Source organism: Phyllobates terribilis, unplaced genomic scaffold, assembly GCF_046119375.1.
Source record: "Phyllobates terribilis strain yellow unplaced genomic scaffold, ASM4611937v1 Scaffold_1__5_contigs__length_1240528914, whole genome shotgun sequence".
Lineage (NCBI taxonomy): Eukaryota > Metazoa > Chordata > Amphibia > Anura > Dendrobatidae > Phyllobates > Phyllobates terribilis.
In genome coordinates, this window is record NW_027362761.1 from 113,144,374 (window position 1) to 113,432,731 (window position 288,358).

General features: G+C 44.1%; 1 protein-coding gene across 2 annotated transcripts; it reads left to right on the forward strand.

Annotated features, from left to right (window-relative positions):
• Window positions 1–87,635: 87,635 nt before the first annotated feature.
• On the forward strand, window positions 87,636–216,717 carry SLC44A1 (solute carrier family 44 member 1). 2 transcript variants are annotated; one of them, XM_073666604.1, is made up of 17 exons: window positions 87,636–88,081; window positions 102,748–102,837; window positions 125,819–125,961; window positions 127,673–127,809; window positions 135,661–135,754; window positions 141,236–141,292; window positions 149,617–149,786; window positions 174,990–175,079; window positions 182,032–182,171; window positions 185,558–185,744; window positions 189,860–190,025; window positions 192,416–192,572; window positions 195,070–195,153; window positions 197,579–197,716; window positions 204,727–204,963; window positions 206,095–206,169; window positions 215,254–216,717. In XM_073666604.1, the coding sequence occupies exons 1-17, from the start codon at window positions 88,058–88,060 to the stop codon at window positions 215,275–215,277; spliced, it is 2,013 nt and encodes a 670-aa protein (XP_073522705.1). In that variant the 5' UTR covers window positions 87,636–88,057; the 3' UTR covers window positions 215,278–216,717. The 2 variants fall into 2 exon arrangements, with proteins under 2 accessions (XP_073522705.1, XP_073522712.1); XM_073666611.1 differs by lacking the exon at window positions 141,236–141,292.
• Window positions 216,718–288,358: the final 71,641 nt, after the last annotated feature.

Sequence of the window (288,358 nt, forward strand, 5' to 3'; positions counted from 1 at the left end):
TGATGAGCGAGCCTGCTCGCTAGTACTCGGTACTCGCCTGAGTATCACTGTGCTCGACATTCGGCGAGTATTTTTGGGGTTGCTCGGCGGGAGCTCTGGTCCCCGCCCTGCATGTTTGGCGCTCTTTAGGATTACCTGCCACACACTGTAATATAGTAGTCATGCTAGTTGTGGCATTACAGTAATTGGCTGGCCGCATAGTGTCATCGGGTCTATTTAAAGCCTGGTCCCCCTATGCTCGTCACAGTCTAACCCGGAAACTGGCAGAGTAGGGAGAGCTGCTGCTGAGTCAGGGAAAGATTTGCTTGTTTATTAGTTAGTGTAGGTATTCCACAACATATCTATATATCCATTTGAACTGACAGTCCTTCTGAGGACTAATCCAGCTGCAAATATTCAGTGGTGATAGCAGGAGTTGGACAGGCAGGGTTTGTGGCAGTGTATACAGCACAAAAGGGTCCATTGCACATTCTGTCTGATCCTGCTGTTACAGATATTTGTAGACATAGCCCCAGATATCAGGGGCAGGGCTATTTTTTTATCTTAATCCTGATTATTTGCTTAAAAAGCAATCCAGAGTACACAATTTTTCTGTCCCATTTGCTTGTTAGCACTTCAGAATACAGACAGATCTTTTCCATATTGCAGCGATAAAAATCCCGAAATTTGTAGTAAATGTGGAAAATATTGGCCTCGATTTACAGTTTGTAGCAGTGTGTCAGTGAAGTTATTCACATGTGGTCACTGTGAAGAATAGCAAACTACAAGCCCGCCATTTAAAACCGTGGTTGTCCGTCAGACATATCAGATATAACTGTGGTCCAAATTCAGCCAATTGTGTCCTCCATTTACAGTTTGTAGCAGTGTGTCAGTGAAGCTATTCACACGTGGTCGCTGTGAAGAATAGTAAACTACAAGCGGTTCAAATCCAGCCATTTGTAGTGAACGTGGAAAATATTATCCTCCATTTAAAATGGGCAAGGTGCGTGGCAAGGGACGGGGAAGTGGACGTGATAGTGATGGTGCATGCAGAGGCCGAGGCTGTGGGCAAGCTGAAATTGTGCCACAACTAACACCCACATCTTGTTGCCCGACCTTCCTGTCCCAATTACTAGGGGACCGCAGCACACCATTATTGAACCCAGAGCAGTATCAAAAGATTATTGATTGGATAGCAGATAAAGTCACTTTGCCACTACCACCACCACCCTGTCTTCCACACGGTCAAGTCTCAGTAGCCCTGAGTCTGGACTGCATATTCCTCACCCTGATCCTCCTTCCTCCCACCATGCCGAGTGCCCGGAGACAACAGATTCCACACTTGGACACTCCGAAGAGCTGTTCACTTTTCCATTTATAGATTCGGGCCTCTCACCCGGCCAGCTTCAAGCAAGGCAAGAGGAGAACGCGTGCAGCGATGCCCAAATATTTGAGCAGCCACGTTCACACGAAGGCGACGGTGGGAAACTGCAATTACTGTTGCAAGCGGTGGATGATGATGATGAGACACAATTGCCAGAAAGTCAGGAGGAGGACCAGGGTGCGGAAGTGGAAGACAAGGTGGTGGATGATGAAGTCACTGACCCAACCTGGCAAGGGGACATGCAAAGCGAGGACAGCAGCACATAGGGGGAGAAAAGCGTAGCACCACAGCAGGCAGGAACAAGCAGTGTGGTGGCCACAGACACAAGACGGGTAACTGCTCCCCGGAACGCTAACACGATGGAAGTTGCCAGTACAACTGTTAGGTCTTCCCGAGTCTGGTTGTTTTTTAAAGACACTGCAGATAACCACAAAAGGGCTATTTGCACCACCTGCCAGGCCAGCATCAGCAGGGGTAGCAAAACTAGCAGCCTGATCACCACCAGCATGATCAGGCACATGAAAGCAAAGCACCCGACTAAATGGGCCGAACGTCAGGGTCCAGAAACAGTGTCTGCGGGTGACACCACTGCTTGTTCCGATGTTGTGCATGCACGCCAATCCCCAGTCCATGGCGCATGCGAAGATGTCTACCGCCATGCACCTGTTGTTGAACACTCTCAACTAGCACCATCAGCAACCACTTCCTGTCCCAGCGCAGCATTGAGTTGTCCCTACCCCGGTCCTTGGGACGCAAGCTCAAATACGCAGACAACGCTCCACAGGCCACACTACTAAACTCACACATTTCGCGAATGCTTGAGCTAGAAATGTTACCTTTTAGGCTCTTGGAGACGGAAGCTTTCCGCAACCTGATGGTGGCGGCCGTCCCTCGGTACTCTGTCCCCAGCCACCACTATTTCTCCCGGTGTGCCTTCCCTGCATTACACAAGCATGTGTCCCAGAACATTAACTGAGCCCTCAACAACGCAGTTACAGGTAAGGTCTATCTAACTTCGGACATGTGGACAGGTGCTTGTGGTCAGGGAAGGTACATCTCGCTGACAGCACACTGGGTTAATATAGTGGAAGCCGGGACCCAGTCGGACCTTGGGATGAAACACATCCTCCCAATGCTGACAATTGCGGGCCCTGGGTCAATCAGGGTTGCCCCCACATTCTACAGCTCATGCACCTTCTCCTCCTCTTCAGCCTCCATCTCCAAAATGACCACATCAGTCACAAGCTGGAAGCACTGCCTCGGCCAAGCGGCAACAGGCTGTGCAGAAGCTAATATGCTTAGGTGACAAACCGCACAATGCTGAAGAGTTGTGGACAGCTCTGAAAGAGCAGGCAGGTCTGTTGCTGACATCGCTGAACCTACAGCCAGGCACAGTCATGTGTGACAATGGTCGGAACCTGGTGGCGACTCTGAAGCGAGGCGAGATCACACACATACCACGCCTGGCCCATGTGCTTAACCTTGTGGTTCAGCGGTTTCTCAAAACCTACCAAGATCTTCCGGATCTACTTGTCAAAGTACGCCGCGTGTGTGCCCATTTTAGAAAGTCAGCTACAGCTTCCGCCACCCTTGCCGTGCTTCAGCAGCGTTAGCAGTTTCCAGCTCACCGACTGGTGTGTGATGTCCCCACACTTTGGAACTCAATATTGCAGATGTTGGGAAGGATTTGTGAGCAGCAGAGGGCAGTTGTTGACTACCAGCATCAACATGGCCGTCTGTATTCAGGTCAGCCTCCACACATGAGACCTCAGGAGTGGGCATGGATGCCAGACATCTGTGCCATCCTCCAAAAGTTTGAGGACTCCACCAAGATGGTGAGCGGCGATGATGCCATAATTAGCATCACCATCCCGCTTCTCTGTCTTCTGAAACACTCGCTGCTCACAATTAAAGAGGAGGCATTGCAAGCGGAGCACGATGAGATGGAGAAAGGAACCATACAGGGTGATTCCATACAGCCTAGCCTCATCTCATCCCAATGTGGATTGAGTGACAATGAGGAAGAGGAGGAGGAGGAGGAAGAACAGGAGCTAGTTTCCAGAGCTATAGACGATATGACGGTATTACACGCACAACTGTCATAACGTCTATTCAGTGTGGATGGCCTGAGGAGAGGGAGGAGAAGGAGGAGAAGGATGAGAAGGAGAGAAGGGTCAGTGGTCCTCTTGGTGAGGACATGGAAGTCTTGCCTGTTAGCAGTCTGACACACATGGCTGAGTTTATGTTACGCTGCCTTTCCCGTGACCCTCGCATTCTCCAAATTTTGGGTGACAGTCATTACTGGTTGGTGACAATTCTAGACCCACGCTACAAGGAGAACGTTCTATCTCTTATTCCCGCGGCGGACAGGTATGCTAAAATGGGGCAGTACCAGAAGGTCCTTGTTGCCGGATTATTAAAAAAATTCCCATTTGAAAACGCTGGTGACAGAGGTCACAGTTCGTTGGACAACCAAGGAGTAGACGAGAGACACAAATCCAATCCAGCAGAGGAAGGGGAACACTGTCAAAGTTCTGGGACAGTTTTCTCAGACCCTCTCATCGCACAGGTCCTGATGCGCGGGGTACTCTTTGCTTCATCCACAGGTATGTCATCTGACCCCATCTGAAAACCCACCCTGCATATCTGACTGCCTTTTCCATATTGTATCTATCTGTCTCCTGGTATGTCATCTGACCCTATCTGCAAATTTTATCACCTCAATCCTTTGATCCCAATACACACTTGTCCCTATCTGTCTATTTCCTGAATGCATTTAGCCTCTGTCTCCTAATTACTCCCATGCTTCTGTGACCAGTCTCCCTGCGGCTCCTCCCCTCCTACACACCTGACCCACCCATGTGCTGTTAAGAGCTTCATAGATTAAGAGACCCAGGTCAGGCAGAGATCGTTGTCTGGCTCTGAAGAGTCGCTCTTAAGGGTCTAACAGAAATATACCAGAAATGGGCCAGAAGTGACCAGAAGGTACGAGTAACTATTTACTAATTGAACTTAGTTTCTCTTTCTTACTCACACTTAAACCTTCATTATGCTTACATATACCCTTACTGTCTTTGCACCACTAATCCTTACTCTCCTTCGCTATCCCCAAACCCCAGCACCCTCTAACCAAATAATCATCTCTCCTTCCCTCTTACCTCCCCACCTGACCTCATCCTCAGATGTATCCTACCAAAACATAAAACAAGCCAGACACTGTCCTCCTCCCCCCTGATCTCCCTCTCTCTGCTTCTCCTCACTGCTGGCGACATATCTCCTAATCCTGGACCCGCACAGCTTACACCTCCCATCAATTCCCCCTCCTATTGCTTCCAACCAACTGCAAACTACTGCAATCTCTCCTACGTAAAACCCATGCCCCGGACGCCCATCCCCCTGCTCCCTCTCTCTGGAGCACTCTGAACACCCACTCTGCATGAAACAAGCTCCATTTTGTCCACAACCTCTTCACCTCTCACAATCTCTTCTTCCTGGATATCACAGAGACATGGTTGACACCCTCTGACACTGCCTTCCCTGCTGTGCTGTGTTATGGTGGCCTCCACTTCACCCAAACTCCTCGCCCTGGTAACAGGCATAGTGGAGGACTGGGTCTTCTCCTTTCTGCCAACTGCACCTTTAACCCTATCCCACCTCTACCCTCCCTTATTCTCCCTTCTTTTGAAGTCCACTCTGTCCGCATCTACTCTCCCTCCAACCTCCAAGTGGCTGTCATATACCAACCTCCAGGCCCAGTCACTGCCTTTATTGACCAATTCTCCACCTAGCTTCTTTACTTTCTCTCTGCTGACATTCCCACAATCATCATGGGCGATTTCAACATCCCCACTGACACTCGCCAGTCAGCAGCATCAACTCCTGTCACTTACTTCATCCTTTGGACTTACTCAGTTGTCCTCCTCAGCCACCCACACAGACGGACAGACCTCATCTTCACCCGACTCTGCTCCCTATCTAACCTCACAACCTTCCCCCTACCCCTATCTGACTCACATCCTCATCCCTGTCCTCATCTGTCACCCATGTCCAGCAACTAGCACACCCACGCAGAAACCTTGCACATCTAGACACTCACACACTCTCTGACTCTATTCTATCACTAACATCCATATCTTCACTCCACAACACAGGCAGCGCCACTGCTTTCTAAAATGCCACTCTCGCATCAGCTATTGACTTGGTCGCCCCTCTTGTGCATGGCAGAGCGCGATGAGTCAATAGGCAACCCTGGCATAACAACCTCACTAAACAGCTTCGACAAGCGTTCAGGGTTGCGGAGCGGAGTTGGAAGAAAACACATTCGCAAGATGACTTCACTGCATTCAAACAAGTAACACTCGCATTCAAATCAGCCCTCACCTCTGTTAAACAGGCCTACTTCACAACCCTCATATCTTCCTTGTTTTACAACCCTGAACAGTTATTCCAACAATTTTAGCTCTCTCCTCCGCCCTCCACTGTCCCCTCCGACCTCCGTCATCTCTGCTCAGGAGTTTGCCACACACTTCAAAAACAAGATTGACCAAACAAGGCAAGTCCTTACTGTCCAACCACCACAACCCATTTGTTTTCCAGACTATTGCCCTTCCCCCATTACATCCCTTCCCAACATCACGGAAGGAGCCCTTACTCATCTCCTCTCCAAATCACACCTCACCACTTGTGCACTCGACCCCATCCCATCCCACCTCCTCTCCAACCTCACATTCACCCTCATCCCATCCCTAACCCATCTATTCAACCTATCACTAACTTCTGGTACCTTTCCCGCTGCCTTCAAACATGCCACAATCACGCCCATCCTCAAAAAGCCATCCCTCGACCCAACCGTCTTTGCTAGCTACCACCCCATATCGCTGCTCCCATTTGCCTTCAAACTCATTGAGCAACACGTTCACGCTGAACTTTCCTCTCACTTCTCATCTAACTCTCTCTTTGACAACTGACAATCTGGCTTCTGCCCCCACTATTCCACCGAATCTGCCCTTACCAAAATTACTAATGTTAGCCAAAGCTAACAGACAATTCACCTGTCCTCTGCCTTCTACACAGTTGACCACTGCCTCATACTATAGATCCTCTCTTCCTTTGGCATCAAAAACCTTGCTCTTTCTTGGATCTCCTCATACCTTTCTAACAGCACATTTAGCGTCTCCCACTCCCACACTACCTCCTCATCCCGCCCCCTCTCTGTTGGAGTCCCTTAAGACTCTGTCCTAGGACCCCTTCTCTTCTCAATCTATACCCTTGGCCTGGGACAGCTCATAAAATCCCATGGTTTCCAGTGCCATCTGTAAGCTGATGACACCCAGATCTACCTCTCTGGCCCAGATTTCACCTCTCTGCTGTCCATAATCCCAGCATGTCTAGCAGCCATATCCTCCTTCTTCTCCTCCCGCTTCCTCAAGCTCAATGTGGAAAAAACTGAACTCATCATCTTTCCCCCATCTCGCATATCTTCCCTACCTGATCTTTCTATCACAATAAATGACATTACACTTTCCCTGTACCGGCAATTCGCTGCCTTGGAGTAACCCTTGACTCTGCCCTGTCCTTCAAACCCCCACATCCAAGCTCTCGCCACCTCCTGTTGCCTCCAGCTCAAAAATATTTCCAGAATCCATGCTTTCCTCAACCCTCAATCTACTAAACTGCTTGTGCATGCCCTAATCATCTCCCGCCTCGACTACTGCAACATCCTCCTCTGTGGCCTACCTGCTAACACTCTCGCACCCCTCCAGTCCATCCTTAACTCTGCTGCGCGACTAGTTCATCTCTTGCCTTGCTACTCCTCTGCTACCCCCCTTTGCAAATCCACTCACTGGCTCCCAATTGCCCAGCGTATCCAGCTCAAACTACTAACACTGACCTACAAAGCATCCATAACCTTTCTTCTCTGTACATCTCTGAACCAATCTCCCGATACATTCCCTTACGTAATCTCCGGTCCTCCCAAGACCTCCTTCTCTCCTCCACACTTATTCTTTCCTCACCCAATTGCCTCCCAAGATTTCTCCCGAATATCCCCCATGCTATAGAATTCTGTGCCTCAACACGTCTGATTAGCCTCCACATTTAGATCCTTCAGACGGAACTTGAAAACCCATCTCTTCAAACAAGCTTACAGCCTGCCATGACCTTGCTTGCTGCCACCTCAACAACACCGGAGAGACTGCAACCCCCCCAACCGTCTCCTTCCCCATTCCTGTAGAATGTAAGCCCGCATGGGCAGGGTCCTCTTTCCTCTGTACCAGTCTATCATTGTTAGTTTGTTTACTGTAAGTGATATCTGTATTTGGTATGTAACCCCTCCTTATGTACAGCACCATGGAATCAATGGTGCTATATAAATCAATAATAAAAGTAATAATTGGGGTTTTTCCCAAATTTTGTCAGCCGTTGTACTCACTGCATACCCTATAACTGTATAGCAGAACTGCTCCTTTCTAATGTGTCTATAAATTGGTATTGGGGTATTTCCCAAATTTAGGCAGCCCCTTCAGTCACTGCATGGGCATTACCACTATAGGAGACCTACTCCTTTATAATGGGAATTTTTTTTTAACTGAGGCCTTCTTCTATGTCTCTTCAAAGGGTTATTGAGGTGCGTCCAAATTTTTGGCAGACCTTGCAGTCACTGCATATGCAATAACAGTATAGGAGACCCACTCATTAATAATGGGAGCAACAAAGCATAGCCGGCTGATGGCTCTCTAACAATAGTGAGGGCCGACTGCTGGCCCTTTAAGAATAGTAAGGGTCGCCTGATGACCCTATAAAAATAGGCTTTGTGACTTTCAGAGTCCCTCCTTCATAAATGAAATAGGATGTGTCTGATCATGTGTCACACAACATGGCCAGATAAGGTAGTAAAATGTTAAAATGACATTTACTGGTGAATGTATATTTCACCGTTGAAAGCAATGCAAACGTGCAAAAATGCATAAAAAACGCTATGTGTGAACATAGCCCAAGGTGTGGAGGAGCATTTTTGTTTTTGGTTATTTATTTCGCCTTATATACAAGTCATTACCCTGGAAAGGATGTTCCTTAACATTTTTTTCAGGAAAATCCATTTTGGTTTCGTTTTTGTATGTTTTATTGTGAGTTTGTAAAAGTGGCATAATACTCTGACAACACTGTTGTCACAAGTGTGTCAGAGGTGACAGACAGCCACCCTGCAGTGGGTTGCAGGAGATCTCTACGTTTGGCATTGCAGACAGCTTCTTAGGTAAGAAGCTGTCTTTAGGACTGAGCGGCTACCTCTCTCTTGCTAATTAGCTCTCTGGCCTGGGTGTATATATACCTGGTGTGTCTGAGAGGGAGTCACCGGCTATATTCATTTCTACTTGTGAAGCTTAGCAGGAGCAGTATTTCGTCCCCTGGTAAATGGCGTCCATGCGCTATCTGTTCTAAAAAATTGTGTTCGGCTGAGAGAAATTATGGCTTTCGAGGAATGGTGACATTGGTTGGAGGGGGCTGTCCGTCCTATTACTGTTATTATTGACCATAAGAACCTGTCATATCTCCAGTTAGCCAAACGTCTCAACCCTAGGCAAGCCAGATGGTCCCTGTTTTCTACTAGGTTAAATTTTGTTGTCACTTTTCGTCCAGGGGTCAAAAATGTCAAGGCTGATGCTTTGTCCCGGAGCTTCCCTGGTGGTTGTGACCATGGGAACCCTGCCCCGATATTGCAGAAGGGGGCAGTCATTTCGGCTCTTTATCCTGAACTGGAGGGTGAGGTGTTGGAGGCTCAGGGGGGCGCCCCGGCCTCCTGCCCTTCAGGAAAGTTATTTCTACCATCTGATCTGCACCGCAAAGTAATCAATGAACATCATAACTCTGTGCTTGCTGGGCATCCAGGTGGTAATGCAACCACGGACCTCCTCTCTCATCGTTTTTGGTAGCCAGGGTTGCATCAGGATGTAATTGAGCACGTAGCTGCTTGTAGTACTTGCGCGCATTCTAAGGTTTCGCATACCCGTCAGTCTGGTACTCTTCTTCTGCTACCTATCCCTAGTAGGCCATAGACACACTTGTCCATGGATTTTATTACTGATCTACTGGTTTCTGCAGGCAAAACGGTGGTTTTAGTGGTAGTAGATAGGTTTAGTAAAATGGTTCACTTCGTCGCATTACCTGCACTTCCCAACGCCAAGACACTTGCTCAAGTGTTCATAAATGAGATTGTGAAGCTTCACGGGGTTCCCTCCGATGTGGTGTCTGCCCAGGGGACCCAGTTTGTTTCCAAGTTCTGGAAGGCATTCTGTTCTCAACTGGGAGTGCAGCTGTCCTTTTCCTCTGCTTTCTACCCTCAGTCGAATGGTCAGACCGAGCGTGCCAATCAGAACTTGGAGAAATACCTCAGGTGTTTCGCCTCCGAAAATCAGGAAGATTGGGCATCCTACTTACCGCTGGCAGAATTTGCCATCAATAATCATCGTCAAGAATCTACTGGCAGGTCACCGTTCTTAGGTGCATATGGTTATCATCCACAGTTTGGTACCTTCAGTGGGGGAGGAGCTTCAGGAGTTCCTGAGGAGGAACGGTTTGCTTCGTTGCTCTCCTTGGTATGGCAGGGTGTACTGTGTAATTTAAAGACCATGGGAGACAGGTATAAACGTATGGCTGACAGAAAACGCTTGCCAGGTCCGGAAATGAGTGTGAATGATTTTGTGTGATTGTCTACCAGGAATATAAGATTGAAAGTTCCTTCTTGGAAGCTGGGACCTAGGTTTATTGGTCCCTATAAAATAACCGCAGTTATTAACCCAGCAACGTTTTGTCTTGAACTTCCTCAGGCCCTTAAGTTCCACAATGTGTTCCACAGGTCCGTACTCAAAAGGTATGTGGAATCTCTTGAGTCCTCACCTCTACCACCGCCCCCAGTAATGGTTGATGGTAATCTGGAGTTCCAGATTTCGAGGATTGTAGATTCTCATCTCCAACGTCGTTCTCTACAATACTTGGTGCATTGGAAATGCTATGGTCCAGAGGAGAGGATGTGAGTTTCAGCGTCAGAGGTGAATGCTTCTAGATTGGTTCGCTCATTCCACACCTCTTTTCCTGAGAAACCCGGTCCTGAGTGTTCGTAGGCCACTCGTAGGGGGGGAAGTTCCGTCATAGGTGTGTCAGAGGTGACAGACCGTCGCCTTGCAGTGGGTTGCAGGAGACCTCTACGTTTGGCATTGCAGACAGCTTCTTAGATAAGAGGCTGTCTTTAGGACCGAGCGGCTACCTCTGTCTTGCTAATTAGCTCTGTGGCCTGGGTGTATATATACCTGGTGTGTCTGAGAGGGAGTCGCCGGCTATATTCATTTCTGTAATGCACACGCCCGGGCTGAGCGGCGTGTGCGTGTGATTGTAGTGATTCCACTGGACCGTGCCGGAGAGTGAATGCCTGGAGGGGCGTAACTAGGTATTCACCCGATCCGACCAGAGTCGCACGACGGCATACGACGCCAGTGCACCAAGGAGGAACCGAGCAGAGGGACCAGGTGCTACTCCAGGACAGACCCCGGACACGGCTGTTGACCCACACAGGGGAATACAGGAACAGACTGGTAGGCTGGCACACAGACTGGTGGGTATAGGCAGGCACAACTGGTATGCAGGCAGGCGGGTATGCAGGCAGGGGGGTACAGGCAAGCACAGCTAGAGTGCAGACAGGGAGGCACTAGCAGGTAGGAACACAGGCGGGATAGGACCCAGTACACACTGGGACTCAGGAACAATACAGGCAGAGGGGTACAGGCAAGCACAGCTAGAGTGCAGACAGGGAGGCACTAGCAGGTAGGGACACTGGCGGGATAGGACCCAGTACACACTGGGACTCAGGAACAGAACCACAGATGTGGCGGACAAACACAGCAGAGTGAGGCCGCCCAGAGAGGTGAGCGAGAACAGGGCAGGACAAAGCCGCCAGGAGCGGTGAGCAAAGGGTCAGAGCTGAGCGAGACTGCCGGAGCAGTGAGCAAGAGTAAAGCAGGACGAGACCGCCTGGAGCGGTGAGCAAGAGTGGAGCAAGACTGCCGGAGCAGTGAGCAAAAGGATAAGAGCGGAGCGAGACTGCCGGAGCAGTAAGCAAAAGGGTCAGAGCGGAGCAAGGCTGCCGGAGCAGCGAGCAAAAGAGTCAGAGCAGGCTAGAACCGCCGGAGCGGTAAGCAAAGGAGTCAGAGCAGGCTAGAACCGCCAGAGCGGTGAGCAAAGGAGTCAGAGCAGGCTAGAACCGCCGGAGCGGTAAGCAAAGGAGTCAGAGCAGGCAAGGCTGAGCAGGGGGGACAGGGCTCAGTTCACACGGAACAGACAGGAAGGGAAAGGCAGAGCCAGATACCCACAGGGCACCTGCAGAGAAGTAGCGAGTGGACCAGAAACTCACAAACGGGAGTACAGAGACATCAAGCAGGAGTTAGGTACGAGTTCAGACTCTGCAGAAAAAGGAAGGGAACGGACATAGAGGCAAAACAGGTAAAGGATAGGAAAGAGTTCAGACTGGAACTGAGTGTACGGAGGAGACCGACACTGCAGCAGAATACAGGAGCGGGTCTGGGAATACAGCCCCCAGAGAGGCAGGATGAACAGGCAAGGAGCGTGTTCAGACAGGACAGACAAGATACAGGAGCGGGTCTAGGTAAACGGCCCCTAGAAGGCGGGAGGAACAGGCTAGGAGCGTGTTCAGACAGGCCTGGAAATACAGCCTCCAGGATAGGCAGACAAGAGAACACAGACAGGACTCAGTTCAGACACGGGAACTGATACCGCAAGGCAGGAGACATAGACAGGACTCAGTTCAGACACGGGAACTGAAACCACAAGGCAGGAGACATAGACAGGACTCAGTTCAGACACGGGAACTGAAACCGCAAGGCAGGAGACATAGAACGGGACCTGGCACCTTCAGAGTGCAAGCACACACTGAAAGAAACACTATGCTCAGGCAGGGATAGATGGGAGCAGCTGAGCTATATACCAGGTGACAGACAGCAATAGGCTGAGGACGCACAAGGGGTGTGACCCACAGCAGGTACAAAAAGCAGGAAGTGATCGGGCGCCGCCCTTAAGCAGCAGAAACAGACACAAACAGACAGCAAGGAGGGAAGCCAGAGAGACATTCTGGACAGGAGATCAAGTGCGCGTTCTTGCACAGTAGGAGATGGACCACTATGCAAGGACGCCGCCAGGTATGTTACAGTACCCCCCCCCTTACGCCCCCTCTTCATCAGGCCTGCCAGAATCTTCCGCAGGGAATTCGAGGGCCAATTCTTCACTTCGAATAGATCACTTCCACTGTCCACAGGAAAAACTGATCTCATCTGGTTAGCTAGGATGCTACCTCCTATCCAGCCATCCTCAGCAACAGACGAAACGGGTGGAGTACCAGGAACAGCACACAAGGAAGTCTCTCTCCACATATTTTCAGGTGGCATCCCAGAGGGTACAGGAGACAACTGGAAGTCCTCCACCGGGTTGAAGGGGAGCAGAGACTTGGGGGTAATCTCTGCTTCGAGGTACATCTTGTCAAACTCACAGGAAGAAATAGACGGGTTATCAGGTACAGGATGAGGAAAAGTCACTGTCTCTTTGTTATCAGGTGGTACCCCGGAGGATTCAGGAAACAACTGGAGGTCCTCCGCCGGGTCAGAAGAGTGCAGAGGCTCGGAGAAAACATCTGCTTCAGAGTACACTAGGTCGGACTCACTGGACGAAGCAGGCGAGGTATCGGGTACCGAGTATAGGAAAGTCTCTGTCCATTCACCACCAGGTGGCACCCCGAAGGGTTCTGGAGACAACTGGCGGTCCTCCGCCTGGTCAGAGGGGTGTAGAGACTCACGGGTAACCTCTGCTTCAGAGTACACTAGGTCGGACTCACTGGACGAAGCAAGCGAGGTATCAGATCCAGGATATAGGAAAGTCTCTGTCCATTCACCACCAGGTGGCACCCCGAAGGGTTCTGGAGACAACTGGAGGTCCTCCGCCTGGTCAGAGGGGTGTAGAGACTCGGGAGTAACCTCTGCTTCGGAGTACACTAGGTTGGACTCACTGGACGAAGCGAGCGAGGTATCAGGTACAGAGTATAGGAGAGTCTCTGTCCTTTCGCTACCAGGTAGCACCCCGAAGGGTTCAGGAGACAACTGGAGGTCCTCCGCCTGGTCGGAGGGGTGTAGAGACTCGGGGGTAACTACCACTTTGGGGTACCCATTGTCAGGCTCACAGGACGAAGCGGACAAAGTATCGAGTACCGGGTGTAGAGAAGTCTCTCTCCATTTGTCATCGAGTGGTATCCCGGAGGATTCAGGAGGCAACAGGGGGTCCTCCACCAGGTAGTAGAGGTGCACAGACTCTGAGATAACCACAGCTTTGGAGCATCCTTGGACATGCACACCAGTTAAAGTGGGTGAAGCATCTGATGCCGGGTGCAGGAAGTTCTCCTGTGTGGAGTCTGGATGGGCAGAAGTCTCTTCGGGCAGGAGAACTGGTGCACTACCCACGCACATTACCCGTTGGGGCTTCTCCGGGATACAGGGAGATGAAGCTTCAGTAGGGACTTCAAGGTTGGGGTCAGGAGGTCTCAGGGAGGACAGACCCTGGCGTGACGGCTTGCCTCTACGTCTAGCACGTCTGGACTGCCTCTTGAGGTTGGGAGAAGTATTCCGGAAAGCGTAGTCACCCTGTGAGGATTCTGGGTGGGCAGTAGTCTCATTAGGCTGGAGGACTATTGCGCTACCCACACACATTACCCGTCGGGGCTGCTCCGGGATATTGGGAAGTGAAGCTTCAGCAGGGGCTTCAGGGTTAGGGTCCTCGAAGACCATACGAAAGGCCACCAGGAAGGCCTGCAGGTCAAGGACGACAGGATCCCATGCTTCCCATAGGGGGGTGACCCATTTCAAGGCATCACCCGCTAGGTAGTCAATCATAAAGGCCACTTTAGCCCAATCGGAAGGAAAATAGAGAGGGTAGGCCTTAAAGTGTAGCATGCATTGCTCCACAAATGCACGACACTGTCTTGGATCCCCATAGTAACGTAGCGGATCCGCAGGAACGAGAGCTGATAGATCCATCTGGACGGTGCGTAATTCGTCTGGAACTCAGCTAAGGAAAAAAAAATTTTTATTTATTTATTTTAATGCATGTATTCGCTGGAAAACTTCTCAGAGAGCGAAGGCCGTGGGGCTCAACGGGAACCATGGCCTGAGCATGCTGTAATGCACACGCCCGGGCTGAGCGGCGTGTGCGTGTGATTGTAGTGATTCCACTGGACCGTGCCGGAGAGTGAATGCCTGGAGGGGCGTAACTAGGTATTCACCCGATCCGACCAGAGTCGCACGACGGCATACGACGCCAGTGCACCAAGGAGGAACCGAGCAGAGGGACCAGGTGCTACTCCAGGACAGACCCCGGACACGGCTGTTGACCCACACAGGGGAATACAGGAACAGACTGGTAGGCTGGCACACAGACTGGTGGGTATAGGCAGGCACGACTGGTATGCAGGCAGGCGGGTATGCAGGCAGGGGGGTACAGGCAAGCACAGCTAGAGTGCAGACAGGGAGGCACTAGCAGGTAGGAACACAGGCAGGATAGGACCCAGTACACACTGGGACTCAGGAACAGAACCACAGATGTGGCGGACAAACACAGCAGAGTGAGGCCGCCCAGAGAGGTGAGCGAGAACAGGGCAGGACAAAGCCGCCAGGAGCGGTGAGCAAAGGGTCAGAGCTGAGCGAGACTGCCGGAGCAGTGAGCAAGAGTAAAGCAGGACGAGACCGCTTGGAGCGGTGAGCAAGAGTGGAGCAAGACTGCCGGAGCAGTGAGCAAAAGGATAAGAGCGGAGCGAGACTGCCGGAGCAGTAAGCAAAAGGGTCAGAGCGGAGCAAGGCTGCCGGAGCAGCGAGCAAAAGAGTCAGAGCAGGCTAGAACCGCCGGAGCGGTAAGCAAAGGAGTCAGAGCAGGCTAGAACCGCCAGAGCGGTGAGCAAAGGAGACAGAGCAGGCTAGAACCGCCGGAGCGGTGAGCAAAGGAGTCAGAGCAGGCAAGGCTGAGCAGGGGGGACAGGGCTCAGTTCACACGGAACAGACAGGAAGGGAAAGGCAGAGCCAGATACCCACAGGGCACCTGCAGAGAAGTAGCGAGTGGACCAGAAACTCACAAACGGGAGTACAGAGACATCAAGCAGGAGTTAGGTACGAGTTCAGACTCTGCAGAAAAAGGAAGGGAACGGACATAGAGGCAAAACAGGTAAAGGATAGGAAAGAGTTCAGACTGGAACTGAGTGTACGGAGGAGACCGACACTGCAGCAGAATACAGGAGCGGGTCTGGGAATACAGCCCCCAGAGAGGCAGGATGAACAGGCAAGGAGCGTGTTCAGACAGGACAGACAAGATACAGGAGCGGGTCTAGGTAAACGGCCCCTAGAAGGCGGGAGGAACAGGCTAGGAGCGTGTTCAGACAGGCCTGGAAATACAGCCTCCAGGATAGGCAGACAAGAGAACACAGACAGGACTCAGTTCAGACACGGGAACTGATACCGCAAGGCAGGAGACATAGACAGGACTCAGTTCAGACACGGGAACTGAAACCGCAAGGCAGGAGACATAGACAGGACTCAGTTCAGACACGGGAACTGAAACCACAAGGCAGGAGACATAGAACGGGACCTGGCACCTTCAGAGTGCAAGCACACACTGAAAGAAACACTATGCTCAGGCAGGGATAGATGGGAGCAGCTGAGCTATATACCAGGTGACAGACAGCAATAGGCTGAGGACGCACAAGGGGTGTGACCCACAGCAGGTACAAAAAGCAGGAAGTGATCGGGCGCCGCCCTTAAGCAGCAGAAACAGACACAAACAGACAGCAAGGAGGGAAGCCAGAGAGACATTCTGGACAGGAGATCAAGTGCGTGTTCTTGCACAGTAGGAGATGGACCACTATGCAAGGACGCCGCCAGGTATGTTACAATTTCTACTTGTGAAGCTTAGCAGGAGTAGTACTTTGTCCTCTCTGAAGCTTGAGGCCGTGTGCTTATTTGGAGTTCATCTAAAGCTAAGCCATTTCCCCCTGTTTTGTCTACCCTTGTTGTCTATAGAGTTTAGTGGAGGTTGACTAGTGCTCATCTCCTCCCATCCCTAGCCATAGCCATACGCCAGGGAGAGTAGGGCGAGGCATCCGTGCGGCGATTTCTGAAGAGGCAATATAGGGACGGTAGTTGAGACAGGGTGACACCAGATCAGACTAGGTCTCTACTTCCCCCTTTCCCTAGTGTCTGGGCTCCCTTTCACTTTTCCCTCTGTGTTGCACTAAGTCTTTCCCACACCTGGCGTGATAATTGTTCACAGCAGTGACCTGGGGGTCAGAGATGCTTCCAGGGGTCTTCCCCATGCTGTTTACATGTAATTTGAGCACTGTTCCCATCAATTCTGGCAATTTTTAGGCACCCTGCAGATCTCCGGGGGGGGGGGGGATAGCCGCAGGAAAAATGTTCGAGTTTCCCATAGACTTACATTCGGCTCGTTGCTCGGATCAAGCACTCGAGCATTCAAATTTGCTTGACTCGAGTACCCGAGCATTTTAGTGCTCGCTCATCACTAGTTAAGATCTATGGGCCGGACTTAGATCTTCCTGAGAATCTGCCTCCAGATCTCATGTTAAATGAATGGGTGCATAACCAGTGTGAGACATGTAAATCAGGAGAACAGATTGTCAATTATTACATGTCCCACACTGGTAATGCCCCATTTCAAGCAAATGGGTCCTTTAGCTGGCCTACATCTGTCATAGCAAACCATCAGTTCTCCACAATTGTCACGGGGGATGAGGGGGGCGATGGGTGCCTGAATAAATGCCTGGGTCGGATCGTGTCACTTAAATACTACTGTCAGAGATTGACAGCGGCATTTAAGAGGTTAACAGCAGCAATTGGTGTTGTTGAAGGCAGACGCCAACTATGTAATATGGCCGACACCTGTTCTCTATGCCCGTACCAAACACACAGACATACTCCATTAAGTAATAAAATGTCAAGGAGCATTAATGGGTTTATGGAGTTTACCAAGCCAAAAGGGGTTGCAGCACCATTGGTCTTCAGCTTTGCTGGCAGCCGAATGTAAACATTGAATGAAGCCGAACAGCACAGCTCTGTTCATTGTGTAGTGTCCTTTCTAGGTAAGGTAGCTCAGCTCCTCTTCACTTCAGTAGGAGCTGACTGGCAGTATCTATGAATGACCAATACACAGTGAACAACAGAGATGTGCTATTCAGGTCCATTCAATGTTTACTAACCTAAAAACAGCTGATTTGAGGGTTTTCTGGGTGTTAGACCCCTTGATATTGATGACCTCTGTAAAGGATAGGTTTATAATAGGAATAGGTGAACCCGAACGCTAAAGTTCGGGGTCCATATCGAACACAGACTTCAAACCAGAAGTATTGGCATGGCTGTGATTGAGCGGCGCAGCACGTTACCCGGCCTGTATAAAGGCCAGATCACGGGTTGCGCCATAATTATCAACATTGTCAGAAAGGAAAAAAGAGTGGCGTACACTACAGTCTACTGCATACAGCTCCTATTCTGTTGTTTACAGCCTGATTATTAGTGCCCATACAGCCTGGTGAATAGTGCAGGTACAGTCTTTGTAGAGTGCACGTACAGTCTTTGTAGAGTGCCTGTACAGCCTGGCTGTCTGCTTTACCTTGGCTGGTTATCAAAAAGAGGGGTCCCCATATCGTTTTTTTTTTTTTTTTTTACTTTACTTAAATAAATAATAAAAAAATGGCGTGGGGTCCCCCTCATTTTTGATAACCAGCCAAGGGTAAGCAGACAGCTGTGAGCTGGTCTTAATATACTGGGAAGGAGCCAATATCAATGGACCTTCATAGCCTATTAATATCAGTCCCCAACTTTCTGTTTTGCCTTGGCTGGTTAATAATGTTGGAGAGGTGTGAGTCAGACACCCCCATTAGTAACCCAGTACTTAAAATAAACACACACAAAAAAAATATTTGAATAAAAACTCCCCCACACTAGTCCTCGTTCACCCATTTATTAATGAAATGATCACTTAAAGTAATCCACGTCCATCTTCTTCTTTGTCTCCGGCACCTGTGGATTATAGTAAAGCTACCGCTATGTACGGGTGCTAGCTGGTGAATGCTCTCATTAGCGTCGCCTGCTCTCGCTGCTATCAGTCCCCCCCCCTGCGCTTTAGTTCAGTCTATTGCCACGCAGAGACCAGCTCTCTGCACAGCAATACCAATGCCAGCCGCCGGCCTATCATCTGCGCATGTCAGTGACGTCATACGCCGCTGCGCTGGGACGCAGATGTCAGCTGCTGGCCTCTGATAGGCCGGCGGCTGGCACTGGTATTGCTGTGCAGAGAGCCGGTCTCTGCACGGCAATACACTGAACTAAAGCGCAGCTGTCGGCAGCTCCTGGACCGGGCCGTGATCGGGGTCTATGGTGCCTGCGGGCCGCATGAAGCAGCCTGAATGGCCGCATGCGACCCGCGTGTTTGAGACCCCTGATCTACAGGATATCAATCCATCAGGGTCTGTTTAGGATGAACACTGCTCCCCCAGACCTTTGAGATGCACACTTCTTTTTAAAATGACTGGTAGACAATGCTGAGCTCCAACACGAAGTATAATCTTCACTACACAGACTGATGTTTGATTAATGATTAAAGTAGAATATGTTCTCCTGATGAACCTACCTAGGGGAAATGCGTCGAGATTTACACAATGCCGAAAAACATCATCTTGATTTTACCCTGTTGGATGAATTGAAATCTATAGGAATTTATACATACTTCGAACCCGACGGACCCGAATATCCACAGGTCCGCCTACCCCATAACCAATCTTATGAATGCATGCAGTTTTATTCTAGGAATTGAATGTCATATGAAGTTGTTTTTAGAACATATTTCAGTGTATCTTGCTAACAGAATGATGGTAACACGTTGTTAGCCTGCTGGTTTAATGTTCCAGTTGCCAACAGTGCCAAGCCATGTGATGCTGAATAAAATCTGCATTTATATAGTAATCATTTAAGTCATCTGGCTAATGCAGAATGTGTGATAAACATGTCATGCTCCACAATTTATAGTGCTTGCATCAAATGGGGTATTTCTAAAGTAGATTTCAATGGAACAGCTGAAGAGTCAGATGATGGGAGAAAGTATTAGAATATGTTAATGAATGCTGTAAGAATTGAGCACAAGAAGCATAAAAAAGAGGATTGTGAAAAGCTATCTAAAAAGTGGAACATTGTTTTATAACAAAATCCATTCTTATGTTCTTTCTAAGACTCTGTTCACATGTCCGTTTATTGTATCGTTTAGAAAAAAAGGAGCAATTAAACGGATTAACATCCTGTACATTCCTGTTGTTTATTCTTATAATAGAAGAAAAAGTTATTTGGCAGGACTTTTTATGGGTAACTCAGCAGGTCAAAGTTAAAGGGGTTTTCTGGGACTTTTTCTAATCTGTTATGGGGCTAAGCACTTATTGGTAGGTAGTTTCTAACTAACTGCTTGTTCTCTCATACATTAGGCCAATCTCTCCCGGCTCAGAGGGGTCACCAATCAGTCATGTGAGTTCCTTCTCTTCTGCTCTGTCAATGGGGCGTCACTGTCAATGTCATGTTGATTGACAGATGACTCCCCGATGCAGGGTCGGACTGGGGTGTCTGGGGCCCACAGGGAGAACTGACTCTAGGGGCCCACCTACAGCCATATGCAAATATCTGTTATCCGCTATCCCTGTTATAGTGGAGCATTGACTGGCGGCTCCTGCACATCTACTGTGCGACACTAACTGGGATGTAACTGGGATGTACAATTACGGTAGTTTGCATTAAAGGGCTTCTTTGGTTAAAACAAGTTATCACCGATCCATGGGCTCTACAGGATAGGTGATAACTTATTGATCGTTTGGGTCCGAACATTGGAAAACGCACCTATCGGAAGAATGGGGAAGTTTTATCCCTGACAGGACACTTATTCCCATTTTAAAATGCAGCGACAGCTGGGACGTCTGACCGCAGCTCCATTCATTCTCTTGGGGGCTTCCAAAAAAGAGCAGCGCTCACAGCCACTGAGGGAATGAATGGATCAGTGGTCGCATCTCACATGCCGCTCCAGTCTAATGGGGAGAAAAGCTCCACATTCTGCCAATTGTGTCCCAGCAGTCAGACCCCCACCAATCAATATTATCACTGATCCTGTGCAGAGGTGATTACTTGTTTTCACCGGAGAACCCCTGTAAGTGCATCTCTGCTGCTCTGGTCCAAGTATTTAATCTCTAAAGCCACGGCCCCACTATCAGTATTTGGTCAGTATCCGGTCAGTTTTTTTTTTCAGGAGGGGGAGCCAAAACCAGGTGAGGAACAATCAGAGAAAAGATAGAATAGAAACAAGTCACCAATTCTGCATTTATCATCCACTACTTGTTTTGGCAGCGACTCCTGAGAAAAAATACTAACCAAATACTAATGGTGGGGCTGTGGCCTAATGGAAAAAAATCTTTTCCTAGTTAATATCAGCAAGAACAAAATGACCGCCATACACAACACAGTTCACTATATCAACACCAATAATACCACATACAAAAGGGACAAATATCGCCACACCATGACTAGATCACATATTACCACCACATAGTGACCGAATAATACCACATGCTTCCACAGAATTTAAAAAAAAATTAAACTCATGAAATAGGCCTGGAAAGAAATTATGGTACCCCTGAAAATAATGTGACAAAAGGGACATGTTAAATCAAGTTGTGTCCACTAATTAGCATCACAGGTGTCTACAATCTTGTAATCAGTCAGTGGGCCTGTATATAGGGCTACAGATACTCACTGTGAGGTTTCGTGACATGGTGTGTACCACACTCAACATGGAACAGAGGTAGCAAAGGAAAGAGTTGTCTCAAGAGATTAGAAAGAAAATTATAGAAAAGCATGTTAAAGGTAAAGGTTATAAGACCATCTCCAAGCAGCTTTATGTTCCTTTGACTACAGTGTCACATTATTCAGAAACTTAAGATCCATGGGACTGTAGCCAACCTCCCTGGACGTGGCCGCAAGAGGAAAATTGATGACAAATCAAAGAGACGGATAATATGAATGGTAACAGAAGAGTCCAGGAAAATTTCTAAAGAGATTAAAGGTGAACTTCAAGCTCAAGGAACATCAGTGTCAGATCGTACTATCCATCATTGTTTGATCCAAAGTGGACTTCATGGGAGACGACCAAGGAGAACACCATTGTTGAAAAAAAAAATAATAAAAAAGCCAGACTGGAATTTGCCAAACTACATGTTGACAAGCCACAAAGCTTCTGGGAGAATGCACTATGGACAGATGAGACAAAAATGGAAGTTTTTGGCAAGGCACATCAGCTCTATGTTCACAGACGGAAAAATTAAGCGTATCAAGAAAAGAACACTGTCCCTACTGTGAAACATGGGGGAGGCTGTTATGTTCTGGGGCTGCTCTGCTGCATCTGGCACAAGGTGTCTTGAATCTGTGCAGGGTACAATCCTATTGAGCATCTTTGGAAAGAGCTGAAACATGACGTCTGGAAAAGGCAACCTTCAAACACGAGACAACTGGAGCAGTTTGCTCATGAGGAGTGGGCCAAAATACCTGTTGAGAGGTGCAGAAGTCTCATTGACAGTTACAGGAATCGTTTGATTGCAGTGATTGCCTCAAAAGATTGTTCAACAAAATATTAAGTTAAGAAGAACCATCATTTCTGTCCAGGCCGATTTCATGAGGTTAATTTTTTTTAAATTCTGTGGAAGCAGAAAAGCAATGTCTGACTTTCATTTGTTCATTTTCAAAAATTTGTAATTTTTCAGATTCAAGTTATTTGTGTGACCATTGTGGGTTTTTCTTTCATGAAACAAGGGGTACCAACAATTTTGACCACGTGTGTAGTGTAAGTATACATGTAATACACTGACTCACCAGTGACGTCTCTAGGTGAAGTCCTTCATCTTTGCTTTTCTTCTTCATCAGCTACAGATGGCCATCACTTCTTCCAGCCAGGAATCGTCTCTGCAGAAAATAACACACAGTTACCAATAACTGATCTCTTCTAGAGAATGTTCCCACTCCCCCCCCCCGACTTCTACACTATACCAGTTGAAGAAAAAAAGCAACATAGTGCCATCCAGCACAGTAACAGGACTCCTCTTTTGTCCCACATGTATCGAGCCTGCCCTCCCCCCCATATATCCATCCTAGCCCCCCATGTGGCCAGCCTGCCCCCCCCCACATATCCATCCTTGCCTCCATGTTTCCAGCCTGCACCCCCCATATATCCATCCTGGACTCCATGTATCCATCCTGACACCCCCCTGCATATATCCCTTCTGGCCCCCATTTGTCCAGTGTGACCCCTCCATATATTTATCCTAGCACACGTGTATCGAGCCTGCCCCCTCCCATATACCCATCCTAGCCCCCCATGTGGCCAGCCTGCCCCCCCCCACATATCCATCCTTGCCTCCTTGTTTCCAGCCTGCCCCCCCATATATCCATCCTGGACTCCATGTGTCCAGCCTCCCCCCCATATATCCATCCTACCCTTCCCCCCTGCATATATCCATCCTGACACCCCCCCTTATATCCATACTGCCCCCCCATATATCCATCCTGGACTCCATGTGTCCAGCCTGCCCCACCCATATATCCATCCTGGCCTCCATGTGTCCAGCCTGCTCCCCCTACATATCCATCCTGGCCTCCATGTGTCCAGCCTGCCCCCCCATATATTCATCCTGGCCTCCATGTGTCCAGCCTGCTCCCCCTACATATCCATCCTGGCCTCCATGTGTCCATCCTGCCCCCCCATATATTCATCCTGGCCTCCATGTGTCCAGCCTGCCCCCCCATATATCCATCCTGGCCTCCATGTGTCCAGCCTGCTCCCCCTACATATCCATCCTGGCCTCCATGTGTCCAGCCTGCCCCCTCCCATATATCCATCCTGGCCTCCGTGAGTCCAGCCTGCCCCCCCATATATCCATCCTGACCTCCATATGTCCAGCCTGCCCCCCATATATCCATCCTGTCCTCCATATGTCCATCCTGCCCCCCATCTATCCATCCTGGCCTCCATGAGTCCAGTCTGCCCCCCATATATCCATCCTCGCCTCCATGAGTCCAGCCTGCCCCCCCATATATCCATCCTGGCCTCCATGTGTCCAGCCTGCCCCCCATATATCCGTCCTGGCCTCCATGTGTCCAACATGCCCCCCCATATATCCATCCTGGCCTCCATGTGTCCAGCTTGCCCCCCCACATATCCATCCTGGCCTCCATGTGTCCAGCCTGCCCCCCATATACCCATCCTGCCCACCCCCCTTTGTCTGGGTCCAGCCAGGGTCCCCCTTGTGTGTCCAGCCAGGGCCCCCCCTTGTGTGTCCAGCCAGGGCTCCCCCTTGTGTGTCCAGCCAGGGCCTCCCCTTGTGTGTCCATCCAAGGCCCCCCCTTGTGTGTCCAGCCAGGGTTCCCCCTTGCGTGTCCAGCCAGGGCCCCCCTTGTGTATCCAGCCAGGGCTCCCGCCTCGTGTATCCAGCCAGGGCTCCCCCCTCATGTGTCCAGCTTGGCCCCCCCTCATGTGTCCAGCTTGGCCCCCCCTCGTGTGTCCAGCCAGGGTTCCCCCTCGTATGTCCAGCCGGGGTTCCCCCTCGTGAGTCCAGCTGGGCCCCCCCTTGTGTGTCCAGCCAGGGTTCCCACCTTGTGTGTCCAGACAAGACCCCCCTTTTGTGTCCTGCTGGGCCCCTTGTGTGTCCAGCCAGGGTTCCCCCCCTGTGTGTCCAGCCAGGACCCCCCCTTTTGTGTCCAGTCGGCTAACCCCTTGTGTGTCCAGCCAGGGGCCCAGACCATTACACACACACACACACCTCTTACCTTCCTGCGCTCCCGTGTGGTGTCCTCCTTCTCCTGAGTTGCGCGCCTCCTTCACAGCAGGCGCATGACGATGACGTCATACGCTGGCCAGCGAAGGGAGACGCGCAGCTTCAGCTGCTTCACTGGGACGTGCGCCGCAGTGGTTCAGGCAATGAACGCCGCGTGCGCGCGTCCCTGCATACACTGTGCCTGCGCTTTTAAAGGGCCCATGCCCCTTAAAACCGCATGATTTTTTTTTTGCTCTCTTTTCCCCCTCTCCTCTGCAGCAGGGGGCGGGGTACACCGGGAAAATTCCCGGTATCCCGCCAGCCCAGACCGACCCTGCCCCGATGCCTAACTCAGCGTAGGTGCCCTGAGTTAGTGGGATTTATGTTACATGAGCAGTGCAGTGAAATAAGTCTGCTTGTGAAACTGATACAAAGTGGACGTCACTGTCACTTGCAGACTTCATTCCTCTGCTCATGTACCAGCTCATGCAATGCAAATAACACTAACTCAGGCAGCGGTGAGCCGACTGTCAATCAACATGACATCAGTGGTGACGCACCGCCGACAGAGGAGAACATAAGACAAGGAACTGTTTTGTCAACGTGACATCCAGGAAGTGAGAGAATCGCTACCCGGAGTGGTTACATGACAGCTCTGAGCCGGTAAAGATTGGTACGTGGCAGAACAAGTAGGTACAGTCATGGCCGAAAGTGTTGGCACCTGGGCTGTGGAGTCGGTAAGCCAAATCACCGACACTGACTACTTAATTTCCCTGACTTACGACTCCGAAGCACTGCCTCACTACTGAGCATGTACATAAAGTGCAGCACAGATTCATCTCAGCTAAAAGCCGAGATCCTTAGATCAGGAACAGAACAGACATTTATAGGATATTTCATAACTTTCCCAAATTCTTATGAAAACATTTACAGCACATACTGCATTGAACTACTGTACCCAATTTATTATATATTTTAGGAGTCGGAGTTGGTCCATTTTATACCGACTCCAATTCCGACTACACCAAAATAGACACCGACTCCACAGTCCTGGTTGGTACCCTTGAAATTTTTCCAGAAAATTAAGTATTTCTTCCAGAAAATTATTGCAATTACCCATGTTTTGTTATACACATGTTTATTTCCTTTGTGTGTATTGGAACAACACAAAAAAAAACTGAAAAAAAAGCAAATTGGACATAATTTCACACAAAACCCCAAAAATGGGCAGTACAAAATTGTTGGCACCCTCCACTTAATATTTGGTTGCACACCCTTTGGAATAAATAACTGCAATCAATCGCATCCTATACCATCGTCTTACACCTCTCAACGGGAATTTTGGACCACTCTTCCTTTGCAGACTGCTCCAGGTCTCTTATATTTGAAGGGTGCCTTCTCCCAACAGCAATTTTAAGATCTCTCCACAGGTGTTGAATGGGATTTAGATCCATACTCATTGCTGGCCACTTCAAAACTCTCCAACGCTTTGTTTCCATCCATTTCTGGGAGCTTCTTGAAGTATGTTTGGGATCATTGTCCTGCTGCCAAGCGTGACACAGTGGGCTTTCACAACAGCCCCAGAGAGAATGAATGGAGTGGCATCCAACCTGTTTCTCTATTTTGTAATGATGAGGATAAAAGTGCCCCATTGGGGTAAAAATTCCCCATTCCCAGCAGGACCCTTACCAATTAGTAATTTTTCACCAGACAACCCTCTTAACAATTTGTGTATATAATGTCTGAATGAAAACTGTTATTAGTTGCCTCTTCATGAATCTCACTTTAGGGAGGATTTATCGAACCTGAGAACACTGCAACTGCACACATAAACGGCGTATTGTTTTATACGAGGCATATCTGGATTTGGTATCTAATGGAGAAAAGTCTGGCACATTAAAAATTCATAACTTGCAGAGGTTGCACTACAGTTATAATAGACCTTTCAGAAAATCTCAGTAGCAGTCCATGCAAAAATTGCTTTGGTCAGATTGAAATAGGAACGTGAACACACAATGGAAAAAGCAATTTGAATGAATAATGTTTACTCGATGAACACAGATTTATATTGTATATTTGCTTTAGTGTTCCTTGCATAGTAATAACAACACAAAGTGACCTGCAGACCCTTATAGCAGATATCAAGTGTCTCTTGTCCCTGGTGTCTTTATTAACCTGTGTTTTATGGAAAATGATGGTCTTCTAAGACATGTTACCAGAGTTGTTTAGAATACTAAATACACTGTGTGCACAATTATTAAGCAATTTGTATTTTTCATAATTCATTTTATTATAGAATAACTACAGTGCAGTCAGTCAATCCAAAAGGTTAATACACTTGAATATTTAAGAAAATAGTGAGGTTTTATCTTTCTTAGGAGAATGTCTATGTGAGCAGAATTATTGGACAACTATTAAAGTACAGAATTATTGTGCAATTAAATGAAATGCGTACATTTTCCTATCTCAATAGTTTCTTTGCATTTGTTAAAGCGAGAATAACAAAACAACTCAAAATGGACAAAAAGACATTTCTAACTTTTAATTTGGTATATTTGCTTTTGTGTTCCTTTAATAATAATTACAACACAAAGTGACCTGCGGCCCTTATAGCAGATAAAAAGTGTGCAGCATTATTATGCTATTAAATGAAAATAGTAAATTTTCCCATATATATATCCAGTACAGACCAAAAGCTTGGACACACCTTCTCATTTAAAGATTTTTTTGTATTTTCATGACTGTGAAAATTGTACATTCACACTGAAGACATCAAAACGATGAATTAACACATGTGGAATTATATACTTACCAAAAAAGTGTGAAACAACTGAAAATATGTCTTATATTCTAGGTTCTTCAAAGTAGCCACCTTTTGCTTTGATGACTGCTTTGCACACTCTTGGCATTCTCTTGATGAGCTTCAAGAGGTAGTCACCGGAAATGGTCTTCCAACAATCTTGAAGGAGTTCCCAGAGATGCTTAGCACTTGTTGGCACTTTTGCCTTCACTCTGCGGTCCAGCTCACCCCCAACCATCTTGATTGGGTTCAGGTCTGGTGACTGTGGAGGCTAGGTCATCTGGCGTAGCACCCCATCACTCTCTTTCTTGGTCAAATAGCCCTTACACAGCCTGGAGGTGTGTTTGGGGTCATTGTCCTGTTGAAAAATAAATGATGGTCCAACTAAACGCAAACCGGATGGAATAGCATGCTGCTGCAAGATGCTGTGATAGCCATGCTGGTTCAGTATGACTTCAATTTTGAATAAATCCCCAACAGTGTCACCAGCAAAGCACTCCCACACCATCACACCTCCTCCTCCATGCTTCACAGTGGGAACCAGGCATGTAGAGTCCATCCGTTCACCTTTTCTGCGTCGCACAAAAACACGGTGGTTGGAACCAAAGATCTCAAATTTGGACTCATCAGACCAAAGCACAGATTTCCACTGGTCTAATGTCCATTCTTTGTGTTCTTTAGCCCAAACAAGTCTCTTCTGCTTGTTGCCTGTCCTCAGGAGTGGTTTCCTAGCAGCTATTTTACTATGAAGGCCTGCTGCACAAAGTCTCCTCTTAACAGTTGTTGTAGAGATGTGTCTGCTGCTAGAACTCTGTGTGGCATTGACCTTGTCTCTAATCTGAGCTGCTGTTAACCTGCGATTTCTGAGGCTGGTGACTCGGATAAACTTATCTTCAGAAGCAGAGGTGACTCTTGGTCTTCCTTTCCTCTGGCTGTCCTCATGTGAGCCAGTTTCTTTGTAGCGCTTGATGGTTTTTGCAACTGCACTTGGGGACACTTTCAAACTTTTCCCAATTTTTCAGACTGACTGACCTTCATTTCTTAAAGTAATGATGGCCACTCGTTTTTCTTTACTTAGCTGCTTTTTTCTTGCCATAATGCAAATTCTAAAAGTCTATTCAGTAGGACTATCAGCTGTGTATCCACCAGACTTCTACACAAAACAACTGATGGTCCCAACCCCATTTATAAGGCAAGAAATCCCACTTATTAAACCTGACAGGGCACACCTGTGAAGTGAAAACCATTTCCGGTGACTACCTCTTGAAGCTCATCAAGAGAATGCCAAGAGTGTGCAAAGCAGTCATCAAAGCAAAAGGTGGCTACTTTGAAGAACCTAGAATATAAGACATATTTTCAGTTGTTTAACACTTTTTTGTTAAGTACATAATTCCACATGTGTTAATTCATAGTTTTGATGCCTACAGTGTGAATGTACAATTTTCATAGTCATGAAAATACAGAAAAATCTTTAAATGATAAAGTGTGTCCAAACTTTTGGTCTGTACTGTATATACACAGTACAGACCAAAAGTTTGGACACACCTTATACACTGCTCAAAAAAATAAAGGGAACACTTAAACAACAGAATATAACTCCAAGTAAATCAAACTTCTGTGAAATTGTTAGAACCTTGCTGTTAGGTTTTTTTTTCCCTTTGCTGGTCACATGACCTTGTTGGCCTATTTAATCCTGCTCCGCCCTTCTGGCTTTGCTGGACTTCATTGTATATCTACTTTCTAGCTAGCCTGTGCTCTGTATCTAACTCTGTTAGTTTGCTTGGTCTACGGACCTCTATGTTCTATCTATTTTGTTTGTTCGTCTGTCTGCTACTATTTCTGTTAGGAGGTGTCCCATATTCCTCCCAGTCCTTAGTACTTGTAGGGATTCCCTCCCCACATCTATAGGTCTTCGTACAGACTAGATTAGGACTTTAGCAGGTCTGATCGCAGGATCAGGTTCCCTGTTACATCGTAGGGATGCAGCTGAGTCTTATAGTAGGGACAGATCTCCTCTCTTTCCTTAGCTTTGGTAGCAGAACATAACAGTAAGTCCAGCCAGCAAATTCTCTAAGGAAAGATTTTTCTGTTCCATCATGGTGTCGGTTCAGGATTTGGCTCATCGCCTGCAGGGACTCTCTCTGGAGGTGGCCGAGCTCCGTCAGCACGTGAGTAACTGTCCTGGAGCACATTTCTTGGAGCCTAAGGTATGTTTGCCGGATTTATTTTTTGGTGAACACCGAGAATTTTTTTCATTTAAAAATGCTTGCTTATTGTATTTTCGTTTGAGACCTAAGTCCTCTGGGGATGAATCCCAGCGCGTAGGGTTCATAATGTCACTTTTGCGCAAAGAGCCTCAGGAGTGGGCCTTTTCTTTGCAACCTAGTGATTCATGCTTCAGATCAGTGGATAGTTTTTTTTCTGCTTTGGGACTATTATATGATGATCCTGACCGTGTCGCATCAGCTGAGACTGAGTTGAGACGTCTAAAACAAGGATCGGGTAATGTGGAAAAATATTGTACACATTTTCGTCGTTGGTCCACTCAAACAGGGTGGAACGATTCTGCTCTGAAAAGTCTATTTCTTGCTGGGCTCAGTGAAAGGGTTAAAGACCTGCTAATTGCTTATCCTACACCTGAGGATTTGCAACAGGCTATGCAATTAGCTATACGGGTGGATAGAAGACTGCGTGCTAGGGTTAATGAGAGCAAATCCTCTGCTATGTCAGTTTCTGGTTATGATAATGTGTGTACTAACAGTGGTGAACCGATGGAGATTGGATCGGTGGCACCTCGCTCTCAAGAAAAAGACCGTCGTTTTTCAGAAGGCTTGTGCTTCTATTGCGGAAAATCTGGTCATTTGATTAAAGGCTGTGAGCTTCGGATGAAGAAAGAAAAAAAAAATGGTCAGTCACGCCCGTATTGCCTGTTTAAATTCCAAGGGTATATTTTTAGCTGCTTCCACGATTGCTCAGGAAAAATTAATGGAATTTCGGGTGTTTGTTGATTGCGGGTCTACACTGAATGTAATTGATGGGGGATTCGTGGAAAAACTCAATTTAAAACCTGAACCTTTATCATCCCCCATTGCTGTGGTTTCTGTGGATGGCTCCCCTTTGAAGAATATTACTCTCAAGGTCAGTGAATTTCCTCTCACTATTAATGGTGTTCACCATGAGAAATTGGATTTGGTAGTGTTGAATAACTTGCCTTCTCCAGTAATATTGGGATTGCCCTGGTTAAAATTTCACAATCCTGTACTGGATTGGTCTACCAGTGAAATTAAATCCTGGAGCCATAAATGTTATGACAAGTGTTGTAATGGGCGTATTGCAGCTTTGGATAGGGGAGAATTGCCTGTTCCTATTCAGGATTTTTGGAGAGTTTTTTCTGAGAAGGAATCGCAGGTTTTGCCTCCCCATAGAGACTATGATTGTTCTATTGAATTTGTCCCTGGAGCGACTCTTCCTAAAAGTCGTTTATTTAACCTTACTATTCCTGAGAGGAAGGCTTTGGAGGAATACATACAGACAAGTTTGGCCGCCGGTCACATTAGGCCCTCTAAGTCTCCTGTGGCGGTTGGATTTTTTTTTGTAAAAAAAAAGGACGGCGGTTTACGTCCTTGTCTGGATTTTCGTGAGATTAACAAAATTACGGTACGCAATCCTTACCCACTGCCATTGATTCCTGATCTGTTTAACCAGTTATTGGGGGCCAAGTGGTTCTCTAAAATTGACCTTAAGGGGGCATACAATCTGTTGCGCATGAAGGAGGGTGATGAATGGAAGACTGCTTTTAACACTCCTGTGGGTCATTTTGAGAATCTGGTTATGCCTTTTGGTCTTACTAATGCTCCTGCATTTTTTCAGAATCTGATTAATGACATCCTTAGACCTTTGATCGGTAAAAATGTGGTTGTGTATTTGGATGACATTTTGATTTATTCGCCAGATCTGGAGTCTCATTGGCGGAGCGTGCGTGAGGTATTACAGTTATTAATGGACAATTCGCTTTTTGCTAAGCTGGAGAAATGTGAGTTCGCTGTACAGAGAATTAGTTTTTTGGGCTACATTATCTCCAGCAAAGGTTTTGAGATGGATCCGGTTAAGGTTCAGGCTGTGCAGGAATGGCCTAGGCCTATTGGTTTGAAATCGATACAGAGGTTTTTGGGTTTCGCCAATTACTACAGAAAATTCATAAAAATTTTTTCTAGTATTGTCAAACCTCTGACTGATCTCACCAGGAAAGGTGCTGATGCGGTTCAGTGGTCTTCTGAGGCCATTGAAGCTTTTGTGTATCTCAAGGAGAGGTTCACCTCTGCTCCCATCCTTATGCAGCCTGATGTTACTAGGCCGTTTTTGGTTGAGGTTGATGCTTCCTCTGTGGGGGTTGGCGCAGTATTGTCTCAGGATAACGGGGATGGATTACATCCCTGTGCCTTTTTTTTCAAAAAAATTTTCGGAGACTGAACTGAATTACGATATTGGTAATCGGGAATTATTGGCTATTAAACTCGCATTTGAACACTGGCGCCACTTCTTGGAAGGTGCGGAATTTCCCGTTCAGGTTCTTACGGATCATAAAAATCTGATATATCTTGATGCTGCCAAGCGCCTGAATGCCCGTCAGGCTAGGTGGGCACTGTTTTTCTCGCGGTTTAATTTCTCCGTTACTTACATCCCTGGTACTAAGAATGTTAAGGCGGATGCCTTGTCTCGCAGTTTTTCTCCCATAGTCGGTGCTGAGAAAGAGGAAAACATTCTACAAGAAGGTGTTGTGATAGCTGCTTTAGACTCCGTTTTGGAAGATGAGATTCTTAAAGCTCAGGAGAATGCCCCATCTAATACTCCTCATGGGAGGTTGTTTGTGCCTGGGACCTTTAGGAGAGATTTGTTTGTTGAGTGTCACGAATCTCGATTGGCAGGTCATCCCGGAATCTCTGAGACCAAGAGACTGGTGGGTCGCAGTTTTTGGTGGCCTGGATGGCAGAAGGAAGTCATTAAGTGGGTGCGCCAATGTACTATATGTGCTAGATCTAAGTCCTCACATACTCCTGCTGCGGGGTTGCTTTGTCCTTTGGAGGTCCCCAGTGCTCCTTGGACACATTTGGCTATGGACTTTATAACTGACCTTCCCCCCACTGAGGGTTTTACTGTCATCTGGGTGGTCGTGGACCGTTTTAGCAAGATGTGTCACTTGGTTCCCTTCGTCAAACTGCCCTGCGCTAAAACTCTCGCTAAGGCCTTTGTCAAGGAAATTGTCAGACTTCATGGCGTTCCTACTGACATTGTTTCTGATAGGGGTCCTCAGTTCGTGGCTCGTTTTTGGCGTGCCTTTTGTGACAGGTTGGGAATTCATTTGTCGTTTTCGTCCGGATATCATCCTGAGTCTAATGGCCAGACAGAAAGGAAAAACCAGGATGTTGAGCAGTTCTTGCGTTGTTTTGTGGCAGACAATCAAGAGGGGTGGTCTGAGTTTCTGCCACTTGCCGAATTTGCTCTGAACAATCATACATCTTCTTCTGCTGGTTGTTCGCCTTTTTTTTGTTGTTCTGGGAGACATCCGTCGTTTGGGTCGTTCTCCAAGTTGGGATCTGCCGTGCCTGAGGAGGAGAATTTTTCCGGTGATTTGGAAAGAGTTTGGACGGATGTGCGTGGTAATCTTCAGGAGGCCAACAGAAAATCTAAAGACTACTTTGATAGGAAACGACAGGAGGTTTTGTTCGCTGTTGGTGACATGGTTTGGTTGTCCTCTAGGAATCTGCGGTTGAGGATTCCTTCTAAGAAATTGGGTCCCAAGTTTGTAGGGCCCTTTAAGGTGCTTCAGGTTGTCAACCAATCTGCTGTTAGGTTGGAGGTTCCTACCTCCTGGAGAATTAATCCGGTCTTTCATGTCTCTCTGTTAAAAAAAGCTGTTGTGTCGGATGGTGACGCCTCTGCCTCTGTTCCTCCGGTGGTGGAGGACGGGGAATATGAAATTTCTCGCATCCTTGACTCTAGACGGTATAGAGGTAGTTTGCAGTATCTTGTGGCCTGGAAAGGTTTCGGACCCGAGGATAACTCTTGGGTGAGGTCAGATGATGTTTCCGCGTCCAGACTTATCAGAGCGTTTCACAGGAGATTTCCTGATAAGCCTGGTCCTAGGGGATCCGGAGGATCCTCTTAGAAGGGGGGGTACTGTTAGAACCTTGCTGTTAGGTTTTTTTTCCCTTTGCTGGTCACATGACCTTGTTGGCCTATTTAATCCTGCTCCGCCCTTCTGGCTTTGCTGGACTTCATTGTATATCTACTTTCTAGCTAGCCTGTGCTCTGTATCTAACTCTGTTAGTTTGCTTGGTCTACGGACCTCTATGTTCTATCTATTTTGTTTGTTCGTCTGTCTGCTACTATTTCTGTTAGGAGGTGTCCCATATTCCTCCCAGTCCTTAGTACTTGTAGGGATTCCCTCCCCACATCTATAGGTCTTCGTACAGACTAGATTAGGACTTTAGCAGGTCTGATCGCAGGATCAGGTTCCCTGTTACATCGTAGGGATGCAGCTGAGTCTTATAGTAGGGACAGATCTCCTCTCTTTCCTTAGCTTTGGTAGCAGAACATAACAGAAATCAAACTGTCCACTTAGGAAGCAACACTGATTGACAATCAATTTCACATGCTGTTGTGCAAATGGAATAGACAATAGATGGAAATTATTGGCAATTATCAAGACACCCTCAATAACGGAGTGGTTCTGCAGGTGGGGACCACAGACCACATCTCGGTACCAATGCTTTCTGCCTGATGTTTTGGTCACTTTTGAATGTTGGTTGTGCTTTCACACTCGTGGTAGCAGGAGACGGACTCTACAACCCACAGAAGTTGCTCAGGTAGTGCAGCTCATCCAGGATGGCACATCAATGCGAGCTGTGGCAAGAAGGTTTGCTGTGTCTGTCAGCATAGTGTCCAGAGGCTGGAGGCGCTACCAGGAGACCGGCCAGTACACCAGGAGACGTGGAGGGGACCGTAGGAGGGCAAAAACCCAGCAGCAGGACCGCATTTGCCACAGAACACCAGGATTGGCAAAGTCGCCACTGTTGCCCTGTGCTCTTCACAGATGAAAGCAGGTTCACACTGAGCACATGTGACAGACATCACAGAGTCTGGAAATGCCGTGGAGAGCGATCTGCTGCCTGCATCATCCTTCAGCATGACCGGTTTGGCAGTGGGTTAGTAATGGTGTGGGGTGGCATTTCTTTGGAGGGCCGCACAGCCCTCCATGTGCTCGCCAGAGGTAGCCTGACTGCCATTAGGTACCGAGATGAGATCCTCAGACCCCTTGTGAGACCATATGCTGGTGCGGTTGGCCTTGGGTTCCTCCTAATGCAGGACAATGCCAGACCTCATGTGGCTGGAGTGTGTCAGCAGTTCCGGCAAGATGAAGGCATTGAAGCTATGGACTGGCCCACCCGTTCCCCAGACCTGAATCCGATTGAGCACATCTGGGACATCATGTCTCGCTCCATCCACCGTCACTTTGCACCACAGACTGTCCAGGAGTTGGCGGATGCTTTAGTCCAAGTCTGGGAGGAGATCCCACAGGAGACCATCCGCAACCGCATCAGGAGCATGCCCAGGCGTTGTAGGGAGGTCATACAGGCACGTGGAGGCCACACACAATACTAAGCCTCATTTTGACTTGTTTTAAGGACATTACATCAAAGTTGGATCAGTCTGTAGTGTGTTTTTCCACTTTAATTTTGGGGGTGACTCCAAATCTAGGCCTCCATTGGTTAATAAATTTGTTTTCCATTGATGATTTTTGTGTGATTTTGTTGTCAGCACATTCAACTTTGTATAGAACAAAGTATTCAATGAGAATATTTCATTCACTCAGATCTAGGATGTGTTATTTGAGTGTTCCCTTTATTTTTTTGAGCAGTGTGTATATATATATATATATATATATATATATATATATATATATATATATATATATACATATACAGTGCATTGTGAAAGTATTTGGCCCCCTTGAACTTTTCTACCTTTTGCCATATTTCTGACTTCAAACATAAAGATATAAAATTCTATTTTTTGGGGGGAAGAATCAACAACAAGTGGGACACAATCGTGAAGTGGAACGAAATTTATTGGATATTTTAAACTTTTTTCACAAATTAAAAACTGAAAAGTGGGGCGTGCAATATTATTCGGCCCCTTTACTTTCAGTGCAGCAAACTCACTCCAGAAGTTCAGTGAGGATCTCTGAATGATCCAATGTTGTCCTAAATGACTGGTAATGATAAATAGAATCCACCTGTGTGTAATCAAGTCTCCGTATAAATGCACCTGCTCTGTGATACTCTAAGGGTTCTGTTTCAAGTGCAGAGCGCATCATGAAGACCTAGGAACACACCAGGCTGGTCCGAGATACTGTTGTGGCGAAGTTTACAGCCGGATTTGGATACAAAAAGATTTCCCAAGTTTTAAACATCTCAAGGAGCACTGTGCAAGCGATCATATTGAAATGGAAGGAGAGCATCATGAAGACCAAGGAACACACCAAGCAGGTCCGAGATACTGTTGTGGCAAAGTTTACAGACGGATTTGGATACAAAAAGATTTCCCAAGTTTTACATCTCAAGGAGCACTGTGCAAGCGATCATATTGAAATGGAAGGAGTATCAGACCACTGCAAATCTACCAAGACCCGGCCGTCCCTCTAAACTTTCATCTCGAACAAGGAGAAGACTGATCAGAGATGCAGCCAAAAGGCGAATGATCACTCTTGATGAACTGCAGAGATCTACAGCTGAGGTGGGAGAGTCTGTCCATAGGACAACAATCAGTCGTACACTGCACAAATCTGGCCTTTGTGGAAGAGTGGCAAGAAAAAAGCCATTTCTCAAAGATATCCATAAAAAGTCTCGTTTGAAGTTTGCCACTAGCCACCTGGGAGATACACCAAACATATAAGGTGCTCTGGAATAAGGTGCTCTGGTCAGATGAAACCAAAATCGAACTTTTTGTCCACAATGCAAAATGATATGTTTGGCGTAAAAGCAACACAGCTCATAACCCTCAAAACACCATCCCCACTGTCAAACATGGTGGTGGCAGCATCATTGTTTGGGCCTGCTTTTCTTCAGCAAGGACAGGGAAGATGGTTAAAATTGATGGGAAGATGGATGGAGCCAAATACAGGACCATTCTAGAAGAAAACCTGTTGGAGTCTGCAAAAGACCTGAGACTGGGACGGAGATTTATCTTTCAACAAGACAATGATCCCAAACATAAAGCAAAATCTACAATGGAATGGTTCAAAAATAAACGTATCCAGGTGTTAGAATGGCCAAGTCAAAGTCCAAACCTGAATCCAATCGAGAATCTGTGGAAAGAGCTGAAAACTGCTGTTCACAAACACCCTCCATCCAACCTCAATGAGCTCGAGCTATTTTGCAAGGAAGAATGGACAAGAATTTCAGCCTCTCGATGTGCAAAACTGATAGAGACATACCCCAAGCGACTTGCAGCTGTAATCGCAGCAAAACGTGGCGCTACAAAGTATTAACTCAAGGGGGCCGAATAATATTTCACGCCCCACTTTTCAGTTTTTAATTTGTTAAAAAAGTTTAAAACATCCAATAAATTTCGTTCCACTTCACGATTGTGTCCCACTTGTTGTTGATTCTTCCCAAAAAAATTAGAATTTTATATCTTTATGTTTGAAGCCAGAAATGTGGCAAAAGGTAGAAAAGTTCAAGGGGGCCAAATACTTTCACAATGCACTGTATATACAGTACAGACCAAAAGTTTGGACACACCTTCTCATTTAAAGATTTTTCTTTATTTTCATGACTATGAAAATTGTACATTCACACTGAAGGCATCAAAACTATGAATTAACACATGTTGAATTATATACTTAACAAAAAAGTGTAAAACAACTGAAAATATGTCTTATATTCTAGGTTCTTCAAAGTAGCCACCTTTTGCTTTGATGACTGCTTTGCACACTCTTGGCATTCTCTTGATGAGCTTCAAGAGGTAGTCACCGGAAATGGTTTTCACTTCACAAGTGTGCCCTGTCAGGTTTAATAAGTGGGATTTCTTGCCTTATAAATGGGGTTGGGACCATCAGTTGTGTTGTGCAGAAGTCAGGTGGATACACAGCTGATAGTCCTACTGAATAGACTGTTAGAATTTGTATTATGGCAAGAAAAAAGCAGCTAAGTAAAGAAAAACGAGTGGCCATCATTACTTTAAGAAATGAAGGTCAGTCAGTCCAAAAAATTGGGAAAACTTTGAAAGTGTCCCCAAGTGCAGTTGCAAAAACCATCAAGCGCTACAAAGAAACTGGCGCACATGAGGACTGCCCCAGGAAAGGAAGACCAAGAGTCACCTCTGCTTCTGAGGATAAGTTTATCCGAGTCACCAGTCTCAGAAATCGCAGGTTAACAGCAGCTCAGATTAGAGACCAGGTCAATACCATACAGAGTTCTAGCAGCAGACACATCTCTACAACAACTGTTAAGAGGAGACTTTGTGCAGCAGGCCTTCATGGTAAAATAGCTGCTAGGAAACCACTGCTAAGGACAGACAACAAGCAGAAGAGACTTGTTTGGGCTAAAGAACACAAGGAATGGACATTAGACCAGTGGAAATCTGTGCTTTGGTCTGATGAGTCCAAATTTGAGATCTTTGGTTCCAACCACAGTGTCTTTGTGCGATGCAGAAAAGGTGAACGGATGGACTCTACATGCCTGGTTCCCACCGTGAAGCATAGAGGAGGAGGTGTGATGGTGTGGGGGTGCTTTGCTGGTGACACTGTTGGGGATTTATTCAAAATTGAAGGCATACTGAACCAGCATGGCTACCACAGCGGCATGCTATTCCATCCGGTTTGCGTTTAGTTGGACCATCATTTATTTTTCAACAGGACAATGACCCCAAACACACCTCCAGGCTGTGTAAGGGCTATTTGACCAAGAAGGAGAGTGATGGGGTGCTACGCCAGATGATCTGGCCTCCACAGTCACCAGACCTGAACCCAATCGAGATGGTTTGAGGTGAAATGGACCGGAGAGTGAAGGCAAAAGGGCCAACAAGTGCTAAGCATCTCTGGGAACTCCTTCAAGATTGTTGGAAGACCATTTCCGGTGACTACCTCTTGAAGCTCATCAAGAGAATGCCAAGAGTGTGCAAAGCAGTCATCAAAGCAAAAGGTGGCTACTTTGAAGAACCTAAATATAAGACATATTTTCAGTTGTTTCACACTTTTTTGTTAAGTATATAATTCCACATGTGTTAATTCATAGTTTTGATGCCTTCAGTGTGAATGTACAATTTTCATAGTCATGAAAATACTGAAAAATCTTTAAATGAGAAGGTGTGTCCAAACTTTTGGTCTGTACTATATATATATATATATATATATATATATATATATATATATATATATATATATATATATATATATATATATATATATATATATATATATATATATATATATATACACACACACACTTCTTAAGCCTTCCACCCATGGAGTCTGTCAGTTTCTTAATCTGTTGACTTTTTTGACAGCACCAACCACAGCCTTCTAGACACTGTTCTGAAAAGTGTACTGTTTTTCTTCACTGTATATATCCCACTTTACGAAGGGTCCGCAATTTTCAATAAGATTTAGGCTAGGTGAGGAGCACTTAACTGGCTCGGCAAATAATGGAGTACTTCTATGTATGCGATGAAGCACTGTCCTGCATAAAAATCATGTTTTTCTTGAAAGTTGCAGACTTTTTCCTGTACCACTGCTTGACGAAAGTGTCTTCTAAAAACTGCCAGTAGGTTTGGGAGTTGATTTTGAGTCCATCTTCAACCTGAAAAGGTCCAACTTGCTCATCTTTAATAAGAGCAGCCCATAGCAGTACCCCCACTTCCACGTTACTGGCATCTGACTCAAAGTGGAGGTCTGTGCCCATTACTGGTGATGATATGGTAATCATTGCTGTCCCCATTGTGTTCTCCGGTTTCCTCGCACACTCCAAAGACATACTGATAGGGAATTTAGATTGAGAGCCCCTTTGGACACAGCGATGATAATATATGTAAAGTACTGCAGAATATGATTGCGCTATATAACCAATGCATAATAAATAAATAAAAGAGATTGAAACCTACAGTATGTTGCCATAGCTGTCTTTGTTTCATTGTTATGATGAAAGTAATAATAACTTATTCTTGCCACAAGTTGGAAGTGAAAAATAATTTAGTTCAGACCTGGATCAATATGGACACTGGACATGAGTAGAAGTTAAAGGGAACAACCTGTCACCAGAGAAAAAACGCTATGAACCTGCAGATATGGGGTTAATCTGCAAGTTAATAGCGTTATTAACCTGCTTGGCACCTGCACTTAGCCGAATGCTGTGGGGAGAAAATTAACTTTATTCTCCCCGGCAGCGTTCCTGTTTTAATGACAGGGGTGGTGCTGGCACGGGTTCAGTCAACACTCTGAGTATAGAGAGTGGCCGCTGTAACCACGCACCGGCCCTGACTGACACTTGCTCTGCATTGGGGCCAGCTGTTAGTCAGGGAGAGGTTATAGCCGGTCTATATACTAAAACTGACTGACTGGTTAATAGTTTTTTTTCTGGTGACAGGTTCCCTTTAACCCCTTCATGACCTTAGACGTATCAATACGTACAGATCGGTAAGTACATACCAACCGTGGACTAATGGATACGTCCAGGCAATTTTGTGCGCACAGGGGCCGCGCGCGCGATTGCTGCTGGGTATCAGCTGATTCAGGCAGTTGACAACCGGCACTCAGTACCAGGATTGGTGCCGCACCGCCCCCGGCATTTTAACCCCCTAAATGCTGCAATCGATATGGGTTGCAGAATTTAGCAGGCATGCAGATGGAGGAAGCCCCCTCTGCACTCTGATCGGCACCCCCATGACTTCATCGCGGGGGCCTGATTGTTGCCAAGATGACCCGATGTCGTCATGATGACATCCGGGTCACCAGAGTTAGCAAACTTGTTACCCCATACTCAGAGCATGGTGTAGTAAGTTTGTGTCTCAGTGCAGCGCTGACAGTTTGTAAAGCATGCTCCTGCTTTCCTATGCTTTATACGCGATCAGACTGCAAAAAGTGAAAGTCCCATAGTGGCACAAAGTAAAAAAGTTTAAAAAAAAAGTGAAAAATCACAAAATAATAAAAAAATAAAAATATATTGTACCCATAAATAAATATTTTTCTGAAAAAAAATGAAAAAAGTACACAATATTTGGTATCGCCACATCCGGAGAACAAAAAGTGGAATAAAATGCAATCAAAAAGACGAATGTAAATAAAAATGGTATCTCTGAAAACGTCGTGTCCCGCAAAACACAAGCTGCCATACAGCTCCATCAGGAGAAAAAGAAAAAAGTTATAGCAGAATAAAGCGATGCAAAAATAATAAAGTTTTCTATAAAATAGTTTATATTGTGTATAAGTGCCAAAACATAAAAAAAAATTAAATAAATGTGGTATCTCAGTAATCATACTGACCCGAAGAATAAAGCTGCCTTATCAATTTTACCACATGCAGAACGACATTAAAAAAAAGAAAAAAACAATTCCTGAATTGTTGTTTTTTGTTCATTCTGCCTCCCAAAAATCAGAATAGAAAGCGATCAAAAAATTTCATGTGTCTGAAAATGGTACCAATAAAAACATCAACTCATCCCGCAAAAAACAAGCCCCCAAAGGAAGCATAGGGGGCATCCACATTACTGGCAGTACAAAGGCTCTGGAAAAGCGCTATGGCTCCTTGTCCCCAAAAGAAATCCATCTAATTATGTGCTCCCAAATCCAAATGCCCCCTCCTTTCTGAGCCCCAGTGTGCCTAAACCACATTTAGCATCCACATGTTTGGCATTACTGAAGCGATGAGCGCCCGTCTACTTTACGGGTGTGTGTTTTCAGAAACATGAGCTGGGCACTACCACTGGTACTGGTAACTATCACATACTGGTCACTACAACGCACCGGTCACTACAAAGTAATAGGGAATAACACATACTGGGGACTATAATGTTCTGGGGACTACAACGTACTGGGCACTACAATATACTGGGCACTACAACATACTGGGCACTACAACATACTGGGCACTTCAATGTGCTAGGGACTACAATGGCAGTTTGCCATTTTCACTCAGCAACATCCACTGCTACTTGTTTCTGGAAAACATCCATGGAGTCAAAATCATCAGTACACCTGTAGATATATTCCCAAAGGGGTACAATTTACAAAATGGGGTCACTTGAGGGGGGTATTCTGCTCTACTAGCACTTAGGGGTTCTGTATATGGAGTCCGCAAACTATTCTAGGAAAATCTGAGCTCCAGGAAGCAAAGGGCGCTCTGTCCCTCCCGAATCTCGCCGTATGGCTAAGCAATACTGTACAGCCACATATGGGGTATGTCTACATTCAGCAGAAATTGTGGGACAAATTTTGGTGCCATTTTTACCCATTTCCTGGTGTGAAAATGTAAAATCTTGGGCTAAAACAAAATTTTGGTGGTAAAAATGCAATTATTTTTTCTTTACTGCCCAATGGTATAAAATGCTGTGACACACCTGTGCTGTCAATATGATCACTGCATCCCTAGATAAATTCATTGAGAGGTACAGTTTGTAAAATTTAATCATTTATCGGGGGTTCTGCTGTTCTGGCATCTCAGAGGCTCTGCCAATGTGACATGGCACCCTCAAACCTGTCCAGCAAAATCTGAACTCCAATATGGTGCTCCTTCTCTTATGAGGTTTGCACTGTGCCTCAATAGTAGTTTTCTACCACATATGGGGTATCGGTGCACTCAGGAGAAATTGCACAACAAATTTTGGGGTCCATTTTCTCCTGCTATGTTTGTAAAAATGAAAAAAATTGAGGCTAAAACAAAATTTGTGTGGGAAAACGAATTTTTTGCATTTTCACAGATCAACGTTGTAAAATTCTGTGAAGCACCCGTGGGTTTGTGGTGCTCACCACACATCTAGATAACTTACTTGAGGTGTCTGGTTTCCAAAATGTGGGCACTTGTGGGGGGTTTCCACTGTTTAGGCACATCACAGGCTCTCCAAATGCGACATGACACCTGCAGACTTTGATGCAATCCAAAACGTCACTTTCTTTTCTGAGCCCCGCCGTGCGCCCAAACAGTAGTTTTCCCCAACATATGTGGTATCTGCATACTCAGGAGAAATTGCACAACAAATTTTGGGGTTCATTTTCTCCTTTTACCCTTGTGAAAATAAAAAAATTTGGAGTAAAAAACATTTTTGTGTAAAAAATGTTTTTTTTTTTTAATTTTCACGCGTCTACATTTTAAACTTCTGTGAAGCACATGGGTGTTCAAGGGGCTCACCACATATCTAGATAAGTTCCCTGTCGAGTCTAGTTTCCAAAATGGTGTCATTTGTGGGGGGTTTCCACTGTTTAGGCACATCAGGGGCTCTCCAAATGCGACATGGAGTCTGCTAATCATTCAAGCAAATTTTGCATCAAAAAAGTCAAATGGTGCTCCTTCCTTTCAAACCCTGCTGTGGGCGCAAATGCTGTGGGCCCAAACAGTAGTTTTCCTCCATATATTGGGTATCGGCGTACCCAATTTTGTAGTGCATTTTTTCCTGTTACCCTTGTGAAAATGCAAAATTTGAGCCTTAAAGGCTATGTAATGTCTGCTGACATCAAGCCCACTGGTTAGTAATGGAGAGGCATCTATAAGAAGCCTCCATTACTAATCCAGTAAGTAAAAAGAGAAGAAAACACACCAAAAATAACTTTAGGTAAAAAAAACCTCCCCAACAACTTCCCTATTTCCTTTCCTTAATAACCCACATGGTCCACCGTAATCCATATCCAGACGATCTCTGTGAACTGAGGTAACCTTAATGACATCACCTCAGTTCACAGCGGTTGGTTCTCATGAGGGCAGTGCGAATGCTGGACTAATGAACGGCCGCTGTGAACTGAGGTGACGTCAATAAGGTTATCTCAGTTCACAGCAGCCGTTTCTCACAAGGAGAGCGCAAGTGCCGGACTAATGAGCGGTCGCTCATTAGTCCAGCATTTGCGCTGCCCTTGTGAGAACTGGCTGTTGTGAATTGAGATAACCTTACCGATGTCATCTCAGTTCACAGCGGCCGCCATGCACAGGTGCCGGCTGATGAATACTCTCATCAGCATCTACTACTCTCGCTGCTATCAGTGAGAGCAGGAGTCACTGATGACAGCAGTAGTCATCAGCAGGCGCCTAACCAACCGACGGTCGCGTGGGAACCCGCAACGGTCCATGATACCCAGCGACTGTGACCGGCGGTGACTTTAGTAAGGTCACCGCTGGCCAGAGCCACTGTTTCCCACGATGTCACACAGAGGACAGTGTGGGAACCGCCAGCTGTTCGGGCCCCCTATTCACTTGAGTGGCGTTCGGGATCAAGCTTGGGTACTGTTCTGGTACCCAAATCGAACTTTTTTATAAAGTTCGGCTGACCTCAACGGACCCAAACTTCAATGGGTCCACCCATCCCTAATCATTATCCATTTATAGAAGACATCCTCCTTCAACTTCAGCTTTTTTACAGATGGTGTTATGTTTGCATGTTTTAATTTGTTGAAATTTTATTGAATCCACTCTTCCCTCTACTTGTGAAATGTTCCCCGTGCCATTGGCTGCAACACAACCCCAAAGCATGATTAATCCATTCCCTGCTTAATGGTTGGCGAGATGTTCTTTTCCGGAAATTCTGTGCCCTTTTTTCTCCACACATATCTGATCATTGTGGACAAAGAGTTCTATTCTAACCTCATCGTTCCAAAGGACTTGTTTCCAAAATGCATCAGGCTTGTTTAGATGTTCTGTTGCATACTTCTGATGCTGAATTTTATGGTGAGTACGCAGCAGAGGTTTTCTTCTGATGACTCTTCCATAAAGGCTATATTTGTGCATGTGTCTCTGAACAGTAGAACAATGTACCATAACTCCAGAGTCTGCTAAATCTTTCTGAAGGTCTTTTTCAATCAAGCAGTGGTTCTGATTAGCCTCTCTAGCAATCTTATGATCAGCTCTCACTGAAATTTTGCTTGGTCTTCCAGATCTTATCTTGACCTCCACTGTTCCTGTTAACTGCGATTTCTTAATTACATTTCAAATTGAGGAAAAGGCAACTTGAAAACGCTTTGCTATCTTCTTATAGCCTTTTCCTGCTTTGTGGGCACCATTTTCATTTTCAGAGTGCTAGGCAGCTGCTTAGAAGAACCCATGGCTGATGTTTTTTGACACAAGGTTAGAGGAGATTGGGTTTTTATAAAGCTGCGAAATTTACATCACCTGGCCTTTCCTAATGATGATAGTGAACAAGCCATAACCCTAACAGGCTAATTAAGGTTTGAAACCTTGGTCAAAGGTATCTGAGCACACAAATCTCCAAGGATGCCCAACTTTTGCATCTGCCCATTTTCCTTTTTGTAATTTTTAAAATGAATAAAAAAAAGCCAATTTTTTTTTTGCCTAAAATACAAAGGAAATGTGTCATCTTTAACTTAAGGCCTTTTAGTGATAATTTCATCTTCAACTTGCTTTACTGTTCACAACAACAGTAATTTTGACCAGGGATGTCCAAACTTTTATATGCCACTGTATATATTTTTCATGTATAGTCACCCCCATGATGTCTTTAAAGGGAATCTGTCAGTAAGATCAACCCTCATAAGCCGTCTATATGGGCATATAGGTCATAGAAAGTTGAATAAAATGATACTTTGATATCTACAATCCAATGTCTTATTCCAGAGAAATCAATATTTTCTTATATGTAAATGAGCAGTTAAGATCTATGGTTGGAAATAGATCTCCCTGAGAATGTGCCTCCAGAGCTTATGTTTAACACCTTAAGGGTACTTATTCCTCAGCGCCGTTAAAAATGCGTCGCTGAGGAATAAGGCTGTATCAGCCCCCCCGAGTTGGAAATTCCTCGGGATCTCAGCTACCGGTTTTCTCAGAGAACATCACAGAAAAAAACAGCCTTACCAACATCAGGTCAGATTACCAAAGCACAAGTAGGATGCGGCAGACCACATCAGTATTTCGCACCTGTGCTGCCCCCACCTTTATCATGGGGTCTGCCACATCCTGCTTGTGCTGTGGTTATCTAACCTGGTGTTGGTAAGGCTGTTTTTTTTCTGTGATGTTTTTTGAATTCTTGTCCTTTCTGTGAGCGTTTTTTAATTTTAGAATAGGAACCCACAAGTCATGAGGACCCTTGACGTGGGTTGCGAGCTTGCATATTTTGGCCAAAATATCAATCAATACCTCATGTAATGTATTTATCTTATCCATTATTTTTCATCTTTTTATTGCACATTTTCCATTTTTTGCAGGATGCGGCCAAGCCCTTTATTGTTGGTTGGGTGAATTGGGGAGTCTGTCCTATGGGGTGCACATATATAGTGCCGGGCAGCCCGCTCGATTTAAAATTACAAGCTGCAGTTGTGTGCATTTATAATACTACACAGCCACTCACATATCTGCCAACTCATGGAGGGGGCGGCTTTCGCATCAGTATTTCACACATGTGCTGACCCCGCCTTTATCATGGGGGTCTGCGGCATCCTGCTTGTACTTTGGTAATCTGGTGGTTCTAAAAAGTGGATGGTGAAGACCATGTAGCTGCCTTACATATCAAGTAGATTGGGATGTCTGCCTTCTCAGCCCAGGAGGAAGCTATGGCCCATGCTGAATGGGCCCTCACGCCCTCTGGGGAACTTTCACCTTTCGCGTAGTAGGCCAGACTTATGGCATCCTTGATCCATCGAGACAAGGTGCTCTTTGTAACTGCAGACCCCTTCCTGTAGCCCTGAAAGGACACGAACAGAGCCCTACTCTGCCTCCAGGACTGGGTTCTGTCTATGTAATGTAGGACTGACCTCCTAACGTCTAAAGTGTGAAACTTGTGTTCTTCAGGAGTAGAAGGGTAGGAAAAAAAGGAAGGAAGAAAGATTTCCTGACTTCTATGAAACCTGGTAGCAACTTTAGGAAGGTAGGATGGATCAGGTTTCAGGACTATCCAATCTGGAAAGACCGACAGAAAAGGAGGATCAATAGACAAAGCCTGAATATCACTAACTCTACTGGCTGAAGTTAGCGCCACTAGCAGAGCTGTTTTTAAAGATAGACATTTTACAGAGGCTGACTAAAGACTCATATGGTGGGCCTCAAGGACAAGATTTAAGTCCCAGGGAGGCAAACAAGCTATGTGGACAGGGGTGCTACGCTCACATGCTGCGATGAAACGAGAGACCCATCTATCACCCGCAATATTATAGTTGTATAATGCCCCTAGAGCTGATGTGTGAACCTTCAGGGTGCTAACTGAAAGACCCAGCTCTCGACCCTTCTGAAGAAACTCCAGGATTGCTAGTATTGGCACCTCATTGGAGAAAGGGGCAGTATGAAATTCTAGGAATTTCCTCCACACTCTACTGTATAATCTGGTTGTGGAGTCTTTCCTACTTTGGAGTAGGGTGTTGATCAGGATGTTTGAAAACACTCTTAATTTTAATAACTGCCTCTCAAGTTCCATGCCGTCAAGTGGAGACCCCTCACCCGAGGATGATGGAATGGACCCTGAGATAGCAGGCCCGGACCTGATGGTAGGATCTAGGGGTCTGACACCGACATGGTTCTGAGCCATGGAAACCACTGTCTTCTGGGCCAAAAGGGAACGATGAGGATTACCCTCGCTCCTTCCTCCCTGATAACTACTGGAAGCAGGTTCATCGGTGGAAACGCATAAGTGAGATGAAAGTCCCAAGGAGTCTGGAGAGAGTCGACCATGTCCGGATGATCTGCCATGTTCAGAGAGGCAAACCTCTTGACCTGTCTTTTTGCCCTGGTGGCAAACAGGTCTATCTCGGGAAGACAGAGGACCCACTTTCCTTGGTGGAGAGTATGGCGACTTAGGAAGTCCGCTCTGGTATTGTCCACGCCTCTGATGTGAAGGGCTGAGAGAGAAGATGGGATTTTGCCAACCCGAGGATCTCAACCGTAGCAGACATCAGAGTCCTTGATCGAGTTCCACCTTGTCGACTGACGTATGCGACGGACGTGGCGTTGTCGGACAGAATTCTGACGTGAGACCCCCGCAGTTGTGGGAGAAAGTGATGCAATGTCTGTTTGATGGCTTTTAGTTCTCTCAAGTTTGAGGAGTCCTCTGCTTCTTCTAATGACCATCGACCTTGGGCACCCCATCCTACAGGGCTAGCATCTGTCACTACTACTCTAGAGGGCTTAACTACCCACGGAACCCCCCTGGAAAGATTATTCAGATCCAACCACCAGGACAGGGATCTGACCACTTCTAAGGATAGAGTCAGGCGGCCATTAAGCCAGCCCTGTAACAGTTCTTCTGCACAGAAGACTTCCTGTTGTAAACACCTAGTATGAAATTGGGCCCACTGAACCCCTGGGATACAAGATGTTAGGGGACCCTAGCAGGGACATAGCGTCTCTTAACCCTAGAACGCATATCTGGGGCCTCGCAGGCCCGCCCTGTTAATTGTTTTCTATTTTCTGCAAGATTACTTTAGTTAGAATTTTGAAACTCTAGGTATTCCTCAGGTATATAGTTGTTTGTCATTTTTGTTTGAGTTATTCCATGTTATTTGCACACGGGCCTAAAAGGCCCCAGGTATGTGACAAAGATTTTTATGGTCATGCGTTCTAGGGTTAAGGATATGTGAGGTTGTTCTATAGCTCCCCTAACTTTATTCATGATGAGCAATTTTTCTCTTCTAGTAGAAGTCACTGCTGACTTACGGAATTTAGATGTAGACGCAGAAATTACTGAATAGACCGTGGGACCAGTCTGGATTTTTCCAAGTTGATTATCCAGCCCAGAGCCAGCAAGGATGAAATTGTGTTAGCCAGGCGATCTCTTCATTGTGCGACAGAGCGTCCTACCACCAGAATGTCATCTAGGTATGGGACAATGAGTGTGTCCTGATGACGTAAATAGGCCATCACCTCTGATATTATCTTGGTGAAGACGCGGGGAGCCATGGAGAGGCCAAATGGCATTGCTGCAAATTGAAAATGGCAGAGATGTCCGTCCATGATGACCGCCACTCTGAAATACTGTTGGTATTCTGTATGTATGGCCAGATGGTAATAAGCATCCTTTAGGTCTAGGACAGCCATGAAGCATCTAGGAAATGAAAGCCTAATTTTAGATCTTATAGACTCCATTTTGAAGGTATGGAAATGTAGAAAGGAGTTTAGTCTCTTCAAATTTATGATAGTTCTATAGGAACCATCTGGCTTAGAGACCAGGAACAAAGGGGAGTAGAACCCCCTTCCTTCCTGGTCCGCTGGAACTTCTATCAGGACATTTTTGGATAACAGGCTCTGGCTCTCTAAATCGAGAGCTGTTGTCTGGGAGAGGGTGGATAAGTTACTATAAAGGAGTCCTGAGGGATCTGACGAAATTCCAGCTTTAATCCTGATGAAAATAGACTAAGAGTCCAAGCATTAGAGGTAATTTTCCCCCCTGTAGGATGGAACAGATGGGTTAGGGAACCCCTTCTTTCTTTCTGCCCGTTTGGTTACAATCTCATCCAGTACCTTGCCAAACAGGTACTCATCTTGAAATGGCAGTGCACACAATTTGGATTTTGATTGTGCGTCCCCCTTTCAACCCTTTAGCCAAAGGGCAGAACGAGCAGAGTTTGTAAGGCCTGCTGATCTGGCCGCCAGCCGCAGGGAATCCGCCGAGGCATCTGCTAAGTAAGCAGAACCACCTCGTATCAACGGGATAGAGGACAACAACTTCTCCCTGGAAACCCCGTTCTTGATCTGGTCTTTCAGCTGATCTACCCAGACCAACATAGATCTTGCTGTACATGTGGCAGATATGGCTGGTTTAAAGGCTCCCATGCAGGTTTCCCATGAGCATTTGAGCAGCATCTCTGCTTTACGATCTAATGAATCCAACAGTAGCCCAGAGTCTTCCACGGGCTACCTTTGGAACTCTGGACCAGGTCACCAAATCCTCATCAGCGAAGGGGTATTTCCTTTTGGAGGATGAAGGAAGGGAACCCTGTCTCTCCTGTCTGTTCCATTCCCTTCGGACCAGATCCTTAATAGCTGTAATAACTGGAAAGGACCGTCTCCTTTTCTCAGAGAGTCCTGCAAACATAATATCCTGTGTTGACCTTGACTCTATTGTTTCTACTATTCCCATCGTATTCCTTACCGATTTGACTAGGTTATCTATGCTCTCTATGGGAAGGCAGGATCTCCCCTCCTCATCAGATGTTGATGATGATGACGACTTCGAGGGACTAGGAGATCTAGCCTGCTCGCTATATGAAGAGGAGGTAGAAGGGGGAAATGTTTTTCGATTTTGACTTACGCTTCCCAGGGTGAACTACATCCCTGAGGGAATGGAGTTCCTCCCTAATCATGGTACGTATGTCTGTGGATTTAACTGACGACTCCTCCTGCAGTGTCTGGACTATACAATGCCGGCACAGCCGCTTAGAATAAATGTCAGGAAGGGGCTGCGAGCACAAAGCACATTCCCTGTCTTTGAGATTTTTGGTTCTTTTAGCCTAAAAAGGGGGTATACAAAAAGAAGGGGAATCAGCTTAATAGGTAGAGACTCATAACACTCACCCAGTGAAGCTTGTTAATGTGGTACTGGTTCGGGAGGTGGAAGAACAGCATGATATGAAGGCGTACCAGATTTCTTATTCCGCTCACTGCTATCATAAATATTTTTTTTCCATTCCTTGCAGTTAGAGATTTGGTTTGGGTTAGGGTTGTGTTAGGGTATGTGCGCATGATCAGGAGCCGCTGCGGGTTGGACGCTGCGTGCTTATGCAGCGTCAAACCTGCAGCGGCCAGCTGTTACAGCATAGTCGATGGGATTTGTAGAAATCCCATGTCCACTATATGTCTCCATGCACCTGCGGCTCACCCGCGGAAACTGACATGCGGTGCATCTTTCCAGACCGCAGCATGTCAATTTTTCTTGCTGGTCCGCATGCGGGCTTTCCCCATAGACCTAACCTCTATGAGGAAATTATGCAGGTAAAAAAAAAAAAAAAATGGCGCCACTGATTTGCATATTGAGCAAAAGCCGTCGGTGGCTATCCCGCAGTGTCAGGGCCACAGGCGGCTCTGGACAGTGTGCACATACCCTTAGGGTTAGGGTTGTGTTAGGGTTAGGATTGTGTTAGGATAAGAGTTAGGGTTGTATTAGGGTTACACTTAGGATTAGGGTTATGTTAGGGTTGTATTAGGGTTGGGATTTTTTTCAAAAGTAAAAGAAAAAAAAATTATGACAATATGGTGACTAGTGTTGAGTGCAAGTGCTCGCTACTTGAGTTTGCATTGGGTACTCGGGTATGCACCAAGTATCGCAGGTGCTCGAGCGACATGCTCGAGTCCTTGCCCCGCATGTTTCGTGACTGTTATACAGCCAAAAAAACCACGTGGGGATTGCCTGCCATACACGAGCAATAACTGCATGTTTTTTTGGGTATCTAACAACCGTGAAACATGTTGGACGGGGACTCGAGAATGTCACTCGAGCACCCGCGACACTTGTTGCATACCCGAGTACCGAATGCAAACTCAAGTAGTGACCACTTGCGCTCAAGACTAATGACAACTTATTCAATATGATGACCTAATGTTATCATATTCTGTGTCGTTCGTCTGGGTTCAAAATGTTCACTATACCCCCTTGATAAAATTCTTGAGGGGTGTAGTTTCCAAAATGGGGTCACTTGTGGGGAGTTTCCACTGTTTAGGCACATCAGGGGCTTTCCAAACGCAACATGGCGTCCGCTCTCTATTCCAGACAATTTTACGTTCAAAAATTCACACAGTGCTCCTTTCCTTCTGAACTCTGCCACGCGTCCAAACAGTGGTTTTCCCCACATATGAGGTATTGGCTTACTCAGGAGAAATTGCATAACAAATGGTATGGTGAAATTTCTCCTGTTACCCTTACGAAAAGCAACATTGGGGGCTGAAAAACATTTTTGTGGAAAAATGTGAAAATTTTATTTTTACGACTCAAAGTTATAAACTTCTGTGAAGCACCTGGGGGTTCAAGGTGCTCACCACACATCTAGATAAGTTCCCTGAGGTGTCTAGTTTCCAAAATGGTGTCACTTGTGGGGGGTTTCCACTGTTTAGGCACATCAGGGGCTCCCCAAACGCGACATGGCGTCCGCTAATTATTCAAGATAATTTTACATTCAAAGAGTCAAATGGCACTCCTTCCCTTCCGAGCCCTGCCGTGCGCCCACACAGTGGTTTACCCCAACATATGGGGTATCGGTATACTCAGGAGAAATTGCACAACAAATTTTGTGGCCCATTTTTTCTAGTTACCCTTGTGAAAATAAAAACTTTTCCTTCCACGTTGCTTCAGTTCCTGTGAAGCACGTTAAGGGTTAATAAACTTCTTGAATGTGGTTTTGAGGACCTTGAGGGGGTGCAGTTTTTAAAATGGTGTCACTTTTGGGGATTTTCTGTCATATCGACCCCTCAAAGTCACTTCAAATGTAGTGTGGTCCCTAAAAAAATGGTTTTGTAAATTTTGTTGGAAAAATTAGAAATCGCTGGTCAAATTTTAACCCTTATAACTTCCTAACACAAAAAAATGTTGTTTCATAAATTGTGCTGATGTAAAATAGACATGTGGGAAATGTTATTTATTAACTATTTTGTGTGACGTATATCTCTGATTTAAGGGCATGAAAATTCAAAGTTTTAAAATTGCTAAATGTTCTAAATTTTTGCCAAATTTCTTTTTTTTTACAAGTATACACAAGTCTTATCGAAGAAATGTTACCACTATCATGAAGTACAATATGTCACGAAAAAACATTCTCAGAATCAGTGGGATCCGTTGAAGCGTTCCAGAGTTATTACCTCATAAAGGACAAATTGGCTGTCACTAAGGGGTTAATGAAAGGGGGCATTACCAGTGTGAAACATGTAACTAACACAGAACAGTAGAACTGAACTTTGACACAAAAAGCATAGAAACCTATGTTGAACGCCGAAAACCAATAAAAAAAAATATAACTCCAGATTTGCGTTTTCTTCACCCACCTCAATTTACAAAAAAAAAAATGCAATGAAACGTGATCTATATGTTGTATGTACTCTAAAATAGTTTCAATAAAAATAACAGCTTGGAAGCCAAAAAACAAGCCTTTCAATAGGAAAACACACATACAGTGGTGGCCAAAAGTATTGGCACCCCTGCAATTCTGTCAGATAATACTCAGTTTCTTCCTGAAAATGATTGCAATCACAAATTCTTTGGTATTATTATCTTCATTTAATTTGCTTGCAAGGAAAAAACACAAAAGAGAATGAAGCAAAAATCAAATCATTGATCATTTCACACAAAACTCCAAAAATGGGCCAGACAAAAGTATTGGCACCCTCAGCCTAATACTTGGTTGCACAACCTTTAGCCAAAATAACTGTGAACAACCGCTTCCGGTAACCATCAATGAGTTTCTTACAATTCTCTGCTGGAACTGTAGACCATTCTTCTTTGGCAAACTGCTCCAGGTCCCTGATATTTGAAGGGTGCCTTCTCCAAACTGCCATTTTGAGAGATCTCCACAGGTGTTCTATGGGGTTCAGGTCTGGACTCATTGCTGGCCACCTTAGAAGTCTCCAGTGCTTTCTCTCAAACCATTTTATAGTGCTTTTGGAAGTGTGTTTTGGGTCATTGTCCTGCTGGAAGACCCATGACCTCTGAGGGAGACCCAGCTTTCTCACACTGGGCCCTACATTATGCTGCAAAATTTGTTGGTAGTCTTCAGACTTCATAATGCCATGCACAGCAGTCCAGTGCCAGAGGCAGCAAAGCAACCCCAAAACATCAGGGAACCTCCGCCATGTTTGACTGTAGGGACCGTGTTCTTTTCTCTGAATGCCTCTTTTTTTTTCCTGTACACTCTATGTTGATGTTTTTTGCCAAAAAGCTCTATTTTTGTCTCATCTGACCAGAGAACATTCTTCCAAAACGTTTTAGGCTTTCTCAGGTAAGTTTTGGCAAACTCCAGCCTGGCTTTTTTATGTCTCGGGGTAAGAAGTGGGGTCTTCCTGGGTATCCTACCATACAGTCCCTTTTCATTCAGACGCCGACGGATAGTACGGGTTGACACTGTTGTACCCTCGGACTGCAGGGCAGCTTGAACTTGTTTGGATGTTAGTCGAGGTTCTTTATCCACCATCCGCACAATCTTGCGTTGAAATCTCTAGTCAATTTTTCTTTTCCGTCCACATCTAGGGAGGTTAGCCACAGTGCCATGGGCTTTAAACTTCTTGATGACACTGCGCACGGAAGACACAGGAACATTCAGGTCTTTGGAGATGGACTTGTAGCCTTGAGATTGCTCATGCTTCCTCACAATTTGGTTTCTCAAGTCCTCAGACAGTTCTTTGGCCTTCTTTCTTTTCTCCATGCTCAATGTGGTACACACAAGGACACAGGTTGAATCAACTTTAATCCATGTTAACTTGCTGCAAGTGTGATTTAGTTATTGCCAACACCTGTTGCCACAGGTAAGTTACCGGTGCTGTTAATTACACGAATTAGAGAAGCATCACATGATTTTTCAAACAGTGCCAATACTTTTGTCCACCCCCTTTTTTAGGTTTGGTGTGGAATTGTATCCAATTTGGCTTTAGGACAATTCTTTTTGTGTTTTTTCATTGAAGACAAATTAAATGAAGATAATAATACCAAAGAATTTGTGATTGCAATAATTTTCAGGAAGAAACTGAGTATTATCTGACAGAATTGCAGGGGTGCCAATACTTTTGGCCACCACTGTATAGTGCACATGATGATGTGTTATTTCCTAAGCAAAATGTCAATTGTTAAAGGGAATGTCAATAGGATCAGCTCTCCTAAGCCATGGACATGTAGCTCATTGGAACCTGAATAAAACGATACCTTGATATCTGCAATCTGATGTTTTATTCCAGAAAATTATATGTTTTTCTTTTAAGTAAATGAGTTATTACAGTCTATGGTGAGAAGACTGATCTGCATGAGAATCCACCTCCAGAGATTATTATGAATAAAAGGGGGATTTTCCAGTGTGAGACAAGTAACTACAGTAGAACTTAACTTTTACTTCTTGCAAACACATTTTTTGTACCTCTCTGAGCTCTGCTGTATTGCAGCAATATACACTGCTCACAAAAATAAAGGGAACACTCAAATAACACATCCTAGATCTGAATGAATGAAATATTCTCATTGAATACTTTGTTCTGTACAAAGTTGAATGTGCTGACAACAAAATCACACAAAAATCATCAATGGAAATCAAATCTATTAACCAATGGAGGCCTGGATTTGGAGTCACCCCCAAAATTAAAGTGGAAAAACACACTACAGGCTGATCCAACTTTGATATAATGTCCTTAAAAAAAGTCAAAATGAGGCTCAGTATTGTGTGTGGCCTCCACGTGCCTGTATGACCTCCCTACAACGCCTGGGCATGCTGCTGATGAGGTTGCGGATGGTCTCCTGTGGGATCTCCTCCCAGACCTGGACTAAAGAATCCGCCAACTCCTGGACAGTCTGTGGTGCAACGTGACGTTGGTGGATGGAGTGAGACATGATGTCCCAGATGTGCTCAATCGGATTCAGGTCTGGGGAGCGGGCGGGCCAGTCCATAGCTTCAATGCCCTCAACTTGCAGGAACTGCTGACACACTCCAGCCACATGAGGTCTGGCATTGTCCTGCATTAGAAGGAACCCAGGGCCAACCGCACCAGCATATGGTCTCACAAGGGGTCTGAGGATCTCATCTCTGTACCTAATGGCAGTCAGGCTACCTCTGGCGAACACATGGAGGGCTGTGCGGCCTTCCAATAAAATGCCACCCCACACCATTACTGACCCACTGCCAAACTGGTCATGCTGAAGGATGTTGCAGACAGCAGATCGCTCTCTGCGGCGTCTCCAGACTCTGTCATGTCTGTCACATGTGCTCAGTGTGAACTTGTTTTCATCTGTGAAGAGCACAGGGCGCCAGTGGCGACTTTGCCAATCCTGGTGTTCTGTGGCAAATGCCAAGCATCCTGCATGGTGTTGGGCTGTGAGCACAACCCCCATCTGTGGACTTCGGGCCCTCATACCACCCTCATGGAGTCGGTCTCTAACCATTTGTGCAGACATGCACATTTGTGGCCTGCTGGAGGTCATTTTGCAGGGCTCTGGCAGTGCTCCTCCTTGCATAAAGGCGGAGGTAGCGGTCCTGCTGCTGGGTTGTTGCCCTCTTACGGCCCCCTCCACGTCTCCTGGTGTACTAGCCTGTCTCCTGGTAGTGCCTCCAGCCTCTGGACACTATGCTGACAGACACAGCAAACCTTCTTGCCACAGCTCGCATTGATGTGCCATCCTGGATGAGCTGCACTACCTGAGCAACTTCTGTGGGTTGTAGAGTCCGTCTCATGCAACCACGAGTGTGAAAGCACAACCAACATTCAAAAGTGACCAAAACATCAGCCAGAAAGCATTGGTACTGAGATGTGGTCTGTGGTCCCCACCTGCAGAACCACTCCTTTATTGAGGGTGTCTTGATAATTGTCAATAATTTCCATCTATTGTCTATTCCATTTGCACAATTTGCACAACAGCATGTGAAATTGATTGTCAATCAGTGTTGCTTTCTAAGTGGACAGTTTGATGTCACAAAAGTTTGATTTACTTGGAGTTATATTCTGTTGTTTAAGTGTTCCCTTTATTATTTTGAGCAGTGTACTAACAATGGCTATCTGTGTGCTGGAAGCTGAAGCTGAAGCTGAGAGGAACCTGCAGATGTGTCAGGTATAATCACACAAAGCTCTGCAGTGAGATCAGGAGAGCAGAGAGCTGCCATTACCTATAACACTGGTAACTTCCCCTTTCATGTAAAATAACCTCTAAAAACAGATCAGTGTCCATCCCATAGTCCTGAACAACTCATTTACATATAAGGAAAAGGTGGATTTCTCTGGAATAAGATATCAGACTGCATATATCAAAGTATCATTTTATTCAGCTTCCTATGAGCTCAGTGACCATGTACAGGGTGGGCCATTTACATGGATACACCTAAATTAAATGGGAATGGTTGGTAATAACTTCCTGTTTGTGGCACATTAGTATATGGGAGGGGGAAAACTTTTCCAGATGGGTGGTGACCATGTCGGCCATTTTGAAGTCGGCCATTTTGGATCCAACTTTATTTTTTTCAATGGGAAGAGGGTCATGAGACACATCAAACTTATTGAGAATTTCATAACAAAAACAATGGTGTGCTTGGTTTTAATGTAACTTTATTCTTTCATGAGTTTTTTACAAGTTTATGACCACTTATAAAATGTGTTCAAAGTGCTGCCCATTGTGTTGGATTGTCAATGTAACCATCTTCTCCCACTCTTGACACACTGATAGCAACACCGAGGAAGAAATGCTTGCACAGGCTTCCAGTATCCATTGTTTCAGATGCTGCACATCTCGTATCTTCACAGCATAGACAATTGCCTTCAGATGACCACAAAGATAAAAGTCTAAGGGGGTCAGATCTGGAGAGCTTGGTGGCCATTCAACTGGCCCATGACGACCAATCCACTTTCCAGGAAACTGTTCATGTAGGAATGCTCGGACCTGACACCCATAATGTTGTGGTGCACCATCTTGTTGGAAAAACTCAGGGAACGTGCCATCTTCAGTGCATAAAGAGGGCAACACATCATCATGTAGCAATTTCAGATATCCAGTGGCATTGGGGTTTCGATTGATGAAGAATGGCCCCACTATCTTTGTACCCCATATACCACACCATACCATCAAGATGTGCAGCACCTGAAACAACGGATACTGAAAGCCTGTGCTAGCATTTCTTCTGCGGTGTTGCTATCAGTGTGTCAAGAGTGGGATAAGAGGGTTGCGTTGACAATCCAACACAATGGGCAGCACTTTGAACACATTTTATAAGTGGTCATAAACTTGTAAAAAACTTATGAAAGAATAAAGTTACATTACATTACATTTTCCCCCTCCCATATACTAATGGGCCACAAACAGGAAGTTGATCTCACCAACCATTCCCATTTAATTTAGGTGTATCCATATAAATGGCCCACCCTGTAGACGGCTTACAAGGGTTTATCCTACTGACAAATTCCCTTTAAAAGTTATCTGTCAGTAGAATCAACCCTCCTAAGCCATCTATAATGGCATGTAGATCATAGAAAGCTGAATAAAATGATACCTTGATATCTGTGATCTGATGGCTTATTCCAGAGAAATCCACGTTCTTATATGTAAATGAGCTGTTCCAGGCTATGGGCTGAACACTAATCTGCATGAGCAGTTACCAGTGTGAGACAAGTAACTAACACAGAACAATAGAACTTATTTTTGTCTACTTACAAACACATTTTTGCAGCTCTCTAAGCTCTGCTGTATTGCAACAATATTACAACTGTGAAGCCCAGCTGTGCTTGGTATCACAAATCCTAGAAGGGTGTATTGAAGGATTCCTCCACAAGAGGCCCCCATAACCATTCACACATCTCCACCTTCCACCTCAGACCACCAGAGGGAGCCCGTTAGGGAGATATAAAAGGGAAGGTGGAGCCAGGCAGCAGTGAGTTGAGTCTATTCTGGTATAGCAGTGAGTCCAGTACTGCCTGAGAGGAGTTACCTCAGAGGACAAAAGCCTGTTCTAGCTCCAGCAATTGCTATCCTGCAGTGGAGCTTATCCAGATCAAGACTCCGTGTAGCTCAGAGGAGTGAGCTTTAGGTGTGCCGGCGTCATAAGATCGGTGAAGTGCGGCAAGCTGCCGTTAGTGTGAGTAGCCTATTGAGGGTCCGAGTAGGCCGAAGGCGAAAGAGTAGTGAGAGTTAGTTCATAGGGGGCAGAGGAGCTTAACTAGCTCACCCCGAAGAAGTAGCTACCGGACACCGGGTCCGAAGCTTGCCGGGATCTCCACGACCCAGTAAGATAAACCGGAATCCCTGGAGAACTACAAGTCCCAGGATCACTAAAGTGCTGATACGTACCAGAGCCAGGAGACACATAGGCCCCGTAGGTCGGGAGCGTGCACTCCAGGAGAAGGCCCTACCACAAGGTCAGCCAGCGCAGGACAGAGACAAAGTTAGGCCTAGCTCCAGGCAGGTCAGAGACTTATTACGCAGCAGCAAGAACCAGGAGGCCCAAAACCTGCTCATTGGGGAGGATCCGGACATACACCCTTCACCCTACAGTGCTCCGGGGAGTGCCTGAATTTCCATCAGTAAAAGGTACTGAAGTGACTATTGTGTCCGTCCCTGTTCTTGCTCCTACTCGGCTGAGTCTCCTTGTCCTCCATCCCCGTTCTTATACTGCCCTGAGGCCCAGCTCCACCTGTGGGGAGCTATACCATCAAGCTGCCTTATCAACAGCCTCAGTGGACTGCACAGCGCTGGTGATCCGCACCAGAAGCCACAGGTGGCATCACAAACTTTTTAATAAAACTTAACATCTATCAACGCCTTTTTAAAGAGAGACCCCAGAGTACGGGCCCGGGAGCCGACCACCGCGACCTCCTTAAGGCTAAAGGCCCGGGTAACCGAGTCATCCCCATCCCCTGGGCTTGTCATCTCTTCCTGGCGTCACGAACAGGATTGCGTGCCCGCTACAACGACGCCGTGTTTTGCCCGTTGCCAGCGGGTACTGTGCGCCTTTATTCTGAACTGTGTACGTAAAGTTGTGGTGAAGATAGCCGCCATTGTTGGGCCGTTGAGCAAGAAGAAGGGCGTAACCGCGAGAAAATAAGGGGCGTACCTGCAAAAGAGTGCGAAGTCCCGGACACGCCCCACGCCTCGACGTCAAATCAGGAAGCGCCAGGTCCTGTACGGAGCGTCGCTGAACACTCTGACGTAGGACGCAAGCGACGCAAGGTCCTGAAGATAACCATCACCTGCGGAGCTGCAGCCTACCGGAAGTAAAACCAGAAGGTAGGCCACGGTTAACTAGGGGGGCGCTAAGATGTCTGTCGAACAGCAGAACGACGACCTACCGGTCAACGTCCCTGAAGTTCAGCCCGCACCCGATAATGGGCAGGCCGAAGCCGCCGCTCCACCAGCAGCGCCTGTAACACCTGTGATTCCTATGACTTTACCGTACATTCCTGGAGCAAAGTGGCTCCCCCAGTACAACGGCAAACCAGATACCCTGTCTGGATTCAAACGGAAGATATGTGGTATCTTAGACATGTACTCTATGACCGGAAAGCAAAGGGCTGCCGTTGTATTAGGACAACTGACCGGTGCTGCGGAACGGGAAGTAGAAACATGGTCAGCCGCAGACCAGGAGTCAGTGTTCGCAATATTCCAAAAACTACAGACTGTATTTGAGGACCTTACTGAGGCGGACCTCCGGATGGGGTTTTACAGCTGCTCCCAACAACCAGAGGACAATGTTCGGGACTACGCCTGGCGTCTCCAAAGGGCCCTGCGGGCTCTGAACCAGGTTAGTCCAACCAGCGTTGAGAATGAGAACAAAATGCTGAAGGAACAGTTTGTCCGGGGACTGAAGTCTCCAGAGGAGAGCAGGACTGTGCGTTGGTGGTCCCTGGATCATCCGGATGCCACCTTTGACAAGCTTAAGGACATGGCTATAAAAGGACTGCAGCCCCTGGAAACAAATGCCAACCAACGTTAACAGGGTGGGGCTACTCCAGTGCCTGCTACACCCACCTTATCCCCAGTGGCTGCTGAAGTTAAAGTCCCAGCAACGTCCTCTAAAGAACTGGACAGTCTGCGCTCTGAGGTGCGTCAGTTGAGCAAAACTCTGACCACCGTGCTGAGTGCTCTGCAGCTGCGGACGGAGCCCGAGGAAGGAGGGAAGATCCTGCTAGCTGATAGCCCTGAGGATGTCCCCTGAATGCGCAGGAGGAGGAGGCCAACACCACCCTCGCCAAGGACCAGTGACCAGCGTCGCCCACCGAGGGAACCAACCTGCTACCGATGCCGTAAGACCGGACACCTCGCCCAGAAGTGTCCTTTAAACGAGAAAACCCTGGGTCCGAGGGCCGACACCCAGGAGTAGACTCACCAGGCCCATCAGACTGGTACAACAGGTTCGCCGGAGGAAGACCTTTCCTGTCCATTGTGTTGGACGGGATCCCAATGCATGCCCTGCTGGACACAGGATCTCAGGTAACCATCATGCCTGAAGTCCTCTGCAAGAGGTTCTGGTCCATGGACGATCTACGTCCGCCAGCTCCAAATTTGTCTGTATATGCTTCAAATGGACTCCCCCTTAACCTACTCGGGGTTAAGCATGTGACTGTAAAGGTGGGGAGAGTGGAGCTGAAGGACCAGGGACTAATTGTAGTGGAGACTAACCCTGATGACAGCAACCCATATATGGTACTAGGCACTAACATTGTTGGTAACGGTTTGGGAGAGGTTGTGTTCTTGCTCCAACAGATCGCCGACACTGCCAAACCAGGACAGAGAAGGGCACTGTAAAGGGAGATCCGAGTCCTGATGTATCAACAGCAAGTAAAGTTAACAGACGGTGAAATCGGTAACATGAGGGTAACAGACCCTATACCCATTGTCATTCCCCCAATGAGTGAAATTCTCATCTGGTGTAGAGCTGCCATAGGTCTTAGAGGACAGAGCTACCAGGCGGTAGTAGAACCCCTTTGCTCTGAGCACAGACCTACGCTTTTAACCGCCAGGGGGGTGGTAGATGTACGTAATGGGAGGGTGCCTGTCCGTCTTCTTAACTTAGGGGAAGATGAGGTCAAACTGCCACGTTATGCCACTGTTGCTAAATTACATGCTGTCAACAACAACTGCATTCATGAGGCGGAGTCCTTAACCTCACCAGATGAAGTAGAGGATAATGACCCTGCAACCCAGGTGGAGGATTGGTGTCAACAGCTCCATGTTGGGACAGACACCACTCCTGCCCATCAAAAACAGGGTGTACACCGGGTGGTTCAAGAATACTCGCAGGTGTTCAGTAAACATCCACTTGACTTCGGGAGGATTAAGGGGGGTTCAACATCATATCCCCACAGGCAACCATTCCCCAATTAAAGAACGTTATAGGCCTATACCCCCAGCTCACTACCAGAAGGCAAAAGAAATGCTGCATGACATGAGGAAGGCGGGAGTGATAAGGGATAGTTGTAGTCCCTGGGCGGCTCCCCTAGTGCTGGTTAGGAAAAAGGACGGGAGCATGAGAATGTGTGTAGATTACCGCCAAGTAAATCGCATTACACATAAAGATGCATACCCTTTGCCACGCATAGAGGAGTCCCTAGCTGCCTTAAAGTCTGCAAATTACTTTTCTACCCTTGACCTCACTAGTGGGTACAGGCAAGTCGCTGTGGCTGAGGAGGATCGGGAGAAGACGGCCTTCACCACCCCGATGGGACTCTGTGAGTTCAACAGCATGCCGTTTGGACTCTGCAATGCCCCCGGAACGTTCCAGAGATTGATGGAGTGCTGCCTGGGACACCGCAACTTCGAGACTGTGTTACTTTACCTGGATGACGTAATTGTGTACTCCAGAACGTACGAGAACCACTTGAAACACCTGGCAGAGATATTTGAGTCACTGTCCCGGTACGGGATGAAGTTGAAGCCCTCAAAGTGCCATCTGCTCAAGAAGAAGGTACAGTACCTGGGACACATTGTCAGTCCGGAAGGCGTAGCACCAGACCCGGAGAAAGTCACAGCCATCCAGAAGTGGCCGGAGAGAAGAACCTCAAGGAGGTGCGTCAGTTCTTGGGACTAGTAGGATACTACCGGAGGTTCGTAAAGGACTACACAAAGAAAGCAGCTCCTCTGCAAGACCCCCTGGTAGGGCAGTCCCCCAAAGGCAAAAACCCTCCATTCCACTGGGGTAAGGAGCAAGCAGAGTCTGACTACAGCCAACCGTTCCTGCTGTATACGGATGCCAGCAACGAAGGCCTGGGCGCTGTCTTAAGTCAGAAGCAGAATGGGCAAGAGAAAGTCATCGCATACGCAAGCAGGAAGCTCCGTCCGACTGAGAGGAACCCAGAGAACTATAGCAGCTTCAAGTTGGAGTTCCTGGCCTTAGTCTGGGCCATCACCGAAAGATTCAAGCACTATCTGGCTTCCAGCAAATTCACTGCCTTTACTGATAACAACCCCTTGACCCATCTTGAAACAGCTAAGTTGGGGGCTCTGGAACAGCCATGGATGGCTCGGCTGTCAAACTACCAACTTACAATTAAATACTGGGCGGGCCGCAAGAACGCCAACGCCGATGCCCTGTCTAGGATGCCTCACCAGTCAGACACAGAAGAAGAAGTGGATGACCTGGAAGAGATAGAGCTATCTGCCTTTCACCGGAGTGGGATGATCCACGAACAACGAGCCTCCAGGAAGCAGCGTGGAAAGACGTTAAACCCCCTGCCTCACCACAGCTGGAAAGAGACCCAGGACAGCGACCCGGTTGTCAGCCACATCAAACAGCTGATAACCCAAGAAGGTGCCTCCCTGGAGAAAGATGCGTCTCTGCAAGCAAGGCAGCTGTGGAACGAGAGAAGCCGGCTGTTTATTTACCGTGAGAAGCTGTGCCGGAGGTACGTCAATCCAAGAACCCATGAGATGGTATGGCAGATAGTAGTCCCGAAGACAGACATCCAGATGGTATTAGAAGCTTACCACGATCAGGCGGGGCACTTTGGCTGGAAAAAGCTAGAGACCCTGCTGAAGTGTCGATTCTACTGGGTAGGAATGCGCAGCTCCATTGAAAGGTGGTGCCGGGACTGTGGACCCTGCGGCCTAAGAAGGAAAGACTTCAGCAGCCAGAAGGCACCCCTGCAAGCCATCAAGATGACTCGGCCCCTGGAGATCGTGGCCCTGGACCATGTCAAGCTCTCCCCCAGCAGGTCAGGGTACTCCTATGCTCTCACCATGGTGGATCACTACTCACGTTTCCTGGTGGTCGCCCCCGTCAAAGACCTGACGGCAGAGACAGCAGCAAAAAAGTTCCAAGCGTACTTCTGCAGACCCCATGGATACCCTGAGCAGGTGCTGATGGACCAAGGCCCGGCCTTTGAGGCTGAATTGTTCAAAGAGTTCTGCCATCTGTAGGGGTGGAAAAAGATAAGAACTACACCTTAAAACGGTCTCTGCGAAAAGATGAACAACATAATCATCGACCTGCTAAAGACCATACCACTTGAGGAGAGAAACCAGTGGCCAGACCTACTACCAGACCTAGTGGATCTGTATAATCATATACCAGTCAGTTCCACCAACTGCACTCCAGCATATCTCATGCGGGCAAGGCCAGGAAAGCTGCCCATGGATTTGGAGCTCGGTGTTGTTGAACCTGAAGCTGATATGACCACTGAGGACTGGGACACCACCAGACAAGAGCAGTACAGAAGGGTACAAGCTTGTGTCAAGGACAGTTTTACTCGGGTGAGAGAAAAGCAGGAAATGCACTACAACAAAAACGCACCAGCAGAACCTTGCACACCTGGTGAAACAGTATTGAAAAGGAAAAGACGCAACCATAAACTTGATGACCAGTGGGAAAAAGACCCTTACACTGTGTTACCGTCAAGATTTGACAACAAAAAGACTTGTATAATCAGTCGAGATGGAGGAAAAACATCTGCTACAGTGTCCAGGGACCACTTAAAGTTGTGTCCAGAATTACTGAAACCCCAAGAAAAAGTGCCTCTCACAATCCAGGAAGAACCTAAAGAAACAGTGATCCACACTGACCTAGGAGACTTCCCAGAGGATTGGCCTCAGATAGGAGGTGCAGTAATTATTCCAGTACTCCAATTCTATGAACAGTCAGAAAACCCTCCACAGCAAGTTGAACCTGTAAGTGCTGCAGAAGAGCCAGCTCAAGAAGCATCCCCGGATGAAGGATCCCCGGCAGGAGCGGAGCAAGAGGGCCCAGCCAATGGTAGACTTGCCAGTCCAAGAGAGAGGTTAAGGCAGTTTTACAACATGGTTACACGTAGAACTGGTAGAGTAACTGAGGATACAGACACTAACACTCCACCAACCACAGCACTACGCAGATCAGTACGCAGCACGAGAGGTAAACCCCCTGCTAGGTACACTCAGTAAATAGTCAACGTTTCTGAAAGATATATATATAGTTACCCCTGGGGTATTGTATATTAAATTGTAATGTACTGCATAACTGTTTATTTTCATGCATACGTTTATTAATTTGTGTTTTTTTTCCTATTAATTCTTTATTTGCACAAAGAACTGCGTGGCTGAGGACTGTGTGCAGCCCAAAAACTCTTGTTGTATATAATTGCGCTCCCTAGAGTGCCCTTTAGGTGACCTCAGAAGTAAAACCTGTCTGGAGTGGCACGTGTGGAGGTCCGATTTGGGATCTTCATGCCCTGCAGCCACCCCAGGGCCTACGTAGAGGGTTTAGGACAGGTCCCTCAAAACCACGAAAGTACTCTACCTTGTGAGATGGACATCCTTTTTGGGAACCTCACCACCAGAGACTTGGATACTGAGGACACTCTGCTTTGTTATTATTATGCAACGTTTAAGATTGGCGCCTCCCATAAAGGGAAGATTTCTTTAGTATTGCTTATATTTCCTATTGTTACTGTTTTATAAAATGTACTTCAGCCCGGGAGTGTATTGAAGGATTCCTCCACAAGAGGCCCCCATAACCATTCACACATCTCCACCTTCCACCTCAGACCACCAGAGGGAGCCCGTTAGGGAGATATAAAAGGGAAGGTGGAGCCAGGCAGCAGTGAGTTGAGTCTATTCTGGTATAGCAGTGAGTCCAGTACTTCCTGAGAGGAGTTACCTCAGAGGACAAAAGCCTGTTCTAGCTCCTGCAATTGCTATCCTGCAGTGGAGCTTATCCAGATCAAGACTCCGTGTAGCTCAGAGGAGTGAGCTTTAGGTGTGCAGGCACCATAAGATCGGTGAAGCGCGGCAAGCTGCCGTTAGTGTGAGTAGCCTATTGAGGGTCCGAGTAGGCCGAAGGCGAAAGAGTAGTGAGAGTTAGTTCATAGGGGGCAGAGGAGCTTAACTAGCTCACCCCGAAGAAGTAGCTACCGGACACCGGGTCCGAAGCTTGCCGGGATCTCCACGACCCAGTAAGATAAACCGGAATCCCTGGAGAACTACAAGTCCCAGGATCGCTAAAGTGCTGATACGTACCAGAGCCAGGAGACACATAGGCCCCGTAGGTCGGGAGCGTGCACTCCAGGAGAAGGCCCTACCACAAGGTCAGCCAGCGCAGGACAGAGACAAAGTTAGGCCTAGCTCCAGGCAGGCCAGAGACTTATTACGCAGCAGCAAGAACCAGGAGGCCCAAAACCTGCTCATTGGGGAGGATTCGGACATACACCCTTCACCCTACAGTGCTCCGGGGAGTGCCTGAATTTCCATCAGTAAAAGGTACTGAAGTGACTATTGTGTCCGTCCCTGTTCTTGCTCCTACTCGGCTGAGTCTCCTTGTCCTGCATCCCCGTTCTTATACTGCCCTGAGGCCCAGCTCCACCTGTGGGGAGCTATACCATCAAGCTGCCTTATCAACAGCCTCAGTGGACTGCGCGGCGCTGGTGATCCTCACCAGAAGCCACAGGTGGCATCACGAACTTTTTAATAAAACTTAACATATATCAACGCCTTTTTAAAGAGAGACCCCAGAGTACAGGCCCGGGAGCCGACCACCGCGACCTCCTTAAGGCTAAAGGCCCGGGTAACCAAGTCATCCCCATCCCCTGGGCTTGTCATCACCCTGTCTGCCTGTGAGCTGGAAGCTGAGAGGAACTTGCAGATGTGTCAGGTATAAGCACACACAGCTCTGCAGTGAGATCAGGAGAGCAGAGAGCGGCCATTACACATCACACTGGTAATGTCCCTTCTATTTAAAATAAGCAGGTGGAGGCAGATTCTCATGCAGATCAGTGTCCGGCCCATAGTCCAGAACAGCTCATTTACATATAAGAAAAACATGGATTTCTCTGGAATAAGACATCGGATTTCAAAGTATGATTTTATTCAGCTTTCTATGACCTGTGTGCTCATATAGATAGCTTAGCAAGGATGATCCAATTGACAGGTTCCCTTTAAGGCATTTCTGCCTGAAAAAAATCCAAATGTGACCACTGAAGCAATTAGAAGTGGAAAAAGATAGCCCAATAAAAGAAAAGTCAAAAACAGAAAAAAGGCACCTAACATTACTTGAGCATTCCAAGTTAGATTTTTCTGGTAGAAATATCCATCATAAAAAAAAAGTTGTATAAACATACAGGAAATTTTCACACAGTAGTATTTAGCATCAGTATTGTAAGCCTGATGTACTGATTTTGCAGGGACTCAAGACTAACATTCTGTTAGCAGTGCTAGAATACAGGAGGGGCCAATGTCAAAAGGACCTCTGACATCTGGTTTCCAGTACATATACCCTTATCTTACAGTAACACTTAAACCCTGAGGGCTTATGCAGAAGTCCGTGGATCTTGGTCTGATCACGGTCCGATCACATGACAGCCAGACTGGCCTCGGGTCTCCTGAAATGAGTGGGCGTAACACCATGCAAATCCATGCTCCGGTCAGGAGAACAGTATGTGCATTGCAGTCCGTAATCGGACCGAGATCCACGGACGTCTGCATGAGCCCGAAGGGAAAAGTGATCCACTGCATCAGGGCCCTCTCAAAATATTGGACTCTGTTTTCATTACATTTGGCATACACAATTTTTGCTAATGGTTGTCCAGTTGTCAAAAAAAAGGCCTGACCATTAACAAGAAATAAAGGATTATAGTTGTATTGAAACACAGTGGAGTACCTAGATATTAAAATTGCATTAATAAAGCTGGAGTAAGTTTTTAACTTACACACTTTCTTGATGTTTACCTAATTAGATCAAAGGGAGTTCTGTGCATGAAAGGGAAGAGATGTCAGTGTAGGAGTGGGTGATCTTGTCTCCTGCTTTCTCATATAAGATAATGTACATCAAGTCATAAAATGTGCACCAGCTTCATTCCTGCTTTTCCTGTGACTCAAACAGTGATTATCAACAAGATACATTATTTTTATTTCGTTTTCTACCTTAACAATGTAAAAGATAAGAAATGCATCCATGCCATTATTCTAGCGGCCTGTTTTTTTACACTCTGATTTTTAACTGCTTTTAACAAATTGTTTTATAGTGCCAAATTATATTCTGCATCAGAAGCAGAGCCATTTTACTGTTTGTTTTATTTGTAAAGTATTGAAAGGGGTTGTTCTCTATAAAAAGATCAGCAAGATAAGACCTGTCAACAGGCCGCCCAAAGCACAAGTATGTTCCTCATCATAGAGACAGACAGACAGACAGAGAGAGCCAGATATACAGCCATAGCGACAGATATACAGCCAGAGCCAGAGAGCCAGATATACAGCCAGAGCCAGAGAGCCAGATATACAGCCAGAGCCAGAGCGCCAGATATACAGCCAGAGACAGAGAGCCAGATATACAGCCAGAGACAGAGAGCCAGATATACAGCCAGAGACAGAGAGCCAGATATACAGCCAGATATACAGCCAGAGACAGATATACAGCCAGAGACAGAGAGCCAGATATACAGCCAGAGACAGAGAGCCAGATATACAGCCAGAGACAGAGAGCCAGATATACAGCCAGAGACAGAGAGCCAGATATACAGCCAGAGACAGAGAGCCAGATATACAGCCAGAGACAGAGAGCCAGATATACAGCCAGAGACAGAGAGCCAGATATACAGCCAGAGACAGAGAGCCAGATATACAGCCAGAGCCAGAGAGCCAGATATACAGCCAGAGCCAGAGAGCCAGATATACAGCCAGAGACAGAGAGCCAGATATACAGCCAGAGACAGAGAGCCAGATATACAGCCAGAGACAGAGAGACAGCCAGAGCGCCAGATATACAGCCAGAGACAGAGAGCCAGATATACAGCCAGAGACAGAGAGCCAGATATACAGCCAGAGACAGAGAGCCAGATATACAGCCAGAGACAGAGAGCCAGAGACAGAGAGCCAGATATACAGCCAGAGACAGAGAGCCAGATATACAGCCAGAGACAGAGAGCCAGATATACAGCCAGAGACAGAGAGCCAGATATACAGCCAGAGACAGAGAGCCAGATATACAGCCAGAGACAGAGAGCCAGATATACAGCCAGAGACAGAGAGCCAGAGACAGAGAGCCAGATATACAGCCAGAGACAGAGAGCCAGATATACAGCCAGAGACAGAGAGCCAGATATACAGCCAGAGACAGAGAGCCAGATATACAGCCAGAGACAGAGAGCCAGATATACAGCCAGAGACAGAGAGCCAGATATACAGCCAGAGACAGAGAGCCAGATATACAGCCAGAGACAGAGAGCCAGATATACAGCCAGAGCCAGATATACAGCCAGAGACAGAGAGCCAGATATACAGCCAGAGACAGAGAGCCAGATATACAGCCAGAGACAGAGAGCCAGATATACAGCCAGAGACAGAGAGCCAGATATACAGCCAGAGACAGAGAGCCAGATATACAGCCAGAGACAGAGAGCCAGATATACAGCCAGAGCCAGAGAGCCAGATATACAGCCAGAGACAGAGAGCCAGATATACAGCCAGAGACAGAGAGACAGCCAGAGCGCCAGATATACAGCCAGAGACAGAGAGCCAGATATACAGCCAGAGACAGAGAGCCAGATATACAGCCAGAGACAGAGAGCCAGATATACAGCCAGAGACAGAGAGCCAGAGACAGAGAGCCAGATATACAGCCAGAGACAGAGAGCCAGATATACAGCCAGAGACAGAGAGCCAGATATACAGCCAGAGACAGAGAGACAGATATACAGCCAGAGACAGAGAGACAGATATACAGCCAGAGACAGAGAGAGCCAGATATACAGCCAGAGACAGAGAGAGCCAGATATACAGCCAGAGACAGAGAGAGCCAGATATACAGCCAGAGACAGAGAGCCAGATATACAGCCAGAGACAGAGAGCCAGAGCCAGATATACAGTCAGAGACAGAGAGAGACAGATATACAGCCAGAGCCAGAGAGCCAGATATACAGCCAGAGACAGAGAGACAGATATACAGCCAGAGACAGAGAGACAGATATACAGCCAGAGACAGAGAGACAGATATACAGCCAGAGACAGAGAGCCAGATATACAGCCAGAGACAGAGAGCCAGATATACAGCCAGAGACAGAGAGCCAGATATACAGCCAGAGACAGAGAGAGCCAGATATACAGCCAGAGACAGAGAGACAGCCAGAGACAAAGAGCCGGATATACAGCCAGAGACAGAGAGCCAGATATACAGCCAGAGACAGAGAGCCAGATATACAGCCAGAGACAGAGAGCCAGATATACAGCCAGAGACAGAGAGCCAGATATACAGCCAGAGACAGAGAGCCAGATATACAGCCAGAGACAGAGAGCCAGATATACAGCCAGAGACAGAGAGCCAGATATACAGCCAGAGACAGAGAGCCAGATATACAGCCAGAGACAGAGAGCCAGATATACAGCCAGAGACAGAGAGCCAGATATACAGCCAGAGACAGAGAGACAGCCAGAGCGCCAGATATACAGCCAGAGACAGAGAGCCAGATATACAGCCAGAGACAGAGAGCCAGATATACAGCCAGAGACAGAGAGCCAGATATACAGCCAGAGACAGAGAGCCAGATATACAGCCAGAGACAGAGAGCCAGATATACAGCCAGAGACAGAGAGCCAGATATACAGCCAGAGACAGAGAGAGCCAGATATACAGCCAGAGACAGAGAGCCAGATATACAGCCAGAGACAGAGAGAGCCAGATATACAGCCAGAGCCAGATATACAGCCAGACACAGAGAGCCAGATATACAGCCAGAGAGCCAGATATACAGCCAGAGCCAGAGAGACAGATATACAGCCAAAGACAGAGAGAGCCAGATATACAGCCAGAGCCAGAGAGCCAGATATACAGCCAGAGAGCCAGATATACAGCCAGAGAGCCAGATATACAGCCAGAGCCAGAGAGCCAGATATACAGCCAGAGACAGAGAGCCAGATATACAGCCAGAGACAGAGAGACAGCCAGAGACAGAGAGACAGCCAGAGACAGAGAGCCGGATATACAGCCAGAGACAGAGAGCCAGATATACAGCCAGAGACAGAGAGCCAGATATACAGCCAGAGCCAGAGAGCCAGAGCCAGAGAGCCAGATATACAGCCAGAGACAGAGAGCCAGATATACAGCCAGAGACAGAGAGCCAGATATACAGCCAGAGACAGAGAGCCAGAGACAGAGATCCGGATATACAGCCAGGGCCAGAGAGCCAGATATACAGCCAGGGCCAGAGAGCCAGATATACAGCCAGGGCCAGAGAGCCAGATATACAGCCAGGGCCAGAGAGCCAGATATACAGCCAGGGCCAGAGAGCCAGATATACAGCCAGGGCCAGAGAGCCAGATATACAGCCAGAGACAGAGAGCCAGATATACAGCCAGAGACAGAGAGCCAGATATACAGCCAGAGACAGAGAGACAGATATACAGCCAGAGCCAGAGAGCCAGATATACAGCCAGGGCCAGAGAGCCAGATATACAGCCAGGGCCAGAGAGCCAGATATACAGCCAGGGCCAGAGAGCCAGATATACAGCCAGGGCCAGAGAGCCAGATATACAGCCAGAGACAGAGAGCGGGTTATACAGCCAGAGCCAGAGAGCCAGAGAGACAGCCAGAGACAGAGAGCGGGATATACAGCCAGAGCCAAAGAGCCAGATATACAACCAGAGCTATAGAGACAGCCAGAGCCAGAGAGACAGTCAGAGCCAGAGAGACAGTCAGAGCCAGAGAGACAGCCAGAGCCAGAGAGACAGCCAGAGACAGAGAGCGGGATATACAGCCAGGGCCAGATATACAGTCAGAGCCAGAGAGACAGCCAGAGACAGAGAGCGGGATATACAGCCAGAGCCAGAGAGCCAGATATACAGCCAGAGCCAGAGAGACAGCCAGAGCCAGAGAGACAGATATACAGCCAGAGAGAGAAAGATATACAACCAGAGAGACAGCCAGAGACAGAGAGCCGGATATACAGCCAGAGCCAGATATACAGTCAGAGCCAGAGAGACAGCCAGAGACAGATATACAGCCAAAGCCAGAGAGCCAGATATACAGCCAGAGCCAGATATACAGCCAGAGACAGAGAGCTGGATATACAGCCAGAGACAGAGAGACAGAGAGCCAGATATACAGCCAGAGAGAGAAAGATATACAGCCAGAGACAGAGAGCCGGATATACAGCCAGAGCCAGATATACAGCCAAAGCCAGAGAGCCAGATATACAGCCAGAGCCAGAGAGCCAGATATACAGACAGAGTCAGAGAGACAGCCAGAGACAAAGAGCCGGATATACAGCCAGAGCCAGAGGGACAGCCAGAGACAAAGAGCCAGATATACAGCCAGAGCCAGCCAGAGACAGAGAGACAGCCAAAGGCAGAGAGACAGCCAGAGCTATAGAGACAGCCAGAGACACCCAGATATACAGCCAGAGCCAGCGAGACAGCCAGAGACAGAGAGCCATATATACAGCCAGAGGAAGATATACAGCCAGAGAGACAGCCAGAGCCAGAGTGCCAGATATACAGCCAGAGCTATAGAGACAGTCAGAGCCAGAGAGACAGCCAGAGACAGTGAGCCAAATATACAGCCAGAGCCAGAGAGACAGATATACAGCCAGAGCCAGAGACAGTGAGCCAGATATACAGCCAGAGACAGAGACAGTGAGCCAGATATACAGAGACAGAAAGCCAGCCGGATATATAGCCAGAGCGACAGCCAGAGATAGAGATCCGGATATACAGCCAGAGCCAGAGAGACAGCCAGAGACAAAGAGCCAGATATACAGCCAGAGCCAGAGAGACAGCCAGAGACAAAGAGCCAGATATACAGCCAGAGACAGAGAGCCGGATATACAGCCAGAGAGAGAAAGATATACAGCCAGAGAGAGAAAGATATACAGCCAGAGAGAGAAAGATATACAGCCAGAGAGACAGCCAGAGACAGAGAGCAGGATATACAGCCAGAGACAGATATACAGCCAAAGCCAGAGAGACAGATATACAGCCAGAGCCAGATATACAGCCAGAGCCAGAGAGACAGCCAGAGACAGAGAGCTGGATATACAGCCAAAGCCAGATATACAGTCAGAGCCAGAGACAGTGAGCCAGATATACAGACAGAGACAGAGACAGTGAGCCAGATATACAGCCAGAGACAGAGAGACAGATATACAGCCAGAGAGCCAGCCAGAGCGACAGCCAGAGATAGAGATCCGGATATACAGCCAGAGCCAGAGAGAGAGCCAGAGACAAAGAGCCAGATATACAGCCAGAGCCAGAGAGACAGCCAGAGACAAAGAGCCAGATATACAGCCAGAGCCAGAGAGACAGCCAGAGACAAAGAGCCAGATATACAGCCAAAGGCAGAGAGACAGCCAGAGCTATAGAGACAGCCAGAGAGACACCCAGATATACAGCCCGAGCCAGAGAGACAGCCAGAGACAAAGAGCCGGATATACAGCTAGAGCCAGAGAGCCAGATATACAGCCAGAGCCAGATATACAGCCAGAGCTATAGAGACAGCCAGAGAGACACCCAGATATACAGCCAGAGCCAGAGAGACAACCAGAGACAAAGAGCCGGATATACAGCCAGAGCCAGAGAGCCAGATATACAGCCCGAGACAGATATACAGCCAGAGCCAGAGAGCCAGATATACAGCCAGAGCCAGAGAGCCAGATATACAGCCAGAGCGCCAGATATACAGCCAGAGACAGAGAGCCAGATATACAGCCAGAGACAGAGAGCCAGATATACAGCCAGAGACAGAGAGCCAGATATACAGCCAGAGACAGAGAGCCAGATATACAGCCAGAGCCAGATATACAGCCAGAGACAGAGAGCCAGATATACAGCCAGAGACAGAGAGCCAGATATACAGCCAGAGACAGAGAGACAGCCAGAGACAGAGAGACAGATATACAGCCAGAGACAGAGAGACAGATATACAGCCAGAGCCAGAGAGACAGATATACAGCCAGAGCCAGAGAGACAGCTAGAGACAAAGAGCCGGATATACAGCTAGAGCCAGAGAGCCAGATATACAGCCAGAGCCAGATATACAGCCAGAGCTATAGAGACAGCCAGAGAGACACCCAGATATACAGCCAGAGCCAGAGAGACAGCCAGAGACAAAGAGCCGGATATACAGCCAGAGCCAGATATACAGCCAGAGACAGAGAGACAGATATACAGCCAGAGACAGAGAGACAGATATACAGCCAGAGACAGAGAGCCAGATATACAGCCAGAGACAGAGAGCCAGATATACAGCCAGAGACAGAGAGCCAGATATACAGCCAGAGACAGAGAGACAGATATACAGCCAGAGCCAAAGAGCCGGATATACAGCCAGAGACAGATATACAGCCAGAGACAGAGAGCCAGATATACAGCCAGAGACAGAGAGCCAGATATACAGCCAGAGACAGAGAGCCAGATATACAGCCAGAGACAGAGAGACAGATATACAGCCAGAGACACAGCCAGAGCCAGAGAGCCAGATATACAGCCAGAGACAAAGAGCCGGATATACAGCCAGAGCCAGATATACAGCCAGAGCTATAGAGACAGTCAGAACCAGATATACAGCCAGAGCCACAGAGACAGCCAAAGACAGGGAGCCGGATGTACAGCCAGAGACAGAGATAGCCAGAGCCAGAGAGACAGCCAGAGCCAGAGAGACACACAGATATACAGCCAGAGCCAGAGAGACAGCTAGAGACAGTGATCCAGATATACAGCCAGATACAGATATACAGCCAAAGGCAGGGAGACAGCCAGAGCTATAGAGACAGTCATGGCCAGATATACAGCCAGAGTCAGAGAGACATATATAGAGTGAGAGAGAAAGATACACAGTTAGAGCCAGATATACAGCCAGAGACAGCCAGGCTGTATATCTGACTCTCTTGCTCTGGCTGTACATCTGACTCTTTCTCTGGCTATATATCTGGTTCTCTGGCTGTATATATGGCTCTCTCTGTCTGTCTCTATGATGAGGAACATACTTGTGCTTGGGGTGGGCCTGTGGGCAGGTCTTTCCTTGCTGATTTGGCCTAGAGCACCCGGATAAGACCCTGCCTATAGTCCACCCTGAAGCATGAGAATCTCATTAAGTCAAAACTGCAAACACAGATTAGACAAGAACCACAAAACGGATTTCTTCACCTCAGGTATCATATTAATCAGTGCAGCAGCCCTAACATGACAATGCCTGTAGTGTACTTAGCTTTAAGGCTACTTTCACAGTGAGTTTGTGACTTTTGTGCTGTATTTGTCAGTGGCTTCTGTCTGAAGCCTCCAAAAAGGAGAAATCAGGTGGAATCCATCGGAGTCATTGCGTATAATAAGGCAAGCAAAGCACAAAGTCTGCAAATTGGGATTCCATTTGACAGTTTTTACAATGGTGTCCATCTTTTATGCTACATACAATGGCGCAGATTAGGCCATTGTGTCCAAAGAAAGTCCAATGGAATCCAAAGTTGTAAATTTTGGACCCCACTTGCCTCATTATACTCAATGGCGCTATTGGGGTTGTCTGAATCCCGTTTCTCTGGGCTTCAGATTAAAGCGCCCAATGAATACAGCAAAAGCTGCGCAAAAGTTATGTGAAAGTAGCATAAGCAATATATGTCTGTCTGTACCCAATGTTATGTAGAAATGGCATTACAATGGGAGGAAAATCACACTGGTTTACAATAACATAAGACAGTGTACAGAACATGCCAGTTTGTTATCTAAAAGGAGACTGGGACACTTGATGATAAGGCTATGTTCACACATGTTGGGTTTTGCAGCATATTTTTATGCAAGTTTTCAGCTGCGTTTTGCAGTACCAGCAAAGTCTATGAGAGACCAGACTTCTATGTTCACACATCTTGTGTTTTTTTCCTGCATATTTTGGGCCTTGGTTGTGTTCTTGGAAAACAGAGCATGTCACTTCTTTCAGCGTTTTTTCACCTTTAGGAAGTAATGGGTGGTGAAAAAACCCTGAAAAACGCAGGTACATTTTTTAGTGTTTTTGATGGCAAAATAGAATGGGATTCTTTTTTTTCAACAAAACTTTATGTACAATAGAGACAGAAGGACAGTGGAAAAAACGCTGAAAAAAGCATCAAAAATGCATCAACATGTGGGAACATAGCCTAAGGGCCTATTTACCCTAAACATCTGCCAATTAGCGGTTGTCTAAGGGTATATGCAGACGTATCTCCCAGCCTGCGGCCCAGACGCTGCAAATATGCAAATGAGCTCCACTTTTTTTTGTTTTTAAAACCTACGGACTTTCCTCATAGAGATTAGGGCTATGGGGAAAGCCTGCATGCGGACTCGCAGGAGAAATTGACATGCTGCGGTCTGGAAAGACACGCCACATGTCAGTTTCCGCAGGTGCCCAGAGACGCATAGTGGGCATGGGATTTGTACAAATCCCATCCACTATGCTGTAACAGCTGGCCGGTGCGGGTTTGACGTTGCATAAGTCCACAGCATCAAACCCGCAGCGGCTCCGGATCGTCTGCACACACCCTAATAGCCGGTTTACACAGGCAGACCATGGTAAACGATGCACACTGAACGGTCTATATTAGATATTTCAGTCTGCATAGGCTGCCATTGTTTTCAGCAGTGCGAGTCCTGTTTACACAGGACCATGCACCGCCAAGAAGGATGATCTTTTGCGCTGCACCAAAGATTATTTCACCTGATGAACGCTCATTGATCTGGTGATCGGCAGCCTGTTCAAACAGAAAGATTATTGTACAATGAGCATTCTTAATAATATGCTCATTCACGATGATCTTTCAGTTTAAAGGCGGCTTGCTCTTTTTGATATCTCAAAGCAAGACCTTTTTAATGGCTTTGAAGTGACCTAGATCATTTACTCACTGTTCCTAAGCCAAACACGCCCTACACACATAAAAGCATATTGTGTGGCACATTAAGAACAGTACAAGTGCCCCCCAGAGTCATGTCGTGTGCACTGTGGAGTACACAAAATCACAGTATGAAACACTTAGCCTTGCATAATGATGAAAATGTGGTTTTCTAACAATTCTGAGTAATAATGGGCCCCTTTAAGCTTCTTCCTAAACCAAGATCATATAAAAAGATACATTGTTGAAGAATATGCTATAATACACACATCTTTCATTTTGATAATACACATGGTCTCCAAGCAAGCATTCACAGTGCAGTTCAATGAAACCACTTGAAACAATTCTTAGGTTTTTATAGCTGATTTTGACAATTTCAACTACACTACTGCCACTGCCGCTAGAACTATCCAGAATAAAAATTTTAAGTACGAAATAAAAAAAGATTACTAACCCTTGGAAATTTTACTCTGTATTAAAGTGGGGCAAACTCTGTGCACTGGATACAAGAATGCAGTAAAGACAGAATAGGGTCATCTTGCTAGGTTACGACACCAATTATGCACCTGCATTACAGCTCTGTACAAACTTTGAATTTTGGCACACATAGAAATCTATGGGCTCCACTGTACAAGTGAACTTTAGCTTTTTATTTTGTGGCTGTAGTTTTGACTTGTGAAAGTGGCAGCTAATCAATGGCCAGTGACAGGTTACACAAGTCCCAAATCATCACTGCAGCCAGAAGCTAAGACCAACAGGGGATGGGGAATGGCAGAACAGGAGCAACAAGAGATTCCTGAATACAACTATAAAACTGTTCATTTCCCAGACATCCACGTCAAAGGGGTTGCCCTTCTTAAATGCGTGTATAAAAGTATAATCACCTACTGCACCAGTCCTGTTCCAGGGATATCGGTGCGGAGTCTCCCGATGCTCGTATGACAATATGTCAGGCGATCACTGCAGCCTATCAGCAACTGGTGATTGGCTGCAGCAGTCACATAGTATAACAATGTCACAAGATCACCAGGGGGAGGAGGGAACACCAGGGCCTAAATCAATGGAACAGCACCAGTGCGGGAGGTGAGTATACTTTTTTTTTCTTATTTAACTCATAGTAGTGGACTTCCCCCTTAAAACACTGGCACAATGATCATAACAGAAACAGAACCAAGTTCAATAAACAAATACAACAATTTATTCATAACAGAAATATGATACCAGAAATTAGCTTGTAACACAGAAACATCATCGGAACCAAGCTAATTATTTAAATCTACAGTATATATCAGTACAGACCAAAAGTTTGGACACACCTTCTCATTTAAAGATTTTTCTGTATTTTCATAACTATGAAAATTGTACATTCACAGTGAAGGCATCAAAACTATGAATTAACACATGTGGAATTATATACTTAACAAAAAAGTGTGAAACAACTGAAAATATGTCTTATATTCTAGGTTCTTCAAAGTAGCCACCTTTTCCTTTGATGACTGCTTTGCACACTCTTGGCATTCTATTGATGAGCTTCAAGAGGTAGTCACCAGAAATGGTCTTCCAACAATCTTGAAGGAGTTCCCAGAGATGGTTAGCACTTGTTGGCCCTTTTGCCTTCACTCTGCGGTCCTGCTCACCCCAAACCATCTCGATTAGGTTCAGGTCTGGTGACTGTGGAGGCCAGGTCATCTGGCATAGCACCCCATCACTCTCCTTCTTGGTCAAATAGCCCTTACATAGCCTGGAGGTGTGTTTGGGGTCATTGTCCTGTTGAAAAATAAATGATGGTCCAACTAAATGCAAACCGGATGGACTAGCATGCCGCTGCAAGATGCTGTGGTAGCCATGCTGGTTCAGTATGCCTTCAATTTTGAATAAATCCGCAACAGTGTCACCAGCAAAGCACCCCCACACCATCACACCTCCTCCTCCATGCTTCACGGTGGGAACCAGGCATGTAGAGTCCATCCATTCACCTTTTCTGCGTTGCACAAAGACACGGTGGTTAGAACCAAAGATCTCAAATTTGGACTCATCAGACCAAAGCACAGATTTACACTGGTCTAATGTCCATTCCTTGTGTTCTTTAGCCCAAACAAGTCTCTTCTGCTTGTTGCCTGTCCTTAGCAGTGGTTTCCTAGCAGCTATTTTACCATGAAGGCCTGCTGCACAAAGTCTCCTCTTAACAGTTGTTGAAGAGATGTGCCTGCTGCTAGAACTCTGTGTGGCATTGACCTGGTCTCTAATCTGGGCTGAGTTAACCTGCGATTTCTGAGGCTGGTGACTCGGATAAACTTATCCTCAGAAGCAGAGGTGACTCTTGGTCTTCCTTTCCTGGGGCGGTCCTCATGTGAGCCAGTTTCTTTGTAGCGCTTGATGGTTTTTGCAATTGCACTTGGGGACACTTTCAAAGTTTTCCCAATTTTTCGCACTGACTGACCTTCATTTCTTAAAGTAATGATGGCCACTCGTTTTTCTTTACTTAGAATTTGTATTATGGCAAGAAAAAAGCAGCTAACAGTTTATTCAGTAGGACTATCAGCTGTGTATCCACCAGACTTCTGCACAACACAACTGATGGTCCCAACTCCATTTATAAGGCAAGAAATCCCACTTATTAAACCTGACAGGGCACACCTGTGAAGTGAAAACCATTTCCGGTGACTACCTCTTGAAGCTCATCAAGAGAATGCCAAGAGTGTGCAAAGCAGTCATCAAAGCAAAAGGTGGCTCCTTTGAAGAACCTAGAATATAAGACATATTTTCAGTTGTTTCACACTTTTTTGTTAAGTATATAATTCCACATGTGTTAATTCATAGTTTTGATGCCTTCAGTGTGAATGTACAATTTTCATAGTCATGAAAATACAGAAAAATCTTTAAAGGTGTGTCCAAACTTTTGGTCTGTACTGTACATATATATATATATATATATGTAACAGATCTAGGCTATATATTATATACAGTGCAGACCAAAAGTTTGGACACACCTTCTCATTTAAAGATTTTTCTGTATTTTCATGACTATGAAAATTGTACATTCACTTTTGCTTTGATGACAGCTTTGCACACTCTTGGCATTCTCTTGATGAGCTTCAAGAGGTAGTCACCAGAAATGGTCTTCCAACAATCTTGAAGGAGTTCCCAGAGATGCTTAGCACTTGTTGGCCCTTTTGCCTTCACTCTGCGGTCCAGCTCACCCCAAACCATCTCGATTGGGTTCAGGTCTGGTGACTGTGGAGGCCAGGTCATCTGGCGTAGCACCCCATCACTCTCCTTCTTAGTCAAATAGCCCTTACACAACCTGGAGGTGCGTTTGGGGTCATTGTCCATAGCCGTTTGCATGGATTTATATAGTGTGATCAAGTTGACAAGCACTTTCCAAGTGATGCTAAAATCGCTTGGAAAGCGCTTGTCAACCCGCATGTGGAAATGCATGTGAAGAACACTTCACATCCGCTTGTCCCTGGCAGGAAAACGCATGTACAATCCGCATGTACAATCCGCATGCATTTTTTCTGCCAGGGAGATGCAGAAAAGCTCAGGAAAAAATCCTGAGCATTTCAGCATCGTGGGCACATAGCCTAATTCATCTCTGAAGCAGAGACACAGGGACTGATTCCAGGAAGAGGGAGCGAGTCATTGTCTCTCTGCTTCTGTTCTGTTTGTCAAACCGTGTACAGGCATAAAGTTATGGTTGACTTTCAGTTTTGCGCAAACAAACTATTGGACAATGGTAGGCACAATGCATGCTGGGAAGTTAGGTAAAGGAAATTAACATACTTTTAGTGCTAGCAAAATGAGTATGTAGAGGAACTGCACAATCAAGAAGAGGAGATTGCAAGTTACAGATTACAGTGTGTACAGAAAGTATTCAGACCCCTTTAAATTTTTCACTCTTTGTTTCATTGCAGCAATTTGGTAAAATCTAAAAAGTTCATTTTTTTTTCTCATTAAAGTACACTCTGCACCCCATCTTCACTGAAAAAAAACTGAAATGTAGAAATTTTTGCAAATTTATTAAAAGAGAAAAACTGAAATATCACATGGTCGTAAGTATTCAGACCCTTTGCTCAGACATTCATATTTAAGTCACATGCTGTCCATTTCCTTGTGATCCTCCTTGAGATGGTTCTACTTCTTCATTGGAGTCCAGCTGTGTTTAGTTAAACTTGATCTGGAAAGGTACACACCTGTCTATATAAAAACTCACAGCTCACAGTGCATGTCAGACCAACTTAGAATCATGAGCTCAAATGAACTGCCCAAGGAGCTCAGAGACAGAATTGTGGCAAGGCACAGATCTGGCCAAGGTTACAAAAGAATTTCTGCATTACTCAAGGTTCCTAAGAGCACAGTGGCCTCCATAATCCTTAAATGGAAGAAGTTTGGGGCCACTAGAAGTATTCCTAGACCTGGCCGTCCAGCCAAACTGAGCAATCATGGGAGAAGGGCCTTGGTGAGAGAGGTAAAAAAGAACCCCAAGAACATTGTGGCTGAGCTCCAGAGATGCAGTAGGGAGATGGGATAAAGTTCCACAAAGTCAACTATCACTGCAGCCCTCCACCAGTTGGGCCTTTATGGCAGAGTGACCCGAAGGAGGCCTCTCCTCAGTGCAAGACATATGAAAGCCCGCATAGTTTGCTCAAAAACACATGAAGGACTCCCAGACTATGAGAAATAAGATTCTCTGGTCTGATGAGATGAAGATAGAACTTTTTGGTGATAATTCTAAGCGGTATTTGTGGAGAAAACCAGGCACTGCTCATCACCTCCCCAATACAATCCCAACAGTGAAACATGGTGGTGGCAGCATCATGCTATGGGGGTGTTTTTCAGCTGCAGGGACAGGACGACTGGTTGCAATTGAAGGCAACATGAATGCGGCCAAGTACAGAGATATCCTGGATGAAAACCTCTTCCAGAGTGCTCTGGACCTCAGACTTGGCCGAAGGTTCACCTTCCAACAAGACAATGACCCTAAGCACACAGCTAAAATAAAAAGGAGTGGCTTCAGAACAACTCTGTGACCATTCTTGACTGGCCCAGCCAGAGCCCTGACCTAAACCCAATTGAGCATCTCTGGAGAGACCTGAAAATGGCTGTCCACCAACGTTCACCATCCAACCTGACGGAACTGGAGAGGTTCTGCAAGGAAGAATGGCAGAGGGTCCCCAAATCCTGGTGTGAAAAACTTCATTCCCAAGAAGACTCATGGCTGTACTAGCTCAAAAGGGGGCTTCTACTCAATATTGAGCAAAGGGTCTGAATACTTATGACCATGTGATATTTCAGTTTTTCTTTTTTAATAAATTTGCAAAAATTTCTACATTTCTGTTTTTTTTTCAGTCAAGATGGGATGCAGAGTGTACTTTAATGAGAAAAAAAATGAACTTTTTAGACTTTACCAAATGGCTGCAATGAAACAAAGAGTGAAAAATTTAAAGGGGTCTGAATACTTTCTGTACCCACTGTAAAAGAATTATGACAGTTCCTGGATATATTGGTCTAGCAAGTGATTCAAAAGCAGTTTTAACTCATTGGGATGACCAAGCTTTTAAGTGAAATAACAGATACACCTAAGGGTATGAATGAACACCCAAATGTGAATGAAGAGTAGCCAGGGTACGGGACAGTTTACAGGGCATGCCCCCACCACTGGATGTGTCACGTGACATGTCACATGATTCCCTTGAGAGATCGTGTGAAAGGTCATGGGATTAACACACAGGCGCTCTTTGGCACATCTGCAGATGCAAATTGGCAGAGACAACGCTGCGCAATTTTTTTCCCTTATGTACAGCACTACTGTATACATAAAAGAGGATGCTATGCAATGAGAAATGGTGCTATATATAACAAGAGGTTATATAATTTAGAACGGCAATATACATATCAAAAGGGAATGCTGTGTAATAAGGAACAGCGCTATAACAGGGGATGCTATATAAGGTACAGATTACTCAGTGCACATCATTTAAAGGGGTATTTAATGTCATAATCTAAGTGCACAGTGACAATGCGCTCTCTCATCTGCTCTGATCAGATGTGAAGAGCAGACAAGAGTGCACTGTCATTGCACAGAGTATACTGAGGAGCTAAAGGGTAGGAATATTCAGAATTTTCGACTTTCAGGCTCTCCATCCACTACTGCTTCCGACGTGAGACTACCATCATTTTATATACAATCATCTTGGCTATCTCATACATAAAATTTAACTTGCAACTATTTAGCATATGATTAGTTATGCAGATTCTTGTCATGTCACTGCATTGCTACTATTTTGCTCTTGGTGGTGGAAACATCTTTTTCTTCCTGTATACTATAAACAACCTGCTCTCACATTCTCGAATAGCACAGTGTGTTATTAGTGTGACGCTGAGTCACTACTCATGGACAAGCTGTGAGACAGGGTAGTCAGAAGGTCTGAGCTCAGATACCAGGAGGGCTTGTGGGCGGTACAGAGGGGCAACAGAAAAGCGTGATCAGGTAACTGTCCGGGTCAAATTCGGGGAGGATACGTGAAGACAAGAGAGTAAGATACAAGGAGAGTCAGAGCCCAAGTCAGGGGTCAGGTACCTGAAGTCAGAGAGTGTCAAGAGCAGGAGGGATAATTCACACGAATGGTCACAATGGTCAGAGGCTCTATATTGGGGCTCTTCACTAGAGGCTCTATATCGGGGCTCCTCACTAGAGACTCTATATCGGGGCTCCTTACTATAGGCTCTATATCGGGTCACCTCACTAGAGGTTCTATATCGGGGCTCCTCACTATAGGCTCGAGGCACCCCACTACAGGCTCTATATCGGGGCACCTCACTACAGGCTCTATATCAGGGCTTCTCACTATGGGCTCTATATCGGGGCTCCTCACTAGAGGCTCTATATCGGGCCTCCTCACTATAGGCTCGAGGCACCCCACTACAGGCTCTATATCGGGGCACCTCACTACAGGCTCTATATAGGTGTTCCTCACTACAGGCTCTATATCGGGGCTTCTCACTATAGGCTCTATATCTGGGCACCTCACTATAGGCTCTATATTGGGGCTCCTCACTACAGGCTCTATATCGGGGCACCTCACTACAGCCTCTATATCGGGCCTCCTCACTACATGCTCTATATCGGGGCAAATCACTACATGCTCAATATCGGGGCGCCTCACTACAGGCTCTATATCGGGGGCACCTCACTATAGGCTCTATATTGGGGGCACCTCACTATAGGCTCTATATTGGGGGCACCTCACTATAGGCTCTATATCGGGAGCACCTCACTATAGGCTCTATATCGGGGGCACCTCACTATAGGCTTTATATCGGGGCACCTCACTAGAGGCTCTATAATCGGGGCACCTCACTATAGGCTCGAGGCACCCCACTACAGGCTCTATATCGGGGCACCTCACTACATGCTCTATATCAGGGCTCCTCACTACAGCCCAGGCTTTATATCGGGGCACCTCACTATAGGCTCTATATCGGGGGCACCTCACTATAGGCTCTATATCGGGGCACCTCACTATAGGCTCTATATCGGGGCACCTCACTACAGGCTCTATATCGGGGCGCCTCACTATAGGCTCTATATCGGGGCGCCTCACTACAGGCTCTATATGGGGGCTCCTCACTACAGGCTCTATATGGGGCTCCTCACTACAGGCTCTATATGGGGGCACCTCACTACAGGCTCTATATGGGGGCACCTCACTACAGGCTCTATATGGGGGCACCTCACTACAGGCTCTATATCGGGGCACCTCACTACAGGCTCTATATGGGGGCACCTCACTACAGGCTCTATATCGGGGCACCTCACTACAGGCTCTATATGGGGGCACCTCACTACAGGCTCTATATCAGGGCTCCTCACTACAGGCTCTATATCGGGGCGCCTCACTACAGGCTCTATATGGTAGCTCCTCACTACAGGCTCTATATGGGGCTCCTCACTATAGGCTCTATATCGGGGCACCTCACTACAGGCTCTATATGGGGGCACCTCACTACAGGCTCTATATGGGGCACCTCACTTTACGCTCTATATCGGGGCGCGTTACTACAGGCTCTATATGGGGGCACCTCACTACAGGCTCTATATCGGGGCGCCTCACTACAGGCTCTATATGGGGCCCCTCACTATAGGCTCTATATGGGGGCACCTCACTACAGGCTCTATATCGGGGCACCTCACTACAGGCTCTATATGGGGGCACCTCACTACAGGCTCTATATGGGGGCACCTCACTACAGGCTCTATATCGGGGCACCACACTACAGGCTCTATATGGGGCACCTCACTTTACGCTCTATATCGGGGCGCGTTACTACAGGCTCTATATGGGGGCACCTCACTATAGGCTCTATATGGGGGCTCCTCACTACAGGCTCTATATCGGGGCTCCTCACTACAGGCTCTATATCGGGGCTCCTCACTACAGGCTCTATATTGGGGCACCTCACTATATGCTCTATATGGGGGCTCCTCACTACAGGCTCTATATCAGGGCACCTCACTATAGGCTCTATATCGGGGCACCTCACTATAGGCTCTATACGGGGGCTCCTCACTATAGGCTCTATATCGGGGGCACCTCACTATAGGCTTTATATCGGGGCACCTCACTAGAGGCTCTATATCGGGGCACCTCACTATAGGCTCGAGGCACCCCACTACAGGCTCTATATCGGGGCACCTCACTACATGCTCTATATCAGGGCTCCTCACTACAGCCCAGGCTTTATATCGGGGGCACCTCACTATAGGCTCTATATCGGGGCACCTCACTATAGGCTCTATATCGGGGCACCTCACTACAGGCTCTATATCGGGGCACCTCACTACAGGCTCTATATCGGGGCTCCTCACTATAGGCTCTATATCGGGGCTCCTCACTACAGGCTCTATATCGGGGCGCCTCACTACAGGCTCTATATGGGGGCTCCTCACTACAGGCTCTATATGGGGCTCCTCACTATAGGCTCTATATCGGGGCACCTCACTACAGGCTCTATATCGGGGCGCCCCACTACAGGCTCTATATGGGGCACCTCACTACAGGCTCTATATGGGGGCACCTCACTACAGGCTCTATATCGGGGCTCCTCACTACAGGCTCTATATCGGGGCGCCTCACTACAGGCTCTATATGGGGGCTCCTCACTACAGGCTCTATATGGGGCTCCTCAATATAGGCTCTATATCGGGGCACCTCACTACAGGCTCTATATGGGGGCACCTCACTACAGGCTCTATATGGGGGCACCTCACTACAGGCTCTATATCGGGGCTCCTCACTACAGGCTCTATATCGGGGCACCTCACTACAGGCTCTATATGGGGCACCTCACTACAGGCTCTATATGGGGGCACCTCACTACAGGCTCTATATCGGGGCTCCTCACTACAGGCTCTATATCGGGGCGCCTCACTACAGGCTCTATATGGGGGCTCCTCACTACAGGCTCTATATGGGGCTCCTCAATATAGGCTCTATATCGGGGCACCTCACTACAGGCTCTATATGGGGGCACCTCACTACAGGCTCTATATGGGGGCACCTCACTACAGGCTCTATATCGGGGCTCCTCACTACAGGCTCTATATCGGGGCACCACACTACAGGCTCTATATGGGGCACCTCACTTTACGCTCTATATCGGGGCGCGTTACTACAGGCTCTATATGGGGGCACCTCACTATAGGCTCTATATGGGAGCTCCTCACTACAGGCTCTATATGGGGGCTCCTCACTACAGGCTCTATATGGGGCACCTCACTATAGGCTCTATATGGGGGCTCCTCACTACAGGCTCTATATTGGGGCGCCTCACTACAGGCTCTATATCGGGGCTTCTCACTACAGGCTCTATATCGGGGCTCCTCACTACAGGCTCTATATCGGGGCACCTCACTATAGGCTCTATATCGGGGCACCTCACTATAGGCTCTATACGGGGGCTCCTCACTATAGGCTCTATATCGGGGCTCCTCACTACAGGCTCTATATGGGGGCGCCTCACTACAGGCTCTATATCGGGGCACCTCACTACAGGCTCTATATGGGGGCACCTCACTGCAGGCTCTAGATCGGGGTGCCTCACTACAGGCTCTATATCGGGGCACCTCACTACAGGCTTTATATGGGGCACCTCACTACAGGCTCTATATGGGGGCACCTCACTACAGGCTCTATATCGGGGCGCCACACTACAGGCTCTATATGGGGGCACCTCACTACAGGCTCTATATGGGGGCGCCTCACTACAGGCTCTATATCGGGGCTCCTCACTACAGGCTCTATATCGGGGCACCTCACTATAGGCTCTATATGGGGGCTCCTCACTACAGGCTCTATATCAGGGCACTTCACTATAGGCTCTATATCAGGGCACCTCACTATAGGCTCTATATCGGGGCACCTCACTATAGGCTCTATATCGGAGCTCCTCACTACAGGCTCTATATGGGGGCGCCTCACTACAGGCTCTATATCGGGGCACCTCACTACAGGCTCTATATGGGGGCACCTCACTGCAGGCTCTATATGGGGGCACCTCACTACAGGCTCTATATGGTGGCACCTCACTACAGGCTCTATATCGGGGCGCCTCACTACAGGCTCTATATGGGGCACCTCACTACAGGCTCTATATCGGGGCTCCTCACTACAGGCTCTATATCGGGGCGCCTCACTACAGGCTCTATATCGGGGCACCTCACTACAGGCTCTATATCGGGGCACCTCACTACAGGCTCTATATGGGGGCTCCTCACTACAGGCTCTATATCGGGGCGCCACACTACAGGCTCTATATGGGGGCACCTCACTACAGGCTCTATATGGGGGCTCCTCACTACAGGCTCTATATCGGGGCGCCACACTACAGGCTCTATATGGGGCACCTCACTACAGGCTCTATATGGGGGCACCTCACTACAGGCTCTATATGGGGGCGCCTCACTACAGGCTCTATATGGGGGCACCTCACTACAGGCTCTATATGGGGGCTCCTCACTACAGGCTCTATATCGGGGCGCCTCACTACAGGCTCTATATGGGGGCACCTCACTATAGGCTCTATATCGGGGCTCCTCACTACAGGCTCTATATCGGGGCTCCTCACTACAGGCTCTATATCGGGGCTCCTCACTACAGGCTCTATATGGGGGCACCTCACTATAGGCTCTATATGGGGGCTCCTCACTATAGGCTCTATATCGGGGCTCCTTACTACAGGCTCTATATCGGGGCTCCTCACAGAGCCCGCGGACGGTGGGTGCTGCTAGTACAGAGGAGAACCCCTCTCCTCTCTCAGGTGCCGGCACTTCTCCCACAAGTTCCATCTTCGGCAGTACAGCCCATTAACCCCTCCACCACCAGACCACAGCACCAAGCCGTGCACAGAATAGGAAGGCAGGGAAGTCACATGATCGGCCTGCAGCACGTGATGCCTACGTCAGCATTCCTGCCAGTGGCAGCTCCATTCTAGACACAGCCGTTCTAGACACCGGGGAGACGGCAGGCAGCGCAGGAGAAGAGCGCCCTTCGCCCCTGGTTTCTGTTGTGCCCAGCTCTCCCTGCAGCAGCACCATGGCAGCCTGTGACAGGCGCAGCAGATGGGACTCGTCTTCCCCTTAGAAGGCAGCCGCTGTGGTCAGACGCGGCTGTGTGCACTGCGGTCCTCGTCCCCGCTGCCGCCTCGTCTCTCACTTTTTATTGTTTCCAGTGTGTTTTCCTTCTCCCCTCCATTCCGTCTCTCCATCCCGCACCGTGCCCTGTAGGAGCTCCTCATCTCTGCCCAGCCCCTCAGGAGGCCATCACAGAAGAGGCACCCTGCGGGTAGACCACCGTTGCCGCACCATGGGCTGCTGTGGGAGCACACAGGTGAGCCGCCCTCCTCCACCGGTCCTGCATATACTGTGCTGGGCAAAGCAGAAGGGGCTGTGGCCACAGATGTGGCTACTACAGAGGAAACTTCTCATTGGGACAATCCTGTATGCAGACAGCTTCCCAGCACAGTCCTCATTGTGTACTGGGGCCATTAGTAGTGTCCGGTGGTCCTCATTGTATACTGGTCCCTACTGGGACCATTGGTAGCTTCCGCATGTCCTGATTGTATACTGGTCCCTACTGGGACCATTGGTAGCTTCCGCAGGTCCTGATTGTATACTGGTCCCTACTGGGACTATTGGTAGCTTCCGCAGGTCCTGATTGTATACTGGTCCCTACTGGGACCATTGGTAGCTTCCGCAGGTCCTGATTGTATACTGGTCCCTACTGGGACCATTGGTAGCTTCCGCAGGTCCTGATTGTATACTGGTCCCTACAGGGACCATTGGTAGCTTCCGCAGGTCCTGATTGTATACTGGTCCCTACTGGGGCCATCGGTAGTATCCTCCTGATAGTATACTGGTGCTGACCAGTGCCATTGGTAATGTCCAGTGGTCCTGTCCCCATTGATGGTCCTGAATATATACTGGTCCTGACTAATGCCAGTGATAGTGCTGGATGGTCTTGATTGTATACTGGTTCTGACTGGGTCCGTTGCTAGTGTCTGGTGGTCCTGCTCTTCTAGAAACATGACAGGTGGATGATTTCTATTCAGACGTCTTTGTCTTCGCTCACGCTGAGCTGTATATTCGTGCCATTAATAGTTCCAGATCTTTCTATAGGGACCGATTGTAGGAAAACTCATTCCCTTTAAACAATAAACTGTAGTGCGTCTGTATGAATGAAGCCTTATAATAGAGACAGATTGGTATTGTGCCACCCAGACTGCTCCAGCTTGCTCACTGTGGGACTCCTGGGTATGGCACAAGCATTCCTCTTGTAACTAGGGTGGAGGAAATTGCTTATGCCATATTTATCACGTTTGTGTAAACTTGCAGCTTATTTTTTTGTGGTGGGGCAGGCAGCACTGTGCCTAATGTAAATGCTCAATATGTTTGGCACAGCTGCACCAGTTTCTGCTACATGCACATCTGGGTAGGGTGAACATGTGCCCCGGTTCTTTAAATCAGTGCCATCATCAAGTTTCATGATGCACTGGATAGATCCAGGTATCTGTATCTTCTACATGCCAAGTCTTGCTGGCACGTACCGCTGACTCCTGCTCTGCGCGAACTAATTGATGCACTGTGAAAGTTTTAACCACTACAAGATTAAGGTTTCTGCCCTGTAATGGTTTACCAGGTATGTAACCTTCATTTTTCTGGTATCAGAATCTGCTGCAAGCACATTGGTGGCTGGAATGCCAGGCTGCATGGTGCAGAGATGTACTATTTCTGGCAAATCACTGCGTTGCAGTTGCGCTCGATCTGGTTTTATAGCTAGTTAATACCTCTGTCTGGTGTGTGGATAGCGATCATATATGTCAGGATCAGCTGATGCTTTTGGAGTGCTTCTGCCTTTAAGGTCACTGCTCTGAAATCCAGGTCATGTAGGATTTATTGTAAGCCTGCTGATCATTCCCACCCAGCGCTGTCAGGTGGAATACAGTGACACATCCCTTCTCCTGTGGGATTTTCCTTGCACATAGTGCTGGCCTGGTTTGCTGGAGCTCTCAGGTAGATTGCAGGGCATCTGTCAGTTCCCACCTGTCACCAGGAGAGATGGATCACCACTCTGGATAGTGAAACCGCCACTTAGCGCTGAGCTGCTGTCATCATTGTTTCAAATGGTTTTCAGTGTCCTTCTCTCTTTTGTCTCTTACATTGGGGTACTGTGTTTATACCGTGTGATGTTTGTGATGCACAATTTTGATGTGGAGGCTTAAAAATGTTTTCTCAATGTCTCATCTGCTTATAATATCATATTAGGGTCATGGTGTAAATATTAATGAATCCTGGTGGTCTGAACCGACTAATCAGTGGTGTCTGACATTCTATTGAGGATACTGAATTTTTACTAAAATATAAAAATTTGAGAGTCCTCAGTGGTTGATACATTTTAATGACTAACTGAAAACATGGCAATAAATACTGCTTTTGAGACTGCTCAGGTCTCTTCATCAGGTATAGTATAACACAAAATCTGAAGAGTCACATATTTATTAACAGGACACAGGAATAATGCAATAGATGAGACAAGTGACGTGAAGCGGAACTATCAATGTGAAAAGAGGAGAAACAGTTGTGGCAGTAAATATTGGAGCAGTTCATAGATAAGGAGTGTGAAAGTTTTATTGTACACGTGGTTTGAGGAGCAAATTTCTTAATTGATGTAGAAAGACCTAAATCCATGTGATACATTCATTCCTCCGCTGAATGTGTCAAAGGTTGTCATAAGTTTTTACTCCCAGATCCTTCTGTCTCTCTGGGATGTTACGTCACCTTTCAATACCAGCAATTTCATGTCCATAATGTGATCAGGGCTACAAAAATGTTTGGCCACTGGTAGATCTATTCTATTTTCTTTTATTGTGTGGCGATGAGAACTCCTCTTTGTTCTAAGACTTTGTCCTGTCCTTTTTTTTTTCTTTGCCCTGTCCTTTTATGAGAAATCACATTGAAAACTTGTCATAATGATTCTGTTCCCATATGGAAAGGCAAAAATGTGAGAAAACTTTAGTGTTGTCTTGAATGACGAAACTTCAGCATAGATATTGGTTTTTATTTGTGACTGCCTTTCTAATAACATTTGTTAAGGCCAGATTCAACATTTGTGTTTTTTGTAAAGTCCCTTTTCTTTTTTCGTTTTGTAGTATGTTGACTTTTCTTGCGCCAAAATCTTGTAAATTGTATAAGTGGTTCATGAATTTTGCGCAAAATAAAACAAATTCTCTTTATTTATCATGAATAGTTTTTGCTTATATATATTTTTTTGCATGGGAAGTTACATGTTCCTCTTAAATGTTGTAAAATGTGCTTAAAAAATTCAGACCTACATGAAATCACTCCAGTTGGGAGTTGGAATACATTTGCGCTAATATTTTACAACTTGTTACAAATTCACAATTGATGAATTGGCTGAAAACACTTGGAAACCTCTAATCCTACCCCCAATGGTGAACACACAAAAAAAGTGATCAGGTAAACTATAAAACAGGGGTCTATATAAAAGAATAAGGCACAGATGCAATAATCGGGCCCGTGGTGCTGCCATTGATTTTGGAGATGTGGCCGTTCATCTTTGCCTACCTGGAGCTGCTTATCCATACTGTCATTTTCTGATAAATGGTAATATAGTAACACTTGATTCAGATGTATTAAATGGTTAAATTTTTTTCTACATTATCCAGCAAAAAAGGCTACACTTTCCTCCTATAATTAAAGGGTTAGTCCTACACTTCTCAATACCACATCGGGAGGTGAGAAGAGCAGGTGATGTCACATCTCCTGATACTTGATGAGTTTGGTGTACTGATCCGTGGTGCTCGTGAGCGGTCAATACATGGTGTGACAAAGTGGTGGTGTTCTTCTCAGTACACGGTTTACATCTGGCCACTGTTGGCAGCTATTCGGTGAAGGTGCTAGTGTCTGATGTTGAAGATCTTATCCTATGGCTAGCTCGATCATTTATCTCATGGTAGTGGAGTCGTAATGAGTGCCCTTTAAGTCTCATTGGGGCAGATTTATCAAGACTGGTGCTTCTTATGAATCTTGGGAGGGGGGTGGGGGGGTGGGGGGGGGGGGAGTCCACTGGAGGTAGATGCACCAAATTCATTAGGAGGTACACGCCTGGATCTGGGAACTGCTATAATAGACATCACTTTGATGAGTGTTAGGTGGCAATCATCCTCCTATTAAGTGTGCCCAATTTTAGTATAGTGGCTAGGCTGTCAATAAATGACAAAAGGTGCAAAATAATGAAGCGTTGTGTAACACTTATACCACAGAAAACTGAAGTGAATTTACTCCACTCCCCCCTAAATATATTAGGGCAAGGATAACCAGCTCCTAAGAGGTCACAGGCTTCTGAAGAAAATCATACTAGTGGAAAACCCTGTTAAAAAGGTTGTCTAGGGAAAAGGTGCTAGTTACCTTTGGGATTGAATTCTGTAAGAATAACAAAATAAATCCTATGTGCCTGCTGCCACCCTTCTGAGTCCGGTGTGGGCTACCACCTGGTATGTGTCGGCCCAGGAAGAGAGGACCTCGGTGACTTGTGAAAGGCTACAACAGTCAGGTGACTTGAACCGCGCATCAGAAAAAGATCCAATGACAGGTTGCCACCTGCCTGCTGCAGCCATCCACAAGTCACAGAGGTCCTCCAGCTTGTTGAATGGCGCTGTCGTCGCTTCCTGTGCCGGCACTTACCATATGGTGGCCTGAGCTGGCTCAAGGAGGGTGACAGCAGGGAGTATGAACTTCTAGGATCTCGCAAGCGGCAGGAAGAATTTTAGCATTTTCACTATGTAGGGAAACTGGTGATTTGTATGAGAAAAAAACTGCTCAGACTGCCATAATGATGTGATGTTTTGATTATTTCTTTTTATGAACTAAAACATTGCTGCCAAATGGTTTTTAGCAACCTGCTACTTGTTGTGTGTATTTTTTTTTAAGTGTATTTCTTCATCAAATAAAGTGAATTGCGGGATTTTTCAAGCACTGTCATAGTATAATTTTTAATAGAGAACAATTGCTCACTCAGTTTATTAGTCTCTGTCACGGGTATTTGCTATCGGTGTAGTCCTGTTATCAGTTACGGTAATCACTTTTTCTGATTCTCTACAAGTAAATGTAAAAGGGTGGAGTGCTAGTGCCGAATGATAAGCTATGGTATAACAAAGGTGTAATGCAATATATTTTTAGAAAATTTCTTATTTATCTTATAATGCACAAAACTCTCAACAAAGAAAGAAATAATTGGTGGTCTGATTCCTGGCACCTCCACCGATCAGATGTTATCACCCCTGGCGGCAGCTAGATGTCAAAGTTGTACTGAGCGGAACACCACGCGGTCAGTGTGCACTGCTGGGCAGACCACTGCTGGGCAGACCACTGCTGATTAAAGGTTCCATGTGTGCTTCACTGTCCACCAGTCACAGCTCTGTAGGTTTGTTGTGACTGTGGCTTGTTTTGCCACTGCAAAATGAATGGAGTTATGCCCGGTAAGCAATAAAATGGGCATGGCACTTTATAGAGCCCCTTCGGTAAGCTAGAGTATTGGAGTAACCAGGGCTGTGGAGTCGGTAAGCCAAACCTCCGACTCCACGACTCTGACTCCCTCATACATGGCTCATGTTTAAGTGATAAATTTACTGTAGCACAGATTCACCTCAGCTAAAAGTCAGACCCTTATATCAGGAATAGGACAGACATTTCATAACTTTCCAAAATTCTTATGAAAAATTATTCCCAACAAACTGCATTGAACTACTGTACCCAATTTATTATATATTTTAGGAGTCGGTCCATTTTATACCGACTCTGATTCCACCAAAATGGGCTCCCCCCATCTTGTAAATAGAGGATAGTTTACTATTTTGGGAATCAGTATCGTAATTTCTGGAAATCCTTTTGACCACTTGCTAAAGAACGATTTCTGTTGCAGTGGTAGGCTTATTCTTATACACGGCTGGATACGTGGGTGTGATAAGTGGTTGCGTCTAGTACTTTATAGCAATGGTAACAGTGAAGACCTAGCAGTGCCGCAATACTATTCTAACCTGCAGTGGGTAATGGCAACTTGCAGTGGTTACAAAAAGCAACAGGGCATTATGTAGGAAATGCAGTCAGTTTCTTACTGATGGGCCGTATTTTGGTTTATGGAGTTTAGCTAAGCCATGAAGTGTCCGGTAAGGCAAAAAAAAAAAGTTGAAATTTATTGAAAAAAAAGTTCTCACAATAGAATTAAAATGCATAAAAATGTTTTTCCAATCAAAACGTAGTTTATTTTTCAAAACTTAATAATTTTAAAAAAATCCCTGCTGTTACTATATTTGTATTATATTGACCCAATAGGACCTTTAAAAAGGGTTTTGTAGCATTAATAATTATTTTGTGTATGTAAAAAGAGCAATTAAAACAATTACTGTTCACTCACTACTCTTGTGATATCATCCAACTCTCCATGGCCATTTAATAACCAACCTTGGCCCCACATATTTAGTCTCACTGGTCAATAGATAATCTGCTCTGGTGATTTCTCCATTTTTTATGTAGTAGCTACAGTCTACGGACTATGAATCTGAGTCTTCCGGTTCAGGCGCCGAACATGTGAGCTCTGATTAACCGTCCATGTTCACCCCCCCCTGTACATCTACTCCGGGCTCCTGATTCTTGATTCCTGCAGCTCAGCGATTCATCGAAACTTTCACACAGCTGAAGGCCATCTTCAAACAATATCATTGGCCTATATGGACCGCTACCTTCTCCGCTCCGTAGCTGGCAAAAACAATCTACTTTTTCCAACCACTCTGACTTCTCCAATCTTCATAATATGGCTCCTACTTTTGACCAAGAGGAACATCTTGCCCAATCTGAGGGTGGAGAGGATTTGCGTCAACCCCCCCAAAATGCCCCGCAGTTCTACGTCAAGGAATGGGGAGACACATATGGACTCTTCAGAACTAGCGGATGAGGTCACTGCTAGGCTATTACCCGAAATCAAAACCATAATACAATCCACACTAAACACTGCCGTGCTGGATCTACAAACCAGACAGGATGAGCAAGCCGAACAGCTTACCGAATTAGAATCACGAATATCGAACATCGAGGATGATTCAAAAGAAGACCATTCCAAAATATCTATCGTTTGTGAAAACATAATTTTGAGACCGTATAGATGACCTTGAGAATCGCTCTCGTAGAAGCTATCTGCGTTTAGTGGGTCTACCTGAATCGTATCTTCAGAACACCTTGAAATCCCTATGCGAAAATGAAGTCCCAAAAGCCCTAAAACTACCTGAAGGTAAAAGGTGGAAAGAGTTCACAGAATCGGTTCTCCACCTGCTATCTATGGGGCCCAGAGTACAATCAGGCCAAGACAGGTCATTATGAAATTTCTGGACTTCAATGATAAAGCGTACATTATCCGAGCATACAAACAACTAAACCACCCATTGATCATTCAAGGCCATAAAATCTTTCTTTTCAAAGGCTACTCCATCGAAGTAACCAGGAAAAGGAAGTCCTTCAGCTCTATATGCATCAGACTGCACAAAGAAAAATTTTGCTTTCAACTCCGCTACCCGGCTACTCTACGCTTGAAAGACACAGGTGGCTCTTTCCGGGAATTTATTTCACCTGTTAAAGCAGATACTTTTGTCAGCAAAAGTACTGTGCCGAAGAGCCAGCCCAGAACAGATCCACCATGAGAATACTCCTTCTTGCTCATGGTCTCCTAAGGGATCTACGAGGCGAGGAGACAAAGGAGGCCAGAGCTATAACAACCGTTGATTCAGTGAGTTTTTCCTTTCATACACCTGTAGACTCCGGAGTAAAGGTATTATGGAGGCAATTGCTTCCGACCGTCTCCTCTCTCAGACTTTGAAATTCCCACTAAGATCAGATTAGGCTGGAAGGTATTTAGAAAATACATTATAAATGAAAACATGGAGAGAAACTCAATATAAAATAATACATTGGGCCATATATGCCTTTTAATATACCAAAAAAAGATCCATTATCAAGTAGACTAATTGCATGCCCTAAGTGTCATCATCCGTACTCTGACCTTATGCACGGCCTATGGTCCTGCACCGATTCAACAGTATATTGGGATCGTGTTTCAGATTTGATGAATACTATATGGGGTCCAGAGTACACCCTCTCTCCATACTTAGCCCTACTACATTATTGGATTAACCCAGAGAACCCCTACAAAAATACAAAAAGCCCCCCAAATCTGCTCCATACTCTACTCTTCCTGGCAAAAAAAAACAGATACTCAGACATTGGCTAGACCCTAACATTCCCCCCATAGCAGAGCTGATAATCCAATTGAAACACTTTATGGGAGTAGAACAACTAGATGCCCTCAGTAACAAGGAACAAGCTGGCAAATTTTTATCTAAATGGAGACAGTTTATTATAACGTGTTGCTCTGACTGAAAAAAATAAAATTGTCGAACCATTTACTTCTACAGAATGGTATATTCTAGAGCAGGGGTCCCCAACCACCGGTCCGCGGACCAGGACCGGGCCATTGGGGTTTTTTTGCCGGTCCTCGCCGCTGCCGTAGACAATCACTAAATATTGATAGTGCGGCGGCTCGGAGCACATTGTGTGGGGTGGATGCTGCCTGCTGTTCTAGACTCCCGCAGGGAGCACCGGTAGAGGACCTGTGATGACATCAAGGTCACATGACTGTGATGTCACCACAGGTCCTGAAGCAGGATTAAGTGAATGCAGCTGAATAGCAGCTGTCAGGACACAGCTGCCCCATCTTGCTGCAGGGCATGATGGGGCCTCAGTGACACGGCTCCCGGCACAGCACACTATGTGGGGCTCCTGGCATGGCTCCACACCCACACCCCGCCCTGCCGGGCCATGAAAAAATGGTCTTGCTTGAAGCCGGTCCCTGGTGCAAATAAAGTTGGGGACCACTGTTCTAGAGGATCTAAACAATAATTTTGGACTATTACGCGTAAACTAAAACATGGGAGATAATCAGTACGAATTCTTTATTTTTACTTAATTCCTTTTGTTGACGATGATGACTGTAAGTTGTTAATACTTAATCTTTGTTTATTTGTTGTGCCAGCTAATCACAATTTATTGACTATACATTGTGCCTGATCTGCGTACGGGCTCCTGATTAATGTTCATTTTGGCATTGTTCATATGTCTTTATATGTTTTTTTTTCTTTTCTGAAATTCCTAATAAAAGTATTTGAAGGGAAAAAAAAAAAAAAGCAATTAACTTTACTTACTCCTTGCGGCTCCCGCCCTAGTTCTGTTTCTGTTCCTGGTCTTTGGTGACCACGTCCACAGTACGTTACCGCTGCAGCCAATCACTGGGTTATCGGTCTCGTACCATCCACATTGGTATCACCACTAAGCCAGTTGACTGACCGGATCAGTCCTATGCTGTACTTGTGTCAAGGAAGACCAGTTGGCATTGAAAAGTGCAACTTGTCCTGCAGTAAGTAGCTGGATGGTTGGCTTCATCTGTTTTTACTGTACTAGCATATATAGAAAACATGTATTTGCAGGTAGTCCGTGTAGGAAGCAGATGGAGGCTACAGAAGTGTAGACAGCGGTGACATATGGTTGTCTTCAGAGCAGGCACCGTATATACACCCAGGTTCCTGAGTATTACTGCTCCTGGATAAATCTCATCATTCTGCCTCTGGAAACCTCCATGGCTCATGGCAGGTCATTATTTTCACAGTGGTTTAACATTTACAAGAGTACTGTAAATTTATAGAAGTTTATGCTTCTCATTGATTTCCGCTGTCTTACGGAAATCTCTAAAGGAAATAAATGCTTCTCCGTGGCTTCTTGGTATATCACTCTAATATTCTTGTAAAGCTTTGTATTTTTTATCTGCTGTGAATGGAGAGCCTGATACAGAGTTGCCTTATGTATGAGACGGCGAACAATATTTGGTAAAAACATATGTCTACTGATTATAATACCTACAGAAAATACAGTTTTACTGCCCTCATCCCACATACACAAAATCAAAGCAGGTTTTCTTTTCATGTTCTATAATTTGCTATTCTGGATTTTTGAATGGACAGTTCCTCCTAATAAAAATTTTGCCAATACTATAGGTGCTGGAACTTTCATTCTGACACTTTCTGGTATGAATTGCTCTTGCTGAAAGGAGACTTTTGGGGGGCAAGACAATATTTTAAGTGATTTACAGCTTGCTTGTTTCACACATTATCAAGACATGAAGTGACGGCCGCCAGATATGCGGCAATCACTTTACAACATGGGAAAACTTCTTCAAGATTAATCTCACTGTATGCTAGTCTCTTCATGAGTCCTACCTTACCAAACAGGTTTTTCTCAGTGTGCTACAAAGTTGTGATTTTTTGCTTAGTGAAAACAAGGTATTTGGTGAAGCTCAGCCATAGCTGAGGTCTGTAGGAGAACCACAATTTCCTTATAAACTATACTACAGTGTATAGAACAGCATAAGCGATTGAACGCATGCCGTTTCAAGTCCCCTACGGGCTTAAAAAAAACAAAAAAACATATTTGGAATTGACACCTCCAATGTATCAAAATAGACAATTATTTAAACTGTATGATAGACACTGAAAACAAGAAAAATTGGAATGCCAGAGCTACCTCTTTTTTTACTTCCTTGCCCAAAAAAATGTGCAATAAAAAGCAATCAAACTGTCATTTGTACACCATATTGGTAGCAATAAAAAATGTCAGCTCATGGCGCACACAATTTTTTTTTCTTTTTTTTTTCCCACCAGAAAATTTTTAATTGGTATAGCTGAAATAGTATTGAACGGGAGAATCATGTTGCCAGGTTATTTTTAGTGCAGAAAGAACTCCATAAAAACAAAGCCCAAAGAAAGTGCCGCCCCCTCACAATTTCACCAAATTTAGAATTTTTTTTTGTTCCCCATTTTCTAACTCATCCCCCAGAAAACAACTAAATAATGCATTTTTGCCATAATTGCAGCATAAAAGCTGCAACAATTTAGATCTCAGCCTTGGGGCTCACTCACACCAGCATATACATCGGATGAGTGCTGTCCGATTATCATTATTATTATTATTTTTTTTTTACCGGACAGCACCAATGGTTATGTCCAATTTTTTTTTTCACTGACAGAATCTTAAACCTTAAAATCGGATGCCACTCACCTATTCAAGTCTGTGGATGCATGGGAAACATGATTGACAGAATGGAGAAGATGTAGAAATTTTGTTCTCCATCTTCCCCCTCTGTTCCGATTCTATCATCCAAATGAATTGGATCCAACTATGCTGACACTCAGATCAAACTCTGATCTGATCGGAGTTTGATCTGAATGTCATTTGCATAATCTGTCCAATTTTCTCAGGCAGACTATGGTTGACTGAAATGGTGGAAGTGGTCATACTATATTATGTATGGCCCGCATTAGAGCTATGATAGTCACAATAGTTGTCACCCAACATGTAAATCATCTGTTAGTTATCGGTGGCTCCATAGTATTGGTCAGAGTGATGCCCTGGCTTTGTTCTTGATTGTGATCTGATATAGATGTATGTCTGCTTCCAGCAAGTTCCACCACACACCATGATGGATCAGGAAGAATAACTCAACATCCAGTGGATTAGTGGCTGCTGATGTTTGTTTTTCTGTAGTCCTGTACATAAGCAATATTTCTATGTTCTAATATATTCTCTTTTGAGCTTCAATCATAACACCTTTTCGGAGAATGTGTCAATGTTGCCAATAGAACAACCAGATCACCTTTTCCAAAATGTACTGAGAAGGTAGAAGCTGAAATCTCAGTCGCTCTCACCATCCCAGATCCATTTTCCATTATAACTATTCTGCATATTGGCCATTGCGCCTCCACCATTGCCCACTACGTGTGTTCTCAAAGTATTTACTACTGCCATCCTTGTCTGTCTTTATAACTCAAAATGACCCCCCTGAAACCTTTTCTTCCCCTGTACTAATAAACTCGGAGCCAATAAAGCAAATGGCTCCTTTTCCTTGACAGCCTGAGTTTAGAAGCCGTAATTGAACGCAAATGAGTGCATTAGTAGCTTGAACATTGACTGTAGCCATTATTTCTTTCCATAGTGTTGACAGTGGATATTTGTCCTTTTAATAGGCTAAAAAATTCAATAAAATTCTAGTATTCAGAATATGTTTCATATAATTTATATAGGTCTACTTTTGCCCTTTTCTTTAGATTGCCCTAGCATCTCTACCAATATATTAGTCGGTTACTTACTCAGCCATGTTTGTTTGTCCTTGTTATTTATTGGTACATGTATGTACTATAAAGCCTGTTTTCGCATGTAAAGTCCCCAGGTATATAGTGCATCTTAAAATAATTATATCATAGTTCTTAACCAACTTTTGGGGACAATGTATATATTTATTTCTTATGCATATATGTTTGGCTAAAAAAACTTTTGTAATTGGCTGTTATGAAAAAAATTACAGTTTTTCTTCCTATAACCTCAGTGTTAAATTGTCTGTTCCTGGCTGAAAAGTGGGTTAACTGGGGATCCATCAGCGAGCTCCTTCTGACTATCCAATGGCAGAGTTTCTAACTATTTTCATTAAGCTGATTTATGAAGTTGAATTTGCAAGGAAACAGCTTGTAAACCAACTTGCAAAAATTGTTTATAGCCCCAAATGTTAATATAAATGTCCCCAGAAGTGGAGAATCTGTTGTGGGGTTCTATGTCATACTTTTATTCTTAATGCTACTTTCTCTGAAAATATGGCACCCCTTCCCAGAGGGCAGACATTCTAGTAACAGCATTAGGCTACATCTTCAACATTGCAGGCCATGTTGCACTGACCGGTTGCAAGTCTCCCGAACTCTTACCAGCCATCATAGGGATACATTAGGCCAGGGGTGGGCAATTAATTTTCCCGAGGGGCCACATAAGACCGTGACTGTTTTGGAGGGCTGAACCAATAAGCTGGAATTAATTCTGCTCAATATTGATATTAACATATTAATTTATAATTATTTTATATTAATATTAGTTGTATACTTAATATTGCGCAGAATGAAGTATGCTGACATCCCCCTATATACTGTATGAGCCCCCTGACTGACCTCTATATACTGTATCCTCCTATATACCTACAGTGGGTTCGGAAAGTATTCAGACCCCTTTAAATTTTTCACTCTTGTTTTATTACAGCCATTTGGTAAATTCTAAAAAGTTCATTTTTTTCTCATTAATGTACACTCTGCACCCCATCTTGACTGAAAAATAACAGAAATGTAGACATTTTTGCAAATTTATTAAAAAAGAAAAGCTGAAATATCACTTGGTCATAAGTATTTAGACCCTTTGCTCAGTATTGAGTAGAAGCACCCTTTTGAGCTAGTACAGCCATGAGTCTTCTTGGGAATGATGCAACAAGTTTTCCACACCTGGATTTGGGGATCATCTGCCATTCTTCCTTGCAGATCCTCTCCAGTTCTGTCAAGTTGGATGGTGAACGCTGGTGTACAGCCATTTTCACGTCTCTCCAGAGATGCTCACTTGGGTTTAGGTCAGGGCTCTGGCTGGGCCAGTCAAGAATGGTCACAGAGTTGTTCTGAAGCCACTCCTTTGTTATTTTAGCTGTGTGCTTAGGGTCATTGTCTTGTTGGAAGGTGAACCTTCGACCAAGTCTGAGGTCCAGAGCAATCTGGAAGAGGTTTTCATCCAGGATATCTCTGTACTTGGCCGCATTCATGTTGCCTTAAATTTCAACCAGTCTTCCTGTCCCTGCAGCTGAAAAACCACCCCATAGCATAATGCTGCCACCACCATTTTTCACTGTTGGGATTGTATTGGGCAGGTGATGAGCAGTGTCTGGTTTTCTCCACACATACTGCTTAGAATTATCACCAAAAAGTTCTATCTTCGTCTCATCAGACCAGAGAATCTTATTTCTCATAGTCTGGGAGTCCTTCATGTGTTTTTGAGAACACTCTATGCGGGCTTTCATATATCTTGCACTGAGGAGAGGCTTCTGTCAGGCCACTTTGCCATAAAGGCCCGACTGGTGGAGGGCTGCAGTGATCGTTGACTTTGTGGAACTTTCTCCCATCTCCCTACTGCATCTCTGGAGCTCAGCCACAGTGATCTTGGGGTTCTTTTTTACCTCTCTCACTAAGGCCCTTCTCCCACGATTGCTCAGTTTGGCTGGACGGCCAGGTCTAGGAAGACTTCTGGTGGTCCCAAGCTTCTGCCATTTAAGGATTGTGGAGGCCACTGTGCTCTTAAGAACCTTGAGTAATGCAGAAATTATTTTGTAACCTTGGCCAGATCTGTGCCTTGCCACAATTCTGTATCTGAGCTCCTTGGGCAGTTCCTTTTGAGCTCATGATTCTCATTTGGTCTGACATGCACTGTGAGCTGTGAGGTCTTATACAGACAGGTGTGTGCCTTTCCAAATCAAGTCCTATCAGTTTAATTAAACACAGCTGGACTCCAATGAAGGAGTAGAACCATCTCAAGGAGGATCACAAGGAAATGGACAACATGAGTGTCTGAGCAAAGGGTCTGAATACTTATGACCATGTGATATTTCAGTTTTTCTTTATAATAAATTTGCAAAAAATTCTACATTTTGTTTTTTTTCAGTTAAGATGGGGTGCAGAGTGTAGTTTAATGAGAAAAAAATGAACTTTTTAGAATTTACCAAATGGCTGCAATGAAACAAAGAGTGAAAAATTTAAATGCGTCTGAATACTTTCCGTACCCACTGTATTTTCAGCCCCTCGGCTGTCTTGGCCCGCAGACCGAGACAGCAACAGCCAGAGGGCTGGATGTGGCCTGCAGGCTGCACTTTGCCCAGGTCTGTATTAGGCTGGCAAGTTTGGGTCAGGAGATCTACAGCCAGTCCACGACACAGATGTGTGAATCCAGTCTCCTAGCATTCTAGTAAGATCCTCTATATATGTTTGCAATGATTTTCTGAGACAGGTCTGAAAATTTGTGTTTTTGTTCTAGAACTCTAAGCGGGACTGGAGGCCGCTGGAGGAGCACAGTTGTACTGACATTCCCTGGCTGCTGCTGTTTATCCTGTTCTGTATCGGGATGGTGAGTAGCTCAATGCTGATTTCGCTGTCTCATCTATGTCTTCCTCTATACTTTTTTTTTTTTTTTATTATTGTCATTTGACATGCTGCTGATACATTTTGCGTTTAGTTTTAACAGCTTCTACTAAACTTTCCTAAAATCAATTTATTTTTGTCAGTTGGTTCCTTCTTTGATTGTCCATTGCAGTGGGTACTTTAAATGAAACGCTTTTATGGGTAGGAGGAAGAATGCTGAGCACGAATGATATTTGTACTTGTCCGCTTGTGCTTGCCCTTTGTGAACAGGGTAGCATGGTAGTTCTGGACTCTGAAAGAAAAAAATTCCTGACCAACCTAAATAAGACATAAAATGATCAATATTAACTGACAGTAACTCTAGAAAATCATACATAATTATTGGTCTTGTGTGGTAAAAAGCTCTACATGTGAATGGTGTTCAAATTTAAAACAAATGTTATCGAATTTCACAATACCAACTGCATAGATTATTTCCTAGCATACTATATTTGCTTTGAAACATTTAATTAGCAGCTCCTCAATGTCTCTCCTCCCTGCTGAGATCTCACACTGCTAAGTACAAGCTGCAGCTGTCAGTTAGCCTCAATGTCCTCACATTGTCCAGACTGAATACATTGGGCTGAGCTCACATTCTGTAGCTGGACTTCTAAAATGCTCATCATACAGTCATTCTTACATGAATTTTCAAAGTAAATGCAGCATCCTTGTCAGTTCCAGGAGATCTATTTAATAATGAATGTGGTTTATAGTGTGACCCTGTGCCTCTTGTAGCTTTGTTTTCTAGATTGCCAAGGAGGAACCATCAGCCCATGTGTATTTACATGTATTTCTGTCGTGATCATGAAGTCCTAATTAGCATGCCAATTACCGTAGGGCCGCATGCGGTGCTTTCAGATTCTGTTTCTGTTTGCTGCTCAGAAGACAAATAATTAGCTTTCCCTGGGATATTCCTTTCATTTGGAGGTTGGCATGTTAACATGTTTTGACAATAACAAAAGGCTCATCTTGGATGGCTGAAACTTGTACAAGCTGAAAACTAAGCCTACGCCTGTTTCACCAGACGTTTCACACATTTACTCATAAAGCAAGGCTTGACATAGTCAGCTATACTTAGCAAATGACTGCATTTGTTTCTGGTTAAGACACTGCAGAGTAGGTAGTCCTACAGATATAGATTAGCATGATAATAAATGAATATAGTATCAAACATATCCACTGTTAGTGTGAGCAACCACTGGAGACCAGAGTGAGAATCTTGGGCATTGTGGTCTTGCCGCCTTGCTCTGTCTTGGGCACTATTGGTGTGGATGAAGTGACCTCTGGCTGGGGCACAGACTATGGAAGCATACTAACTCTATGCTACCTAACCAATGAAAATATATATATTTTTTAAATTGTTAAATTCTGCCACTAAACGTTACAATAGGTCACCCCACTTTTGCTGATTTCTAGCAACCCCAATTTATTGGTGAAGTTCCCATCATAATTGTAAAATCATGTTGTTAATATTGTGGTGTCACATATATTATAATTAGCTGGATTAATTCAAGAGGTGTGCACTTAGTGTGGACCAGATGAGCCCAGCCAGTTGATTGATATCACACCCACAGAGGCATTATTGACATCTCTGCCTCCTCCCTGTTCACTAAAACCCATAAATGTATGATTTACAGGTGCGACGTCAGGCATTGTGGTAGATCGGTTCACTCGGCTGCACCTAGAGGTAGACACGGGAACACTGTCTCTTTAAATCTTCCGCTGGTTTATTAAGAGTACTGCATAAACCATGGCAATGTTGGCAAAATAAATGGCTTTCCTGGCCTAACAGGAAAACAAAAAAAACCTAATGTATGGCACAATCCTTGTTGCTAAGGGTAACCGCCCCTTTCAGGAACAATCGACACAAGGTTTAGCTTTCCTTCACATGACAAAACTGCTCCAGAGCTTTCACCTCTGGGCCCATCCCACACATACTGCTCTAGAAAGCTGGGTATTTATCCTCTGGACTCCTCAATCATCCTAGCACTAAGCATGGCTGATTAACCCCTCTCAGCACTTTGTGTGCTGGATCATTTTTCCTAGGTTTTTATTACTGAAGCTAACAGGCTCAGTGCTACACATCTCCCCTCTAGTACTTTGCCAGTGACTTTGTCACAGCTTGTACAGAGAATTTTTGCATACAGTACATGCCACCATCTTTCTGGCTCAGGACTCTAGCACAGCAGTTCCTGTAAGCTCACGAAGGGAAGCGTTGGCTCTGTAACACATCTGGGGCATGTGCAATGTTATACCAAGGCAGTGGAATATAGGCAGAAGTTTATTGTGCGTTCTTGAACCCATGGCTGTAACCATGCATTTGCAGGATTTAGGGAGGAGGCAGAGGGGCACTGCAGAGCAGTCAGTTGTGCCTTTGGGCTGGACTGGTCCGACCTGAGCAGAAGCCTCTTGGACTAGTCCAGTTAATTATAATGTGTGGCTAGGCAATATTAAATAGGGTGATCTTACAATTCTGCTGGGAACTTTTCCTAAACGTTTAGGAGGCTAGAAATCCGTATTAAACGACCCAATGCAGCTCTGCCATTAGTTAATAAGGGGAAATCCTGCTGTCAGGCCTCCCTTAAGCTACTAAGGTTCTACCTTTTTCTGTACTAATACATAACTCTTCATGGTTCCAGGGTACAAATCCCCCCCCCCCCCCCCCAATAATCTTGGTAACGCACTAGTGTGTTCTGCTTTATTTGAACTGATTATTTTCTTCTACTTCAGATTACACGTTTATCATGTTGTTACTATTTCAGGGTCTACTCAGTTTGTATTTCACATTGTTTCTAAATATTTAGACAGTGGTTGTGAAGGATTTCCTTCCTGCATAAAGTGCATGATATGTAATTTGCAAAACATATATTGCTTTAGGGTTAATTACCCTATTTCACTGCCTTTCTGCATTAAGTAGACACTGAAGTGTGCTGTAACAAGTGATTAGATTTGTACACCATGGGGACGATTCATTAGGACTGGCATTGGACACGCCAGTCTTACTAAAGCTTCACTGGAGTACAATGTGCTAAATTCATTAAAGGGGTTGTCCACTAAAACGACAACCCTTTCTCAACCTGAATATTTGCCCCTGTGAAAATAAAAACACCTATACCTGTCTCCCTTGTTGGTGCTGTTCCAGCGGTGTCGGCACTCGCGTTTTTGGGGCTCACGTGCGGTTTTTCTGACACATGAGCCCTGCGCCCAATCAGCATTGGCATCAATGTCCTTTCCTTTTGGATATATTAGTAATCAAGAGGAAGTGAGCGGCCAGCCACAGCGCTCACGTCCTCTAGATTTAAGAATACATCCGAAGGTGGGGACAGTAATGATTGCGCGCAGGGCCCCTACTAGTGGACAACCCCTTTAAGAAGCACACGCCACTTAAAGGGGTTCTCAGGGAATAAAAAAAAAAGTAACTAAAGGAAGTGTCATTATAAATAAATTTCTAAATACATTTAATTAGCAAATCACAATAGTTTTGTTTAGGGAGGTAATAACAGCTTTCTTGTTACACTGAGAGAACCTGTCCTAGAGCGCTGCCAGTGAGCATGTGCAGTAGGAAGCTCCGGCCTCCCTCATACAGTGGGTACGGAAAGTATTCAGACCCCTTTAAATTTTTCACTTTTTGTTTCATTGCAGCCATTTGGTAAATTTTAAAAAGTTCATTTTTTTTTCTCATTAAAGTACACTCTGCACCCCATCTTGACTGAAAAAAAACTGAAATGTAGAAATTTTTGCAAATTTATTACAAAAAGAAAAACTGAAATTATCACATGGTCATAAGTATTCAGACCCTTTGCTCAGACACTCATACAGTAGTGGCCCAAAGTATTGGTACCCCTGCAATTCTGTCAGATAATACTCAGTTTCTTCCTGAAAATGATTGCAATCACAAATTCTTTGGTATTATTATCTTCATTTAATTTACTTGCAAGGAAAAAACACAAAAGAGAATGAAGCAAAAATCAAATCATTGATCATTTCACATAAAACTCCAAAAATGGACCAGACAAAAGTATTGGCACCATCCGCCTAATACTTGGTTGCACAAGCTTTAGCCAAAATAACTGCGAACAACCGCTTCCTGTAACCATCAATGAGTTTCTTACAATGCTCTGCTGGAATTGTAGACCATTCTTCTTTGGCAAACTGCTCCAGGTCCCTGATATTTGAAGGGTGCCTTCTCCAAACTGCCATTTTGAGATCTCTCCACAGGTGTTCTATGGGATTCAGGTCTCGACTCATTGCTGGCCACCTTAGAAGTCTCCAGTGCTTACTCTCAAACCGTTTTATAGTGCTTTTGGAAGTGTGTTTTGGGTCATTGTCCTGCTGGAAGAACCATGACCTCTGAGGGAGACCCAGCTTTCTCACACTGGGCCCTACATTATGCTGCAAAATTTGTTGGTAGTCTTCAGACTTCATAATGCCATGCACACGGTCAAGCAGTCCAGTGCCTGAGGCAGCAAAGCAACCCCAAAACATCAGGGAACCTCCGCCATGTTTGACTGTAGGGACCGTGTTCTTTTCTTTGAATGCCTCTTTTTTTTTTTTCCTGTACACTCTATGTTGATGCTTTTTGCCAAAAAGCTCTACTTTTGTCTCATCTGACCAGAGAACATTCTTCCAAAACGTTTTAGGCTTTCTCAGGTAAGTTTTGGCAAACTCCAGCCTGGCTTTTTTATGTCTCGGGGTAAGAAGTGGGGTATTCCTGGGTATCCTACCATACAGTCCCTTTTCATTCAGACGCCGACGGATAGTACGGGTTAACACTGTTGTACCCTCGGACTGCAGGGCAGCTTGAACTTGTTTGGATGTTAGTCGAGGTTCTTTATCCACCATCCGCACAATCTTGCGTTGAAATCTCTCATCAATTTTTCTTTTCCGTCCACATCTAGGGAGGTTAGCCACAGTGCCATGGGCTTTAAACTTCTTGATGACACTGTACACGGAAGACACAGGAACATTCAGGTCTTTGGAGATGGACTTGTAGCCTTGAGATTGCTCATGCTTCCTCACAATTTGGTTTCTCAAGTCCTCAGACAGTTCTTTGGTCTTCTTTCTTTTCTCCATGCTCAATGTGGTACACACAAGGACACAGGACAGAGGTTGAGTCAACTTAAATCCATGTTAACTGTCTGCAAGTGTAATTTAGTTGTTGCCAACACCTGTTAGGTGCCACAGGTAAGTTACAGGTGCTGTTAATTACACGAATTAGAGAGGCATCACATGATTTTTCAAACAGTGCCAATACTTTTGTCCACCCCCTTTTTTAGGTTTGGTGTGGAATTGTATCCAATTTGGCTTTAGGACAATTCTTTTTGTGTTTTTTCATTGAAGACAAATTAAATGAAGATAATAATACCAAAGAATTTGTGATTGCAATCATTTTCAGGAAGAAACTGAGTATTATCTGACAGAATTGCATCGGTTCCAATACTTTTGGCCACCACTGTATTTAAGTCACATGCTGTCCATTTCCTTGTGATCCTCCTTGTTTGTGGTGTTCTCCTTTATTGGAGTCCAGCTGTGTTTAGTTAAACTGATAGGACTTGATTTGGAAAGGCACACACCTGTCTATATAAGACCTCACAGCTCACAGTGCATGTCAGACCAAATGAGAATCATGAGCTCAAAGGAACTGCCCAAGGAGCTCAGAGACAGAATTGTGGCAAGGCACAGATCTGGCCACCATTCGGGCCTTTATGGCAGAGTGGCCCGACGGAAGCCTGTCCTCAGTGCAAGACATACACTGCTCAAAAAAATAAAGGGAACACTCAAATAACACATCCTAGATCTGAATGAATGAAATATTCTCATTGAATACTTTGTTCTGTACAAAGTTGAATGTGCTGACAACAAAATCATCAATGGAAATCAAATTTATTAACCAATGGAGGCCTGGATTTGGAGTCACCCCCAAAATTAAAGTGGAAAAACACACTACAGGCTGATCCAACTTTGATATAATGTCCTTAAAAAAAGTCAAAATGAGGCTCAGTATTGTGTGTGGCCTCCACATGCCTGTATGACTTCCCTACAACGCCTGGGCATGCGCCTGATGAGGTTGCGGATGGTCTCCTTTGGGATCTCCTCCCAGACCTGGACTAAAGCATCCGCCAACTCCTGGACGGTCTGTTGGTGGATGGAGCGAGACATGATGTCCCAGATGTGCTGAATCGAAATTCAGGTCTCTGGAATGGGCCGGCCAGTCCATAGCTTCAATGCCTTCATCTAGCAGGAACTGCTGACACACTCCAGCCACATGAGGTCTGGCATTGTCCTGCATTAGGAGGAACCCAGGGCCAACCGCACCAGCATATGGTCTCACAAGGGGTCTGAGGATCTCATCTCGGTACCTAATGGCAGTCAGGCTACCTCTGGCGAGCAGATGGAGGGCTGTGAGGCCCTCCAAAGAAATGCTACCCCACGCCATTACTGACCCACTGCCAAACCGGTCATGCTGAAGGATGTTGCAGGCAGCAGATCGCTCTCCACGGCGTCTCCAGACTCTGTCTCGTCTGTCACATGTGCTCAGTGTGAACCTGCTTTCATCTGTGAAGAGCACAGGGTGCCAGTGGCGACTTTGCCAATCCTGGTGTTCTGTGGCAAATGCCAAGCGTCCTACACGGTGTTGGGCTGTGAGCACAACCCCCATCTGTGGACGTCTGGCCCTCATACCACCCTCATGGAGTCGGTTCCCAACCGTTTGTGCAGACACATGCACATTTGTGGTCTGCTGGAGGTCATTTTGCAGGGCTCTGGCAGTGCTCCTCCTGTTCCTCTTTGCACAAAGGCGGAGGTAGCGGTCCTGCTGCTGGGTTGTTGCCCTCCTACGGCCCCCTCCACGTTTCCTGGTGTACTGGCCTGTCTCCTGGTAGCGTCTCCAGCCTCTGGACACTACGCTGACAGACACAGCAAACCTTCTTGCCACAGCTCGCATTGATGTGCCATCCTGGATGAACTGAAGTACCTGAGCAACTTCTGTGGGTTGTAGAGTCTGTCTCATGCTACCACGAATGTGAAAGCACAACCAAAATTCAAAAGTGACCAAAACATCAGCCAGAAAGCATTAGTACTGAGATGTCGTCTGTAGTCCCCACCTGCAGAACCACTCCTTTATTGAGGGTGTCCTGATAATTGCCAATATATTCCATCTATTGTCTATTCCATTTGCACAACAGCATGTGAAATTGATTGTCAATCAGTGTTGTTTCCTAAGTGGACAGTTTGATTTCACATAAGTTTGATTTACTTGGAGTTATACTCTGTTGTTTAGGTGTTCCCTTTATTTTTTTGAGCAGTGTATGAAAGCCCGCATAGTTTGCTCAAAAACACATGAAGGACTCCCAGACTATGAGAAATAAGATTCTCTGGTCTGATGAGATGAAGATATCACCAAAAAGTTCTAAGCAGTATGTGTGGAGAAAACCAGGCACTGCTCATCACCTCCCCAATACAATCCCAACAGTGAAACATGGTGGTGGTTGCATCATGCTATGGGGGTGTTTTTCAGCTGCAGGGACAGGACGACTGGTTGCAATTGAAGGAAACATGAATGCGGCCAAGTACAGAGATTTCCTGGATTAAAACCTCTTCCAGAGTGCTCTGGACCTCAGACTTGGCCGAAGGTTCACCTTCCAACAAGACAATGACCCTAAGCACACAGCTAAAATAAAAAGGAGTGGCTTCAGAACAACTCTGTGACCATTCTTGACTGGCCCAGCCAGAGCCCTGACCTAAACCCAATTGAGCATCTCTGGAGAGACCTGAAAATGCCTGTCCACCAACGTTCACCATCCAACCTGACGGAACTGGAGAGGATCTGCATGGAACAATGGCAGAGGATCCCCAAATCTAGGTGTGAAAAACTTGTTGCATCATTCCCAAGAAGACTCATGGCTGTACTAGCTCAAAAGGGTGCTTCTACTCAATACTGAGCAAAGGGTCTGAATACTTATGCCCATGTGATATTTCAGTTTTTCTTTTTTAATAAATTTGCAAAAATTTCTACATTTTGTTTTTTTTCAGGCAAAATGGGATGCAGAGTGTACTTTATTGAGAAAAAAAATGAACTTTTTAGAATTTACCAAATGGCTGCAATGAAACAAAGAGTGAAAAATGTAAAGGGGTCTGAATACTTTCTGTACCCACTGTATGTAGGGAGATGTGCCCCACTAATACTACCGGAGATACCAGAGGTGCTGAGGTAAGAGGAGGCCGCTCACACTGCTGTGTGCCCTGTCTATATGAATAACAGAAGTATCTCCAGGTCACAGCAGAGGAGCTTCCTACTGCACACGCACACAGTTACCTGTAGTAACGTTCTAGGAGAGGTGCCAGTGAGCATGTGCAGTAGGGGAAGCTCCGGCCTCCCTCATATATAGAGAGATGTGCCTCACTAATACTACCGGAGATAGCAGAGGTGCTGAGGTAAGAGGAGGCCGCTCACACTGCTGTGTGCCCTGTCTGTATGAATAACAGAAGTATCTCCAGGTCACAGCAGAGGAGCTTCCTACTGCACACGCTCATAGTCATCTGTAGTAACGTTCTAGGAGAGGTGCCAGTGAGCATGTGCAGTAGGGGAAGCTCCGGCCTCCCTCATATATAGGGAGATGTGCCCCACTAATACTACCGGAGATAGCAGAGGTGCTGAGGTAAGAGGAGGCCGCTCACACTGCTGTGTGCCCTGTCTGTATGAATAACAGAAGTATCTCCAGGTCACAGCAGAGGAGCTTCCTACTGCACACGCTCATAGTCATCTGTAGTAACGTTCTAGGAGAGGTGCCAGTGAGCATGTGCAGTAGGGGAAGCTCCGGCCTCCCTCATATATAGAGAGATGTGCCCCACTAATACTACCGGAGATAGCAGAGGTGCTGAGGTAAGAGGAGGCCGCTCACACTGCTGTGTGCCCTGTCTATATGAATAACAGAAGTATCTCCAGGTCACAGCAGAGGAGCTTCCTACTGCACACGCTCATAGTCATCTGTAGTAACGTTCTAGGAGAGGTGCCAGTGAGCTTGTGCAGTAGGGGAAGCTCCGGCCTCCCTCATATATAGAGAGATGTGCCTCACTAATACTACCGGAGATAGCAGAGATGCTGAGGTAAGAGGAGGCCGCTCACACTGCTGTGTGCCCTGTCTATATGAATAACAGAACTATCTCCAGGTCACAGCAGAGGAGCTTCCTACTGCACACGCTCACAGGCGCCTGTAATTACTACCTAGGACAGGTTTCTGGCAGTGTAATACGGTGATGGACATTTTATTTCTATAGTGATTACCTCTCTAGACAAAACAATTGAGATTTGCTAATTAAATGTATTTAGGAATTCATTTATAATGACATTTCCTTTTTAGGTTAATTTTGTTTTTCTATTCCCGGAGAACCACTTTAATGAAGTAAGCGCTTTCCTAAATGGCATGTGCCTCTGCAAAAAATGTACTCCGGACACTGATCTCCCTGAGAATCTATCTCCAGAGCTTATTTTAAATGAAAGGCGGCGTTAAAAGTGTGAGACAAGTAGATTAGGAGAGCAGACTGTCAATCATTACATGTCTCACTGATAGTGCTCTCTTTTATTTAAAAAAAGCAAGAGTATACAGACTTGACAGCGAGGGATCACATCATTACTTTCTGTGGAGTTAAACATGTTTTTGAACAGGCAAAGAAATGCTTTACCTCACAGAAAGCAGTTGTGATCCCTTACTGTAATGTCCGTATACTCTTTTGCTTCCTCCCCTGCCCAGGAGATGTGGTATGATCAGACCATGTTCCTGTACGGTCAGACACAGCCATTACACAGTACACAGCACGGGCACATTTATAAGATTATCTCAGCACAGGAACATTTTTTTCAACACATCCAATTATGGAACTTATTAAACAGGTTGTCCACTACTTTTACATTGGATACGTCATCAGTGTCTGATCTGCCAGAGTCCGACACCCCTGCCGATTAGCTGTTATTGGTGGCAGTGAAGTACTTACTTGCGGAGCTGGCCGTCTACTTGTAGCGCCGAAGCTTAGTACTACACATCCCTGTTCTATTCTAATCAATAGGAGGCGGATGTGTAGTACCCTGCGGCAGCCTCTACCAGTAGACAGCGAGCTCCGCAAGTAAGTACTTCTGGCTGGCTGATCTTCGGGGGTGCCGGGTGTTAGACCCTGGCTGATCAGACATTGATGACTTAACCTAAGAACAGTCCATGAATGTAAAAGTAGTGGGCAACCTCTTTAATATTCCAAGAGCTATTAATTAAAAATTACTTGGCTTGGTGGAAAACCCCTTTTAATGTTTTTATTTTTTGGGATGAGGGGAATTGGTCCCAGGTTAGAAAATGGCATAAAATAAAGAAATAAGAATTATTTAACCCTTGATTCCCTTGTGCCTTCAGTGCCACCCCACCACCAGAACTAGTATGCACCTGTCACCATACAGCTAGAGCCAATTGCTAGCCTCAATGATTGTTAGTACAGAACATGGTCACAGAGGCCAATGGTTGGCTGCAGCAAGCAGGTGACTGACAAGATGGCATCACTTCTGGTACCAGTGGGCACCACTGGAGTGACAGCGAATGTAAGGAGGATGTAACGTTTATATTTTCCCCATCCGTGGAATTATTTTGAATAATCCCAGAAAACTCATTTTTAAAGCTTTTAATAACCCAACAGAGGTGCAAAGTGCAAGACAAAATCTTACACATTAATGCTACATTACCAAAGTGTACCGTCTATATCTGACCTTCTGCAATTCATGAATTAGTTCTTTGTGACTGTAAAGTAAGTACCGTAAATCTTGCTGACTTTACCGAATGTTTGTTACTATTCACAAGGCTTTTTCTTTTTCACTGTTTGATTTTATTTTTTCCTTTCATATTCAATTACTAAAATAAGCAATGGAAATTTAAAAATAGAAAAACATAACTAGACACAACTGAAAAAAATCATTTCAATGGCCTTTTTAATAGAGAGCGTGTCTGCTTCTTGTTTAGATTTTAATGGCTGTGATTTGGAGAAGAGCAGTGTGGCTTGTGCCCATCTATTGGTAGAAGACTGGGTTTAGCAGTCCATTCCCAGTAACCACAGTTGGCCTTCATTTGAAGACCAGATCTGCAAGTCATTGATGTTGCTTAGCGTCTGTATGGCTGGTTGTTCCTGATAAGAAAAGCGTTCTCCCTGCTGTTTTCATATAACCCCAAAGGTTAATGAGGGAAATCACATTATAAGGATTTCGGAACCCTCGTTTATTTCCCGAAGATGTTTTCATGTGCATGATATGCATTGGCAGCACAGCATCCCAGAATCTCAGAAGAAGGAATACTCAGCACACGCAAAATCCTATTAGATAAAATAGGCATTATACTGTTATGGAAAATTAATATTTGCTTAAGCCCTCATTGATTAAAATCTATTCAGGAATACCTGTACTGGTTCTGAGACCTGTGGGGGTATTTTTACCTGGTGGTGACTTGAAATGGGCTAGACCAGTTGATCCTGGTGATCCCATAGATACTAGCAGACTTCTGATTCTGTGACATGAATCATATGCAACTATCATTAGGGGCACCTTGTCCCTGATTATATTAGTGATTCCCCATAATCTAGTAATAAGAATGCATATCAGCCAAATATTTGTGGGTTTTAGAGCGAGCGTCCAAACTCCTAGGAAAATAGGTTCTCCTGAATAGGTAAAGTCCTGTCAACTACAAAATTGGAGGCTTATACTTAGCATAGGCCAATATCAGATAGGTTTGCTTTAACTATCAGCAGGATTTTGCTAAGTACACTACAGGCAGTGTCATGTTAGGACTGCTGCACTGATTAATGTGATGGTTCTTGTGTAATCAGTGTTTGCAGTTTTGGGTTAATGATATGCCTGTGCTCTGGGGCGGGACTGTGGGCGAGGTCCTTCCTTGGTGCTCTAGGCCAGATCAGCAAGATAAAACTTGCGCACAGGCCCACCCCAAAGCACAAGTGTGTTCCTCATCATAGAGACAGCCTAAGAGACATACAGGGGTGGGCCTGTGGGCAGGTTTTATCTTGCTGATCTGACCTAGAGCACCAAGGAAGGACCTCGCCCACAGTCCCGCCCCAGTGCACGAGCATATCATTAACCCAAAACTGAAAACACTGATTACACAAGAACCACAAGACATTTCTTCACCTCAGGTATCATATTAATCAGTGCTGCAGCCCCAACATGACACTGTCTGTAGTTTACGTAGCAAAATCCTGCTGACAGGTTCGCTTTAAGGATTTCACATTCTGCTCTCAAGCCAAGCAGAAAATTAAAGGGTCACCACGTCTCCTTCACTGTTCATGAGGCACAGACCTGTATTTAGGAGTGACTGTCCCTGGTATTGCAGAGAAATGACATAGTGGACACAGTCCCTTCAAATACTTGATCTGCTGAGATGTCAGAAGGTGAACCCCATAAATCTGGCAGCAGTATTTTAGTTCTGAAGAACCTTTTTCATCCATAGCTTTGGTTCAGTTTGAGTCCATGTACCTCCATACACATCAGATTGCTGTCAGTGGATCATTTGGCTGACAGCTATCTCTCCCGATTTCCCCCTAGAGAGGAACGCTCAGCTTACCCTCCTGTCTTCTCTGTGAGAGCTGCTTCCAGACTCCCCTAGCTGTGGCATATCACCCGGGAGAGCAAAAAAGATTGGCTGCTGAAATTCAGCAGGTTGGTTCTTTCTCTCCACAGGCGTAATCTGTTAGGGAGAGTTGGGAGGTTCCCTTACACATTACACATTCGGCCAACATCAGTGGGCTTGGACTACTTTAGTTTATTGTGTATGGGGGCCTTGCATTAGGTGACAAAATAAAAATATTCATGGGATGACACATTGGGATGAGCTCTGCAGCAATCTTGAAGGAAGTGGGATGTTTATGGCTTACTCTTGGGCAGAACACATCACAGGAACCAGGTTGCCAATACATTTGGCAGTTTGACCTCGTTATTTTTTTATTTATTCTTTTTTATTGAAACATTTCAAACTTTTTATCTGGGCACTAAAATGAAATTTTCCAATAGAGGGCTACATCTGGCTCCTATGAGTTTTTCTACATCCATGGCGTACACTGACTGATACTGCCAGCTAGTCTCATCTCTTATGCCCAGAGATTAAATTACTTCTACTGTATTTTAATTGTAGACTGAATTTAAGGGGGCTCATACACAATAGATAGCTGGCAGCCGAGCCATCAATTGGCTGACAGCTATCGCTCTTGAGTCCTTCATATACAGGAGCGCTCTCAAGACTCCTCCTTTGGCGGCGAAAATCAAAGGATCAGTAGTCCGAAAAATGCAAATGTTGGTTCCCTCTCTACAACAAAGTCATCTGACGGGTGGGGAGTCTGGAGGTTCGCATACACATCAGACTGTGAACTATACTATATGTGACTATACTGGTGGGCTCAGCCGATGTTAGTCTAATGTGTACAGGCTCCCTAAGTATATAGCTGTTTGTTGGAATACTGAGCCATACTTTATGATGCCATCAATAAATACGGTTTAGCTAGAAGTTGGAACGGCACTAAGTAAAGTCTTATCTTACTAAACATCTCTTCAGTTAGAACACATCTCAAGTATATTTTGGATTAATTATTTATTACCTACATTACTAAATAGATGATTACAGACCCCTGCTTGTGCATGCAGTGCAATGAGCCCATTTTTAAGGTTTTTTACTGCTAACAAAATGTTGTAAGCATTCAGACTAAAGTAATACATTTCATAGATTTAAGATGTGCCGCAGATCGATAACAAATTATCATAATTGCAACCTACACAACTCTTCATTTTACAGCAGCACCATCAGAATATTAAAGAGTCATCAAAGGACACTTCAAAGTGTTAAGTTTGGGTTGAAAACTGCAAATTGTCAGGAGCCCAGGGAGCAGACAATGACTTTGAAATAGGATATGTGCAGGCACAGCAGCTTGGGGAAAACTTTTCTGCTGTAGTTGTAAAGTTATAAAGTTATTCAAGGACTGCTTTATGTCCCTTCTCAGGCAGCGTTGAGATTTTCCTTCTCAAGGTATTGATCTAATTTGGAGTATTTGAAGGTGAGTACATGAGAAATCATCTGTATGAGTATCATTCTCCTTACCACAAGGAATCAGTTTCCAGCACGCTGTGGAAAAGGTGTATTATGGCTAGATGAAGACAATACAATTTTGTCTAGCTCTCTGAACTCCAGTAATAACTAGTAGTGACTTGGCATGGCATCGGACCAGCATATTGTTACATTCGCATTACTAGGCGCTGATGGCATGCATAGTTTAGCGCTTATTACCAGACTACCTCCTAGAGTAGCAATTATATAAAGTTGCAAATGCAGGACAGGTGCAGCGTGGCAGTCATCTGTAAAGTCGTTGTCACAAACACAAATATTAGTACCAAATAGGAACGAATTCACAAAGATATGGACATGAACTGATTACTCACACAAGGCGCATACACTGTACATGTTCTAGATCAGGGTTCCCCAACTCCTGTCCTCAAGAGCCACCAACAGGTCATGTTTTCAGGATTTCCTCAGTATTGCACAGGTGATAATTGCATCACCTCCACAGGCAATAATTCCATCACCTGTGTAATAGTAAGGAAATCCTGAAAACATGACCTGTTGGTGGGTCTTGAGGACTGGAGTTGGGGAACCCTGCTCTAGATTTGTTCTGCAGCACAGGTGCCAGATTTAGTGTGTCCTGTGTATGGTGTTATCTGCATCATCTATATCCATCAATGGACAGGGTGCTGGCAAAGAAAAGTTTTTACACTACACCTAGATGGTGCAAATAAGCCCATTGTACACATGAGCAGTCATTAGTCTACAATCCATGTTTTTTATTAATGTTTACAGGCTGTGTGAGGCTAAAAGACACAACTTTAAAAAGATTTGCAGAGAGAAATCCTGGTGACATGTTCTCTATACGTCAGTGTAGGGAAGGACATTAATATTTTAGACTGTGGGGGCTAAAATGAGGGAATATATGTGGAAAAACAATTCTTCATAATATTTTTTGCTTTCAATAGTCCTCCTCATGTTAATTGGACAGTGTAAAATTTTGGTAGCTTTGGAATTGCTCATTTATCAAACAATGTGCTCCAGAAAAGGCGGTGTAGTTTGCAGGAACCCAAATGATGCACGGAATGGGTGGCATATTTATGGGTTTTGTGCGCCTCTTTGTGTTCCCATGTGACTAATTTCACTCTTACTATCGAGGTATTACATCTGTACAATACCTTTTTGATCTCCTTACTTAAACACATACCTTTTGTTTGTGTTTTTAGTGAGGTTTGGGAGCATTTCTCTACACAGTTTTAGAGTAGGGTCTGTGCAGAGATCAGCAGTTTGACCCAACAGATTAGCACGTTATCGGGGTTGACAATGTGCCCGTACGCCATAACTCCTGCACACAGGTGGGCCTAGACGTATTTGGAAGGACAGCATTTTTATAATTTTACTTCTGTATTCCACAGTAAAATGGATTTATTAAAAGATCTTGAAGATTTGCTTGCAGTATAGATTTCCGCTTTTAATCTAGGGGGTTTACAAAAATATTGTGCAAGCCATTTAGGGAATAGAGCTATTCTCTCTCTATTTTCAGACTCAAGAGTAATTAAACTAATAGAATGATGAATTTCAAGGGTATTTTCACTACTAAAATGCAAGTATTTTGCAATGATTGCCTGGAGTCAAATGCATGGGCATCACTAAATGTTGAATTTCTTTCCATGAGATACCGTAATTTTGCCAGTCCATGGCATCTACAGTTATTGTCTGGATTTTTAATATCCTGTACCGTTCATTGATTTTTACACTGGAGCTGTTCAGCTGAGCATGCATAGCATTGATTTTACAATAGCTTTTATTTACTTAGGTGAGGGGTTAAACATTTACAACCCTGCTCTATTGCAAAGTCAAACAAACCACAGATAACTATATCACTATCTGCTCTTATCAGTAGACTACTGGTTGTATGCTGCAATTCAGAAATCCAATACAGTAGAAGCTAAGAGTTTAGGTGCCCTTTTTAAAAGGAATAAAACAGAGAATTACATTTTTTAAAGTCAGATATTTAGTATTTTGTTATTTAAAAAAAGGTAAAAAAAAAAGTCACTATCCATAAATAACTGTACTGTCTCACATTGGTAATTAAAGCCGTTAACACTCCTGTTTAATTGTCCGCTTTACTGTATAGACTGGGATAGGATGAGTAGAGTAATCTTGTTATTAGAGGCCGAGTGCATTAAGGCCTCTATACACATTGAATGAAGTCTGCTGAACCCCTTGATATTGGCTGGATTGGTTGACCATTTATGGTGTGTGAGGGGCTCCACAGATTGTTAGGGGAGATGAGGATCCTGGAGTTTGCCCTCAAATGCCCAACCCTTCTTTCCAGAAGATAACTTCCTGCCAGAAATATCTGTCAGCAGCTTTCACCTCTCTTCCCTTAGAATACATGATCGGTCAACAGATAGCACTGGTACATGCGATGTTATGCTACTAGAAGACTAGGTAAGATAACACTCTGTATGCAGCTCTTGACCTAGGGGAGGAGTCTGTATTCCATGATTTCCTGCATAATGTAAGGCTATGTGGAGCTTCCCAAGTGCATAGAGGCACGTAGCCTGTGCCGTCTTCAAATTACTTCTTAAACAATTACTTGATTTTGTGTGGGAAGAACTACTTCACCAGCACAGCGGTGCAGCTGATTATAATGTCCATGTGGTGCGTGATTGTTTAACAATCTCAGAACTACACTGGCTCATGGCTACTGTCCATCAACCCTATTTATTTAAAGGGAATCTGTCACCCCCTGGGAGATATCAGACCTCTACTCTGGGCATACAGGGTATAGGAAAGTAATGCTATACATACCTGTATGGCCCATAGTAGAGGTTTGATTGCAGAGAAAAGTAGTTTTATCTTTTTGGTTTTCAACAGGCTTGGCGTCCAGGGAACACAAAGTAATGCCCGCCTATCTGATTATTATTCCCTTAAATCGCCGCCTATCAGCCTAGTTACCATTTTCCCTCCCTCCGCCACACGTTACAGGGCGCTGTGGCGTGCGCTTTCCTTCCTCACCTCCCGGCGCATGCGCAAATGGCAGCTCTTATAGACCGCGCTTTGTTTCATCTACCTCATCTGAGAGCAGCATAATGTATGAAAAAAGACCCTGATTCCAGTGATGTATCCCTTAGTTTGCTGGGTGCAGTAGTTGTGATACAATCAAAGTTTTTACATGTAGCAGAGCTGAGAAAGTTAACTTCGCCCACACCACAGCTTTCTTTGTACATTCTATATTGACAGCAAGCTGCTAATCAGAGGAGGGGGCGTGGTCTGACCAGGACTAACACCATGTGCAGTCTAGGCAGTGATAATCTCCTGGTGAGAATACATTCATTATATGGAAACAGCACACAACCTAATAAGTGGCACATCCTTGAAATATGTGTCTTAGCCTCTGCCTCATGCTATCCTCAGATTACATAGCAAAAACCTGCTGACAGATTCCCTTTAAAACTAGTAAAATGTACATTTAAGACTGAAATCCGATTCAATGTATGATGCCGTTTTTGTGACAAGGCCACATTGGGAATGTAAAGTAAGGGCTTGTGCTTCTCCTTTCGTATGCATCCACTTTGGACTTTTGACTTAGAAAAGCTTCAAAAATGATATATGAAAAATATTAACGGTGTCAAAAGCTAAATGGGGGGATTGCAGCTTTTGGCTTATTAGTCTCTGTGGGTACTTTGCCTGACACCAGCATGTGGTGCTACCCTCTCCATATTTTTGCTCTGACGGGTACAAGTCCTCTAGCCAGTTAGAGAATACCAGAGAGTTGTTCAGAGCTTCTTGGTTCTTGCTTACCAGCACTTTGTTATTTAAAGCGAACCTGTCATGTAAAATAAAGCTATTAACTTGCAGACATGAGCGTTTTATATATATATATATATATATATATATATATATATATTAGTACAGACCAAAAGTTTAGACACACCTTCTCATTTAAAGATTTTTCTGTATTTTCATGACTATTAAAATTGTACATTCACACTGAAGGCGTCAAAACTATGAATTAACACATGTGGAATTATATACTTAACAAAAAAGTGTGAAACAACTGAAAATATTTCTTATATTCTAGGTTCTTCAATGTAGCTACCTTTTGCTTTGATGACTGCTTTGCACACTCTTGGCATTCTCTTGATGAGCTTCAAGAGGTAGTCAACGGAAATGATTTTCATTTCACAGGTGTGCCCTGTCAGGTATAATAAGTGGGATTTCTTTCCTTATAAATGGGGTTGGGACCATCAGTTGTGTTGTGCAGAAGTCTGGTGCATACACAGCTGATAGTCCTACTGAATAGACTGTTAGCTGCTTTTTTCTTGCCATAATACAAATTCTAAGTAAAGAAAAGCGAGTGGCCATCATTAGTTTAAGAAATGAAAGTCAGTCCGAAAAATTGGGAAAACTTTGAAAGTGTCCCCAAGTGCAGTTGCAAAAACCATCAAGCACTACAAAGAAACTGGCTCACATGAGGACCGCCCCAGGAAAGGAAGACCAAGAGTCACCTCTGCTTCTGAGGATAAGTTTATCCGCGTCACCAGCCTCAGAAATCGCAGGTTAACAGCAGCTCAGATTGGAAACCAGGTCAATGCCACACAGAGTTCTAGCAGCAGACACATTTCTTCAACAACTGTTAAGAGGAGACTTTGAGCAGCAGTCCTTCATGGTAAAATAGCTGCTAGGAAACCACTGCTAAGGACAGGCAACAAGCTGAAGAGACTTGTTTGGGCTAAAGAACACAAGGATTGGACATTAGACCAGTGGAAATTTGTGCTTTGGTCTGATGAGTCCAAATTTGAGATCTTTGGTTCCAACCACCGTGTCTTTGTGCGGCACAGAAAAGGTGAACGGATGGATTCTACATGCCTGGTTCCCACCGTGAAGCATGGAGGAGGTGGTGTGATGGTGTGGGGGTGCTTTGCTGGTGACACTGTTGGGGATTTATTCAAAATTGAAGGCATACTGAACCAGCATGGCTACCACAGCATCTTGCAGCGGCATGCTATTCCATCCGGTTTGCGTTTAGTTGGACCATCATTTATTTTTCAACAGGACAATGACCCCAAACACACCTCCAGGCTGTGTAAGGGCTATTTGACCAAGACTGAGCGTGATGGGGTGCTACGCCAGATGACCTGGCCTTCACAGTCACCAGACCTGAACCCAATCGAGATGGTTTGGGGTGAGCAGAGTGAAGGCAAAAGGGCCAACAAGTGCTAAGCATCTCTGGGAACTCCTTCAAGATTGTTGGAAGACCATTTCCGGTGACTACCTCTTGAAGCTCATCAAGAGAATGCCAGGAGTGTGAAAAGCTGTCATCAAAGCAAAAGGTGGCTACTTTGAAGAACCTAGAATATGAGACATATTTTCAGTTGTTTCACACTTTTTTGTTAAGTATATAATTCCACATGTGTTAATTCATAGTTTTGATGCCTTCAGTGTGAATGTACAATTTTTATAGTCAAGAAAATACAGAAAAATCTTTAAATGAGAAGGTGTGTCCAAACTTTTGGTCTGTACTGTATGTATCTATCTATCTATCTATCTATGTGTGTGTGTGTGTGTGTGTATATATGTGTATATATGTGTGTATGTATGTATATATATATATATATATATATATATATATATATATATATATATATATATATATATATATATATATATATATATATAATATCTCATACAGAGGACCTTTCACCAAATTTTTCAAGTTGAACAATTTTATTTTTTATCTCGTCTCTCAGTTGCAAAGATGTTAGCAATCAGAGTATTTGGCAAATAGTGATTTAACACCCATTTGGACTTTAAAAAAAAGTTATCAGACAGTTTTCACTGGGGCATGTACTTCTCCCTGTAGGTGTCACGAATGTGCTGCATCCTGCTGAGACCTTTAAGGTATCTGGGATCAGAAGCTCACAGCGATTGGCCGATCTCAGGTTCTCATTGGAGTCTGCTCAGCGATGAGCTTGAGTGGAGCAGATTGATTTTCACTTGGTGTGGAAGGGGTTAAGAGTTCTTTTTTGATCCTGCTGGGAATCCATATAGCTCTAATCTCAGCTGCTGCATCTTGCTGTTACTCCCTTCTATTATTTTTACTCACTCCTAGGCCAGTTATAGGTTTTCTGTGCTGATCTCCCTGGAGAAGTAGTTCCAGTTGTTGTTTGATTTCTCCCTGTGTGTCTCCCTCCCTGTGTTTTCTTACTTTAATAGTGAGACTAGTGTCTTGCTGCCCTACTCACTAGACAGGGGTAGCTCAGGGCCAGTGCAGGGTTTAGTCTCAGGCGAGGGTTTAGGGGTGTCCCCTTTCTCTATTGTCAGGCCCCCCCTCCCTTTACCCATTTCCTTGTTCTGGCGTGACAGTATGATGCTGACCAATCATAACAAGACATTACTCAAAGAAAAGAAAACTCTCCCTTCAGAAATAAATGCCCCAAGTGAAAGACACTGAAGAAATTAACTCATTAGGCGCCAAGTATTTTGATTACTAAGATCTCCAAATTGGAAAGGTGAAGTTAAATAAAAAATGTTATTAAATCGTGTGTCCAGTTTAACATTGAAAATTTGCTGGAATGTCTTTTTTAAGTTGGACTATGTAACTATTTAGTTACTGCCAAGTGTGAATTCTAGAAAGGTTAAAAAATAAAAATAAAAACCTTCTACATTTCTACTGTTGACTTCCAGTATCTATTTGGGCCACTGACCAATACTTCTAGCAACTTTACGTGTATTTAACCAATTTTGTATTAGTTAGATATAATATTGCCTGGCTTAATGGGTTATTCCTAACATTGAAAGTCTTGGGAAGTTGCTGATGAGCTCTGAAATGCTCCATGTACAGTCATGGCCAAAAGTATTGAGAATGAGACAAATAGTAATTTTTCCAAAGTTTACTGCTTCATTTTTTGTAATGGCAATTTGCATATACTCCTGAATGTCAAAGAGTGATCAGCTTAACAGCAATTACTGTACTTGCAAAGTCAATATTTGCCCAGAAAATGAACTTTAACCCCCAAAACACATTTCAACATCATTGCAGTCCTGCCTTAATAGGAGCAGCTAACATCGTTTTAGTGATTCCATTAACACAGGTGTGGGTGTTGATGAGGACAGGGCTGGCGATCAGTCATGATTAAGTAAGAATGACATCACTGGACACTTTAAAAGGAGGCTGGTTCTTGGTATCATTGTTTCTCTTCAGTTAACCATGGTTATCTCTAAAGAAACACGTGCAGCCATCATTGCACTGCACAAAAATGGCCTAACAGGGAAGAGTATCGCAGCTACAAAGATTGCACCTCAGTCAACAATCTATCGCATCATCAAGAACTTCAAGGAGAGAGCTTCCATTGTTGTCAAAAAGGCTCCAGGGCGCCCAAGAAAGACCAGCAAGCGCAAGGACCGTATCTTAAAACTGTTTCAGCTGCGGGATCGGACTACCAGCAGTGCCGAGCTTGCTCAGGAATGGCAGCAGGCTGGTGTGAGTGCTTCTGCACGCACTGTGAGGCGGAGACTCTTTGAGCAAGGGCTGGTTTCAAGGAGGGCAGCAAAGAAGCCATTTCTCTCCAGAAAAAACATCAGGGACCGACTGATATTCTGCAAAAGGTACAGGGAGTGGACTGCTGAGGACTGGGGCAAAGTCATTTTCTCTGATGAATCCCCTTTTCGATTGTTTGGGACATCTGGAAAACAGCTTATTCGGAGAAGAAGAGGTGAGCGCTACCACCAGTCTTGTCTCATGCCAACTGTAAAGCATCCTGAAACCATTCATGTGTGGGGTTGCTTCTCAGCCAAGGGAATCGGCTCACTCACAGTCTTGCCTAAAAACACAGCCATGAATAAAGAATGGTACCAGAATGTCCTCCAAGAGCAACTTCTCCCAACCGTCCAAGAGCAGTTTGGTGCCCAACAATGCCTTTTCCAGCATGATGGAGCACCTTGCCATAAAGCAAAGGTGATAACTAAATGGCTCATGGAACAAAACATAGAGATTTTGGGTCCATGGCCTGGAAACTCCCCAGATCTTAATCCCATTGAGAACTTGTGGTCAATCATCAAGAGACGGGTGGACAAACAAAAAACAACAAATTCTGGCAAAATGCAAGCATTGATTATGCAAGAATGGACTGCTATCAGTCAGGATTTGGTCCAAAAGTTGATTGAGAGCATGCCAGGGAGAATTACAGAGGTCTTGAAGAAGAAGGGGCAACACTGCAAATATTGACTTGCTGCATTAACTCGTTCTGTCAATATAACCTATTGGTACTCATAATATGATTGCAATTATATTTCTGTATGTGATATAAACATCAGACAGACACTAATAAAAACCAGAGGCCAGGAGATCATGGGAAAATATAATTTTTGTGTCATTCTCAAAACTTTTGGCCATGACTGTAGATGGAGCGCTGACCTCACATGCCTGCCTATGTTCATTTATTTATGGGACTGTCTGAGATGGTGGAGTACAGCATGAAAGACAGGCAATTTCAGAGCTTTGTTCTTGGTATTGGGGATAAATTGTACTGTTTTAGTAACCCTTTATTGTATTCCTTCTGCTAGGAATGAACTGCACAATGTAAACTAGTAAAGGGGTTCATGAGTGGTAATCAAATTTATATATTAAGTAATGTAAGTTGACAAAAATAGCCTTTCCCCCCATTTACTTGTGTATGCCTATGTAATACTAAAATATATATATTTGATTAATACTCTGTGGCCTATGATCATCCTTTTTCTCCCCCCCCCATCCCTCTTTTTTGACAATCTAAACTACAAGATTTTTTTTTTTTTTAAAGACTAGCAGTAATAGATTTTATTTTTTTTTTAACATAGGGCTTTATCTGTGGATTTTCTATTGCAACCGGAGCTGCCTCCCGTTTAGTTTCTGGTTATGACAGCTATGGAAATGTGTGTGGACAGAAGAACGCTAAGGTTGAAGGCTTTGAAAATAGTGGCCTTGACCACACGAACCGCAAGTAAGTGAAATGTAATAGTATGTTGCAGTGCTTACTCCATCATTTACTTTATTGCTGACTCTGCTGTGCTTTTAGGACATGGTAAGAATCATTCCATGCAGCTTAAGCTGACCCTGCACATAGTGGGCCATCATGACTCTCAGACCTAAATGTGCACGCTTGATTCTTCAACCTAGGTGTCTTTAGGGGGTCCATTAGTAAGATTTAGCCTCTGCCTGACAATATATCACAAGAGTTATAGATCATGTATGGAATAACCTGGTTGACTACCCTAATACTATAATAAAATAACGTATTTGTTAAACTGGTACCATGTTTGCCTATGGGTAACAGATGCCATACATTCGTCACAGGCAAATGTTGAATGGATAAGTAGTTGATAAACTCTTCAATATCTTTTTTTATTGGCTACATCATAGACTTTTTGTCGCCTATGAGTAAAGGGTGCATTAAATGGATGTCTAACATTGGCGTCCATCACTTATATGCTTAAATGCCATTCATTTTATGAGATACATCATGAAAAGCTTTTGAAAAAAAAAAACAATTAATGATTTATCCATTAAACAGATGCTACATGTAACTGATGCCACTGCGAGGCTTCCATCACAGACTCTGTGTAATGTACTGTATTGTATATCTTGAGCGTTTTCCTAGCATTTGCACTAAATGGAGGCCAAAAGCACAATGTGAACTTAGCCTTACCTCTGTAATAATTTCAGAAGACCGTGGGATTCACTAGTTGCTGTGGAATCATCATTTGCTGGGGGGGGAGTTGTACTTTTTGCTGTTTTTTTTTCCTACCAAATTTGTCAAAATCCCCCCCCCCCCACGCTGTTCATAAATTTTGTACATAAGTTTTGAACATCATTTTAGTGCAAGAAGTTGAACATTTTGCTAAATGTCAAAAAAATTTGACTACTTAGCTGGTGTATATAAAATCACTTTGGTGTGAATCAAATATATATATATTTTTTTTAAAAGTTGTACTTCATGAATGTGTCTTAAACATCTGGGAAAGTCACATTGGCGTAAAAATAAAAAACGAAACAAAAAAACAACTTTGGTAAAAAGGCACAAATGGTTTTGGTGAATTTGTCGCAAATCAAAGTCACCAATTGAGAGATATTCATGGCAAAAAAAACGGCGGTAATGCAATGATGAATCTGCTCTTTTGTTTTATCACTGCAATACAAAATAATAGTAAGTTAAATTGTTATTCTCTATAAGAAAATGGTAGACAGTGAGAAATTAGCAAGAGAATTGCAAATTTGTCTTTTTTTATCTGTTCTCATGTTTTTTGTGCTTCTCCTCTCCCCCACCCTTTGTTCATTGCTCGATGCCAAGTGGACCAGGAGTAGTGGCTGAACATGCGCAGTTTATACAATGAGGGCTGCATGGATCTCAGTAATGCACATGGGCGCTGTTCCCCTCCTGCCAGCAACCAGAAAGTCTGCAGGCTGGGGAACAGTGCACTCCTGAAATCCAGTGTTGCATCCAACCCTTTTAAGAATCGTAATAATGCCCAGACTCTGATGTATGGTTAACACCTCTGTCCACCTATTATGATTTTATTTCATCACTTTGGCTTTTCATTGCTGTAATAGCGTCCTGTATTATAGGTTTGGTTACTGTATACAGTCATTTATTCCCATGTCCTACAGTATATAAGTGTAATAGGCTTTTTTTTTTTTAATTATGTGACTGTTAGGTATGTTTTCTTCTTGGACCCTTGCAAGTTGGATTTGGTGAACCGAAAAATAAAGTCCATGGCTTTATGTGTTTCTGAGTGCCCTCATCAGGAGCTGAAAACGCTAAACGATGTAAAAAAATTTGCTGAAACAAATGGTGAGTGTAAAAATGAAATGTAGTAGTTGAAGTCGACAACTTAGTTTTACCCATGGACATTCGAGATGAAAAATGTGATTGGAAGTCGGGGCTACCCCTTTTACATCCCATCTACATTTAATATGGTAATAAAGCACCAATCCCCTAGCCGTTTTCCTTTCTTCATTTGGGACACCTATGTTTGTCACACACGAATGTAGGCAGAAGTACCAGTCCAGGACTTCCTACTGCATGACAGTCCCATGCCTATTGAAAACTACATTTCCTAGGTACATCCCATTTTCTCCTTTGCATTTCCAACTATTCATGCGATTGTCCCATCCCCTGATAATGCCACACATGCAGAGAAACATGTTGGAGGTACATGTGCTATAAATTGTTTGTCCTATTCTGCTAGATAGTGATGACTCCCTGGGGTGCCATTAACTGATTAAAAATATGTAGGGCTATCCATAAAATCAATAAACTGCAGACCGTTTAGGGACATCATTTTAATATCACCCTGTGTGCATCTTAGTTTTAGCATTTAAAAGTCTAGTTTTATGGCTTGCTAGAGAGGGATTTAAACATGGTGTTCTCCCCTTTCCCCTAATTCATAAATATATCCCTCCTAAGTCATTCCTTTCCCAATGTTCTGTACTGTTATACATTTCCAACTACGTGCCTCACCAGTCTCATTGATAGTTTAAGTAATGTATCAATCCATGTGCATGCTTGACCTGTATCTAACACACCTGATTGGCACAGACAACAATAGCCCAGTGCAGTGAGAAGGGCCAGGCCAAGCATAACCTGGGTCTACCAGGTAATAACTGACTTGAGATCCGGGTTACTTGCCAAAAGTTCATGTACAATTTATGATAAATACACTTATTAATGCTATTTCCATTTCACAAAATTATAGTATCCACTACTTAAAGGAGATGCATCAAACAGCAGGCAGTATGAAACGCAGCATGACTGCATTATTGAAGCCAGATGTATTTTCCCAGCAGTTAAAGGTGATTGACAGGTCTCTCCCTATGTACACACGAGAGAGACACTGGCCTAAAGTTAAAAATAACAGATTTCCTTTGTATTTTAGGCAAAAAAGATGAATATGAAATATATATACAGTACAGACCAAAAGTTTGGACACACCTCCTCATTTAAAGATTTTTCTGCATTTTCATGACTTTGAAAATTGTACATTCACACTGAAGGCATCAAAACTATGAATTAACACATGTGGAATTATATACTTAACAAAAAAGTGTAAAACAACTGAAAATATGTCTTATATTCTAGGTTCTTCAAAGTAGCCACCTTTTGCTTTGATGACTGCTTTGCACACTCTTGGCATTCTCTTGATGAGCTTCAAGAGCTAGTCACCGGAAATGGTTTTCACTTCACAGGTGTGCCCTGTCAGGTTTAATAAGTGGGATTTCTTGCCTTATAAATGGGGTTGGGACCATCAGTTGTGTTGTGCAGAAGTCTGGTGGATAGACAGCTGATAGTCCTACTGAATAGACTGTTAGAATTTGTATTATGGCAAGAAAAAAGCAGCTAAGTAAAGAAAAACGAATGGCCATCATTACTTTAAGTAATGAAGGTCAGTCAGTCCGAAAAATTGGGCAAACTTTGAAAGTGTCCGCAAGTGCAGTTGCAAAAACCATCAAGCGCTACAAAGAAACTGGCTCACATGAGGACCGCCCCAGGAAAGGAAGACCAAGAGTCACCTCTGCTTCTGAGGATAAGTTTATCCGAGTCACCAGCCTCAGAAATCGCAGGTTAACAGCAGCTCAGATTAGAGACCAGGTCAATGCCACACAGAGTTCTAGCAGCAGACACATCTCTTCAACAACTGTTAAGAGGAGACTTTGTGCAGCAGGCCTTCATGGTAAAATAGCTGCTAGGAAACCACTGCTAAGGACAGGCTACAAGCAGAAGAGATTTGTTTGGGCTAAAGAACACAAGAAATGGACATTAGACCAGTGGAAATTTGTGCTTTGGTCTGATGAGTCCAAATTTGAGATCTTTGGTTCCAACCACCGTGTCTTTGTGCGACGCAGAAAAGGTGAACGGATGGACTCTACATGCCTGGTTCCCACCGTGAAGCATGGAGGAGGAGGTGTGATGGTGTGGGGGTGCTTTTCTGGTGACACTGTTGGGGATTTATTCAAAATTGAAGGCATACTGAACCAGCATGGCTACCACAGCATCTTGCAGCGGCATGCTATTCCATCCGGTTTGCGTTTAGTTGGACCATCATTTATTTTTCAACAGGACAATGACCCCAAACACACCTCCAGGCTGTGTAAGGGCTATTTGACCAAGAAGGAGAGTGATGGGGTGCTACTCCAGATGACCTGGCCTCCACAGTCACCAGACCTGAACCCAATCGAGATGGTTTGGGGTGAGCTGGACCGCAGAGTGAAGGCAAAAGGGCCAACAAGTGCTAAGCATCTCTGGGAACTCCTTCAAGATTGTTGGAAGACCATTTCCGGTGACTACCTCTTGAAGCTCATCAAGAGAATGCCAAGAGTGTGCAAAGCAGTCATCAAAGCAAAAGGTGGCTACTTTGAAGAACCTAGAATATAAGACATATTTTCAGTTGTTTCACACTTTTTTGTTAAGTATATAATTCCACATGTGTTAATTCATAGTTTTGATGCCTTCAGTGTGAATGTACAATTTTCATAGTCCTGAAAATACAGACAAATCTTTAAATGAGAAGGTGTGTCCAAACTTTTGGTCTGTACTCTATGTATGTATGTATGTATGTATGTATGTGTATATATATTTTTTTTGTTGCCTAAAATACAAAGGAAACGTGTTATCTTTAACTTTAGGCCTTCTAGAGATCATTTCATCTTCAACTTGCTTAACTGTTCATAATAACAGGAATTTTGACCAGGGGTGTCCAAACTTTTACATTTTTATATGCCTTTGTATGAGTGCGTGTGTATGTGTGATATATATACATATATGTATATAATTATATACACTGCTCAAAAAAATAAAGGGAACACTTAAACAACAGAATATAACTCCAAGTGAATCAAACTTCTGTGAAATCAAACTGTCCACTTAGGAAGCAACACTGACTATCAATTTCACATGCTGTTGTGCAAATGGAATAGAGAATAGATGGAAATTATTGGCAATTATCAAGACACGCTCAATAAAGGAGTGGTTCTGCAGGTGGGGACCACAGACCACATCTCAGTACCAATGCTTTCTGGCTGATGTTTTAGTCACTTTTGAATGTTGGTTGTGCTTTCACACTTGTGGTAGCATGAGACTTACTCTACAACCCACAGAAGTTGCTCAGGTAGTGCAGCTCATCCAGGATGGCACATCAATGCGAGCTGTGGCAAGAAGGTTTGCTGTGCTCGTCGCCGTAGTGTCCAGAGGCTGGAGGCGCTACCAGGAGACAGGCTAGTACACCAGGAGATGTGGAGGGGGCCATAGGAGGGCAACAACCCAGCAGCAGGACCACTACCTCTGCCTTTGTGCAAGGAGGAACAGGAGGAGCACTGCCAGAGCCCTGCAAAATGACCTCCAGCAGGCCACAAATGTGCATGTGTCTGCACAAACTGTTAGAAACCCACTCCATGAGGGTGGTATCAGGGCCTGACGTCCACAGATGAGGGTTGTGCTCACAGCCCAACACCGTGCAGGACGCTTGGCATTTGCTACAGAACACCAGGATTGGCAAAGTCGCCACTGGCGCCCTGTGCTCTTCACAGATGAAAGCAGGTTCACACTGAGCACATGTGACAGACGAGACAGAGTCTGGAGACGCCGTGGAGAGCGATCTGCTGCCTGCAACATCTTTCAGCATGACCAGTTTGGCAGTGGGTCAGTAATGGTGTGGGGTGGCATTTCTTTGGGGGGCCGCACAGCCCTCCATTTGCTCGCCAGAGGTAGCCTAACTGCAATTAGGTACCGAGATGAGATCTTCAGACCCTTTGTGAGACCATATGCTTGTGCGGGTGGCCCTGGGTTCCTCCTAATGCAGGACAATGCCAGACCTCATGTGGCTGGAGTGTGTCAGCAGTTCCTGCAAGATGAAGGCATTGAAGCTATGGACTGGCCCGCCCTTTCCCCAGACCTGAATACGATTGAGCACATCTGGGACATCATGTCTCGCTCCATCCACCAACAGACTGTCCAGGAGTTGGCGGATGCTTTAGTCCAGGTCTGGGAGGAGATCCCACAGGAGACCATCCGCAACCTCACCAGGAGCATGCCTAGGCTTTGTAGGGAGGTCATACAGGCACGTGGAGGCCACACACAATACTAAGCCTCATTTTGACTTGTTTTAAGGACATTACATCAAAGTTGGATCAGCCTGTAGTGTGTTTTTCCACTTTAATTTTGGGGGTGACTCTAAATCCAGGCTTCCATAGGTTAATAAATTTGATTTCCATTGATGATTATTGTGTGATTTTGTTCTCAGCACATTCAACTTTGTACAGAACAAAGTATTCAATGAGAATATTTCATTCATTCAGATCTAGGATGTGTTATTTGAGTGTTCCCTTTATTTTTTTGAACAATATATATGTGTGTGTGTGTGTGTGTGTGTGTGTATATATAAAATATATATATTATAATATACATACACACTAACTATGTGTGTGTGTATATATATTACACATGTTCATATAAGAGTGTAAATCTCTTTTGATTAACTCAATTTGAAGGCATTATCTTGAAGTAGGGCAATCTATAATCTACAGGTGCAAAATTAGAATATCAAAAGGATTATTTCAGTTCTTCAATACAAAAAGTGAAACTCGTATATTATATAGAGTCATTACAAGCAGTGATCTATTTCAAGTGTTTATTTCTGTTAATGTTGATGATTATGGCTTACAGCCAATGAAAACACAAAAGTCATTATCTCAGTAAATTAGAATAATTAACAAAAAACAACTGCAAAGGCTTCCTAAGCCTTTAAAATGGTCCCTTAGTATGTTTCAGTAGGCTTCACAATCATGGGGAAGACCGCTGACTTGACAGATGTCCAGAAGGCTGTCATTGACACACTCCACAAGAATGGTAAGCCACAAAAGGTCATTGCTAAAGACCTAAAGAAGCTGGCTGTTCAGAGTGCTGTATCCAAGCATATTAATGGAAAGTTGAGTGAAAGGAAAAAGTGTGGTAGAAAAAGGTGCACAAGCAATCGGGTTAACCGCAGCCTTGAAAGGGTTGTTAAGAAAAGGCCATTCAAAAATATGGGGGAGATTCACAAGGAGTGGACTGCTGCTGGAGTCATTGCTTCAAGAGCCACCACACACAGACGTATCCAGGACATGGGCTACAAGTGTCGCATTCCTTGTGTCATGCCACTCATGACCAATAGACAACGCCAGAAGCGTCTTACCTGGGCCAAGGAGAAAAAGACCTGGACTGTTGCTCAGTGGGCCAAGGTGTTTGTTTCAGATGAAAGTAAATTTTGCATTTCATTTGGAAATCAAGGTCCCAGAGTCTGGAGGAAGAGTGGAGAGGCACACAATCCAAGCTGCTTGAGGTCTAGTGTGAAGTTTCCACAATCAGTGATGGTTTGGGGAGCCATGTCATCTGCTGGTGCAAGTCCACTGTGTTGTATCAAGACCAAAGTCAGCACCGCCGTCTACCAGGAAATTTTAGAGCACTTCATGCTTCCCTCTGCCGCCAAGCTTTTTGGAGATGGAAATTTAATTCTCCAGCAGGACTTGGCCCTGTCCACACTGCAAAAACTACCAATAACTGGTTTACACACAACAGTATCACTGTGCTTGATTGGCCAGCAAACTCACCTGACCTTAACCCCATAGAGAATCTATGGGGTATTGTCAAGAAGAAGATGAGAGACACCAGACCCAACAATGCAGATGAGCTGAAGGCTACTATCAAAGCAACCTGGGCTTCCATAACACCTCAGCAGTGCCACAGGCTGATCGCCTCCATGCCACGCCACATTGATGCAGTAATTGATGTAAAAGGAGCCCCGACCAAGTATTGAGTGCATTTACTGAACATGCATTTCAGTACGATAACATTTCGGATTTTAAAATCATTTTTCAAGCTGTTATAAAGTATTCTAATTTACTGAGATAATGACTTTTGTGTTTTCATTGGCTGTAAGCTATAATCCTCAACATTAACAGAAATAAACACTTGAAATAGATCACTCTCTTTGTAATGACTCTATATAATGAGTTTCACTCATTAACTAAATTAACTTTTTGATGATATTCTAATTTTGTGAGATGCACCTGTATATTCTTAAGCAGCTTCTTGATTCTGTTTATTAGCTTTTTTCATTCTATGCAATCACTTTCCCATAACCTGATCTATCCGTTGAAGAACCTAAGAGATGTAATGTTTTATGTAGCTGGGGAAAATAGGAATGCTCTTTTTTTCTGTTAAAGGAACATCTTCAAGAAAGTAATAGCATTACTTGGGGACACAAGTTTGTCTAGAGGTCAATGGTTCTCCTGAGGGTTTTCCTTATCTTCAAGTGAAGATTTACATTTACAGTAGCAATAAAAAGATTTATGTATTAATCTCTTACCAGGGGATAATAAAAGAGAGCTTTCAGCCTTTGACATGTCTATAAAGTTTCTTGTTGAGTGCTTTGTGGCCTTAAATGAAGGCACAGTGAATGAGAAGGAAAATAAGTCCAATAGAAAATGGAGCGTTTTATCATCTTTTCTCATTGAATATCTGTATGCAATTCTTCTAGGTATGGGAAAGATTGGATATCAAAAAAAGGAAATCTTAAATTAGATTTGTTTAATTGTATGTGAATGTTTAGCTTTGAAAGACCGCTGTTCAATGACCAAGTTACCTTCCATTGTGCCTTCTTTAGTAACTATACAAAACAAAAAACACAAAAGTTAACTGAACAGTAACAGTGCACGTGAGTGGGAAAAATACAATATTAAAGCTTCAATGTAAAAACTAATGTCCTACACGAATGGTTAAAAAACATTGAAAAAGCACCATTGAGCTACACAAGAAAATCAAAACTGGCTGGCCAAAAGTGGCCATAAATACTGCTACCTCCTGTACTGAAAGGTCCTTGACCAATGCAAAACATAGAAGTACCACACAAGATGGTGGTATTAAATAGTGTAGCAAAATATATGCAAATGTTAAAGCTGATCTACCAAAACCAGGACCCTTGGGGAAGCCACATGTGATGTGTCGATACACATGAGGACATGCAGAGCCCCTACTTCACCGACGTTCTCTGTAATCTTATACAGTATGTATTTTTTTGCAGTAACACACTTTATTGCTTAATAATAAAAGGCAAAGGTCAGTCACTGCCAGGAAGAGATGAGGTAATATCCTCTTGAGGAATAAAACCTTTATTTTATTTATTTAAAAAAAATGTATACATATTTTTTTTAATTTATTTGTACTCTGTGATGCTGTATTTTGTTATTCCTGGTTTTGGTATATCTGCTTTAATATATGTATATGCTGTTACATTATATACTGGTAATTGCACCTTTGTTGTATAGCACAGTGGTGCTCTTTTAAATGATTTTTAACCATGTGTGTTGTTTCCTTGTGTTTTGCATTGAAACTTTAATAAAACTATTTTGAGACCCTGTAGTGTGCTCTGCTATTCAGCTTAGCTCTAGGTGTTTTTTTTTTTTGTTTTTTTTTGGTACAACGAATTTGCTATCCGAGTATGTTACTGCCTAGAGATTATATTCCGCATAGTAGAATGACACTTTGCTTTACCTTGCATCGGTGGCATTGTTACTGAAGGAAATATAATGTAAGATTTTCTTTTTTTAGCCTCTTTTAAATGAAAAATGATCAGTCCACTTCATAAATATTTTTTATTACTTTTTCCAACAGGATCACATTTGTGTGATTATGCACTATCCCCCAGCCAGTACACTACCGATAGCAAAGCAGTGTCTTTATGCCCAAAGTTTCCAGTGCCAGAAAGGTAAGTAATGGGAAGTGTCTCCTCTGAACCGTGTTTGCTTCTCGATTCTACTGCAAGGTACCTTTAAAGGGAATCTGAGAGTAGGATCAACCAACCCTCCTAAGCCATCTATAATGGCACATAGGTCATAGAAAGTTGATTAAAATTATACTTTCATATCTGTAATGATATCTTATTCACGAGAAATCCAATTTTTTCTTATATGTAAATGAGCCGTTAAGATCTATGGGCCGGACACTGATCTCCTGAGAATCTGCCTCCAGAGCTTATTTTATATGAAAGGTGGCATTACCAGTAGGTGATGTGTAATGGCCGCTCTCCTATTTCACTGCTGAACAGTGTTGCAATACAGCAGAGCTGTGAGAGCTGCAGCAAATATGTTTGTAAGGAGACGAAGTTCAGTTCTAGTGTTCTGTGTTAGTTACACGTCTTACACTGGTAATGCCCCCTTTTTATTTAAAATGAACTCTGGAGGCAGTCTGGCCCGTAGATCTTAACAGCTCATTTACATATATTAAATAGATCTATATCTATATATCTCTGGAATAAGACATTGGCTTGCAGATATCAAGGTATCATTTTATTCAGCTTCCTGTGAACGACATACCCATATAGACGGCTTAGGAAGGTTGATCCTACTGACAGATTCCCTTTTATTGAGACGTAGTATTATCTGGGAAAGTCTTGTGTGGAATTGCTTCCTGAGGACACCTTCATCAGTTTTGCTTTCCTGTATGGTTGGTGTTGATGCTTGTGGAAATCTACAATGTCTTTGGATAGCTTAGGACAACTATCATCATGCAATAGACACAAGGTGGGTTGGCCAACCGCCAATTTACGTTGCAAAGAAGAGATTGGCTGGTTATTCCAATGGAGCAGGCCACATTACTCCCTACCTCGTCAGAAAATTAATATTGGATAAAGGAATAGCACACAAAGAATAGGCACTAAAAGGAATGTGTTTTTTTGTTAATTATTTTAATTTTCTACCCTCCTATCCAAAAAAAGTTATTATACCACAGAGTGAAGTATAGGAATATTTTGGGTAAGGTGCCCTTCTTCAGGCTTAAAATAGTGAATCTGTGGAATGTCTGTCTTAAACAAAAAATGCAAAAAATCCACATATATGGTTATAACTGGGTGGAATCGCTGGAGGCTAGATATCCAGAAATAGCATTTGGAAATTACTATTGCCCATAGTAGAAGGAACCCAGTGATACAACATGCAGTGGATATAGCGGAATATAGTTAAAAGCATTAAAAAAAAACCATTCCTTTTAATGCCTATCCTTGGTGTGTTTATTCCTTTATACAATATTAACGATCATCATGCTTCTTCATTTCTTGTAATCTGTAAGCTTTGGAAGATCTTTGCACATGTTTAGAAAGTTACAAAGTTGACATTTTCATAGCAAGGATCACTGTGATTGCAATTAACACTGTATTCTATGGGTCTACTTTACAAAGACTGACATACAGTCATGGCCGACAGTGTTGGTTCCCTTGAAATTGTTCCAGGAAATGAAGTATTTCTCCCAGAAAATTATTGCAATTACACATGTTTTGTTATACACTTTTATTTCCTTTGTGTGTATTGGAACAACACAAAAAAAGAGCGAAAAAGGCAAATTGGACATAATTTCACACAAACACCCCCCCCCCCCAAAAAAAAAAAAATAGGGCAGACAAAATTGTTGGCAGCCTCAACTTAATATTTGGTTGCACACCCTTTGGGATAAATAACTGCAATCAACCGCTTACCATAAGCATCAACAAACGTTTTACACCTCTCAACTGGAATTTTGGACCACTCTTCTTTTGCAGACTGCTCCAGGTCTCTCATATTTGAAAGGTGCCTTCTCCCAACAGCAATTTTAAGATCTCTCAGGTGTTGAATGGCATTTAAATCCGGACTCCTTGCTGGCGACTTCAGAACTCTCCAGTGCTTTGTTTCCATCCACTTCTGGGTGCTTCTTGAAGTATGTTTGGCGTCATTGTCCTTCTGGAAGACCCATGACCTTGGACACAAACCCAGCTTTCTGACACTGTGCGCTACATTGCAACCCAAAATCCTTTGTGCAAGGCATCATCAAATCTGAAGATTACCACAGTCAAGGCACCCAGTGCCAGAGGCAGCAAAACAACGCCAAAACATCTTTGAACCTTCACCATATTTGACTATAGGTACTGTGTTCTTTTCTTTGTAGGCCTTCTTCCGTCTTCAGTAAACAGAATGATGTGCTTTACCAAAAAGCTCTATATTGGTCTCATCTGTCCACTAGACTCTTTCCCAGAAGGATTTTGGCTTACTCGCGTACATTTTGGCCAAGTTCAGTCTAGCTTTTTAATGTCTGTGTCTGCAGTGGAGTCTTCCTTTGTCTCCTGCCTGAGCATTTAATTTCATTCAAATGTCAATGGATAGTTCGTGCTGACACTGATGCATCCTAAGCCTGCAGGCCGCCTTGAATTTCTTTGGAATTTGTTTGAGGCTGCTTATCCACCATTCGGACTATCCTGTGCTGCCAACCTTTCTTCAATTTTTCTCTGCCATCCACGTCCAAGGAGATTAGCTAGAGCACCATGGGTTTTAAACTTCTTGATTATGTTGCGCACCGTGGACAAAGGAACATGAAGATCTCTGGAGATGGACTTCTAACCGTTACCATTGTTCATATTGTTTAACAATTTTGGTTCTCAAATTTTCAGACAGTTCTCTTCTCTTTCTGTTCTCCATGCTTAGTGTGGCACACACAGATGTAAAATGCAAAGATTGAGTCAACTTCTTCCTTTTTTTTTTTTTATATCTGGTTTCAGGTGTGATTTTCATATTGCTGACATCTGTTACTTGCCACAGGTGAGTTTAAAAGAGCATCACATGCATGAAACAAAGTTGTGTGCCCACAAGTTTTGAAAGGTGTCAACTAGTTTGTCCTGCCCGTTTTTGAAGTTTTGTGTGAAATGATGTCCAATTTGCCTTTTTCTCTCTCGTTTTGTTGTGTTGTTCCAATACACACAAAAGAAATAAACGTGTATAACAAATCATGTGTAATGGCAATAATTTTCAGGGAGAAATACTTCATTTTCTGGAACAATTTCAAGGGTGCCAACACTTTCGGCCATTACTGTATCTTACATAGTTTTTAAAGTGATTAATGCTAAATCTGGAGCTTTTTCTCTAGTCCTACTGTTAGGAAATAAATTTTACACATATTATGAGCTGGAATAGATTTACATGTTGTCCTCTATTCTACATAGTATAGCTAAGTTATGACTCTTTGGAGACTTTGCCCATTTTTTTTTTTTTATTTTCCCAAATTTTGTGGTGAGAAGTATCACTAATTTTAACAATAGAATTTTTCATGCTGTCACTTGAGACCGTTTTAGCTGCACAATTTTCAATAAAAACTTTGTAAATGTGGCCCTCGGAGTTTAACTATTTAAAACATGTTCAGTACATTCTCTGACGTGGCTTTTCATTAATAACTGATATATAGTGTATTTTTAGATCATGGATGCTGTATATCTCACCACATCTGGACAAAATTGCCTACTTTTGTGTTGTTGAATATACAGAGCGAGCGCACAGACATTGCAGGAGCCGATCAGGCATGCTCACACAGTGTCAGTGTAGGCCGCATGTTCATCCCTCTCTCCTATCAGCAACGCACGCCTGCTGCACACAGGATCACACAGTAGGGAGCGGACGTGGCAGGCAATGAGCGCATGCACGTAATAGCCATGTGTGTGTGGACCTGTTCTGCTCCCGCATTGTCAGTGCAGATATGCAGGACCAAGAATTCAATTTAGACAGTACTTGCACTGGGCAAAGGAGCACTGTCAATCCAGCTAAAGGGAGGCGACCTGTTGATTTGAGCGGTGCAGTGAGCCCATGGCCACACCTAGGTTGCACCAAGGCATCTTCATTTGCATATACAGTAAATCCATTTTCTGTTTAACTAAAGAAGTGAAATATAAGCTACAGGTATTAGTTTTATAAGGGCTAAGTCCCCTATAGGACTGACTGCATAAGTAGTTTGAAAGTAGTTTTGGGGGTGACGGACTCCCTATAAACAGGCACGTCAGGATTATTTTAAAGGCAGTCTGTCAGCAGGATTTTACCCCCCCCCCCAGCTATTTACATGTAAGTGAATTTAGGTCTTTCAAAGACAAGTCCAGCAATACCTTTAGGCCTCGCTCACACGAGCGTATAACATGGCCGAGTGCTATCCGATTATTCTCTCATGTTCATTCGGCATGACGGAACAATCGCAGCATGCTGCGTTTGGCAGCGAGACTCGGCACACTCGCACCCATACAAGTCTATGGGTGCATGTGAAACATCAGACTGCACTCTGATGTCATCCCAGTGCCGTCCGATATACGCCAAGACATGCAATGGAGGAGATGGAGAAATTACTTTCTCAGTCTCCTCTGCACCTGTGATCGGATTCTCTCATGTGAGAGGATCCTAACACAGTAGCATGACACTTGGCTCCCACTCACAGCAGAGCTGGAGCCAAGTGTCATTAGCATATGGTATCCCATGCTATATGCTTGTCTGACCCTTACATGGACAATCTATTCCTCCGTTTCTGAGACATCAGTGTTTGACCTGATGAGCAAATGAGGCTGAAGAACTATTTGTAGATATAAAACCTCTGTCACTCCAGCTCTATTCCCAACCTAACGCCTCTTCCTCCTTTCCTCCTACTTGACTGATGGCTCCTTTGCCTGAAGTCACAGGGCATAGAGGTTGTCAGTCAAAGGAGGCTGGGCAGGGTATAGACTTGTAGTGACAGAGGCTACATATCTACTGTATCCATTTGCATATTGATTCAAATTCTGATTTCTCAAGAACAGACTGGCCATGTAAATGTATTGCTGGAGTGGAGGTGATATCCTGCTGACAGATTCGCTATTAAGGCGTGCATAAAATGAATCCTACAGCCATGCAATCTTTAGATCTGTTAATCAGGGAGGAGAAAGCTGCAACGCTAGTGTGAAACTACAACCCCCCGTCATGCCCATGTCCTTAACTGAGCCTTCCTTGGTCAACTGTAAGGGTAGCTGTGGAGTTAAAACCACAGCTCAGCCAAGAAGCTGTTTTCTACATAGGACTTGTGGGAGAGTTGGAATTCTTAGCCTGTGAATGCCAACTACTATGTTGTGATGACTCCCTGCCAAGAGCCAAACGGCTTCTGCAGACAACTATGTAAGCACAAGAATAGTTCTCAGATTGCATCGTGGAAAGGGTTTCCTTGGCATTGTGAGCAAAGATCCCGAACAAGAGTGTGTCATATAGCAGCTGCATTAGAAGCGTGTTAAGTCGAGCTTTACTTTCTTACCTTTTAGAGGAGTACTCATGGTTTTGAGAAGCTTACATTTCGTGGGAATGGAAATGATTAAAAGTTGTGACCAGATTCCCGTTTTTTATGGCTCCAATGCATGTCGTAACTTTGCAAATGTTTATTTTTTTTAAAGATTGGCTGGTTTTGAAGCTTCTTTGTGTCCCCATGGTGGATACACAAACCCTATATGGTATGTTATTTCAGTTTATGTTCACACAACCAAGCTTTCACGTTCCATTAGTCTCATAGAAGTGAATGGAGAACTGATTTAGTATCTGCAGTAATGCTTCATTCACAGGCATTCTCCAGGCAAATTTACGATCCCTGGCGATTCCAGAGGGCAGACCCCCAGCGGTCATACATTTATCACCTACCATTACGGTTTGCCCTTTTGTACAGATTAGTACAACCTTTTGGTTTTAAGAGACTGGGGCACGTTTTTGAAACTGTATCATCTAGCCTCTGGAGAAAATACCACCATATACATTGGCATGTAAAAGTTTAGGCACCCCTGGTCAAAATTACTGTTATTGTGAACAGTTACGCAAGTTGAAGATGAAATGATCTCTAAAAGGCCTAAAGTTAAAGATGACACATTTCCTTTTGTATTTTAGGCAAAAAATATATATTATCTGTTACATTTTTAAAAATTCCAAAAAGTAAAATGGGCCGATGCAAAAGTTTGGGCACCCTGCATGGTTAATACCTAATAGCACCTCCTTTTGAAAGTATCACAGCTTGTAAACGCTTTTTGTAGCCAGACAAGAGTCTTTCAATTCTTGTTTGAGGGATTTTTCATCCATTCTTCCTTGGAAAACTCTTCTACTTCTGTGAGATCCCTGGGTCTTATTGCATGCACTAATATTTTGAGGTCTAGTCACAGATTTTCAATGATATTCAGATCAGAAGAATGTAAGGACCATTCTAAAACCTTCAGGTTATGCCTTTCTGGTAGTCTATTGTGGATTTTGACGTGTGTTTAGGATCATTATCCATTTGTAGAAGATATCTTCTTTTCAACTTCAGCTTTTTTACGTATTATGTTTGCATCAAGAATTTGTTGAAATTTCATTGAATTCATTCTTTCCTCTACCCATGAAATGTTCCACGTGCCATTGGCTGCAACACAACCTGAAACCATGATTGATCCCGCCCATGCTTAATGGCTGGTGAGATGTTCTTTTCCTGAAATTCTGTACCCTATTTTCTCCAAACATACCTTCGATCATTGTGGCTAAAGAGTTCTATTTTAACCTCATTGGTCCATAGGACTTGTTTCCAAGATGGATCTGGCTTGTTTAGATGTTCTTTTGCATACTTCTGATGTTGAATTTTATGGTGAGGACGTAGAAGTTTTCTTCTGATGACTCTTCCATGAAGCCCATATTTGTGCAGTGTTTCTGAACAGTAGAATAATGTACCACAACTCCAGAGTCTGCTAGATCTTTCTGAGGGTCTTTTGCAGTTAAGCTGGGGTTCTGATTTGCCTCTCTAGCAATGCTATGAGCAGTTCTCACTGAAATTTTGCTTGGTCTTCCAGACCTTATCTTGACCTCCACTGTTCATGTTAACTGCCATTTCTTAATTTTGTTTTGAACTGAGGAAAGGGCAACTTGAAAACCCCTGGCTATCTTCTTATAGCCTTCTCTTGCTTTTTGGGCTTCCATCATTTTCTGAGTGCTAGGCAGCTGCTTAGAAGAACCCATGGCTGCTGGTTTTTTAGCACAAGGTTAGCGGAGGCTGCGTTTTTATAAAGCTGGGAAATTTGCATCACCTGGCCTTTCCGAACGATTATGGTGAACAAGCCATAACCCTATCGGGCTAATTAAGGTCTGAAACCTTGGTCAAAAGGGTGCCCAAACTTTTGCATCGGCCCATTTTCCTTTTTGTAATTTTTAAAATGTAAAAGATGAAGATATATAAAAAAAAATTTTGCCTAAAATACAATGGAAATGTGTCATCTTTAATTTTAGGCCTTTTAGAGATCATTTCACCTTCAACTTGCTTAACTGTTCACAATAGCAGTAAGTTTGACCAGGGGTGCCCAAAGTTTTATATGCCACTGTACGCCATAGCATGAAATAATACTTTATTTTTCTCCTATGAGAAAATTAAATCTGTTTTTATCCTGTAACAGTCACACATCACCTTTTTATAATATGAGAAGGCACGACCATAGCGGACATAATAGAATAGGTCAGCTGACAGATGTAACCCCAGTTGTCTTCAAGGACTAAATAAAATAAGAACGGCACAAAACCTCAGCCAGTAATGTATTCTACCGAAAAGCTTTAGATGACTAAACTGATTTTTGATGCTGGTATAAAAAGACTGAAAAAAGACCTGCATTATTGCAACATATGCTCAGCTATTTTTCCTCTCTGCATTGCTTCTTTACATTTAATTTATACTGAGCATGATGCACTGAGCTTAATCTTCTACAAGGTCTAGTCTCTGACCTATTGCTGGACTTTACTTGCCGTTTGTACCAGTTACAGTTAAGTCAACGGTAAACTTTGTCCTCAATTTACTTAGGAAAAAACCCTTTACAATCAACATATGTTATTATGACCTATCTCTGATAGTCCATAGCTTACTGATCAGTCGATGTCCAATGTTCCTCTTAGTGCAAAAGGGCAGTTTTGTTCTTGACTATTTAGTCTGCAGAGAAATGCAGCTTGGACCTCAATCAAATAAATGGTTTAAGTACCCAGATAGTTATATGATCAAAATTGATCCGTGCAGGGATAAAGAACACTGGTTGTCTTTAGTATTATTTTTTTTCACGCGAGGACCTTCCCTGTATTGGCATGTACCAGTGCTTTGTGTAAAGGTGGTCTGACTAACTGCTCATTTCAAAAGCTCGCTAGCCCCCTTCTGTCACTACCAGTGCATAGATAGAGGGAGGCTAGCTTCGCTATTGGAATGAGCCAGTTAGCTAGCCCCCTTCACACAAAGCACCAATGACCGACCAATCCAGGAGATGGTTTCCTGTGTCCAGCACGGGGCAAGACGTTGCCCTGCCTAACCTAGGACAGGAGGGGATAGCTAAAGGTTATGGCAACTGTGCTAATAGAGGCATATTGGCAAGTCGTGTCACTATTTTACACATGTTTCAGTATAATCATTTCTTAACTAGACAACCCCATGAATTTAGCTGCCATTGCAGGATCCACTCATGGTATACCAATTAGAAATCTTGTATGTTCAGTGTTCTTCTTGCTTTGGAGTAAGCAAGGTGCTTACTTGGGATTATCATGAAAAAAAACACCCCAATGTGGCCCTGATTCTTCAAGACAGGTGTTTTGAACCCTAGTTTTGATGAACACTGTCTTGCACCTCTGCTGGAAATGTATTCCAGTCAAGCATTAGAGTACTGTACATTTCGGTCATATTTTATACCACTTTTCACCCTCCAACAAACCTCTGTCCATATATTTTTTTTAAAGTTGATGGAATTAGCTGGGACTAGCATAAAAATGCCATAAGTCCCAAAAATTCCCTCAGCTACTAGTTGCTCAAATATTTTGCAATATTTCAAACAGTTTTGCTCAAGAATTCTGACATTTTTTTTTTTTAATATAAGGCTATGTGCCCACGATGCAGAAATGCTCCAGATTTTTCCTGATGGTTTCTGCATCTCCCTGGCAGAAATAACGCATGCGGATTGTACATGCGGATTGTACATGCGGATTGTACATGCGGATTGTACATGCGGATTGTACATGCGGATTGTACATGCGTTTTTCCTGCCAGGGACATGCGGATGTGAAGCGTTTTGATCATGTGATTTCGCATGCGGGTTGTAAAGTGCTTGACAACTTGGTCACACTATATAAATCAATGCAACTGGCATGGATTTTATATAGTGTGACCAAGTTAGTTAAAAAAAAAAAAAAAATTATAAAAAAGAAAAATATACTCCCCTTCCGATGGCCCCTGTCTCCTTATCCGATGTGTCCGGTCTTCCCGGTGTCTCAAGGTTGTGTAAAAGGACCTTCCATGACGTAATTTAGTCATGTGACAGGTCACGCGACCGCCGACGCCAGCAGTCGTGTGACCTGTCACATGACTAAATGACGTCCTGGCAGGTCTTTTTAGACCATCGCGAGCTGCCAGGAAGCCAGGACGCATCGCTATGGAGACCGGGGGCCATCAGAAGGTAAGTATAATGTATATTTTTTATTTTTAATTCTTTTCTTTTTTTTTTTTTTTTTTTTACAGGTACCATGGTACCCGGTTCTGGAGGAGAGTCTCCTCTTCTCCAGACCCGGGTACCATCCGCACATTGAACCGCTTAATATCCACATGTGCACATGTAGTCGTGCGGATATTATGTGTTTCAATGCAAGTCACTGGCGGCGAAAACGCCGCGATTATGCAAAATAATTGGTAGTGCTTCGTTTTTTTCCACAATGATAATCCGCAGCGGAAATTTCTGCAGCATGTGCACAGCACATGCGGATTATCATTGGGGAACATGGCAGGCCTTCTACCAAGCGTTTTTTAAGCGTTTCTGTAGCAAAATTGCCGCTGCGGAAATGCTTAAAAAACGCATAGTGGGCACACAGCCTAAATTTGAGCCTATGTGGACAAGATGATCGAGTCACAGAAGACCAAATTGATGGTGTTGAATTTAACTTTTCAGGAAAACCAATTTTTTTTTTTTTTTTTTAATCTATCTATCTCTTACTACAGCATGTTTATATTTTATATGTATTAGCGGGTCCATACTAATAAAGAGTATCTGGCATGCATGATGTCAATCCTTCAGTCACTCTATACTCTTGACATCTAACAGTTTGATGGTACCCGACAAAAATCCCTATCCAAATTTCCAGGTAATAGAATCCTTTATGTTAGCCGAATGCTATGTAGTGTTAGATACACTGAATTCTTTGTTATTTATGCGTGCATAGAAGCCATATCTTGCGTACTGTTTTTTACCCCTTAGTGACCAATAGACGTCTTTTTACTGACGTGCGATATAAGAGACTAGCGTTCCCCGACAAGTGACAATCCTGTAACTGTCACCTGTACACTATAGCTGACAACTTGCTGCATCAGCCACAATCAGTGTTGGCGCTGACAATGGGCATTTAACCCCTTAGATTCTGCTCTCATTAGTGACTACAGAATCTAAATAGTTAACAGAGTGTGGGTGCTTCCTCTTTAATCTCATCGGCCCTTAGATCTTGATTGTGTGGTCCTGATGTTTGCCATGGCAGGTAAGGGACACATAACAGCCTTGGAGTCTGCCGTTATAGCGGCCTGTTCAGAAGTTATCAAAATTTAGGTGGTAAAAATAAACTTTTTCATTCTTGTCATGTCACTTTCCATTACTTCCTGAAAAGAACCAGAAGGGTTAATAAACTTCTTGAAAGCAATTTTAAGTACGTTGAGGGGTGCAGTTTTTAAAATGGTATCACTTTTGGGTGGTTTCCAACATATAGGACCCCCAAAGTCACTTCAAAACTGAACAGGTCCCTATAAAAATAAGTTTTGTAAATTTCCTTGATAAATGGGCGTGGGGAGCAGTGAATATTCATTTTCCTTAATAGCCTGCACACTGTGCCTGCAGCGCGGCTCCTTGTATGTATGGCACCCTTCATCCCTGTATGTATGGCCCCCCTCATCCCTCTTTCTAGTATGTATGGCACCCTTCATCCCTGTATGGCCCCCCTCATCCTGGTATGCTTGGCACCCCCTGATCCCGGTCGCGCTGCACAGAAAAAAATAAACAATTATACTCACCTCCTCTCTCCTCCAGTGCTGTGTCCCGCTCTGTGCCAGAATAGTCTTCTCCCCACGCCTGGACTGTGTGCGTGTGAGAGCATTGACCATTCATTCTCCCTAATAGCGCGCACACTATAGCCGCAGCGCGGCTCCTGCTGCGCTCGGCGGTCAGTGTGCCCGCTATTAAAGTCCAGAAATATTCACCACTCCCATGGGTGTGGTGAATATTCATGGACTTGAATAGCGGGTACACTGACCGCCGAGCGCAGCAGGAGCTGTGCTGCAGCTACAGTGTGCGCGTTATTAGGGAGAATGATCAGGGTGGGCATACATACAGGGATAAAGGGTGCCATACAAACCAGAAAGAGGCATGAGGGGTGCCATACATACAGGGATGAGGCATGAGGGGTGCCATACATACCAGGAAGAGGGATGAGGGGGGGCCATACATACCAGGAAGAGGGATGAGGGGGGCCATACATACCAGGAAGAGGGATGAGGGGGGCCATACATACTAGGATGGGGGATGAAGGGGGTTCATGCATATCAGGATGGGGATGAGGGCCACGTATAACAGGAAGGATGGGGGATATTAACAGAATTGGGGACATTACCCCTATAACCGTGTCAGCAGCAGACCCTCTTCCCCTTAACAGGGCATCGTTACCACATTTTTTGCTTACATTTTTTTCTTTCTATTTTCCTTCTCTAAAACCTAGGTGCTTCTTATAGTCCGAAAAATACGGTACTACATAAAGTGACACTGGTCAGATTTGACCAGAAATTGGTCTGGTCACTAAGGGGTTAAATAGTTATTCCAACAATCATATTTTTTCACAAAGCACACCTATTGCATACTTATTGTTAATATACAAACAAAGCCCAATAAAACGATTCATCCCTGTACCCTTGTGTTTTTTCCTCTGTCCCTTTGAGAATCCAGCTTCACATAGCTGAATGGGCAGTCTTATTCTTCTGAAACTACATATCTCAGTAGCACTTCCTTCTCCTCAGTGCTGCAGACCCCTCCCTCTCCTCCCTTTGTGCTCTTGACAAGCACTACCTCTGAACTAACATCTAAGTAATCTGTGTGTAGAATATCTTCTGCCATCTGCATCAGTATATCTGCATTGTGGTTTTACATAATTAGCTGGTTCTAGCGGAGCTCAACTCTCTGCCACAACAGCAGTGTATAACTGTGTTTGAAGACTACTGTTGACATATCCGTTTTGTGAAACTGCAAATGCTGCTCTGTTGATGCATATGACAGAAGATACCACTCTATTGATGCATATTGCAGAGGATTATTTGCGGTTTCATGTCAATGGTCTCTCAGTAGCAAGCAACAAACAAGGCTCCACTAATCTCAGCCCTTGTGCGTGCAGTATGTCTGTCCTCACAGCCATCCTATAGAGAATCCCATCCTGCAGTATATCACTCCTTTCAGCCTCCTCCCTCAGTATATTTCTCCTTGGTCATCTGTATATAGCCCCATCCTTCAGCATATCCTCTCTGCCCCCTTTATACAGCCAATTCTGTAGTACATCGCTCCTCAACACAGAACCCCATCCTGCAGGATATCTCTCCTCACAGCAGAGAGTCTCTGCTCTGCACATGATCAACCATGACCTGGAACTACTAAAGGACGGTTCCAATGGCAGCTAGAGGGTCATCCTTAGGGGGGGCGTGTTATATGTAAAATGGGGCAGACTTAAAAATGTGTTGTACTGGCAAAAATGAATACATATATGTGTACATTATTATAAGAACACATTGTGATTTTGGTAACCATTTAAACTGCTTTTCCATATAAGGTAAGTCTCTAGCAGTGAGTAAAACCCTCAAAAATATGTTTTTTTGGTATTTTGTGCTTTTCTACTTTCTATAAATAATTGTAAGTATTGTTACATATTTTATTAAAATGTAGCTAAATACCTTGTAAATGGGTAACCATGGCTCTATTATACCCATTGTTCTGTTTTTCTCTCCTGATCTCCGGTCACAGTTAAGTAAATATCTCTTACATTACTGCTTGCACTGAGGATTCCATGGTGGTATCAGACCATTGGTGTCATTTACAAGGCTCATTGAACGGTCTATGTGAATGCTGTATTTTTTACACTGAAAATGCGATTTGATTACAAGGGTATCTGCAATCTGCTGGACAGGGAGGGTTTCGCTGCTCTCCTCTAATCCCATTTTTGGATAGACTATACAGCATTTGCATAAAAGGAGATGAATGAATGAAATCTTTTTATGCGATTTAAACTTATAAGAACATAATTCTGGATATCTGTTCAGAGCTAGGCTGCTGTTTCTTCCACGACAACCCCAGGGCAAGCAGTAAGGAATTTGGTCTTTACATTACTAAATTGTCATTATTGAGCTACACTATTAAAAAAAAAAAAAACCCTACGATCCCCCTTTAAATGATAAAGCAAGATGAGAGAACTTTTATGCATGTAAGATACTGGCAAGCAAGTCTCATTTCTCATCAATAACTTTATTTATATGGGTCATGACACTTTTTTATTGGTCCACATAAATTTTTTTTATATTGTGCTCCTCCTTTTTCTGACAAACTGTCCTTGCTATCACATCCATTCATTTTCAACCTCCGCCCACCACGTTTCTTCCCGAACCCTTTACAACAAATATATATATAAAGCTCCATTCACCTTTCCATTTCTGTGTTGATGTGACATTTTTTTTCATTTTATATTTCGGTAGGAGTAATTTTTTTTTCTATTTTGTTTTTTTTTCTCCTTGTGTCACCAGTGCACCTATTCCATTCTTCCATCGCTGTGCTCCTGTGAACATTTCCTGCTATGCCAAGTTTGCAGAAGCTCTGATCACTTTTGTCAGTGACAATAGTGTCCTACACAGGCTGATTAGTGGAGTAATGACCAGCAAAGAAATTATAATTGGACTTTGCTTTTTGTCACTAGGTAATGGTTTTACTAATTATTAGACTTGATGTATTAGTATTGTTATAGGCGTCTTTTTTTTTTTTCCTCCAAATTTACCTCCTGGGCTGTAATAAAGAAGGTTTTATAAAAATGTGAAAAAAATGTGTTGACACATATGCTTGCAAATCATTGCATGATCATAGTGGGTCTCCAATAATAAATGCTTTACTTAAAGTTGGGTTGATTTTTAGGCTTCATTATTGGAATACGCAGAGGCGATTCTGAAATACAATGCTAAGATGAAATGAAAGTTCTTGTACTGTATTCTAATTATGTGCCCAATTCTTGTATGGTGTGTGTATATGCTAGATGCCATTTATTACTGTGTCACATGTGGGGAACTTTTTTTGGCTCTTATTCATCACTTTGCTTGTGATTTGAAAGAACACACTTTTTGCTATTGTCATTATTTGATCATCCTTATAACTAAAGGGAACTTGTCATGTTGTACATGCAGTCCCATGTGTGTCCATCTTGTTATACAGCAGGAGGAGCTGAGCAGACTGATATATAGATTTGTGGGAATAGATCTAGACTTGGGTTTCAAGTGGGCAGTCTTATTAATGATTGACCGCTTTGTAAAAGCACATAACGAGAGCTGTCAATAAGTGAGTAGAACCGCCCACTGGACTCCTAAGCCTAGAATGAACAGGAATTAAAAATAACCAAATTCCAAGATATATACTTTTGTGAGATAATATTTACTATATATATCTGGTCAGCTGCACCTGCTCTATAACCTGCTCTCACAGATCAAAAATTAACGTAGCAGGTTCCCTTTAAAGGGAATCTGTCAGAAGGATCAACCCTCCTATGCTGCCTATATGGGCATGTCATAGGAAGCTGAATAAAATGATACCTCTATATCTACGATCTTTATTCCAGAGAAATTAACTTTTTTTTCTTATTATTTGTTCAGGACTAAATATACTGTATGTATGAGAATCTGCCTCCAGAGGTCGTTTTTAATAAAAAGGAGAATTACCAGTGTGATACAAGTAAGGCTTAGGAGGGTTGATCCTACTGACAGATTCCCTTTAAAGTCTGTAAAGATTAAGAGAAGACATATTAAGCAGGATGTTTTTTCGCTTTGGCTTGCTATCTTTCCACACCTGGGGAATGCATCTATAGTGCCTAAACCAAATGTAAATGTGTTCCTGAAATGTAATTACAAAATCCCTGCAGCAGGGCTTTGCAAAGTCTTAATATGCCTTGTATCTCCATGTGTTTTAAAAGGAAAAAATGAGAATTACCTGTGTGATTTTAAATATCACACATCCTATCTGATGGAAATATCTGGTGAAATGGAACGTATATTTTGGTTCAAGTAGTAGTGGGCAGCCCCAGACTGGTGACTTTTCTAAATATAATCCAGTGACAAAACCTTGCAGAAATGTGATTTAATGTCCCCTGAAAGTGCCCGACTTTCTAGGAAAGCCTGGCCAGAACTTCCTGGTTTTAGAATCCCGACATGCAGGGTGCGATCCCTCAACCCTCCATGGCCGCTCATGCAGTGAGTGCGATCTTGTGCCTTCCACCAGTCTTGAACTGCCATGAACTTTCTTAAGCTGTTACCAAACTGTAACCACTCTAATGATGATACTGTTTAAAATCTGTGGCTGAGCTGGATAAATGGAAAACGCGAGATCTCACACTTTCACTGCAAGAACAGTCACAAAGGGTCGTGGAATCCTACTCTACATGCCAGGATTTTACAACCCAGATGTTTGGATCTCCAGTGTGGGACATTCGGGCCAGTTCTGTGTGCTTTTTTATTCTCAATTATACTTTGAGAAATCACCAGTCTGGGGCTGCCCATTGTTTGTTAAATAAAAAGGTCAGCCTCCGATTGGGGATGGGTACTTTTTAAGGCCTGCTTACATTAGCCAACTGATCAAACACTGATCAGCTACTTGTTTCCTGATCAGTGGTCGTTTAGTTGTCTTTTTAAACAGACCAACCACTCTTCATATGCACTGAATGAACGGTCATGGATTGTTCTGTACACGTAGGCTGCCATTGTTCTCTGCAGCTCAGGTCTTGTTAGACTTCAGGTCCTGCTTAGACTTCAGGATCATCGTGAAACGAGTGTTTATAGGAATGGACCTTTAGGCTGTCAGTGGTTATTGCATATACTAGTTGTCTAGTGCAGTGGCGTATCTGTAGGGGATGCTCAGGTAACGGTTACTCCTTGTGCACTAGTACCTGAGAAGACCCATAGAGGCCCCTCTGCCACAAGAATTAAAAATGATATTTAACAAATGGTAGTTTTCAGAAGCCCCGGAGGTTCAAGTTACTGCTCTGATCTAGTGTAACAATTAAATCAGGACTTTGGATATTCGGTAAGTGTTACTTTAAAAAAAAAAATGCCACATTCATTAGGTTGAAAGTTGCTTTCTACAGAGAAACTTCAAGAATCCTAACTTTTCATTAGAAAACTTTTCATCAGTTTATAATTGATAGTCAAACACACTAGTGCCAATGTAATTGTGTCTGTGCCTGATACTGCTATGTAATCCATCTAAATAAATCCCGTGAGTACAGCAGTCCCCTTGTTTGTCTTAGCATTGAAGGACCTGGGGTTGGATCGCCACTAATTATACATTCTTTGCTCATCATAATGCCATTAGCATAAAATCCTGCACATCTTTTAAAGGCCTTGTTTGATGAAGAAAGACAAAAAGACAGAGACTGGTATCGCCATAAGAAACAACAACTATGTAGACCTTTTCCCTGCTTGCCGGCTCAGTGAATGGCATGTAACACATGAATACATCAGGTCCTTCGGAGTAGCAATAGCCTTGACACAACTTTTTTTGTTCTCGCACATGGGCGGTCATGAGCAGGAAACCCCCTTTTCTCTAATCCCCTCCACGACAGCACCAACAGGAGGTTGCCTCCCCATCCTAATTAGGGACAGGAAACAAGAGGTTAAATACCCCTCCCCTTCCCTCTAACCTCAGTGTTTTTCCTGTCCCTAAAGCCCCCGTCTCACATAGCGAGATCACTAGCGAGATCGGTGTTGTGTCACGGTTTTGGTGACGCAACAGCGACCTCACCAGCGATGTCGCTATGTGTGACACTTTGCAGCTATCAGGCCCCTGCTGTGAGGTCGCTGATCGCTGCAAAGTGTCCTGGACCATTTTTTGGTCGTTGCCCTCCCGCTGGTCAGCACACATCGCTGTGTGTGACCAGCGGGAGCAGCGATCAGGCTGGTAACCATGATAAACGTCGGGTTACTAGGGGCACACGCGCACCTAGTAACCCGTTGTTTATCACGGTTATGAGCCTGCTGAAGTGAGCGGTAACCTCCCGCTCACTGTAGCAGAGTGGTAACCATGGTAAACAACGGGTTACTAGGTGCGTGTGTGCCCCTAGTAACCCGATGTTTACCATGGTTACCAGCCTGCTCCTGCTTCAGCAGCAGACTGGTAACCAGGAGCAGGACATCGTGGAAAGATTCTTTCCACGATGTCGCTGCTCCCCTGATCGTTGGTGAGCCTGCCTGTTTGACAGCTCACCAGCGACCACATAGTGACGCAGCAACGATCCCTAACAGGTCATATCGTTGTCGGGATCGTTGCAGCGTCGCTAAGTGTGACGGGGCCTTAAGGGATGAAGAGGTTTCCTTCTGGTGGGGCTGTGGCCGGCAATCAGCTTCCCCAAAATCAGTACCTTTCAGCCGGGCAGCCGTGGATCGATCGTCCTGTGCCTTCCTTCCATGTCCGTTGCTCCTGCCTCCCGGCGGGACCGCACCATCCTCCAGCGCTCATGCAATGCTGGATAGTGAGAAGATATTGGCTGAGGGCCTCCCGTAGCTCCCCAGCCAGTTGCGATGTCTCCCCCTCTCCCTGCGCGCAACGCTCTCCTCTGGTGTATAGCAGGCCGCATGGAGAGGGAATAGGAAGTGACGCGCGCCAGTCCGCGTCGTCACTTCCGGTAGCGTGCCAGGGTGGAACACACCGCCATTTTGGCAGGAAATTTGAAATTTCAAAAGAAAAAAAAAGCGCAATAATCAGGATTGGAGGACCTGACATCAGGAGAGGGGGGGCCTCATCCTCTTGGATGAGGACAGCGCTGGATCTCGGTTCCTGTATAAAAGGACAATGATGGAAGACACCATAAGGTAGGACTGAGGTTCTAAAGATGGATGTGTCTGCCCCTAAAGCTGCATCTGTAGAGCCCAGCACAAACCCTGGCCCAGTGAGTGTGTCTGGTAAGGGTAAGTCCGTCTTGGTGCAGGATCCGTTCTCATGTCTTCCCCTTATTATTTTAGGGTGACAAGGATCCTGCAGCGAAATCAAAAGAAATACCCGCAAGTCGCAGATGTGCCATTTGCAATAAGAAACTCCAACCCACCCACAAAAAGGCCCTATGTCAGCCGTGGTTAGAAGAAGGCGAGGCCACTCCAGACATCAGTACTGATCAGGAGGATAGGAAATTCTTCTCCTCTGATGACATGGAGGAACTTTTGCTTGCCGTCAGAAATGCAATGGGCGTGGAAGAAGAAAAAACGCCACGTACGGTCCAAGACGAGATGTTTGGGGGATTGAGATCAAGGAAGAGAATGGTGTTCCCCATTCATGACAACGTCCAGAATTTAATTATGGATGAATGGGAATTTCCAGAAAGAAGGCTGAACATCCCATCTGACCTAAAGGATCGCTTTCCCTTAGATGAAAACATCTCTAAATGCTGGACAGAGATTCCTAAGGTCGACATTCAGGTGGCCAGGGTAGCGAAAAAGACTACCCTACCCTTTGAAGACTCCTCTCAGCTTAAAGATCCACTTGTTCGTAAGATGGACAGTTTACTGAGAAAGTCATGGGAGACCTCAGCTCCTGCCCTAAGAACGAACGTCTCCTCCACCTGTGTCACAAGAACCCTGTTCCGCTGGTTGCATCAGTTAGAAGATTATATCCAGAGTGGTACTTCCAGAGAAGATCTTCTGGCCTCTCTACCCCTCTTACAGAAGGCAGCGGGATTCCTGGAGGACGCCTCCGCTGAATCTGTTCGGATTGCAGCAAGATCTTCGGTTCTCTCCAATACCGCAAGAAGGGCTCTATGGTTAAAGATGTGGAGTGGTGACATCCTTTCTAAATCCAAGTTATGCTCCATACCTTTCAAAGGGGAGTACGTGTTTGGTCCAGCATTGGACAATTTATTGGAGAAAGTGTCCGATAAAAAGAAATCTCTCCCTGAACCAAAAACACCCAAAAAGAGGCCATTTCGTCCCCCTCAAACACATAATCCCTCATACAGAGGAAAGGTAAATCGGGTCGCTAGAGCTACCCCAAAGGGAGTAGAGGTAAAAACATTTTTCAGTCCCATCGCTCTGATAGGCAATGACGCCAGACAAGTAGGGGGCAGAATCTCAGGTTTCTTCAGGCAATGGGGGAAGATAACATCAAACCGCAAGATCCTAGACTGGGTCAGGTCAGGAATAAAAATAGAATTTTCCTCTTTTCCTTCTCAGAGACTGGAAATAACATCTCTCCCGTCAGCAAAACTCCAGAAAGTACTAACATCAGAGCTTCAGTAAATGCTATCTTCAGCAGTAATTACTCCCGTGCCAGAAGCAGAGCAGGGCAAGGGACGTTATTCAAGATTGTTCCTAGTAAAATAAACAAAAGGAACCCACCGGGTTATTATCAACCTGAAACGGCTGAATAAATATATTCTTTATCACAGATTCAAAATGGAGACTGTAAAAACCACGGTTCCTCTGATTGGGAAAAACTTCGTCATTGCTACCATAGACCTAAAAGACGCATATTACAATGTGCGCACCCACCCAGATTACCAGCGTTATCTGAGATTTGCTGTCTCTCTAAATCAGACCGTATGCCATTTTCAGTTCAGGGTCCTTACCTTCGGCATCTCCTCAGCACCCCGGACCGTTACAAAAATCATGGCGGAAGTAGTTGCATTTATCAGGGAAGAAAATATCTGCATCATCCCTTATCTGGCCGATTTCCTCATCACTGCTCCTTCTTCCTTTCTCCGAGACCAACTTTAATCAGTCCTATGGATCCTGGGATCCTTGGGCTGGATCGTAAATGGAGAAAAATCATACCTTACCCCATCAACTCAATAGGTCTTCTTAGGAATTCTCTTGGATTCTCAAAATCAGAGGTCCTTACTGCCAGCGTCCAAACGGTTAAACGTGAGATCAAGGATCCAGATACTAAAGAGCCAAACGACGGTATCTATAAGGTTTGCCATGTCAGTCCTGGGGTCGATGACAGCGTGCATTCAGGCGGTCCCCTGGGCCCAGGCTCATACAAGAATTCTTCAGAACTTTATCCTTTCTCACTGGGACAAGTCTCCAGAGATGCTCAACTCAAAAATATCTCTTCCCCACCATGTGAAGGTATCTCAACTGGTAGCTCAACCCAGGAAATTTGACCAAAGGGATTGCTTGGATTCAGCACTCGATCTCTTCTCTAACAATGGACTCTAGCAAAAGATGTTGGGGAGCAGTCATATCCCAGAAGACCTTCCAGGACATCTGGCCCAAAGAGATGGATGGCCAATCCTCCAATTTCAAAGAACTAAAAGCAGTAGAGGAGGCCCTGAAGGCAGCAGGTCCTATTGTCTAGGGAACACATGTCATGATTTATTCAGACAACATGACAACGGTGGCCCATCTTCGTCATCAGGGCAGTACAAGGTTCAAAAGCCTTCGAGAAGTCTCGGCAAGAATTTTCCTCTGGGTAGAGCATCATCTCCTGTCTCTTATCAGCCCTTCATCTAAAAGGCGCCGACAATATTCAGGCAGACTTCCTAAGCACAACAGAAATAAGTCTTGGAGAATGGAGCCTCAGTTAATAAACAGGAAATGGGGACTCCCAGACATAGACCTGTTTGCAAATCTACAGAATACAAAGGTGAATCAATATTTCTCCACAGACCCCAGGGAGAATCCTACAAAGGTAGATGCATTTTCTCACCCATGGAACTTCAGGTTGGCCTACGCATTTCCTCCAATTCCATTACTGCCGAGGACCTTGCAAAAAATCAGAGTGGACAAGGTCAAGACCATTCTGATCGCCCCTTTATGGCTGAAGAGAAGTTGGTTTGGGGCTCTGAACCTTCTAAACCCAGAAGGTCCTCTTATCCTGCCTCCGGACCACGATCTACTCCATCAAGGTCCGATATTTCATCAGGCTCCCCACAGCTTATGCCTGGCAGCCAGGCTTCTGAGGCCTTTAATCCTGAAAGCAAAAGGGCTCTCGGATGTTGTAATAGACACCCTGCAGAAAAGCAGGAAACTGGTCACTAATGCCATCTATTTAAACATGTGGAAGGCCGTCTCTATGTGGTTCTACTCCTATTGATCCCTTTCACCCTGATATTGCCAGAATACTGGATTTTTTTTACAGGACGGTCTATCTAAAGGACTAAAACCCAGCACCTTGAAAGTCCAGATTTCTGCTCTAAGTTCATTCTTCGACCAAAACCTGGCTGACCACCGGTGGATAAAGAGGTTCATAACAGCAGCATCTAGAATATGCCCGAGAAGGCCCTTCCTGGTTCTTACCTGGGACCTAAATATAGTTCTAAAGGGTCTAACTATCCCTCCCTTTGAACCTATGACTCAAACTCAGATGGACAAATTATCTTGGAAGGCAGCTCTATTAGTAGCAATAACAACAGCAAGAAGAGTTGGCAAGATCCAGGCCCTTTCCATCAGGGAGCCTTATCTGAGAATCATGGATGACAGAATAATCTTCCGCCTAGACCCTTCTTTCCTTCCAAAGGTATCATCCCATTTTCACATGTCGCAGGAGATAATTCTCCCATTGTTTTGTCAAAATCCCAGAGACAACAGAGAATCAGAATTCCATTCTCTAGATGTCAGAAGAATCATCCTTTACTATCTACAACAGACGGAGCCTTGGAGGAAGGATCCAAATCTTTTTGTCCAGTACTAGGGACCAAACAAAGGGAAGAGCGCCTCCAAGAGTTCTCTAGCTAACTGGATTAAAAAAGCAATCACGAAGGCGTATGAAAGTCAAGATCTGCCTCCTCCAGTGTTGCTAAAAGTTCATTCCACCAGAGCCATGTCAGCCTCATGGGCTGAAAGGGCCAGCGCTTCCATCGAGCAGATCTGCAAAGCTGCTACTTGGTCCTCGGTCCATACTTTTACCAAGCATTACAGATTAGATTTGATGTCTGTAAAAGATTTAGCTTTTGGCAGAAAAGTTCTGCAGGCGATAGTCCCTCCCTAACGATATTCTTTGGTATTACTCCTGTTGGTGCTGTCGTGGAGGGGATTAGAGAAAATAGAATTAGATTTACCGGTAATTCGGTTTCGAAGACCCTCCACGACAGCACGGGTAATTTCCCCCCCTATGAAAACTCTATGTTCATTTAAATTCCTTGGTGTTAATAAAAATTTCAAGCATTCATACTTTGTGGTCCTTAGAAAAGCACTGAGGTTAGAGGGAAGGGGAGGGGTATTTAACCTCTTGTTTCCTGTCCCTAATTAGGATGGGGAGGCGGCCTCCTGTTGGTGTTGTCGTGGAGTTTCTTAGAAACCAAATTACCGGTAAGTCTAATTCTATTTTTACGGTGTCCATGTACACTAGTAGGGCCTATATACCAAGGATGTGATCATGATACTTTGCCTATTTTTTGCATCTTGAGCTGACGTTTTTATTGATGCCATTTAGGGGTAGATATGATGGTTTTGATCTCCTCCTTTTATTCCAATGTTGTGGCGACCAAAAAAACATAATTCTGTCGTTTTGATTATTTTCTCATTATGCCGTTTACCAATTGGATTAATTTAATTCATATTTTGATTGATTGGATTTTTATGAAAGCAGTGATACCCGATGTTTTTTTTTTTTTTTTTTAATGGTTTCATTTTTAATGGGGCAAAAGCGGAGTGATTTCAACTTTTCTTTTTTTATTTACTTTTTTCATATTTTTAAAAAACTTTTTTTTTTCTTCACTTTTTACTAACTTCATTAGTCTCCTTATGAGACTTGAAGCTGTGATCGTTTAATCGCTTGTGCTATAGATAGCAATGCTTCAGCACTACTATATACAGCAGAAATCATGATCTCCTATGCATGCCAGCCAGGAGCCGGTGTTCACAGGAGGATCGTAATGACAGGCACGGGGGTCATCAGGACAACCCATCGGTGCCCTACGATCACGGCGTGTATTAAATCTCGTTGTCAGTGATTTGACAGCAGGATATAACTGAGGCACATGATTAAATCAGTCATCATGTGTGGGGAAAGATGTGGGTTCGGCATGCCATCCCACATCAAAAGCAGGGACACGACCTTTAGACGTAAATATACGTCAAAGGTCGTGAAGGGATTAAAGAGAACCTGTCAGCACGATACTGTAATATAAAGTAAAGTCATGGCTGTAATGGCGCTGTAATACTGATTACATGAATAACTTTGAAGAAATGTACTTTCTGGTTCTCTAATCATCATGTGAAGTTTTCTGCTAATTAGATTTCGGTGCACAGGGGCTGGACCGTGCACTGGGTCTTCTCCTCCCCGTCTGTGATTCCTCAGCTTCTCCGCCCGCCTCTGGTCTGTGAATGACAGGGCACTGCTGAGATTTTACACAGAGGAGGCAGGTCATTCACAGACTGGGTCTTCTCCTCCCTCTCTGTGATTCCCCTCCGCCTGCCTCCAGTGTACAGTCCGGCCCCTGTGCACCGAAGTCTAATTAGCATAAAATTTCAAATGCTGATTAAAGAAGAACCACAAAGCGGATTTCTTCATGAAAGGTATCAATGTAATATGTTCTACAGCCCTATTACAGCCATGTCTTTACTTTACAAAATTGTGCTGATGGGTTCTCTTTATACGGATCTTTGAATGACCTGCATTTGTGGCAAACTGTGGATGTGTGCTCTGTAAAAGACCTTGGTCCTGGGACCCTCATCTTGTATCTTTTTATATTCAATTCCTAAGCTTTTTCTATAATATTATTCTAATGGGTTGTGGCATAGAATCTTTCTATTTTATAACTTTGTGTATGTTGAAATTATATCTATTAATGATGATGACCAGTAGCTACTAAACATTTCACGAATACCTATGATGTTTTTATTATATCTAAATCATGGTGTATCCTGTAATGGTGATCAGATTGTCCACCTAAATGTAATTTTTTCTAAAACAAATTTGGTCAGTATGAGAGAAAAGTGTAGTTTGTCATGCCAATCATCCTTGCCTTTTTACTGCCATTTAATTTAGTGGCATTTCTATGTGGAGCTTAAAGGGGTTGTCCTGTCCAAACCGATAAATCTGCAGTCACTATGTGTGACTGCAGACTTATGAATTCCCCCAGCGCACGCACCTTGTCCTGCGGGGATTCACCTGTTTCAGACCCGGGACCTGAGGGTATGTGTGAGTTATGCATCCTCCCTGCCAGGGGGCGCGGCCTTTCTTCCATGCATTCGTATGGAGCGAGGCCCTGTCCTCTAGTTGGCCACACCCACTGGTTGTCCTCCTCACTAGATGGGGTGCGGCCTTGCTCAATACAGTTGTATGGAGCGAGGCCACGCCCACTGGCTGGGAGTATGTGTGACTCCTAAATACTCTACGGTCCCGGGTCTGAAACCGACAAATCCCCACAGTGCGTGCTTGGGGGATTCATAAGTCTGCAGTCACACAGAGTGACTGGAAACTTATCAATTTGGACTGGACAACCCCTTTAAGAACTGGTTAATCTGAGCCACACTGACTGCTACCTTTTATAACCCCGTTGCAATCACTGTGGTTGTTAAAGGGGATATCCGGGACTTTAAAAAAAGGCATATAGTTGCTAACAGAGGGAACTACCTGTCTGTTGTACCCGGCGCCTGTCATTGATCGCTCCTGCAGGAGATTCAGCTACACCCTGTCAACAGGGTGGGACTACTGGTGTGATGCTGATTGACAGCCGGCTCTCCGCTGCCTAATTGGGGGAAACCGGCTGTCAATCAGCATGACACCAGTAGTTCCACCCTATCAACAGGAAGAGAAACCGCTACTCTGCTCTGTTGACAAAGAGTAGCTGAATCTCTGGCAGGAGCGGTCAATGTCGGTTTTTCGGGTTTTTTTGGTGGTGTGTGTGTGTGTGTGTGTGTGTGTGTGTGTGTGTGTGTTTTTTTTATTTTGTTTTCAATTATACGCTTTGGTAAATTTGAAACCAATGACCTGATGGTGCATTCCCACATTCAGGATTTGCTGCTGTTTTGACGCTACGTATTTATGCAGCGTCAAAACCGCAGCAGCCAAATCTTACAGCATAGTGCAGGGGTGGGCAATTAATTTTCCCAAGGGGGCCACATGAGAAACTGGCACTTCTGTGGAGGGCCGAAACAATTGGCTGAACTTAAAGTGGTGGTCCGAAACCAAAGGTGAATTTCATACTAAATGTGTATCTATTTAGTGTAATAATTTAATCTTCTTTTCTAATATACTACAATGAAAAATTCGCTAACGTACCCTCTACATGCTGACTTTCTTTTTTTTTTTTTTTTTTTAAACTTCCAACAACACTTTGTTTGAGATTCACCAGTTCATGCTGGGATACTCAAATGAACGGTCATCAGGGGGCAAAGGCTACGGTCACTTCCACAGCCTCTGCACCCTCTCTGAAATGAGGCATCATCAGTGATGTCTGTTTCAGGGGCTGGGCTAGTCCTGCTCACCTGATAATGCATCGGTTGTAAATTCTGACGCAGTTCTCAGTATGAGCTCCCGGTGCTATATTCCTTTGAATGCACAGTGACAGTGCGCTCCCTTGCTTGCTCTAAAGAGAAGGGACAAGCCAACAAGAGAGTGCACTGTTAGTGGAAATTGTAAGCAGGGCTGTGGAGTCCGTGTCCATTTTGGTGGAGTTGGAGTCGGAATAAAATGGACCGACTCCTAAAATATTTAATAAATTGGGTACAGTAGTACAATGCAGGATGTGCTGTAAATGTTTTCAAAAGAACTTGGGAAAGTTATGAAATATCCTATAAATGTCTGTTCTGTTCTGGGAGCATTGGAAAAAAAGTTGTTTGCCCTCCCAAGTTCTACAGGCCTAGATCCATATCACATGTGGGGCAGGAGGTGACAGGCAGGGGGATTCTTTATTGCAGCCTATTGTGTGAATGTGATAAACCACAGATCAGTGGAGGGGACGCTGTCAGGGGCCGGCTAGGTGAAAAGGGGGTTGGAAAAGGTTAACCTTCACATCTAAAGGTGAGTAGGCAGCGGAGTACATGGGGAGCACCGGGAATTTCTCACCTGCAGGCTGCATGTAGTGGAGGTCAGAGGGGCACTTCACTGCTGGACCCTGTATTCAGTAGGAATACTCAGCCCAAGTGTTTTATTTCCCATGAGCTGCCAGGAAAACCCAGGGAGATACTGTGGCTACTAAATGGCTGCTCTCCCTGAACATAAACTGCAGTCCCAGCTTTTATTCCACAGTTAGGCTGTGTGCCCACGATGTGTTTTTTAAACGTTTCCGCAGCGGCAAAAACACTGCAGAAACACTTAAAAAACACTTGGTAGAAGGTCTGCCATGTTCCCCAATGATAATCCGCATGTGCTGTGCACATGCTGCGGAAATTTCCGCTGTGGATTATCATTGCGGAAAAAAACGCAGCACTACCAATTATTTTGCTGAAGTGCTGCGTTTTCGCCGCCATTGACTTGCATTAGACCGTATGGATTACGCATCACTGTATATGTAGATGCACATTCCATGCGTTCCAGTGTGCGGATGGTACCCAGGTCTAGAGGACAGGAGACTCTCCTCCGGACCCGGGTACCATAGAAAACTGTAAAAAAAAGAATAGAATAAAATATATATACTTACCTTCTGGTGGCCCGCGCTGCGCTCCTCCTTGCTTCCGGGCAGTTCGCGATGTACTGAAGGACCTGCGCTGACGTCAGTCATGTGACGGGTCACGCGACGCTGATGTCGGCGGGTCCTTCAGTGTACCGCGAGCTGCCGGCAGCCAGGGACGGTGAAGCAAGACAGCGCGGGCCATCGGAAGGTAAGTATAGATTTATTTTTTGACATTCTCTCGGGTCACACTATATAAATCCATGCCGGTTGCATGGATTTATATAGTGTGACCAAGTTGTCAAACACTTTCCAAGTGATGCTAAAATCGCTTGGAAAGCGCTTGTCAATCTGCATGTGGAAATGCATATGAAGAACGCTTCACTTCCACATGTCCCTGGCAGGAAAAATGCATGTACAATCCGCATGCGTTATTTCTGCCAGGGAGATGTAGAAACGCTCAGGAAAAAATCCTTAGTATTTCTGCATCGTGGGCACACAGCCTTAGTGTGAAAGGAGGCATTGCTGGGGCTGTGATTTAATCAGCCCAGCAAACACACACTGCTGCCTCCTACACGTTGTTATCTGGGCTCCACTTAGAAGCTACTTGCCCGTTTTCTGCAGCAGATGGTGTCATAGTCCCAGCTTCCCTCCTCCTGTTCTGAAGGCTGCTGCAGAATTTGAGTTGCTGAGCAGACCCGCATCCACCAATGAGAAGAGGGGGTGGGGCTGAAATTGTGCTGATGAATCCTAGTTCAGGCTTTCTCCTGCTCTCTGGCTGAGTGTCTGCGCCGACAGGAACAGTCAGAGGGCCGGAGGTGGCCCGCGGGCCGCAGTTAGCCCGGGTCTGGCATAGTGGATGGGATTTCTAGAAATCCCATGTCCACTATGCATCTCTGTGGATCGCCCACAGAAACTGACATTATTATTATTTTTATTATTATTTATATGGCACCATTGATTCCATGGTGCTGTATATGAGAAGGGGTTACATACAACATACAGATATCAATTACAGTAAATGAACTAACAATGATAGACTGGTACAGAGGGAAGAGGACCCTGCCCTTTCGGGCTTACATTCTACATGAACGGAGAAGGAGACAGTAGGTTGGGGGTTGCAGTAGCTCCGGTGTTGTTGAGGAGGCAGCAGGGTCATTGCAGGCTGTAAGCTTTCTTGAAGAGATGGGTTTTCAGGTTCCGTCTGAAGGATCCAAGTGTGGCGGATAATCGGACATGTTGAGGCACAAAATTCCATAGGATGGGGGATATTCGGGAGAGGCGATTGGGTGAGGAACGACTAAGTGTGGAGGAGAGGAGGAGGACTTGGGAGGACCGGAGATTACGAGAGGGAATATATTGGGAGATTAGTTCAGAGATGTACAAAGGAGAGATCTGTCTTTCAGATCCACAGCATGTCAATTGCTCTTGCGGTTACGCATGCAGATTTTCCCCATACACTTGCTTAGATGGGAAAAATCTGCATGTGCAAAACAAAAAGTCAGCTAATTTGCATAAAATAGTGCGCATGTGGTGTGGAAGTTCTGCAATGTCAGGGCCGCAGCAGGTCCTGAATGTGGGATCGTAGCCTGATGGTTTGCTCAGTGAGCTTGCAGCAGAATGTTTGTCTGCCTCTAGCTCCTCCCCCTTCCCTTTCCATAGAACTTTATGGGCTCCAGCTGCCATCTCTTATCTCAGTATGAAATTCTGTCTACACTGAATACAGATTTTACCCCTGAATTGAGAGTGCAAGATCAATCCAGAAGTAGAAAGAGGCCAATTTCTATGTTCAGATCTATTACAAAGTTGCTTATATTCACTTGGACTATTTATTGATTTATGAAGAAAAAAATATATTAAACGATGGACAAGGAATTAACACAATGATACCTTCTTCAGACCACCGGGAAGCAGTTGCAATGTATTTTACCCACTACTCAGTTGATTTGAGATAAACATGTGGATCAGACTGCACAATTTCAAGTCAAATCCAATTGATTTTGACTCCTTGTTAGAGTTTGTTTCACTAGGGTTTTAACTTCTGTAATTCAGACATATTAAAATTAGGGATTTATTTTACTACAAAGAGGTTACGAGGGTGATTCATCAAAGCTTTTGCACCAGAAAACTAGCGTAAACGCTTTTAAAAGTTGCAACATTTTTGCACAACGTGGAGTTGCACAAAACTTTGGCAACTTTGCATGTTTTCACACCATTTTGAAGCAATTCTGCAAAAATGAGAGCAGCACTATGTAACTACGCCCACCCATCAGATTCAACAAAAATGCTGGCAGTTTTTACGCCAGAAATGCTACCCCAGTGGACTGGAGTACAATTTCTGGTTAGGTGCATACCCCATGGAAGATGCGGCGGATTTAGTGGAATATGCCTCTTGGGCTTCGTTCCCACCATGAGCTTTTGGTGAGTTTTCTATGACATGTTTTAAATAAAGCTGCTTTGTTTTTGATACTTTCTGGTATTTAGCTGTGATAAAACTTTATTGATATAGTCATGTGCAGATTACATGCTTTTTTTTACTTGCGTATTTTCTGCATCTAATGCAAGCCTATGGGGAAGATCCGCTCTTAAAACTCAGTGTACCCGAAAGAGAAATGGACATGCTGCGGATTTGAAACCCGCACCATGGGTCAGTTTATGCGGAGTAAAAAAAAAAAAAAAGCACAGTGGGCATGAGATTTCTATAAATCCCATCCACTTTGATGGAACTGTAAGACCCTGCCGTTTTGACGCAGTGAAAATACGCAGGGTCAAAACCTCATTTTGGGAATACAGCCTTAAATGTAACCAGACATCAAAACATTGCATATTAAACTAATCCCAGGCTGCTGCAGGCAATTACATGATTGATATTTGTCGTTAAACTATGTGTGTAGTGGTTTTGCTATAGTTGTAAAGAAACAACTTTCCTTCGGGAGTGGCAAATCATTACCCCGAGTCATCGGGGCAGTATGGTATACTGGCCGGGTCATGGTGTGAAGAGAGATTCTTTCCATTTGATTGATTGCTCCAACTAGGTGACGTCAGTGCCAACATATTTGATATTTAGTGCAGCCGCATGATCCGGACGCGGTGAGCTTGGTGAGGCTGAGGTATGTACATTTCCGCTTGCTGCCCGTGACAGAGGAGGCGTTCTGAGCCCAGATCATGCAAGTGTCTGCACAGGCAATCGAATGTCTGCACTGACGTCACTTGGTGGGGGTGATTAAAGGGATAGGGACGTTTTACAAGCCAGTATACCATCCTTTCCCGATTACTCGGGTGAACAACTTGTCTCCATGAGTGGAAAACTTTTACCTTATAACTATAGCAAAACTATGGTACATCTATATCTATAAATATAGTTCTAATAAACATTTAATTGCCAGCAGAAGCCTGGGATTAGCTTAATAGGCAGTTTTCTGAGGTCAGGTACCCTTTAATGAATTTGGCACATGGTACTCCAGCAAGCCTTTTATTAAGACTGTTGTAAGCATTGCCAGACTTAATGAATCAGCTGCTAATATACAGTCCTGCTCATCGTTATTGACTCCCATGAAGTTTAAGTACATAATGTGGAATATCTCCTGAAAAAAATGAATCAAGTGAAACAGTTTTTTGTATAGAGCACTCGTGTTAAATGCAAAAGAGCAAATGATAAACAGTAATTTAAAACAAAAAACAATGGGAGGAAAAAATAAAAAAACCTAAAGCTTGCTGTGACACTTGTATAGGAACCCTTTACCTTAATTTAGTATGGAAACACATTTTGACTCGCCTGTGGTAAATCACAAGAGATTCGCCTGTGATTAATTGTCGGTGCCCATGTGACATGAATTAGCCAATGAATGATGACTTCAGTGTTTTAAAAAGCCACATGATAGGCGCTGTTCCTTTGTCACAATGGTGAAGACAAAGGAGCTGTCTGAGGACATCAGAACTGCTATTAGCAAACACAAGACTTCCAAAGGGTATAAGGCCATCTCCAAAGACCTTGGTATCCCAGTTTCAGCAGTGCACAATGTTATTAAGAAGTTTGCCAAGCATGTAACAGTCGGGAACCTCCCTAGACGTGGGGAAAAGAGGAAAATTGATAAGAGAAGTCTTCGAAGGTTGGTGCGAATGGTGGAAAAAACACCACGTCAAACATCCAAAGACCTGAAGGCCAACCTGGAGCAGTCTGGGGTCATGGTTTCAACAAGTACCATTCGCCGCACAATAAACCAAGCAGAGCTTTATGGGAGAAGGCCAAGGAAGAAACCATTGATGAAGAAAAGACATAAAAAAGGAACAACTGGTGTTTGCCAAATAGTATCTTGACAAACTACAATCCTTCTGGGAAAATGTTCTGTGGACGGATGAAACAAAAATAGAGATTTTTGACAATGCTAAGCAACAGTTTGTTTACAGGAGGAGCAATTAAGCTTATAAGGAAAATATCACCTTACCAACAGTTAAGCATGGTGGAGGATCCATAATGCCGTGGGGTTGCTTTGCTGCGTCTGGTACTGGAGGCCTTGACCATATCACAGGAATCATGAAATCGGAGAATTATCAAGAGATTTTAGAGCAAAATGTCTTTTACCCAGTTTAAGAAAGCATGCTTTGAGTCGAAGATCATGGGTCCTCCAGCAAGACAATGACCCAAAGCACACATCTAAAAATGCAATGAAATAGTCGAAAAAGAAAAAAATGGACTGTTTTAAAATGGCCAACAATGAGTCCTGACCTTAATTCCATTGAAAATCTTTGGGGTGAGCTGAAATCTGCCATTGGGAAAAAGAACCCTGCAAACATTCAAGAACCTGAACAAACTGGAAGAATGGGAGAAAATTCCAGCTGTGGAGTGCAAGAAGCTAATAAATGGCTACAAGAAACGTTTGGAGGCTGTCATCAATGCCAAAGGGTGTGCAACCAAGTATTAATTAGGGGTGCCTTCAGGGCCGGCTCCAGGTTTTTCTGGGCCCCGGGCGAAAGAGTCTCAGTGGGCCCCTTTAACACATACCATGATTCATGATGCACAGATACGGCGGAGAAATATATATATATATATATAGTACAATGCAAAGATTTCACTTCTTACATTACATGAGTGATATCTATTGTAAATTCCACAATAGCTCAGAAATCGGTGAATCGCTCCACACAGAATACTGGCCCCCATATAAGGCTCCATACGGAATACTGGCCCCCATATAACGCTTCATACGGAATACTGGCCCCCATATAAGGCCCCATAAGGAATACTGACCCCCATATAAGGCCCCATGCGGAATACTGACCCCCATATAAGGCTCCATGCGGAATACTGACCCCCATATAAGGCTCCATGCGGAATACTGACCCCCATATAAGGCTCCATGCGGAATACTGACCCCCATATAAGGCTCCATGCGGAATACTGACCCCCATATAAGGCTCCATGCGGAATACTGGCCCCCATATAAGGCTCCATACAGAATACTGGCCCCCATATAACGCTCCATACAGGATACTGGTCCCCTTATAAAGCTCAATACAGGATACTGGCCCCCATATAACGCTCCATACAGGATACTAGCCCCCATACAATGCTGCATGCAGGCTGTTACCCCCCACATAATGCCCCATACAGGCTGTCCCCCCCTTATAATGCTATAAGGCTCCATACGGAATACTGGCCCCCATATAAGGCTCCATACGGAATACTGGCCCCCATATAAGGCTCCATACGGAATACTGGCCCCCATATGGAATACTGGCCCCCATATAAGGCTCCATACGGAATACTGGCTTCCATATAAGGCTCCATACGGAATACTGGCCCCCATATAAGGCTCCATACAGAATACTGGCCCCCATATAACGCTCCATACAGGATACTGGTCCCCTTATAAAGCTCCATACAGGATACTGGTCCCCTTATAAAGCTCCATACAGGATACTGGTCCCCTTATAAAACTACATACAGGATACTGGCCCCCATATAACGCTCCATACAGGATACCGGTCCCCTTATAAAGCTCCATACAGGATACTGGCCCCCATATAACGCTCCATACAGGATACTGGTCCCCTTATAAAACTACATACAGGATACTGGCCCCCATATAACGCTCCATACAGGATACCGGTCCCCTTATAACGCTCCATACAGGATACTGGCCCCCATACAATGCTGCATGCAGGCTGTTACCCCCCACATAATGCCCCATACAGGCTGTCCCCCCCTTATAATGCCCCATGCAGGCTGTCACCCCTCCTCTTTATAATGCCCCATGCAGGATGTCCCCCCCTCTCTTTATAATGCCCCATGCAGGATGCCCCCCGCCCTCTTTATAATGCCCCATGCAGTCTGTTCCCCACCTTATAAAGCCCCATGCAGGCTGTCACCCCCCCTCTTTATAATGCCCCATGCAGGAATCCCCCCCCCCCCTCTTTATAATGCCCCATGCAGGCTGTCACCCCTCCTCTTTATAATGCCCCATGCAGGAATCCCCCCTCCCTCTTTATAATGCCCCATGCAGGCTGTTCCCCACCTTATAATGCCCCATGCAGGCTGTCACCCCTCCTCTTTATAATGCCCCATGCAGGATGCCCCCCCCTCTTTATAATGCACCATGCAGGCTGTTCCCCACCTTATAATGCCCCATGCAGGCTGTCACCCCTCCTCTTTATAATGCCCCATGCAGGCTGTCACCCCTCCTCTTTATAATGCCCCATGCAGGATGCCCCCCACCCTCTTTATAATGCCCCATGCAGGCTGTCACCCCTCCTCTTTATAATGCCCCATGCAGGCTGTCACCCCTCCTCTTTATAATGCCCCATGCAGGATGCCCCCCGCCCTCTTTATAATGCCCCATGCAGGCTGTCACCCCTCCTCTTTATAATGCCCCATGCAGGCTGTCACCCCTCCTCTTTATAATGCCCCATGCAGGCTGTCACCCCTCCTCTTTATAATGCCCCATGCAGGCTGTCACCCCTCCTCTTTATAATGCCCCATGCAGGCTGTCACCCCTCCTCTTTATAATGCCCCATGCAGGATGCCCCCCCCTCTCTTTATACTGCCCCATGCCTCCATACATTAAAAAAAAAAAAATCAAATACTCACCTCCCGTCTCCTCACCTGCTACCAACCGCCCGCTGCCCGCTGTCCACTGCTCGGGTCCGGGACTCCAGCGTTGTCGGCGTCTTCCCCCTCAGCGCTCCCTGTGACGGCTCAGGGGAGGGCGCGGTGTAAAGGCGTCACCGCGCCCTCTGACCTGTGACGTCACAGGGAGCGCAGAGCAGGAAGACAGCTGATCTGCGGAGGCACGGGGAGAGGTAAGTATCCGGCTGCCGGGGCCCTGAGCAAACGGCGGAGAAGGGCGGGCACTGACACCGCTCTCCTCCGCCCATAGCCCAGCGGGGTGCGCGACCGCCAGTGGGCCCCTCTGCCTGCTCAGGGCCCCGGCATTTGCCCGGGTGCGCCGGGTGCTGACGCCGGCCCTGGGTGCCTTTATTGCTGCACATGCTTTTATTCTGTTTCTTTTTTGAAATTGCAACATGGAAGTTGAAAAACAATGTTTTATTGATGCATTACTTTGGACCACTAATTTAAAAAATCCTGAGGATATAACTTTGTAGAATATCTTCAGAAATAAATGTAAATGTACTGGTCTATGAAAAAAATGAAGGGGTGGCAATAATGGTGAGCAGCTATGTAGAACACTGTTTGTCCAGAAAAGAAAAACTGACTAAGGCTATGTGCCCACGATGCAGAAATGCTCTGGATTTTTCCTGAGCGTTTCTGCATCTCCCTGGCAGAAAAAAACGCATGCGGATTGTACATGCGGATTATACATGCGTTTTCCTGCCAGGGACATGCGGATGTGAAGCGTTCTTCACATGCATTTCCGCATGCGGGCTGTCAAGCGCTTTCCAAGAAGCGATTTTAGCATCACTTGGAAAGTGCTTGTCAACTTGGTCACACTATATAGATCCATGCAACCGGCATGGATTTATATAGTGTGACCGTAAAAGAATGATAAAAAATAAATATTATACTCACCTTCCGGTGGCCCCCGATCTTTTCTCCGGTGCGTCCGGTCTTCCCGGTGTCTCGCGGTTGTCTAAAAGGACCTGCCATGACGTCATTTAGTCATGTGACTGGTAACGTGACCACCGACCTCAGCGGTCGTGTGACCCGTCACATGACTAAATGACGTTATGGCAGGTCCTTTTAGACCATCGCGAGCTGCTGGGAAGTCAGGACGCATAGCTGAGGAGACCGGGGGACATCAGAAGGTAAGTATAATGTGTGTGTGTATATGTATATGTGTATATATGTATGTGTATATATGTATATATATATATATATGTATATATATATATGTGTGTGTATATGTATGTGTGTGTGTGTGTATATGTATGCATATACAGTACAGACCAAAAGTTTGGACACACCTTCTCATTTAAAGATTTTTCTGTATTTTCTTGACTATGAAAATTGTACATTCACACTGAAGGCATCAAAACTATGAATTAACACATGTGGAATTATATACTTAACAAAAAAGTGTGAAACAGCTGAAAATATGTCTTATATTCTAGGTTCTTCAAAGTAGCCATCTTTTTGCTTTGACGACTACTTTGCACGCTCTTGGCATTCTCTTGATGAGCTTCAAGAGGTAGTCACCAGAAATGGTCTTCCAACAATCTTGAAGGAGTTCCCAGAGATGCTTAGCACTTGTTGGCCCTTTTGCCGTCACTCTGCGGTCCAGCTCACCCCAAACCATCTTGATTGGGTTCAGGTCTGGTGACTGTGGAGGCCAGGTCATCTGGCGTAGCATCCCATCACTCTCCTTCTTGGTCAAATAGCCCTTACACAGCCTGGAGGTGTATTTTGGGTCATTGTCCTTTTGAAAAATAAATGATGGTCCAACTAAACGCAAACTGGATGGAATAGCATGCCGCTGCAAGATGCTGTGGTAGCCATGCTGGTTCAGTATGCCTTCAATTTTGAATAAATCCGCAACAGTGTCACCAGCAAAGCACCCCCACACCATCACACCTCCTCCTCCATGCTTCACGGTGGGAACCAGGCATGTAGAGTCCATCCGTTCACCTTTTCTGCGTCGCACAAAGACACGGTGGTTGGAACCAAAGATCTCAAATTTGGACTCATCAGACCAAAGCACAGATTTCCACTGGTCTAATGTCCATTCCTTGTGTTCTTTAGCCCAAACAAGTCTCTTCTGCTTGTTGCCTGTCCTTAGCAGTGGTTTTCTAGCAGCTATTTTACCATGAAGGCCTGCTGTACAAAGTCTCCTCTTAACAGTTGTTGAAGAGATGTGTCTGCTGCTAGAACTCTGTGTGGCATTGACCTGGTCTCTAATCTGAGCTGCTGTTAACCTGCGATTTCTGAGGCTGGTGACTCGGATAAACTTATCCTCAGAAGCAGAGGTGACTCTTGGTCTTCCTTTCCTGGGGCCGTCCTCATGTGAGCCAGTTTCTTTGTAGCGCTTGATGGTTTTTGCAACTGCACTTATGGACACTTTCAAAGTTTTCCCAATTTTTCGCACTGACTGACCTTCATTTCTTAAAGTAATGATGGCCACTTGTTTTTCTTTACTTAGCTGCTTTTTTCTTGCCATAATACAAATTCTAACAGTCTATTCAGTAGGACTATCAGCTGTGTATCCACCAGACTTCTGCACAACACAACTGATGGTCCCAACCCCATTTTTAAGGCAAGAAATCCCACTTATTAAACCTGACAGGGCACACCTGTGAAGTGAAAACCATTTCCGGTGACTACATCTTGAAGCTCATCAAGAGAATGCCAAGAGTGTGCAAAGCAGTCATCAAAGCAAAAGGTGGCTACTTTGAAGAACCTAGAATATAAGACATATTTTCAGTTGTTTTACACTTTTTTGTTAAGTATATAATTCCACATGTGTTAATTCATAGTTTTGATGCCTTCAGTGTGAATGTACAATTTTCATAGTCATGAAAATACAGAAAAATCTTTAAATGAGGTGTGTCCAAACTTTTGGTCTGTACTGTATATATAGTGTGTGTGTGTGTATATGTATGTATATATATATATATACATATATACATATATACATACATACATACATACATACATACATACATACATACATACAGGTACTATGGTATCCAGGTCTGGAGGGGAGTCTCCTCCTCTCCAGACCCAGGTACCATCCGCACATTGAATCGCTTAATATCCACATGGCACATGTAGTGAGGCGGATATTAAGCGATTCAATGCAGGTCAATGGCGGCGAAAACGCTGCGATTACGCAAAATAATTGGTTGTTCTGTTTTTTTTCCACAATGATAATCCACAGTGGAAATTTCCGCAGCATGTGCACAGCACATGCGGATTATCATTGGGGAACATGGCAGACCTTCTACCATGCGTTTTTTAAGCGTTTCTGCAGCGGAATTGCATAGTGGGCACACAGCCTAAAGCAGGAAGTGTCTTTAAAATACTAATTAAGCAATGCTCACCTCCTCAGACTCCTGCCACTGCACTACTGCTGCTTTAGTCTTTTCTGCTGATTCCACAGCAAAGGCATCCATCATTCATGTGTTTGCTTTAACCACTTATTTGTCTCAGTGGTCACCTGCCATATATGAAAGTGTCACTGCTGAGGCCATTAATTGGCATCATTGGTCACGTAAATGATGGACATGATGTGATCACTGCAAGATTAGCGGGGCCCATCAGAGTGATGCCAGTGAACCATCGGAGTGATGCCAGTGACCGGGTTAGTTGTCTATCAATTCCTCCCCATAGCCTTTTTTTTTTTTTTTTACAAACCCAAATGACCCCTTTAATTTATCACATTATGTTCTCAATTAACTGATCCACGAAGGCAAAATTGTTTGATGTAATGACACGTTGTACATTTTCTGAATTTCTGCACGGTTGTAAGTTGAATACATCTTGCCATGTATCAGCATTTCTTTTCACGTTTGTTTACCCTCGGCCATGAGCATTTCACATTATTCTCAGGCAAATCTGTAAGGTAAAATCAATACTGAAGTTGGCAGAAGGTAGCAATGCCTCATGCAGGAGGCCACCTCTAACTTTGCTGACACATTGTCATCTGTAACACTGATAAGCATTCACTTGTCGTACGGCACATCACTTGATCAAGCCAGCCTAGCTTGCCTCTGCAATTTCCAGCAAAGTAGTATCGCTGATAGCCTGAGATTTTGGAAAGACAACATCTGCAATGATGGCACAGGTCTCTGAATTACTCTATATCAATAGCTTTTGCTTTAGATTCAATACATATCACTAAAAGTTGTGTGCTATATGTTTCATTTGTGATACTATTGTAATAATGTAATACATTTATTGATATTGCATAATCTATAAGGTGTGCTATATTCTGATCTGTTCCTGCACATTGAAGAGTATCTGTCACCATGAAAATATGCCCTGAATTGCTACATTATGGATTACTGGATGTTATCCATTGCAGAGCTGAATAGCACAGCCACAACTGTGTAGTGTCTGCTGCTGGGTACTGCAGATCCACTGCAATTCATTCCTATAGGACCAATGTTCTGAATTGTTACAATCTCCTGGACACCTAAGCATTGACAAACAGTACACCAGAACTCCTGGATGCCTCCCCACCATTCAGATCAAGGACCATTTGCAGGCTTAGGCCAGCCATACACATTAGATGGATGTCAGCTGAACGATGCTTTGGTTGATCGGCTGACAGCCATCTCAACCTGCTTTCCCTTCCATAGGAGCAATCGTTCACCCGAGCTCTCCTATGTTTCTCTATGAGAGAGACGTCTGTTATGTCTGGCAACTGCTTATCACCGGTAAAACATAGCGATCAGCAGTCCAAAATCAGACATACCCAATTGACATCTCCGACAACCGTTGTTGTCTGGGGCCCCATACACATTAGACTGTTGGCGAAACCTGTCGATGTCTGCTGATTTGGCAAAATTAGTTTGTCTACCGTTTGACAGAGCTTAGAAGTTTAGGACACAAAAATTATGTCCTTGATATTTGCTATCCATATATTTTTGTAGCTTTAGGACTGTTTTTCATGGTGAAAGATTCTCTTTTATTTTTGAGTTTTGTAGCTATACGAACATTGACAGTAGTACATTGTTGGCAAGCTTTAAATATCTGAAGAGTAGATGAGCAGAATGATGGAAGTGGTAAAAACACAGTCAAAATGATCTTCTGATATGTTATATATATGTGGCCCGAATATCTAGGTGAAGTCTCTGATCTCCAGAATGAAGGGGCTCTATAGGGCACTCGTACGTTATCCAGAACAACATGCATGGAATTGTACAATGTAATAAAATGAGGAAATTGTAAAATATTTTTGATGCAATTTTACATTTTCTTTGCAGTGCTTTCAATGATTTTGATGGTTGTCATCAGGTACATCTCTAGAGTGCTTGTGTGGATTTTAACCATCTTGGTCACATTGGGATCACTCGGTAAGTTTTACTGCTCTAATTTCTTTATAGGTCACTGAAAATGTACGGAACTAGAATAAGAACATATCATTAGTAACAGAGTGCCATAGAAGACTTGTGGTGCGTTGGATTTTATAGGAAATAGTTACTCACAAGTTTGCTTCATCTGTGAAGGGTCATTAGAACGAGTTGTATCTAATATATACTTACCTTGTAATGTCTTCACATCCTGTTCCGTCCAGATGTGTCCGGATCCCACAATTCCAAGTGGCGTAAGTTTGCCGACCGCCATATTGGGACACTCAAGTGATGGGTGTCTCAATATGGAAACAGCTGGTGGCACCAGCCTCTTGCGCGGAACCACCAGCGGAACACTGTCGCAACACACACACACACACACTGTATACGCCGTACGCTCAACACACACACTGTATACTCTGTACATGCAACACAGACACACACACACACACTGTGTACGCTGTACGCGCAACACAGACACACACCCTGTATACGCCGTATGCAACACACACATTGTATACGCGTACGCCGTGTATACACACACACACACACACACTGTATACGCCGTACGCACCACACATACACACAACGGTACCACCAGCGGAACACCGTCGCGAACACGCCGCCGCCAGGATCAGCCGAATGATTCACTGACCGCCGCCATCTTTGTACAGGAGGAGTGCATTCGCAGTTTTAATGTGACTTCTGCTATCTGCCTGCACAAAGATGGCGGCGGTCTGATTTACTGCACGGGGAGACGGCTCAAACAAGAGGAAGGAAGGAAGAAGACAGCACGGGGGGGAGAGCACATGGGGTACACAGGTCAAAGAAGAGATCACGAGGAGAAGACAGCAGATGGGGGGGGGTTCTTAGGGGAGAGAGAGATTGAGCACAGGGGGGAGACAGCTCAAACAGGACAGCACACGAGGGGAGAACACAGCACAGGAGGGGGAGAGACGGCAGACAAGGGGGGATAGCACATGGGGTAGACCGGTCAAAGAAGAGAGCAAAGATGGGAGAAGTCAGCACAAGGGGGAAAGAGAGAGTGGATAGGTGGGTGAGCACATGGGGGAGGGGAGATTCTCAACGCTGCAAACCCTGCCCCCATCGTGACATTACTGCCCTCCCGATGCGATAGCATCGGGCCTCCATCTAGTATTCAATATATGGCAATGGACATTTTCCAAGCTCGACTACAGTGGGGCAAAAAAGTATTTAGTCAGCCATCAAAACTTGAAAAAAATTTCTTTCCAAATCAGACAATGTGATTTTCCGGATTTGTTTTCTCATCTTGTCTCTCATAGTTGAGGTCTAACTATGATGTCAGTTACAGGCATCTCTCATCTTTTTAAGTGGGAGAACTTGCACAATTGGTGGCTGACTAAATACTTTTTTCCCCACTGTATATCTTTGTCCACCATTTCACCAAATGTGTGGACATATTTTGTTTGTGGTCTTAAATTTGAAGGGATTTTGGTACAGAATTCTAAATAAAAGAACAGTGGCAATTGTTACCTATAAAAAACAAAAATTAAATTCATTATTGACGTTCTAGCACTTCTTGGCAGGGTGATGGATTTCCTGTGGGCTCCTGGCAGTGACTAGGATATAAATTTTGTTTTTGAACAGAAATTAATAATACTAATAGTTATGTGTTAGCTCACCTGTTTAGTGGGTTTGATGTTGCAATACCAATAAGCAAACGCCCGCTTAGGCCAAACATAAGTGATTTTCTAATGTGGACAATTTGGCAATTTACAGCACAATACAAGTAAATGGGTTTTTCAAAATACCAATCGCATGTTGCGGCAAAATATTTGAACAAAAATGAAAGCATGGTGTGTTTGAGACTGCTGGATCAGCTGCCAAGCTATGATTGGCAGCATCTGAGAGGGAGGGGTGAAAGCCCGTGCCCCAGACAAGATTCTATCCAGTTGAACTACAAGCAGAGATTTCACATAATGCGCTTCAAAAGCAACAAATGTGAATATCGATGCAATGGAGCGACCCAGCACAAAGACAAAACGATTGTCAAAATCAGGGGATCTCAGGGATTTTTACAAGTTATTTAAGGGTATTCTATTGAGTAAGTAACAGGTCCTCTTTGAGGATCATTCCTGCATTAAACCTGTGATTAGTGAAATTGCCCATGTACTAATACTTAATCATTTAGTCTGAAAGGATAGCTAAATCCTTATAATTGGACATTGCACAATAACACAGATATCTGTTGAGATTTCTCTCTGCTCATTTCCTATTCGGTACAGCCAGTGTAAGAAAAATGTCTTCAATTACTTATCCACAATGTTATGATTACATTGACTTGGTGTAGTTTCATATCCTCGGAGAGATGACTCCTGCACTCCTGATTTTATATAGTCTGTAATGATTTGATTCTAAATGTGTATCTGTGCTACCCTCATTGAAGTTAAAGATAGAGGTTTGCCTCTATGTCTTCAAGGCCAAAGATCCATTACAGCTATTGAGCTGTTCCTTGTCTTGGAGTCTCATTTATATTTTTGAGACGTGATATACTTTGTATTTGTCCTGCTAGCAGTTCTTAAATTGGGCTGGTTCTTGGAAAGAATGCCATGAGCAGCCAGTGTTCAGATAATGTGTCCCTGGCCACACCGACAGTGTATTGGTGTAATGAATTCTTTCTAAGGTGTATGAGCCCAGACACTGCTCTGTAGACCCTCAGCTGATCTCCTCTGCCATTTTGCTTGTGTTTGTTGACGTGGCACTATAACATAGAAGAACCTTTTTCAGTTGTTTAGGGTGGGTTCATGCGCTGCAAAGTAACTAAAAAATGAGCACTAACTAAAAAGGCCCATATCTCTGGAATTGTATGGTGGGTTTAACAAAAAAAAACTGAATAGCCAAGGAAGTAAAGGGAATAAAATAAGGGCAAAAACTGAACCTATGGCCAGATGACCGGGTAGTCTTTACAACGAATATACTGTATATCACTGGTCCCAGGGCCGGCTCCAGGTTTTTATGGGCCCTGCGCGAAAGAGTCTCAGTGGGCCCCTAACACATACCATGATTCCTGATGCACAGATACCGCAGAGAAAAAAATAAATAAAAAAAATATATATATATAATAGTACAAACCAAAAGTTTGGACACACCTTCTCATTTAAAGATTTTTCTGTATTTTCATGACTATGAAAATTGTACATTCACACTGAAGGCATCAAAACTATGAATTAACACATGTGGAATTATATACTTAACAAAAAAGTGTGAAACAACTGAAAATATGTCTTATATTCTAGGTTCTTCAAAGTAGCCACCTTTTTGCTTTGATGACTGCTTTGCACACTCTTGGCATTCTCTTGATGAGCTTCAAGAGGTAGTCACCGGAAATGGTCTTCCAACAATCTTGAAGGAGTTCCCAGAGATGCTTAGCACTTGTTGGCCCTTGTGATATCACTCTGTGGTCCAGCTCACCCCAAACCATCTCGATTGGGTTCAGGTCTGGTGACTGTGGAGGCCAGGTCATCAGGCATAGCACCCCATCACTCTCATTCTTGGTCAAATAGCCCTTACACAGCCTGGAGGTGTGTTTGGGGTCATTGTCCTGTTGAAAAATTAATGATGGTCCAACTAAAAGCAAACCGGATGGAATAGCATGCTGCTGCAAGATGCTGTGGTAGCCATGCTGATTCAGTATGCCTTCAATTTTGAATAAATCCCCAACAGTGTCACCAGCAAAGCACCCCCACACCATCACACCTCCTCCTCCATGCTTCACGGTGGGAACCAGGCATGTAGAGTCCATCCGTTCACCTTTACTGCGTCGCACAAAGACAAGGTGGTTGGAACCAAAGATCTCAAATTCGGACTCATCAGACCAAAGCACAGATTTACACTGGTCTAATGGCCATTCCTTGTGTTCTTTAGCCCACACAAGTCTCTTCTGATTGTTGCCTGTCCTTAGCAGTGGTTTACTAGCAGCTATTTTACCATAAAGGCCTGCTGCACAAAGTCTCCTCTTAACAGTTGTTGTAGAGATGTGTCTGCTGCTAGAACTCTGTGTGGCATTGACCTGGTCTCTAATCTGAGCTGCTGTTAACCTGCAATTTCTGAGGCTGGTGACTCGGATAAACTTATCCTCAGAAGCAGAGGTGACTCTTGGTCTTCCTTTCCTGGGGCGGTCCTCATGTGAACCAGTTTCTTTGTAGCGCTTGATGGTTTTTGCAACTGCACTTGGGGACACTTTCAAAGTTTTCCCAATTTTTCAGACTGATTGACCTTCATTTCTTAAAGTAATGATGGCCACTCGTTTTTCTTTACTTAGCTGCTTTTTTCTTGCCATAATACAAATTCTAACAGTCTATTCAGTAGGACTATCAGCTGTGTATCCACCTGACTTCTGCACAACACAACTGATGGTCCCAACCCCATTTATAAGGCAAGAAATCCCACTTACTAAATCTGACAGGGCACACCTGTGAAGTGAAAACCATTTCCGGTGACTACCTCTTGAAGCTTATCAAGAGAATGCTAAGAGTGTGCAAAGCAGTCATCAAAGCAAAAGGTGGCTACTTTGAAGAACCTAGAATATAAGACATATTTTCAGTTGTTTCACACTTTTTTGTTAAGTATATAATTCCACAAGTGTTAATTCATAGTTTTGATGCCTTCAGTGTGAATGTACAATTTTCATAGTCATGAAAATACAGAAAAATCTTTATATATATATATATATATATATATTAGTACAAGGCCAAAGATTTCACTTCTTACATCACATGAGCTATATCTATTGTAAATTCTACAATAGCTCAGAAACCGGCGAATCCTCACAGCTCACAGTGCAGACCGGACAGTATAGTCCTCCATATAGTATTATGGCCCCACATAGTCCTCCAGACAGTATCATGGGCACCACATAGTCCTCCATACAGTATCATGGGCCCCATATATTGCTCCATACAGAATAATGGACCCCATATAACGCTCCATACAGGATACCGACCCCCGTGCAGGATGTCACCCCCCCCATATAATGCCCCATGTAGGATGTCACCCCCCCCCCCCATATAATGCCCCAAGCAGGATGTCACCTCTCCCCCTCCCCTCCCCCCCCCCCCATATAATGCCCCATGCAGGATGTCACCTCCCCCCCCCCCCATATAATGCCCCATGCAAGATGTCACTTGTCGTCCCCCCTCCACACCATATAATGCCCCATGCATCCATACATATAAAAAAAAAAAATCAAATACTCCCTTCACTCCTGTGTCTTCTCGCTCTGCGCTGTGACTGCTCAGGAGAAAGCGTGGTGTAAAGACGTCACCGCGCCCTCTGACCTGAGACGTCACAGTGCAGCAGCCGTGGAAGAGACCGGAGCTGCTGCGGAGGCACGGGGAGAGGTAAGTATTGTGCTGCCAGCTGCCGGGGCCCTGAGCAAGCAGGGGGAGCGGGCGCTGACATCGGCACCGCTCATGGGTCCCATAGCGCACCGGGGTGCCCGAAGGTCAGTGGGCCCCCTGCCTGCTCAGGGCCCTGGCACTTGCCCGGGTGTGTCGGGTGCTGACACTGGTCCTGACTGGTCCTTATTAAGGCAGACATGAGTGAAACATTGTCCATGTACAAATGAGCTGTAAGGCTACGTTAACACTTTGCGTTTTTGCCGAGTTTTTTTCTGCAGGCAAAATCTGATCTCTTGGCAGTAAAGAAGCTGTTTACAAAAGCATGTTTTGCTGCGTTTTTCAGCATCCCAAAGTTCAGCTTTGCTTCCACCACAGAAGAATGAACACTGGTCACCAATGCAAGACATATGTCTTGGAAAAATTATTCTTGGAAAATGGGCTATTTGATCAAATTATTTAGTGGAAAAAGATTTTTATGTAAAAAAAAATAGTGACCTATATGAAATAGTATATGCAAAAATAGTGACCTGTTCTGAACAAAAAAGTTCACATGAGTTCATGAAAAAATATACAATTACAAGTGTAACATCGGAGGGGGGTGAATTGGTCAGGAATAGTTTACCTAAGACATTGGCTAAGCATTGAGTTTGTAGCACACCATTTACTTTCACTCATTGGTCTGCCATTAAGTTGGTTTGGTACTGTTCAATTTCACACCTTGGTCAGCCACATGTTTACCTTACACATATCACTAATTTAATTAAGCTGTACTAATCCTAATTGTCAATGTCAGGTGAGAACACAAAGAAATTATGGTTTAAACTTGGGAAAATCACAAATGTATTTCACGCACTGCTGTACATGCTTTTTTTTCACTAAAAACACAGAAAAACCTGCTATCTGCGTTCTTTGCTGCGTTTTTGCACTTATTGCTTTCTGTGGGTGAAAAAACGCTGAAAGAAGTGATATGCTGCAGCTTTCCAATTCTGTCAGGAAAAAAACAATGTATGTACATGAGATTTCTGATATCACATAGCTTTTGCTGGTACTGTAAAACGCAGCTTTTACTTTGCATAAAAAACACAATGTGTGAACATAGCCTAAGTCTCGGGACCCAAACTCAACAGCCTCATGGCCACCTTCAGGTCAGGAGACCTGCAGCCAGTCTGTGCATAGCTGTCTGCACCTGGACCCTGATACACGGATGTCTGAATGAAGCCTTAGATTCCATAGGTGCCGTAATAAACACTGGAGGTGCCACTGAAATTTGGATCATAGGACTAAGCATTCCTCTCTGCTGTTTAGGAGAGTGTGAAAGCTCATCCATCAGGCAGGCTTTTCCACATCTTCCTTGCATTTCTTATGGAGCCTGTCTTCACTGATCAGAGGGCTAAAAGGAAGGCTGTGTGCTTCCAGTCGGACTTCAGGGGAGTGTGCTCTTCGTGCTTTGTACTTTCTAGCTGACAGACCCTCGATATTATGTATAAAGGAGATCTTTCTATTCCGGCATTCTAATAATTAGCAGGTTGTTTGTTCTCTATTTTCACTTGTGTTTGCCCCACTCTTCTCTGCAGGAGGGACTGGTGTTCTTTGGTGGTTGTATGCTGAACACCGGAAATCTTTCAATGAAAATCTCCCACCAGATCAGCTTCAGGTTTCCAAAGACAACCAACAAGCCTTGCTTATCTATGCCATAACTGCAACTATCTTTACGGTAAGCCTGCCGCTTTGTATTTGTGACTGTATGAAACTGGGTCATGTCTTTCTCACTTCTCCTCTTTATTATTAGCAGCACAATGGCAGCTTGCAGATGACTAGTGAATGTGCAAATACACTGGCAACATATTCCTTAACCAACTGCTCTGGAAAACGTCCTACATTTATTAAAACGCGCCCCCAGTGATGTCCTTAGAAAGCTCGGCATATGCGCTTCAGCGTGTAACTTCATGCTTCTGATGTAGATTCATGCTCTGTGTGGTGGATAGGCCTCATTCACTGGCAGGCTGCGGACTAGGCGGACACCTGAATTACTGAAGCCTTTTATTTCCTCCCTGCTGATATCCGTTGCAGGCACAGAGATACCTTGAAAATGTTATCCAAACATGGAATGAATGCCAAGTAGCCTTTGTGAATGTGCAGAATAAGAGCGGTATATGCAATGATCAGTAATCGATTGCTCAGTGCGCATAGACTGCCATTGTTCTAGTCTGCACAGCTCCTGTGTGACAATTCACAGAAAACCACCTCAAATCCGAGAACCATCACAGAAAAAAGCAGCCATACTTGCAATGCCTGGTCACAATAGTAATGTATTGGAGAACTGAGCGGGCCCCTATAATAAAAGGCCGAGGCAGCGCGGTGCAAAATACTGTTAAAACAACCAATCACTCTCCTACCAATCAAGTGGGGCTGCCTAGTAATATAAATCCAATCGATCATTTTATGATAATCTTATAGTATAAATGGACTATAAGAGCACATCTGCAACTGTTAGGCTATGTTCACACGTTGCATTTTTTTGCTGCGGTTTTTTTTCTGCATGCAAAACCCGCTCTCTTGGCAGTAAAGTAGCTGCTTAAAAAGGTTTTACTGCATTTTTTTTCTGCGTTTTTCAGGTACATTTGTGTCTGCATGCTGATACCGTTTAGTGTCTGTTCCTGAGTTTTCTGCACCAAAAACACAGCAGAACCTGATACCTGCGGTTTTTGCTGCATTTTTGCCCTTACTCAATGCTTTCTATGGGTGAAAAACACTGCAGAAACGCTGAAAGGAGTGACATGCTGCAGATATCAAAAAAGCAGCAGTTTTTCAGTCAGGAAAAATAACCAATATGTGTGCATGAGATTTCTGAAATCTCCTAGCTTTTGCTGCTACTGTAAAACGCAGCTTTTAATTTGCATAAAAACGCAGCAAAAACGCAACGTGTGAACATAGAGTAGCTAAACCTTTTATCATTATTAAATCTGAGTGCCTTTTCAGGTGTAAGCAGATCGATGGGGATCCCGGGTCCTTAGACCCTCACCAATTGTTCAAAAAGCCCCCAAGTGGTGCGCAGATCAGTCAACCTGGACCCCCACGAACCTGCTTGCCATTAAAAGGGCACTCAAATTATATAAAAAGGTTTAGTTACTCTCTAAATTCTACACTTGTTTTTTCCCAAAAACTAAAAAAAGATGTTGAAATATATTTTATTAGAGAAAATGTTTGCTGCAAACCTAGGGCTTAACATGAAGAGCAACTCCCTTTACATTTTAAAGTAGACCCCAGAGAGCTCGTGATTTTTCTGAGCAATAAATTCTCCAACTTATACATTCTTATCTATTCAAGGGCCTCTGATGCTTTTAATGTTAGAAAATGCACCATGTAATAAGAGACCCTAAACTATCTCTGGACTGCTCATGTGACTTCCTGCCAGCTCCCCTAAATGGAATCTGTCACCACTTGTGTCCTATCTAAACTATTAATATGGGCATACAGGTTATATACAGCTGAATAGAGTGATCCCTGTATGCCTCATATCAGATGCCTTGTTGTGGATAAATCCTCTTTTATCACTGTATGTAATTTATCTATTTAGTAAGTAACAGCTAACATAGCAACAGCTATGGGGAAGACGCTGCCTGGAAGATAACTCTGCCTCCAGAGCTTGTTTTAAATATAAAGGGGAGTTACTAGTGTGATGTGTAATGGCCGCTCTCTGCCGAGCTGTGTGTGATTATACCTGACACATCTGCAGGTTCCTCTCAGCTTCAGCTTCCATCTCACAGATAGCCATCGTTAGTATATTGTTCCAATACAGCAGCGCTCAAGAGCTGCAAATAATGTGTTTGAAAGAAGACAAAGTTAATTTCTCCTGTTTTGTGTTAGTTACTTGTCTCACACTGGTAACTCCAACTTCATGTAGAATAACCCCTGGAGGCAGATTCTCATTGAGATCAGTGTCCGGCCCATAGTCTGCAACAGCTCATTTACATATAAGAGCAACGTAGATTTCTCTGGAATAAGACATCATATTGCAGATATCAAGGTATCATGTTATTCAGCTTCCTATGACCTTCATGCCCATGTACACGGCTTAGGAGGGTTGATCCTACTGACAGATTGCCTTTAAAAATGACAGTGATTTCAAATACCTGCAAAAAAAAAATGTGTTACAGCCCTGGATTTATTAGATCCTGATGCTGTTTCCTCCAAACCTTTCCCTGCCCTTGAACTTCATAATTAATCTGGGTGCTGGCAGAAGGATATGTAGAGGAGAAGGGACAGCTCTGCCATTCTTGCTGAAAACATTATTGTTTAATTATTTGCGTCTGTGCCAGGCAGGATTGGTATTGGCTTTATCAAGGGCATATATTTCTCCTTGGGCTTGTTTTTATGGTATTTTGACTCCTAAAACAGCAACTTCTGCATTTATTAAAGGGAATCTGTCAAAAGGTCTTTGCTACCTCATCTGAGAGCAGCATGATGTAGGCAGAGAGACCCTGAATCCAACTCTGTACCATTAAGGATACTGTGTGCAGCGGTTCTGGCACAGAGTTTTTAGATTTAGCAATACAGCAAAGCGGAGGAAGCTGACCCTGCCCACACCAGGCTCTCAGTGTACATAGTCTGTAGACAGTGAGCTGCTTATCACAGGAGGGGGCGGAGTCGGACTTGGAAGCCTGTGCCAGCTAGTCACAGCAATGGTAATCACCAGGTGATTAATCCTTCAGTCTAAGTAAATCGCACAGAGCCTGACATGTGACACATTGTTGAATTCTGTGTTTTAACCCCTACCTCATGCTGTCCTCAGATTACATGGCAAAAACCTGCTGACAGGTTTCCTTTAAGTCTGACAACACCATATGATACCAAGGCTCTATAGAGGTTGTGCACCCGTTTCTCTTATTCTTTATTTTAAAGGTATTATATGAATGTATTCTGCTCAGATAACGACTTTTTTGTGTTTTGTTTTAATAACTTGTTGGGTGGATTTTTTTTTAATAATATTACAGTTTTTCATGACTAGATCTTCTTTTTTTTTTTTTTTTTTCCCAATCATTTCCGCCACTTGGTTTTCCATTATGACTGAACTTAGTTTTTTCTTTTCTTCTGTGGCAGGTGATCCTGTTGCTCATCATGCTGATTATGAGGAAACGAGTCGGCCTAACCATTGCCTTGTTCAATGTGGCTGGGAAGGTTTTCATCCATCTACCACTGTTAGTCTTTCAGCCTTTCTGGACTTTCTTTGCTCTTCTTCTCTTCTGGGTCTACTGGGTCATGGTCCTGCTTTTTCTGGGAACTGCAGGTAATGGCTTAGGTGAAGCTATGCTAGCTGTGTATAACAATGCAAAATGAATTCACTTTAATATTTTGCTTTGTTTTTTTAGATAAATGTTAATGAATCTTCTAGTATCTAGTGTTACACTTCACACACATGGCAGAGCTTAAATGGAGGCATACATAGGCACTTTGTGTCTTGCTTTATGGTACTGTATTATAAAACTATTGTCCTCTACAAGCAGGGCTTTTGGGTGGGATAACTTTGCAATATGGCATCTGATGCAGCATGCCACAATTTTTATTTTAATCAACAGTTTCTAGTTGGCACTGGAAAGTTTTGAGGTGCTCACACCTATGGATGGCATCCCTCCTTATAGGAAACATTCTTCAAGAAGTATTTATGGTTTATTCAAGCAAAAGCATCATACTCGTGAGCCATTTTGGCTAGCATTAAGCCTTTTGTACGTTTGGAAGGCTCAATGTGAGCCGAAACGTGTCACATGTTTGAAAAAACCACGACTAATCCTTGATGAGTGAGTGCCGTTCATATAATTTATTTTTCTTATGCTTTAAAACAACTGCCCTTAGTAAAGTCTCTTAACTGTCTAACAGTTAAATTCTAAGGGGCCCCATACATGATAGATAGCTGCTGGGCTCCTGTGTTCTCTACAAGAGAATGGCTGCCACACTCCTCATTGGAAATTGGACATGATGGATCTGTTGGGTGAGAGATGGTGGGGCCCCATACCCATTAGAGTGTTGACCATGCCCACCAATGTTTATGGGGTTTGTAATGGTCACTGCTCCCTGCTGATTCTCCTGGATCTCTCTGCAGCATTTGACACTGTGGATCACCATCACCTCCTCACTATGCTCCACTCTATCGGCCTCAAGGAAACCGCTCTCTCTTGGTTCTCCTCCTACCTCTCGGTCCGCTCCTTCTGTGCATCTTTTGCTGTTTTTTCTTCTTCTCCTCTTCCCCTTAGGCTATGTGCCAATGATCAGGAGTGGCTGCGGGTTTAATGCTGTGTATTTATGCAGCGTCAAACCCGAAGCAGCCAGATTTTACAGAATAGTGGATAGGATTTCTAGAAATCCCATGTCCACTATGCGTCTCTGTGCACCTGCGGATCATCTGCGGAAACTGACATACGACTAGTCTTTCAGGACCGCAGCATGTCAATTTCTCTTTTGGGTTAGCATGTGGACTTTCCCCATAGACTAACATCAATGAGAAAAGTCCACATGTGAAGAAAAAAAAAATTGCGGCTGCTCATTTTCATAATGAGGGCAGAAGCCGCGCGGCTGTTCTGCACCGTCGGGGCCACAGAGGCTCCGGATCGTGGCCACATAACCTTACTGTTGCGGTTTCTCAAGGTCATCAATATTTGATGACCTCCTATTTTCTCATACACTGCCCCTATTTGACAACTCATCAGCAGATTTGGCTTCCAGTACCATCTCTATGCTGATGACAACTACACAAATCTTCACCTGACATCACTCGCAGAACTACAAAAAGACAAGGGATTGCCTGTCCACTTTCTCGAACATCATATCCTCCCTTCATTTAAAACTGAACCTTTCCAAAACTGAACTCCTTCTATTTCTTCCCTCTACTAACCAACCTAAATCTGATATTTGTTTCTGTAGGTGGTTCTACCATAACTCCCAATTGGCAAGCCCACTGTCATGGGTCTATATTTGACTTGTATCTTTCATTTACCCCCTGCATGCACTCACTCAGTTATGTCACCAGGATCTCTAAAACATTTCCAGAATCCTCCCTTAATGCTCCCTTTTTATACCTTTAAAATTGCAAAAACTCTTATGACTCTTAGTCATTCTCATCTGGACTACTGTAACTTTCTACTAATCTGTCTTCCTCTCACTAAATTCTCCCCTCTTCATTCTATCCTGAATTTAGCAGCCAAGCTCATATTTTTGTCCAGCTGCTACACAGATTCCACCTCCCTATTCCAGTCATTGCATTGGTTTCCCATCCACTATAAAATATAACATAAACTTATCACACTGACTCACAAAGTTCTTCACAGTACTGCACACCACTGTACATCTCTTCTCCATCATCTCTGTGTACCATCCTACCTGTGCTTTCTGTTCTGCTAATGTTCTAAGACTAACCTCCTCTAAAATCCAAACTTCACGCTTTTGTGGTGCTTCTCTAGTTCTCTGGAGTGCACTGCCCCTGACAATCCAGTTAATTCCCAGTATCCAGTTTTAAAGGGAATCTGTCACCCCCTGGGAGATATCAGACCTCTACTCTGGGCATACAGGGTATAGAAAAGTAATGCTATACATACCTGTATGGCCCATAGTAGAGGTTTGATTGCAGAGAAATGTGTTTTTATCAACTTTGTGTTGCTCAGGCTTGGCTTCCCCTGGACGCCAAGAAATCCCCGCCTATCTTCTTAGTAATCCCCCGAAATCCCCGCCTATCTTCTTAGTAATCCCCTGATATCCGCGCCTATGTGCTTATTTATCATATCCCCCCCCCCTCCTCTGCACGTCAATGGTCTCCCTCACTTACCCGGCATGCGCAAAGCGCTGCTCACATAGAGCGCGCTTTGTTTCGCCCGTCTGTCTGCGCATTGCGCCACAGGGTCCTATTGCACAGGCGCCGGGAAGTCAGTGACTCCCCAGCGCCTGCGCAATAGAACCCTGCGGCACAGTGCACAGACAGACAAGGCCGGGAGGAAACAAAGCGATATCTCCCAGGGGGTGACAGATTCCCTTTAAGCATGCCCTAAAAACACATTTCTTTAGGCAGACTTTTCACGTCACCTCAGTAATCTGACTACTCTCTGTTCTCATTTCCTCAGTCGTGTCCTTTCTATCATTTGTTCCCATACCCTCCATGCACTCAGTAGCTGGACAAAGAAAGATACCGCCTGGTGACTGGTTCATGCAACTTTACTTGAATTACATGTATTATAATGTCTGGACCGAACACGACAAGCACTTTTTACCTTTTGTGTCTCCCTTATTTCCTTATAGATTGTAAGCTTGTGAGCAGGAACCTCACTCCTCTTGTTTTAATATTTGAATTAGGTGCTGCTTTGTAATGTTCTAGGCTATGTTCACACTTTTGCATTTTTGCTGCATTTTTTAATGCAAATTAGGTTTCTTTTTACAGTATCAGAAAAAGCTATGAGATTCCGAAATCTCATGCACGCGCTTGTTTTTTCCTTACGGAGTTGGAAAACTGCTGTATTGTTGAAAACAGCAGCATGACAATTTATTCCGCGTTTTTACAGCATTTTTTTCACTCATAGAAAGCAATGATTAAGTGAAAAAAAGCATCAAAAACACAGCTATCAGTTTTTGCTGAATTTTTGGTGAAAAAAACCGCAGGTACAGCAGGATGTGAAAACCATTTTTTTTCTTGTGATTCCCCCCCCCCCTCCTCCTTCCCCCCCAAATTGAAATTTTGCCATAATGTCTTTGTATCCTCACCTGAGCATGGATGTAAGTATTAGTACAGTTTAATTAAATTAGTGCTATGTATTAAAGTAAACCATGCCCTTCCAGTGTGTGAATGTAAACCATGACATACCCACTCTATGCCCTACCAATGTGCTAAGTAAACCTTTGTGTTAAGTAAACAATTCCCTACCAATTCAACTTCCCTCACTGTTTTTACATTGGTAATTGTGTATTTTTTCATGAACTCATGCAATCTTAGTTCATGGCTACAGTTCATACATGAATCCAGCTTTTTTGTTGAGAATAGTCACTAATTTTTAAGACATAAAACTTTTTCCCCTAAATAATTTGAGGAAATTGCCCTTTTTTCCAAAAATGTTTTATGGTTTCCCGTACATCTTGCATTGGTGGCCTAAGACCTTGCATTATTCATGCTTGCAAGGTGGAAGCAAATCTGAAGTTTGGGATCCTGAAAAAACGCAGCAAAAAAGGCATCAAAACCTGCATTTTGGCTGCAGCTTTTTTACTGCCAAGAGATCCGGTTTTGGCTGCAGCAAAAAACAACAACGAGTGAACATAGCCTTATGTTGTCTGTACATATACCCTCTGACTTATAAGTGCTGCAGAATATGTTGGTGCTAAATTAATACAATTATTATTTATGGTTTAACCACTTAATGAAACTTCTTTCAGGTGATCCATTCACGAATGAGCAAGGATTTGTTGAATTCAAGATCAATGGTCCATTACAGTACATGTGGTGGTATCATTTAGTTGGGCTGATATGGATCAGTGAATTTATTTTAGCCTGCCAGCAGATGACCATTGCGGGAGCTGTAGTCACCTATTATTTCACAAGGTAATGTGGTTTTATAGACTTTCTCCTTCAGTGAAAACCGATGAGGGGTGTTAAATTAGAGTAGACACGATCTCTTCTTCAACATACAGTGACGACCAAAAGTTTAGCTTTTTTTTTTTTTTTTTAGAAAGTGTGATTACTTCTGTCTGGTTGTTGTGATGCCATTTTCCTGGTGATTTTAGTAAACCGGAAGCCAATTGTTGTCAGCTTGTGTTTGACATTGTTTTTTCCCTTTGTGTGTTAGTTTTCAACATTTGCAGGGCCAAATGTTTTGCATATTTTGTCATGGGTAGTCGAATTTTGCCTAAAATGTTATCTTTTTTTTTTTATGTGTGTGTTTTTAGGTTAAAACATGGCAAAGACAAATTTATCACCATATGTCAGGAAGCTTATTATTATTCTGAGAGTGAAGTCAGGCAAAAGCTAAAAAGAGATAGCTATGGAATTCAACTGTTCTCAGAGTCAAGGGTCATGTATATTAAGAGAGAAAAAGAAAGTTATGGAACAGCTGACAAACCTAGAAGTGGACGACCACGGAAAACTTCCTCCAGAGTTGATCACATTATTAAGAAAAAGTCAGTATCTGATGTCCATAAAAGTGCTGTACAGATTTCGCACAAAATGAACGAAGAATATGGGGTCAAAGTGAGTCGCCAAACTGTGGTGCGATGGCTAAGAGCAGTAGGGTTGAATGCACGAGTTCCAGTCAAGAAGCCTTTCATCTCTGGCAAACTCAAGTTGGACCTTCCGGTTCTTTGCAAAGAACACAGCCAATGGAAAGAGACAGGTTGGTCTAAGGTGTTGTGGTCGGATGAATCCAAGTTCAATCTGGTAATGATGGCAAGCACTATATATAGCGCCCAATTGTAAAACGTAATGATGTAAGGTACCAAACACCTACAGTGAAACATGGTGGTGGCAGTGTCATGGTTTGGGGCTGCTTTTCTGCATCTGCCATTGGCCCTCTGAATAGAATTGATGGAAATATGAATGCTACCATGCACAAGGATATACTGGAGGAAGTAATGCTGCCACATGGTAAAACCAAAGTAGGCATGGGATGGAAATTCCAGCAAGACAATGATCCTAAGCACACATCCAATTTAGTCAAAAATTGGTTAGCAAAGAAAAATGTCTGCCTGTTGCAATGGCCAAGCCAATCACCTGATTTACACCCTATAGAGCGCCTTTGGGATGAGTTAGGGTGACGAGTTGGGGTCTGTACCCATGGCAATAAAGATGAATTGTTTGCAGATTTGCAAATGGAATGGAGCAAGATCCCTCAAGATGTCTTGAATACCCTAGTGCAGTGGTGGCGAACCTATGGTACGCTTGCCAGAGGGGGCACTCGGAGCCCTCCCTATGGGCACGCACGCCAGCACTGGGAGATGCCTCTCCCTTCTTCCCATGTTCAAATGTATTCGCGTCTTTTAGACAAGAATACATTTGAACAGTGCTGCATCGGGACTGGGGCAGAGAGAGCTCTTGTCAGCCCCGGGTCCGACATGCAGCAGTGTGATGACATCCTCACACTATTGACCTCATCACGCTGCTGCTGGGGCCACAGAGGTGCAGAGACAGCGCGGTTACTGGTAAAAGCTTCAGGAGGAGCCAAACATTATATGTAGCACGGAGGAAGGGGGGGGGACATTTGTGAAAGGGGGCACAGTTTTGCTAGAGGCAGCATGTGGGGATGGAGGGCTGCTTTATTCAGAGGGGCAGTGTATGTGTATTTGGCAGAGTGACAGTGTGTGTATTTTGTCGAGGGGCAGTGTGTGTTGGGGGTGAGGTGGGGGGAGTATTTTGCATGTCTCCTGCGGTGCGTGCACCGGCCCCACTGCCTCCTGCGGTGCGTGCACCGGCCCCACTGCCTCCTGCGGTGTCCACACCAGCCCAAGGTTAAATTGCTGTGTTGGCACTTAGTGATAAATAAGTGGGTTTTAGGTTGCCGTTTTGACGCTCGGTCTCTAAAAGGTTCGCAATCACTGCCCTAGTGGCTGCAATGCCCCGTCGGTGTGGTGCAGTAATTGAAGCAGGAAGTTAGTTATGCTACAAAATACTAAGTTATGGTATTGTAAACCGTGAATTACTCTCTATGTTGGGCATATAGTATATGAAAAAGTTTTGGCAGTCAGTTTTCTTTAATTAAATGACCATACCTATATTCAAAAAGCATTTTGATTAAAATTAAGGTCTTGCATGTTGACAACTTCATGCACTTTCAATTCATCACCAGGGAAATGGTATCACAACAACCAGATAGAAGTAATCACACTGTAAAAAAATGCTAAACTTTTGGTCGCCGCTGTACTCGTGGAGCCAGTGTCTGACAGTGTGTCTCAGCTGTACTTAGCATCCCTCACATCTCTATACTTGCATTCTATCTGCAGAAACAAGAAAGACCTCGCATTTACGCCTATTCTGGCTTCAGTAAATCGACTGATTCGATACCATCTTGGGACAGTTGCAAAGGGAGCCTTTATTATCACTCTTGTGAAAATCCCACGAATGATCCTCATGTACATTCATAGCCAGCTGAAGGGGAAGGTAAATGGAAGAGGTGGCATCTGTGTGCACATGTATTTCATCAGCGTTGCTGTTTCTGTTTGCGTTTGAGAAATAATTTAAAAAAAAAATAATCTTCTCTGTCAAAAATAATAATAAAAAAAACAATTGGTGACCTGAACGCCTCTGCCAGTATAGACCGAATGCCCCCTTTAAAGCCACTGAGTTCACTGATTGGATGCCAAGCTGTAAACATGATGTAGGCTCCGCAACCAGTATCAGAAACCGAGAGCAGCGGCAGAGACTTTCAGGAGGGATGTGGAGCACAGTGTGGTAAGTTATGTTTTTACAAACTGCAGCCGGAGCCGAACATTATCTGAAAGGGGATAACTCGTTTAAAACCCCTTCACGACCAATGACGTATAGATACGTCATCGGCTGTGTCCCTGCCTTTGCTGCTGGCGTTGAGCCCACATCTTTCTTTGCACTTGATTTAATCAGGCATCAAGTGCCTCTAACAGCCGTGGGTGGATCTGAGAGCAACCCGCGGCTGTAAGCCAGTTAAATGCCTCTGTCAATCACTGACAACGGCATTTCACACGCTCCGGCCAGAAGTGTGTCACAAGTCCTGTCGTGATTGTCGGGTGACTATGGGTTGTCGTGACAGCTGGTGGTCTGCAGAAGACCCCCGTGCCTGTCATTGTGAATCTCCTATAAACGCTGGCATGTGGCCGCCATCTATTGGAGACTGTGACTTTTGCTATACATAGAAGCACTGCTATGTGTAGAACAGGTGATCGGATCATAGCAGCTTCGTCTCCTGAGGGGACTATTGAAGCCAGTAAAAAAGTGTGTATATATATAAAAAAATATTAAAAAAAACATAAGTTCAAATCACCCCTCTTTTGCCCCATTAAAAAATAAAGCAATTAAAAATGCACATATGTGGTATCACTGCGTTTAGAAAAATCTGATCTATCAATATATAAAGTAAATTAATCTGATCTGTAAACGGTGCAACGTTTTTTTGGTTGCCGCAACATTGCAATAACAGGCGATCAAAACATCATATCTACCCCAAAATGGTATCAATAAAAACATCAGCTCCGAGCACAAAAAATAAGCCCTCACCCGGCCCCAGATCCCGAAAAATTAGAGCATTACTGGTCTTGGAAAATGGAGACAAACGCAAAAACCTTTTTCATACAAATTCAGATTTTTTTTATTTTCACCACTTAAATAAAAAAGAACCTATACATGTTTGGCATCTGCGTACTCATACTGACTTGGAGAATCATATTGCCAGATCAGTTTTACCATGTAGTGAACAGGATAAATGAAGAAAAAAAAACAATTGTGAAATTGCACTTTTTGCAGTTTCACCGCACTTGGAATTCTTTTTCCCATTTTCCAGTACAATATATGGTAAAATTGATGGTATTTTTCAAAAGTACAACTCGTCCTGCAAAAAAACAAGCCCTCACTTGGCCATATTGACCTAAATAAGCTAAAAGTTATAGCTCTTGGAAGAAGGGGAGGAAAAAAGGGAAAATTGCCTGGGGGTGAAGGGGTTAAGCTTCCCTTTCATTAAAAGCTAGCTGGGTATATTGGATGGCTTGTCACCAAAGCCAGCTGGCACTTTAACAGCGGTTGATACATTAATTTGTCAAAACTACTGTCTAAGAACTTTTCCATTACCACGTTGGGACAGATTTATCAGAACTGACTAATTTTTAGACAGAGCATACTTAGACTAGACAGTGTTAAAATGTGCCAGATTTATCAATGGTTCCTGAGGTTTGCTAATCTGTCTAATTTTAAGACACTTTGGTCTAAGTTCACGTAACCTTTTATTTGGCTTTGTGCCAGAAATGTGTCGCAGTTTTGGCACATTTTCTTGCAGGTTAAACCTCGCCCCTTTCCATTAAAGCCTCCGCTCCTATTTGGACATGCCGTAAAAAGTGTTTAAAATACATCATAAATATGGTGCACGAAAGACATTTTTTTGGGGTGCATTTTATACCATATTTAGGGCACATTTAGCTTGACAAATCTCTTCCATTGTTGGGATCTAATGGGTAACGTTTCTCCTTGTGGAGAGTGGCATGCCAGTGTGATGAGGCTTATAAGCCCATACAATGATTCCCTTGGAAAACGTTATATACAAATTGCCTCTTCAGAGGGGAAGAGGACTAGAACTCTATGGAAATCCTAAAAGTCACTATCGACCCTTTTAACAAGCCTTCCTACATGACTGAGGTTTGGCTTTTATCCTAAGTCATATGGCAAGGCTCGTTAAAGGGTCAACAGTGATTTTTTGGATTGTTACTTCCTATAGGTGTCACTAGAGTTTCTTCAATTATTGTTATGATTTTTTTATTTTTTCCATTTATTAAAAATAGTTAAGGAGGGGAAACCGATATAGACGTGTTTATCAGACATGTATTGCGTACTATACCTCAGTGCATGGAAACTACAAATGCAGATCTCACCATAGAGCTGTGTGTAAGTTACCATATATATCTTGCTCATGTTCCAGGAGAACGCATGTGCCCGCTGTATGTTGAAATCCTGTATCTGCTGCCTCTGGTGTCTAGAAAAGTGCCTAACATATTTAAATCAGGTAAGAACCATATTTGTTCACATACTATATTTTAGTATTCGCAAAAACTGTATGTTCACACAGGGCAGATTGGCAACAGACTTTGCTGCAAATCAGCATTAAAATCTGCATGCTTTACATTCTGATTTTGACACCGATTTTTTTTGCAATTTGAAATCAACAGCGAAAATCAACGACGTAACTTGACATTTTGTGCAGAAATAATGTAAACTAAGATGCTTTTGGTTGAGTAACTACCCTCCCGTATTTCCACCCCGCAAAGCTTCACTCTTCCACTTGCCTTTGGGAATCCTTGTAGAAAATATTTCCACTGTGTAAGAACGTTTTCACACATCCGTGTTTCCGCATATGGACTGTAATGCATGGACTGGCTTCGGGTCTCCTGACCCAAACTCCGCAGCTTCATAAATGCCTATAAGGTTGTTGCGTTTCAGTCAAGAGACCCACAGGTGGTCCGTGCATCATGGTTCATTAGCCACTATTTCCAGCTCGTTGGCTACAGTTTGCACAGGTCTGTTATTTTTCATTCTGGCCAGTAAATGGGCATCTTAAATGGGGGACCTCTGGCCATGACATGTATTTTCCTTAATGAGGCATGTGGGCGGGGTTCCTCTCCATGAGAGAGAGCCCCCTTTATGGCATTTTTCTTTGATGATTGAATCTGGCCATAGCTGCCCAGAATACTCAGCTTCTTCACAAGAACATTGACATTCTCTGAGAAAACAGTCTGGACAAGACTTCAAACAGATTTCAATATAGTGGAAATGATAAAATCCTGCCATGTATTCACTTTTCTCCTATACTTGATGCAATTAATCTCTCAATACGCTTCTCATGTTATATCACTTTTGTGTATGATGAACATACAGGTGCTTCTCACAAAATTAGAATATCCTCAAAAATTTAATTTATTTCAGTTCTTCAATACAAAAAGTGAAACTCATATATTATATAGAGTCATTACAAACAGAGTGATCTATTTCAAGTGTTTATTTCTGTTAATGTTGATTATGGCTTACAGCCAATGAAACACGAAAGTCATTATCTCAGTAAATTAGAATACTTTATAACAGCCTTAAAAATGTTTTTAAAATCCAAAATGTTATCCTACTGAAATGTATGTTCAGTAAATGCACTCAATACTTGGTCGGGGCTCCTTTTTCATCAATTACTGCATCAATGTGGCGTGGCATGGAGGCGATCAGCCTGTGGCACTGCTGAGGTGTTATGGAAGCCCAGGTTGCTTTGATAGTAGCCTTCAGCTCATCTGCATTGTTGGGTCTGGTGTCTCCCATCTTCCTCTTGACAATACCCCATAGATTCTCTATGGGGTTAAGGTCAGGCGAGTTTGCTGGCCAATCAAGCACAGTGATACTGTTGTGTGTAAACCAGGTATTGGTACTTTTGGCAGTGTGGACAGGTGCCAAGTCCTGCTGGAGAATGAAATTTCCATCTCCAAAAAGCTTGTCGCCAGAGGGAAGCATGAAATGTTCTAAAATTTCCTGGTAGACGGCTGCGCTGACTTTTGTCTTGATAAAACAGAGTGGACCTACACCAGCAGATGACATGGCTCCCCAAACCATCACTGATTGTGGAAACTTCACACTAGACCTCAAGCAGCTTGGATTGTGGTCTCTCCACTCTTACTCCAGACTCTGGGACCTTGATTTCCAAATGAAATGCAAAATTTACATTCATCTGAAAACAAACACCTTGGACCACTGAGCAACAGTCCAGGTCTTTTTCTCCTTGGCTCAGGTAAGACGCTTCTGGCATTGTCTATTGGTCATGAGTGGCTTGACACAAGGAATGCGACACTTGTAGCCCATGTCCTGGATACATCTGTGTGTGGCGGCTGTTGAAGCAGCAGTCCACTCCTTGTGAATCTCCCCCAAATTTTTGAATGGCCTTTTATTAATAATCCTTTCAAGGCTGCAGTTATCCCAGTTGCTTGTGCATCTTTTTCTACCACACTTTTTCCTTCCACTCTACTTTCCATTAATATGCTTGGTTACAGCCCTCTGTGAACAGCCAGCTTCTTTAGCAATGACCTTTTGTGGCTTACCCTTCTTATGGAGAGTGTCAGTGACCTCCTTCTGGACATCTGTCAAGTCAGCAGTCTTCCCCATGATTGTGGAGCCTACTGAAACAGACTAAGGACCTTTTTTAATTGCTTCAGAAGCCTTTGCAGGTGTTTTTTGTTAATTATTCTAATTTACGGAGATAATGACTTTTGTGTTTTCATTGGCTGTAAGCCATAATCATCAACATTAACAGAAATAAACACTTGAAATATATCACTCTACTTGTAATGACTCTATATAATGAGTTTCACTTTTTGTATTGACGAACTGAAATTAACTTTTTGATGATATTCTAATTTAGAGAGAAGCATCTGTATCTATGAAATGTCCTCTTTCTTTAGAATGCATATACAGCCACCGCGATCAACAGCACAAATTTCTGCACATCCGCAAAAGACGCCCTTGTTATCCTTGTGGAAAATGCTCTGAGAGTTGCTACCATCAACACGGTGGGAGATTTTGTACTCTTCCTTGGAAAGGTAACTGTGCAGCATCCTTAGAAACTAGATGACTTTGTCTGCTGAAACCATGTTTTGTCTACATGTAGATGAGTACTTGTGTAACTACTGAATCTGCAGTAAATATAGTATTACATGTATTAAAAAAAATGCAAAAGTGAAGACATTAAGGCAAAGATTTAAAGGGGGTTGTCCATTACTCTGACAATTGCTATATTCTTCTGTATAAAATAAAAACCGCTTATACTCTCCTCAGTTGCCGGCGCCTGGTCTCCCAGGCTCCCGTGAGGGCGTTATGCCACGTAAGCCCTGCAAGCAGTCAGCAGCCACTTCCCTCTCACTTATTTTGGACGAAACTGACAGATGGAAGTGAGATCTGCTGCTCTCTGACTTCCACCTGATGTCAGTTAGAGATCAAGCGCCAACGTTAGAGGAGCGGTGCTGCCATCTGAGGCGAGTACACAGTGTTTTTATTCTATATGGGGGAATATAGGAATTGAGAAGGGTTTGTCCGATTAGTGGACAACACTTTTAAAGTTGTTATCCACCTTTGTGGACAATCTTAAATATATTTGGGTCTAAAAATTATTTTGCATTTGGGTTTCATTACAAATTTTGCACCGTTTGACTTTTGCAGATGCAATGTTTCCATTCAAATTCAACTGTAATGAGGTCTGTGGTCATAAATCACCCGAGAACAGCTCAGGAAAAAAGAAAAGAGTTAAAAAGTCCCTTTCAGACAGAACGAGCTCATTGACGGATTCTCCATTTAAGTTATTCTGCAGGCGGCAATAGACAGTTCAGCACGGAGGATATAGAATATAATTTTTAGAGGGGGAAAAAAATTTGTAACAAAAAATGTGTCTGCTGACACTGTTATGGGGGCAGTCTGCTGCTGGAGGGGCCACAGGTTGTGCAAAACTCTTGTATGCGGATAGCAGGTTTGCACAACCTGTGTGGCTCTGCAGCTGTTGCCAAACTAAGCTCCCATCATCTCAACCTGTCCAAGCATGATGGGAGTTGTAGTTTTGCAATAGCTGCAGGGCCACATTAACCTGCAGTGGAATTTGAAAAAGGAAGTTCATACAAATCATGATGACAGAACCTGTAAACACTATTTGTATGAGCCTCCTTTTTTTTTATTTCTCGCTAGCGCCGCTCTTGCCATTGATGGCGCTTGCGCACATTCATGTCCCGGCGTTCTCCAGTAAAATGAGACTGGGGGTGGGGCATGCTCAGATTAACCTCCAGCGAAATGGTGCCGGTGGCCAGCCAAGATCTTTCTGTGCATGCAACGCCACTTTGCTGGACACTGCCGCCGGTTCCTGCAACAGCAAGCCAGCTACATTCAAACTAATAAGACGCTCCCCCCATTTTCCTCCCAAATTTGGTGGGGAAAAAAGTGCGTCTTATAGTCCGAAAAATAGGGTACTATCATTTCTATAAACCATCTTATTCTCTATATGCAAATAGTTAAATTGTTTATTTTTAATTCATCAGTACGGAGTGGCCTGTCTAACCTATTCTTCCTCTCTATACGTAGTGAAACAGTTTTTCTAGATAAGTATAGTATGTAAAACATCAGACTGGTTTTCTGAGCGGAGGAGAAAAGTCTGAGGACATTATGTCAAATTGTGACTGTGTCTTCCAGGGCTGTGGAGTCTGTTCATTTTAGTGAAGTCGGTATAAAATTGGGTTCATTAGTACAATGCAGGATGTGCTGTAAATGTTTTCATAAGAATTTGGGAAAGTTATGAAATATCCTATAAATGTCTGTTCTGTTCCTGATCTAAGGATCTCGGCTTTTAGCTAAGATGAATCTGTGCTACACTTTATCTACATGCTCAGTAGTGAGGCCGTGCTGTGGAGTTGGGAGTCAGGGAAATTAAGGAGTCTGAGTCGGAAGTTTGGCTTACCGACTCCACAGTCCTGCTGTGCGCAATCAACGCACTGTTGTGATTTCCCTGTTTTCCTGAGCAAGTGGGCAGTCATTTGTAATCACCATTTAAAGTTTTCTTCCAATTAGACTTCGATGCACTGGGTCTTCTCCTCCCTGTCTGTGATTCCCCTCTGCAATGACAGGTCACTGCTGAGATGTCACACAGAGGAGGCAGGACATTCACAGACTGAAGGCAGCGGAGGGGCTGGGGAATCAGACAGGGAGGAGAAGGCCCAGTGCACAGTCCAGACCCTGTGCTCCGAAATCTAATTAGGAGAAACTTTAAATGGTGATTATTTAAAGACAACCACAAAGCAGATTTCTTCGCGAAACTATCATTGTAATCAGTATTACAGCCATGACTTTACATTACTAAATCGTGCTGACAGATACTCTTTATTAGCCTTTGTGTCCAGAGTGAAAATTTCAGGAATGTTTATTAATACATGTTTTTTATAAAAATAAATAAACCTTGATTGAGGTAATTTTATGATAAAACATTCCCTTTTTATGTTAGTGTTTTTGCAAGCAAGTTCTCATTGTCCCTGAAGAACAAAGTTCAGTGTCTGGAAAGGCTTTCTACCTGATACACATAATTCTCCATCTAAGTGTCCCGCTGAGCAGTGATGCCATCAGCAGCAGCTCCTAGATCCAAGGACAGATCATTCCATATACTTATCCTTAGTGCAGGAATGACCTCTAGATCAGTCCACCCATCCTGCAGCGTATGTCACTTGTCTCCTAGTATTTAATGTTACATAGTTCCATAATATGCCCTAATAAGAGACCTGTAAACTGTGGAACTGTACATTTATTTTAGCCTAACATGCTAGCAAGTTGTGCTATTATGCAGTGGCACAGCATTGCATACCTTTTATATTTTGCATATGATTAATTCCTGATTTACATGTGAATAATGTCATTTTAGCAGTTACGGGCTGTACAGATTTTCCTGTGCTGTGCAAGACTTTATTTTCTGGATCAGTACTGACTCCATTTTTTTATGTGAAAGCCCATTTAAAGTGTAACCATCATTTTTATGTAACAAATAAACAGTACACATGAAAATATACAACTTTGTAATATATTTTATAGAGAAATCTGCTTCTTTCACTATCACGTCATGGCTAAATGATGTAAAATCTGTATTCAGTGAAGACAGATTTTCCCATTACTTAGTTTGGAGATGCAGATTGCGGCTTTAAAAACAAATCTATGGAGGTAGAGGGCAGATACAGGCATTCTGCTGCAAGTTCTCATGAATCAACAGTTAACATTCTCCATAGAACTTTATAACCACCAATTGTGATCTCCAGTCCTATAGGAAAATCTGTATTCACTGAAGACAGATTTTATCCATGAATCCCCACATATTACACCCTGTGTCAGCTGCAGGTGTGTGGAGTGTCCTCAGGAGTTGAGCTCACTTCACAAATGGGGTATGCTATGTTATGTCAGGAACAGCAGTGACAGGAGCTTTCTCTAATCACTGCTTTTTAACCCCTTTAGTGCAACTCTTAATCTCTGACAGCTGCATTTTAAGTGCAATGATCCTGCCTTGGGTGCCCATCGCTCCACCACTGTGTTGTGATAGTGAGGTGCCAGGGGACTGCTGGAGGCTTCATAAGAGACCATGATTTTTGCTGCACACCGCAATGCTTGCTATTGAGGTATATAGAACATGCGATCAGACAATTAAAAAAAGATTAACACCTTCGATATCACCTCAGCAAGTAATCAGATCTGTTGAAATAGAGCGGTAAATGTCGTGAAGCAAAAAAAAAAATTTAAACTTCAGAATTGCATTTTTTTTTTTTTTGCAAAATGCAATAAACAGTAATCAAACGTTGTATGTATCCCAATTTGGTATCAATAAAAACATCAGATTGAGAAACAAGCTGTCATACAGCTCCATCAATGGCAAAATATATAAGTAGTTATGGATCTCAGAAAATCATTAATAATACTGGCTGTAATCGTGCTGACCTGAAGCATCGCTTTTCCATGCTCATTTGTACCGCGCAATGAATGCTGTAAAAACGAAGGCCCAAAAACAATAGTGAAGTTGCGCATTTTTTTTTTTCCTCATTTTCCAGTACAATGTGTGAAAAAATTAATGTAGTCCTACACATTGCAAATAAAACAAATCCTCACACAGCTATGTTGATGGAAAAATAAACAAAAAAGTTATGATTTTTGGAAGAAGGGGAGGGAAAAAAAACAGGGCTGTGGAGTCGGTAAGCCAAACGTCCGACTCCAACTCCTCAATTTCCATGACGCCAACTCCGACTCCCTCATACATGGCTCATGTTTAAGTGATAAATTTACTGTAGCACAGATTCACCTCAGCTAAAAGTCTAGATCCTTAGATCAGGAATAGTGCAGACATTTATAGGACATTTCATAACTTTCCCAAATTCTTATGAAAAATATTCTCCACAAACTGCATTGAACTACTGTACCCAATTTATTATATATTTTAGGAGTCGGTCCATTTTATACCGACTCTGACTCCGATTCAGACTCCAACTCCACCAAAATGGACTCCGACTCTCTGACTCCAACTCCACATCCCTGGAAAAAACGTAGTCGCTGCAGCTGGAACGGACTAAAAACTTGTTCCTATGTCCAGATTATGGTTTCATACTTCTTATGGTCCTACACGGCTGTTATTTATTTCCTCTTAGAACATCCACCAAATTGCAGCTTTCAGTAGAATCATTAAGCATATCTAACGGTTAGAGGGGTTGTCCGGTCCACAGCATATTGATGACCTGTCTGTAGTATAGCTCTTCAGTATCAGATAGTGGGATGTCCAACACCCGGCACCCTCAGAGATCAGCTGTTATCAGCTCTGAAGCATCATTCAGTGTGTAGCGGCCACTCCCTGATACTGCAGATCAGCTCTTTTTCTCTTCAATGCACATGTAATGGCTCTGCAGAGCTGTTCAGTGGCAATGCCAGGTGTATGATCTCCACCAATCAGATATTGATGGATATCAAAAGGACCTTATGATAGGTCATTAATATGTTGTGACCGGACAACCCCTTTAACATCTCCTGTCCGCTCAACACAATAATATACAATTTGCACACTTTTCTACTGCAAAACGTCTTCATTACTGGTGGTCACACACATTCTTCATAGGTCTGTTCCACTGGATTTTGTGCAGGGGCAGTGTGATTCCCTTGATATTGTGCAAGCTGACCATTAGAATCAGTGCACTAGAAGAGGAGGCAACATAACAAATATATATCAGCAATATCTACCCATAGGAGCCAGTTAATGTATCCATATGTCTTTGGAGTATGCAGGGGAGGAAACCTATACAAACACTGGGAGAACATACACATGTTGATGCCATCACTGGTCAGATCCTGCCTATCACAGAATCACTATGTATACACTGACAGCGCATCTGTATGAAAGACGTGGCTGATCTGCTATCGGCGATTACACAATCTACACAGAGATCTAACAGTAATCAAGCCTTACACTTTCTTCTGCTAATGTTTTTGGGGTACTGTGCTGTTTTTAGCTTGTCTTCCTTCTGCGTGCAGACCATACGGTTGTTAAGCTCAACATTAATATTGACAATAAAGTAGTGAAATCTGCAGTCAAGTTATAACCATACAGCAGGCAGATTACAGTTTTTACAGTAGGGGATTTTCTGGGCTGAAAAACAAAAGTCTACAGTCACTCCTTGACTGCAGACTGTCGAATCGTGAAGATGTGCAATGGGCAGACTGTCATGATTCCCCTGTATTCACAGCGCAGGTGGGCAGTCACATGACCTCAGGTATGCAACCTGAATACTTGCGCGGTCATGTGCCGACTTGCTCTGTGAAAATAATGGAATCCTGACACACAGATTGGTTGCAGACTTTTCCTTTCTTTTCAGTCTGAAAAAAACCTTAAAGAGTAGGTACAGAAGACCTCTTTTTCAGGCAGCTGAGCCGCACAGTAGGCAGAGCCGGGTCAGGAACATGCCGGCTGTCTTTTTCCTGAAGCTGCTTCGCTGGCAGCTGTGCCATTGTTTTTCTTCTTTGCAGTGGCTCTGCCTTCGGTGTCTTTTCACTATGCTTTCCGGTATAAGCATGCTAATTCTTTTAACTGCTTCACTGTTTCCAAACCTTGAAGCAGTTGAGAGGGAAAAAAACACTGAATATGTGCACAGCAATGTCGTTTCTACATAGCTGTGCATTATGTTCACTTTTTTTTCATCAGTTTTTCAGATGGATTCCAATGGAATCTGTCAGAATAAGACGTCTTGTGCATATAAGGAGGTGCTGAACGTTTCTAGACTACCACAACCACAGGAAATATTCCAGCTGTCACATTCAGGTTCATCCACCAATAGTAATGTCTGATCTGTATGCTTGGGTGTCATCTACTGAAAAAGGCTTTGTGACAAAAGCTCCTTCTGTGATAAATGATGTTGTCCTCTTCGAAGGCTGAAACCAAGGAAAGGCATTTTCTGTTTTTCTTTCTGCGGTGCATGAATCATAAATGATCAGTAAACCACAATCTGCCATGAACTGACACTGACATTTGTCAAATGGTCCACTGTTCCCTTTTTAAGAAGCGAGTTGATAAATGCGATAGCCTCAGTAGTAAATCAATGTGATATTGTCCAAGTGTTTATGCATTTCTATATTCCCAATGCTCACATCCAGAACCCAGCGGCGGTATAATGCATTAATTGAAGCAAATTTGTCATTTGTTGCTGCTGATTTCATTATGTTTGTGCCCTTTGCTGGTTGCTTTTAATGCACCTTTATGTATTTTAAAGGTCACAAAACCTCATTCTGCGCAGTTATTTGCTAAACGGCATAAAATAACGTTTTCATAGTTGACCTTTTCTGCCTTTAATTTTTGGTTCCAGTTGGATATGTGCTGTGAAACAGTCCGGTGGCACAACATCTTATTGCTAACAGAGCACTGTTTTCCCACTTCCACGTGATAGTTTAGCTCTAAGTATTCTGGCACAAAGTGGTGCACATGAATGAGTAATAAAGGGGTACTTCTGGAATGACCCATAGTTGGGGCTGATCTGCCTAGTAACCTTTTTCTTCTCTCTTCCATCTGTAGATACTGATTGTGAGTGCCACTGGCCTGGCGGGCATTCTGCTGCTCAACTACCAGAGAGACTACACCGTATGGGTATTGCCACTCATTATTGTCTGCCTGTTCGCCTTTCTGGTCGCACACTGCTTCCTCTCCATCTATGAAATGGTGGTAGATGTCTTGTTCTTGTGTTTTGCTATTGACACAAAATACAATGATGGCAGTCCAGGGAAAGAATTCTTCATGGACAAGGTTCTAATGGTAAGTTTTTACTTCTTTGCAGCACACATGGCATTAAGAATGGTTTTTATAATGATTAAGGTCCTTTCATAATATTTTATACAAGTTGCAGTTTATGGTTACCTCTATACCTCTAAGATGTTGGATGCGTATATGATTTTTATTGGGGTTAATTCTAGCAGTATATGCGGTGGGGGGGCAAAGATTAATAATACTAGGGGTAGGTAACTTAGAATAGTGACACCACTAAAAATCAACTTTTATTTAATATGCAAATAAAGGAACTTCTGTGCACTGTCCCACCCTCCTATTTGAATAATAAAGCCACCACATTATGGCGATTGACATGTGTGAACTCATTGAGAGCGAACACTGTGTCATAATATTTTGCGTGTCTGCGCACTGAGGCTTCGGGCGCGCATTGACACCTGGCTCCTGCCTGTCTGCGGCCACCGCTGGCTGCGCATTGGAGCCTCCGTGAGTAGGAGAGGGCATTCTGACATGGGACTACTGTCTGCTCACATAAACCATCAGATTGCGCCTGAATGCTCACACTGACATGGTGAGCGCTCCGCTACACTCATACAGTGTCAGTGCGTAGACACGTAAAGTGATTTGACACAGTTATCTCTCAGCTTCAGAGACGTGTCAGTATCTATAATGTACTAGCTTTATTATACCAATAGGAGGATGTGACTGGTCTGCAAGGCATAAGCCACGCCAAGGGTGCACCAAAGCGTCAACATTTGCATATCAAATTAAAAGTGGAATTTTAAGTTAAAATATGAATGCCTAGTATGATTTAAATAGAGGCGAAGTCCCATTAAATGTTTAGACAGTTTAATTGCCATTTTGGGGGTTACAGACTCCCTTTAAATAGTAGAGGTCTGATATCTCCAAAGTGGTGACAGATTCCCTTTAAGGAAAGTATTTTCTATACATGATTGTAGGGGTCGCTATCTTCTGTAAGCCACATTTAGAGCTATTCTTTACAGCAGCCACATGGATTATAGACCACAATAGTCAGAATCTTATGTGGGCGTTTTGACTTTATTGTATAGAATTTAGCATTTTTTCCGATTTGTTTAGCTCATCTTTATGTTTCTGGTATTCTTTTGCACTGTAATGGCAATGAACAATATGTCGTTACAGGAATTTGTGGAAAACAGTAGAAGAGCAATGAAAGAAACGGGTGGTGGAGCAGAGAGCAGGGAGCTTAAACCGATGGTAGGTGCTGGCAAGGAGATGACCATGCTCCAAGAGTTTCACTTTTCCTTCCTGCCACTGTCTCTCTTCACTGACTGGGCTTCATCTGGTGACTTATTTGTTGTCTGCGTCACACAAGATGTTCTTCTTTTTCTGCTCATCTGCCTGCCCATAAGCTGGCTGGCGGAGTGTATATCGCGGCTGAGACCATCCCCTGTAAAGGCAAGCTGAAAGAAATTGTCATTGCCTCTTCTCTGTGAGAGGACTTGTAATACTGTGTATCCTCTTATAGAGGTATCATGTCCATTACGATAATGGGTATGGCCATGTCTATGAAACAATGAAGGACACATTTGTCCAGATGTTTCTTGAGACTGCCTTATGCATTTCAAATTCTTTGGCCAGAAAATGTGAGACATGCTGGCTGTCAAATGTTGAATGGGCAGGTTCTGATTCACTTGCAACATGAAATTGGGAGGGTGGCAGGATTGGGCATGTTGGACTTCAACATAACATTGAACATATCATTTTTTTTCCTGTGGAAAATAAGAAGTGTCTTCACACTGAAAATACATGAATGCTTGATGCCCAAAGTTTGTGGGTAACTTTTGTTGTTCATTTTACTCGCTTATATAGCGCCATTAATTCCACAGCGCTTTACAGACTTTATCATCACTGTCTCCATTGGGGCTCATAATCTATAATCCCTATCAGTATGTCTTTGGAGTATGAGAGGAAACCCACCAAACACGGGGAGAACATACAAACTCCTGTTGTCCTTGGTGGGATCAGTACTTAAATACTCCAACATATTTTATTCTTGCATGATCTCTGCAAAATTGTACATTTTCTTTCAGCTTGTCAGATCCATAACATGTACATCGGCTTGCTTCTGTGTTATGTTTGTAACCAATTTTAATATGTTTTGCAAAAGCTTTACTAACATCAATTCTGGATAGTAATGTATTCCTGTTCACCTGTAAGGCTGTGTTCATGCTAAAATGCTTCACACCACTAGGCTAAATTCACACGAGCGTATAAAAAATCTGGATGAAACGCGGATGTTTTTTTTTTCCCCATTTGTCATCCGCTTGCAATCCATTTTTATACATCCACAGTTATTAAAAAATATACAAGATTAAATACAGTTTCCTGTGTTCAAGAATTGCAGTTTATTCATAAAAATCTGTTATCAGATGGTTCCGTAAGGCAGGGGTCCCCAACCACCGGTCCGCGGACCAGGACCGGGCCATTGGGGGTTTTTTGCCGGTCCTCGCCGCTGCCGTAGACAATCACTAAATATTGATAGTGCGGCGGCTCGGAGCACATTGTGTGGGGTGGATGCTGCCTGCTGTTCTAGACTCCCGCAGGGAACACCGGTAGAGGACCTGTGATGACATCAAGGTCACATGACTGTGATGTCACCACAGGTCCTGAAGCAGGATTAAGTGAATGCAGCTGAATAGCAGCTGTCAGGACACAGCTGTCCCATCTTGCTGCAGGGCATGATGGGGCCTCAGTGGCACGACTCCCGGCACAGCACACTATGTGGGGCTCCTGGCATGGCTCCACACCCACACCCCGCCCTGCCGGGCCATGAAAAAATGGTCTTGCTTGAAGCCGGTCCCTGGTGCAAATAAAGTTGGGGACCACTGCCGTAAGGAATCAGATTTTTCTTCTGCACAGAACATAGACTTGAATGGGAAAGCTTTCTCCAACACATAGAAGAAACTAGTGCATGCTGCCGGGGTTTTTTTTCACGATTTTGTGGTTCATAGCAGCAGTCTGCTATACTATTCTACCCTGTAAAAAAAAAAACCTGAAGTTAATAAAAAATCGCAAGGTACTTCATTGTTTTTGAATTTGTAGTAATTCAATGAAAACAGAAGTGAAACATTAGTATGAACTGAGCCTAAACTTTAGTGGTGCACGTCCATATACTGTACTAATGCCAAATAAAAGGTCCGTGTCTGTATGCTATTTGTCCGGATCTGGGATGTGTGAATTGCTTATGACTTTGTTAAAACGAGCAGCTTTCATTATGTCAACATGCTACATTCCCAAAGTGAAATAATTCCTATATTCAGTTGCCTATTTTGTGTTGTGACCATGGATGTCTTCTTGGCTTCCACTATGTGAGTTCTTTGTGCACTTTGAGAATTTGTTTAATATGCCTCTCTCAACAGGAATAAATGTAAAGCATTACCTACAATCTGAAAGTCAAGCTAGTTTTTCTACAAAAAGTTTATGGGAAGTTTCATTTAATAGTGCATGAACAATTATTGTAGTCCCCTTGATAATATAGAGAGGAGGAGTTATTATTTATTTTTAGAGCACCATTGATTCCATGGTGCTGCACATGAGAAGGGGTTACATACAAGATACAAATATAAATTACAGTGAACAAATTAATTATGACAGAGGGGAGAGGGCCCTGCCCTTGCAGGCTTACATTCTACAGCAATGGGGAAGGAGATAGTAGGTTGAGGAGTTTGCAGCATTTCCGGTGGTGGTGAGGTGGCAGCGAGGTCATTGCAGGCTGTAAGCTTTCTTGAAGAAATGGGTTTTCAAGTTCCATCTGAAAGTTACGAATGTGGTGGATATTTGGACTTGTTGGGGCACAGATTTCCAGAGAATGGGGGATACTCTGGAGACATCTTGGAGGCGATTGGTTGAGGAGCGTATAAGTGTGGAAGAGAGAAGGAGGTCTTTAGGGGATGGGAGGTTACGTGTTGGAAGATATCGGGAGATTAGTTCAAAGATATATAGAGGAGAAAGATTATGGATGGCTTTGTAGGTCAATGTTAGTAGGTTGAACTGGATATGTTGTGGGATTGGGACCCAATGAAGGTATTTGCAGAGGGGTAGCGAGGAGAAAGGTGGATTAGTCAGGCAGCAGTGTTAAAGATGGACTGGAGAGGTGCATGGCTGTTAGCTGGGGAGGCCACAGAGGAGGATACTTCATTAGTCAAGATGATGAGGACATGCACTAATGTTTTAGTAGATTCAGGGTTGAGGAAAGGATGGATTCTGGAAATATTTTTGAGTTGGAGGTGACGAGAGCTTGAATGTCCGGTTTGATGGACAAGGCAGAGTCTATATCGATACAGGGGAAACCGTAATGTAATTTATTGTGATAGATAACTCCCCTACCTGATCTAAGTGACATGGTTGATGAGCTCCGCTTTGTCCACATTGAGCTTTAAGAAGCGTGATGAGGAGACACTCTGGGATTCTGGATAGCAGAGATGTAACATCTGGGCCAGAGAGGTACATCTGATTATCATCAGCATATGTAGGTGGTGCTGGAAGTCATGGGATTCTGAGTTATCCCAGGCCAAAGGTATAGATTGAGAAGAGTATGGGTCCCAGGACAGAACCTTGAGGGATGCCGACAGGGAGAGGGTGGGATGAGGAGGTAGTGTAGGAGAAGCTAAATGTGCGGTTGGAAATGTATGAGGAAATCCAGGAGAGGCTAAGGGCTTTATTGCCAAAGGAAGAGAGGATTTGTACTTGGAGGGAGTGGTCAACTGTGTGGAAGGCAGAGGACCGGTCTAGAAGGAGGAGTATAGAGAATTGTCTGCTAGCTTTGGCAGTAAGTTAGTCATTAGTAATTTTGGTCAGAGCGGTTTCTGTGGAACGGTGGGGATGGAAGCCGGATTGTAGGTCATCAAAGAGTGAGTTAGATGAGAAATGGGAGGAAAGGTAAGCATGGACATGCTTTTTGAGCAGTTTTCAGGCGAACGGCAGCGATAGTTGGACATAGAGGTCGGATCGAGGGATAGCATCTTAATGATAGGTGTGATCGTGGCATGTTTGAAAGCAGATGGGAAGGTACCAGAAGTTAACGATGGGTTAGGGCCAGGATAAGTGTGGTGGTGAGGTTGGCGAGGAGGTGGGATGGGGTTGAGTGCACAAGTGGTGAGGTGCGATTTGGAGAGGAGATGAGTAAACTCTCCTTCAGTGATGGCGGGGAGGAGCAGTGGCCTGTTATACATAGGGGTTGTGGTGAATTGGCAGTAAAGATTTGCCTTGTTTTGTCAATCTTATTTTTGAAATGTGTTGCAAAGTCTTCTGCTGAGATGAGGGAGGTTGGAGGGCAGAGGAGGGAGTTAAAGGTGGTTGAATAGCTGTTTGGGGTTGTGGAATAAAGAAGATACAAGGGTGGTGAAGTAGTCTTGTTTTTTTGGGGGGGGAGGGGGTGGGGGAGAGAATCTTCTTATGAGTGTGTTTTCTTCCAGCAACGCTCCACAACCCTGGACACTTGCCAAAGCTTTTTGGTGAGGTTATTGTGCCAGGGTTGCCTATTGATTCATTGTACTCTGCCGTGCATGAGAGGGGCGACTGAGTCAATAGCTGGTGCGAGTGTGGCGTTGTAGAAAACGGTGGCACTGTTTGTGGTGTGGAGTGAAGATATGGAGCATAGCCGTAGAATAGTCAGAGAGCGAGTGGATATTTAGGTGTGCAAGGTTTCTGCAGGGTGCCCTAGTGGCTGGACATGGGCAAGTGAGGAGGACAGGGATGAGAAAGTCAGTAGATGGTGGTCAGATGGGAGAGAGGTGAGGTTGTAATGCTAGGTAGGGAGCAGAGGCGGGTGAAGATGAGATCTAGTGTATGTCCATCTGTGTGGGTGGCTCTGGAGGACCACTGAGTAAGACCAAAGGATGGAGCAAGCAACAGGAGTTTGGAGGCTGCAGACTGCCAGGTGTCAATGTGGATGTTGAAGTCACCCATGATGGTGGGAATATCAGCAGAGAGGTAGTGTAGAAGCCAGGTGGAGAAGTAGTCGGTGGCCAGGTCCGGGGGTTGGTGTTTGACGACCACTTGGAGGGAGAGTAGATATGGACAGAATGCACTTCAAAAGAAGGGCAGACGAGGGAGGGTAGAGGTGGGAGTGGGTTGAAGGTGCAGTTATTAGAAAGGAGAAGACCCACTCCTACATCTTGTCTATTGCCAGGGCGAGGAGTGTGGGTGAAGTGATGGCGAATGTAACATAGAACAGCAGGGGAGGCAGTGTCGGAGGGTGTCAGCCATGTTTCGGTGAGGCCCAGGAATGATAAATTGTGAGATGTAAAGAGGTCGTGGATGACGTGGAACTTATTGCAAACGTAATGGGCGTTCCAAAGATCTCCAGAGAAAGGGCCGAGAGGAGTGGAGGTCAAAGGAATGGGTTTTATGTTGGAAGGATTGTGGTATTTTTCTAGTAGGTGGGGAGTGATAGGAGGGAGATTCAGTGTGTGTAGGGTGTGGGGTGTTTCGTTTGAGCTGTGGAGATCCAGGATTGAAAGATATGGCTACAGCAGTGAGGAGAAGGAGAGTGGCCGACTTGTTTTGTATTTTAGTAGGAGGGATGTGAGGTTGAGTAGCAAGTCGGCAGATGAGGTAAGGTTGAAGGGCAAGTGGTAAGGTGAGATAATTATTTGTTTGGAGAGTGTCAGGGTTTGGGGATATCGGAGAAGAGTAAGGATTAGTGGAGCAAGAACTGTAAGGGCATAGATAAGCATGGTGAAATAATAAGTGTGGGAAGATGAGAAAGAGGTGAGCACAGTTAATAAACAGTTGTAGCGCTTATCTACTTGTCACTTCTGGGACATTTCTAGTATATTTCTGATGCGTAATTAAAAGAGGCACTTGAGAACATGCACGCAAACACAACCTTATTTTCAAATCAGCAAGAGCTGGAGCAGCAGGAGGGGAACTGGAAAAGTGCAGGGACAACTTTTATACCTGATTGCTGTTCTTTCTTCTGAGGGCTATCAATGAATTCCAACATACACTACTGTTCAAAAGTTTGGGGTCATTTAGAAATTACATTATTTTTGAAAGAAAAGCACATTTTTCTTCAGTGAAGCGAACATTAAGTGAATCAGAAATACACTTTATACATTGTTAATGTGGTAAATGACTATTCTAGCTGCAAACGTCTTGTTTTTGTTGCAATATCTACATAGGTGTATAGAGGCCCATTTCCAACAACCACTACTCCAGTGTTTTAATGGTACATTGTGTTTTCGAACGGTGTAAGAAGGCTAATGGATGTTTAGAAAACCCTTGCACAAGTATGTTAGCCCAGCTGAAAACGGTTTGGCTAATTTGAGAAGCTATAAAATTGAACTTCCTTTGACCTAGTTGAGAATCTGGAGCATTACATTTGTTTGTTCTATGAAACTCTCAAAATGGCCAGAAAAAGAGAACTTTCATGTGAAACTCGACAGACTATTCTTGTTCTTAGAAATGAAGGCTATTCCATGTGAGAATTTGCCAAGAAACTGAAGATTTCCTACAACGGTGTGTACTACTCCCTTCAGAGGAGAGCACAAACAGGCTATAACCAGAGTAGAAAGAGAAGTGGGAGGCCACGTTGCACAACTGAGCAACAAGACAAGTACATTAGAGTTTCTAGTTTGAGAAATCGACGCCTCACAGCTCCTCAACTGGCAGCTTCATTAAATAGTGCACGCAAAACGCCAGTGTCAACGTCTACAGTGAAGAGGCGACTCCGACATGCTGGCCTTCAGGGCAAAGTGGCAAAGAAAAGCCATATCTGAGACTGGCTAATAAAAGGAAAAGATCAATATGGGCAAAAGAACACCGACATTGGACAGAGAAAGATTGGAAAAAACACTGACATTGGACAGCGCTTGATTGGAGCCAATTTCATCCTACAACAGGACAATGACCCAAAGCACACCTCCAAATTATGCATGAACTATTTAGGGAAGAAGCAGGCAGCTGGTATTCTATCTGCAATGGAGTGGCCAGCGCAGTCACCAGATCTCAACCCCATTGAGCTGTTGTGGGAGCAGCTTGACCGTATGGTACGCAAAAAGGTGCCCATCAAGCCAATCCAACTTGGGAGGGGCTTCAGGAATCATGGGGGGAAATTTCTCAAGATTACCTCAGCAAATTAACCGCTAGAATGCCAAAGGTCTGCAATGCTGTAATTGCTGCAAAGGGAGCATTCTTTGATGAAAGCAAAGTTTGAAGTAGAAAATTATTCTTTCTAATAAAAATCATTATTTCTAACCTTGTCAATGTCTGGACTATATTTTCTAATCATTTTGCAACTCATTTGATAAATAAAAGTATGAGTTTTCATGGAAAACACAAAATTGTCTGGGTGACCCCAAACTTTTGAACGGTACTGTATGTACAACTCTTGCCTACCCGACTTGAGATTCTCATTATTAGAAAATCAGAATTAGTCCAAAGAATTGTAATTTTAATTTGGTTTAATATTTGATCATAGTGTTCATTTGTAAAACAAAAAATAAATACCTTTCTAAAGATGTTCTTCACCTCAAATTTTATAGTTAATGACTTTATCTGTCAGAAGCTTAGCTAATCTAATTTTAGACCAATAAGAAAATTCTGCTTTTGGCCTTAGTTTGTACTCCTCTTTAGTGTTCAGGAGCACACTGCTCCTGTGCCTCCCAGCTTCCTGCTTGCCGAGGGACGGTGCACTTCTGTAGATTGACAGTTCAGACCGGTGGCAGCAGAGCTTTGCTGGCCTGAACTGAGCACTCTCTCATGGTTCAAGCTTTGCCTCTGTAGCATCAGGGACTCTGGCTCTAGACAGATTTAGAGAAGCCCTTGCAAGCACATGCTCCTTGCCTAGAAAACGGCCACTGTTGATGGACTACATAGGTGGCCAGTAACCTAGGCAACAAGCACTAAAGAATTAAATACCCCTTTATTCTTGAGAATGGAGAGAATTTTTAATGATGGGTAAATTGCAAAGTTGCTTGTTTTTACAAGCATACTGAAATTGTATCCATTTAATAATCTGTAATAACCACTTTAATCACTAAAGTCTTTGTCCTCAAAATTTCTCTGATCTGGAGTTCCCTTCTAGTTTTATGCTAGTGCACAACTGAATTATGTTCTGATGGTAAAACTACTGAGAAGTTTAAATTATTGGAGAAATAGGGTTTTTAGTATAAACATATGCAGCTTGTTGGGAGAGCGATACTAATGCACAAAAAATGAATCAGCCTGGACTGCAGTTTCTCAAAGACCTTTTTCCAAACTCCTTCTATCTGTTTGATGTTCTATGCATCCGTTTCATTAGAACATTATCAGAAGTTGGTCCATGGAATACTCTAAATACCACGCACACTCTTTTTGTTGTTGCAGGTTACACCAAAACCTAGCAAAAACGTAGGGGCATTGACCCCGATTCATAAAGACCGGCTATTTTCTCGCCAGTCTTGATGAGGTGGCGTGTTGGAGTCAAATGTCTGAAGACACGCCTGTGATGTTGCACCCCCTTCCCACCTCAGTTCTGCCCATTTTAGCAGAATTGTTAGAAACGAATGTGAAAGCGACAAAAGCCTCAACATTTTCACAGCAATTTATGCCAGAATTCTGCCGATGTTTCTTTGATGAGTTGGGGCCTAAGACTTTAGCACTTGTGCAGAATGAGGCATCAGAACACAGAAGTTGGAGACTATTTTTCTCTTTTATTCAAATCAGTTGCATGTTTCATATTCTCACATGTATCATATTATGGAAAAATTGTATCTTCTTCGCCGTCCAGCATGCTCTTGTCCCATTTTCCTAATAGAAGGCTCTCAAAAACCTATTGTCACAAAAAATTCCATCTTCGGTACTATAGTAAATTCAAGAGAAAGGGGAAGGTCACTACTGCAGTATCTTTAGTTGTTTGCAAGAGTACATTCTGTGAGAGGGGGGAGACCTGACTGGTCTGTGCACTTCTGACACCACTAACTATTCTATTTATAAGGGCTTTTTTTTCTTTCCTTATATACTTTATACTGCCTTTTACAGTGTCTCATAGTTGATAACGTATAAGGGTCACATTTTTCTATTTCCAGCATCCAAAAATAAGTCTGAAGCACCCATAGCCTCATTTCATCTTGACTTGTAAAGATGACCTTTTTCCATCAGTTTATAGATTTTAGCAACTGATTGTCAGCATTCCAAGCTTACCAATGTGTCTGGATTTTGCATGTCATGTATGTGACAGTTTTCCATATTTTCTACTTGCTATACATGTTCTGATTGTATCTATGGATTGCTGTGTGTTGTGTTCTCCACGCTGATTTGCATCTAAGATCACTCTTATATGACTTTGTTTTCTAGGCTTCGGGAACAAGTTCAGCTTGAATCTAGCCAAGCAATATCGGACCCCATTGACATTCCAAAACTAACACAAGCAGCCAAAATAGAAGCAGGGTTAATAGCTCTCCTGTTTCCATATATAATTTGCTTCATGTACCCTATGAGTTGCTGCCAGCAGCGTCGTCGCCATACATTCCTTTGTGTTCCTAGTGCAGCGTATGAAAAAGGCCAATCTACTAAACTTGGATGGAGACAATATTTCCAAACGAAAGTAGATCTTTCCCCTCTTTTTATTTTGAGTCAGGTTTGATGCTTTAATGCACAAGAGGCAATCTTTACATCAGTACCTGTGCTTCTGTGTTCTTTAATACAATATCAGTGTAATACAGGAAATCATAGGGATCCTATTCTTCCTTTTTTTATACCATTATTTTAACATTTTGTGACACTTTTTGGACCTGATGAGGGAATAAATGCAGATATATATTTTTCATGTTTTTTGTCCCTTCAACTATTTCCATCCTTCGCGCTGACATTTCTCTACACTTCTGCAATTTGCACTAAATGTAACCTTAGTCTTGATAACTATGGTACAGGTTGACATATGCTGGATGGACGTCTATGTGGCAGTCTGAGAGGTGAGGGGCTTTGCAGCAAGAATTATACTCTGCTTGTTTCTTCTATGTTCAAAAGACAAAGATCAACTTCAAGGTCTCCAATTTTGAAAGTGAGTTGCCTGCTGTTTTAGCTGTTTACTTCCTGCTCTTACAATTACTGTAAATGTTCTGGTTTGTATTGATTTCATTCTAGTACTGCTATTCACAGCAGAGCTCAGGTTATTTCATTGCGGTTGTCGCCTTACCAGACAACTGGTTTGCTGGTGAGTGTCTATGCAGAAACATTTATGCCATCACAAGAGGTGTAAAACAACTTGCGAACACTGTTTTGTGGCATCTGTAATAATGTTCTCTCTCCAGAAGAATGGACAGCAACTTCTTAACATGGCATCATCAAGGGGATACATTCTCACACCGAACAGGGCTCATTTAGCAATACTTCTTGGTGGCAGTTCTCTCTACTGTAAAAAACTGAATTTGAGACTATATCGCCAATCGATGGCAAATTTTTTTGGGGGCGTTAATGGTCAAAGGCCTGTTTCTTTTGAGTGGTCTGTAAAAGCTTTAAAAGAAATGGCCTTTAATTGTTTCTATATTTATAATGTTGGAGAAGTCTGTAAGTCTTATTTTTGCTGGATTTCTGTAGTTCTCTCAAAAAAGGGGGAAGAATCACTGCTGAAAACGAGGAGTCAATCCGTAGCCCAAGGGGTGTGATGTTTATTTTCTGTTCAGGATACTTCATCTTTTGACAGTGACATTTTATTTTGGAAAATATACATTTGAATATGTCTTTTCTTTAAGATGTCTTGTTTTTAATGACTTTTGTAGGAAAACCAACAAAAAAATAAATAAAAATGCTTTAACTGTCTTCATTTTTCTGCTGCTAAGAATTAATTTCACTTAACAAAAAAATTCTGTTTTTTACAGGGGTTCATGAATAAGGTGAAAAAGTAACACTGGTTTGGTTAAATGTTGAATTGAGGCCGTCAAAATGCACACGTGCAGGTTTTGTCCATATTGGAATTCATTCAGATTGATGTTAATGTAGCACTCCTGGATGTGTAGTGGAGCGGCTGCATGAGAGTGCTGTGTGCCCTCATTCAGCACTTGCACAGTGAGTGCATACCCAAGGATTCTCTTTACACAGGGCTCACGCTGAGCAGAGGAAGGTGGCCACATGCAAAAAACAATGGGAGGAAAGGTGCATTGAGCTGCACTGCAAATTTCCGTATTTGATAAAGAATGTTTTCTGCACAACTGAAGCAACAATTATATAGTTGCCTCAACTTTATTAATGTTTAAAAGTGTGGGTTTTATAGGAGCTGAGTTGAGTTACCTTTATGGCTTTTTGGTTTGCTGAAAAGGCATTTTGGGGTCTGACAAGACTCCCTTTTAATTATTGAATTCAACTTCAGAGCCGCAGGTATATAAAATAAAACACCTAGCCATGCAGTCAGCATTTACTAACATTTGTAGAAGAATGGGTCGTTCTAAAGAGCTCACTGCATTTGAGCCTGGTCCTGTAATAGGATGCCACCACTGCAACAAGTCAGTTTGTAAAATCTCTTCCCGCTTAAATTTTTTATTTTTAATTTGGTATTTCATAACAAATTGAGCTGAAAGTCACACTCCCTATGTCCAGTGCTGCCTCTTCACCACACAGGTGATTGCTTACACACTGCAGTGATGATGTCACAACACCTCTGCAGTCAATCACTGGGCTCAGTGACTCTTGCCGTGGTCTTCACAGAGCCACTGAGCACAGTGATTGATGTAGTCATGATGTGTTCTCAGCAGTCTGAAAGCAATCACCCGAGCAATAGTGGAGAGGCAGTGCTGAACCCAAGGAGGGTGAGAATCAGCTCAGTGTATTATTCTATTCCTCTGCTAACTTACGGACAATAAAAATTTTAAAAGGTAAACCCCTTTAGCAATCGGCCCCCAAAAAATGGGAGCTTCATGACTTATTGAGCAAAAAACTCAGCGTAGGTAGGTGCTGCCCCTGTACCTGCACAGCCAATTGCAAATTGCAGGAGCCTGGCAGAAGCTGCCGTGATCGGTGAGAACTCTGATCTCTGCAGTGTAAATCCCTTGCCACAGTCAATAGCGACCCCAACATATATTTGCTTAGAGAGCGAAGTAGTTCCCTCTGTCAGACCATTAGTCCCCACCCAATGACATATCATGGCAGTCTGGAGGTTAATAATGGCTTCTTATTATTATACTTCTATAGCATCTGTTTATAGCAATATCTTGATTACGATCGAAGACCCCTTTTTTTTCATGTCAGAATCCCACTGGCCCAGATGGGTGTTGGGATAAATTTAATATTTCTACCAGACATGATGCTGGGGTGGGTTGCATCTACTGAAGGTGAAACTCTCGTGACTAAATTATGCATCTAGACCACATAGACACATTCATTTCATTTTAATATTCTTAGCACCCTAGTATATATTATTTGTTGTATGGACAGAGATAATGTCCTTAGGTTCTGGCCACTCACTGGGATTGGTTTGGGGATTTAATTCTATGGCCCCAATAACCTCTCCCATTGTGGTGCGTTAATAAGGTGTAAGTAGTTAAGTACCAAGCCTACATCAAGCCCCTAAGCGTTTCAGGCTGGAACGCAATGATATTTTGGAGCTGTACACGATTATTGTAGCTCTTTATATAGCATACTTGCGGCCCAGGCTGGAGCACAGTGACGTATTTCCGGCCGGATAGGTAATTCCGGACGCTCTGGTGGTGTCGCGAGTGTTCCACAGTGGAGCGCATGGACTTCACTTCCTGCTGCTGGACTGAAAACGCCACTTCCTACCACCGAATTGAAATTCCGGCCACAATCCTTATTTAAGCCAGACTCTCAGCATGGCATTCTACACCCAAAAGGATTGCCCCTCATAGGAATGGTATGGAGCAGCACTGAAACATCAATGCACTACTCTATTTCAACATGCGCTTATCAAGGACTAATAGAACAAGCTAAGTAGCATTGTGTATACGCCACTTTATCTTTCTATCTTTATATGTGCTAGCTAAGAATGATTACTTGTTGAAAATGCAACCAAGTACCATTGTGTTATATACTCCTAATGAACCTTTGAGACAAAGGTGAAACACGTCAAGTTTCTTAGCTTTATTCCCCTAAACTGAAATTTCATGTATAGCATGACTTACCTTGACCTCTATACAGGGGAGTTCCTTAGGAGCCAGGCAGAGACTACATGTTACCTGATACCGCCCTATATTTATTCTCACTAGGATCAGGGTGCACATTTCACTTTATTGTATTGATGTGGGTTGCACCTATGGACATATAACTATGCACATGGGACATTATAGCCGTGAAAATTAGTAACTTGTGTATAATCAACTACTGTACTTTTTTGGGGGTTGTGCTTGATTTGGATAATTGGTATAATCCTTATATTATTACAGATAGCAACATTTTGGTTTCTTTACGTAAACTCTCTCCTTTTTTTTCTCTCTCTTCTCCTTTATAGAACAGGGCCTATTAGGGCATAAGGAAGAGAGAGACAATATTGAGCGGGGGCACCAATCGTATATTAGGGTGCCAACCTCCGCAGTCATGCAGGGTATTTTCTCCTTGTGGAGGGTTTTTTAGGGGATAGCAGGATATACCAGTAGATAAACAGTGATCTTCTAACCTCTTTGTGTAAACATATGCATTGGCTGACGAATGAGTCCGTTGAATTAACCTATACTTTTCCAGATTTTTCAGCACTTGTACAGTGGGGTAAATAAGTGCTTGATACACTGCCAATTTTGCAAGTTTTCCCACCTACAAAGAATGGAGAGGTCTGTAATTTTTATGGTAAGTATACTTCAACTGTGAGAGACAGAATCTAAAAAGAAAAATCAGAAAATCACATTGTATGATTTTTAAATAATTAAATTGCATTTTATTGCATGAAATAAGCATTTGATCACGTACCAACCAGCAAGAAATCCTGGTTCTAGCAGATCTGTTAGTTTTTCTTTAAGAAGCCCTCCTACTCTGCACTCATGACCTGTATTAGTTGCACCTGTTTGAACTCGTTGCCTGTATAAAAGACACCTGTCCACACAATCAATCACACTCCAACCTCTCCACCATGGCCAAGACCAAAGAGCTGTCTAAGGACACCAGGGACAAAATTGTGGACCTGCACAAAGCTGGTATGGAATACATAACAATAGGCAAGCAGCTTGGTGAGAAGGCAACAACTGTTGGCACAATTATTAGAAAATGGAAGAAACCTAAGATGACTGTCAATCTTCCTCAGTCTGGGGCTCCATGCAAGATCTCGCCTCGTGGGGTAAGGATGATTTTGAGAAAGGTAAGGAATCAGCCCAGAACTACACGGGAGGACCTGGTCAATGACCTGAAGAGGGCTGGGACCGCAGTGTCAAACATTACCGTTAGTAACACACTACGCCGTCATGGTCCCCCTGCTCTCGCCAGCACATGTCCAGGCCCTTTTGAAGTTCACCAATGACCATCTGGATAATCCAGAGGAGGCATGGGAGAAGGTCATGTGGTCAGATGAGACCAAAATGGAACATTTTGGTATGAACTCAATTTGCCGTGTTTGGAGGAAGAAGGATGAGTATAACCCCAAGAACACCATCCCAATAATGAAGCATGGTGGGGGAAACATCATACTTTGGGGGTGCTTTACTGCAAAGGGGACAGGATGACTGCACCGTATTGAAGGGAGGATGGATGGGGTCATGTATCGCGGGATTTTGGCCAACCACTTCCTTTCCTCAGTAAGAGCATTGAAGATGGGTCGTGGCTGGATCTTCCAGCATGACAATGACCCAAAACACACAGCCAGGGCAACTGAGTGGCTTCTTTTTGAAGCATTTCAAGGTCCTGGAGTGGCCTAGGCCATCTTCAGACCTGAACCCAATAGAAAATCTTTGGAGGGAGCTGAAACGCAATATTGCCCAGCAATAACCCCGAAACCTGAAAGATCTGGAGATCTGTATGGAGGAGTGGGCCAAAATCCCTGCTGCAGTGTGTGCAAACTTGGTCAAGAACTACAGGAATTGTTTGAACTCTGCAATTGCAAACAAAGGTTCCTGTACCAAATATTAAGTTGTTTTTCTATTGTATCAAATACTTATTTCATGCAATAAGATGCAAATTATGTAAAAATCATACAATGTGATTTTCTGGATTTTTAGATTATGTCTCTCACAGGTGAAGTATACCTACGATAAAAATGACAGACCTCTCCATTCTTTATAGGTGGGAAAACGTGCAGAATCGGCAGTGTATCAAATACTTATTTTCTCTCTCGTATTTGTAGGCTTGCACTGACCATTTTTTTTGTTGTATTTTTCAATAAAATAATGTTTTTATAGTAGAAAATCAATAGATTCATTAGGTACATTGTAATGAAAAAGCCACCTTAACCTAATTATGGCCCCAAAACAGGGGAAGATGGATATTTATGCCACCCCATATGGTAAATATGTAGCAAAAAGGAGAGAAGACTGGGAATATTGCAAAATAGACAACAACTTTATTAAATAAAAAATGTGAAAAACACATACATGATTAAAAAGAACGACAACCAGACAACCAATCTAGGTAGGGTGTACACAAAGATATAATAGATGGTTTGAGTATCAAATGGAAGAAGTGCAATAGTGCTATTATATAAGAGTGGGGCTATGCACTACATATGACACAAATGTTAAACGTGATTTATTGCTATGGATACATACATCATATGCAGTGCGCCCACCAATAAACATAGTAATATGTTAAATTCATAATATTGCACCCTTACCAATGTTTTTATAGTAGTAGTATTTTCTGTGATTTAGCATATCATGGAAGTCTGGGACTTAATAATGGCCTCTTATTTGCGTCGTTGTGTGGATCAGCAAAATACATTGACAGATGTATTGTAGTGTATAATATGAGACTTCAAGCACCCAAGTGGTAATGAAAAGTTAAAAAAAAAATAAAATAACTTTTCCTCTTGCCTATAATTTAAAAAAAATGCAGATAATTGGTATCACCATGTTGTAACGGGTCCAGCTCTGACACTTTAGTTAACCCGTATGGGTCCTTGCAAATTGATTTGCTCAGCTCTAGAACGGAGTGTAATAGGATGTACCAAAGATTACAGAGGGCTGCACACAATAGTTTTGTGGGCCACATACAGTGGGTATGGAAAGTATTCAGACCCCTTTAAATTTTTCACTCTTTGTTTCTTTGCAGCCATTTGGTAAATTCTAAAAAGTTCATTTTTTTTCTCATTAAAGTACACTCTGCACCCCATCTTAATGAAAAGAAACAGAAATGTAGACATTTTTGCAAATTTATTAAAAAGGGTTATTCCAGGTTATTTTCAACACAATGGATGTCATAAAAAAACATGAAACAATTGCGGAATTGCATTTTTTAACCATTTAATCTCACTGTGATTTTTTTTTCCCCTGTTTCCAAGTACGTGATAGGATAAATTGAATGCTGTCATTCAAAAGTAAAAAAAAATCATCCCACAAAAAAACAGGCACCCCCTGCGATCAGCTGTAATCGGAAGTCCTTACCTGCAGTGCTAGGCCGTCAAGTGGTAGTGGCCGGCGCTTGTAACTGCACATCCTCCTCCCATTCAATTGAATGGGAGGCGGATGTGCAGTACCCTGCGGTGGCCACTACAAATGGACGGCCAGGCACCACAGGTAAGGACTTCCGGCCGGCGGAAGCTGCCGCCAGCACCGATTCCTGCTGGTCGGCGGGGGTGCCACATGCGGGACCCCGGCCGATCATACATTGATGCCCTATCCTACGGAATGGGCATTAATGTAAAAGTAGTGGACAACTTCTTTAATACTATTGTAGCGCCCCGAGGGTTCGGTCGCTACAGAGGTATTGCATCTCAACCAGATGTGCGGTATCTCACTTCCAGGTAAGGATGGAGAGTGGATCAGGACCCTGACACCTGCATGCATTACACCACATTTCCGGGGGGTCGGGCGACCGATATGCTCCAAGTGGAGCACGACAGTCCCTGTCCCTGGCTGGAGTGGGGGGAGGGAACACCGAGGAAGGGGGGACCCTGTAGTGCATAGGAGGGAGAGGGCAGTTCCTGGGTGCACTGAGAAGGAGGTATAAAAGGTGGGCACCATCTTAGTTCTGTGGTCAGTTCAGTCAGAGGAGAAGACAGGGAGCAGAGGCTCAGACCGAGCTCTGCTCCGCAGGCAGGCTTGGGAGAGCGGCCGGAGCCTGGAGGAAGGAGAAGGAAGGAAGAGGAGCAGAGGGGGCTCCAGGAACGAAGGGACCCCAGGGGTGTGGACCGGCGAGTCGCCACCGCACGCCCGAATCTACCTGCGTAGGGGGGTCAGGCCAAAGGGGGAGACCAGTCCCCGAAGCTAGTGGAGGCGGGGAACTACCCTCAGCTAGAAACCGGAGGCTGTGACATTTTATGTGGCGCAGCCCCTCGCTACACCCACTAGGAAGGCACCACATAGGGTCAGGGAAACGGCACCAACGTTTACCCGAGAAGGCCCGAGGCAGCCGGACCGAAACGAGGTCACTGGTGGGGTATGACAGGCCAGAGAAAGGACACACAAAGGGGGTCCTGTGAAACGCTCCAAAGTTATCTGGGAGTAGGCCCAGCCCCTCACCTGGTGAGCACAGTGCGACACGGGACGTTATCACCAGCTGGAGTAACGTGGATAAAGAACTGTGAGTAAATACCCTGGACTGCATTACAGGACTCTGTGTCGTTACTGCTGCTCCCGCGCACCATCACCCCCAACATCCGCACTCGCTGCCCTGAGGCTATACTCCCGTGGGGAGTTATACTACCCTCTGCTGCACCCACAACACCAGCCTCAGCGGTCTGCCCTGCAGCGGCGGTTCACTCTGACCGCAATCCACAGGTGGCGTAGTCGGACATTCAGCATATAGACTGCCATTTGGGTTGACCACCCTGAGCCCTGGGACCGGGTCCCCGCCACGCAAGGACTACGACCCCCAGCACCCACAAAAGGTCCGGTTCCGGGTATCCCCACACACACAGCCCAGGGGGCGCGTCACTATGTGTATTTGTATTTAAATTAATTGTCTCTTTTAGATACCGTACACCACATGACCATACTGTTCGTTGTGGCCGCATGTTCGCTTCTGGTCATTAAAAATAAAGAAACGTATTTATTTTACTAATTTATATAGGTCCATTAATTCCACATCGCTTTACAGACATCAACTAAGTAAATTTAATCCTTGTGTCCAAAATATATGCTAAACCCAAACATAGTATGGGCAACTAATGTGGTTGGGTGATAGGAAAAATATGTTGTGGATAAGAATATGTTCGCACAGGGGTGGGGAATCTTTTTTTCTGCCGAGGGCCATTTGGATATTTATACCATCCATATGAGGGTTTGTTTTTTGTGGGATGAGTTGTGTTTATCAGTGGCATCATTTGGGGGTGCATATAACTTAACCAACTTTTGTTAACATTGTTTTGTTTTACATTTTAAATTTGACACCATTCACAATGCCACGTAAATAAGGTGTTATCTCCATTCTGTGGTCAGTACAATAATGGCCATACCAAATTAATATAATTTTATTTATGCTTTATTACATTTATACTTTAAAGAGAACCTGACACCTGATACATGCTGCCCATTCTGTGGGCAGAATGTATGAGGAACTTAGCCACGTCTGTTTGACTCTGAAATGCTTCGGCGTTACGGAGAGAAACCTACTTTAAAAGCCATCGGTAACCAAGACTGCCAAATAGACTAGTCAGACAGGTGAATCCCAGGCAGGTTTTCCCCACCCGCTGCCCTGGATTGACCGGGTCTCTGCCTATGTGCGTGTAAAGGCAAAGACATGTCAGTCATTGGCAGCGGGTAGGGAGAAGTGGCTTTTAAAGTAATGTTTTTTTGTTTTTTTTTATTCAAACATACATGGCTGAGTTCATGCAACCAGTTTCTGATATATGCTGCCCACAGATTGGGCTGCATGTATCAGGTGTCAGATTCACTTTAAACACACTGGAAAAAAAATTTTTTGTTTTTGTGCCGCAATATTCTGATGATTCCTGATGAAGCACATTGTGTGAAACGCATGTCGGGCTGGCTGGGCATCTTGTCCCGACCCTTACCTCTGGGCATCTTGTCTTCACTCTTACCTGTATACTTACTATTTACTCTCTACTTTCTGGACCAACATATATGTATTTTTGTCTCTGGTGTCACTTACATATATACAGAAAAAAATCCTACTCAGGGTCTCATGGAAATATGTAAAACAAATAACCCACTAAAGAAAGCATGACTATGACCAGATATCACCATAAAACGTAATAAGCTTTATTAGTAGTAAAAATATATCCCAGAATAAGCCATAGTTAAAGATGACTTATGTTAATGTATATGGTATGATATTTCACCTGCTACATATACAATATAAGTATTGAACACAACACCAATTTCTCTAATAACCCCCCACGACAGCTCACAGGAGGATGTAACCCCACCCTAATAGGGACAGGAAAACATGAAGAGGTTAAATAGCCCCTCCCACATCCTCCAGTGGTTTTTCCTGTCCCTATCAGGGATGAAGAGGTTATCCTGAGATGTGCTGCGCCGGCGGCAGACACCAGGAAAAAAGAATCTATAGCCGGGCAGCAGGGGACCGAGCGGGCTCACCACTCCTCCCCGATTAAATTGAAATGTCTGTGGGTCAATGTAACTAGGATGATACCAAATTGAAATAGTTTTTTTGTTTTACTATTTTTGAACAGTTTAAAAAAATATTTTGTCGGTTGCTATATTCTTAGACCTACTTATACATTTTTTGTAGACAATGTTTTAAGGTTTGTTTCTTACATGATAAACTGTAGTTTCAGAATTTTTGTATGCATGCAACTTTTTGATCACCTTTTATTCCATCTTTTTATTCCAAGAATGAATAAAAAAACAATAAATCTGTTTTATTTATATTTTTACAGAGTTTATCATGCAGTAAACATGTTACCTTTATTCTGGAGGTCGATTTGATTACACAGGTCTGCAAAAAATAAAATTTCAAGAGCTGTTTTGGTTATTCCACGTAATCATTTGTTTTTTGGTGTTCTGAATCTGAAAATGACCTCCGTTTTATCATAGGACATCACGTTTCTTGACAATTTAGGTAACTATGTTAAATAAGGCAATACTGCAAAATAAATGAAAATAGACTTATAAAATTACATTTTTATTATAAATTTTTCATGAAAAATTATTTTTGAACTCACTAACACTTACTAAAATAGATTTTTTTTTTCCCTGTGAGGCTCCTCTTGGTACATTTACGCTTGTGAGTAGCATCTGGAATGTCTCTCTGAAGCATACAACAGTAGCCTGCCATTATTATTATTTATTATTATAGCGCCATTTATTCCATGGCGCTTTAAATGTGAAAAAGGGGTATACATACAAGAACAATTACAATAATCTTGAACAAAATGTGACAGCGACTAGTACAGGAGGAGCAGGAGCGAGGACCCTGCCCACGAGGGCTCACAGTCTAGAAGCCTTCATTGTAATGCTCCATTTTCCCTGGTATCTTATTTCCATCTCTTTTAATGTCCTGGTGGAATCATTCACCTCGCTCTTCACCCACAGCTCTCAAATTTTCAGGAAAGTAGTCAAGGTGGGAATGGAGGACATGCACTTTCAAACTCATCAGGCAACCTAAAGCTTGAAATGCTTTCAGCATTCGTCAGACGATCTTTTTGTAGTCAGAATCTTTTTTTATTGCCTAAAAATTTCTCTACGACCTCTTTAAATGCAATCCACCCTTCTTTTTGAGTATCCGTTATGGTATTGACAAACTCTTTATCAGCTATAAGCCTTCTAATGCGGGGTTCCCCAACTTCAGTCCTCAAGGCCCATCAACAGGTCATGTTTTCAGGATTTCCTTAAAATTGCTCAGGTGATAATTACATCACCTGCACAAGTAATAATTCCATCACCTGTGTAATAGTAAGGAAATCTTGAAAACCTGACCTGTTGGTGGGCCTTGAGGACTGGAGTTGGGGAACCCTGTAATGTCTGGTCCGACGAACACACCTTCCTTCAATTTTGCCTCAGAGAGGCTTGGAAACTTTGTGACCAAGTATTTAAAGCATTCCCCATCTTTTGGAAGTGATTTTACGAATTGCTTCATGAAGCCCAATTTTATGTGGAGAGGTGGTAGAAGAACTTTATAGGGAGGTATCAAAGTTTCTCAGACATTTTTTTCACTGACTGTGAGCACCCTCAGCTGTCAACTCTTTTTGGTCCAGTGATTTTGTTGGTCTCTACTGTCCCAAAGACACAGAAAACAAGGGTATTTGGTATACCCAGCTTGTTGCGAGCAGAATGCACAAGACCTTCAAATCCCCACACACTTGCCAACCGTGGTCTTCATATTTAAGTTTACAAAGAACCAATCCTAAGTTCTCGTATGTTTCCTTCAAGTGTATGGAATGACGTACAGGGATGGAAGCGTAAAAACTGCCGTTGTGGAGTAAAACTGCTTTGAGACTTCTTTTTGAAGAATCTATAAAAAGACGCTATTGTGCTGAATCATATTGGATTTTGAATTGACCCATCAAACCTTCGACATCGATGCAATAAACCAACTTGTCTTCCTGGACAAAGTAAGGAACAAACTCCTTTTCATCATGTCTGAGCCATGAAAATGACACTCCTGGTAACAGTAAATTCCTGCTTTTGAGTCTTGATCCAAGTAACTCAGCGGCATCTTTGGGAAGATTCAAGTCTCTTACTAAATCCTTCATCTCCTCCTGGGAAAAAAATTTTGGTCTTGTATCATCTTCAAAGTCAGAACTTGATTCGTCATCTGGATCAGGTATGATTCCACCTTCATCGGAGCTAGGTATCTCTTCCAAGGTAGCAGGGGCCTTGGGTACTGGTATATCTGTGCAATGGGGGATGGGACGAATTGCTGAGTGAAGATTGGGGTATGAAATGGAATGCTTCCATTTGGAATTATACCCTTTCACATTGCATGAACAAAAGTAACAGTCGTCACTATGGTTCTTTTGCTCTCGCCATACCATAGAAATCCCATAACGGAAAGCTTTTTTTCTTACCCTTGAACCAATTTCGGAGGTCCTCAACACCGTTTACACACTCTATGAGGCGCCCAAACTTTATCTTGTTCTTCAAGTTTTAGTCTGAAGTATGCAAGTATACTTTTTTCACAAAGTCTATAATATTCAGCTGTTGATTCAACACTGTATAGTCACCACAAATGAAACAGAAATGGTCAGGCGAACTAATACATTTCCGCAAAGCCATAACACTAATTTGGGGAAACACCTTTGATGAATGAAATTCCAATGCAAGTTTCTTGAAAGCATAATGTCCTTTCATTATGTCACTAACCACCTGACTGCCACCAGCCAATCAAGCAGTTCCTATTGATGTTAATGGGGAAAGAAAATAAGCCAATGATTCACACCAGAGTTTGCAGAAGAACCTATAGGTTTGTGGCAAGTTCCGACGTTTAGGATTTTTTTCAATATTTTTTTCGCTATCAAAACACATGCAGCTATATCAAATTTGTTTACGTTTTTATTTTTTTGATTTTGACATGAAAGTTTATTTTGTTGGATTTTTTTAAATGTTTTTTTTTTTTACTTAGTCACTTTATGGGACTTAAACAGTGAATTTTCTGCTCGCTGGTGTAACACCCTGCAATACTTATGCATTGTAGGATATTAGACCTGTCAGTGTTACACTGTGTAGTATCGGCGTCTCTGCCCCCTGACAGGCAGAGACGCCGTCCCACTTACCGCCGCGCTCCCTGCCCGGCGTCCTCCGGCGCTCCTGCCTCTGTTGCAGCCGGCACGTGCAGCTTCCAGGGCACTGTGCTTAGGGCGCGCGCGCTCCCTCCCTCTTAAAAAGGCCACGTGCGCCGTCCTAAGGAGTCCCTGGCCAATGGCCGGAGGACCTCTCATATAAAAGGCACCTCCTCCAAAATGGAGGGGCCCGTGCAAGGTTGTAGCTTTGTGTGTTATACTCTGCTTCAGCCCTCAGGTCCTGCTGCTAGCCTGATTACCAGTCCAGCCCGCCAGCCTGACTACCAGTCCAGCCTGCCAGTCCGTCTATGGGCTCTGTCCGCCTGCTTACCTGGAATCACCTGCCCGTTACCTGCCGTGCCTGCCAGCCCGCTTACCTGGAAGCACCTGCCTGTTACCTGCCGTGCCTGCCAGTCCGTCTGCCCGGATCACCCGTCAGCCTGCCTGCCGTGCTTATCTGCTGTACCGGTCAGTCCCTGCCTTCTGACCCGTGGGAGTCACCTGCTCTCATACAAGGTTGGTCCCAGAGTAGCACCTGGTCCCTCTGCTCGGTCCTTCCCTGGTCACGGAGTCGATTGAGCCGCCGTACGACCTTGGTTGGTCCGAGTTGATACCTAGTTACGCCCCTCTGGTCCCTCCTTGCACCGCAGCACAGAGGTTCCACCACCCGGATCTGTAACACACTGACAGGAGACCTGTTAGACCTTGTTTATGGCAGGGCCAAACAGGCCACCATCCCTGTAAAACCCAGAGGTTATTTTCTGACCTTTGTTGCCATGACAGCCATCGGCATCACACATTCACAGTGTGGATGGGACAATGGAGTGAGAGAGGGAGCCCTCTCCTTCTCACTACCATCTGAATGCCACAGTACTGTGTCCCCATGATCATCTCTGCATATTGGTACATCCATTTGCAGCAAGACCTTGGACTATAGGATGTACCATAAAGTCTAATGTTGGGAAGGAGTTAAAGGGGTTGTCTGATACATAAACAGAGGTGTATTTAGGTTTTCTGGCACCTGGTGCAAGAATTCAGTTTGGCGCCCCCCTCACCCAAGCAGTTTGAGTAGTCGCATACCTCACAACATTACAAAAAGAGAAAGAGGGACACATCATGTGGCGTGCTTAGCAAATTTTGGCCACGCCCCTGGTTACACTCCAATCCACGTCCATTTACTATTTCTTTCTCCCAGAGCCGGTTCCAGGTTTTCGTGGGCCCCGGGCGAAAGAGTCTCAGTAGGTCCCTTTAACACATACCACGATGCACGGATACGGCAAAGAAATCTAGGTCTAGTACAATGCCAAAGATTTCACTTACTTCTTACAATACATGAGTGATATCTATTGTAAATTATACAATAGCTCAGAAACTGGCAAATCCTCGCAGCGCACAGTGCATGTCCTGGGGTGATTCAAAAGTCAAAAGTTTTCATTTTACACCGGACAGTATAGTCCTCCATACAGTATTATGAGCACCACATAGTCCTCAATACAGTATAATGAGCCCCATATATTGCTCCATAAAGAAAAATGGACCCTATATATTGCTCCATACTGAATAATGTGCCCCATACTGAATAATGTGCCCCATACTGAATAATGTGCCCCATATAATGCACTGTACAGTATATTGGACCCCATATAATGGTGCATACAGAATAATGGGCCCCATATAATGGTGCATACTTCATGATGGACCCCATGTAATGCTGCATACAGAATATTGGGCCACATATAATGCTTAATATAGAATAATGGGCCCCATATAATGCTCCTGTCACGGGTGTGTCAGAATTGACAGACAGTCGCCCTGCAGTTGGTTGCAGGAGACCTCTATGTTTGGCATTACAGACATCTTCCTAGAAGCTGTCTCTAAGGCTATGTGCCCACGCTGCGGAAATGAAGCAGAAATTTTCTGCTTCATTTCTGCATGTTCTCTCCCGGATAAACGCATGCGGAATTCCACACGCGTTTATCGTGCGTTTATCGCGCAATTTTCACATGCGGAATTGCCTTGCGCTTTTTATTGCATTGCAAAGGCAATTCCGCTTGCGGAAACGCAAAATTAATGGACATGCTGCGGATTTTTCCGCGCATCAAAAACGCTGCAGAAAAATCCGCAGCATGGGCATTAAACTTGAGGAATCCCCTTGGGGACCATGGGGGGCGGATTACATAGCGTTTCACAAGCGTTTACGCTGCGGAAATTCCGCAGCATATATGCTTGAAAAACGCTACGTGGGCACATACCCTAAGACTGAGTGGCTACCTTCCTCTGGCTAATTAGCTCCCTGGCCTGGGTGTATAAATACCTGGTGTGTTCCAGAGGAAGTTGCCAGCGATATTCATTTTTCCTTGTGAAGGCTTAGCAAGAGCAGTACCTTTTCCTCTCTGGAGCTTGAGGACGTGTTTGTGCATTTATCTGGAGTCATCTAAAGCTAAGCTAAGCAATTTCCCCGTTTGTCCTTCCTTGTTGTCTATAGTGTTTAGTGGAGATCGACTAGTGCTCACCTCCTTCCTTCCCTAACTTGAGCCAAGCGCCAGGGAAAGACAGGGTGAGGCACGCGTGCGGCGATTGGTTAAGAGCCAATACAGGGATGTTAGGGGAGACAGGGTGACGCTAGATCAACCTAGGAGGTCTCCACTTTCCCCCCTTCCCTAGAGTCTGGGCTCCGTTTCCCTTTTCCCTTTGTGTTGCCCTAGTCTTTCCCACACCTTTCGTGACAGCTCCATACAGCATAACGAGCCCATATAATGCACTATACAGAATAATGGACCCCATATAATGCTCCATACAGAATGGGCCCCATATATTGCTCCATACAGAATAATGGACCCCATATAATGCTCCATGCAGAATAATGGACCCCATATATTTCTCCATACAGAATAATGAGCCCCATATATTTCTCCATTCTGTACGGACCCCATATATTGCTCCATACAGTATTTGCCCCATATATTGCTCCATTCAGAATGAGCCCCATATATTGCTCCATTCAGTATGGGCCCAATATATGCCCAATATATAGCCGCATACACTATGGGCCCCATATATAGCTTCATACACTATGGGCCCCATACATAGCCACATACAGTATGGATTTATACAGTGCCTACAAGTAGTATTCAACCCCCTGCAGATTTAGCTGGTTTGATAAGATGCAAATAAGTTAGAGCCTTCAAACTGCAAACGAGAGTAGGTTTTATGAACAGAAGCATAAATCTTACAAACCAAAAAGTTATGTTGCTCAGTTAAATTTTATTAAATTTTAAACATAAAAGTGTGGGTCAATTATTATACAACCCCTATGTTTAATATTTTGTGGAATAACCCTTGTTTGCAATTACAGCTAATAATCGTCTTTTATAAGACCTGATCAGGCCGGCACAGGTCTGTGGAGTTATCTTGGCCCACTCCTCCATGCAGATCTTCTCCAAGTTATCTAGGTTCTTTGGGTGTCTCATGTGGACTTTATTCTTGAGCTCCTTCCACAAGTTTTCAATTGGGTTAAGGTCAGGAGACTGACTAGGCCACTCCAACACCTTGACTTTTTCCCTCTTGAACCAGGCCTTTGTTTTCTTGGCTGTGTGCTTTGGGTCGTTGTCTTGTTGGAAGATGAAATTACGACCCATCTTAAGATCCTTGATGGAGGAGCGGAGGTTCTTGGCCAAAATCTCCAGGTAGGCCGTGCTATCCATCTTCCCATGGATGTGGACCAGATGGCCAGGCCCCTTGGCTGAGAAACAGCCCCACAGCATGATGCTGCCACCACCATGCTTGACTGTAGGGATGGTATTCTTGGGGTCGTATGCAGTGCCATCCAGTCTCCAAACGTCACGTGTGTGGTTGGCACCAAAGATCTCGATCTTGGTCTCATCAGACCATAGAACCTTGAACCAGTCTGTCTCAGAGTCCTCCAAGTGATCATGAGCAAACTGTAGACGAGCCTTGACATGACGCTTTGAAAGTAAAGGTACCTTACGGGCTCGTCTGGAACGGAGACCATTGCGGTGGAGTACATTGGTTTCAGTCAATACCATAAGTAATGTCCCCACTGCCATGAGATCTTCCCGGAGCTCCTTCCTTGTTGTCCTTGGGTTAGCCTTGACTCTTCGGACAAGCCTGGCCTCGGCACAGGAGGACACTTTCAAAGGCTGTCCTGGCTGTGGAAGGCTAAGAGTAGTTCCATAAGCCTTCCACTTACGGATGATGCTCCCAACAGTGGAGACAGGTAGGCCCAACTCCTTGGAAAGGGTTTTGTACCCCTTGCCAGCCTTGTGACCCTCCACGATCTTGTCTCTGATGGCCTTGGAATGCTCCTTTGTCTTTCCCATGTTGACCATGTCTGAGTGCTGTTCACAAGTTTGGGGAGGGTCTTAAATAGTCAGAAAAGGCTGGCAAAAGAGATCTTTAATCCACACATGGGAAGCTCATTATTCTTGGTGCCTGAACTACTTCTTAATACTTTAGGGGGACTAAACAGAATTCTTGTGGTTTGAGGGGTTGAATAATAAATGACACTCTGAATTAACTTTTAACGTTTTAAAAAAAAAAAAAAAAAAAAAAAAAAATGCTGCAGTGCATTTCCCACTTCCAGGCTGATCTACAGTACAAATGTCACAATGCCAAGTTAATTCCGCATGTGTCAACCAGCTAAATCTGCAGGGGGTTGAATACTACTTGTAGGCACTGTATATATACAGTACAGACCAAAAGTTTGGACACGCCTCATTTAAAGATTTTTCTGCATTTTCATGACTGAAAATTGTACATTCTAACTGAAGGCATCAAAACTATGAATTAACACATGTGGAATTATATACTTAACAAAAAAGTGTGAAACAACTGAAAATATGTGTTATATTCTAGGTTCTTCAAAGTAGCCACCTTTTGCTTTGATGACTGCTTTGCACACTCTTGGCATTCTCTTGATGAGCTTCAAGAGGTAGTCACCGGAAATGGTCTTCCAACAATCTTAGATGAGTTCCCAGAGATGCTTAGCACTTGTTGGCCCTTTTGCCTTCACTCTGCGGTCCAGCTCACCCCAAACCATCTTGATTGGGTTCAGGTCTGGTGACTGTGGAGGCCAGGTCATCTGGCGTAGCACCCCATCACTCTCCTTCTTGGTCAAATAGCATGGAGGTGTGTTTGGGGTCATTGTCCAGTTGAAAAATAAATGATGGTCCAACTAAACGCAAACCGGATGGAATAGCATGCTGCTGCAAGATGCTGTGGTAGCCATGCTGGTTCAGTATGCCTTCAATTTTGAATAAATCCCCAACAGTGTCACCAGCAAAGCACCCCCACACCATCACACCTCCTCCTCCATACTTCACGGTGGGAACCAGGCATGTAGAGTCCATCCGTTCACCTTTTCTGCATCACACAAAGACACGGTGTTTGAAACCAAAGATCTCAAATTTGGACTCATCAGACCAAAGCACAGATTTCCACTGGTCTAATGTCCATTCCTTGTGTTCTTTAGCCCAAACAAGTCTCTTCTGCTTGTTGCCTGTCCTTAGCAGTGGTTTTCTAGCAGCTATTTTACCATGAAGGCCTGCTGCACAAAGTCTCCTCTTAACAGTTGTTGTAGAGATGTGTCTGCTGCTAGAACTCTGTGTGGCATTGACCTGGTCTCTAATCTGAGCTGCTGTTAACCTGCGATTTCTGAGGCTGGTGACTCGGATAAACTTATCCTCAGAAGCAGAGGTGACTCTTGGTCTTCCTGTCCTGGGGCGGTCCTCATGTGAGCCAGTTTCTTTGTAGCGCTTGATGGTTTTTGCAACTGCACTTGGGGACACTTTCAAAGTTTGCCCAATTTTTCGGACTGACTGACCTTCATTACTTAAAGTAATGATAGCCACTCGTTTTTCTTTACTTAGCTGCTTTTTTTCTTGCCATAATACAAATTCTAACAGTCTATTCAGTAGGACTATCAGCTGTGTATCCACCAGACTTCTGCACAACACAACTGATGGTCCCAACCCCATTTATAAGGCAAGAAATCCGACTTATTAAACCTGACAGGGCACACCTGTGAACTGAAAACCATTTCCGGTGACTACCTCTTGAAGCTCATCAAGAGAATGCCAAGAGTGTGCAAAGCAGTGATCAAAGCAAAAGGTGGCTACTTTGAAGAACCAAGAATATAAGACATATTTTCAGTTGTTTCACACTTTTTTGTTAAGTATATAACTCCACATGTGTTAATTAATAGTTTTGATGCCTTCAGTGTGAATGTACAATTTTCAAAGTCATGAAAATATAGAAAAAATCTTTAAATGAGAAGGTGTGTCCAAACTTTTGGTCTGTACTGTATAATAAAAACTCACCACTCCTCGCTGGCAGCAGGTCAGGACTCCTCAGCATTTTCCCAAACTCTGCATCTCCACTGTCAGAGCAAAGGGCACACTGTAGTGACGTCAGTGTGCCCTCTGCCCTGACACGTCACAGAGTCAGGAGATGCGGAAAGCGCCAGAGCTGCGGAGGAACAGGGAGAGGTAAGTTATTATGGCAAATACTGGGGCCCTGAGGAAGCTCGGGGGGCCCACTCACAGGCGCTGGCACCAGACTTTCCCAACTCACCGGGCCCATACCGTCGGGGATCCCAGCATGCTAAGTGGGCCCCCCCATTTCCTCAGGGCCCTGGCACTTGCTGGTAGAACAGCTGTGCCGTGAGGGGACGCGGGACTAAGCCCTCAAATCGGGACAGTCCTACCGAATACGGAACGATTGGGAGCTATGTAGTAATGTGACCAATCATTCAAATGATATTTGCGTACATGCCCTCCACACTGCCCTCATTTCCATACTGGACCCCATCTTCACACTGTCTGCTCAAACGGTGTCCCCCCTATAGGGCCTAGTCTTTATACTGTGCCCCCTCAGTCCCTTCCTGGCTATGCCCTTACATTGCCCCCCATGTTACCCCACCTGACCACTCAGTGTCTATTTTGTGCCCGCTCACACTTTTCTCCCCCCATACCGTCTCCTCACACTCTCCCCCCTCAATAGTCTCCTCACACATTTCCCCTCCCTCCTCATACTGTCTCCTCACATATTTACCCTTTCGCTCTCCATACTGCCTCCTCATACATCTCCCTGACTCCCCATACTATGTCCGCACCCATTCCATCACCTTCGCTCCCCATATTGAGTTCACATACATTCTTCCCCTCTCTCCTCATACTGTGTCCACATACATCCCCTCTCACTCCTCATACTGTGTCTGGATACATTTCCCCCTCGCTACTCATATTGTGTCCACATACATTCCACTCTTCGCTCCCCATACTTTGTGTGCACCCATCTCCCCACTCACCATACTGTGGCTGCGCCCATCCGCACTCATACTGTTTCCTCAAACATGCCCCCATCTCCCTTCTTGCTCCTCATACTGTGTCCTCAAATTTCTCCCACTCCCCATATTATGTCCGCATCCATCCCTTCCTCGCTCCCCAAACTGTGTCCTGAAATCTTCCTCACCCTTGTTACAATAAATCTTCGGTGTCTTCAGCTCCATTGGAGCACTTATCACCAATGTTGTTTGCGCCTCTGCAGGGGCGGCGAGTGACATCAGTAGCATGATCACATGACCTGATCAAGCTGCTTACATTGCCCTGTCAGGGCCTCATTTGTACTCGAGTCTGAAAGATGTGAGTACAATTGATCACTGGGAGCCAGCCCGCTGCTCCTTCTCTGAGCCAGCTTTCAAGATGATGTTAGCTCATGGGGCTCATCCTGCTGCTTCTTCAGGTCCTCCTTACTTTGTATGCGATAGCTTGCAACAGAAGAACAAAGTGTGCCCGCGCCAAACAGAGTGCTTTTCTTTACTGAGCATGTGGGTGAAAATGCCATGTTTAGTAAAGAAAAGCAATCCTTGCTGTGGGAGTGCAGCATTCCAGCAATGCGAGGCACCACATACTGAAAGAAAGGGAGCAGAAGAAGCAGCAGGAACAGCTCCTGGTTTAGATGTCACGGACGCTGTGTTTACTAGGAGTTTTATAGTTTTAAAGTTGAAAGAAGACACAAGTCTATAACCTAAGTCCATGTTGACACAGGAAGACAAAACCCCAAGACAGATGCTAATTGCCCAATATTAGGGCAGGTCCAGATGAGCCTATATTCTCTCATCCGAGAGAATTGGGTCAATTATGCAAATCACACTCTGATGAAACTCTGAGCATAGTTTGATGCTATTTTTTCGGATGAGAAGATGGAGAAAAAAAATTCTCCATTCTATCAGTTTGTGGAAATCGGACTGCACTCAGATGTTTACCATGGACTGATTGACTTGCATGGCTGAGTGCAATCCAAATATTGAAACAAACTCAGTAATTCTGTGATTTTGTTTCCTTGGATAGTCTGTCAGAGGCCAAAATCTGACCTGTACATGGCCCCATAGACTAGCATTGGTCCAAGTTCGATCCAATGTTTTGTCGAATTGCGCTCGGATCAAAAATACAGCCATGTGCAGAAACACTTAGGCTATGTGCCCACGTTGCGGAAAGGAAGCGGAAAATTTGCGCTTCATTTCCGCATGTCCTCTCCCAGAAAAACGCATGCGGAATTTCGCAAGCGTTTAACGGGCGTTTTCGACATGCGGAATTTCCTTGCGTTTTTTATTGCATTGCAAAGGCAATTCTGCATGCGGAAACGCAAAATTAATTGACATGCTGCGGATTTTTGTGCGCATCAGAAAATGCTGCGGAAAAATCCGCAGCATGGGCATAGAACTTGCGGATTCTCATTGGGGACCATGGGGTGCGGATTGACAAGCGCTTTACAAGCGTTTCCGCTGCGGAAATTCCGCATCAAATACACTTGTAAAACGCTACGTCGGCACATACCCTTAGGGGAAAAATTCCTTCCTGACTACACATAAGACAATCAGACCTGGATCAATGTCCCATCATAGAATTTAGTATCCATAACCTAGAATCTTATTTTTCAGGAAAGGCATTCAGGCCTTCCTTGTACTTTTTCTTGGAAAATCAACCATTACAACATCTTGTGGCAGAGTTCCATAATCTTTCTTATATAAACAAAAAAATGAGCGTCTGTGATTATGACTGAACCTTTCCTCTAGACATAGAGTATGTCCCCTGTCACCATTGCCTATTTGTAAGAAGATCATTAGAAAGATCTCTGTATTGTTCCCGCATATATTTGTACATTGTAAAGATCTTCCCTAAGCCTTTGTTTTTCCAAACTGAATAAACCTGAGTTGGATACCCTTTCTTGGTACTGCAGTTCACACATTCCCTTAATAACCTTGGTCGCTCTTCTCTGAACTTGCTCTAGTTCAGCTATGTCCTTCTTATACTGTACATTGGAGCTCAAATTTGTTCTCAGTATTCTAAGTGTGGCCGCACTAGTGACTTGCATAGAGGAAAAACTGTGTGTGAAGGATCCGCACCCCGCCTGACGTCATTATTATATCAGAAGGATTATGTTATACGGATCCGCACTTGCACCAATGTGACGTTCTGCACCCCCTGAAGACACATAAGGTCAGATTAACCCCTTTACCCCCGTAGGCTTTTTGCACGTTAATGACCAGGCCAATTTTTACAATTCTGACCACTGTCACTTTATGAGGTAATAACTCTGGAACTCTTCAACGGATCCCCCTGATTCTGAGATTGTTTTTGTGACATAATGTACTTTATGGTAGTGGTAAAATTTATTTGATATGACCAGCGTTTATTTGTGAAAAAAAATTGTAAATTTGGCAAAAATGTTGAAAATTTTGCAATTTTCAAAATTTTAATTTTTATGCCTTTAAATCAGAGAGATACAGTTATATGAAAAAGTTTGGGCACCCCTATTAATCTTAAGCTTAATGTTTTATAAAAATTTGTGTTTTTGCAACAGCTATTTCAGTTTGATATATGTAATAACTGTTGGACACAGTAATGTTTCTGCCTTGAAATGAGGTTTATTGTACTAACAGAAAATGTGCAATCTGCATTCAAACAAAATTTGACAGGTGCATAAGTATGGGCACCCTTATCATTTTCTTGTTTTAAATACTCCTACCTACTTTTTACTGACTTACTAAAGCACTTTTTTGGTTTTGTAACCTCATTGAGCTTTGAACTTCATAGCCAGGTGTATGCAATCATGAGAAAAGCTACTTAAAGTGGCCACTTGCAAGTTGTTCTCCTGTTTGAATCTCCTCTGAAGAGTGGCATCATGGGCTCCTCAAAACAACTGTCAAATGATCTGAAAACAAAGATTATTCAACATAGTTGTTCAGGGGAAGGATACAAAAAGCTGTCTCAGAGATTTAACCTGTCAGTTTCCACTGGGAGGAACATAGTAAGGAAATGGAAGAACACAGGGACAGTTCTTGTTAAGGCCAGAAGTGGCAGGCCAAGAAAAACATCAGAAAGGCAGAGAAGAAGAATGGTGAGATCAGTCAAGCACAATCCTCAGACCACCTCCAGAGAGCTGCAGCATCAACTTGCTGCAGATGGTGTCATTGTGCATCGGTCAACTATACAACGCACTTTGCACAAGGAGAAGCTGTATGGGAGAGTGATGCGAAAGAAGCCGTTTCTGCAAGCACGCCACAAACAGAGTCGGCTGAGGTATGCAAAAGCACATTTGGAGAAGCCAATTTCTTTTTGGAAGAAGGTTCTGTGGACTGATGAAACCAAGATTGAGTTGTTTGGTCATACAAAAAGGCGTTATGCATGGCGGCAAAAAAACACAGCATTCCAAATAAAACACTTGCTACCCACAGTAAAATTTGGTGGAGGTTCCATCATGCTTTGGGGCTGTGTGGCCAATGCCGGCACCGGGAATCTTGTTAAAGTTGAGGGACGCATGGATTCCACTCAGTATCAGCAGATTCTTGACAATAATGTTCAAGAATCAGTGATAAAGTTGAAGTTACGCAGGGGATGGATCTTTCAGCAAGACAATGATCCAAAACACCGCTCCAAATCTACTCAGGCATTCATGCAGAGGAACAATTACAATGTTCTGGAATGGCCATCCCAGTCCCCAGACCTGAATATCATTGAACATCTGTGGGATCATTTGAAGAGGGCTGTCCATGCTCGGCGACCATCAAACTTAACTGAACTGGAATTGTTTTGTAAAGAGGAATGGTCAAAAATACCTTCATCCAGGATTCAGGAACTCATTAAAAGCTACAGGAAGCGACTAGAGGCTGTTATTTTTGCAAAAGGAGGATCTACTAAATATTAATGTCACTTTTCTGGTGAGGTGCCCATACTTATGCACCTGTCAAATTTTGTTTGAATGCAGATTGCACATTTTCTGTTAGTACAATAAACCTCATTTCAAGGCAGAAACATTACTGTGTCCAACAGTTATTACATATATCAAACTGAAATAGCTGTTGCAAAAACACCAATTTTTATAAAACAATAAGCTTAAGATTAATAGGGGTGCCCAAACTTTTTCATATAACTGTATATCACACAAAATAGTTAATAAATAACATTTCCCACATGTCTACTTTACATCAGCACAATTTTGGAACCAAAGTTTTTTTTTATTAGGGAGTTAAAAGTTGACCAGCAATTTATCATTTTTCCAACAAAATTTACAAAACCATTTTTTTTAGGGACAACACCACATTTAAAGTGACTTTGAGGGGTCTATATGACAGAAAATACCTAAAAGTGACACCGTTCTAAAAACTGCACCCCGCAAGGTGCTCAAAACCACATTCAAGAAGTTTATTAACCCTTCATGTGCTTCACAGAAATTAATCGAATGTGAAAGGAAAAAATGAACATTTAACTTTTTTTCACTAAAATTTTACTTTAGACCCCAATTTCTTTATTTTCACGAGGGTAACAGGAGAAATTGGGCCCCAAAAGTTGTTGTACAATTTCTCCTGAGTGCGCTGATACCTCATATGTGGGGAAAAGCCATTGTTTGGGCGCACGGCAGGGTTCGGAAGGGAAAGAGCACCCTTTGACCTTTTCAACGCAAAACTCTCTGGAATTGATAGCGGACGCCATGTCGCATTTGGAGAGTCCCTGATGTGCCTAAACAGTGGAAACCCCCCACAAGTGACCCCATTTTGGAAACTAGACCCCTTAAGGAACTTATTTAGATGTGTGATGAGCACTTTGAACCCCCAAGTGTTTCGCAAAAGTTTATAACATAGAGCCGTGAAAAAATATATATTTTTTTCCCACAAAAATTATCTTGTAGCTGCAATTTCTTTATTTTCACAATGGAAATTGGACCCCAGAAGTTGTTGTGCAATTTCTCTTGCGTATGCGGATACCTCATGTGTTGGAGAAAACTACTGTTTGGGCGCACGTCAGGGCTCGGAAGGGAAGGAGTGACTCTTTGGAATGCCGACTTTGATGGCATGTTCTGTGGGTGTCATGTCACGTTTTTAGAGCCCCTGATCTTCCTAAACAGTTGGAAATGATCAACAAGTGTCCCCTTTTTGGAAACTAGACCCCCCAATGAATTTATCTAGCTGTGTGGTGAGCACCTTGAACCCCCAGGTGCTTCACAGAAAATGATAACCTTCACTTGTGAAAATAAAAAAAAAAATCACATTTTTTCCACAAAAAAATTTAAAAAAAAATATTTTCACAAGGGTAACAGGAGAAAGTGGACCTCAAAATCTGTTGCGCAATTTCTCCTGAGTACACTGATACCCCATGTGTTGGAGAAAACGACTGTTTGGGCGCATGTTGGGGCTCGGAAGGGAAGGAGTGACGCTTTGGAATGCAGACTTTGATGAATGGTCTGTGGGCGTCATGTCACGTTTTCAGAGCCCCTGATGTGCCTAAACAGTGGAAAAGCCCAACAAGTGCCCCCTTTTTGGAACTGATTCCTGATATGAGAATTTTATAAAGTAGTGTCATACGTCAGTTGTGTAGGACAACCTGACAAACACTACACAACTGACGTAGGACAACCTGACGAACACTACATCAGTTGTGTAGTGTTCGTTAGGTTGTCATACTTCAGAAATTAATTAAGTAGTTAATGGAAGTATGGTACCTTCTGAAGCATTCTTTCATGCACAGACCAGGTTTGTCGGGGCAGGTGTCGCACTGATAAGTGGTGTCCTTGCGTATTCACCTTCGGTAACACACTCTGCACTTCTTTTGTGACTCACCTTTTCCGCTGTGAAGGACCTTCCCTGGGAAATGCTCGCCTGGTACAATTCGAGGTCATTCAGTTCCGGAAGTACTGTGGCTCGCTGCATCACCACTGCCAAATATCAGGACCTTGATCACTACCTCCTGGAACTGAAGGTGCTACGTAGAAGTTTGGCCTGCACATCGTGACAGAAGGAAAGCATTGTGCATTGCCATCTGTACGATGTGCAGCAGCTTGTACTACACCTTGGCCTTTCTCAAAGCACTATACGCCTGGAGGACTTGATCAGACAGATCAACTCCCCCGATGTACTTGTTGTACCCCACTACACAGTCTGGTTTGAAGACCTGTGTAGTGGGACCTCATACAGTGCTGAGGGTGCTGCCATCACCGTGTATGGTGGTCAAGAAAAGGACATCCCTCTTGTACTTGACCACCAGCAGATGGTTGTTACATTGGGCTCTGTTGTCACCCCTTCTGAGCATCTGCCCAATTAACGTCTTTGGGAGGCCTCTCTGATTTTTGCAGACAGTACCACAGGCTGCGGTACCTCACGCAGAGAGGGACTTGAAGAGAGGGCACTGGTATAAAAGTTATCCACGTAGAGGTGATAACCTTTATCCAGCAGTGGGAGCACCAAATCCCACACAATTTTCCCACTCACTCCCAGAACAAGGAGGCATTCAGGGGGTTCTGGAGGTTCAATCTGGGAGTCCTTCCCATCGTAAATTCTGATTGTGAGTGTACTCTGAGGTACTCTCACACAGTTTATACAGCTTGATTTTGTACCTGGCCCTCTTACTGAGCTTATCTTAGATTGCAATGACTAAAGACCTAGTGGTCTGAAACGCATCTGCCCCAACATCCTGCCCCCCCCCCCTCCTGGGGATGTGACCTATATGCTGTGATTCATGCATTTTTTTAACATACAATCAGAAGTTTTTATTCCATATAAGGTCAGATTGGTACAGTTTGTCCACACGGGCCCAGGAAAGGCACAGGGAGTGGCCCACTCGGTCACTGAGGTGGCACCACACTTGCTCACAACCTTGACAGGCTGAGAGGCCCCTTTCACTAGCCCCAGTGAAACAGAACCTTAGCAGCCCAGTAGAACTGCCACTAGTTCCTGTTCGATATAAGCCTGGTCCGTTAATAGGATCATAGCGGGCCAGGAACCTGCTCCAGTAGCATGGAATCTTAAACCGAGAAATGGACGTGTGGATTCATGGATTAAGTTAAAAGTGCAGCCCAAGGTTAAATTATATATTTAATTGCCTTAAAGGCACACTAGACCATGCACTATATACACAATGGTAATACATATATAATTCTCAGATATGCAAATACAAGCGTGATAGGACAAAAGATAAAAGCAGAATATAAGACAGTTACCAGTCAGATAGAAGGCCTGCTTGTGGGGGAGGGGCTGCCACATCACCCTCAGCCACAAAGCGCTCCATGTTTCAGCACCACCCTACATCTCCTCCCTCATCTCAGTCTACCTACATACCCGTGTCCACCGTTCTGCTAAAGACCTAAGATTAACGTCCTCAAGCATCCGAACCTCCCACTCCCATCTCCAAGACTTCTTGCGTGCTGCGCCAATTCTTTGAAATGCACTACTCAAGACACTTCAATTGATCCCCAATACCGACAATTTTAAGAGTGCCCTAAAAACGCATTTCTTTAGATTGCCCTATCCCCTCACCACACTTATCTAACTATCCCTGTTTTTTCCCATACAAAATTCCCTCCCAAATCAGGACCTTTGTATCATCTGTTCACACACTCCCATGTACTTAATAGACCTCTGTGTCTGTACTTGTTCACATACTGGATGGTAACTGGTTTATTCAGCATTATGTGATTACCCTATTTATTACATTGATGGTAAACCGTACAAAACAAGCAATTGTTAACATGCATCTTTCGTGTCTCCCCTATTTCCTCATAGATTGTAAACTTGCGAGCAGGGTCCTCTCTCCTTATGGTATCTGTTAATTTGTGACTATTGTTATTCTGTAATGTCTTTTTATTGTCTGTACAAGTACCCTCTAAAATGTAAAGCGCTGCACAATATGTTGGAGCTATAGAAATAAAAATTATTATTATTATTATTATTATTATGGGAGTCTTGCTGACCCTTCTGTTCCTGGACTTCTCCCCACACGATATGTCGTCAAGACCTCCCCGGAAAAAAGCAATAAGCCCTGCTTTACACAAGCATTTAACACCTAGGTGTCACTCTCCTCCGGCCCCCTGGGCTGGACCTAAGTCCCCTTCCCTGGAGGTTTATAGGTAAATCTCCGAAAACCTTCATATCTCCAGGCCCCTATAATAATAATAATAATTTTCATTTCTATAGTGCCAACGTATTCCGCAGCATTTTAGATTTTAGAGGGGACTTGAACAGATTATAGAAGACATTACAGAATAACAATAATTACATAAATCAACAGATACCAGGAGGAGAGAGGGCCCTGCTCGCAAGATTACAATCTATGAGGAAATAGGGGAGACACGAAAGGTGGATGGTAACAATTGCTTGTATTGTACGGTCAACCATTAATGTAATAAAAAGGGTAATCACTTAATGCTAAATGAACCAGTCACCAACCAGTATTTGAACAAGTACAGACACAGTAGTCTACTAAGTGATGGGGAGTGTGAACAGAAGATATGAGGGACCTGATTTGGAACTAAGTTTTCTATGGGGAGAAAAAAAAGGGATAGTTAGATAGGTGAGGTGAGGTGATAGGCCAGTCTAAATATATGCGTTTTTAGGGCACGCTTAAAACTGTGGGTATTTGGGATTAATCGAAGAGTCCTGGGTAGTGCATTCGAAAGAATTGGCGCAGCATGTGAGAAGTTTTGGAGACGGGAGTGGGAGGTCCGGATTATTGAGGATTTCAATCTTGGGTCATTGGTAGTAATGAGCGAGCATGCTCGGTACTTGCCCGAGCATCTCACTGCTCAAGATGCTCGCCGAGTATTTCCGGGGTTGCTCAGCGGGAGCTTGGGTCCCCTTCCTGCATGTTTGGCGCTCTTTAAAAAGCCAATGAACATGCAGGGATTGTCCTCCACACACTGTAATGCCCTAGCCATGTTGGTTGTGGCATTACAGTGATTGGCTGGCCGCACTGTGTCATCAGGTCTATATCAGACCTGGCGCCACCATGCTCGTCACAGTCTACTCTGGAATCAGGCAGTGTAGGGAGAGGTGCTGCTGAGCTAGGGAGAGATTCGCTTGTTTCTTAGTTAGTGTAGGTATACCACAATATATTATACACATATCCATCTCCACTAACAGTCCTTCTGAGGACTAATCCAGCTGCATAGATATCAGTGCTAGGCAGGAGGCAGTGTATGTGGCAGACTGCAGTGTATATAGCAAGAGGGTCCACTCCAGTTCTGTCTACTGCTGGTGCTTTTACAGATATTTGTAGAAATAGCCCCAGGTATCAGGGGCCAGGAATAATTATTTTTTTGGATCTTAATCCTGATTATTTGCTTAAAAAGCAATCCAGAGAACACAGTTTTTATGCTCCATTTGCTTGTTGGCACTGCAGAATACAGCCTGATCCTTTCCATATTACCGAGCTAAAAATCCATCTACACTGTGTTCCAAATTATTATGCAAATAATATTTTCTCAGATTTTCCCAAATTACCTATATGAATTGCAGTCATTGTAATTTTCCAGTCAAATAACTATTAGAGTACAATTGAAAGGTTTTTGTACCAACTGCCTATGATAACAATATATTTAAAAAAAAATAAAACACTCAAACTGCATGTTCCAAATTATTATGCACAGCAGAGTTTTCAACCTTTTCATTTTAATAAAGAACAAAAAAATGGTCATTTTTGAAATTATAAGCATTAGCAGGTTATTACAAGATCATTTTCATGCATGATAATGCCCCGTCTCATGCTGCACATAACACATCTGCATCTCTGGCTGCTGTGGGCATAAAAGGGGACAAACTTATGGTGTGGCCCCCATGCTCCAATGACCTCAACCCCATTGAGAACCTCTGGAGCATCATCAAAAGGAGTGTCTATGATGGCGGGAGGCAGTTCACATCTAAGCAACAGCTCTGGGATGGTATTCTGTCCTCATGCAAAACAATTGAAGCAGAAACCATCCAAAACCTGACAAATTCAATGGACGAGAGAGTTCAGAAGCTCCTTTCGAACAAGGGGTCCTATGTGCAAATGTAACGTCACCTAGAATAAAGTTTTGAGTTGAAAACTGTTTGATTTCAGTTTGTAATAACCTACTAATGCTTATAATTTCAAAAATGACCATTTTTTTGTTCTTTATTAAAATGAAAAGGTTGAAAACTCTGCTGTGCATAATAATTTGGAACATGCATTTTGAGTGCAGTTTGAGTGTTTTATCTTTTTAAAAATATACTGTTATCATTGGCAGTTTGTACAAAAACCTTTCAATTGTACTCTAATAGTTATTTGACTGGAAAATTACAATGACTGCAATTCATATAGGTAATTTGGGAAAATCTGAGAAAATATTATTTGCATAATAATTTGGAACACAGTGTATTTAAAACTGTGCTTTGTCCGTCAAACGGATCACATATAAGTTCGCTCCAAATTCTGCCATTTCTGGCCTCCATTTAAATTTTGTTGCAGTGCGTCAGTGAAGTTATTGACACCAGATCGCTGTGAAAAATGGTAACCTACAGGCCAGCTATGTAAAACTGTGGTTTTCCATCACACGTATCACATATCACTGCAGTTCAAATCCAGCCATTTGTACTGAACGTGGAAAATATTGTCCTCCATTTAAAATGGGCAAGGTGCGTGGCAAGGGACGGGGAAGTGGACGTGATGGTGATAGTGCATGCAGAGGAGGAGGCCGAGGCCATGGGCAAGCTGAAATTGTGCCACAACTAACACCCACATCTTCTCCCTCGACCTTCCTGTCCCATTTAATGGGGGATCACAGAACACCACTATTGAACACAGAGCAGTATGAAAAAGTTATTGGTTGCATAGCAGATAATGCTTCCAGTCACTTAGCCACCACTACCACCACCCTGTCTTCCACACGGTCAAGTCTCATTAGCCATGAGTCTGGACCGCATATTCCTCACCTTGATCCTCCTTCCTCCCACCATGCCGAGTGCCCAGAGAAGACTGATCCCATACTTGGACACTCCGAAGAGCTGTTCACTTTTCCATTTATAGATTTGAGCCTCTTGCCCGGTCTACTTGAAGCGGGGCAAGAGGAGATCGCATGTAGCGATGCCCAAATATTTGAGCAGCCACGGTCACACCAAGGCGACAGAGTGAAACTGTCACAAGAGGTGGATGATAAGACACAATTGCCAGAAAATCAGGAGGAGGACCAGGGTGCGGAAGTTCAAGATGAGGTGCAGAGCGAGGACAGCAGCACACAGGGGCAGAGAGGCATAGCACCACAACAGGCAAGAACAAGCAGTGTGGTGGCCGCAGACAGTAGGCGGGCAACCGTTTCCCGTAATATCAACATGACGGAAGTTGCCAGTACAACTGTTAAGTCTTCCAGAGTCTGGTTGTTTTTTAAAGACTCTGCCAATAACCCCAAAAAGGCCATTTGCACCACCTGCCAGGCCAGTATCAGCAGGGGTAGCAAAACTAGCAGCCTGACCACCACGATCAGGCCCATGGCAGCAAAGCACCCGACTAAGTGGGCCAAACCCCAGGATCCAGCAACAGTGTCTGCGGGTGACACCACTGCTTGTTCGGCTGTTGTGTGTGCACGCCAATCCCCTGTCCATGGCGCATGCCAAGATGCCTCCTACCCTGCACGTGTCGTTTCACACTCTCAACTAGCACCACCATCAGCAAACACGTCCACGTCCTTGTCTCAGCGCAGTGTTCAGTTGTCCCTACCCCAGTCCTTGGAACTCGAGAGCAAATACGCAGCTAAAGCCCCACAGGCCACACTACTAAATTCACACATTTCGCGAATGCTTGCGCTTGAAATGTTGCCTTTTAGGCTCGTGGAGACTGAAGCTTTCCACAACCTCATGGCGGCGGCCGTCCCTCAGGATTCGGTCCCCAACAGCCACTATTTCTACCGGTGTGCCGTCCCCTAATTACACAAGCACGTGTCCCAAAACATTAGCCGTGCCCTCAAAAACGCAGTTACTGGGAAAGTCCACCTAACAAGTGCTTGTGGGCAGGTACATCTCGCTGATGGCACATTGGGTTAACATAGTGGAAGCCGGGACCCAGTCCGACCTTGACACCGAACACATCCTCCCGACGCCGAGGATTGCGGGTAAGTCAGGGTTGCCCTGGGTCAATCAGGGTTGCCCCCACATTCTACAGCTCCTGCACCTATTCCTCCTCTTCTTCAGCATCCATCTCCGAAATGACCACATCAGTCGCAAGCTGGAAGCACTGCAGCACTGCCTCGGCCAAGCAGCAACAGGCTGTGTTGAAGCTAATACGCTTTGGTGACAAACCACACAACGCTGAAGAGTTGTGGCCAGCTCTGAAAGAGCAGGCAGATCTGTGGCTGACACCACTGAACCTACAGCCAGGCATGGTCGTGTGTGACAATGGCCGACACCTGGTGGGCTCACACACGTAGCATGCCTGGCCTATGTGCTTAACCTCGTAGTTCAGCGGTTTCTCAAAACCTAACCGGATCTGTCGGATCTGCTTGTCAAAGTACGTCGCCTGTGTGCCCATTTTAGAAAGTCAGCTACAGCTTCCGCCGCTCTTGCCGTACTGAAAGAGCAGGCAGATCTGTGGCTGACACCACTGAACCTATAGCCAGGCATGGTCGTGTGTGACAATGGCCGACACCTGGTGGGCTCACACACGTAGCATGCCTGGCCTATGTGCTTAACCTCGTGGTTCAGCGGTTTCTCAAAACCTAACCGGATCTGTCGGATCTGCTTGTCAAAGTACGTCGCCTGTGTGCCCATTTTAGAAAGTCAGCTACAGCTTCTGCCGCTCTTGCCGCACTTCAGCAGCGTTTGCTGCTTCCGGCTCACCGACTGGTGTGATGTCCCCACGCATTGGAACTGTACATTGCAGATGTTGGGAAGGATTTGTGAGGAGAAGAGGGCAGTTGTTGACTACCTGCATCAACAAGGCTGTCAGTATTCAAGCCAGACTCCTCACATAAAGCCTCAGGAGTGGACATGGATATCAGACATCTGTACCATCCTCCAAAACTTTGAGGACTCCACCGAGATGGTGAACAGCGATGACGCCATAATTAGTATCACCATCCCACTGCTCTGTCTTCTGAAACGCTCTCTGCTCTCAATTAAAGAGGATGCATTGCAGGTGGAGCATGATGAGATGGAGCAAGGAACCATACAAGGTGATTACACATAGCCCAGCCTCATTACAATGAGGAAGAGGAGGCGGGAGAACAGTAGCTAGTTTCATGCACAATAGATGGTACTACCTGCACAACTACCATACCGTCTGTTCAACGTGGATGGTCTGAGGACAGGGAGGAGGAGGACACGGAAGTCTTGCCTCTTTGCAGTCTGGCGCACATGGCTGAGTTTGTTACGCTGCCTTTTCCGTGACCCTCGTGTTGTCCAAAATATGGGTGACAGTTATTATTGGTTGGTGACGCTTCTAGACCCACGCTACAGGGAAAACTTTGTCTCTTATTCTTTTGCAGGACAGGCCTAATAAAATGGGGCAGTACGAGAAGGCCCTTGTTTCGGAATTAGTGAAAAAATTCCCATCTGAAAATGCTGGCGGCAGAGATCACAGTTCGTTGGACAACCAAGGAGTACAGGTGAGAGAGCCACAAATGCAATCCAGCAGAGGCAGGGGAACAAAGTTGTGGGACAGTTTTCTCTGACCCTCCCATCGCACAGGCCCTTAGGCAGGGGGTACTCTCACAAGGAGTGCAAAGTTTCGGAAGATGGTGAGGGAGTACCTTGCTGACCGTACCAACGTCCTCTGTGATTCCTCTGTGCCTTATAATTATTGGATATCCAAGCTAGACACGTGGCATGAACTGGCTCTCTACGCCTTGGAGGTCCTGGCCTGCCCTGCCGCTAGCGTTTTGTCAGAGCTGGTTTTTAGTGCCGCCGGTGGAATTATAACCGATAGGCGCATTCGCCTGTCAACTGAAAATGCTGACAGGCTGACTCTTCTAAAAATGAACAAGGGCTGGATTGGGCCAGACTTCTCAACACCACCGAATGATAGCAGCGTAACATAAACTCAAATACAGTGTCTTTTTTTGGGGGGAGGTCTAACTCTATTCCCAGGCACCTCTGTCTTCACACCCAGACATGGGTATACGCTTCCTGATTTTGTCTATTTGCTCTTGTCCTCCTCCTTCTCTGCATCCTCAACCTCCACCACCATATCACCACCATATGTACCATATCAACATATCTACGTCTCTTGCAAGGGGCATTGGAGTGCCTCCAAATTTTTGGCAGCCCTTGCTTCACTGCATAGGCAAACACACTTCCTAGTAATGGGAACATTGTTTTTAGGAGGCTCTCTGACCTCTATGTCTCTTGCAAGGGGCATTGGAGTGCCTCCAAATTTTTGCAGTCAGGGCCGGGATCAGCAGGCTGGGCAAGTGCCGGGGCCCTGAGCAGGCGGGGGGCCACTCGCGGTTGGCTATGGACGGAGGAAATCGGTGCCAGCGCCCGCCCTTCTCCCCCGCTTGCTCAGGGCCCCGGCAGCCGGATACTTACCTCTCCTCTTGCCTCCGTAGATTCGCTGTCTTCCGGCTGTGCGCTCCCTGTGACGTCTTTACACCGTGCTCTCCCCTGAGCCATCACAGGCAGCACAGAGTGGGAAGATGCCAGCGACGCTGGACACCAGACCTGAGCAGTGGCAGCAGGTGAGGAGGAGTGAGGTGAGTATTTGATTTTTGTTTTTTTTTAATGTATAGAGGCATGGGGCATTATATGGGGGGGGTGACATCCTGCAAGGGGCATTTTAAAGAGAGGGGGGTGATATCCTGCATGGGGCATTATATGGTGGGGGAAAGGGATATCCTGCATGGGGCATTATATGGGGGGGAAAGGGACATCCCGCATGAGGCATTATATGGGGGGGGGAGAGGACATCCTGCATGGGGCATTATATGGGGGGAAAGGGACATCCTGCATGGGGCATTATATGGGGGGGAAAGGGACCTCCTGCATAGGACATTATATGGGAGGGAGAAGTGACATTCTGCATGGGACATTATATGGGGGGGGTGACATCCTGCATGGGGCATTATATGGGGGGGAGGGGTGACATCCTGCATGGGGCATTATATGGGGGGAGAGGAGTGATATCCTGCATGGGGCATTATATGGGGGGGAGTGACATCCTGCATGGGGCATTATATGGGGGGGGAGTGACATCCTGCATGGGGCATTATATGGGGGTGATAGCCTGCATGGGGCATTATGTGGGGGGAACAGCCTGCATGGAGCATTATATGGGGTATCTTGTATGGAGCGTTATAAGGGGACCAGTATCCTGTACGGAGCGTTATATGCGGGTCAGTATCCTGTACGGAGCGTTTTATGGGGGCCAATATTCTGTATGGAGCATTATATGGGGGCCAGTATTCTGTTTGGAGCGTTATATGGGGGCCAGTATTCCGCATGGAGCGTTATATGGGGGCCAGTATTCCGCATGGAGCGTTATATGGAGGCCAGCATTCCGTATGGAGCGTTATATGGGGGCCAGTATACTGGGTGGAGCGATTCGCCGGTTTCTGAGCTATTGTGGAATTTACAATAGATATCACTCATGTAATGTAAGAAGTGAAATCTTCGGCATTGTACCATATATATATATTTCTCTGCTGTATCTGTGCATCATGAATCGTGGTATGTGTTAAAGGGGCCCACTGAGACTGTTTCACCCGGGGCCCAGAAAAACCTGGAGCCGGCCCTGCTGGCAGTCACTGCATAAGCAATAACAGTATAGGAGACCCACTCGTTAATAATGGGAACAACAAAGCATAGCCAGCTGATGGCTCTCTAATAGCGAGGGCTGACTGCTGGCCCTATCAAAATAGGCTTTGTGACTTTGAGTCCCTCCATCATAAATGAAACAGGATGTGTCTGATGTGTCACACACCACATGGCCAGATAAGGTTGTAAAATGTTAAAATGACATTTCCCGGTGAATGCATTTGTCACGGTTGAAAGCAATGCAAAAGTGCAAAAACTCATCAAAAACGCTACGTGTGAACATAGCACAAGGTGTGGAGGAGCATTTTTGTTTTTGGTTATTTATTTTGCCTTATATACAAGTCATTACCCTGGAAAGGATGTTCTTTAACATATTTCCCAGGAAAATCCACTTTGGTTTAGTATTTGCATGTTTTATTGTGAGTCTGTAAAAGTGGCACAATACCTCTGACAACGTTGTTGACAGCAGTGACCTGGGAGTCCGAAATTCTTCCAGGGGTCTTCACCATGCTGTTCCCATGTCAGTTGAGCACTGTTCCAGTCGATTTGGGCAATTTTTAGGCCCTCTGCAGACCGCCGGGGGAGCCGTCTGAAAAATGCTCGAGTTTCCCATAGACTTACATTGGGCTCGTTACTCGAACCGAGCACTCGAGCATTCCAATTTGCTCAACCCGAGCAATGAGTACCTGAGCATTAGTGCTTGCTCATCACTAGTCATTAGCAGAACGGAGGACATGTGTAGGGTGATAGACTGAGACGAGAGAGGAGATGCAGGGTGGAGCTGAAGCATGGAGCACTTTGTGGGTGAGGGGTGATGAGTTTATATTGAACTACAGTACAGACTACCTCTTGAAGCTCATCAAGAGAATGCCAAGAGTGTGCAAAGCAGTCATCAAAGCAAAAGGTGGCTACTTTGAAGAACCTAGAATATAAGACCTATTTTCAGTTGTTTCACACTTTTTTGTTAAGTATATAATTCCACATGTGTTAATTCATAGTTTTGATGCCTTCAGTGTGAATGTACAATTTTCATAGTCATGAAAATACAGAAAAATCTTTAAATGAGAAGGTGTGTCCAAACTTTTGGTCTGTACTGTATATTGAATGGGTCGAGATCCAGACGGGCACTCGCCATGTCCTGGGGATCTCTGAAATATACATGATGTACGGCTAGCACGTATAGTATTTCCATAACTCCTTATTTAATCATAGCTGGCTGAAACAAAGGACTAAAACCCGCATGGCTTGGATCCACAGGGAGTCTTCCTGTAGAAGGTTGCATACTAGCTAACTGGTGGGGGTGTGAATCCCTTGTTTGAAGCTGGCCAGGTGTCTTGTTACAACTACACATGCTTACAGGATGATTGTAAGCTGCCATTACATCCCACCCCATCCTTCACACTGTGTCTTGTCATGAGCATCTACGTTTCTTTTATTACAGCATATGATTTTATTTGCCTTGGCAGCAGCTAACTGCCATTGGTCATTAAATCTGAGTTTGCTGTAGACCCATACACCCAAGGCTTTTTTTCATTGACCGTTTTACCCAGTGTTTTACCATATAGCACACAATTATAAATTTTATTTCCTCTGCTCAAGTGCACAACTTTGCATTTATCTACATTAAACTTTAATTACCATTTCTCAGCCCAAGCCTCCAGCTTACATAAATCCTCTCTAATATTATATTTTTTACCTCTGTATTGATTACCTTGCAGAGTTTAGCATTATCTGTAAATGTTGAAATTTTACTCTTTATTCTCCATACAATGTCATTAATAAATATACAGTATTAAAAGGAAGAGGGTCCAATACTGACCCCTGGTGATCCCATTGCTATCCGTAATCCAATCAAAGTGTGTTCCATTAATAACCACCGTCTATTTCCTATCACTGAGCCGGTTGTTAACCTAATTACACATATTTTCCCTTAGTCTCATCGTTCTCATTGTGCAGAGAAGAAGGATGAAGTAGTGGACAGACATTGTGGGATTTTGGTTAGTAGGGAGGAGATATCGGGTCCAGATAGGTAGATCTGTGTGTCATCAGCATAGCGGTGATACTGAAAGCCGTGAGACTCTATGAGCTGTCCTAGGCCGAAGGTGTAGATGGAGAAGTGCAAGGGTCCTAGAACTGAACCTTGGGGGACACCAAAAGATAGGGGGCGAGATGAGAAGGTGGTGTGTGAGTGGGAGACGCTGAATGTCCTGTCTGTTAGGTATGAAGAGATCCAAGATAGGGCCAAGTTCGTGATGCCAAGAGATGAGAGAGTCTGTAGTAAGAGGGAATTGTCCACTGTTTTGAAGACAGATGACAGGTCTAGTAGGAGGAGGACAGAGTAGTGTCGCTTGGATTTGGCGGTTAGTAGGTCATTAGTGACTTTAGTCAGGGCAGTTTCAAAAGAATGGTGCGGACGGAATCCAGATTGGAGGCAGTCAAAGAGAGAGTGTGAGGACAGTTCAAAGTGGACATGTTCCAGTAGTTTTGAGGCATAGGGGAGAAGTGATATGGGGTGGTAGCTAGTCAGAGAGGATGGGTTGAGGGAGGGCTTTTTGAGGATGGGTGTGATTGAGGCATGTTTGAAGCATGAGGGAAAGACACCAGTTGTTAGTGACAGGTTGAAAAGGTGGGTTAGGGTTGGAATGAGGATAGTGGTAAGGTTGGGGATGAGGTGGGACTGGATTGGGTCAAGTTCACAGGTGGTGAAGTGTGATTTGGAGAGTAAAGAGGAAAGTTGATCTTCCGTAATGGTGGAGAAGCTGGTTTTAGAGGAGGAGGATTGAGTAGGTGTGAGGAGGGGCTGGGGGGACTTTAGGCAGAAGCTTTGTCTGTTGGTGTCAATCTTCTGCTTGAAGAATGAGGCAAAGTCTTCGGCTGAGATGAGAGGAGAGGGAAGAGGCGCTGGGGGATAGAGGAGAGAATTTAATGTGTTGAATAGCTGTTTAGGGTTCTGAGACAGGGAGGATATGAGAGATGAGAAGTATGTTTGTTTTGCTGCAGTGTGTGTGGACATTAAAGTATTGAGGGACTGTTTGAATGCGATGAAGTGCTCATTGGAGTAGAACCTTTTCCATCTACGCTCCGCAACCCTGGAGGCCCGTCGCAGTTCTTTGGTTTGCCTGTTGATTGTTCGAGCTTTGGTATGTGTGAAGGGGGTGACCGAATTGAGAGCTGCTGCTGTTGTGGTGTTGTATAAAGCGGCATCAACATCTGCATCATGTAAGGAACTAATGTCTGTAAGAGGGAGAAGAGATTCAGAGAGTGAGTGTAGGTCAAGGTGTTTAAGATTTCTGCGAGGGTGTGCAAGTTTGTGGAGTGGGGATTGTGGCCCAGGAGAGGGTAGAGAATGCAAGTAGGTTGTGGGCAGAATGGGGGAGAGGTGAGTTAGAGAGGTTAGATAAGGAACAGAGGCTGATGAAGATGAAGTCCAGTGTGTGGCCATCTTTGTGAGTGGCTGCGGAAGACCATTGAGTAAGGCCGAAGGAGGAAATGAGGGAAAGAAGCTTAGAGGCAGCTATGAGGGAAGTGTCGATGGGAATGTTGAATTTACCCATGATGATAGTGGGGATGTCAGCGGAAAGAAAATGAAGTAACCAGGTGGTGAAATGGTCTAAGAAGGTGGTGGTTGGTCCTGGGGGGTGGTAGATGATGGCCAGCTGGAGGTTGGAGAGGGAGTAGATGCGCACACAGTGCACCTCAAAAGAGGAGAGAGTAATGGAGGATGGCAGTGGGATTTGGGTGAAGGAGCAGTTATCTGGCAGGAGAAAACCTACTCCTCCACCATGCTTGCCAAAGGGGCGGTGGGAGTGGGAAAGGTGGAATCCACCACACAAAAGTGCAGCTGTAGAGACTATGTCAGAGGGGGTGAGCCAGGTTTTGGTGATGCCGAGGAAGGAAAGTTTGTTAGTGATGAAAAGATCATGGATGTAGGAAAGTTTGTTGCAGACGGAGCGAGCTTTCCATAGAGCCCCTGTTAGTGGGACTAGGGAAGCGGGGGCTGGGCGACTAAATGACTAAACTCGCTGCTTGGCGACTTCCTAAGGGGAAGTCTTTTATACAGCATGGCTCCCAGAAATTGGTTGGGAGCCATCTTTTGTAGGTGTACTCATTATGCTAAATGCCTCTCAGCAAAAAGCTGAGGTCATTTCACTATATGCACGCGCTGCCCCTTTAAGAGAGCGTGCACGGCCTAGGTGTGCCGCCGGGACTCTGAACAGGAAGGAAGCAGGAAGCAGGCCGGGTGACCACGCCTAAAGGCTGAGCAGTGATTAAGCAGACATCCATGCATGGAGGGAGAAGGAGACACAATGCAGGGGTGCTGGCCATTGCGCTACAGTGGGTCGTTAGGTGGGGTAGTCGTTTCATCATTGTTAGAATAATATTAGGTCTGTTCGTTTAGAATGTTTATTTTGTCATTGTAATTATTTATCCTGTTATATCGGAATATGAAAGTGTTCTTCCTATATGGAAATGTACCTTACATGGACGAGACATGACAAAAATCTGCATAATTATTCATATGCTAAATAGTTGCAAGTCAAATGTATCTATGAGATAGCCAAGATGATTGTCTATAAAATGATGGTAATCTCAGGTTCGAAGCAGTAGTGGATGGTGAGATATTATTATGTATTATCATAGTGCCATTTATTCCATGGCGCTAGATATAGAGCAAATTGTGAGATATGGACCCTTTTGCTCATCAGTGTATGTTATTGACAATAAAAACTTTACAGTACAGCCCCTGTATTAAACATCTTATTAAGGCCTTGGTCAGATGTACTTGTTACACGTACGTGTTATATCCATTTTTCTCACAGATAGAACACGTATGTGACATGCAGAAGTAGTGCTTTTACAGAGTGTGACATGCAGAAGTAGTGCTGGTGCTTTAAAAGTACTGTCTGACTGGAGCTGAAGAGAAAGGTGGTGTGTGTGTTCTGTATCTCACAGAAGCGCCCCTGCAAGTGAAAAGGATTCAAGTCAGGAGTGAAGCTAAGCACAGGTCAGATAGAGTTCCTGAACTAGCAGTGCAGAGTATTGTCAGGCATAAAGATAAGGACTGGAGAAATGATGTCACAGGGATCATCTCCCTCAGCAAACCTTCCCCCCCTCCTCCATCTCACTGTGCTGTAAAGAATGCTGTGTTCATTAATGTGCCTTTGCATTAGAACTGTGCTGTCCTGTACTATTGGGAAGACTGTGAACTGCTGTGTTGCTAAGGAAACTGTACTGTTTGTCACTGGAGCCTGTTGCTCATAAGACTTAACTTGCACTTGCTGTGCGGCTTCTTATTAAATGCTACTGTTCCACCGTTTATGAGGACTCTTATCAAGTGTGTCTGGTCAGCAAGTGAAACAACCTACGTGTCTGTGCCTGAGGGTCAATACCCCTGTGTGCCTGAGAGAAGCTGCAGCACATGGTCATTGGTCACCCTGAGTAACTGTTCCCCCCAGGATTCGAAAGAATTCACGTAACCTGTCTCGCCCCTATCTGAACATAGCGGCGTGCCCATTATAATCTATAGAGCTATTCACATAGATTCACATGTCCGTGTTTTTTCACAGACTTTGTGTCCATGTAAAACTCATAGACCTATCCTTTTTTTTCCCGATATCATGGATGAAAAGTGCCAATATGTATGCTGTTCTTATTCAAGAGTGTAAAGTATATGAGAAGCTTTTTTATTTATTTATCCATCTGTGAAAGCCACCAATGATACACTGATGGTAAAGACAGACACACGGACCGTACACTGATGACACACACTGATGGTAAAAACAAACACACGGACCGTACACTGATGTCACACTGATCCAAAATGCTAATGACACTGGTACCATTTGTTCACGTACGTGTTTAAACACAGACATCTGAATGAGGCCTAAAGGATAAGTGAAAACGTATGATTTTGTGATCATTGCTACTTTCAACACAAATATTTGATACTTTGTCTTGCCTATTGATTCAAATTAAGTCTATAAGTGCCCCCTCTTGTTGGGTCCTGCACTAGTTGTGAAAGATAATTCTTTCATTATTGTCAAAATTGTTACCTTTTCTGGACCTGTATCCCAGTTTAATCAAGGTAGTAGAAGTCCCCCCATAATAATTACTTCCCCTTGATTTGCTGCCTCATCTACTTGCTTTATGAGTCAATTTTCAAACTGAATGTCATTGAAAGCTGAAAAAAAACACTAATCTGGAAATGGGAATATCTAGAAAAAAATAATTTTATTTCTATAGCGCCAACATATTCCGCAGCACTTTACATTTCAGAGGGGACTTGTGCAGACGATAAAAGACTTTACAGAATAACACATAATTCAACAGGTATCAAGAGGAGTGAGGGCGATCATCACAAGCTTATACTCTATGAGGAAATAGGGGAGACATGAAAGGTGAATGGTAAAAAGTCCTTGTATTGTAAGGTCCAGCCATCAATATAATAACTAGGGTATTCACATAATGCTGCATGATCCGGTCACCAGCCAGTATGTGTACAGTACAGATACAGAGGGCCATTACGTGCATGGAGGATGTGTGAACTGATGCTACGAGGGTCCAAATTTGGAAGAACATTTTGAAGGGCAAAATGGAGGAATGGAATGGTTACATAAGTGAGGTGAGGCGATATGCCAGTCTAAAGAAGTGCATTTTTAGGGCACACCTAAAACTATGGGTATTGGGAATTAATCGAATTGTCAATTCCAAAGAATTGGCGCAGCTCACAAGAAGTCTGGGAGATGGGAGTAGGAAGTTCGGATAGAGGATGCTAGTTTTAGGTCATTAACGGAACGGAGAGCACTGGTAGGGTCATACACAGAGATGAGGGAGGAGATGTAGGGAATGGTAGAGAACAGTAAATTATAAAAATGCATATTTTTAGGAGTTAACAACTTTGACATAGGATTATAGGTATTGGACAACCGCTTCAACTAGAACAGAGAACTGATACATACAGCTTGTGTCTGTGTGCAAAATGCTATTTTTTGCTCCATGAATGTCATGTTGGAACTCTTTACAGTGAAATCACTCTGAAAGACTACATAATAGAGAAGACCACTAATCCAGAGCAGATTTATTCACTCTCTTACACAATTTCATACTGTTGGCAGCGGATCATTCAGGATACTCTCAAAGCTTTAATTAGCTATAAACAGGTACAGATATGATAGGCTTTGTGGAATCAGGAATATACATATCTTAAGTGTCTCTGTGCAGCATCAGCAGGCTGCTTCTCCTCTCATGCACAGACACAGGAAACTGAACACAGTCACATGGTCTTTTCTGTGTGAGCCTCTGGGAGTTTTTTTTTTTTTTTTTTTAAACTTTATAGACAAAACACAAACCTAGCAATAGAACATTTACAAACACAGGAATGGAGTTGTTGCACTAAACATATTCCAACACATACACATTACTCATCTGACACTCATGTATTGTGTATGGCCACCTTTATATTATTTTTTTAAGTACAGTACATTGATAATATGGTTATAGGAAGTTTCGCCCCCAGCAGTTCGCCCCCAGGTACATTTCGCTCCCCGGACGTTTCGCCCCTATCATTTCGCCCCCGCACGTTTTGCCCCCGGACGTTTCGAACTGGGGGCGATATGTGCGGGGGCAAAACATCCTGGAGGCCAAATGCTGGGGACGAAATGTGTGGGGGCAAAGTGTACCCGGGGACGAACTGCTGGGGGCGAAACATCCAATTCCCTGATAATATATCAGTTCGTATTGCATATTGACCAATGTTTTCTGATGAGCTATCACTAGTGTTGAGCATTCAGATACTGAAATATCAGGTATCGGCCGATATTCGCGGTATCGGAATTCCGATACTTAGTTCCAATACTTTTAGAATATCGGATACCGGAATCAGAAGTTCCCATAATGCAAAGAGCCAGTTTCATTTTATTCAGCCAATGAGGATCCTAAGAAGTGTGGGCACATCCTGTTAGGCATGTAGGCATGTTAACTAATGGCATGGCTGTGATTGGCTGCTGAAATTATGTCATGATGCACTATAAAAGCCGCCGCCGCCATTTTGAGCTCACTGTGCTGTGAATTCAGTTAGGGATAGGACGCTGTTGTTCTGAGGGGACAGTTTTAGCTACCTATTTGCTCTATTCTGCTTTACCCAAGCTACTTTATAAACCGCTGTGCCTTGCAGCGCTAGTGCACAGTTCTCTGTGCTGTTCACCGCTGTCTGCAAGGTCTCTGTGTGTGAGTGCAGCTCACGCTGTAATGTGTGCTTCAGCCACGTCTGGCTGTAGTGCGCTCAGCGTGCGTCACTGCCTCATTCATTGTCCTTTTTTGCTAATTGATAATTTTTCCTGATTTCTCCTATTAGTGTGGTGGTTCCATCCGTATCCAGCTACATTGGTTCCAAACACACTATATAGGAGTAGATAGAGGAGCCTTTCTGCAGCCTTGTGCCCTGCAGCCCCAGCCAGATTAGTATTAGCCTATTTTTGTAGACTCATCTATTGCATTGTAGGTTACCTTCCTGCATTGTAATAGCTACAAAAAGTTTGTGATACTATCGGTATTACATCTTTGGGCACATCCAGTGTCTTTTTGTGACAAAAAAAAACCTAAATAAAGTTCACCAAACACTCCACTTTACAGTTGTGTAGGCCACATTAGCTCATATTAAAGTCTAGTCCACACTTTATAAAATTAGTGTTTCTTATACCTGTTAGCAGCTGTTCAAGAATAAGCACACTAAGCCCTTAGTACTTTTCTGCCTATCTTTATCAGTCTACCAAGATGAAGAAGGCAGGGAGTAAGGCATGTGGGCGTGGGCGTGGGCATGGAGTTTCTGCAGGGAGAGGACGTGAGGATTCTGTGCCTGCAGGGAGAGGACGTGTGGATTCTGTGCCTGCTGCGGGCACCAGTGACTCGGCATCCCCCAGTTTTACCAGGGAACAGTCCTTTATGCGCAGCTTTGTAGGAGCTAGCTGTATCCCACTGCTGCGGGAGGACCAAATTGAAGCCGTTGTCGGATGGATGGCAGCTAACGCATCGACTTCAATTAGTTCCAGATCCTCTCAGGTCCTGAGCACTGAAGAGCACCCATCTGTCTCTTCACCACCTGCCAAATTGCCCAGGCAGTCAGAGAGCCCTGGACAGGAGCCATCTCTACTTCTCTTTTCTGAATCTCTTGGCTTGGAAAGAGGGGGCCAGCCAAGCAGAATTTGAAGAAGAGGTAGTATGCAGTGATGCGCAACCGTTTTGTCTCTGAATCTGAAGAGGCGGGTGGGCCAGTGCCTATGGTCAGCAGCACACCTCAGTACGCATCTGATAATGAGACTCAGGTGCCACTTTCTGGTGCGTACTGTGCTGTCGAGACTACCCAGGAGAAGCAGTTGTTTGAAGAGGGTGGTGTAGATGATGAGGTCCTTGACCCATCATGGCGTGAGGGACAGGAAGGTGGTGGGAGCAGCTCTGAGGAAGAGATTCCCCGAACGGCCCAAAAAAGGAGGGAGAGGGAGGGGGCAGACTTGGTTGCCTGTAGCCTCCACTTCGGCACCCATTAGGAGCATGGCTCTTCCAAAACCAAAGCGGGCGCTCCCAAGACTTGCAGTGCCTGGTCCTTTTTTGACACAGTTGCAGATGACATTTGCTTTGTCAAATGCAAGCTGTGTAATCAGAAGGTCAAAAGAGGGAAAAGTGTCAGCAACCTCAATACCACAAATATGTGGAAACATGTGCGGACCAAGCACATGGTGGAGTTACAAAGACACACTGAAGACCTAGGCCAACCTACAGCGCCACCTACCACCTCTTCAGCTCGTGTTGTAGCCTCTTCATCCAGCTCACACACAGCTGGTTCGGCTTCCTCACAAGATTGCCATGGAAGAACCTCTGGCACTGTTGTACAGAGACACAGTGTCATTCCACCCACAGCACCACGTTCCCTGTCATTCTCACACTCCCAGGCCAGTCTACAGCCATCGTTAGCACAGGCATGGGAGAAAAGGCGCCCATACTCGGTAAACCACGCCCGAGCACAGGCTCTGAATGCTGGCATTGCAAAACTACTGGCCCTTGAAATGCTATCATTCAGGCTGGTGGAGACTGACACCTTCCGTAACTTTATGGCATTGGCAGTCCACAATACAACGTGCCCAGCCGCTTTTATTTCAGCAGGCAAGCCGTCCCTGCCCTGCAACAGCATGTGGAGGGAAAAATTAAACATGCGCTACAAAACGCCGTCAGTAGCAAGGTCCACCTGACCACCAATGCATGGACAGAGACGATACCTTTCCCTCACTGCCCATTGGGCAAATGTTGTGGAGCCGGGTACAGATCTTGAGAGTGGCACTGTACGTGTTCTGCCAACTCCAAGGATTGCAGGAATCCAGTCTGTACACACTGACTCCTCCTCATACTCCTGTTCCTCTGAATCAGCGCTGCAGGAGCCGTCATGGTCTACCTCCACATCGACCCGTGAACGGTTACTTGTTACGACCGATATGAGCACAGCCGTGGCCAAACTTCAACAGGCCGTATTAAAATTAATTTCTTTGGGGAATCGAAGCCACACAGCGCAGGAGCTCTGGAATGCCATCAAGCAGCAGAGCGACGTGTGGTTTGTGCCAGCGAATCTCCAGCCAGGCATGGTAGTGTGTGACAATGGCCGAAATGTGGTGGCAGCTCTGGGCCTAGGCAACCTCACTCACATCCCATGTCTGGCACATGTGCTCAACTTCGTCGTGCAGAGTTTTTTGAGGGACTATCCGGATCTTGATGCACTGCTGCACAAGGTCAGTATAGAGTGCGCTCACTTGCAGCGTTCCAGCAACGCAAGATCGCACATTGCAGCTCTGCAGCGCCGATTACGTCTTCCGGAACATCGCATCATATGTGACCTACCCACCAGGTGGAATTCAACGTTACATATGTTGGAGAGGTTGTGTGAGCAGCAGGCAGCAGTAATGGAGTACCAACTGCAGCAGGCGCAAACAAGTCGCAGTGCGCGCCATTGACACTTCACCACCACTGAGTGGGCCTCTATGAAGAACATCTGCCACGTTTTGCGTGCCTTCGATTATTCCACGCGAATGGCGAGTGCAGATGATGCACTAGTCAGTATGTCTATCCCCCTTATCTGCCTGCTTGAAAAAACACTGCAAGCACTAAGGGAGGAGGTTTTGGAAGAGGTGGAGGATGAGGAATCACAAATGCCATCTGCTTCTGTACAGTCTGCGCAACGTGGTTCCTCACAAAGGCCTAGACGGGGACACTTTGTGAGGAGGATGAGGAGGAGTCAATGGAGGAGGAAGACATCTGTCCAGAGGAGGGAGGTACACAATGCTCTAGTAGTCAGTATCTAGAGCGAGGGTGGGGTGATGCAGAGCAGGCAGAGATCACGCCTCAAGAAGGGGACAGCGTTTCTTGGCCAGTTGGCAGTCTGCAGCACATGGTTGATTCATGCTGCAGTGCCTGAGAAACGACCGCCGCATCGCCCACATTCTCAACACGGCTGATTATTGGGTGTCCACCCTCCTAGATCCTCGCTACCAGGACAACTTACAAAGCCTCATAACACCATTGAACCGGGAGCGTAAAATGCGGGAGTACCAAGACGCACTGGTGCATTCCATCATGTTCTCCATTCCAACCGAGAGCAGTGCTGCTAGTGCTTTACAAAGCAGCTCAGTGCGTCGAGGCAGTGGAGGAAGCTCTGCACAAAGAGGGAGCAGAAGCAGCGCCTCAGCACAAGGCAAGACCAGTATGGCCCAAATATGGCAAAGTTTTGTGTCCCCGCCGCCACAAATGTCTACACCATCACAGACGGCTCCAGTCAGCAGGAGGCAACATTTCCGTCAGATGGTGACAGACAACATGTCTTCCTCTCTGTGTACTCTCAGACGGCTCTTGCCCCTTCAAGTTTTGGGTCTCTAAGCTGGATACATGGCCAGAGCTTAGCCAGTATGCATTGGAGGTGCTGGCTTGCCCTGCTGCTAGTGTATTATCGGAACGCGTCTTTAGTGCCGCAGGTGGTGTACTAACAGACCGTCGCATGCGCCTATCCTCCGATAACGTTGACCGGCTTACTTTTCTGAAAATGAACAAGGACTGGATCTCGCATGAATTTGCCAGTTCTCTTCCAGAATAAATAATTGGTTGGCAACAGTATCCGGGTCTCCTGTTGTGTTCATGTTTCTACCACCTGAACTGTAATCCATGAGCTCCAACACCGCCAGTTGCTGCTCAGAAGGTGCCGTCTGCACAGTCAACGCTTGCTGCCGTGTTATTGGGGTTCAGTAACGTCAGCTGATCCCCTGCTGTGTGTCTTGCAAATTCTCCTGCTCTGTCCACATCCACTCTACTACTAATTTAAAACTTGCTCCAATTACACCTCTGGCTCCTCTGTTTTCAGTATTCACCCTGGGCTCCAACACCGCTAGTTGCTGCTCAGAAGTGCCGTCTGCACAGTCAACGCTTGCTCCAGCATTATTGGGGTTCAGTAACGTCAGCTGTTCCCCTGCTGTGTGTACGGCAATTTCTCCTGCTCTGTCCACATTCACACTACTACAGATTTTAAAGTTGCTCCAATTAGGCCTCTGGCTCCTCTGTTTTCAGTATTATCCCTGAGCTCCAACACCGCCAGTTGCCGCTCAGAAGTGCCGTCTGCACAGTCAATGCTTGGTCCAGTGTTATTGGGGTTCAGTAACGTCAGCTGATCCCCAGCTGTGTGTCCGGCAAATTCTCCTGCGCTGTCCACATTCTCACTACTACAGATTTAAAACTTGCTCCAATTACACCTCTGGCTCCACTCTTTTTTCAGTATTTACCCTGGGTTACAGCCCCGCCAGCTGTTTCCCGGCAGTGTCTTTAGCACGGGTACTCCCTCCTGCCCAGCCTGGTTCCAGCACGCCAGCTGTTTCCGGGTAGTGTCAACGTCACTTTGCCTTCAATAAGTTGTCCTGTCGGGTTAGCCGACTCTATGGTGCCTGCAGCTTAGGTGACTCCTATGTGGGCTGTGGGATCTGGCAATGAAGGCTGGTTCCATAGTGCCAATAGGACAAGCACCCCCTGTAGGACTGTGGGTTTCGGTAACTCAGGCCGGCTCGCGGCCTTGCAACTTTTTTTTTCATGGGTACCTTCTGCTACCCATCCGGGTTCCAGTACCGTCAGCTGGTTCTTGGCAGTGCCTTTGGCTTAGGTGCCTCCTTCTCGGTATCCAAGTTCCACCAACGTCTGGTAACCGAGTTCCAGTACCGTCAGCTGGTCCTCGGTAGTTCCATTGGCTCTTGTACCTTCTGCTACGCATCCGGGTTCCAGTACCGTCAGCTGGTTCTTGGTAGTTCCATTGGCTCTTGTACCTTCTGCTACCCATCCGGGTTCCAGTACCGTCAGCTGGTTCTCGGTAGTTCCATTGGCTCTAGTGCCTTCTGCTACCCATCCGGGTTCCAGTACCGTCAGCTGGTTCTCGGCAGTTCCTCAGCCTTCTTGTACCTTCTGCTACATTTCCAAGTTCAAGCTTTTTGAAATGGTTCTTGGTAATTACTCTGGATCTCCCTGACGATGACCCTGAAGACCACCCCGAAGAAGACGAGGACCCCAAAGACAACGACCCTGAAGACGAGGACCCTGAAGACCACCCCGAAGAAGACAAGGACCCCGAAGACGACCCTGAAGACCACCCCGAAGAAGACCAAGAAGATGACCCTGAAGAAGATGACCAAGAGGACAAAGAACAAGAAGACAACCACCAAGATACAGAAGAACAAGAGACAGAAAACCAAGAAGCAGAAGAACAAGAAGCTGCAGAACAAAAAGCGGAAGAACATTAAGCATAAGACTAAAAATCAGAGCAAAAGATATTATCTAAATTATAAGCAGAAGAAGACTAAGCAGTGTATGGGGGTGAGTCCGTTCCTCCTCGCGGTGCCCCTGGAAAAGACCTGCTGCTGCAGGCCAAACTGAACGCGGACAAATCCTGTTGTAAATATTTTGTGACAGGCAGAACGAAAGGTGTAATGTCCAAACTTTTATAGATAACAACTACAGGAATGCCTGTCACAAATAAGAATATGATGAAGAAGAAGAATATGAAGAAGTAGAATATGAAGAAGAATAATAGTTGAATAAGAAGAATATGAAGAATGTAAAAAAAAAGAATAATACGAAGAAGGTGAAGAAGTTGATGAAAAAGATGCTGAGGATGATGAAGGAGAAAGTGTGGGAGAAGTAAAAAGGAAGGTGAAGAGCATGGAAGTAGTGAAACATAAATATCTGACAAAATATAAAAATACTTAACATAGTCAATCTTTTTATAACTCAGAACGTCTTAAAAAAAATATTAATTCCTGCTATTCCATTTGATTGGGCTAAACCTCTATGCCTTTATTGTCTCCCCCACCTCCCCCAATACATTCTACATTATTCTTAGTTGTTTTCCTTCATGTAGAATTAACCTACAAGGAAAGAAAGGGTTTATTTTCATTCCGATATTTGTGTCCCATTGACTTGCATTGGTTTCCGGTATCGGAATCGGCGATATCCGATATTTTTTGGGTATCGGTCCGATACAATCCGATCCGATATTTCTCGATATCGGAAGGTATCGCTCAACACTAGCTATCACCATGATTCTTCAGTAAGTAACTACGAGTGAAAATCGAGTTGGCAACCCAGGACTTTGTTTTACAAGCATGTCATGACATGAAGACATGGCCTTATAACACCACACATCATCAGCAATGACCTTTTCAGTAGAAATGGACACTGAAATCCTTTTGAAGAAAAGCTATCGTATTCCATAAAGTGAAATGAAGAAACCTATAAATCGTTTTATTATACAAAAGCCATACGTTAGAATACTTTGATGAAGAATTCCCTATTCTGTTTAGTAGTACAACATACAGGTGCTTCTCACAAAATTAGAATATCCTCAAAAATTTAATTTATTTCAGTTCTTTAATACAAAACATGAAATGTTTATTTCTGTTAATGTTGATGATTATGGCTTACAGCCAATGAAAACACAAAAGTCATTATCTCAGTAAATTAGAATACTTTATAACAGCAGCTTGAAAAATGTTTTTTAAATCCGAAATGTTGGCCTACTGAAATGTATGTAAAGTAAATGCCCTCAATACTTGGTCGGGGCTCCTTTTGCATCAATTACTGCATCAATGCGGCGTGGCATGGAGGTGATCAGCCTGTGGCACTGCTGAGGTGTTATAGAAGCCCAGGTTGCTTTGATAGCAGCCTTCAGCTCGTCTACATTGTTGGGTCTGGTGTCTCTCATCTTCCTCTTGACAATACCCCATAGATTCTCTATGGGGTTAAGGTCAGGCGAGTTTGCTGGCCAATCAAGCACAGTGATACTGTTGTTTTTAAACCAGGTATTGGTACTTTTGGCAGTGTGAACAGGTGACAAGTCCTGCTGGAGAATGAAATTTCCATCTCCAAAAAGCTTGTCGGCAGAGGGAAGCATGAAGTGCTCTAAAATTTCCTGGTAGATGGCTGCACTGACTTTGGTCTTGATAAAACACAGTGGACTTGCACCAGCAGATGACATGGCTCCCCAAACCATCACTTATTGTGGAAACTTCACACTAGACCTCAAGCAGCTTGGATTGTGTACCTCTCCACTCTTCCTCCAGATTCTGGGACCTTGATTTCCAAATGAAATGCAAAATTTACTTTCATGTAAAAACAACACCTTGGACCACTGAGCATCAGTCCAGGTTTTTTTCTCTTTGGCCCAGGTAAGACTCTTCTGGCGTTGTCTATTGGTCATGAGTGGCATGACACAAGGAATGTGACACTTGTAGCCCATGTCCTGGATACGTCTGTGTGTGGTGGCTCTTGAAGCAATGACTCCAGCAGCAGTCCACTCCTTGTGAATTTCCCCCAAATTTTTGAATGGCCTTTTCTTAACAATCCTTTCAAGGCTGCGGTTATCCCGGTTGCTTGTGCATCTTTTTCTATCACACTTTTTCCTTCCACTTAACTTTCCATTAATATTCTTGGATACAGCACTCTGTGAACAGCCAGCTTCTTTAGCAATGACCTTTTGTGATTTACCCTCCTTGTGGAGTATGTCAATGACTGCCTTCTGGATATTTGTCAAGTCAGTGGTCTTCCCCATGATTGTGGAGCCTACTGAAACAAACTAAGGGACCTTTTTAAACGCGTAGAAAGGCTTTGCAGGTGTTTTTTGGTTAATTACTCTAATTTACTGAGATAATGACTTTTGTGTTTTCATTGGCTGTAAGCCATAATCATCAACATTAACAGAAATAAACTCTTGAAATAGATCACTCTGTTTGTAATGACTCTATATAATATATGAGTTTCACTTTTTGTATTGAAGAACTGAAATAAATTAAATTTTTGAGGATATTCTAATTTTGTGAGAAGCACCTGTAAATCCAGAAAAATGCTACACAGGTGTGAAACTCCACTAGTGACCTAGTTTTCCACTAACAAGCTTTTTCAATAATAAATACTCTAGTAAGTAGTAAAGTAATAAGAGGAATACGTATCTGGGCTTCAAGCTCCAATATACTGCACAGAACCCTTGCACATAGTATATTAAAAAATAAGAACATGTCTAATCATGTTGTTGAAAGTCTGGGTCACTAATGGGGCTTACTGCTCTTACAGTATATTTTATTTAATCTTTAATTTAAATCAATTCGTTTACCCAGTTTTTAGTGATTATTCTCTTATAGCTAACATAAATTCATCGCACTCCAGTTGCCAAGGTTGCGCTGGGTTATAATTTTCTGTTTCAAGCTGTTTCACAGACAAAGCACTGAATACACAAAGGCTGACTTGTACGATCTATGATCTCTAGCGCTCCCTAGTGCTCAAAACAGAGAATGTTTCAAGCGCTAAAAATGCAACAAGAATAGCAATCTTTCCATTCGCAGTTATGTACATTTTGCTCTAAATTAGCCCATAAATGTACTTGCAAAAAATAAGACCCCGTATACATAACTGTGTTACATCTCTGAGTGAGCCATACAGTCCTGCTCATCGTTATTGACTCCCATGAAGTTTAAGTACATAATGTGGAATATCTCCTGAAAAAAATGAATCAAGTGAAACAGTTTTTTTGTATAGAGCACTTGTGTTAAATACAAAAGAGCAAATGATAAACAATAATTTAAAACCAAAAACAATGGGAGGGAAAAATAGAAAAACCTAAAGCTTCCTGTTTCACTGGTATTGGCACCCTTTACAATAATTTAGTATGGAAACACATTTTGACTCACCTGTGGTAATTCACAAGAGATTCGCCTGTGATTAATTGTTGGTGTCTATGTGACATGAATTAGCCAATGAATGATGACTTCAGTGTTTTAAAAAGCCACATGGTAGGCCCTGTTCCTTTGTCGCAATGGTAAAGGCAAAGGAGCTGCCTGAGGACATCAGAACTGCTATTATTAGCAAACACAAGACTTCCAAAGGGTATAAGGCCATCTCCAAAGACCTTGGTATCCCAATTTCAACAGTACGCAATGTTAAGAAGTCTGCCAAGCATGGAACCGTGAAGAACCTCCCTAGACATGGGGGAAAGAGGAAAATTGACAAGAGTTGTCTTCAAAAGTTGGTGCGGATAGTGGAAAAAACACCACGTCAAACATCCAAAGACCTGAAGGCCAACCTGGAACAGTCTGGGGTCATGGTTTCAACAAGTACCATACGCCACACACTAAATAAAGCTGAGCTTTATGGGCGAAGGCCAAGGAAGAAACCATTGCTGATGAAAACACATAAAAAGGACCGACTGATCTTTGCCAAAAAGTACTTTTTGGCAATGCAAAGCAGCACTTTGTTTACAGACTGCGCAATGAAGCTTATAAGGAAAAGATCACCTTATCAATAGTTAAGCTTGGTAGAGGATCCATAATGCTGTGGGGTTGCTTTGCTGCGTCTGGTACTGGAGGCCTTAACCGTATCAGAGGAATCATGAAATCAGAGAATTATCAAGGGATTTTAAAGCGAAATGTCCTACCCAGTGTAAGAAAGCATGGTTTAAGTCAAAGATCATGGGTCCTCCAGCAAGACAATGACCCAAAGCACACATCCAAAAGTACACAGGAATGGTTGAAAAAGAAAAAATGGACTATTTTAAAATGGCCAGCAATGAATCCTGACTAGGGTTGAGCGAGTATGTTCTGTTCCGAGTATGCTCGGTGATATGGTTGAATCGCTCCCGTGTACATGATTTGCAACTGTTTGACAGCTTTATTACATGTGAGGAATGTGTAAGAAGCAGACATTCCTCACATGTAATAAAGCTGTCAAACAGTCGCAAATCATGCACACGGGAGCGATTCAAACATATCACCGAGCAGCTGTAAATACTCGGAGCTCGCCCGAGCATACTCGGTGAAAGGGTTAATAGAACATACTCTCTCAACACTAATCCTGACCTCAATCCCGGTGAAAAGCTTTGAGAAAAAGAGCCCTGCAAACATTCAAGAGCTTGAACAAACTGCAAAGTAAGAGTGGGACAAAAATTCCATCTGAGAAGTGCAAGAAGCTTATAGATGGCTCCAAGAAACGTTTGGAGGCTGTCATCAATGCCAAAGGGTGTGCAACCAAGTATTAATTAGGGGTGCCTTTATTGCTGCACATGCTGTTTATTTTGTTTCTTCTTTGAAATTGCAACATGGAACTTGAAAAACAATGTTTTATTGTGGTATTACTTTGGACCACTAATGAAAAAATCCTGAGGATATAACTTTGGGACATTTTCATTTATTTCTGAAGATATTGTACAGTCTATGAAAAAAATGAAGGGGTGCAAATAATAGTGAGCAGCACTGTGGGTGGTTCAGATCCATCATGAACTGTTAATAATGAGAGATGATCTAATAAATTGAATTCATGCTGAATTTTATGAAACTTGGAGGTCAAGTGAAGTGTGATTCGATTTGCGCCATTGTGTGATTTGTGACTCTTTTTTACACATTTCATAAGTCTGCAGTCACAGAAGGCTCACACGACCTTAGGTGCGACTGCATGGGTTTCCCCATAATGCTTTGCGGCTATCACAACACATGCTATAGAGAATGAGGGAGCATATGCAGTGAAATTAACCGTTTATTAACCCATGCGATACTTCAGCTCCGCTGGACTTTTCTCAAATATAACAATAAGGCATTCGTCACATGTCCATATAAAACACATATGTGAAAAACCGGTATCGGTGTCATCACATTTTTGCATCAGTGTCTGTTTTTATCATCAGTGTACCATCAGTGTTTTTCTGTTATAGATAAAGAAATAAATAAATTACAAAGCTTTCCATATACTATGCAATGTTAAACACGGATGGCATACGCAAGGCCGGCTCCAGGTTTTCGTGGGCCCCGGGTTAAAGAGTCTCGGTGGGCCCCTTTAAAACATTCATGATGCACAGATGCGGCAGAGAAATACAGTATATATATATAGTACAATGCCAAAGATTTCACTTCTTACATCACGAGTGATATCTATAGTTAATTCTACAATAGCTCAGAAACCGGCGAATCCAATTGTTTTTCTTATGAAATTCTCAATAAGTTTGATGTATCACATGACCCTCTTCCCATTGAAAAAAATAAAGTTGGATCCAAAATAGCCGACTTCAAAATGGCCACCATGGTAACCACCCATCTGGAAAAGTTTTCCCCCTCCCATATACTAATGTGCCACAAACAGGAAGTTGATTTCTCTAACCATTCCCCTTTAATTTAGGTGTATCCATATAAATGGCCCACCCTGTATAATGGCAACATATATTGCTCCACACCGTATAATGACCCCATATATTGCTCCATACAGTATATAATTGCCCCATATATTGCTCCATACAGTATATAATGGCCACATATAATGCTCCATACAGTATAATGGCCCAATATAATGCTCCATACAGTATAATGGCCCCACATACTACTCTATACAGTATATAATGGCCCCATATATTGTTCCATACAGTATAATGACCCCATATAATGCTCCATACAATATAATGGCCCCATATACTGCTCCATACAGTATATAATGGTCCCATATATTGCTCCATATAGTATATAATGGCCCTATATATTGTTCCATACAGTATAATGGCCCCATATATTGCTCCATACAGTATTTATTGGCTACATGTAATGCTCCATACAGTATAATGGCCCCACATACTGCTCCATACAGTATACAGGGTGGACCATTTATATGGATACACCTAAATTAAATGGGAATGGTTAGTGATATCAACTTCCTGTTTGTGGCACATTAGTATATGGGAGGTGGAAAACTTTTCCAGATGGGTGGTGACCATGGTGGCCATTTTGAAGTCAGCCATTTTGGATCCAACTTTATTTATTTCAATGGGAAGAGGGTCAAGTGACACATCAAACTTATTGAGAATTTCATAAGAAAAACAATTGTGTGCTTGGTTTTAACGTAACTTTATTCTTTCATGAGTTTTTTACAAGTTGATGACCACTTATAAAATGTGTTCAAAGTGCTGCCCATTGTGTTGGATTGTCAATGCAACCCTCTTCTCCCACTCTTGACACACTGATAGCAACACCGCAGAAGAAATGCTAGCACAGGCTTCCAGTATCCGTTGTTTCAGATGCTGCACATCTCGTATCTTCACAGAATAGACAATTGCCTTCAGATGACCAAAAAGATAAAAGTCTAAGGGGGTCAGATCGGGAGACCTTGGTGGCCATTCAGCTGGCCCACGATGACCACTCCACTTTCCAGGAAACTGTTTATGTAGGAATGCTCGGCCCTGACACCCATAATGTTGTGGTGCACCTTCTTGTTGGAAAAACTCCGGGAATGTGCCATCTTCAGTGCATAAAGAGGGCAACACATCATCATGTAGCAATTTCAGATATCCAGTGGCGTTTTCCATTCATGAAGAATGGCCCCACTATCTTTGTACCCTATATACCACACCATACCATCAAGATACGAGATGTGCAGCATCCGAAACAACGGATGCTGGAAGCCTGTGCTAGCATTTCTTCTGCAGTGTTGCTATCAGTGTGTCAAGAGTGGGAGAAGAGGGTTGCATTGACAATCCAACACAATGGGCAGCACTTTGAACACATTTAATAAGTGGTCTTAAGCTTGTAAAAAACTCATGATAGAATAAAGTTACATTAAAACCAAGCACACAATTGTTTTTCTTATGAAATTCTCAATAAGTTTGATGTATCACATGACCCTCTTCCCATTGAAAAAAATAAAGTTGGATCCAAAATAGCCGACTTCAAAATGGCCACCATGGTAACCACCCATCTGGAAAAGTTTTCCCCCTCCCATATACTAATGTGCCACAAACAGGAAGTTGATTTCTCTAACCATTCCCCTTTAATTTAGGTGTATCCATATAAATGGCCCACCCTGTATAATGGCAACATATATTGCTCCACACAGTATAATGACCCCATATATTGTTCCATACAGTATATAATGGCCACATATAATGACCCATACATAAAAAAAAAAAAATAATCACCACTTCTCTTTCCCTGTTCCTCCGGTCTCCTCAGCATCTTCTGACCCTGTGCACTGCTCAGCACAGAGGGTGCGCTGTAGTAACATCACAGAGAGTCAGAAGACGCTGAAGAGAGTAGACCGGAGCAGTGGGGAACGGGGAGAGGTGAGTATTTGGGGGCTGTGGGCTCAGTGCCAGTGCTAGTACCGGGCACTACACCTCCGACTTGCCCGGGTGCTCCAGGGGGGTGACGCTGGCCCTGGTCACATGGATGGCACACAGATGTCATACGTGTGCTGTTCGTGTTTTTCACAGATCCATAGACTTGTATTGGCTCTTGTCATTCGTGCTGCCGGAAAAGAACGGACATGTATTCGCAGTGTGTGAAAAAACATGGATGTGTGAAGAAGGCCTAAAGCAGCAGTGACCAGGGTTTATACAGGAGCAAATAATCAGTAATTGCATCATCACTGTGTCATTAAGCAGAAAAGAGTGTCAAATGCAGCGATGAATCATCATATCATCATTTTGTGTGTCATAGATCACTTCAAAAAATATTGTGCAAAACAATTCATGTTTCATTATATATAACAATATGTGAAAAGGATATAGTGATCTAACTAATGTATAATACACAAGTGTGATCAAACCCACTAGTTACTCCATTCATAAAAAAACATATCACTTGGTCAGGGATGTCATTCTATAAAATGACTCCACACTGAATAGTCATGGTGTGCACAGCAAGCTTAGAATAACACATGTCCATCAGTGTTAGCTATCATTCATTGTGAAAAGGAAAAAGAAGAAAAGGTAAAAGACGGCCTATTACATCAAATGTTGGGAAGGAGTTAACATTGCAAATAGCTGCCAAGAAAACCATGGATCCTGAATACCATGACAAAGCATAGGCAACCTGGAATAGTACCATGGGGAAGTCTGGTGAGTACAACTTTATTTTGCTTGGTTGCTTAGTCATAGAGACAAAAAAAAAAGAAAACTCCCACAGAAAATGATCTGTAGTATATGCCCAGTTGGTAGAAGGGAAAATATGTATATTGGGCGCTCTTTATAATCGAAGTGTATAACTTTGGAATGGAGGTGCACAGAAAAAAAAACTGTTTCAGAATCAGTGGAGCATCGCCAATTGGAGAACATGCTCAGTTTAAATTGAAAAAAATCCAATGAAAGGTCCTATTTAGGACTCTAAAATTAAGACCCTAATAACCATGGCTCGGCTGCAATGTGTACAAGCATACACATTGTAAAGATGGTGAAACACAATTATTTTTTTGCCATGCTTTTTGTAAGGGAAATTATATAATCAGACAAATAACACTGGTTTAAGTCTGATATCCATATGACTAACACCACACAAAAGGCATAACCTCTATGTGCTCTTATTGCAGGAAGTCAGAACCAAGATTGGTATCCCTGAGACTACAGAAGGTGTCATTCCTCACACCTTGGCATGGGGAGATGGAGCTTCAAAGCTTGGACAGATGGTCCTTTGTGGCCAGGACAATCCTATTTTCCATAGGGAGGGAGGTGGTTGGAAGAAACAAGATAACAACGTTTTTTATCCTTTTAGTATATTGCAGTCACCATATTATACAGTATAGCACTGTGTACTTACAATTGCTCATTTTGCCTTTCTACCCAACTAATTCTTCTCTTTTCTCTGCTTCATGTAGAAACAAGAAGTCTCTAGTCCCTGCATGACTCATTCCCCTCTTCAACTCCTGACCCAGCTGCTCCCTCCTCCTCCCCCTGCCATAGACTTTTGCACTGACTCCTACTTGTGCAGAGAAAACTGACCTCCTGTTTCTACATAGAGCTTAGAAGGATTCAGCTAGTCAGTTTTCAATCACATGATGTCATAGACCTAATGGAAAACAGAAGAATTAACAGGGTAGAAGGGCAAAATGAGCAATTGTAAGCAGGGCTGCCACTAGGAATTTTAGGGCCCCATACTGGCAAAATATTCAGGCCCCTTGAGACTCCACCCAGGCTCCACCCCAGCTTCGTCTCCACCCTTCGAACCTTCCACAGTCCCACCACCCACTCTTGGAAAAACTCCACTCCTGCACCACGTCCTCACCAATCACATGTTAACAGTTCCCATCGAACACCATATCACATACACAGCCAGCAGCTTTTGTTTTGGCCAAAAGATTTTTTAAGCTGCCACAACGACAATGAGACTCTTTTGGTCCTACTCTACTCTAACCTATTAAACATTTCTTAAAATATCCAATATTCATTTTTACTGATGTGAAATACTGAGCAAATACTGAACGTGTGAACGTGGCCTTAGTATAGGCAATTACTTGTTTTCACCGGAGAACCTCTGTAAGGCTATGTGCCCACGATGCAGAAATGCTCCGGATTTTTCCTGAGCGTTTCTGCATCTCCCTGGCAGAAAAAACGCATGCGGATTGTACATGCGTTTTTCCTGCCAGGGACATGCAGATTTAAGTGTTCTTCACATGCATTTCCGCATGCGGGTTGACAAGCGCTTTCCAAGCGATTTTAGCATCACTTGGAAAGTGCTTGTCAACTTTGCATGGATTTATATAGTGTGACCGAAAGAATGGTTAAAAATAAAAAAATAAATCTATACTTAACTTCTGATGGCCCCCGGAGTCTTGCTTCGCTCTGTCCTGGCTGCCGGCAGATCGCAGTACACTTAAGGACCTGCCGTCACATGACTATGACGTCAGCGCAGGTCCTTTAATCCACCGCGATCTGCCGGCATGGGAGGAAGAGCGCATTGGGGGCTGTCAGAAGGTAAATATAACATTTATTTTTTATTTTCTTCTTTTTTTCACAGGTTCTATGGTACCCGGGTCCGGAGGAGAGTCTCCTGTCCTCCACACCCGGGTACCACCCGCACATTGAAACGCGTGGAATGCGCATCTACATATGCAGTGATGCGTAATCCATGCGTTCCAATGCAAGTCAATGGCGGCGAAAACGCAGCGCTTCCGCAGAATAATTGGTACTGCTGCGTTTTTTTCCGCAATGATAATCCGCAGCGGAAATTTCCGCAGCGTGTGCACAGCACATGTGGATTATCATTGGGGGACATGGCAGGCCTTCTACCATGCGTTTTTAAGCGTTTCTGCAGCGTTTTTGCCGCTGCGGAAAAGCTTAAAAAATGCATCGTGGGCACACAGCCTAAGTGTATAATTGCTACTGTCTAATAGTCACAGGACAGGGAGGGGTTAAATGTCCAAGTAAGTAATCTCTATTGGGAATACAGACTCTTCCCCTTATTCATATCAGAGAGAACAAGTGACCTTCATACGCAACACAATCCACTATGCCAAGACCAATAATACCACATACAAGGGATAAATACCACCACACCATGACCACAACGCATAGTACCACCACAGGGGATAAATACCGCCACACCTTGACCAGATCACATATTACCACCACATAGTGACCGAATAATACCACATACAAAGGACAAATACCACCACACCATGAGCAGATCACATATTACCACCACAGGGGATAAATACTGCCACACCATGACCAGATCAAGATTATGAGAGCATCGTTCAGGCTCTCAGACTTGCTACGTCACAATCTCTCAATGCTTCTGACTTACAGTCAGTCTGAAGATGCGCTCACAAAATGGCGCCGCAAGATCGGCGAAGTGCTGAAAATTGATGAGGACGCCAGAAAGGGAGTATGACAGGGGACTTAGGTTTAAATGGACCCGGTCAGCACAGAATGATTGTTTAAACAAATTCCCACCACTTGGTGCTTCACGGCGGGGCAAATCATCTCAATTCACCTTCCCACCTGTTTGTTTTCCCTCTATCTTTGACAGCTCTGGCTTCATAGGCCCAGAGAGGAAGGAGATAGAGGGAAACCAAGCAGGTGGGATGGTGCATTTAAATGATTGTCCGTCGTGAAGCACCAGTGCCTGGACTTGATTTGAACAGTCATCCTGTGCTGACAGAGTTCCTTTAAAGCACCACTCCAGCGGTGATAAAAAAAAAACAAAAAAAAACGCTGGAGTGGTGCTTTAAACTGGCAACAGATTACAAGCAGTGATTAGTGACTGTGCTCGGGATGATGGTCGCTGCTGTGTGTGACTAAGAAACGTGATCCTGCAGCGACCAGCATGGATCTCCGGGATCACAGGGAGTAAATCATTGCTGAATGAGCCTTAAAGGGGTTGTCCAGTATAAATACACAAGCCTGCAGTCCCTCTGTGTCACTGACTGCAGACTTGTGAATCCTCGCATCGTACGCACTGTGCGCTGTGAGGATTCGCTGGTGTCAGAGCCAGGAACGGCAGTCACGTGGCTGCTAGGATGTGAAATCGAGACTCCCGACCAGAATATCGCAGCCTCGCTCAATGTAAGTATATTGAGTGAGGCTGCGCCCATATAGTCGGAGGGGAGGGAATGATTGTATCATACAATCACGTACTGAGATGGTGGACAAATTAATACATGTGTGAGTTAGCTACTCACATAGCCAGTAGCACCACCGCCCAGTCAAGAAAAATCGAATGCCCGCCTTAGCTTGCCCACCACCGCCGCCTCAGCCTGCGATTATCGAATTAATAAATGTAAACAGTGTATATTATTGCATATATATTCACCGATTATACACTACTAAAATATCTTTATTGATATTCATTAATAACCTATAAATTCTAGAATATAAATACAAATACACCTCAAAACATAACTCAAAAAGTGATAATATAAAACAATATATCAAAGAGTAAAGGGGGATGATAACCCTATTTGTCAACTACTCTTGTTCCTCTTACCTGGCTGCGGAGGTTGGCACCCTCTTGAAATGTAATTGGCGCCCCCGCTCCTCATTGATTAGCCCTGGTCGTCCTCGCCGCCTCCTCAGCCTAACCCTGCCGGATGCAGCCTTCCCTCGACACCAGCCTCACCCTGCCGGACGCAGCCTCCCCTCAGCACCAGCCTCACCCTGCCCGGACGCAGCCCCCCTCGGCACCAGACTCCCCCCTCAGCACCAGACTCCCCTCGGCACCAGACTCCCCTCGGCACCAGACTCCCCCTCCTTGGCACCGGCCCCCCCTTGGTACCAGACTCCCCCACTCAGCATCAAGCCCCCCCCTCGGCACCAGTGCCCCCCTCACCAACAGAATCCCCCTTCCTCACCACCAGACTCCTCCTCACCACCAGATCCTCCTTCCTCAGCACCAGCTCCTCCTTCCTCAGCACCAGCTCCTCCTTCCTCACCACTAGTCTCACCTCAGCACCAGACTCAGCAGCCTCCTCCTCCTCCAAGGCACTCTGCTTTGCTCAGGAATGAAGATGATCGCGCTGCGTGTCATGTGACCAGTGTCAGGACCATGATGCACCTGGCCGTGGATTAAAGGTACAGTGCCCATTTCCGTCCGGGTGCATCATGCATCTGGCGTGTGGCGGCGCTGCTGCTGAAGTGTTGCCCCTGTGGCCCGGGGAACAGAAGCAAAGAGAGGGGGGCCTCGGGCTGCCAGCCCCCCTTTTGTTTCTGTTCACCGGGCCCCATACAGTAGTAAGGGCAGTAATGCCCTGATGGGGGCCCTGATTGTAAGTACAGAGTGCTATATAATATGATGATTGAAATATATTAAGAGGACAAAAACTTTAATGGGAGTGCTTCTTTAAAATACAAGGTGCTCGCCCCTAACTAGCTCACGGTCCAGTTACAGACCTGCGATTTCAATATTAGAATCTAGGCCATCCTGATATATGGAAAATATATTTTTGTACCATGTTAGCCAGTAGATAGAGAAATATTACAATTTTAGAATCCTCAGTGGTTGATACCTTTTAATGTCTAAATGTAAAGATGATAATAAATAGCAAGCTTTTGAGCCCCGAGTAGTCTCGAAAGCTTGCTATTTATTACCACACTACTTTTACACTCCTTATCTATGAACTGCTCCAATATTTACTGCCACAACTGTTTCTCCTCTTCCCATATTGATAGTTCTGCTTTTTGTCACTTGCCTTATTATATTGCATTATTCCTGTGTCCTATTGCGTATAAATATGTGACTTTTCAGATTTTGTGTCATACTGAGCCTGATGAAGAGACCTGAGTAGTCACGAAAGCTGCCGTTTGTTACCATGTTTCAGTTATTCATTAAAAGGTATTAACCACTGAGGACTCACAAATTTTAATATTTTTCTAAGCCGTCCTTGAAACTTGAGCCCAGGACCAGGCATATAAAAGATTACCACAGGGGAGTTTGAACGAGCATCACATGCTTGAAACAAAGTTGTTTACCCACAATTTTGAAAAGGTGGCAACAATTTTTTACTGCCCATTTTTGGGGTTTTGTGTGAAATTATGTCCTATTTGCCGTTTTTTCTCTGTTTTCTCTTTGTGTTGTTTCAATATACACAAAGGAAATAAATATGTGTATAACAAAACGTGTAATTGCAATAATTTTCTGGAAGAAATACTTCATTTTCTGGAACAATTTCAAGGGTACCAACACTTTCTGGCATGACTGTATAGTACTCACTCACCTTTCATATTTCAGACATATGCAGCACACACTTTAGATTTTGCTCACTAATACACTGGATATATGTTGATTAGGGATGGGCGGTCCATCGGATTCGGCTGAACTTTATAAACAAGTTAATTTGGACACCAGAATGGTACCCGAACTTGATCCCAGTGCCCGAACATCCGGCGGTTCCCACGCTGTCCTCTGTGTGACAGCATGGGAAACACTGGCTCTGACTGTCGGTAATCTTACTGAAGTCACCGCCTGTCACAGCCACTGGGTATCGCGTACCGCTCTAGGATCCCACGCTGTCTCACAGCGACAAGGTTACCACTGGTCAGGCGCCAGCTGATGACTACAACTGCCATCAGCATCTCCTGCTCTCGCTGATAGCGGAGAGAGCACGCAACGCTGATGAGAGTATTGACCAGCCGACACCTGTGCATAGCTGTTGATTTACTGCTATCCACAGGCGCCAAAGTCAAAGAAGATGGACGTGGATTACTTTGTGGGATCATTTTATTAATAAATGGGTGTATGAGGGCGAGTGTGGGGGAGTCTTTATTCAAATACATTTTTCTGTGTGTGTCTATATTTATTTTTACTACTGGGTTAGTGTCTGACTATGGGGGTGTCTGACTGACACCTCTCAATTACTGACCCCAAAAACAATTACCCCGATTCCCACTGCAAAAGCTGAGGCTAAGCTCCAGAATTGACGCATCAAATATGAGATTACTTTTGACGATGAAGATGCTGGGGCCACGTACCTTGCTGAACTCCTGAATCAGCCCTATCTATCTGTCCCCCTCCCTGTTTTGCCAAGTTTTTAACACTAAGGTTCGGATACGGCTTTAAAGAAGGCAACCACTAGCAATATAACGCAATTTTATTAATAATAGTTAATTTAAAAGATAAAATACACAATTAAAGGAATAGTGTGATATTGCCCACCCAGGGAAGTGGGGAGAAATAGTGTATGTGAATACACAAAACAGACAAACAAAGGACGTACAGGGATAAATTAATATACCAATCATACAAATATGCACTCACAGACAACAGAGGGGAACACTGTGAAGAAAAGGTAGGGAAACTAAATAGGAGAGGATGAGGGATTGCACACAGCTGAGATATCTAGCAACATTCAAAGATAAACACTTGTGACAGAGTCAATGGCAGAATACTGGAGGGGAGATATGTGTCACTGAGACTGTTAGCCTCAGTGATGTGAAACATGAAAGTTTCTCCTGCTCGGTAGGTGCAGAGAGGGTTAATAGCCACGTTTACAAGGGCATGCTTTACAGGTGGATGACTAAGTGACTGGAGGGAGTCATCCACACTATCTCCTCTCCAGGGCTTGGTTTTGGGCTATGAAGAGCCAGCCTTTTGACTCAGGAGGTGTTCAGTACCTGGAGTCCAGCTCCAGAGAGAGGAGCTCCGGCTTGCTTGTGCTAAGCTGAACCGAGTGGGTCTATTTTGCTAATCCTGAGTGGCCGGACCCCGGCCGGTGCAAGAACTTTGCTGGACACTTACTCAGTTTGTGTTGCCATTATGCCGGATGGGCTATGTTTATGTTTCATGACCTTTGCGTTGGTTTATGCCGCTAAATAAACCAACTGAAAATTTAAAGAGACAGTGTCACTTGTTTTTCCTCCACATACAGCCAAGCAAGTCGCTTTACCACACACTCCAAAATGGCACTACCAACAACCAAATCCTCCGCTCCTCACTAAGCAGTACAAGACTTAACATTGGCAATTCAGATTGCCAGAGGGAAGTGGTCCACAAAGATTTTTTTTCGGTGTGTTTTCTTCTCTTTTTACTTACTGGGTTAGTAATGGGGGTGTCTTATAGATACCTCTCCATTACTAACCCATGAGCTTGATGTCAGCAGCCATTACACAGCTGACATCAACCCAACAATCCCATTACCCCGATAGCCACCGCACCAGAGCAATTGGGAAGAAGCGATGCTAAGCACCAGAATTGGCGCATCTAATGGCGCCATTTCTAGGGCTGCTGAGGGCTGGTCTTATTAGGCTGGGAAGGAAACAATATCCAAGGTCCTTCCCAGCCTATTAATATCAGCCCCAAGCTGTCTGCTTTGCTCTAGCAGATTATTAAAAAAGGGGGGAGCCCATTTTTAATAACCAGCAAAGGCAAAGCAGACAGCTGGGAGCTGATATTAATACAGTGGTGTGAAAACTGATTTCTTATTCTTTTCCATGCTTGTCACACTTCAATGTTTCAGATCACAAAACAAATTTAAATGTTAGACAAAGATAACACAAGTAAGCAAAAAAATGCAATTTTTAAATGATGGTCTTTATTATTAATGGAAAAAGAAATCCAAACCTACAGGGCCCTGTGTGAAAAGGTGATTGCCCCCCCCCCTTAAAACATAAATTAACTGTGGTATATCACATCTGTGGGAAGCTGAATTAAATTTCTCTAGCCACACACAGGTCTGATTACTGTCACACCTGTTCCCAATCAAGAAATCACTTAAATAGGACGTGTCTGACAAAGTGAAGTAGACGAAAAGATCCTCAAAAGCTAGACGTTATGCTGCGATCCAAAGAAATTCAGGAACAAATGAGAAACAAAGTAATTGAGATCTATTAGTCTGGAGAAGGTTACAAAGCCATTTCTAAAGCTTTGGGACTCCAGCAAACCACAGTGACAGCAATTATCCACAAATGGGGAAAACATGGAACAGTGGTGAACTTTCCCAGGAGTGTTCGGCCTGCCAAAATTACCCCAAGAGCGCAGCGACGACTCATCCAAGAGATCACAAAAGACCCCACAACAACATCCAAAGAACTGTAGGCCTTACTTGCCTCAGTTACGATCAGTGTTCATGACTCCACCATAAGAAAGAGACTGTGCAAAAATTGAATGCATAGCAGAGTTCCAAGACAAAAACCACTAAAACTACTACTGAGCAAAAAGAACATAAAGGCTTGTTTCAGTTTTGCCAGAAAACATATTGATGATTTCCAAGACTTTTGGGAGAATACTCTGTGGACTGACGAGACAAAAGTTTAACTTTTTGGAAGGTGTATGTCCCATTACATCTGGCATAGAAGTAACATAGCATTTCAGAAAAGGAAAATAAAGCAAACAGCAAAATATGGTGGTGGTAGTGTGATGGTCTGGGGCTGTTTTGCTGCTTCAGGACCTGGAAGACTTGCTGTGGTAAATAGAACTATGAATTCTGCTGTCTACCAAAAAATCCTGAAGGAGAATGTCCGGCCATCTGTTATTGGCCTCAAGCTGAAGCGCACTTGGATTATGCAGCAGGACAATGATCCAAAATACACCAGCAAGTCCACCTCTAAATGGCTTAAGAATAACAAAATGAAGATTTTGGAGTGGCCTAGTCAAAGTCCTGACCTTAATCCAATTGAGATGCTGTGGCATGACCTTAAAAAGGCGGTTCATGCTCAGAAACCCTCCAATGCGGCTGAATTACAAAAATTTTGCAAAGATGAGTGGGCCAAAATTCCTCCAGAGCGTTGTAAAAGACTCATTGCCAGTTATTGCAAACGCTTGATTGCAGTTGTTGCTGTTAAGGATGGCGTAACCAGTTATTAGGTTTAGGGGGAATCACTTAATCACACAGGGCCCTGTAGGTTTGGATTTCTTTTTCCCTTAATAATAAAGACTTTAATTTAAAAACTGCTTTTTTTGTTTACTTGTGTTATCTTTATCTAATATTTACATTTGATTTGTGATCTAAAACATTCAAGTGTGACAAATATGCAAAAGAATAAGAAATCAGGAAGGGGGCAAACAATTTTTCAAACCACTGTAGGTTGGGAAGGTCCATGGATATTGGCCCCTTCTCAGAATAATAAGACCAGCTCACAGCTTTCTGCTTTCCCTTGGCTGGTTATTAAACATAGGGGTGACCCCACATCAGTTTTTTCATTTATTTATTTAACGTTCTCAAGCTTCAGTGAGAAGTCTGTGTTCGAGGTCCATGCATGGACACTAGGTGTCCAGTACAAACCTCAAACTTTACCGTTCGGGTTCGCCCATCACTAATGTTGATAAAACTACACATATCAATCATTATAAACATTGTCACATTGCAATACCTGCTGTCTATTGTCGAGATGGCACATACATCTTTATGTTACACGCACTCCGCTAGGTTCAGATAGGGCAAGACGGATTTCATGAATTCTTTGGAATCCTGGGGTAACCGTTACTCAGGACAACCATAGGCTGCAGCTTCTCAGGCACACGATAGATTCATTTGCTGACCAGACATATCTGACAAAAGTCTTTTTCAACAGTTTAACAGTGGAATTTAATCTGAAGCATGACCAGTGCAATTCAGGGATATTACAGCAACAATCTTCATTACAGTACAGTCTGAGTTTCTTGAGCAACTGGTTCCAGTAACAATACAATAGTTTCTTCACAAGACACAGTATTACAGTCTCTTCAGTAGCATAATTCAGCATAGATTAGATCTCTTAGCAGCACACTTCTATGCATACACAACCACAGGCTTTTCCTTCACAAGGACACAATAGTACACAGCATTCTTTATCCTGCATGGAGATGGAGGGGTGGAGGGTTTGATGAGGGAGATGATTCCTGTGAGTAACCCGTTGCTTCGCTCTTTGTACAGTTATAGGCATGAACCACTTTTGACAGAGAACTCTTCCAGTCTTTCTTCTCGTCAGCTGTTAAAGTGCGCAACATCGACAATAATGTCCGGTTAAAACGTTCCACTTGTCCATTACCCTCTGGGTCATAGGGCAATAGGGCATTGTGTGCGATCTCTAAATTCTACAGTACTTTCCTAGCTTGGCAAAGGGCTGGTTCTCAAATTCTCTTCCTTGGTTGTGGTGTAACCTCGTAGGGAACCCAAACCTCAAAGCAAAATCATTGAAGATCATCTCTGCTGCAGTTCGCTTTATTGGTGGTGGCATATGCTTGGGCAAATCGAGTAAAATGGTCCATCACCACCAATATCTCTTAATAACCACCCTTGCACGTCTTGAGATGTAGAAAGTCTATTGGGGCCATCTCAAACGGATACGTAGTTTGGATGTTGCCCATAGGTGCCCGGGTTGATGTGTTGGGACGTTTATCTTTCAGACACCCACACTCCCTGGTCACGTACCTCTCAACATCTCTCTGCATGTACGGCCAGAAGAAACGTTCACGGATCAAGTTGGTTGTCCTTTCCACTCCCAGGTGTACCATGTTTTCATGGAGTTCTTTGAAGACCAACCTACGGAATACTCTGGGTAGTACCAATTTCCGGCTTTGTTCTCCTTTACGATACAGGATACCGTCTTCACTGAGGTAGAGCTTCGTCCATTCTTTAATTAAAACAGATACTGCTGGTAACTCATTATCTCTCCCAATTACTTGGAAACCGATTTTGGTTCACATAAAGTAGTATTCTACCAATTATCTGATCTTCCCATTGTGCTCTATGGATTTTTCCTTTTGGTAGTTGTGGAATGGACAGGAGGTGATCTTGTTCTCTCGCTTTTATGATGGTTTCCACTGTCAATGTACACCACAATGGTATGTCTTCCTCTTGATAAGCTTGCACTGCTTGAGTAGTGCTATCAATTACTTTCAGACTGACTTCCTCTGAGCATTCTTGCATGAACTCCTCAGGCTCTAGTGGCGTTCTTGACAATCCGTCAGCATCCGCATTGCATTTTCCTGGCCTGCACTTGATGCTGAAATTGAAGTCAGCTAGTTCAGCAACCCATCTTTGACCCGTTGCATTCAGTTTGGCTGTAGTGAGGACATAGGTCAAAGGGTTGTTTTCAGTGTATACCTCAAACTCTTTGCTATAGTAGAGATAATCTCTAAATCGTTCACAGATAGCCCATTTCAATGCCAGGAACTCCAATTTTCCGGAATGTACAGTGCCTACAAGTAGTATTCAACCCCCTGCAGATTTAGCTGGTTGACACATGCGGAATTAACTTGGCATTGTGACATTTGTACTGTAGATCAGCCTGGAAGTGGGAAATGCACTGCAGCAAATTTTGTTTTTGCTTTTTTTTTTTAAAACGTTAAAAGTTAATTCAGAGTGTCATTTATTATTCAACCCCTCAAACCACAAGAATTCTGTTTGGTCCCCCTAAAGTATTAAGAAGTAGTTCAGGCACCAAGAATAATGAGCTTCACATGTATGGATTAAAGATCTCTTTTGCCAGCCTTTTCTGACTATTTAAGACCCTCCCCAAACTTGTGAACTGCACTCAGACATGGTCAACATGGGAAAGACAAAGGAGCATTCCAAGGCCATCAGAGACAAGATCGTGGAGGGTCACAAGGCTGGCAAGGGGTACAAAACCCTTTCCAAGGAGTTGGGCCTACCTGTCTCCACTGTTGGGAGCATCATCCGTAAGTGGAAGGCTTATGGAACTACTGTTAGCCTTCCACGGCCAGGACAGCCTTTGAAAGTGTCCTCCCGTGCCGAGGCCAGGCTTGTCCGAAGAGTCAAGGCTAACCCAAGGACAACAAGGAAGGAGCTCCGGGAAGATCTCATGGCAGTGGGGACATTGGTTTCAGTCAATACCATAAGTAACGTACTCCACCGCAATGGTCTGCGTTCCAGACGAGCCCGTAAGGTACCTTTACTTTCAAAGCGTCATGTCAAGGCTCGTCTACAGTTTGCTCATGATCACTTGGAGGACTCTGAGACAGACTGGTTCAAGGTTCTATGGTCTGATGAGACCAAGATCGAGATCTTTGGTGCCAACCACACACGTGACGTTTGGAGACTGGATGGCACTGCATACGACCCCAAGAATACCATCCCTACAGTCAAGCATGGTGGTGGCAGCATCATGCTGTGGGGCTGTTTCTCTGCCAAGGGGTATGGCCATCTGGTCCGCATCCATGGGAAGATGGATAGCACGGCCTACCTGGAGATTTTGGCCAAGAACCTCCGCTCCTCCATCAAGGATCTTAAGATGGGTCGTAATTTCATCTTCCAACAAGACAACGACCCAAAGCACACAGCCAAGAAAACCAAGGCCTTGTTCAAGAGGGAAAAAGTCAAGGTGTTGGAGTGGCCTAGTCAGTCTCCTGACCTTAACCCAATTGAAAACTTGTGGAAGGAGCTCAAGAATAAAGTCCACATGAGACACCCAAAGAACCTAGATAACTTGGAGAAGATCTGCATGGAGGAGTGGGCCAAGATAACTCCACAGACCTGTGCCGGCCTGATCAGGTCTTATAAAAGACGATTATTAGCTGTAATTGCAAACAAGGGTTATTCCACAAAATATTAAACATAGGGGTTGAATAATAATTGACCCACACTTTTATGTTTAAAATTTAATAAAATTCAACTGAGCAGCATAACTTTTTGGTTTGTAAGATTTATGGTTCTATTCATAAAACCTACTCTCGTTTGCAGTTTGAAGGCTCTAACTTATTTGCATCTTATCAAACCAGCTAAATCTGCAGGGGGTTGAATACTACTTGTAGGCACTGTAGATGGTAATTCTTCTCGGCGTCTGTCAACGTTCTAGAACCGTAACCGATGACTCTCAATTTTCCATCTTGATGCTGATACAGGGCAGCTCCCAGTCCAACTTGAGAAGCGTCACTATGAAAAACAAATGGTAAGTTGAAATCAGGATATCCCAAGATGGGTGGTTTTACCAGGTAGTCTACTAGTTCTTCCAATACCTTCTGGTGGTCTGCTGTCCAGAGAATGGGCTGTTGGGACGAAACGGCGTTGTTTATTTTAAGCCCGGTCCTACCCGCGTTCTTCTTTTTCTCCGTGGGTGTTGTTGACTCTGTTGCCCCCCTCCCAAGAGGAGGTATAGCGGGGCGGCAATCCTGGAGAAGTTCCGAACGTAAGTACGATAGTAGGAGAGGAATCCTAAGATCTGCCTCAACTCCCTGACAGTAGAGGGCTGCTTGTCTTTTAAGGCCAGTACCGGAGCAATTTCTGCTGGGTCCATGGTATATCCTTCTCCGGACACAATTTTCTCTAGAAATCGGACTAGCCTTTTGAACAGTTCACACTTCTTTGGGGTCAACTTAACTCCGTGTTGTTGATACTGCTGTAATACGGTCCTCAAGTGTTCAACATGCTCCCGGAAGGTTTTACTGTGTACCACATTATCATCCAAGTACTGCTGGCAGCTATTGTTCCTCAATCCTTCCAAACAGGTCTCCATGCTCCTCAGCAATTCCGCTGGAGCTGAATTGAGCCCAAACGGTATGCGGATCCACTCATATAACCCCCACGGTGTGATGAATGCTGTCAAGGGTCTACTGGACTCTTCAACAAACCCTTGATGGTATGCTTTACCCTGATCGAGGACAGAGAACCAGATACTGCCTGATAGGCAATCCAGAATATCTTGAATCTTTGGTATAGGGTGCCGATCAGGTACTGACTTTCAGTTTAGTTCCCGGTAATCACAGCAGAGTCTCAACGTACCGTCCTTTTTCCTAACACAAACAATAGGAGAGGAATAAGACGACTTCGACTTTTGGACCCAACCTCTATTGATTAGATCTTGTAAATACTCTTTCACTTCACGGTGTAATGGTTTCGACACAGACATTTAACTTCTGGTTACTGGGGTTGTGTCTTTCAAATTGATTTTCAATTGC

Coding starts and splice junctions, on each gene's coding strand:
- SLC44A1 (XM_073666604.1), top strand. CDS start 88,058: ATGGGCTGCTGTGGGAGCACACAG. Junction 125,962..127,672: donor CTTGACCACACGAACCGCAA/GTAAGTGAAATG, acceptor TGTGACTGTTAG/GTATGTTTTCTTCTTGGACC. Junction 192,573..195,069: donor ATAGCCAGCTGAAGGGGAAG/GTAAATGGAAGA, acceptor CTCATGTTCCAG/GAGAACGCATGTGCCCGCTG.